The sequence below is a fragment of the Pan paniscus genome, chromosome 11 (genome assembly GCF_029289425.2).
Source record: "Pan paniscus chromosome 11, NHGRI_mPanPan1-v2.0_pri, whole genome shotgun sequence".
Lineage (NCBI taxonomy): Eukaryota > Metazoa > Chordata > Mammalia > Primates > Hominidae > Pan > Pan paniscus.
In genome coordinates, this window is record NC_073260.2 from 24,182,660 (window position 1) to 24,423,515 (window position 240,856).

At 41.5% G+C, this 240,856-nt stretch overlaps 1 protein-coding gene and 1 long non-coding RNA gene across 11 annotated transcripts; both read left to right on the forward strand.

Moving 5' to 3' along the window:
* The first annotated feature begins 49,620 nt into the window (after nt 1-49,620).
* Nucleotides 49,621-68,482, forward strand: LOC130540474 (uncharacterized). Its single transcript, XR_008954444.1, has 6 exons — nt 49,621-49,940; nt 60,101-60,264; nt 60,384-61,061; nt 61,587-61,702; nt 65,127-65,202; nt 68,313-68,482. It is a non-coding gene; the product is annotated as an uncharacterized LOC130540474 (long non-coding RNA).
* Nucleotides 68,483-69,734: 1,252 nt separating this feature from the next.
* TNC (tenascin C) lies at nt 69,735-166,974 on the forward strand. Of its 10 annotated transcripts, XM_055117708.2 has the most exons (29): nt 69,735-70,039; nt 96,603-97,195; nt 100,476-101,885; nt 103,260-103,523; nt 104,924-105,039; nt 105,803-105,959; nt 109,521-109,790; nt 111,157-111,342; nt 111,611-111,700; nt 113,878-114,141; nt 122,675-122,947; nt 123,523-123,795; nt 124,402-124,674; nt 127,583-127,855; nt 130,163-130,435; nt 134,565-134,840; nt 139,007-139,279; nt 140,851-141,123; nt 145,178-145,300; nt 146,435-146,578; nt 149,150-149,269; nt 151,280-151,423; nt 152,182-152,312; nt 155,830-155,962; nt 157,110-157,261; nt 158,060-158,156; nt 160,802-160,963; nt 163,371-163,534; nt 166,242-166,974. In XM_055117708.2, exons 2-29 carry the CDS (start codon nt 96,739-96,741, stop codon nt 166,350-166,352), a joined length of 6,882 nt encoding a protein of 2,293 aa, XP_054973683.1. In that variant the 5' UTR covers nt 69,735-70,039; nt 96,603-96,738; the 3' UTR covers nt 166,353-166,974. The 10 variants fall into 10 exon arrangements, with proteins under 10 accessions (XP_054973683.1, XP_003833127.3, XP_008956838.3 ...); XM_003833079.7 differs by lacking the exon at nt 134,565-134,840 and having other exon boundaries at nt 69,744-70,039; XM_063594249.1 differs by lacking the exon at nt 124,402-124,674 and having other exon boundaries at nt 69,858-70,039.
* The last annotated feature ends 73,882 nt before the right edge of the window (nt 166,975-240,856 follow it).

The following is a 240,856-nucleotide window of genomic DNA, read 5'->3' on the forward strand; positions in this document are numbered from 1 at the left end:
GGGAGATATACCTAATGCTAGATGACCAGTTAGTGGGTGCAGCACACCAGCATGGCACATGTATACGTATGTAACTAACCTGCGCAATGTGCACATGTACCCTAAAACTTAAAGTATAATAATAAAAAAAAAAATAAATAAATAAATAAAAGAATTTCCAAATACATCAATAAAACACAATAAGTGTAATGAATCAAACATAGTTATTGAAAGCTATCGATGAGGCTGTGTTTTTAAAAATTCAGTAAAAAAAAATTCCATAAGCAAAGATAAAATATTTAAAACGTCAACTGAGTATTATCTTATATTGATGATCGAATAGTCAGTCACACGTTTGATTTTCAAAATGGGCACTTCTAACACGTTAGTGCATGTGCATGTTTTTCACTGACTTTTGACTTAGTCACTGACAATTTGATTACTTTAAACTAGTTTCTTGTTCCCAGGTTATAACACTGCCTAAGCATTCCAATAATTCTCTCACTTGCATAAAGAAAATGTGATTCAAATGTAATGCTTCTGCTTATTCTGAAATACATACGGATACTTTCTGTTTGAAAAAGAGCATTTACATAATCTATTCTAAAGCCATAGTAATTAAGATAATTTTAAAAATGAAACATTGGCCAGGCGCAGTGGCTCACAGCTATAATCCCAGCACTGTGGGAGGCCAAGGAGGGCGGATTGCCCGAGGTCTGGAGTTCAAGACCAGCCTGGCCAACATGGCAAAACCCCATCTTTACTAAAAAAAAAAAAAATTAGCCGGGCGTGGTGGTATGCACTTGTAATCCCAGCCACTCAGGAGGTGGAGGCAGGGGAATCACTTGAACCCAGGAAGCAGAAGTTGCAGTGAGCTGAGATCGCACCATTCCACTGCAGCCTGAGTGACAAGAGTGAAACTCTGTCTCAAAATTTAAAAAAAAATAAAAAGAAGCATTAAGAAGTACAGTGGGGGAGGTGGGGATGGTTAATGTGTGCAAAAATAGAAGAATGTATAAGACATTTTTTAATAACACAATAGGATAACTATAGTCAATAATAACTTAACCATATATTTTTAAATAACTTAAAGAGTATAATTGGTGTGTTTGTAATTCAAAGGATAAATCCTTGAGGAGACAGATACCTCATTCTCCATGCTGTGCTTATTTCACATTTCATGCCTATATCAAAATGTTTCAAGCACCCCATAAATATATATACCTACTATTTACCCACAAAAATTAAAAAATAAAAAATACGTACAGAAACAGAATGAAGGGATAAAGAAAATGTGATATATATATATATATATATGCAATGGAATATTATTCAGCCATAAAAAGAATAAAATCCTGCCATTTGCAGCAACATGGATGGAACTGGAGGATATTATATTAAGTAAAATAAGTAAGCCAGGAACAGAAAGACAAATATGGCATGTTCTCACTCACACATGGAAGCTAAAAAAAATTGATCTCATGGAGGTATCAGGTTGGTGCAAATGTAATTGCAGTTTTTGTCATTACTTTTAATGTTATAATTGTTGTAGTTATTACTTTTAATGTTATCTTTAAGATATTTTTGCCTACTGCATGTTTTTGCCATTAGAAGTAATTACACTTGCACCAACCTAATAGTAAGTAGAATAGTGGTTACCAGATTGGTGGTAAAATTAGGTGAGATGATAGTGCAGAAAAAGAAAGAATGCCTTATTAATAAATGGTGCTGTGACAACTAAATACCCACATGGCAAAAGTAAAATAAAATACAGAGAAAAAAATATATCTTGACCCCATAAGACACCGTACACAAGTATCAATTCCAGTTAGATTAAGATAAACATGTTTTGTACCTGCAAAATGATAAAATTTGTAGGACAAAACAAAAGACAACATATTCAGTAACCTGCAGTAGGCAAAAACATCTTAAAGATGACATTAAAAATAACAGCTATAAAATAATAATAATATGATAAATTAGACTATATTATAAGAGCATCTGTTTATTAAAAAAATTAAAAACTGAAAATGAGATTTAGGATGAAAAATTTACAATACTTGTATCTGATAGAAGATATGTATCAAGAAAATATGTAAATGATTTATACACATCAAGAAGAAATGATAAACCCATAGAAAATATGGAGTCCTGGTAAGTCGGCAACAATGAAAAAGGGCTCCCAGGGTGGGGGAGAATCATTTTTCTGAGAGATGGCTAATCACAGACAACTCCTTGGTACAACATCCTCTTCCCAATTATCTCGTTCCACACATAGCCCCCTCCACTATGACCCTATAAAACTTCCCCGCAGTGCCTGCATCTTTGCAGACAGCCCCTTCTCTGCTGTGCTGCCCATTGCACCTTGCAATATATCTTTGTATTTTCTTTAATAAATCTGCCTTTCTTTCCCCACAAGTGTCTTGGTACATTCTTTTACCATCCAACACACTGGCCTGAGTCAGTGACACCCACAATAGAAGAATGAAGAAAAGACTAAAAATTTCTTCAAAACACTGAGTCACAAATGATCAATAGCACAGGAAAGAATGCTCAACCTCATCAGTCATTAGGTAACTTCCAATATCAAATACCAATGCAATATCACTGCATACCTACTGAAGTACAGAATAAAACTGAAGACAGAAAATACAAAGTGTTGACAAAGACACAGAACAACCAGAACTTTCAATAAATTATATCAATTTAACCACTTTGGAATATTTTTTGCACATATCTACTAAAATTAAACATACATATGCATATCCCATGACTCAGCAATTCCACTTATAGATGTATACAACCCCCCAAAAATGCATACACATATTCATCCAAAAATATAACAACAATATTTGTAGTAGCATTATCCGTAATAACCCAAAACTGGAAACCTGGTCCACTGTCCACCAAAGGGAGAATGGATAAATTGTGGTATATTCTTACAAGGCAATACTACATAACAATGCAATAATATTGGTGAATTCCATAAACACAATGATGAGCCAAAGAAGACAGACACAAAAGAGCATGTAGTTCAATAACAGGAAGAGTGCATATGTGTTGCTATAACTCAAGGTAGAGGTTACGCCAGGTGATGGTGGAGTTGTCACTGGAAGAAGCATGAGAGGGCTGTTTATATTCTGTTTCTTCATTTGTAAGCAGGCCACATAGTGTGCTTACTTCCAGAAAATTCTTTGAGCTATAGACATATCTGTGCACTTTTTTGCATGTGTGTTATTCTTCAAAGTTATTCTTTAAAAGTGCCACTGGTTCACACACTGTGCACTGAGGTTCAAATGACTGATGTTGTGGAGCGGATAAATCATCTCTCACTCAGAAAATGAAGTGCTTGGATGTTTAGCAAAATAAGAGTCTTCACTGGATAGGCTTTTGTTTGGGGGCTCTGCTGTTTAAGAACACCAAAGGGCAAGCAAATGCTAATACTTTAAGATTTTGCCTTTGTAAACGTAACTAATGTGACATGAGAAGACCAGAGAAATTGGATTTAATTATGGGTTTTTAATATACTATTTATTATATATCACATGATATATTTAGAGAACATAATTCCTTTATGTTGCTTTTATTGCCACTCGTTACAACAGGAAATTATGCCAACGTCCTTCTGAACTACAAACAGTTAAATGCAAAATCAACAATAAAAGATATAGATTTTAAAATATATATTTGGAAAAGTAAAAGTAAACTCCTAAATATCAAAAGTTCTGAGTTGCCAAAAAAACTTCTAAAGTTTATTAGAAGTAAGTGTAAACCAAAAATAAAATTCTGTAGACCCAGTGTAAACCAAAAATAAAAATCTCTAGACCCAGAACATGTAAGACAGGTCCCAGTTCATTTAGAAAGTTTATTTTGCCAAGGTTAAGGATGCACACCTGTGACACAGCCTCAGGAAGTCCTGACAACATGTGCCCAAGGTGGTTGGGGTGCAGCTTGGTTTTATACATTTTAGGGAGTCATGAGACATCAATCAAGCACATTTAAGAAATATTTGGTTTGGTCAACTCAAAGCAGGGGGCTGTTGGGGAGGGGGGTAGGTTCCAGGCTATAGGTAAATTTAAACATTTTCTGGCTGACAGTTGACAATTGGTTGAGTTTGTCTTAAGACCTGGGATTAATAGAAAGAAATGTTTGGGTTGCAATAAGAGGTTGTGGAGACCAAAATTTTATCATGCAGATGAAGCTTTTAGCTAGCAGGCTTCAGAGAGAACAGGCTGTAAAATGTTTCTTATCAGACTTGAAGTCTGTGTTGTTGTTAATGCCAGAGAGGTATAATGAGGCATGTCTGACCCCCACTTCCTTTCATGGCCTAAACCAGTCTTTCAGGTTAAATTTTAAGAACCCTGACTAAAAAGGAAGTCCATTTAGTTGGTTGGGAGGGGCCTTAGAATTTTATTTTTGGTTTACAATTCTAAGGCCCACCCCACCTCCCCAACCATCTAAATGGACCCTTCTGGGCCAAGGACATTCTAAAGTTAGCCTGAAAAACTAGTTTCAATTCATAATGGGAAAGGGGAGCCAGACACGCCTCATTATACCCTCCTCCCTTTTGGAATTACTGATAGAGCAGACTCTTTAAGTCTGACAAGCAACCTTTACAATCTATTCTCTCTGAAGGCTGCTACCTGGAGGCTTCATCTGTCTGATAAAACCTTGGTCTCCACAACCCCTTACCACAACACAGACTTTCCTTCCTATTGATAATAACCCTTTCAGTCAATTGCCAATCAGAATATCTTTGAATCTGCCTAGGACTTGGAAGCCTCCACTTCCGGTTGTCTGGACCTTTCTGGACCAAACCAGCGTACACCTCACATGTATTAATTGATGTCTCCTGTCACCCTAAAATGTATAAAACCAAGCTGTAGCCCATCATTTTGGGCACATGTTCTCAGGATCTCCTGAGGGCTATATCACTGGCCATTGGTCACACATATTTGGTTCAGAATAAATCTCTTCAAATATTTTACAGAGTTTGATGCTTTTTGTCAACAGAAGAAAATGTATTCCTTAAAAAACATTTATTAGTTTTTTTTTAAAGCAAGATTGAAAATAAACAAGTTCAGCATTCAACTCAAGAAAGTAAAGGTAATAAAACAATAAAAATTAAAAGAATGGGAAATGTTACTGGAAAGGGATCCCGATCCAGACCCCGAAAGAGGGCTCCTGGATCTTGCTCAAGAAAGAATTCAAGGTAAGTCCATAAAGTGAAAGCAAATGTATTGAGAAAGTAAAGAAATAAAAGAATGGTTACTCCACAGGCAGAGCAGTGGCATCAGCCACTGGTTGCCCATTTTTATGGTTATTTCTTGATTATATGCTTAATAAGGGTTATTATTCATGAGTTTTCCTGGAAAGAGCTGGGCAATTCTAGGAGCTGAGGGCTCCTTCCCTTTTCAGACCTTATAGGGTAGCTTCCTGACATTGCCATGGCATTTGAAAACTGTCATGCTGCTCCTGAGAGTGCCTTCTAGCATGCTAGTGCATTACAATTAGCTTACAATGAGCCATAACAACAACCAGAGGTCACTCTCGCCATCTTGGTTTTGGTAATTTTGGCCGGCTTCTTTACTGCAAACTGTTTTACCAGCAAGGTCTTTATGACCAGTATCTTGTGCAGACTTCCTAACACATCCTGTGACTTTGAATGCCTAATTTACTGGGAATGCAGCTCAGCAGATCTCAGCCTTATTTTACCAGCCCCTACTCAAGATGGAGTTGTTCTGGTTCAAATGCCTCTGACAGAAACAGGTAAACAACTGATATTAATGTACAAGAAAACAAAGAAGCAAAAGAGATTATTAAACAAAACCAAAAAAAAAGAGATCACAAATTAAACTATAGTAACAAAGTGGGACCACAATTAGGGCTATAGTAGAGAATTTTTTAAATCATTATAAATTAAACCAACTTTCATGCTATTTTTTGTAGATTTTTCAATTTGTAGATTTCATAGCTTTTCCAAATATGCAAATTTGAAAATGTAGCATAAATAAAATACTTTATGGAAACCATAGAAACAATCAATATTGACATCAATACAAACAAAAATCCTACACAAAATTAGGTATCAGATAATTTTAATTGATAAGCAGTTTTCATACCAAAAAGAAACAATACCCAGATGAATTCATACAGTCACATTTTACTAATCATCAAAGAACAAACAATCCTTTTCTTGTTCAAAATGTAAAAAGGCAGTACAAAAATTAAAAAAAGCCCAATCTCACTTATAAATGGGAAAGCAAAATAATAATTTCAAATATATAGTGTACCAATAACATCAACAGTAACAATGAATGATAGCCCAAGAATGCAAATATAGTTCAGTGGCAGAAAATCTGTTAGAATTAACCACCATTTTAGAACACTAACAAAAAAGCATATCATTTATCTTATTAGGTGAAGAAGAAGCATTTGATACAATTTAACTCTCAACTATAAAGACAACTTTAGGAAAAGTAGGAATATGAAGAAATTTCCTCAAACATATAAGGAATCTTTATAAAAAGTATTCAGTAAATATCACTTTTTATCATTATTAAATACTTATTGAGCATTAAATGTGTACTAGGCACTGTTCTAAATACACAAATATATATGCATACATACATATATTAATATATGTGTATATATGCACACATATATGTTTAATCTTCACAACATTCTTCTGATATAAATATTATTGTTGTTGTTGCTTTTGTTTATTTTCATTTCACTAATGGAAAAACATGAACACAGAGGGGTTAAGTTATCTGGCCCAAATCACACAACTTTTAAGTGACAGAGCCTAAATTCAAACCTACTTGACCTTGCATTTTTAACCAGTGTGCTATGTGGCCTCTATAATGATGGAACATTAGAAACATTCCCTTGAAAATCTGGAAAAAGCCAAAAATGCCCGCTATCACTCCTACCATTCAAAATTGTACATAAGCCCTGGCCAATGCAATAAGAAAAATAAACACAATATTTTTTAAATAGATAAAAAGAGATACAATGACATTCACTTGCAAACAATATGATTAGAAACTCTTTAAAAAATACGGATAAAATATTACAAAAGATAACAGAATTCAGCAAGTTATTAGACCAACGCAAATTTATTTTCATTCTAGAAATCAGCCATACCAATTATAAAATGTAATGGAAATTGAAGATACTTTTACAATAGCAAGAAAAACATCAGGCTCCTATGAATAATTCTAGCAAAAAAGTAAATAAACTTTTAGAAGAAAATTTTAAGAATCTCTTTAAAGACATAGAAGAAAGCCTGAATAAACATTTATGGAACAGAAGACTTATTATTAAAGAGGTTCCTGTTCTGCCACCAAAATAATCTACATATTTGTTGCAATTTTAGTTAATTATAATAAGGTTTTCATTAAAATGGACCAGCCAGTATTTATACTCTTCATAAGAAAGAATAAAGAAATAAAGCTTTGAAGGAAGGGAATAAAGCATACAAGACCACATACAAGCGTTATTCTAACACTGTATGTAACACAATGTTATTTATATAAAGAAGAGACAAACAGATCAATACAATACAGTCAAGCACCTTGAAACAAATCCATGGAAAATTTGTCAGGCCTCTGAGCCCAAGCTAAGCCATCATATCCACTGTGACTTTCATGTACACATCCAGATGGTTGGTTCCTGCCTTAAATGATGACATTCCACCACAAAAGAAGTGAAAATGGCCTGTTCCTGCCTTAACTGATGACATTGTCTTGTGAAATTCCTTCTCCTGGCTCATCCTGGCTCAAAAGCTCCCCTACTGAGTATCTTGTGACCCCCCACTCTGCCCACCAGAGAACAACCCCGCTTTGACTGTAATTTTCCTTTATCTACCCAAATCCTATAAAACGGCCCCACCCTTATCTCCCTTGGCTGACCCTCTTTTCGGACTCAGCCCAGCTGCACCCAGGTGAAATAAACAGCTTTATTGCTCACACAAAGCCTGTTTGGTGGTCTCTTCCATGGATGCAAGTGAAATTTGGTGCCATGACTCGGATCAGGGTACCTCCCTTGGGAGATCAATCCCCTGTCCTCCTGCTCTTTGCTCCATGAGAAAGGTCCACCTATGACCTCAGGTCCTCAGACTGACCAGCCGAAGAAACATCTCACCAATTTCAAATCCAGTAAGCAGGCTATTTTTACTCTCTTCTTCAACCTCCCTCACTATCCCTCAACCTCGTTCTCCTTTCAATCTTGGCGCCACACTTCAATCTCTCCCTTCTCTTAATTTCAATTCCTTTCATTTTCTGGTAGAGACAAAGGAGACATTTTATCCGTGGACCCAAAACTCCAGCGCCTGTCACAGACTGGGAAGGCAGCCTGTGTTTAATCATTGCAGGGACACCTCTGATTATTCACTCATGTTTCAGAGGTGTCATACCATGCAAGGATGCCTGCCTTGGTCCTTCACCCTTAGCAGCAAGTCCTGCTTTTCTGGGGGAGGGGCAAGTACCCCAACCCCTTCTCTCCATGTCTCTACCCCTTCTCTGCTTTTCTGAAGGAGAGGCAAGAACCCCTCAACCCTTTCTCCTTCACCCTTAGCGGCAAGTCCCACTTTTCTAAAGGAGAGGCAAGTACCCCGACCTCTTATCTCTGTGCCCCCATCCCTTATTTCCACACCCCGACCTCTTATCTCCATGCCCCAACCCCTTATTTCTGTGCCCTGACCCCTTTTCTGCTTTTCTGGAAGGTAAGAACTCCCAAACCCCTTCCCTCTGTGTCTCTACTCTCTCTTTTTTCTAGGTTTGCCTCCTTCACTATAGGCAACCTTCCACCCTCCATTCCTCCTCCTTCTCCCTTAGCCTGTGTTCTTAAGAACTTAAAACCTCTTCAGCTCTCACCTGACCTAAAATCTAAGCATCTTATTTTCTTCTGCAATGCTGCTTGACCCCAATACAAACTCGACAGTAGTTCCAAATAGCCAGAAAACGGCACTTTCAATTTTTCCATCCTGCAAGATCTAAAGAATTCTTGTGGTAAAATAGGCAAACGGTCTGAGATGCCTGACGTCCAGGCATTCTTTTACACATCAGTCCCTCAATAGTCTCTGTGCCCAGTGCAACTCATCCCAAATCTTCCTTCTTTCCCTCCCGCCTGTCCCCTCAGTCCCAACCCCAAGCGTCGCTGAGTCTTTCTAATCTTCCTTTTCTACAGACCCATCTGACCTCTCCCCTCCTCCCCAGGCTGCTCCTTGCCAGGCCAAGCTAGGTCCCAATTCTTCCCCAGCCTCCACTCCTCCACCCTATAATCTTTTTATCACCTCCTCTCCTCACACCCGGTCCAGTTTACAGTTTAATTCCGTGAGTAGCCCTCCCCTACCTGCCCAGCAATTTCCTCTTAAAAAGGTGGCTGAAGCTAAAGGCATAGTCAAAGTTAATGCTCCTTTTTCTTTATCAGACCTCTCCCAAATCAGTGAGCATTTAGGCTGTTTCATCAAATATGAAAAACCCAGCCCAGTTCATGGCTCATTCGGCAGCAACCCTGAGACGCTTTACAGCCCTAGACCCTAAAAGGTCAAAAGGCCGTCTTATTCTCAATATATATTTTATTACCCAATCTGCTCCCGACATTAAATAAAACTCCAAAAATTAAATTCTGGCCCTCAAACCCCACAACAGGACTTAATTAACCTCACCTTCAAGGTGTACAATAATAGAGTAGAGGCAGCCAAGTAGCAACATATTTCTAAGTTGCAATTATTTGCCTCCACGGTGAGACAAACCCCAGCCACATCTCCAGCACAACAAGAACTCCAAATACCTGAACCACAGCTGCCAGAGGTTCCTCCAGAACCTCCTCCCCCAAGAGCTTGCTACAAGTACCGGAAATCTAGCCACTAGGCCAAGGAAGGCCCACAGCCCAAGATTCCTCCTAAGCCATGTCCCATCTGTGCAGGACCCCACTGAAAATTAGACTGTTCAACTCACCTGGCAGCCACTCCAGAGCCCCTGGAACTGTGGCCCAAGGCTCTCTGACTGACTCCTTCCCAGATCTTCTCAGCTTAGCAGCTGAAGACTGACACTGCCTGATTGCCTCAGAAGCCTATAGGACCATCACAGATGCTCTAAGTAACTCTCACAGTAGAAGGTAAGTCCGTCCCCTTCTTAATCAATACGGAAGCTACTCACTCCACATTACCTTATTTTCAAAGGCCTGTTTCCCTTGCTTCCATAACTGTTGTGTGTATTGACAGCCAGGCTTCTAAACCTCTTAAAACTCCCCAAATCTAGTGCCAACTTAGACAATACTCTTTTAAGCACTCCTTTTTAGTTATCCCCACCTGCCCAGTTCCCTTATTAGGCCGAGACACTTTAACTAAATTATCTGCTTCCCTGACTATTCCTAGGCTACAGCCACACCTCATTGCTGCCTTTTCTCCCAGTTCAAAGCCTCCTTCACATCCTCCCCTTATATCTCCCCACCTTAACCCACAAGTATAAGACACCTCTACTCCCTCCTTAGTGACCGATCATGCACCCCTTACCATCCCATTAAAACCTAATCACTCTTACCCCGCTCAATGCCAATATCCCATCCCACAGCATGCTTTGAAAAGATTAAAGCCTGTTATCACTTACCTGTTACAGCATGGCCTTTTAAAGCCTATAAACTCTTCTTACCATTCCCCCATTTTACCTGTCCTAAAACCAGACAAGGCTTACAGGTTAGTTCAGAATCTGTGCCTTATCAACCAAATTGTTTTGCCTATCCACCCCATGGTGCCAAACCCATATACTCTCTTATCCTCAATACCTCCCTCTACAACCCATTATTCTGTTCTAGATCTCAAACATGCTTTCTTTACTATTCCTTTGCACCCTTCATCCCAGCCTCTCTTTGCTTTCACTTAGGCTGACCCTGACACCCATTAGGCTCAGCAAATTACCTAGGCTGTACTGCCACAAGGCTTCACAGACAGCCCCCATTACTTCAGTCAAGCCCAAATTTCATCCTCATCTGTTACCTATCTCAGCATAATTCTCATAAAAACACACGTGCTCTCCCTGCTCATTGTGCCAATTAATCTCCCAAACCTCAATCCCTTATAAAACAACAACTCCTTTCCTTCCTAGGCATGGTTAGTGCGGTCAGAATTCTTACACAAGAGCCAGGACCGCACCCTGTAGCCTTTCTGTCCAAACAACTTGACCTTACTGTTTTAGCCTAGCCATCATATCTCCGTGCAGCGGCTGCTGCTGCCCTAATACTTTTAGAGGCCCTCAAAATCACAAACTATGCTCAACTCACTCTCTACATTTCTCATAACTTCCAAAATCTATTTTCTTCCTCATAGCTGATGCATATACTTTCTGCTCCCAAGCTCCTTCAGCTGTACTCACTCTTTGTTAAGTCCCACAATTATCATTGTTCCTGGCCCGGACTTCAATCTGGCCTCCCACATTATATCTGATACCACACCTGACCCCCATGACTGTATCCTTCTGATTCACCTGACATTCACCCCATTTCCCCGTATTTCCTTCTTTCCTGTGCCTCACCCCGATCACACTTAGTTTATTGATGGCAGTTCCACCAGGCCTAATCGCCACACACCAGCAAAGGCAGGCTATGCTATAGTACAAGCCACTAGCCTGCCTCTTAGAACCTCTGATTTCCTTTCCATCGTGGAAATCTATCCTCAAAGAAATAACTTCTCAGTGCTCCATCTGCTATTCTACTACTTCTCAAGGATTATTCAGGCCCCCTCCCTTCCCTACACATCAAACTCAAGGGTTTGCCCCTGCCCAGGACTAGCAAATTGACTTTACTCAACATGCCCTGAGTCAGGAAACTAAAATACCTCTTGGTCTAGGTAGACACTTTCACTAGATAGGTAGAGGCCTTTCCCACAAGGTGTAAGAAGGCCACCATGGTCATTTCTTCCCTGCTGTCAGACATAATTCCTCAGTTTGGCCTTCCCACCTCTATACAGTCCAATAGAAGACTGGCCTTTGTTAGTCAAATCAGCCAAGCATTTTTTCAGGCTCTTAATATCCAGTGCAACCTTTATATCCCTTACAGTCCTCAGCCTTCAGGAAAAGTAGAACGGACTAATAGTCTTTTAAAAACACACCTCACCAAGCTCAGTCACCAACTTAAAAAGGACTAGACAATACTTTTACCACTTTCCCTTCTCAGAATTCAGGCCTGTCCTCAGAATGCTACAAGGTACAGCCCATTTAAGCTCCTGTATAGACGCTCATTTTTATTAGGCCCCAGTCTCATTCCAGACACCAGACCAACTTGGACTGTGCCCCAAAAAACTTGTCATCCCTACTATCTTCTGTCTAGTCATTCCTATTCACTGTTCTCAACTAGTCATACATGCCCTGCTCTTGTTTACACTGCCAGTTTACACTGTTTCTCCAAGCCATCACAGCTGATATCTCCTAGTGCTATCCCCAAACTGCCACTCTAAACTCTTGAAGTAAATAAATAATCTTTGCTGGCAGGACTATGCTGAATCTCCTTAAGCACTCTCTAATCAGATGTCCTAGGTCCTCCCAATTCTTAGACCTTTTATACCTGTTTTTCTCCTTCTGTTATTCCATTTAGTTTTTCAATTCATACAAAACTGTATCCAGGCCATCACCAATAATTCTACAGGACAAATGTTTCTTCTAACAACCCCACAATATCACCCCTTACCACAAAATCTTCCTTCAGCTGAATCTCTCCCACTCTAGGTTCCCACGCCGCCCCTAATCCCGCTCGAAGCAGCCCTGAGAAACATCACCCATTATCTCTCCATACCACCCCCAAAAATTTTCACCGTCTCAACACTTTACCACTATTTCATTTTATTTGTCTTATTAATATAAGAAGACAGGAATGTCAGGCCTCTGAGCCCAAGCTAAGCCATCACATCCCCTGTGACCTTCATGTACACATCCAGATGGCCGGTTCCTGCCTTAACTGATGACATTGTCTTGTGAAATTCCTTCTCCTGGCTCATCCTGGCTCAAAAGCTCCCCTACTGAGCACCTTGTGACCCCCACTCTGCCCACCAGAGAACAACCCCCCTTTGACTGTAATTTTCCTTTATCTACCCAAATCCTATAAAACGGCCCCACCCTTATTTCCCTTCACTGACTCTCTTTTCAGACTCAGGCCACCTGCACCCAGGTGAAATAAACAGCTTTATTGCTCACACAAAGCCTGTTTGGTGGTCTCTTCACAGGGACATGAATGAAAAAATTGGCGTTATCAGAGATGCCGCTATAAATAAATAGAGAAATGTTAGACTATTCAATAATTGGTACAAAGGCAATTGGGTTTCCATATGGAAACAAAACAAAATTAGAAGACTGCCTTAGATCAAAATAAATTCCAGATACATTGAGGATCACAATACAAAAAGCAAAACTTTAAAACTTATAAAATGATAAATAGATGAAATAAATGATAAATAAATGAAAAATAACTTCTTGACTGTCAGAAGCAAGGATTTATTGAGTCAGACATCAAAGCTCAAACCATAAAAACATTCAAAGTTTTATAAATTTGACTATGGTAAAACTAAAAACCTTGTAAATGATAAATATATCTCCAAAAAGATGTAAACAATAAACCACAGACTTGAAGAAGTTATTTGCAAGTTTTGTGTCAAAATTAGTACGCATACCATGCAGGGATAAAAATTTCTACAAATCAACAGATTAAATATTAAAAATTCAAGACAAAAAAAATCACAATGACACAAACAGGCAAGTCACGAGAGAGAAAATCCCAGTAGCCAATATGCATACAAAAGATAATTATTCTCACTAATAAATTTGAATTAAAATCTAATAAATAAATGTGAATTAATTTTCCTCACTAACAAACACAAAGTTAGGAAACGAAACCCTTTGTCAAACCCATAAGATTGTCAAATATCTGACAATACCAATTATTGGTAAGAATGTAGGGCAATGGAAACTCATTCAACGCTGTTGAGAAAGTAAATTTGATATTCTTTAGTAAATATAAATATGACAATATTATGTGTCTGGAAATTCTATATCTAGGTATGTACTCCACAGTTACTTGTGCAAATATGCACAAAGAAATGTGTACAAGGATGCTTATTGCAGTGTTGTTTATAACAACAAATAATGCATACCAGTAAGAGAGTGGATTAATTCAATTGTGGAATATTCACACAAAGGTACTCCATAGAGCAGTTTAAAATGAATAAACTATCTACATATATTAACAGAGCTAATTCTTAAAACATGATGTTGAGTTTTTAAAAAGAAACTCAATGGTTTGTGTAATGTGATAAAATTTAAACCAGGTTTAAATGTGTTTACAACAATACTATATATTGCCTTTATTGATGCATCTATATGTAATTTAAAAGTTGCTAACAGTAGGCAATACAGTTATTTACTATATTATTAGGTACTTTTCCGTATGCTTATATTCTTTTATAAGATAAATGTCTTTCTTTTTAAATGAAGTGAATTAGAGGAGGCAAGGCTCTAGGCAGGGAGAACAACTAGGTCATCTAATGTTTTGGGTGACACACATTGGCGGTTTGGAATATGACAGATGGATGCTGGGTGGCAACAGTGTAGAAGAGATGTCACATCTTAGAGACAGTACAAACCAAGATCAAAGGCAGAAAATTCCATCCCCAAACTCTGGGTCTGAGGTCATACCTGTAACAGTCATTATTGTATAAGGTAAGTTGGAAATATTTCTGTTCCTTCCTCCACAAACAGAAGGGAAATAAAAGCTCAAGGAACACTTCTAATCAATTTTAAAACATATCCTGGGTCCCGACTATAGTGAGAGTTTTGTATGAATTTGTTCAAAGAGGAGATTTGCTCTCTATCTAAAAGCAGGCAGACAGTAACTTCCAGATGGATAAAATCAATGTTGTGCTTTTGAGAGGAGGCAATAATTACAAAGGATCTATGGACCAGGGGTGCTGAGCAGCTTATTTGGAAGGACTCATGTAGACACATAAGGTATTCAATTCAGAAAGGCAGAGTCTTAGACTCCCAAAATCTTGGGTGTCCAAGAAGCCATTTGATCTGCTGCTCAGCCTTCAAGCAGATCAATGACTAAACCATTCATTTCGGCCATTACTCGTTTCCTTTAACAGTTCCACAAAAGTAGTCCATCATGAAATAGATGTGTATTCAAATTCTGGTTTTATGTTTGTGTGCTATATGTCTCCCAGCAACTTTCTTAAACTTGTTGAGCCTCAGTTTCTTCCCCTCTAGAAGAAGAAAACGGTAGTACATTCTTTACAGTTTGTTATGAGGTATAAATTAAATTCAATGTAAAACTATCTAACACATTGCAATTGCTCAATTGCTCAATATGGTTAGTGGCCATAATTATCATTGCCTGTGTTCCAGGTAGAAAAAAAAAAGAAAGGACCTAAATGCAAAACATATCTGATCTATCTTCTCCTATCTTTAGCGGCTCTCTGTCCAATACATTCTCGCTGCCCTAAGCATTGAAGTTTGGCTTGCATCTGGAGGAGCCAAGAACTGAGCTAAGTCCACTGCTATCTGATTCTGCTCGTGAGGTCACTCCAGGCAGTTGGGGACACAGAGCTCACCTCTGCTGACCCTTTCCTGGTATTTCACATAGCAGAAGCCTATCCAGAATTCTTTTTTGTAGGCCCAGTGCCATAAATCTTGGACATATCTTTTAACACCATATGTCTAAGTCCTTAATATTCTTTGAAGTTTATAGCAGTTTTCTGGGTTCATCCTTTTAGTTTTTTAAATTTAATGTTTGAGATGCATTTGGGTGGCCAACCGTAAACTTCCTCTATGCATTAATTATTTGCGGATGTTGAGGCTGTGAGTTGGGGGATGGAGGGTGCTGGAAAAATCCATGCCCTTTGTTCTTCATGAGGACATACTTTAATGTACATATTTACAACTGTGTGAGCTCAATAAAAAAGCTTAACTTGGCCTGAAATATCAAATTATGTTTTCTCACATCTTAGAAAGAAAATGGAATTAAATCTGAAGCAGGCTAGAAATTTTAAGATTCACACAAGACGAGGATAACATCTAAAGGGAGCAAACATTTTCCATATGCCAGGCATTCTCCTAGAAACATTACATGTGTTGTTTTATTAATCCTTATCCCCCTTCACCATGAAGTTGCTCTTATTGTTATCCTTATTTTAAAGTTGAAAAATCCTGAAGATCAGAGAGTTGAATTGAGTTGCCTAAGGTCACACAGCTGATGGACTATTATAAAGACTCTGAGTTTAAAGCTGAAGTCTCTTTCTCTACGGGAGATTGAGGAAGAATGAATAGCAGGGCATGAGACAAGTACTTTCATTGGACTGAACAGTGGTCAGTGCTGGTCTAACTAGCAGTCATCAAAACCCTCGGGGGAGAACATCATCTTTATCATTATCCCCATTGGATAGATGAAGAATATAAGACACAGGGGCTAAGCAGCTTGCCCAAGATAAACCAGTCAAAAAAGGCAGAACTGGAATTTTAATGCAGATTCTACACTCTTAACCACTCTGCCATATTGCCGGTTGAGAGGGAGTGAAGCACATGGCAAAGTTATCTCCAAATGAATGTTATCTAAAGTCTTTCTGATATTGTTCATGCCATTAAGAATGGTACCGTTTGGCTATGCAGGGATCCTTTAAATTGTAAGCACAAAGAAGGCCCAAGACTTTTAGTCCAAATGAGACCAGAGACTCAGACACTGGAGCAGCTTGCTCAAGAGCAAAGGACTAGTCAGAGGCAATGACAATATCGGCCTCCAGGTCCCCTGGCCTCCAGGTCCCCTGGCCTCCAGCCTGGGACTTTCTCCAGTGTCCCCCTCACTCTTCTGTGAACTCAGTCAGATGTTGGAGGCTCTGTAGTCATGGGAAAGAGGATAAAGACAGAATTGCTGCTCTCAGCAGAAACACTGTAATGGAAACCATTTCACAGGCTGTGGCAGAAAGAGCCTTCCCTCCTCATCACATGTTAGCTTCGGGAAGAGTTTATGACTCATTCAGGACATTTGGGTGTGTCAGTTCCGCAAAACTAGGGTATCCTGGGCAGAGTCTCAGAAGAAAGACAGGAGTCAGGGATCTCATCTACTCCAGGCAGAGGGAAGGTGGCTGTCTATTAAGAAATACTGAAAGGCCTCTCAACTGTACTTCTGTAGCCACCAGGGGAGCAGGGACTTGAAATTTCTGAGTATTTCTCATCCAGTCATTTCAATCATGACAATATAGTAGTTCTGGAGATGAAATATTTAAAGTTGTAAAGAAAGAGTGAGTTTTTAAGCCAGATCAATTTGCATGCAACCCTGTTTCCTCATTCATAGAATGCACATAAATACCTACCTTGCAGAATCACAGTGGGGGTTGATTGAAATAAAGCCTGAAAAATTTCTAGCAGACAAAAGGCACTCAATGGGTACAAAGTAAAGGTTGAATTGATCTCCTCTTGATAAGATGAAACCAAAGCCAATGAAAACTATTTGGAGAATATAGCAGGCTGAATAATGCTCCCCGGGAGACGTTACCTTATATGTTAAAAAAAAAAAAAAAAAAAAAAAAAAAAATTTGCAGATGTGATTAAGTTAAGGATATTGAGATGAAGATATTGAGATAAATGGCTTTTATGAAATGGAGTCAAGAGGATCAGAGTTAGGAGAAAGGCTGAAAGATACTGTACTGTCGTCTTTGATAATGAGGAAAAGGCCATGAGCCAAGGACAGCAGGCAGTCACAGAATCTAGAAAACGTAAAACAAACAAACAAACAAACAAGCAAAAAAACTCTCCTCTAGAGCCTCCAAAAGGAACATAGCTTGCTGACACCTTAATTTTAGCCCTGTGAGGCTGACTTAGGACTTCTGACTGCCAGAATTGTAAGACAATAAATGTGTGTGTGAGTTTGTGTGTGTGTGTGTGAGTTTGTGTGTGTGTGTGTGTGTTTGAGGTCACTAAGTTTGTGCTAATTTGTTAAATCAGCAATAGGAAACTAATACAGAGTGATATATCACAAGCAAAACATTCACCCCAATATAAAGAACATCCCTATAAGTAGGTGGACTCAATAGCTCAGAGACCAGCAGCCTGTGAATATAGATGAGGTCACAAGTTCATCAGTGTGTAAATAACGGTAGTTCTTAACAACCCCCACCAACACCACCATCAATTTCCAATAACCCAGTCTTTATTTTTTAATGTTTCCCTGTCCCTTCAAACATTCTCAGGAACAAGTTCACTCAGTCTTTCTTTGAAATCCTTCCATGAGCAGAATTTTAGGAGGAATCTTCGCAAAGCCACAGACACTGTAACCTTGGTGAGAGCCCAGATCTCTCTCTGGCACTCCTCCAGCTACCATCCTGCTCCACACATCTTTGTCCAATGCTGTCACTCAGTCTAGAACCACCAGAAATAAAAACCTTTGAGTAAATTGTCATATTTGTTGCCAATCTCCAAAGAGAGCTGCTGCTTCCCAAAATCTTGTAGTTTTTTCATAAACATGATTCCTTAAGCTTTAGATAGCACCCTCACAGTCTCTCATCGGGCCAGGCTGAGTGGAAATTAATCACGTTATTCCCCCTCAATTTTACCTCTTCTTTCTCTACCCTCTGTCCCACATGTCAGTATGTCCCCCTCTTCCTCCAGTTAAAAGCTAAAGCACCGTCTTTGTATAACAACTTATGCAATTGGACACTTGATAGAGAACAGTACCATTAACTCCACTTGCCAGACACATATGAACCCCAGCTCTAGCTTGTGCAAAACACTCTCCCTACCCAACCTACCTACCAAGTTGTACACATCCCTGGATTTGGAGAGTCTATTCCTGGATCCCTCAGGGTGGGGTGGGGTGGGTGGCAATGTAGAAAGCATGCTCTCTAGAAGCAGCTCATGCCCAACAGGATAAGAAGAGACAGATCCTCACTAAGGATGTTCGCTAAAGATATCCCCCATGTCCATTTCTCATTGTTCTCTAGTATCTGACTATAAAGGGACCAGGTTGGCTCAGGATGAACATAGTGTCTTTTCTATAAGATGATCCTAGAGCAGGAAGCAGCATGTTAGAGACTGTTTTCAGAGTATCACTCTTTCTCTGACAGCTAGAGAGTTCCTTTAAGTGAAACAATCCTGGCAGCAGCAACACTGAAGTGTCTCTTCCTGCCCATGAGAATGAACACATCAGTAACAGGACCTGACCTGATATTTCTGCAAAGTCTGTTATGGAGATATGAGAGAGAGATCAAAAAATTGAACTCTCTTTCTTTTCCAAGCTTGAAACCAATTGAAAATTAAGGCAGAGGAGTAAAGGCAATGGCAGGAATCAAAACCACCGTTGTTACTTGTAGATCTCAAATTGGAGGATATGGCTCTGCGGATGAATAAATGGAGCTCCAGGATTAGACAGACCTACCTACCAAGTTGTAGACAACCATATATCCAGAGAGTCTATCCCTCAGTCCCTGAGAGGGCAAGGTAGAAAGCATGCCCGCTAGAGGCAGCTTATGCTCAATAGCAAGAGGAGAGACAGATGCAACGCCCTGCACATCCAGCTCCTGGAATCACCAAGTAGATGGCCCCCTCCTTCTTCCCTGGTCAGAACGAGTGTGGGTATGCAGACAGACAAAGAGCATTATGTGACTGGAATTCCACATGAAGCTCTGCCCTCACTGTAGAAGATTGTGTCCTTGTCAAAATACTCACTGCCTCTTTCTCCTGTGCTCATCCCTTTGAGAGTGTTATCCTTCCTGTGGCCACAGGACTTGCTTTGGTCAACAAGATGTCAATTGAAATGACATGAGCCATTTCTTCACAGATGCTCTGAGAGCCATTGTGTGTCTCTGCCATCTTTCCTTTCCTTCTGCCACTGAATGGCATGCCCCAGATTAGGGATTCTCCATCAGGCTTGGTTGTAGGATGAAGAGGGAATACAGGCGCAGTGGCTCACACCTGTAATCCCAATACTTTGGGAGGCTGAGGCGAGAGGATCACTTGAGCCCAGGAGTTCTAGACCAGCCTAAGCAACATAGTGAGAGACCCTGTCTCCACAAAACAATCTTAAAATGTAGCCAGGCATGGTGGTGCAGGCCTGTGGTCCCAACTACTTGGGAGGCTGAGGTGGATTGTTTGAGTATGGGAGCTCAAGGCTGCAGTGAGCTGTGATCATGTCACTATGCTCCAGGCTAGAAAAAAGAACAAACCCTGTCTCCAAAAAAAAAAAAAAAAAAAAAAAAGGCAGTGGAGTAGAATTTTGGCCAACTCACAGTGGACATGAATATGAATGAGAAATACATATTTGTTGCTTTGTGCCAGTAAGAGGTTGTTATTACAGCCCACCTTGTCTCACACTTACATATACAGGGAATCTCCTCCCCAGCAACTTTCCTTCCTCTCTAGTCTCCATCCTTCAATCAATCCATCCATTCACTGTTGACACCAGTCCCTGTTAGAACTGCAATAATGAATAAGATATGCCTAGTGGGGGATCCAGTCATGTCAAGAAATAACTCAAATGGAAAGTAGTCAGTGCTATGTTAGAAGAATGTACAAAGTTCCTGGAGAACCCAGAGGAGGATGATGATTCAGAACAGCTGAGGGGGTCGGGAAGGGCCCCAGGCAATCTCTGCAGGAACCCTTCATTCCAGGGAGTTCCTACGAAGTGTGACTGAAACTCTAGCCATATTTTGTTTTTGTCCTTATTCCCTGGAACACAGACCCAGCAGAAAAGGCAACCAAGATGTTGGGGGAATTGCCCCACACATACAGGATATATGTCAGATTCTAAGAAATGCCATAGGGATTCCAAGGAATAAGGGAGACTTTTCATCCTGAGCTGGCACAGGAGGTCTTTCAGAAGGAGATAGGATTTCAGCCAAGCAGTAAAAGGTAGATTGGATTATTTCAGGGGTGTGGGGTACATGTTGGGGCAGGCCATTTTATTTATTTATTTATATTTGAGATGGAGTCTCCCTCTGTTGCCCGGGCTGGAGTGCAGTGGCATAATCTCGGCTCAGGGCAACCTCCACCTCCCAGGTCCAAGTGATTCTCCTGCCTCAGCCTCCTGAGTAGCTGGAACTATAGGTGCGAGCCACCACACCGAGCTAATTTTTGTGTTTTTAGTAGAGACAGGGTTTCGCCATATTGGCCAGGCTGGTCTTGAACTCCTGACCTCAGGTGATCCACCTGCCTCAGCCTCCCAAAGTGATTGGATTACAGACATGAGCCACCACGCCTATGGTGGCAGGCCATCTTAGTAGAAGGAAGAGAATTTACAAAGAACCAAAGGCAGGAGAATAAGCTCTATTCCAGAGATGGTGTAGAGCAGGAATGCAGGAGCAGTGTGTGAGTGGAGTGGAGGAAAATGAGACCCAAAATGTGGCCTGAGAGACAGATCCTAAATGCAAGACTAAGGGCAGTGCCCTTTAGGTGAGAAGAGCCATTGAAGTCTCTGAAAACTGAAATGGCGTGATAGAAAAGACATTTCGGGGTAACAGGAAGATGACCCTGGTATGATGGAGAGTGGAACTGGAGGGCAAACTGGAGAGGGGCTACTAAAAGGGTTACTAATGGGGAGGCTGTTTAATGTTCCAGGCGAGGTAGGAGGGATCCTAACCAAGGAAGTGTCCAAAGGAGAAGAGGAAACAGAAGTAAGTGAGTCATAAAGAAGGGATCCACAATTAATGGTGTAGGGGTTCTGAAAGCAGCTTGGGCAGTCATGGAAGAGGACCCTGAGGAGGTGTTAGAGTAGAGCCCTGAATAATGAACAAAATTTAGATAAACAGAAAGGAGTAGGGAGGGCAACATAAGGAAGTACAGCTTTTCAAGGTGAGAAGTCTAACTTGATTAAGTAAAAGTTTTCTGTAGTGGTACTACTGAAGATAAAGGCAGCAAGTTGAAAACTACATGTGTATGTACTATGCTCTTTCTTTTAGTCCTATTAAGAATGCTATGAGTTCTTCTCTATTAACCCATTTTACAGATGAGGAAATGGAGACTTAGAAAAGATTGTATGCAGATGACCTACATAATTTGTGTGGCCTGGTGCAAAAAGAGCCTTCTTGTTAAAAAATTATTAAGACTTTCAAGGCTGTGACAGCAGAGTAGTAAGCCAAGCCACAAGGCCCTTCTGAGCACCAGGCCCTATACAACTGCCTAAGTCACATGCACATAAAGTCAGCCCTGGTTCTATGACTTGCCCAGCTCCATACAGCAAAAAAAAAAAAAGAGTCAGAGCTAGAAGTAAAATTGCTCTTGCAGCAGATGAGGAGAAAGTAGGGTTGATGTGAAGGCTCCTGCAGCCTGGATCTCTGCATCATATGGAGTCAAGCCTCCATTATAGCATGAGTGTGAAATAAACTTTTGTTGTTTTAAGCCACTGAAATGTTGGGAGTATGTATTACTGAAGCATCACCTCTCTCATGCTTACTCATATACTAAAGCACAGAAAAATCTCCTACAGCTGGGGAGGTAGGTCATGAGCCTCAACAGCCAAGACCTGTGTTCTTTCCTCAATATCTATGTCTTCCAATTGCAGGTCACAACCTGTTAGAGAGTCATGAAAACAATCTACTGGGTCACAGGCACATTTTTACACAGGAAATAATTTAATAAGTAAAATATCATAGAAACTGTGTGTGTTACTTATTGCAGTGGTATTTTTTATTAAACTTTTTCCACTACATGTGTGTGTTGAGAGTCACAATAAAAAAAAAGGTACTTCTGACTATGGGTTATTGTCAAAAATGTTAAAAGCCACTGCTCAACATCATGCTTTTGACACAGGAAAGGAAAAAAAATCTACACACATCACCCTGACAGCTTGGATACTCATAATATCTTTTGAAAACAGCTAAATGGGAGGACACTTGGGTCCTTATTGTCAATGTAATTAATGCTTTGGATTTTACAGTTTGCCAGATAGAAAGCATTCCAGATCTTAACCAATATGAAACTCAATCTTTGTAATATGCTCCTTTAACTCCATTAATCCTCTATCTCCTCTGCTCCAACTCTTATTCTGCCATAAAAGAATCATGAAGTCATCATTTCGGATACAGAGAACAAACCCTCATTGTCTCATGACAAATTCCGGGCACAGATGTGCCCACTGGAGCAACTACAAAAAAGCAGGCAAGAAGCCACTTTGTCACCAGCACCGGGCCTGGTGCCAGGCCTCTTCCTTTCTTTGAATCCTTGATGGGCTAAGCCCCTCAGAAGTGAGTCATCAAGGATTGCCAGTATCTGCCCAGGGAGGGAGACCCATTTACTTTGAAAAACTCTGCAGGAAATACTTGTGCTTTGCTCTGCCAGAAGCTGTCAAATTTGCTCCTCTCACCACAGCAACTGTGGGTCTGAACCCCACCCCCCGAACCCAACTTATGACAAAAAGAGCATATGAAAGAACTGAAAATAGCCTTTTTTTCAGTTGCTTGGTGAAAATTCCCAGATGTGAGCTGCAGTGACTGTGTGGCACTCATATTTCAGTTTTGAGTGTGGATATTTTCCCTGAATGTCTCCTGCAAATTGAATCAAGAAGAACACTATTAATTATTTTAGCCAAGGTTGTATTTTTGCTCCAACCTTCTACATGTCCTGATTTTGGGGATGTGGAGGTTTGAGGGGCATTGTCCATGATTATTCTCTGTGCAGTAATTGCCTTCCCCTGAAACAAGATGGTTGCATCAAGCTTGTTGAGTGTTTAACTCTAGAATGTCTATTTTCTTTTCTTTTTTTTTTTTTTAGAGAAGGGGTCTTGCTCTGTCGCCCAGGCTGGAATGCAGTGGTGAGATCTCGGCTCACTGCAAGCTCTGCCTCCTGGGTTCACCTGCCATTCTCCTGCCTCAGCCTCCCAAGTAGCTGGGACTACAGGTTCCCGCCACCACACCCGGCTGATTTTTGTATTTTTAGTAGAGACGGGGTTTCACCATGTTAGCCAGGATGATCTCGATCTCCTGACCTCGTGATCTGCCCACCTCGGCCTCCCAAAATGCTGGGATTACAGGCGAGAGCCACTGTGCCCGTCCTAGAATGTCTATTTTCTATCGTATTTCCAGATCACCCTAATCTCTGGCAAAGGTGCCTCTTCCATAACCTCCTTCTAGTTTCCAGACTTGCACTCTTGTTTTCAGCCACTTTTCTTGCTATCATTTCCAATAGCCAGAGCAATAGTCTTAAATGCAAATCTGACCGCCACTTTCTCTCTCAAAATCCTTCAGTAGTTTTAATGTCTCTCTCCAGACCACATCTCACCAATGTTAGCAAGGCTCTGAAGGGAAGGGGACTGGGCTCCTGCTACTCTCAGGGCTCATCCCAGACTATTCTCCTCCTTGGCCTCTGAAATTCACACTAACACATTGTCCTTAAAAGTTTCTGGAATACGTCATTCTTGTACTTGACTTGGGACCTTCACATCTGCTGTTCTTGCTGAACACTATTCTTCTTAACGCTCCAAATTTTTAAAACCTAATTAGCTTTCAATCTCAGCTATAGCATCACTTTAACAAGAGCTATCTTCTAGCTAAACCAAATCCTTTCAAATTCTCTCCCATCATCTTATTCTTTTCCATTACTGACTGTATTAGTCTGTTCTCACAGTGCTATGAAGAAATACCGGAGACTGGGTAATTTATAAAGAAAAGAGGTTTGATTGACTCACAGTTCCACATGTCTGGGGAGGTCTCAGGAAACTTACAATTATGGTGGAAGGCACTGCTTCACAGGCCAGCAGGAAAGAAAATGAGTGCAAGTAGGGGAAATGCCAGACACTTATGAAACCATCAGATCTTGTGACACTCACTCATTATCACAAGAACAGCATAAGGGAAACTGCCCCAAGATCCAATTGCTTCCAGCTGGCCTTGCCCTTGACATGTGGGGATTATTTCAATTCAAGGTGGGATTTGGGTGGGGACGCAGAGCCAAAAGATATCACTGACCGTATCATAATATATAGAAGAGTATAATTTTAACATCTTTCTCCCTCACTAGACTTGGCTTCACAGAAACAAGGACATTGTTTCTTCATTATGTATATTCATATCTTAGCATGGTGCCTGGTACATAGTAGCTAGTAAATAAGTATTTGTTGAATAAATGCTAAAGGCCTTTTAAATGACCTCTCTGAGATCTAAGTGCTTGCAAAATATTTCTTTGACTGGGGAACTGCTATTTTCCTAAGGACAAATAAATGAATCTTCTTCCCTTTTCTTCTTTGGATTCTGGTAACCACAGCCACATATGTATCTCAGATATATTAATCATGTTAGATACATAGGGTTCGAATATTTGCATTTTCTCTTCCCTTGGTCTTGATCTTTTACTTTTAGTGCACTTCCTCAGGGGGAGTTTTTGCCATCTTGTTCCATGGTAAATAATATATGATACCACTATTGAATAGCATTACAATCTTTTGTAATAAAACTCAAGATGGCAAGGCACATTTAATTCTTTGAGGAAAGAGGTGAGAGCAAATATTATCTCCAAGGTGTCTGAAGACCTCACATATTTGAGATGTGAAAAGGGAATTGGGCAACTATCTGAAGACCTGGATGCCTGTATTAATGCTACAGGACTTGGGCAAACCAAGTATCAAGCCTCAGACTCTTCATTTACGAATGAGAGGAACTCTGTTGTGCTTAACACACAAGGCTGTTGACATATTGTATGATCGCTTTTAGGTTGAAAAGCAAAACACATGCACACATACCTATGCACACACACCCACTTAAGAATATATGATTATGGGCTGGGTGTGGTGGCTCATACCTGTAATCCCAGCACTTTGGGAGGCTGAGACAGGCGGATCATTTGAGGCCAGGAATTTGAGACCAGCCTGGCCAACATGGCAAAACCCCATCTCTACTAAATGTCCAAAAATTAGCCTGGCATGGTGGCACACACCTGTAATCCCAGCTACTCAGTGCTAAAGCACAAGAATTGCTTGAACCCAGGAGGCAAAGGTTGCAGCGAGCCAAGATCATGCCACTGCACTCCAACCTGGGTGACAGAGAGGCTGTCTCAAAAATATATATATATATACATATATATATATATAGTTATGATCTCAAGGGGGAACATCTTTGATGAGATCACATTTGATTCTCCCTTTCATGACTAGCTCATGGGCAAAAAAATGTAGGTAAAATTTCCCTTTGTTTTACTCATTTTCTCCAGCCTTTCCTCTTGGGTCTTATTCATAAAGCTGCTCAATGATATCAGTCTCAGAGACCCTCACTGGGGAATATCCAAAGACTACCCAGATATTTTCTTTCTACTTCCTATGTTCTCCATCAGAAACTGCCAGTCCTATAAACAGTTTCTCCAAAGTTTCCAGACTTCTAAGTCCTCTAAGGGCTTGTAGCTGATACATTTATCTGGCAAACTAATTAAAGCTAAAAATAACTGACAATGTAGAGAGAAAGATAATCGAGCAATTAATCATAGCATGATGAGGGCTATGGTGGGGGAGGCCCAAAGAAAGGTACAAAGGTTTCCTAGAGGGCTTATGCTGAGCCTGAACACTGGAGGATAGTTATGAGCTTTGCCTTATATTTCTGCACACTAGTTCTGGAACCACACTGAAGTCTAAATTTCTGACAGCCCTGGAGAAATTGCAGGATAGTAAAGGTCTTCCAGGAGGCCACAGGAAGGTTTCTGAGTGTCTTAGTCCATTTGGGCTGCTATAACAAAAATACCATAAACTGGTGGCTTAAACAAAAAATACTTATTTCTTACAGTCTGGGGTCAGAGAAGTCTAAGATCAAAAACTCCAAGATCTAGAATTTCATGAAGGCCCTCTCTTCCTGGTTCACAGAGGATCATCTTCTCTCTGTGTCCTCACATGGCAGAAGTGAAAACAAGCTTTCTCATGACTCTTATAAGGACACTAATTCTATTCATAAGGGTTTCACCCTGATTACCTCATTTAATCCTAATTACCTTTCAAAGGCCCCACCTCCTAATACCATCACATTGGGAAGGAGGACTTCAACATGTTGATTGGAGGAAGGAAAATGCAATCACTCAGTTTATAATACTGATGTAATATTGAGTCAAAGAACTATCTGGCTGCAGAAGGAAACTTATCACATAGGAAGCATGACAAGGTGGGGTCAGTGCTCAAGGTGCATCCCAAGGCCCATGGCAGTAGGAGCAGGAGGAACTCACTGCATGGCACTATAGATAAAACTCAGGACTTGTGGAATGCATCATTCCTCTGGGATCCAGCACTTGTTACCCATCTGCCACGAGGCCAAGTGCAAAACATCTCCCCAGGGATCACCACTCTGGATAAAAGCAATCTAACCAGCAAGGTAGATGCTCATTCCTCGCTGCAAGCCTGTCAATAAGATTTTGGCATTTAGTATGTACCAGGCAGTGTGTTGCAGAGAAAGTAGCAAAGAAGAAAGATCCAGTGCCTGCTCTCAAGAAGCTCAAGGAAGCCGGGCATGGTGGCTCACGTCTGTAATGCTACCACTTTGGAAGGCTGAGGCGGGTGGATCACTTGAGGTCAGGAATTTGAGACCAGCCTGGCCAACATGGTGAAACCTCATCTCTACTAAAAATACAAAAATTAGCTGGGCATGGTGGCAAATGCCTGTAATCCCAGATACTCAGGAGGCTGAGGCAGAAGAATCGCTTGAACCCGGGAGGCGGAGGTTGCAGTGAACCAAGATCGCACCATTGCACCCCAGCCTGGGTGACAGAGCCAGACTCCATCTCAAAAATAGTAAATAAATAAGCTCAAGGAATTACCCAAGGTAACAGTCAAGTAAACTGCTGCTGACAAAGCAGTGAATGGACAGAAGTGATTCAGAAGGCATAAACCTGGGAACAAGGGAAGACCTCCTGGGGCATTTACAGTAGTCCTGTACCACCGAGGATTGGGTAACCATCCTTTTGTCCATGGTAGCTCTCATCTCCATGGCACTCGGCAAATACCAGGGGCTCTATAAATATTTGTTGACTCAGAGTTAATTAGTTCCATTTGATTATTCATTGATTCTGATTAGCATTTGACAGGGAAAGCAAGGTGACATCTAGTCAGTATCTTTCAGTAGAAAGACCATCAATAGGTTTTGGCATCAAAAATTCTTGGTTTAAGTTCCAACTCTGCCACTCACACCCATGTGACTTTGGGCAAGTGACTTGAACCCTCCAGGTCTAATTTTTTTCACAGTCAACATTAGGATAATATCTCCTTGTGTCATTGTGAGAATTGAATATGAAAATGCACTCAGGTGATATTGAATATGTTAGGTTCTTAGTAAGTATTTGTTCCTAATAATAATGGTAGCAGAAGTGGGTTGATCCTTTAATGTGTGCCAGACAAAGTACATTATATGCATTATAACTTTTAGTCCTTACATCGGCTCCATAAAATGGACCAACTATCACTTCCATTTAGCAGGAGAGAAAACTGAGGCTCAGAGAGTTCAGGCAATGTGTACAATGCCATGCACTGGTCTGAAGTGGAGCTGCACTCTGGAGCCCTATTCTCTCCCATGTCTCTAATCATGATTTTGTTCTCCCACATATGGCCTCCATCTTTTCCCACAGAGACGTCAAGATACTGAAAAGTTTATGCAACTTTCACAAGTTCACATGGTTGATCATTGACCATGATGCCGTGATGAAAAAATGCATTCTAGTAAAAGGGACTTCTTACCACGATTAGGCAACAGAGCCCAACACCTCCACTCCTTTTTATAACTGGAAATGATGTGTCATGAGAATACATGGAAAGTTTCAACAATGCCTGACACCACTATTTCTCTGTTGCTGGTGACTTAGCTTTTCCATTAAGACCCACAAGGGAAGGAGAGCAACAAAATCCCAGCATGTCCCATCACCCAGCACAGAATGCCCTCCCCCAAGAAGGTTCTGAGGTGTCAGAAAACACATTTAGACTCTGCAGCTGGCATGAGAATAGTGCTGCATGGTCTGGTTCTTGTCCTCACCATATTCTGTCAAAGTACATAATTTGCAAGTCATGCCCATGGGGACATCTGGACTCTGTCATTGCCCCCAGGACCTATGCCAGTCTGGACCAGCTGTCGGAGTTAAAGAATCTCAGAATTAAAGTACAGTTTAGCTGGCCAAATTGATAGAAATGAAAATGGATCATATAATATTACTGTTACCCAAACATATTGAAGCTTCCCTGTGTGACAATCCCTTGAAGAATGACTACGCATTCATTCTCTCATTTAGTAATCACAACACTCCCATAGAAAAGAAAATATGTAAGTTTTATATATAAAAAGAATGAGCCAGGCCAGGTGCAGTGGCTCACGCCTATAATCCCAGCACTTTGGGCGGCTGAGGTGGGTGGATCATTTGAGGTCAGGAGTTCAAGACCAGCCTGGCCAACATGGTGAAACCCCGTCTCCACTAAAAATACAAAAATTAGCTGGGTGTGGTAGAACATGCCTGTAATCCCAGCTTACTCAGGAGGCTGAGGCGGGAAAATCGCTTCAACCAGGGAGGCAGAGGTTGCAGTGAGCTGAGATCACACCACTGCACTCCAGGCTGGACGACAGAGCAAGACTCCGTCTCAAAAAAAAAAATTAAAAAAAAAAATTAGCCGAGCATGGTGGCGCATGCCTGTAATCCCAGCTACTTGGGAGGCTGAGGCAGGAGAATCACTTGAACCTGGGAGGCAGAGGTTGCAGTGAGTCGAAGTTGCGCCACTGCACACTCCAGCCTGGATGACAGAGTGAGACTCTGTCTCAAAAAACAAACAGACAAACAAAAAACAATGAATGATTTGCCCAACAATTCTCAGGGTAATATGAAAACTTTCCTTTAGTCAGTGTTCCAGCTCCCTACTTTCTCTGCAGATATTGTCCTTTTGCTGTTATTTATAGTCCCCCTCCTTGCTCTGGTATGGTCTTATCCTGGCTGAGTGGGTGTTGAATGAAAGAAATAGGAAGATATAATTTTGGAGAATCCACCCTTTGCCAAGGACTACATCAAGTAACCAGGTACTTATAATACATCTCTCAAGTAGTTTCTCACAAGACTAAATATCACCATCTCCTTTTTACAGATGAGGACAAGGACACTCAACGAAGTGCACAAAGGACACTTGCAAGTGAGAGAACCTTGGACTCCATGCCATGATCTTCCTACCACCCAGGAGAGCAAGTTAATAAGAACATTAAAATGGTCAAATAGGCCGAGCATGGTGGTTCATGCCTATAATCCCAGCACTTTTGGAGGCCGAGGCCAGAGGATTGCTTGAACCCAGGAATTCGAGACCAGCCTGGAAAACAAAGACAGACCCTGTCTCTACAAAATATATAAAAATTATCCTGCCATGCTGGACTGTACCTGTAGTCCCATACTCTGGAGGCTGAGGTAGCAGGATTGCTTGAGCACACGAGGTTGAAGCTGCAGCAGGCCAAAGTTGCACCACTGCACTGTAGCCTAGGTTGACAGAGTGACAGCCCATCTAAAAAAAAAAAAGAAAAAAAAAAGTTAAATAGTAAGCCAAATCAATGGCCTGGGTGATTCACCAGTTGGATGATATATCCTACAAAAATGTGGCAGCCTGTTCCCACTCAGCTTCTCTCTGTCAGAGGGTGAAACAAAAAAGGAACTAGAATATGGTAAAAAGCAAAAGTTAGAAAAGGTGTTGATCCTCTCGAAGCTCCTAGACCACAGGGAGGGCTTAACTTGTTTGAACTAAATCTTTGATTCACTGGTTGACTCATTCCATCATTCATGTTTATTTCTTGCTTTGTACCAGGCACCATATTAGGCATGAAGATATGAGCACGTTAAGAATACTGTGCCTGGCCCAAAGTGGAAAATCACGTACTATTTATGGAAGAAAGGAAAGAATTCAAGAAAAGAGAATATGAGTGAGACTCAATCCCTGTCTTCAAAGAGCTCAAAGTCTAGTAACCACCTAAAAATGAAACAGACACTGCCTAATAGCAACTACAATTACTAGATGTCAGGTTTGATAATGAGCTAGGAAGGAAAAAGGAAAAAAGGAATATCATGCAAGATTCCCCAGGGGAAGTGAAGGGACTTTCAAGTTGAAATCTGAGAGATATTTTGGAGTTGAACCTAAGTGGGAAGTCACAGGAACAAAGATGTTCTAGCCAAAACTATGCAAAGGTCCAAGGTGCTGGGACCTCATTAAGGATTCAGGTATTTCAGAGAGACTCCAATATTGATTTTGGGCTTCTCTGTGGGAATGCACATGACTGTATTAGTGGGGTAGGAAGAGATGTGTTGAGAGATATGCCTGGAGAAACTATCAGAGGCTAGGATTTACAGATTCTCTAAAGAGAGTCTAAAAAAGTAGATGTCTCAGAAGAGCATAAAGCAATGGAAGGATTTTCAGCTGAAGTGAAATATCTTTATAGTTGTCTGCTATGCATAGAATGGATTGGAGCAGCTGAGACTGAGGGCAGAGAGGCAAGATAAGAGGATACTGCCATAATCCAGGTGAGAAACACTGCCAACCTAAGAAAAGGTAATTTCAACTTCAAAAGATTCATGGTCCAAATGGACAATTGTAGATTATTACAAATATTCTGAAGACAGAAGCATAAGAATCAGACGCAAGAATAAATGAGGTACAGTCCGTGATTGTGTACCCAACTTTAATTTTCTCCAACAGAATAACTACAACAATAAAAATTTCTTTTATTTACTTTACATAAATCTTATAAATGACAATGTGTTCCCACTTGTCTTAAAGCCAATATCTACTTTACAGTAGATGTTCAGTAAGTAAAGGCTCTCACTGAATTCCCCCAGTAGTCCTTTAAGGTAAGCAGGAGAGCTATGATCAGCATCTCCATTCAACACATGGGAAAAATGAGACTCAGAGAAGTTAATGAGTGCCTGATGGTCCAAGAAAGCTTCAGAGCCAGAAATAAAACTAAATTTCATGGTTTCTTTTGTTTTGTTTTTTTGTTTTTGGAGAAGGAATCTCACCCTGTCCCCTAGGCTGGAGCGCAGTGGCACGATCTCAGCTAATTGCAACCTCTGCTTCCCGGGTTGAAGCAATTCTCCTGCCTCAGCCTCCCAAGTAGCTGGGACTACAGGCACCCAACATCACACCCGGCTAATTTTTGTGTATTTAGTAGAGACGGGGTTTCACCATACTGGCCAGGCTGGTCTCAAACTCCTGACCTTGTGATCTGCCCACCTTGGCCTCCCAAAGTGGTGGGATTACAGGCATGAGCCACTGTGCCTGGCCAATTCCATGTATTCTTAACAGGTATTCTAACTACCTTGATGCTAGAAGTCCAGGGCATGATTTTTGGTGCCTACAGAGAGAAGCCTGAGTTTGTATCTTAAAAACAGTTGATCTTAAAGCTTATTTTCCATATAGCATTTTAAAGGAGGATTTGAATGCAGGGTCCACAAACACAGCTGGCAGGCAGGGTTAAGATAAGGGAGTTTGAAATACCTTAAGGTGGCAGAAAAATCTAAGATGATCTCTCACCCAAGGCTCCATATAGGCAGGTCGAACGGGTCTTATCCTGGGTCTTCGTGTGCTAAAGACAAATTTATGCGTGTTTATTTCCACTGACAACAAGTAAGGATTCTGGTCATTGTCCCTATCCCTGGTTCACTGCCCTACTGGCCCCTGTAGATGCCAAGCTCCACACTTGCCAGGAGTTGATCTTCACAATTGATATGTGCTGAGCCAGTGCTGGCTGACAAAGATGTCTCAGAAATCTGGGCCACCAGCCTCTATATCCCGGGAGAACACCCCTCCAAACATTAGGAAAGAGACAGATGGTGAAATCCATCTTTCTACCTCCTAAAAAGCCACATCCTGCCAAGATCTTTCCAGTTCTGGATCCAGGCCCCTTCCCTCAGTCTCCCTTCCTGGACCAGGTGGAGATGAAGTCAGTCTCCTGGCTCCTCCAACTCATCCCCAGCGACTCAGCCCAGCTCACAGCTCTCCCACACTAAGTGAGGTTGACAGCTGGTCACTAGTGAAAGGAGAAAGACGGGGAGGTAAACCAGAAGGAGCAGAGAGCACCACCAGTTAGGCCCTGTCCTTGCTGTTTGTAGGAGATGATATTACTGCTCACCTATCCTGTGCCTCTATCCTGTGCCCCTCACATGGAGGATTATATACCTTCATCCTGTTCAATTCTGGTAGAGTCACAAGACTTGTTTTGGCCAAGGAAGCATAAGCAGAAGTGATGTGTGTCACTTCTAGGAAGATGCTTCTAAGAGCCAATGTGTGGTTGCTATATTCTCTGGTCCATCTGACAGAGTTCCAGATAGAGGCTGCTCAGTCAGCTTGGGCCCTAGGCAGAGACTGAAGTGGAACAGAGCCACAGCTAAGCAACATGGCCACATAGCACAGTAGGGAGTTGAAAGTTGTAGCTGCACATTAAGGTTTAGGGATCATTTGTTACCTAAGCATAATTGAAACTATTCTGACTGACTCCCTTTTTGTCCTCCTTCTTCAGCCCTCTAACATGGGCCGTGTGTTCCCACTCTGGGTTCCCTTGAAAAGCCCCTATGTGTTTCTATGTCCTAACATGTACCATGGCATATTGGAACATGTATATGTTGAGTATCTGTTCACCAGTCCCTGGGCTCTATGTTCCTTGATCTGTACCTATACAGTTCCCGGCATGCAGGTCACACTGCATAATAAATGCCTGTTGAGATTAACTGAATTTATTTATTCTTGCAATGAATGTTTTGTGTTATCCCTTCTTTGGGCATGACACTGCTCTCTACTAAGAAGAAATAAAGAAAGAGCAAACACCAACTCTGAATTCATAAATCTTCCAGGATGGCAGGGGTGATGGAAGACTGTCAGTTGGCTAACCTAACTTAACACACAGTCCTGGTGGCATTCTCCCTCACCAATCCCTTCTATAGAAGCTGGAAAAGCAACCAGGAATGGCTACATTCTTTGAGCCTGAACAAGTGGAAATTTTCTGGGTATTTTGAAAAAAACTTTTCCTTTTCTGATAAAGAGGATTGCGTGTAGGTAATGCCACTCATCCCCCTTCCTCCTGATTTGAGTGAAATGTCCAAAACTGTGACTGCCAAATGAGATGCTCATGAAAAATCAAATCAAATACAGATACCAACTTTGATATTAGTTGATATTGTTAGGGCCAGATTTCTTAATAAGTGAAAAAATAAACTCAGAGTTGTTTTCCCCATTACTAGTCAGATTTTTCTGTCAGTGGCAACCAAACACATCCTAACTGATACCAGGAAGTAAGTTGTTCATTTTTGGAACATCAACCTTTACCATCTTCCTGCATTGTCTACCTCCTACTAACATTTCAAGATTCAACTCAGTCATTATATTCCTCCTAAAGTTTACTCTGTATGCCAGAACACAAACTCTGGATCCATTCTGCCTGGATCAGTAAAACAAGTTACATAAATTTTCTATAAACAGCTAGTTTTATTAACCCTACAATTCTTAGATCCTAGGAACAAATTCTGCCTAGATCTTTGATTTCTGTAGGTGTCCCCAAAGAATCCATTTTCTATGGGTTGCATACATTTGAAATTTCCCCCTACCAGAACTTGAGAATCCTTTCTGTGGACTTCCAGGGACCTTCCTATGACCTGGGGCCAATCTGGAACACAGGGTGAGCAGCAGGATCTCCAGGGTCTACCACATACTCTGTATTGCTGGATATCTTCAGACCCAAGAGTTGTCTATGGGGATAAGTTTTAGTTGTTGTACACTACTAGAAAACACCTAAGCATCTCCCAATCAGTAGTTTTTTTCCCCTTGCCACTGAACTTGAACTAAATGTGTCCCTTGCTTAGCTTCTATGAAGGCTGTCAATTACACTGTCCCCTACCCCAGTGATCCCTCCCCCACCTGCTAGCTGGGCCATCCCAGAAAACCATCACACATATCATTGTGTAAAATGGTCTTGGAGACCCATGACCTGAGCTCAAATGCTTGCCACAGTAGATCCTGAACAAAGAAAGGAATGGTGTTTCAAGAGGGAAAGTATAGACCGGGCACGGTGGCTCATGCCTGTAATCCCAGCACTTTGGGAGGCTGAGGTGGGCGGATCACGAGGTCAGGAGTTCGAGACCAGTCTGGCCAACATAGTGAAACCCTGTCTCTACTAAAAATAAAAGAAATCAGCCAGGTGTGGTGGCAGGTGCCTGTAATCCCAGCTACTTGGGAGGCTGAGGCAGGAAAATCACGTGAACCCAGGAAGCGGAGGTTATAGTGAGCCAAGATCGCGTCACCGCACTCCAGCCCAGGTGACAGTGCGAGACTCTGTCAAAAAAAAAAAAAAGAAGGAAAGTATAACATCAAGGCATTTTCCAGACCCCTGTGCATGATCATAGTATAACGCAGGGCTAACAGGCAATTTATAGGCTCAGATAACCAGAGCTCAGATGTTGACTGCACCACTTACTAGTTGGGTAATCTTAGAAAGGTTACATAGCTTCACTGTGTCTCAGTTGTTCATCTAAAAAATAGAAATTATAACAGTACCTGCTTCATAGATAGCAGTGAGAATCAGTTAAGCTAACATATAAAACACTTAACATTTTTTCTGGCTATAGTAATTACACAATAAAGATTAGCTGGCAATATCAATCCATAAAAGTAGAGATAAATTGGTTGGTCCCTAGCATCAAAGTGAGGAGGAGCTGCTATGAAACTTTTGAACATGAAAAATGCATACAAGTAGACAACCGATAAGAGGAGTCAGAAAACAGAAAAGCATAATGCCAATGAAAATTAGATTGGTGAAAATATAATTCTGAAGGCCAAGATTTGTTAATGAATAGAAACTGTCTTTGGCAGGTGATCAAGTAACCCAATTTGGAGAAATAATTAGACTGTAGACTGAAAATATAAACGACTGAAAAAAAACAAGGGGTAGTTTAGTGTCATAGTTAAGAGGACTTCCTCATTGCACTACGTGTTTTCCCTGGGATGAGCTCAGTTTAGGATTAAGAAATTGGTCCCCTCCATAGAGATGATGAACAGCTGCAATTCATTTTCAGTTCCTGTCAAGGAAGGTGGATGCAAGAAGCTAGGGCAGGAATACAAGGACCTGACATTGAGAGAGGCCATATTCACCAGGGGGCCATGGGGTAGATACAGAGGCATCCATGATTACCGGGCAGAAATGTAAATTAGGAAATCTTTAATGTGATAAGATAAATTGCTCCAAATATGCATTTCCTCTGTTTCAACTTGGAATTGGTTAAAGTGCACCATGGTTGTGTTGGCTGCATGTGTGGGTCTGAGCCCAGGACTGGGAGCCTGCTATCTCCAGCTACTTTCTGAGTAACTTTGAGAAAATGCCTTCCCATTTCTGGACTTCAGTTGCCAGCAGCTATAAAGTCAGCTAGACCACTCCAAAGCTCCTTCCATCTTTCAAATATACCTGACATATGGCCATAAAGAATAAGTAATGGGCTATTATGGTGGTTTTAAGGGGCCCATGTTTAGACACCACATCCTCTTCCCACCCACAAAGTCAGAACCAACTTCCTACTTTGAAATTAGAGTCATATTTAAACAAGGGAATTAAAATGTCATCTTCATTAGATAAGGTTTGGTTGGAGAACATGGTTTAGGTATCTGAAGTCATGGGCTTTCCAACAGTGCACCTGAAATTAGCATACAGGAACACCTATTCAAGGACAGCACTGCATAGCCGCATGTCCTTCCCCAACTCCAACAGGCAGACCCTTTTTTTAACCACAAGGCAGAAAACAGACACAGCCTTTCTGTGAGCAGGCAGGTCCACAGAGGATGAAGGAACCAGCTAACTAGTGGTTCTCAAACTCAAATGGTCATCAGGACCATATGGTGGGCTTGTTAACACACAGATGGCTGGGCCCATCTCCAGAGTTTCTGGTTCAGGAGGCTGGAGTGGGGCCTGAGAATCTGCATTTCTAACATGTTCCTTCATGCTATTAATGCTGCTAGTCCGGAGACCACAATAAGAACATTGAGCTAAGTATATTCAGCAGCTCCAAAACTCATCAATTGAATACATAAACTCATTTCTCCCCTGCTGGGGGCAGATGAGAAGAGGGAGGAGAGCCAGCATTTCCAGGGACTCTACAGTGTCTCTACATGGAATAAGGAGTAAGTTCCCTTCCACATCAACTATTAAGTTTTACCACAATGTAATCATGCAGTTCTTACTGATTTATTGGCAAAAGTAAAGAAAAACGATGCTATTATAATTGTGCTTCCTTAGGTGTAGGAATTCATAATTCACTAGGATACTAGTAGTATAATTCCTAAGAGAAGTTATACCACTCTTCCAATCAAAAATAAGGTTTCATAATTTTCAATGTATTAACCAACAATGAAATAGTATAAGGAACAGTTGGACAAGGACAATAATTCTTATAATTATTAGCTTTCAAATTACAGAAGTGTTGAATTAGATAGTACCCTGGACTTTGCACACGTGCTCTGATTTAAACAATTTGCAATCTTCACTAAAGAAAGTCAGTGGGTTTATCTTCTGGTATGCTGGGTGCTGGCAAAAGTCATTGCACTAGAAGCTATAAACTGGGATTATTGTCCACATTGGCTATTTTTTCAGTTGGATTGCCTTGGGCATGTCACATTTCTTCTCTGACCTTCTTTCTTCGTATGTCAATTTCAGATGATAATACCTGTAGACAACTGAAAGGTCTGTGCCCCCTTACCTTTGTCTGTACAGCCTTGAGCACTTTATATTTTTGCAAGCTGTAAGTTCTTTTGGTGCCTGTTGATTGAGAGCCCTTAAAATCAAGCAACTCCTCTCACCTAGTAAAGCAGAAATATGTCTATATATAGAGATATATGTATATATATGCATATATATATATATATATATATATCACTAGCATTCCACTTTTCTAAGCATCCATACATACATATATGGATACACAGCCAGCAGTGAAATGCTGGCTGTCAACTTGGCCTTCTTTTCAGCCTAAATTGATTTGATTAAAGGAGAATGTAAGAGTCCCTCATATCCCCAGGTTTAGAAAAGAGTTCTTTACATGAAACTGGCAGCTGGAAGGAGTTTAAACATTCCTCCAGCTTTAGAATTCCTGTAAGATTGAAAAAGCTATATCAAGTCAAAATATGTCATCATCAAATATTCAAGAGGAATAATTTCAATTGTGCAATTACTAAGAGAGCATGGTTTCTCTGCCTTCTTAAGGAAATATCTAGTAGGAAGACTTGAAAACAGATAAAGAGGAAGCAGTAAGTGAGACTGAAATAGAAATAAGGAGGTACAACAAGGGTCACATTAAAACCCACTTATCAGATGAGAGTGTGAGTTGTCTGGGACCTAGCAGCCCATGCCCATAGCCTGCCAGCTATCCAATACAGGCAGAGCATAGAGATTCAGAAGCTATTCAAGTCAAAGCCCAGGCCTGAATGAGGGCACGATGGCAAGCAAGGGTGGTGCTAGACAAAGAATACCAAAAACCCAACCCACAAGAAGCCAAAAATTTAAGGGACAGAGAAGGAATAGACAGAGTGGTTCAAGCAGAGGAACAGTGCAAATAGATGTCAAAGGAGACTTGCGCTCCAGCCAGGACTAATTAACATTATCTATTTCAGTGAAGAGGTCTGGTAAAAGAAGAAACAGAAAGATGGCCACTGGGTTCAGTAATATGAACACTGGGTTGACCTCAGTGGGAACAGACTCAGGAAAGGAGGGTGGAGGGAGAAGGCTAATGAAAATGAGTTGACAAGTGACTATGAGAGGAGGACAGGCAGTAAGTATAGACTCTGCACAGATGAGCTTAACAGAGGCTGACACATAGTATGTGATCAAAAACATGGGAATAAAGAAGAAAGAAAGGGATAAAAGAAAAGCAGAGAAATGTATACTCCAGTGTAAGAAGAAAATGCCATCAGGGGCATGGCAGAAGGATGAAGAGGCTAAAGTTTCTATGGGACTCTTTTAGGTAAATTGATAGTTATGTATTATTCAAAGACATGTATCCATGAATTAAATTACAAGCCTGAAGAAAACAACAAAGAGAAAGGTCTCTTCTCCCTCTGGACAGATTATTTGCAACTTTGGCACATTTTCTATTCAGTCTAAATATTTATGGAGACAGTTTTACTTGGAGTTGCACCATCTCCATCAAGGGATGTTAGCAACATGACAAAGAAACAGAGAAAGAGATGATGAATGTAGGGTGTGTGATGGGGTGGGTGGGAGTGCTGGGGCCAGGAGAGCTCGCTGCATTTTCCAAAAAGATGCTTTGAGGGCATCTGGCCTTGTGGATAGGAACGCATTAATTGTAATCCATGGCAACATCTCAAGATGCATGATCAGAGTGATTCATTTGCTATTAGCTTTTTCTTTCTCTATGCATTGATGCCATAGTATTGCCGGCAATGCTGACCAGGAGGGAAATTATTGACAAGCCCTACTCACCTGTGACTTGCACAACATCTGCAATCTGGTCATTGTCTATGTCTGTATCTCCATCTGCTCCTGCAGTAACCTCAATAACTCTCCTCCATCCCTACTGGCTTTTGCTCTTTTTCTTTCTTTGTTTCTTTGTTTCTTTCTCTTTTTTTGATGGAGTCTCGCTCTGTCACCCAGGCTGGACTGGAGTGCAGTGGCGCTATCTCGGCTCACTGCAAGCTCTGCCTCCGGGGTTCACACCATTCTGCCACAGCCTCCCGAGTAGCTGAGGACTACAGACGCCTGGCTTTTGCTCTTTTTCAAATACATCAAGCTGGTTCCTGACTCAAGACATTGGTCCTGGTTTTTACTCTGCCTGGGAAGCAGATATTTGCAAGGTTCTTCCCTGTCACTTGCTTTAGTTCTCTGATCAAAAGACTTCCCCTTGAAGAGGCCTTCCCTGGCCACCCTTGTAAAAATAAATCTTCAACCCAATATTAGTCTGTAGACCTTTGCCTTGTTATGGGCCTGTCACTGCTGCAAACTTAAATAATATTTTGTTTAATTACACTTGTTGCATTTCTCCCATGAAGGTGAGGAATATTTTTGCTTTCTTAGTGCTGCATCCCTTAATAACGGGAAGAGTATCTGACACAGAAGAGGTGTCTGCTAAATATTTGTTGTAGGAATGAAATAATGAGTCACTTTAATCAATTAATCCTCCAGGAAGACAGGAAGACTCCTCTAATTTCCCAGGTTGGGGTAGGTCTTCTCATATTCACTTCTATATCCCCCCAGCTATATATTATATATGATTGTGTAATAATGTATGAAAACAAGCTGTTCTCATATCTGACTCTCCAAATTGCTCCTAAGTTCCTGAAGCTCATGAACCAGGACTGATTTATCTTTGCATCTCCAATGTCTCCCACAGCAGTATTGTTCACTGAAATGAAGGTGAAAGGCTTTATAGACCAAATGATAATAATCAATGAAAAAAGGAGCTGTGGGACAAGAAAGGACTCGAGACTTAGCAATGGCTTGCCTTGAAGAAAGAGAGCTGGTTCTGCCATACATTACATTATTTTTAACCAACCAGCAAAATACATTAAATATCCATGTGAAGTGACGGGCCTCGTCAGAATAAGCATCCTGAACTGAGAGTCAGGCACCATCTATTCTGGCCCTAGCCTTTGTGTGAGTCTGAGCAAGGCCCTTCCCTTCTCTGAGCCCATTCTCATCTGTACCATGAGAAGATTAGACCATGGGATGCCTAAAGGTCCTTCCAATCCTGTGTTCCAGGATTCTATATACCTAGGACAGTGAATGGTACAATGGAGGAAGAAAAATGTGTACAGTGTGTAACCCTGCTCTCACAAAAGCCAACCATGCAGGATTTGGAGTCAGACACACATGGGTCTAAACCCAGAGTCTGAAACTTAACAAACTTTGTGAACTCAGGCAAATTCCTCAATCTACTTAAGCCTCCATGAAATGGAAATAGTAATTCCTAACTACACAGTCAATAAATAACAACTTGCTCTGCACTTCTTTCCCATACATCTCATGGCTGGCTGTTTTAGCCACGTTGACTCGAGAACGAGAAGGTTCTTTTATAAACAACATCCTAGCAGTTTGGATAGCTCAAGTGCTGCTGCACCTCCAGCTGACCCCAACACTGGAGTAGACAGCCTCCTTCACAAGGCTAAAGTTTTCCAGTCACTCTCTTTTGGGGCCTCTGAGCAGACTCTATTTGTGTTACCCAGGAAGTTTCTTGAGCCATTTCTTTTGCTAGAATTCTACGGTAAACATTCTTACAGATGACTTACCGCCTGTCACAACATTCTACTGCTCTCTTTCCAGAAAGAATTCCTGCAGAATGAGGTCAGTCGCTTACTAACCATGACTTCCATTTCTTTCACCCCTTTTGGTCTTGCCATTAAGATGCTGAGTGACTGACTCTGGCTACCTTAATGGGTCACTTCCAACAGCTGTGGGAGCAAAATGTTCCAACAGTTCAAGACAGAGCCCAGAGGATCCACAAGATGAAGAACAGACTCCAAATACAATCAGAGGGCCAATGGGGAAATTCCAAGTTTGTAGATCCAGTAACCATGGAGGGGAACTAAGAAGTTCTTAGATATGTTTCTAAAAGGTTTGGAAATGTATAGAGTGCAAAGATGCTTGCCTTCTTATAAACATTCTTATTCATCAATGGCCCCACGATGCAGGAATGTTGTTTCTTTTTTCTATGCTTCCAAAATGCTGGAGGCCCTTAAAGGAATTGTGATAAGGACACTATAGAATATACAACTCCTACTGGAAAGGGCGGCAGCAGCTCCCTCTCCCCAACTATGGGGGAGCACAAACCAGGGGCCTTCAGGTAAACACCTCTCACTATTTCCCTCAAGAGGAAAATGGGTGTCTCCTTTGACCTCAGAGTGAGTGCACAGGAATATGCTCCTTCTCATAATCTCATATTGCTGAATTATGAATAAATTTGCTACATCACTTTATCTTTCATGTCATATAGCTCATGCTTGACACATAATGGTTGCAGAAGTGATGGCTTTTAGTTTGAACTAAAGACTATTGGCCAAACCTGATTTAGGAAACCGTTCCTATTCCCATCTCTAGTAGATAATAATTTCTCTGTGGTTGCTTACTAAACTAACACTTCAAAAAGGCAACAGAGGAACTATATTGCAATCAATCTATCGTCTACTCCATTATTCAACAGACCTTTACAGAGCCTCTAGGAGAAGTAAAGGCTCTTACACTGTACTACTTGAATTTCAACCCCAGCCACTAACCTTTCTGATTCGCAGCTTCCTAAATCATGTTATGATAATAATAACAGAATCTATCTCCTAGGGTTGTTAGTAGGATTAAGAGTCATGTCAACTTTACTACATGTAATAAAGTGCCTGACATTGTCTGTGCTGTGATGTTCAGTGGGTTAGGTGTATTAAATGCATTTTTGACTTATGATAGGTTTAACTTATGATGGGTTTATTGGGATGTAGTCCCACCATAAGTCGAGGAGCAGCTGTACTCAGTTCTCTAGTATGATAGAACATGGGATCCTTGAGGATGGAATTTTATGTGATTTACTATTATGTTCTTTGTGCCCAGCACAATTACCAACACAGGGTAAATACTTCATTAGTATTTTTCAAATGATGGCATGAATGAACAAACAATAAATATAGAGTAAAATGCTTGAGAGGAACTCCTTTATTTAAGGTGGTGTTTTTATTTCAGAGGGACAATTTTATTCACAAATATTGTGGGGACAAACTCTTTGGGGTTGATTTTGTCCGAAACAATCTATAGAGCTTTTTACATAAAGAATTTCCCCATGATTTTCAGTTACATGGATCCAGACTGGGGACACGTGTTTGGTATTTTATAAATGGGAGGAAAAAAAAAAAAGAAAAATTCCAGAGAAGTATCAAGCTGAGCCCAAGTGATAAGAGAAATACCTAAAGAAGGAACAACATTGAAAGAAATTTTTTGAAAATATTCAAAGTATGTAAATCATTCTGAAACCATGGTGTCCTGGTAAGAAACACAGAATAGAAAAAAAAATTATTTTCTTCTGTGCTAATATTTCATCATAACTGGCAGCTCAAAACCCTTGAGAGCCTGGAGTTTGAAGATCTTTGAGATGGGAGCTGGAAGGACTGATCTCAGAGCACTACCTTGGAGCCAGTTCTCAGGAAAACCACAGCACATTGTGTGGCTTTCTGGAACCCTTGTGGAGACCTCTCATTATAGTAGAGTTTCAAGGAGGAGACAGGGCTCCCTCAGGGGGCTGACTGACAAGAGAAACAGTTAAAGGATAACGTCATACTAGGCATGGCGCCAAAACCCAAGTAGTCCTTGGGGTCACTGTCTATCAACCAGGCTGTCAGGAGCCTGCCACTCAGTCATTCCTGCAGCACCCTTCATGCCTATGACTTTACTTAGGCAACTGAGACCCCGGTCTCTGCCTAACACTATGTGACATGATGGGTAGCAAGAGATGTAAATCTGAATGCTGGTTCTGTCGCTATGCGTGGCTTACCTTAGCTGAACTTCAAAATTCTTGTCTGGGAATTTAAAAAGAAAGAAGGGAAAAAAAGGAGAAAGGAAGGAAAGAAAGGAGAAAAGAAAAAAGAGGAGAGAGGGAGGGAGAAACAAAGAAAAAGAAAGAAAAGAAATAAGGAGAAGTGAAGGGAAAGGGGGAAGGGGGAAGAGGAAAGGGAAGGGAAGAGAAGGGGAGGGAAGAGGAGGAAAAGGAGAAGGGGAGGAAAAGGAGAAAGGGACGGGAGGGGAGAAGGGAGGGGAAAAGCGAAGGGAAAGGAGAAGGGGAGGGGAGTGGAGGGGAGAAGGGAAGGGGAGAAGGGAAGGGGAGGGGAGGAGAGGAGAGGAGAGAGGAGAGAGGAGAAGGTGGAAGGGAAGGGAAGGGAAGGGAAGGGAAGGGGGAAGGGAAAGGAAGGGAAGGGAAGGGAAGAGAAGAGGGGAAGGGTAGAAAAGGGAAGGGAAGGGGAGGGGAGGGGAGGGAAGGGAAAGGGAGGGAAGGAGAGGGAAAGGGAAGGGAGGGGAGGGGAGGGTGAGAAGGAGAAAGAGGGAAGAGAAGAGAAGGGGGACAGGAAGGGAAGAGAAGGGAAGGGGGAAGGCAAGGACAAAGGGAATGAAAGGGGAGGGAAAGAGGAAGGGAAGGGAAGGGCAAGACAATAAAAGAGGAAAGAAAAGAAATTATTATAATGATTAAGTGGAATCGTAAATTTAAAGCATGCTTCCTAGCACACAGCATAACTTTGTTAAATATTAATGCCCTTGCCTACATTCACTCATTGTCAGCATAAGGGTCTTTTAGAATCCCCTTGTTACTTAGCTCAAAATCGGTGCACATGCATATAAATTCACCCTACTGCTTGTCCCCAGATGAATAAGATTAAATTAACACTTAACATTTTGGTACTTGCTCACTTTGGTGGGAGTATGGAGGAGTTTCTCTTCCTGTTGAACACACCATGCTCACCTGGAAATGTCCTTGATGACAACTTCCCTCATTGATTGCAAAATATTTTAATACTTTTGAGCTTAAGCTTAGATAAACTGGAATCCCAGTGTTCTAAAAGATAGGTTTGGGATCAGTCAGGCCTAAATGAAATCTCAGTTTTACCAATTACCAGTTGTGTGGTTCTGGAAGCGTTACTTAATCTCCGAGACCCAATTTCATTAGCTATAAATAAAGATAATATATATACCCCACAGAGTTAAAATATTAAATATCATCATGTACATTAAATTGTCCAACACAGGTGCTCATTAAATTCATTCATCCATTCAATAAATAGGTATCAAACACCTCCAATGTATAAGGAGGTATTCTAGGAACTGATGATGCAGTTGTAAACTAAACAATATTTCTGCCTTCGTGGAGCCATTTCTTTCAGTTAAAAAAATGTTATGAAGCAAAAGAATGCAGAATAATAGGATGGACAGCAATAGTAATGGTGTTGCTAGAAAAAAACACTAGATCCTTTTTCCCTGTTCACACAGTTCTCCTCTTTTTGAATCCCAAACTCTCCTGCCCACTGACCACAGGTCTCCAGGGAGGATGAATAAAGGGTTAGATTCTGTTGAATTGAGTCATCTGACATCATTTAAATAAAGTTGTGGACACCAATAGAAGAGTACATGGTCATCAACAGGACGGATAGAGTTGGGTGTCGCTTTGGAGACCCTTGGAGATGCACAGCTATGCTCGGTCTCCAGGCTTGTCATAGTTGAAACTACAGAGGCGATTCTTGGAGAAGGACATTTCCCCCCAAAGAGGCAGTCCTCAATAATGCCATCTTTGTTGCAGCAGAACATCGGCAACCTTGTTCTGAGCTGAGTCCAAGTTGAGGGGAAAGAGGGGAACAGCCAGCTGTGAAAAGATCAATTTGTTTCCAATCCATTCTTTCTTATGGTTAGAGAGGCTGGCTCCCCACACTGGCTGGGTCTGTCAGGGACAGATGCCAAGTAGGGCACAGACTGAAGAAACACCCCCTGTTCCCACTGAAGCAGGAGAATTCAGCCTCTGCTCTGAGTAAGCCTCAAAGTCTATGGCATTAGCCATCCCCTAGTTAGGTTGCTTTGGGGAGACACAAGTTGGGGCAGATGAGAGGGATGCCCCAAGTCTAATTCAAAACTACAATTATTCAAACCCTCCATTTATTTCTGTTTGTAAATACCCAGTGTTGGTAGGTTGTGGGAAAGCATGGGTTCCCATATACCATAGCTGAGAGTGTAAATTGGTATAACCTCTTAAGAAAACCATTTGGCAGAATCTATGGAAATTGAAAGTGCATAGACCCTATGTTATAGACAGTCTACTTCTAGGAATTTATCCTTCAGATAAATTCTCAGAAGTGCACCCAGATGAATGCACAAGGAGGATGTTTATTACAGCATTGTTTGTCACAGAAAAAGTCCAGAATCAACTGAACATTATGTTGTAGAGTAAAAGAATGAGCCACACATAGAAAGAGGTCTGAGAGAAAAAGGAGGAAGGAATATTCAGTTTGGTATGCATGGTAAAATCTATTTATTACACATAAAGTTAACCCCTGCATCAACATGTATGTTTTACATCCTGTTGGATCTCTGCTAATACCTATGTCTGTTCCTACCCCTATCCCAAGATTCAATAATACAAGGCAAGAAGACTCCTGTACGGCCCTGTGGATGTGCAAGATGCTAAGAATGAGTGGATATTACAGATAGATGTAAAAGTAGGAACCTTGCCAGCCTCTATTACCTTTCCTCAGTAGATCTGTCTTCCTGGGCCAGGGTGAGGTAGAAACAATAGCCAGATGAGTAATCAGTGGCTTGTATGGCTTGGCATTTTTCCTGAGCTCCATTTGGAGAGGGAACTAAGACCATACTCAGTATTTTCAGGTTTTCAGTCTCTTCATAATTGACAGCCCATTTCCTCCTCTTATCAAATTGCACAGAGATCAAATGTGAAGGAGCCTGAAAGAAAGGACAGTGTGTATTGCTCAATTAAGAATTTGCTCCCTTCCAGCTCTAAAACATCCCCAAATTTTCCAGTTGCAAATGTTACCAAATTTACAATGACCACCAAATGTTGAATAAAACATATGTAATTCTACCCATCCTGGCAATAATTCACTGTGGAGTTTTGGTCAAGCTTCCTGCTCTCAGTCGGCCTCAGTTTTCCCTGTGGTTCATGTGATAAGGACTATGTACCTAGGGGGGCAAGAGCAGATCACCTGTGCCCCTCTCTCCCTGCTTCCTCTGACAGGCATAGCTAATCAATCACAACATGCTTTCCTACAGATCTCAGATGATTCCTCTGACTCCTTCTTGACACAGAATTGTAAGCAATCACAAATATTTAATCCAAATTGACGTAAAAGTCAACATTTAATTGTCCTCTCCATACTAGATGATATCTGAAGTTCATTCCAGATTTAACATTCTGTTTCCGTAATTCAAGGATTCATTTGAACGCCAGCTCGTTCATGAAGTCAACCTAGATTGCTGAAGAACAAGTTAGTTTTTCCTGTTTCTGACTTATGGAGACAGAGCTATATAAGTCGATATGAACTTGACTTCTGGTTTCTTTGCATTGTTATCTCATTGTCACCTGTATAACAATGCTGCCTCCATGGGGAAATTTAATTTAAGTATAGAAAGTATATCCCATATAATAATTTTCAGACTGTGATGCATAGTACCCCCAGAGTTACTCAAAGATTTTCCATGGGCTCTAGTTGGCAGAGATAAGGAAATTTTCAGATTCTCAGCTTTCATTTGCACTCTTTCTCAGGAATCTGAAGAGAGTCCCTTTTTTGTAAATGCTTTTCTCTCACTTTACAAATGGAATTCATGCCTCTCACTCATCTCGAGTTGCTTTGGGGTATAAAAATTTCTGGGGGACCAAACAAAGGTACAACTCAAAATTCTTTCGAGAAAAAGTGTTGAGAAAGTGAATGACTAATGACCTTGCAGCAAATCATTCTGCAAGTCAGATGACTTTCAATGCTTTAGTTACAACAAAACTGAAGGGGAACCTAATTAAAATGTCAGCTGAGAAAGTATTAAAAATCCTATTTGATGATTGATCTTTATGTGATTTTTGGCATACAACCTGGTAAGAAGTTATAACACTGCTATAAGAAAAGTTTTTCTTTTCCCATGTACTTATTTTTGTGAATAGGTTTCTCAGTGCTTACAACCAAAAAATGAAAAGTAAATATAATTTATGAAATACCATCTCATGTTAGCAATAATGAATATTCCTCAGCAGACATATGGCCTAATTTTTTAAAAAGTTCACCTCATTCAGAAAAGCATTTCTAATAAAACCTTATGTTTCACATCACATTTAGCAAAATTTTAATAAGTGTATGGTAGATTGATCAGTTGTATACATCTAATAATTGTTATGATAATTTAATCCAGAAGAAATTGGGTTTTGTTAGCATCTTACATTTACAGAACATTAAAGAAATTTTAATATGAATTTATATACATGTTTTGTTTCAGAATAATATAATAACATGATCAGTGAAAGAATTTCCAGTATAAAAAAATATACTATATTAGGAAACATTTCTATAGAGCAAATGAAATGGAAATAAACATTTAAGGAAAACAAAAGAACTATGTAAGTTTTAAACTGTTAGGGAAGATTCTACTTGTATATTTTTAAATGGATGAATGGTGGTATCAAATTAAAGTGGAATTTCAATCCATTAAATCTATTTATAATAGTTAGACAGTTTTATTTTAAATGACCATATTTTCAATATACTTTACATTATATCCCTCACAACTATTTAAACTTATAATAAAAGCCCTTGTCAACTTAAAAAGGTTCATATTTTTCCAAGAATATTTTAGAGAGCATTAAAGCGAACTACTAAGGACTGTATTTTATCAGAGTGAATTCACTTCAATAATTATAATAGGGGAATCAAATGGTAGTTGTTTAAGAAAATCCAATGTACTGATGGACAAATCTGTATAAAGGACGTGAGAATGACACATTTTCTAAGTATAAATGTTACACATCAAGTTTGGGCTGCAATTGGACTAAGTCTACACTTCCTTATTTATCCTCAGCCAGCCAATCCAGGTCTTATAGCCCTACCCTTTGACCTATGCTACCCTGTGTAACTGGTTCCCTAATTTGGATTAGAAAACTGAAAGATTTTCAAACTCTAGGTCTTTGTTGATAGATTTAAAAAAAAATCTCTTTAATTATAGTATATAATTTTAGTGCCTAGGAATCAATGCCTTATCTAGGAAACACAAGCAAAGCAATATGTAGCTGCATCATTTCTTAGGATATTCATTCCTTTTTTGGTCAGTTCTGATGCTCTCTTCTCTGAGCAGATTGCTGAGCTGGGGTGAAGGCAAGGCAAAGCAAGAAGGTGGTGGGAGGAAAAAAGGTATGTCATCTACCTACTGTTGCTTCAGTTTTAACTTGAATCGGCTTATCCACTGATTCATTCAGTAAAGTTTTCCTAAACACTTACTCTGTGCCACGTTCTGGGTTAGGATTGGGGGCTACCAAGGCCAAGAAGGTACAGGTTTTTCCCTTGAAGAGTCACAGTTTACTAAGGGAAAGACGAACTCAACAAATAATTGAGATGCTCTGCAATAAGCTCTATATTAGAAAAAACTCAAGGTTCCAGGGATCAGAGAGGATAGAATGATCAATTCTATAAGAGGTGGTAATATTTGAGCAAAGCCTTAATTAAGGAGTAAGAACTGAGGACAGTCCCAGCAGAAGGTACAGCACACATTTTAGCATGGGGCCATAAGTGGTCATGACATTTTGATAAATAGAAAGTATATCATATCTAAAGCAGAGGGTAGAGTCAGCACCTAGCAGGTGGAGGCAGGAGATAAGGCTAAAGAAGCAAGTTGGGGATAGGTCACAAAGGGCCATGAAAGTTGTCTTAGTCTTTTCAGGTGGCTGTAACGGAATACCGTACAGTGGGTAGCTTATAAACAACAGAAATGTATTGCTCACAGTTCTAGAGGCTGGGAAGTCCAAGATTAAGGCAGCAGTAGATTCAGTGCCTAGTGAGGGCCCCTTTCTGGTGTCTTCTTGCTGTGCCCTTATATAGTGGAAGAAGAAAGGCGGCTATCTGGGGTCTCTTTTATGAAGGCATTAGTCCCATTCATGAGGGCTCCACCTCATGACTTAATCACCTTTCAAAGGCCCCACCTCCAAATACCATCACATTGAGGATTTGGTTTCAACATGAACTTGGAGAGGACACAAACATTCAGACTCTAGAAAGCCTTACTCAACATTTGAAAATTGAACTTGATCCTTTGGGCAACAGGAAGGAACATGATGAGATAAAGACTTTAGAATGATAATCCGAGGTTAGAGGACATGAGAAAAATGCCTAATGCAGCACAGGATACAGATTCTCCAAAAAACTTTAATTGACTTTTCAACTTCCCTTTCTCCCTTAAAGAAAGCAGGGCTCTGAATCCCCAAGACAAAGTGCATCCAGTATTATATACTGAGAAGAGAAAATGAACCAAGAATAAGGTAAGAACTATTCATTTGTTTTATCAGTATTTATCAGGTGCCTACTCATGTACATATAATTCTGCTTTTTTTTTCTCTTAAACAAATTTGTCAAATAAGAGCTATGGCCCCTACTTTATCAAAGTGGACACTGAATCACAGATGGCTTCAGTAACTTGTCCAAGCTCACATAGCTAATTAAGAATGAGACTATTTACAAATCCAGCAGTCTGACTTACATGCACTTAACCATGGTGCCATCTCTCTGTAAGCAATATTATTATTTTACTGCTGTGGACTGTGAGAATAAAGACATGCCAAACCAATAGGGTAAGGGCCTCTAAGAGATGAACTTTGCCTGCTGTTAGCTCCATCTTAAGTGAGAGGGTGATATATGTATGTGCTGGCAGGCCAAGTCTGGAGATAAAGAAAGCACACGCACGGTTTCCTGCTGAGGCCAGGTCTACAACAGAATTTTTTTGTTTCTATTGCCTCTATTCCTACGCTGGAACTACCAGGTCCAAACAACAGTCACTTCTCCCTCTTCTCCCTACCTGCCAATTCCATTTCAGGATATTACTTCTCTCTACTCTTTACCCATATCCCATCAATCACCAAACCCTTGCAAGTTTGTCTTTAATATCACTAGACTCTGCCCAATTCCCTCCATCCCTGCAACTCCCACCCTGGTTTGAGCCACCATCCTTTCTTGCTTAAATGACTACAGCAGCCCCTCGCTGGTCTCTCCAACTCCAATCTGCTTGCAATTCTGCTTCACAATTATAGCCAAGATGATATTTTTCAAGCACAAATCTATCTTTATTCCTCCTTGTTGACATCCAAAAATGGCCTCCTATAACTTTTCTAGAAAATAAGAGTTCAAAATCCTTCCCAGGGCTCTCAAGGTCCTACATGAGATTCTGCCAATTTCATCTGTCTCATCCAAACCCTCCCTCCATTCCTGACCCTCACTCCATGGACTTTCCCCAAATGCAGCATGCTGTTTCTCCTCTTCACACTCTGGTATGGATAGACATCTCTGCCTCTCTCCCACTGCCTCCTTTCTTCCCTTTTCCTCCCAAGCTCTAAATCATATTCAAGATTCTGTTCAAGTGTAATCCTCTCTAGCAAGCCTTCCTTCCCCACACCCTGAGCCACTATTAGTTCCTAAATCCTGTACTTTCCCTTTAATGACATTGATCACAATGGGTTACCATTGTCACTTTGCTTGTCTGTCTCCTGTTCTAAGCTATGAGCCCCTTAAGGACAAACCCCCTGGTTCATCTAAATTCCTCACTTCCCAGCACAATACTCAATGCATAGCAAGAGACAGGCAAATACGTGTTAAACAAATGAATAAATATTCTCATTATCATCTTTAACTCCTAATGAATATTATACATTCTCCTAGTAGATGCTATGCATTTGCAAACTGGATGATTACAAAAGTTAAGTGAACTTGAACATTGCCATTAACTCATTAGGGCCACCCCCAGCCTCTCTCTTTCAAGTATGGTCAATGTGGCTTTATCATTGCCATAAGACCAAGTTCCGTTTAGTGGGGGAAACCCACATATCCAGCTCATTGGCAACTAGGGCTAGCAAATGCTCCTGCCACAGTTTTAAAAGTCTGAACAGTCTGTCTGACCATAGGTGAGAACAGGTGAATTTTTCACATCTGCACTTCACAACAGAAAAGAATCCACTCCAAACTCTGTGAAAGAAGAGCTCTTGTAGCATTTCCTTTTCAGGGGTGGGGATTTTCCAATAGATCAGGCTCCAGACTACTGAATGGAAACTATTTCCTCACTCTTCCCTCCATCCCCCCAACATACACACACACACACACACATACACACACACACACACACAGATGTCTGAAGATTTTTCTGAAATCAGGGATTGACTCAAGGAAAGGATGTGTTTCATTAGCTGTTCCATCAAAGGAAAGAGACACGGAGTCTGCTAAAGGTCAAGAGAGAAGAAGAGAAGGAGACGAACACCGGTGGCCCAGATGCCCAGGCCCTGCCCCTCATTGTGACACACAGCTGTTTGGAAGCACAGTGTTGCAAATCTGATCCTAAAATATTTCATGACGTCGCTGGCGTTCTTTCTATCATGATGAAGCACAGAACAATACATGTCCTTTACTTCACAGTAAATGCCTGTGGCAGGAGCCCAAAATATTTAACGCTCTGACTCCTTGGATACAACACTGTTGAGATTTCCTAGCATATTTTTTTTAATATAAGATGAACCTTGGATGGAGATTGCCTTACTTCAGTAGGGAAAAGAAATAGTCCAAGAATTCCAATAAAACTCACTTTGTTCTTACCATATTCAGAGAACTGTTATGTCATGTTGGTGGAGCATACAGAGCTAGATAAAGGCACAAATTTTAAGACTTCCAGGAGTTTAAAATCTCAGAACCTCCATTTTACTCATTTTTGTTATTTTTTTTTTCAGAGACAGGGTCTTGCTATGTTGCCCAGGCTAGACTTGAACTCCTGGGCTCATGCGATCCTCCCACCTCAGCCTTCTGAGTCACAGGAGTACAGGAACATGCCATCACACCCAGTTTTATTTTTAATATGGGGCTGGTAACATCTGCCCATAGTCAATTTGGGAAGATTCCATGAACAAGAATTTATAAAACAATTATCCCAGTGCCTGCCACATAGAGGTTCATAATAAATGTTGCTCTCCTTATTTTATAATCTCATGAAAGGGGCACATAAGAAAGCAATTACTTAGGATCCTGGCAAAGTAGGATAATCAAGGAATAGAGATAAAACTAAAATATAAAGCGGTATTCTGGGCTAAATATGGAGGAATGATTTATGGATCAGGTGGCATTTTGTTGCATATTAGTAGATGTAATGGCATTTTAGATAGAATGGGAAGGCTATCTTCTCAGAAGTCTATGTAACTGAAGTGCATCATTTGAGCATAAAAAGAAACACTTCCTGGCTTCGCTAGTCATTATTGTGTCATTTGTTAACATTATCAAATCTTTTCCATGTGGCTCTGCTTCCTATCCAAAAATAGCTTACAAACGAGAAGTTTAGATTCTAGTTCCCAAAGCATTCTCATTCCCTGTATCTTCCATAGATGCTGGTGGCGGGAAGGTGCTAAATCTCTTCATAGTAACTATACAGTGAGTCTATCTTCTTCTCTGAAGAAAGGAAACAGCTATCTAGTTCCCTGAGCATGGAGGGAGGAAGGACATCATTGTATAGGAGAATCCTTGGCAAAACAGAATCGTACCTAAGTAGGTAGAGAATCAGTGCCCACTCCGGCATGCATCATAGCCATGAGAGACTAGAATGTGTAGCAGATGTTGTATGTGGACTACAGCCTCAAGGATCACATGACTAGAAGTCCCTAACCTAGTGCCAAGCACACTGGGGTGGCTGGTGGTGCCGAAATCCCTATGGAAGACCAGCAAGTTCTCAAAAGGGTTAGCTGTGGGCAGTTCCCTTGTATATTGTGAAAATCTCTATTCCTAAGTGGACATTGTTATTTTGGGGAGGTCAGAAAAACCGAATAAATGCACACTGCTTAGCACACAGTACTCATCATGATCTCTCCCCTATGGATCATGTGCCCATCTCTCCCAAACTACTCACTGCTCCTGAAGTCTCTTCTATGCCTCTTTGCTTTTGCATATGCTGTATATTCTACCAGATTACCCTTCCCAAACTACTTTGCTTTGAGGATGTTTCAAAACTCAGAGATAAATCAGCTAATCCTCCCTATAGCCTGGGTTAGACAACCTTCGTCTAGCATGTACCTACCTCAGTCACAGGACTTATTCTGCTGTATTGTAATAACATTGTTCCTTGTCTTGTTTTCACACTTGACTGTAAGCTTCTTGAAGAGCAGGTACTGAATGTTTAGGTCCCTGGTTCCTAGCATAGTATCTAGTATAAGGGAACACCTGGAATTTGAGGCAGGAGGCAGCAGTAGCATGTGTATATTGGAAAGGCATAGAATTCATGCCCAGGTGAGAGATGAGAGGCTTTGGTAACTCATTTTACCTGTTTCACCCATTTGCTAAAGAGCAACAACAAGAGGAATCAGAAATGCTTCCATCACTCCTCAGTTGCTGGAAGATCTTGGATTAGTCATGCTTTCTGCAAAACATTAGCTATCTTCTCACTCGAACCAAACTAAACCATTTAGTAAGAAGCATCTGGCTTAGTGGTTAAGACTTAGGTCTTGCAGGAAGTGAGAGAGGAGTTGGAATCCTGGCTTTTCCACTTAGTAGCTGTGGCCCTGAAGTGAGCCAGCTTTGCTGATCTTCCATTACATCTGCTTTCAAGTGGAGAAGCTAATCTACACATCATTGTTTTAGAATTACATGAGGCAATACTTGTTAAACACATAACACAGTACTTATGTTATTATAACTGCTCAAAAATTAATAGCCATTTTGACTCTTTTACATTGCTATAGGCTGAATATTTGTATCCCCCTAAAATTATGTTGAAATATAATCCCCAATGTGATGGTAGTTAGAGGTGGAACCACCGGCAGGAAGGTGGTGAGGGCAGTGCCCTCATGAAGGAATTAATGCCCTCATGAAAGAGGGCTCAGAGAGCTTTCTTGTCCCTTCTGCCAAGTGAGGACACAGCAAGAATATGGCTGTCTATGAACCAGGAAGCAGGTCCTCACCAAACACTGAATTTGCTGGTACCTTGATCCTGAACTTCCCAGCCTCCAGAACTATAAGAAATAACATTTATATTGTTTATAAGCCACCCAGTCTGTGGTGTTCTAACAGCCTATAACAAAGACACGTATGAAATACAGACGCCCTGGAGATCTCTATAATTTATATATTTCTTCAAAAAGATTACTGAATATTTATCACCTGTCATAATAAACACAAGAAATACAGACAGAAATATCCAGGCACCATTTTCAACAGAAGATACCAATATCCTTTTGGCTTTCTCTGTTTCTCAGCTTTTGTCCTTTTGAGAGATAGAACCACAAACAAGCCCCTCTCCTCCTGTGTGTTGGGGTGAGCTTGGGTCCTGGAAGGTGAAAGGCCAGCCCAGAGCTCATCAAGCAACTTTGGTTTCTCAGAGCCAGAGCTGCTGGCGATGTAATCCAATCTGGCTGCAGAGAATGTGACTAAACGAAACCCCATCTGCTGCGAGGTTTCCCTGGGTTCCCAGGAGGGACCTGAGCAGGATATGAGGCGGCGGCGGTGGTGAGGTGAGGGGTCTGCAAGGAAATGGTGTGATCCCCCATGTGTAATGTGTCTCACCGCAGGCCAGCGTGGGTCTCCCCCAGCATGACATCATCTTGGAGCTCACCCGGGCTCCGGTCTGCTAGCCGCTATAAACCAGGGTTTCTCAATCTCAGCACTATTGACATTTTTCAGCTGGATAATTCTTTGTTGAGAAGTGTGGGGGGAACTGCCCTGTGCATTGTAGGAGGTACAGCAGCATCCCTGACCTCCATTCACTAGTTGTCAATAGCATCTCCACCCAGCCTAGTTGTGACAGCCCAAAATGTCTCCAGTCATTTCCAAACAATGGGGGACAAAATTGCCCCCCGTCGAGAACGAGAACCACTGGAACCGAAAAAGTGGAACAAATCAGACTCCCTTTCTATTAAAAGCAAGGGAAAAAATTCCAGAAAAAAATAGAATACAGTAAGTTTCCAACTCCTTATGTAGTTTTAGAAATGAATTAAAAGTTGAGCAGCTAGCTTTGATGGTTCAGGTGAGAGCCTTCCAATAAAGAGGAAAACCTAGAAGTGATAATAAGTACCATCTACTTAGTGCTTTCTGTGTCCTAGGCATGGTGCTAAGCGCTTTAACTCATTGACCCCTCAAAAGAACACTGAAGGTAGGCGTCTGATCTCCCTGTCATAGGTAAGGACTCTGAGGCCCAGAGGTGTGAAAGTCTTGCCTAGAAGCATATAGCTAGTAAGGACTGAGATGGGATTTGAACACAGCTCTGCATGATTTTAAGGGAACTCAGAGCCATTTGGTTCTCTTAGTCCATTACTCTGGAGTCTGTATCCAATACCATAAAAATTTCAAGATCTGTGCTTTAAACCAGGGAGTATTTAATAGGAACTTCTACATCCAGCATCAGCCTAGACAGAAGGTGGGTGGATTTGAGTGGGAGAATCAGACTTTCCATGTCCTTACTTAAACAAGACTAATCCACATTTATAAATCAATATGAGATAGTATATAATTAACCCCTATATGAGTGGTAGATGTTAAAGGTGTATAAAGTAAATAACAGGCTGAATAGAAAGAATGCGTTTTAATAAGCATGCTTCTAATAAATTAGTGAAACTGTCTCTGAATGTGGTGGCTCATATCTCATGAGGCTCCCTTATGAGGACTTGGAGTGAAGTGCATGGGCTTGGCGTTGGACAATTCTGGCTTCTAATCCCAGCTCCAAAACTTACCAGCCGGGTGGCTTTTGGCAAAACACTTTACAGCTGGAAGCCTCAGTAAACTCCTTAGCAAAAGACAGATTAAAATACTTATTTCAGGATTGATGGGATTAACTAAAACCAGGAAGTGGAAACTAATATAGAGTGTCTCATAGGCAATTGACTTTTCTTTCATTGCACTCATAGCTCTTTGGAATTACATATTTATTTGTGTATTTGTGTGTTTAATGGTTGTCTCTTTTATTCTCTGCCTCTTCAGAACCTCCCATAGTACTTGGCATATAGTAAGTACTTATTTAAAATATGCTCAATGCATAGTAAACATTAGTGCACTTTCTTTCTCTGTAGTTCCTTCTATGACAATGAGTTTTCGGACATTAAAAATACTCAAGCAATGGAAATATAAGATTCTCTATCTCTTTGTGTCCCAATCATAGCCTCTTATGGTGACTGTACTGCAGCACTTATGACATTGTTTTACAATTACTGTTTCTTTGGTTATAAACTCCTTCAGGGCTGGATGGATCACTTTATTTTTTATTTTTTTATTTTTATTTTTTGAGATGGAGTCTTGCTCTGTCACCCAGGCTGGAGTGCAGTGGTGCAATCTCAGCTCACTGCAAGCTCCGCCTCCCGGGTTCATGCCATTCTCCTGCCTCAGCCTCCTCAGTAGCTGGGATTACAGGCACCCGCCACCATGGATGGATCACTTTCAATCCCTATGACATGGTCCCATTACTTGCAGCCAAGGTGTGATACATGTCTGAATCTAACAAGTATTTGTAAAATAAAGATATTGATGCCTTAGGGGGCATTGGCCCACTGAATTGGAGCTCCAAAAAAATTATAGTTCCAGGCTTTGGCAACCCTAACTACTGCCAACCCTGCTCATACAACATCTAATCACCAAGAACAAAAGGTTGGGGCTGTTATTTTTATTGTTCCAGAAAAGTGTAGATAATTAATAACTCTGTATTGAATTTAATTGGCTGCTTTTACAAGGAAAGTTGTGAGCCAAATTTTCCATATCCAAGCTAGCACCTCAAAGGTGATTAGATTCAGCCATAAATTCTTATAACAAATATTTATAGAGTGCTTAGTATGAGCCAGCCACTGTTCAAGGTACCGGTTAAATCTTGTTGGATATTTTAAGGCTTGGAGAATGATTTTGACATTGAGCATTCTTCTCAGTTACCCAAAGGAAACCAGCTGTTTCTACTGGATTGCTTGAGGCAGACAGCAATAAGGGGCTCAGGAGTCTTGGAGACAAATTCTTAAACCTCTGGTCTCAGCATCCTGGTCCTTGGAGAAGGGAACATCTAATATACGAAGGAAACAGTTTATAAGCCAAGCCGTATATACTTCCTAACTAGAGGTTAGCATCCAAAACAGAATGCTTAGGCATTGGAAAGTTTATCATACCCATGGGTCTCATCTCCTCATCATGCAACTTTCATAAAAACAGGGAAAGCTATTACTTCAACTGCAATTGTTTTCTTTTGAAAGAAAGAAAACTACCAATTTCTGTGGCTGGCCAGAGAAGCTGGGAGATATATATATCTCCTCATAATGGGTACATTACAATACTTGAGGGTAAGATATATCTCACTTCTTTATTTCTTTCAACCATGCCCTACTCCTCTGTCACTGGTAGAAAATTCAGTCTCAGCTATGTTGAGTGTTGCTTCTCTTGTCCACTAGTTTATTCAATAATCTAGAAGTCTTACATGGCCTAGAACATTTAGGAACCAGTTGCATGCCCCATTCCTCTCTGGCCATAGCAGATATCCTCAGTTTTGGGTCTGCACCCCTAGAAGTGAGTAGCTCTGCTTCTTCCATCTCCAAATATGATATTGGGATCCTGGTGACTCACTCAGGACACAGCCCCTCTGAATGCACTCTGTGGCACGACCAGTTCAAGTCTCCTTACTTCCTAAGACACTGCATTAGAAGAGAGTGTTTATCCCATCTCATGAAACCTGTGTCTCTACACACTATCCCATTGCATGTCTGTTGGGTTAGTTCTGCCCAAGGTCATAAATGTTAGAGTGATTCTGGGGTCCAAGTTCAGGTCTTTTCAATCTCTATGTTGGATATTTGTCACGATTCAACATCCTACATCCTCACTAGATCAGCATTATTCAAACAGCACTATTGACATTTTGGGACAAAGAATTATTTGTTGTGGGAGACCATCCTCTGCATTGCAGACTTTTAGTAGAATCTCTGGCCTCTGCCCACTTGATGCCCATAGGAAACCTCCAAACTCTGACAGCCAAAATGCCTGCAGACATTAGCAAATATCCTCTAGAGAGTAAACCATCCCTGGTTGAGAAACATTGCCCTAGAAGGTAAGCTCAAAAGGAATGTGATTGCATCTGTTGTGTTTGTGGCTATGTCGCCAATAGCTATTAGCACAGGGCCTGTGTATCCCATCAATCTAAGTGCAATGAAGAAATGGTTGGAAGAATTAGTCAACAAAATAAATACAAATAAATATTATCATGCCCTTTCCTTTCTTCCTCTTCTTTTTCTTTCCTTCAACAAGGAAAGTAAAGCAGTAAAACATTGATATGGTTTGACTATGTCCGCACCTAAATCTCATCTCAAATTGTAGCTCCCATAATTCCCATGTATCATGGGAGAGACTGGTGAGGTAATTGAATCATGGGGGTGGGTCTTTCCCATGCTGTTCTCGTGATAGTGAATAAGTCTCATGAGAGCTGATGGTTTTAAAAAGGGGAGTTCCCAGGCCAGGCGTGGTGGCTAATGCCTGTAATCTCAGCACTTTGGGAGGCCAAGATGGGCAGATCACAAGGTCAGAAGATGGAGACTATCCTGGCTAACACGGTGAAACACCGTCTCTACTAAAAATACAAAAAATTAGCTGGGTATGGTGGCATGCACCTGTAGTCCCAGCTGCTTGGGAGGCTGAGGCAGGAGAATCACTTGAACCTGGGAGACAGAGGTTGCAGTGAGCCGAGATCATGCCACTGCACTCCAGCCTGGGAGACAGAGCAAAACTCCCTCTCAAAAAAAGAAAAAAAAAAAAAAGTTGGGGGGGGGAGTTCTCCTGCACATGCTCTCTCTTGTCTGCCACTATGTAAGATGAGACTACTTTGCTCCTCCTTCACCTCCCATCATGATTGTGAGGCCTCCCCAGCCATGTGAAACTGTGAGTCAATTAAACCTCTTTCCTTTATAAATTATCCAGTCTCTGGTATGTCTTTATTAGCAGCATAGAATGGATTAATACAAACATCCTCTGCAGGAAAACATAGTGAAGAGGATCCTGTGCAACATGTAAAGAGTTTTGGGTCCTAATCCCATATCTGACACCAGCTATTTATTATTGATCAAGTAACTTCCTCTTGCACATGCCTTCATTTGGGACTAATAATAGTATCTATCCATAGAAATGTTATGAAGATTAAATGAAGTTAATGTATGTAAAGTTCTAAAAATGGTATCCAGCACATAATAAATGCTCAATAAAAATTAACAATCACTATTTACAGAAGATCCCCTGTGTCATAGAAGTGATAGCGTAAAACTCCATTCCCTTCCAAGGGGCTCATTAGAAAGCAACTATCCATTCACATGTTTGCCCAGGTGTAGTCTCAAGAACACCATGCCTTTTACCCCTGCTATCTGGTCATCTCCATGGCTCTCTAAGGGCCTAAACCTGAACTCAGAAACACAATATCAGCTTGTGACATCTCTTTTATTGGGTGTCTTCCTGCTCTACCTAGGTTCTACCATGGTGTTGATATCAGTACAGTATCCACAGATGGGAGAAAAAAATTCATCTGCCAACCATGGCTGTCAGAACTGCAAGCATGGGGTTAACTCACTGTCCTTCACAAATACCCTGCCCCATACCAACCTGGCCTGTCTTTCCATCGCAAGAGTGACAGTGGGCAAAACCTTTTTAAATTTAGCCAAGGTCTGGTCTGGAATTTGTCTTTGTCACAGATTTGGTGATAGGGCTTATACTGTATTAAGTTTAATCATATTAAAGTATCATCTTTGTAGGTCAAATATGGCTGAACAGGAGCAATTTCATATGAATTACTTCTTAGATTAACTGAGCAAACAAGATTGCAACTTGCTAAAAGCCGAAGTACTTCCACTTCCTTCAAAAGCAACCACTTATGACTGATTTCTGCTCATTAAGCCAGACTCTCGGAAGATCTCTCCTTGGCAATACTTTACTAGTTTAAAGGAGCCACTGGCAAAATATACTTCAAAGTAAGCTTCCCTGGATTGGTCTTCCACAATGCAGCTGTCTCACTGATTCATCCTGGCCCCTGCCCACTCCTGTCCATGGGGATTATCAAACCTTCACCATAATTTCCTTATAAAGTATTTCCACGAGGGAAATCCATCATCTGTCTCAAACGATGAGTCATCTATCTATATTCACCCAAGAGCACTCCCCATATACCATTCATCTGCAAGTTGAGCCCAATGTGGGCCTGGGCAGGTGTTCCAAAGCATTTAGAAAGTCTTTGAAGTTCTCCTACAGAGGCTGCTTTCTGATACAGTGTCTGAAAAACTTGCCTGGCATCTCACTAAGGGGCTTCTTTGGTCCTCTGACACCACAGCCACATCGATGAGAGCACTGCACACATCCAAAACCGGAGAAAAGCAGGAGAGAGAGAGAAGCGACATCATACTGCTCACGGAAGCTCAGAGGGAGTAGAGAGCCTGGTGTGTGTTCACCTACTCCTCTCGGTCCCCTTTTTATGTCCTTTCTAAGTGAAGAAGCCCAATCCGTGTAAAGGATTTTTTTAAGCAATAAATTCCTTTGATTTTGGCTGGTCTTACACTAATCTAGGCAAGCTTCCTCCTCCATGTGGAACATAGTTTCACAAATGAGCAGACCTGGATTTTAGCTCAGAGTAGGCAAGACAAACAACTGCTTTGGGCCCCATTTTCTTATCTCTAACTTGAGCAGGATTGTCTCATAGCTCTTTTCACACTTGTCAAAGTGTGCTGTGGGTGAATCCTCTGAATTATGGATGAGCAGGGACTCAGATAAGCCTGCCACTTGCTGGGTTCAGACTGACCCTGGAATGATAGGAATGTCATGTATAAGTCCAGATTTACTCCTCACTGTGGGCTAAACCACTCCACACTGCAAAGCTCCCATGTCAACAGGCCACTTCAAAACTGTCGGGCTAATGATGGAGGTTGCAACTCCCTCCAACTTCCCTTTCCTTCTCTGTCTTTCAGCCTACAACTAAAATGTCATGTTAAAGGAGCTGTGACAAAAAAACTAATTGAAAATCTAGCAATGTGCATTTACATCATAGAACTATATCTCTATGGAAAAGCATTCCAGTTTCAAGGTAAGTTAATGCCATTTCTCCCAGAAAATAATCTCTTGGACTAATACTAACCATTACCATTTTTAAAAATTCATTAATTTTTGTAGGCACATAGTAGATGTATATATTTAAGGGTACATGAGAGGTTTTGTTTAATAATCATGTCACGTAAAATGTGGTATTCATCCCCTTAAGCATTTATCCTTTGTGTTACAAATAATCCAATTACACTCTTTTAGTTATTTTTAAATGTACATTTAAATTATTACTGACTATAGTCACCCTGTTGTGCTATCAAATACTACATCTTATTCACTCTTCCTAATTATTTTTTGTACTTATTAACCATCCCCACCCCCCAGCCCTCCTCCCAGAACCCTTCCCAGACTCTGGTAACCATCCTTCTGCTCTCTATCTCCATGAGTTCAAGTTAAGCATTCCTGTTTTAAAGGCCCTGTTATGCACAACACAAAGATACTTTCCCATTTATTTCTTGTATTAGTTTTATATTGCTACTCTAACAAGTTACCACAAACTTAATGACTTAATAACACAGAAATGTATTCTCTTACAACTATGGAGACCAGAGGTCTGAAGTGAGTTTTAGTAAGCTAAAATCCAGTTGTCAACAGGCCTGGTCTTTCTGGGGGCTCCAAGGGAGAATCCATTCTTTGCCTCTTTCAGTTTCTGGTGTCTGCTGGCATTCCTTGGCTTGTGGCCACATGACTCCAATCTCTGTTCCTTGGTCACACTGCCTTCTCTTCCTCTGTAGTCAAATCTCTCTCTGCCTTCCTCTTATAAAGACACTTTTAAGTATATGCAAAATAGTCTCCCCACCTCAAGATCCTTAACTTAGTCACAGCTCCAAAGTCTTCTTTGCCATACAAGATAATATTCACAGATTCCATGGATTCAAACACACATCTTGGGAATCCTTACTCAGTTTCCCATGGCCCTTCCTTTATCCCTGTAAAGTAAGTATTCTCACTCCTCTTTTACAGACTCAGATACAAGATGGAGTCACATAAGTGAAGGAAATTGAAAAAAGGTCAAACACCAATAAATGGTAGAGCTAAGATTGATCCCATCTGTCTAGTATCAGATCATGAGCTTCTTCTTTATACCACTGTACCCCATAAAACTGATAAAATAATACTCTTTATAGATGGTTCTGTAATGGAAACCTGAAGAGCCCAGTAGCCCAGTAATTTTCATATGCGGACCTTCTGTGAGACCACATACCAGCTGTGTGACTTTCAGCAAGTCTCTTGATCCCTCCTCACCTCAGCTTTCTCACTTGTATTAGGGGAATGGCCTGGCGTGAGGACTGAGATAATGCCAATGCCTTGTCATGTTATTAGCAAATACAAGTGGGTATATTTGTCACCACCCCTACCATTGGAAGGCTGTGGGGCAAGGAAGCAGTCAAGGTTAGGACTGCCTAGTATGTGCTCACTAAAATAAGGAGGGTCAATTTACTCTCCTCCTTAGGAAGGGTAAGGAACAAAGGGCCAGCCCAGAGTACTTCCCAAGGAGGAGAGTTACTCAAATACCTATGTAATGCCAGTCCATCAACCTCTAGGCCCTGCTGAGGGAGCTTCTGGCTCTGAGGCAAGTGAAACCACCCAGCTGACCCTGAATAGGGTAAATTTTTCCACCTGAGAAACAGAATGTACAAGGCTTGAAAGACGATTAAAAATAATAATGCCTGCTATTGACTGGATGGGCAAATGTAGTTCTACTTTTCAAAGGAAGTTCAAACTATTTCTCTCTCAGAGAAATACTAAACATCCCTTCAGTAAAATACTCATTTCAATGAGCTCTCTCTCTCTGTGTGTGTGTGTGTGCGTGTGTGTGTGTGTGTGTGCATGTGTATAGCAGGATGGAGGGGAAATTTATGAAGAATATTAGAGCACACAGGGTGACTAGTACAGTTCGGTCAATCTGAAAATCTTATGTCCCATGATGAAAAGAGCTGTATATTTTTATTTGCATGTACATTTGTTTTATTAACCCTTCTTATTTTAGTGAGCACATTTCTGAAACATACCTCTGACATTATCTTTTCCATCATTTTACAGATGAGAAAGTAAAGGCTCACAGTAGAATAAGTGACTTATCTACAATAGCCAAAGGCCACTATTTTGAGATTACTTAGAATGTGGCAAGCAACGGCATAAGCATTTGACTAAGTATTGTTCTTTTAATCCTGAGACTAGCTCCAAGGAGTATCAGTTATCATTGTACCCGTTTTACAGATGGAGAACTTATAAGAAAGGTGTTAAGTAATTTACCCAAGGTCCTACTCCTTTTTGTAGCTATTATTGGTTAAACTAAGGTTTGAAACCAAGTGCATGCTAGGTAATCCCAAAACTCCAGGATTGGCACAAATAGACAGGGACAAAGGAAAATAACCAAAGACAACCTTGCCTCCTCAGATCTTTATGTGAAAGCTCCAAATCACTCAATCTGGTTCATGAATCAAAGAATGCCATCTTTGCCTTTGGGCAATTGTTACATTAAATACATAAGAAAGCACCCATAATAATAGACAACTGGGAGCTGGAGTCCTCTTGGTGGGTTTGAATCCTCTTGCTACTATTTATTACCCATGCACCCTGGACATTTCCCTAACCTCTCCATGTCTCACACCCCCCATCTGCAAAATGGGAACAATGATAGGACTAACCCAAAGGCTCATCGTAAAGATTAAATAATTTAATACATCCAAACTGCTTCAACAGTGCCTAGATCACAGAAAATACTCAATCAGTGTTAGCCACTGTTATTCTTTGTGGTCCACAAAAGAAATCTTAAGAAACCTAAGAGAGAAGGAAAACAAGCAAATTATACTTCCTCACAAGTATCCAACCCAGCTGTGGAAAATCAAAGAAAGAAATTCAATTTGCATTGATTTCAAAGCTATGTATTCCCTCTGTGACCTGTATTAAGCCCAAGATGGTTTGAGCCATTTGTATTCATCACCTCAGCCTGAGCTCAGACCGGTAAACAGGATCAAAACTGCCTCCGAGCCCTCTGTTGGAAATATACAACTCCACATCTTCTAATTTAGCTTGGGCAATGCTAGTTTTTTAAACTTTTCCTCTTTCCCTTCAACCTCCAAAGAGGCAGCCTTTTGAATATTTTAACAAGACAGCACCAGGTGGCTTCAACTCCTCTCTCCCTGCTGCCAGCCCCTGCAAAGCCCAGAAGTGCTTCAGATAGAAGCTGGGTTCCATGCTTTCATAAACACAATATAGCTATGCAGAGATTGAGCTTTTTATTGGGATTTGGGGGGTGGGGGGCGGGGAAGGGAACTACATCATTTAGCATCAAAAAACTCTACATAGGGCATCCCAGTTTACTAAGCACTTTGTCTTACACCCTCTTACTTGGTCTTCATACCAATTTTGAAAGGTACTCAAGGTACAGATTTTTATCTCAGTTTTATAAAACAGGAAACCAGATGAATCCCAAGAAGAAGAGGAGGAGCTTCAGAGAGGGGACATGCTTTTCTCAAGGTAATTCACATTGTAAGCAGTTGGGCCAAATAGAACCCAAGACTGTGTGCTAATATCATATATTTTCCATTATGCAGCCAATTAGTTGATCAGTCAATCATTTCATAGGAACATTAACCAACCTCCAAGTGCTTTGGGTCTGTACAGGTGAAAAGCACAGTCCTTGCCCTCAAGGAGTCCTCACAGACCAGCTGGGCAAATGAATGAGTAAATTGATGATAACAATTAAGGTCTCTAATCATTTCATAAAAGTCACTTCAAGAATGTTTTTATTGCTTACCTCCAAAATCGTGACAGGTCATATGCTATTCTAAACACTATGATATGTAGGAATGATATTCAAAATAATTAACAAATAACATGACATAGGCAGCAGCCATCAACAGATGCTGGCAACAAAGAGAACTGCTGACAAACAGATGGAAAGGCACAGTGTCTACCCTCAGGTGTCCATGATCTAGCAGGGTAAACAGGCAAGAGAAATAAAATGTGCAACATACTAAAAGTTAAAAAATGGTGGTGTAGATGAGCATGAAGGAGAGGCCCTTCTCTCTGGATGTGAGGGTCATAAAACTTTGTTAGAAGAAGCACTATGAAGGAACTCTTGAAAAAAATAATAAAGGAATTTGTCATGGCAATAAGGCAGGGTTCTTCCTAGGGAAGTGAATGTGCAAAGGCTTGGAGACTTCTAAATTATTTCTTTAAAGATTTTACTTGAGAGTTTTGAGTTGCTATAATCCCTGGGAATTCCCCACTTGCTAACCAGGACCCTGCGTGTCAGCGGGGAAAGGGATTTTCCCAAAGTCACACAGCGAGTTGATGCAGCATCAAGACTTAGACACTCAACCAATGCTCTCCACTCTGCTGTGCTGACCAGGCATGACTTCTTGGTTGATGGCGCAGCTAAATTGCCATAGTCCATCCATCAGAGAAGCTCTTATATGTCTTGCCACACACTCCATATGGTCTTTGAACTTGATTTTGTCCTTTGTTGTCGAAGGAAAAGCAAGAAGAGTTGGAAAAGACCACTCAACAATGATCTGCAAGCAAGTTGGGAAACCTTGACTCCAACTAAATGCATTTAATTAAATGACTGGCCCACTGTGTGGGATCAGAGATCCATCCCGGCTTTGGAAAAGATTTCTGGTAATTATGGAGTCACATGAGACTTTTGGACTGGAGTTAGCACACCAGATGAGATGAATCCCGGGAAGAGGAGGAGGAAGGTTGGGAACAGTGAAGGAGTATGTAATCAGAGTAGGAAGCAGGGGATTCCATGGGGAAGTGGACACTCAGCTTCCTCAGCACTAGTCCTGGCCAAAATTCCACTCATTGTCTGTTCTGTCTGGAAGAAAAAGTATTACATTTAACAGACCTTTAAAGAAATGAGAATGATCTCACCTGAGGCAAACCACGACATTCCTCTGGTCTCTAAACCACAGCCTCCACCAGCAACTCCTGAATGAGAACTGCAAACAAGCAACAACAAAATCAGTCTTTGGCAGGAAGCTCTGTGCAGAGGTGGTGTTTACATGCATTCATTCTACCCTCTCAAGTGGAAAAAAGTGCTTATGCTTCTCAGAAGGATGCAACCATGAGGGATCAGATGCCAAGAGGTATGGCCTCTGCCAAACAGGAGGAAAAATGGTTCTTCATTTCCATAAACTTCCTCTGCTGTAATGTCTAGTGTGGCTTGGTTGCTCAGTTCTGATTGTGACAGTTTTCTTCCTGGAAAGCAGGCATAGTGGCTTCAGACAAGTCATTCTTCCTCTCAGCACCCCACTTTCTGATCTGTGCGATGGAAGCATTGGACACAATAATCCAGTTTCCTTTTCAGGTTCTATGGTTGTAAAAGGAAGAATTTAATTATAAAGCACAACATGTCAAACATTTATTTGTTCCTCCATTACTTCATTCATTCTATAAACATTTACTGAGCTTCTATGATACCCAAGGCTCTATGCCAGGTATAGAAAAAGCAAGTGTGATCACCAGCCTCAGGAAGCCTAGCATCTAGGAGGAAAATCTAGACATGCACATGTGTAATTATACCATGTAGATGCAATGGATGTCCTAATAGAGTTACAAATGCCATAGTGCATAGAAACATCTCTTCCTAGATGGATTTCTTCCATTTAGGAAGCTCCATAGTGAAGTCAGATCAGAAATGGATGATAAATAGATGTGAGGGCATGGAGGTGAGGAGCCTAGGGCATCATCCTAGCATGAACAAAGTTTGGGTATTGTAGAGTACATGGTGCATATGGACCCATCTACTGGAAACAGAGGCTGCGAACAGTACAGGGATGGAAAACACGTCCTTGTCTGGGCACTCCTTACTCAAATGCCAAAAAGCTTAAGATGCCACATAGCTTTTTGGAGAAAATGCCTTTTACAAGTAGCCTCTCCTAAAAATGCATAAATCATCTCTTCTCTATGTTACCAGAATATACTTATATGATAGTTGTTAACTTAACCCATAATAGTATTCTTGTTTGTCACCTCTGCTAGCCTTTTCCTGCTTTGAGGGCCAGCCTGGTCATATTTGGCTTAGTTTCCCTGTGATTGACCATACCACTTGTGGTAGACACTAATCGACGATTGTAGAATCCTAAAGAACTGGGGAGAGGAGTTCGAGTTTGAGACATTCCCCGAAAAAGCCATATCTATCTAGTTTTCTAGCATGCGCTCTTGTCTTATTTAAAAACTCACATAGAATTATAAATATATTGATTATATGTTCTATACAAATATAGTTTATATACCATATGACATATATTGTACACTATTCTAATATTTTAATCCCTAACCCAAGAGATTAACTCAGTAGCCTTAGGAAAGCCAAGAGGCATGGAACCACTCACTGCTGGTTGAGACACAGCTTCATGCTACTGAAATATCCTTTGGCTAAAGCACAGAATTTAAAACTTCCCAAACAACCAACATTTGAATCAGCCAAAATGGATCAAAAGTTCAAATGAGTGGTTTTATGACATGACTATTTATGGGCTTTCTTGCTGTCTGGGAGGGTCACTTTAGCAGAGAATCCTAAAATACTACAGCCAAAGCAACCGTAGGATGACCTAATCGTGTCTTGCTTTTTTTTTCAGATGGGGAAACTGAGACCCACAGCAACAATAATAACTGTGGGGATGATATCATTTAATATTGAAAATAAGTGGATAATTGAGACCTCCATTATTAGTAGTTAATTTTTAAAAATCAAAGATCTCTCCTAATTAGCTTTACGGAGCAAATAAATATATTTTCCATATTCAAACATGGCTGTGATTTCTACACAGATGGTGTTAACAATCTAATACAGCATAAAACATTGTTTAAATATCATCATACCCTATTCCTAAACAGTAACGTGTAATAGATGTCTGGAGCCCAGTGTTGTAATATAAACACTTCCCAGGTGTATTCCCTTGGTAAAGTTTCATTACTTCTCTAAACGTCAGTTTTCTTGTGTAAAAAAGAGACACTTGTGTCTATACTACTTACTGGTTACAAGGATATAATAAAAATAGTGAACAAAAATAGTGTTCATAAAGTACCCTGCACAGCACCTGATTATAGACTTAATAAGGGAGGGCTCAATGGTAGTTGCGTTTTGAATTACATTTGATGTTTCATTTTACTTCACTGTCACAAACTACTATGCTCTGCGGCAGGCTCAGAAGTCTCTAGGCACGGGTGAAGTGCTACTTCTCCACTCCCTTAAATGCCCCTGTATGCCCTGAGGATACTCAATGCATGCTAACCACCAAACGAACGGATGACTCAGAGCTTGGAGGAAATCCACAGCAGGCTGGAAAGCAAAGGCGCAGCTTATGGCTCAAGGATTAGGTTGTTACCTTTTTAAATTATTGCTTTTCTTATAAAAAAGGGCTGTGGGGGACGCCTTTCAGCACTAAGAGAAAACCTCAGAAATCCTTCCCCCTGGAGACCCAGCTGAGAAGACCACACCAGGCACAGGGCATGAACAATGTCAAAAAGCTACTGCCCTGCAGGACACTGGGGCTGGAACAAAGATGCCTCCCAGCAGCTGGGCAAGGCTGGCTCCCACACAAGAAAAGCAGGGCTGATGTGAGCGTCCCGCACGATCCCCACCTGCTGAGACCTAATCCTGGGTTATCTCTCCGCTGGCCCAGAGAAACCTGAACCCCCCCAGGCTTTTGAAGGGCTTTATCTCCTCTTTCCAGGAACTGGGCTCAGACCCTGTACTCGCTCCGAGGTGCCACTGAGCAGCTGCTGCCCAGAGCCCAGGCGAGCCCTGGTCCCATTTCCAGCTTGACCAAGTACAAGAGGGGAGCCAGGGCTGCGGATCCTACTCCCTCTTGCTCCCCGGGCATCCGTCTCACAATTAGAAAACCCGTGTGGGGAGCAAAGCAAAAATCACATTTCACTAACAGCTACTCGGGGTCGGGGGCGGGGAGGCGGGAATTCCTACTTTCGCCATAAATTGTATGCAAATGGGTTCCTTCCCTGGCCGAGAGCCAGGAGTGAGTGCGTCTTTCATGAGCTAACCCTGTTCCGCTGGGAGGGCTGTTCCTTTAATTCGCCAACTGAAAAAGTGGGAAAGGATGTCTGGAGGCGAGGCGTCCCATTACAGAGGAAGGAGCTCGCTATATAAGCCAGCCAAAGTTGGCTGCACCGGCCACAGCCTGCCTACTGTCACCCGCCTCTCCCGCGCGCAGATACACGCCCCCGCCTCCGTGGGCACAAAGGCAGCGCGGCTGGGGGACTCGGGGGACCGCGCACGTGGGAACCGCCGCAGCTCCACACTCCAGGTACTTCTTCCAAGGACCTAGGTCTCTCCCCCATCAGAAAGGTAAGTCTGTTTTTCCCTCATCACTAGAGATCCTTATGATGTAAGGATTGCATTCCTGGTACCAAATGAGTTGTGATTTTATATTATAATTACAAAACATATGGGTTTTTTTTTTTCCGCCGCTGGAAAAAAAAGGAGTGTGTATTGGTTATATCAGATGCACCTTGACTTTTCTGGTCTTGTAATTTTGTTTGTTTTAACTTTATGAATAGTCAGACTTGGAAGGAACTTTTCGTGAAGTTGTTATCTTCTGCTGTTCTGCAGAGGAAAAGTAAGAATTTTCTCTTCAATTGCTCTCCTACTTCTAGTCTGGCTGATTCACCTGTATATATCTTTTATTTTGAGGGTTAGGGCAGTAGAGTTTTAAGGTAGACTTTGCTCATAGCCTGCCCCTGGGATGGGTTAGAGGGAGTTTGATAGAGGAGTGCAGGGAGAATATGAAAGTTTATATCTAAACAGCACTTACATAAAGTTTACAAAGAGTTTTGTACCCATTCCCTCATTTGGTCCTCAAAATATTCACCCTGGAAATGAGAGCTGGGGGACAGAAGAGAGGAGGTGGCTCCTGGGCCAGATGAATAACTGACAGACAGCTAGAGAGTGGTGGAGAACAGCTTTATCGGGGTGCCTAGAGCCAGCAGCGTCCCACATGTCTCTAGAATCACCTCCTCCTCCTCACCTCTCATCACAGAAAGATCTGAGCAACAACATCCCCCAGGTATGGGAACCCTGCTGCCCCTGGTGTACTTTGGAAAGAACACAGGGGTTCTTCTCACCCATCAGTGTCGTAAGAGGAATAAGAGCTTAGGTTTGAAGTCAGAGGTGTTTGGTATTCTCCCCACCACCATACATATGACCCTGAGAAAGATACATCACTTCCTTAATCCTCAGTTTTCACATCTCTAAAATGGGGACAATAGCGTCTGCTGTCGTTTTGAGGAGAAAATGAGGTATAGAAAGATCAGCAATGACTTCTTAATAACTGGAAGTTTGGATAATCATTGTCATTGCCAAAAACTGCCATCACTCTGGAAGTTAAAAGAGGCGTTTAGCCAGTCTTGGATTGTTTCTTGTGTGTTGTTCCTCAGCCCGCCCCCAGCCCCCGCTTTTTATCTCACCCAATCTGAGGGTGTCTCACTAGGCTGGCAGGTCTGAGACTTGGCTGTATTTTACAAGCAGGAGGTTGTGTTGGCACAGGCTGGAGAAAAGGTAGTAGCCTGGGGCTGGAAGTTAATGTCAAATTTTGATTCCAGAATGTCAGGAGGTTTTGAGTTTAGGCATCTGCAGATTCTAAAGCTGACAGGTATGAAGTACGATGCTGTTGGAAACTCTTTGGAAAAGCTTTCTGTCCGGAGGGAGGGCAGGACAGGGAGCCCCACTTGAAGAATGAATGCCTCTTTTTCATGTTTTTGTAGACTTTTTTCCCCATTTTTACAGAGCTTTCCCATATGTGTTTTAGAAAGGAAAACTACTATCCATCCCAGCCAGGCGAGCCCAATTCAGGACTGAAGAAGATTTATTCAGTCCTAGACAACCAAGTGAAGAGTTTCTGGCATTGTGTGCATACAAGTCATTTGCAGGAGACGTAAGTTAGCGTGCTTTGGCCCTTGCATTTCAGGAAGGTGACTGCTTTGTGGGGAAGAAAAAGGTGCACAATATGAGTATTCTCTGGTTTGCTCAAACAGGGTAAATTGGACAAGGATTGAAAGGGATGTTGCCAAGCTCTACAGTCATTAAATATTTTTTTCCTCTATGCTTTCTTTTAAAAACCTAGCTTCTCTATTTTGTCTCCCACTAACCTCCTCCTTCTCCGCTCTAAGAAGTGACTAACCTTTCATCCCTCAACTTTGTCATTCATATAATGGAGATGACAAACTATGTCTCACAGGGCTCTTGCAACAGTCAAATGAGGTAATATATGGCAAACTCTTGGCATAGTACCTGCCATATATTATGGGTTCAATAAATGGAAACTTTTCTTAGTTTCTCTGTTTATCATTTTACAAGGACTTGTCCAAGATTAATATTCTAAGATCATGATTTTTAAACTTATTTTTAATGATGAAAATATTCATTACATGAATTTAGGGCAAAACCCCAGTATATGACAGGTAAATGCAGGGCTGCTTTGGTTGAAGTGGGGTCACAAGGTCTAAAACTTACACCTTTGCTCTTAGCCTCTGGGACATTGCCACAGAATCTTCAATGACAAAAAACACATTTACAAATCATGAAACCAGGCTGTGTGCATTCTGGTTGCCATTCTGCCCTTCAACAAGGATTTTTGCCCCTCTGAGTCACCATCTGTAGCAGAAGTAAGAGCAAGTCCACAAATAGTGTAATAGAAAGGAATATGAATGAGAAATAAAATACTTAACAAAGGCTATTTTAATTAATTCTAATGACAATGATAGCCAAAATATATGATGAGCCTACTCTCTAAACTGTAGGCCTTTGTGGGATCATCCACAGCATGTCTCTGAGGTATGGACTATATTTGTTGGACAAAGAGATGGCTTCAAGAACAGGGAGACTGAATAAATTTACCAAGGTCCTAGAACTCAGAGTGATACAGCCAGGTTTCACACCCGGGTCCCCATGATCACCAAGTCAGAGGTACATTCTGCCGTGTTCCTTCTGAATGCTTCTCTGCTTCTTGCCTGCCTTTAGAAGGAAAACACTTCCTTTCTGACTAAATATGCCCCTCCAGGCAGACTGTGGCCACCCATAAATACAGCAGTACCCTGATCATATAACCAGAATGGAATTTGGAAAGAGAATTCAAGCTGACAGAATGAAAAACATAACCCTCTTAATCCTACCCTTTCTAATGCTAACAATAAATTAAGAGAACATATTCTCTCCTCTCTCTCTAGATTTCTATAGACACCTAGCTGTGCTTTCTTACAAGAAAACATATCCACTGGACCAAAGCGCAGCCCCCTTCATGCTGAAGCCACTTCAGTTTGAAACGTAAAAAGTAGGTTGCAAACATTTAGTTGGCTCGAAATATATGTCCTTTTGTGATGGTAAAACACACAAACACAAAGTTAATAGTGAGGGCTATGTGTCACATATGTAATAGGAGGGTTTGCCAATGGTTTCTCATCTCATTCTCACTCAGACACTACAAATTATAAATTACTAGCTCAATTTTAAAGAAATCGACACTCAAGGAAGTTAGGTGACTCATCTGAGGTCTTTCCGTAATTGAGGGGCAGAGCTGGCTTTGACCCAAGCTTTCTAACTAATACCCCACCGTTCTTTCTGCTGTGCTATATTGCCTTCTGAAGTCAGGCTGTGCTGACCAAGTTTAGAACCTTAAATGGTGTCTTTCAGTGAATGATCTAGATGGTGGAGAAGCCCCCAGCTGGCATTGGTGCCTATTGATTTTACAGAATAGCCCTGCATGTATCATTTTTCATGGTTCTCAGCAAAGGTCAGCTCTCAGTGGTGCAACTCTCTGCCTGAAAACAGGAAAGTTCAAATTTCAGCCCTGGAAGAGAGAAGAATGAAACTAGAGGTAGCAGTCAGGTCACTCCTGCTGATTTTCATCTCAGAAAAGTAGGCACACAGGTGAGCCAAACATCTGGTTTTAAAAGGGCTGATTGGTAGGTAAAGTGAAATCGGCCTTGGAGCCATGAATCCCAGGACAGCTTGGAAATGGTTGTAGGCTCCGAGCCACAAATTGAGCCACAAATTCAGCGGAAGCCTCAGAGAGGAAGATTATGATTCAAATACCTCTCACTCTGAGAAGATTGTAGGGAATCCCCTTGAATCTTATCCCGGGCCAGTTTGAACACCTTCAACATGTGGGAAACATTAGATGAAGGCTCCCTTCCAAGGAGGAAAACCCCCCTCAAAGTGTGACGTGACCAGCCTCCTGCAAACCCCAGGCCATAATTCTATTCAATGTAAAAGACAGAGATGGTGAACTGACCTACCTTCAGGGGCTATAAATGCTTTGTGACTTCTCTGTAAAGGAGAAAAGTCTGCAAACCAACCTGATTCTAATCCTGGTGGCCAGACATTTTTCAGTTATGCCCTTAAGCCTAAACTCCTTTCCCTCCACCTTGTCTCACATTTCCAGCTTCTCTTCCACTTTAGAAACAACCCTGTCACTATCATTACTCTCTTTGGCCCTTCATCATGGAATAAAAGCAAAATGCCCAAGTCAAAAGCAGATCGCGAATGGAAAATCCCTTCCATGTGCATTTTTAGTCTATCTGTGAATGGAGATTTTAAAAATATGTATTTCATGCCACGTCGTCTCAGAATTTTGAAGTTTCCTGAAGTTCATAGGTCCTTCATGATATAGCCATGGTAACTCAAATAGCTTTGTTTGGTCCTTTAACCCTCCTCAAATACCCTATACCAAGAGCCAGAGATATATCATGAGTTCTGAACATAGATAGCTTTGCTTCAGAATTGACCGTTGTTCACCTCTAACCCTAAAGCTGGCTGCTGCTAACTTCGACAAGAATGTGTCTGAAATGTTCTCCTAGGAGAATTCTAGGGGATAATCATAATAGCTAATATTTACTGAGGACTCTATAGGCATCATGCCATTTAGTCAACCATAGCTTCTAGTAAGTCTTATCACCCACCCTATTCAAATATGCACAATGTAAGGCTGAAAACGTTTAAGTAGCTTACCCAATACCATGCAGAAAGTACTTGGTGGAGTTAAAAATCAAACCCAGTCCCCAGTCCTGAGAGGCTAGTTATAACCATTTCAGTAAGGAAGTCATGCTCAGCACCCTAATTCTATTCATCTTCTGACAAGAGAGAGGGCTAGACACAGCAAAGCTAAGAAAGATACAAAAGCTTGTCTTTTTGGCCCTGGTGTTCTTTGACAGACTGGTTAATTTTGCTATCTCCAGCTTGCTCCTTCAGGGTTCACCTCTTGAAAAAAACTGTAATTAAATGATTAGCATGTGACCCATAATGTAATACGTTTTCTCTACTAGACTTTAAGCTACATGAGGGCAAAGCCCGATCCACATCACATCCCTGCAACCAGCCTGAGACCTGAAGCATAGACACACATAAGCAAGTGCTGCCCAAGGGAAGCCATGAGTGCCCTGCAGGCTGCCTGGAATCCCCCTGCTCCAGGTTCCCACTGAGCTCTGCACGTCCCCCACTGTGTGTGTCATAATTACCCCTATGATTGCCTTCCCTGCCACACTGGACTGTACACCACTGAGGTCAAGAATGTTAGGGAGGCGGGAGCTTTGTCTGCTGGAGTTCATTTTCCCCAAAAATGGACCCACCATGGGCAGATGCACCATTAGCACAGTCCCCAAAGGAGATGCCCAGGACTGTGGGATGGTCTTGTGAAAGTCGATGCACAGATATTGCAGAGGAATGCTTTAACTTCTAGGTAGGTTACTATTTTCTTAAATCTCCTTAGGGAATACAGAATTTTCAAACTAAAAGGGTTTACGGGCAGCCTCTAAGCCAGAATCTTGCAGACTGGATTTTAAAAAGAACCTCAGAGGAGATTTGGGGGCTGCTGTGGAGAGACAGGGAGGCCAAGCAGGGGATTCCCCTCAACCTTATTTCAATGAAAGCCCCTCCACTTTTCTGTTTTGTACACTGAGCCTCCTCATGAAATTTTATTTGATGAAAGGGCTCTGTGCGGAAAAAACAGAATGTTTTTGTAAATTGCTGGCCTAGGTTAGCATACCTCATTTTAAAGAGGGTGAAACTGAGACATAGAGAAGGGAAAGATCTTTCTAAGATCTTCCGCCAGTTGGCAACAGGGTCAGGTTGGAATCCTAGGTCTTCTGACTCTTGCTCTTGGAAGCCAGGGACAATCTTAAAAGTTTCAGAATTAAGACATTCTTTTAGAAAAGAAAAATGAGCAGAGTCTTATTCTCTCAACAGCCTTAACTCACATGGACCGAGCCAAGGATGACTAGTATCTCCATATTCATTATCTATTACTGCATACCAAATTACTTTAAATCAACACTCATTTATTATCTCATAGTTTCTAGAGGTCTAAGCACAGCTTAGTTGGATTTTCTGCCTCATGGTCTCTCATGAGGTTATTGTCTGTGTTGGACAGGGTTGATATCTCATCTAAAGGCTGAATTGGGGGATGATTAGCTTCCAAGCTTATTGATGTTGTTGTTGGCTGGACTCCATTTCTTGAGAGATATTGAACTGAGGGCCTCAGTTCCTTCAAAGCTGTTGGTCCAAGGCTACCCTCAGTTCCTTGCCACATGGGCTTCTCCAACAAGGCCATTTACATTAACAAAGCCAATGAAAAAGAGAGTTACCGGGCATGGTGGCTCACACCTGTTAATCCCAGCACTTTGGGAGCCCGAGACGGGTGGATCACTTGAGGTTAGGAGTTCGAGACCAGCCTGGCCAATATGCTGAAACCCTGTATCTACTAAAAATACAAAAAAATTAGCCTGGCATGGTGGTGGGCACCTGTAATCCCAGCTACTCAGGAAGCTGAAGCAGGAGAATCACTTGAACTTGGGAGTCGTAGGTTGCAGTGAGCCAAGATCGAGCCATTCCACTCCAGCCTGGGCAACAAGAGCGAGATTCCATCTCAAAAAAAAAAAAAAAAAAAAAAGAGAGAGAGAGAAACTCTATAAGCAAGAGGCACATCACAATCCTGTGTAACCTAATCATGGAAGGGATATTCCATCACCTTAGTCATATTCTGTTTGTTAGAAGAAAGTCACTGGGCCATCCCACACTCAAGGGGAGGTAATTGCACATGTATGAGAATGCCGGGAGGCAGTATCAATGGGGCCACCTTAGAGTCTGCCTGCCACAGCCTCCAGCACTCCAGTGTCACCAATTTCTGGCAACCTCTTATCAATGACAAGTTCACTCAACCCTTCTGCACTCTCACTGATGAGTAATAAAAAAATTGATCGAGACCATGGTGAAACCCCGTCTCTACTAAAAATACAAAAAATTAGCTGGGTGTGGTGGCGGGCACCTGTAGTCCCAGCTACTCAGGAGGCTGAGGCAGGAGACTGGCGTGAACCTGGGAGGCAGAGCTTGCAGTTAGCCAAGATCACACCACTGCACTCCAGCCTGGGCAACACAGCGAGACTCTGTCTCAAAAAAAAAAAAAAAATTCTGGCAGCCACTGAAGTGGACTAGTTTTTATTTAACATCCTCCCATGTATATAGTGGAGCCAAGTGTTTTGATTAGTTGTTTTAACTCATTGGTTAGCCACAATTTCTCCTGAATTTCACCCCAGGGAGGGGCCTTTCATGGCAATGATTCCAAATGTATTTTATTCTAAAGCAAGACAGTCAATGTGACCCAAACTAAAACTCATCCATTGTTCCTCCCTCAATCTATTCCTCTCAGCAGATATAATGAATAGTAACATCTTCGATTAATTCTTTTTTCTTTACTAACCCCACACACAAAATGTTGTAGTCTCTACTGCCTTGACAAGCAAATCTGTTCACTGCCTCCCCACTTTCTTGATCACCACCCCCTGCCCCACTTCCATTACCCCTGTAGTTCAGATCTTAGCATCTCACAGATGGGCCACTGCAACAGCTTTCCCACTGGCCCCCAGCAACCCAGCCTTCCCCTTCTTCAACCTGAGACATAGAGGTTAACATTCCTGGGCCTCAAGATTTCCAAATGCTTTTCTTCTGCCTGCAAAAAAGTCCAGATATTCTGACATTCAAGATTCTCCATGGTCTTGCTTCTGGTCTCTAAACAGATCCTGTACTTCAGCTGTAATTCATACTGTTCACATCAACCCTTTTATTCTTTTTATATCCTTGTAAATGCCATTCCCTCATGCCTAGAATATCCTTTTTTATGTTTTTCACCTATTCATATTTTTCTCTCAAAATTCAGTTCAGGCACCACTTCCTCCAGGTAAATTAGATGCCCCTTTACTGTCATCTCATTCTACCTATGTTTCCTTTTTTAAATCTATCATCTCCTTTATCATCCTGGAATGGCCTGTCTGCCCCTCTTGACAATATAGTTCCTAAAAGAAAAAATTGTATCTGGTTTATCTGAAACCTAGCACAACTGGAATAAAGTTAATCTTTAGCAATTAATAGGAGTCCTTGCTGTGTCCCAGATTTGGACATCCTCTTCCTTAGCAGTTTGCTCAGAAAGCCCAGAGCTTGAAGTTGTTTTCACGCTTCACCCACTGGCTTGCAAGTATGCAGTGTGATGACACAACATGTGATAGGAGGAAACCATCCCAGCCCTAGGACAGGAAACTGTCTCAGGACACAGACCTCAAGGAATGTGTTTGCTTTCAGAGGTGGCCTTCAGGATAAAAACACAAATTGCTTTGGATTTGGAAAAACCAGTACCAAGGACAGAGGAGTCCTATCTGGGGATTTGAGGCTGAGTCACAAGAGATAGCTGAAAATCTGGAGGTTATAACAAAGATTAGTCAACAACTAATAGGAGGAAAGAACAAGCTCAAGGGTGGAATGGAGACAAAGAGCTCTCTATCTTAGGACATGGAGAAGCTCACAGCCCACAAGAAGAAATGAGTAATGGTTAAGAGTATGACTTTGGCGTCAGAATCCTCTGGGTTTGAGAGGTATTTGCTTGCTATGTGATCTTGGCCAAGTTACTTAGCTTCTTTAAGCTAGTTTCTTCTTATCCATATTAAAAGCAAAGTAGTAGCACCTAGTTTAAAGTTTATTATGATGATTAAATAATGTAGTTCATGAACACTGCTTAGCACAGAAACTGGCATTCAATATAAATGTTTTGTTGTTGTCATTGTTTTGTTACCTGTTGATCAAATAGTTCTTGATGATAAGATCCCACTAGAGAAGCAGTTCCCAAAAGTGTGTCATGTGGAAAATTCTCATGGGAATCACCTAAAAAAGGGTTTTATGGCCAAATGAGTTTGGGAAACACTTGGTACTCTTCTGTTCTTGGAAATGCACAGCTCATATGTCCATTCAATACATAGTTTTAGGGCTGGTGATACAATAGAAAGCAATACAGTCAAGATCCTTTTATTCATGGTGTTTACATTATGGTGGCATATCTTAGTTTGTACGAGCTGCTACAACAAAATACCATAAACTGAGTGACTTACAAACAACAGAAATTACTTTCTCACAGTTCTGGAGGCTGGGAAGTTCAAAATCAAGATGGCACCTTATATGTCCTCACATGGCAGAAGACATAAGGCAGCTCTATGGGGTCTCTTTTAATAAGGGCACAAATTCTATTTATGAAGCCTCTGCCCTCATGATCTAAGTACCTCCCAAAGACTCTGCCAACTAATATTGTCACACTGGTGATTATGTTCCAATGTGTGGATTTTGAGGGAACACAAACATTCAGACCATAGCAGGGGGAAGGCAGACAATAAAAAGGAATCACTTAAACTTATAGCACAATTTCAGGTAGTGATATTTGCTAAGAAGAAAGACAAAACAAGGTAAGGGCATAAACAATGACTGGTGGTGAGAGGAGTGCTCTTTTAGATGGGGTGAGAGGTGAATGTGCCATTGTGCAGACATCTGAATGAAATGAGAGAAGGAGCTCTGTAGGCAATGGCTAGGAGTTTGAATTTCATTCTGAGTGTGGTTAGAAGCCAATGGATGGTTCAGGGAAGTAGAGTGCATCATCTGAGATATCTTGCTGTAATTAATCTGTTCAACTTTCGTTAGCCCAGTATGTCCAAACATACCTGACCATAGGACGTCTACCTAAAAACATCTTGCAACGTAGTCTGGGAAATTCTTCACTGGAGCACAAGGCTTCATAGATTTTAAAGGGACTGCAAATTTGCTCTTGTTCATCTAGATCTGCACTAAAAATCCAAACATACTGCTTGGGACAAAATAGGCATGCCCAGGAAGGAAAACCTAGCTCTAGAGGTAGAGACAAGCAGGATGTCATCCTAATTAGCAGCTCTTTTTGGCAAAGACAATCAATGAGCACAGCCAGGCCTCAGCAGATTCTGGAAGCCCATTTGATGCCAACGGAAACTCGCCAATATCTACCCAAGGCTAATAAGTGTTTGCAAACAGTACACCTTGGCTTAAGTATTCTCCAAAAAGGAAGTACATAAAACTTGAGATCCAGCCAGAGGTTCTGGGAGAAAAACAGAGGTCAAATATTTTGGTGCTTACATGTACACAGCCACCAAAGAGCTGCTGAAGGTCTAGGAAATGGAAAGTGAGTTCATCCACTTGAATGCTGATCTCTTTCTTTATGGAGCAGTAAAAATTTAAGTTTTTACCTTATCTGAACTAAGAAAATTCCTTTAGGAGTCAGCCCAGTGTAGCTCAATGTAGTTGAAAGCAGACAGTTTAGAACCACAAATAAATCAAGATTCAAAAGCTGGCTCTGCCTCTTAAGCCAGTCATGGAAACTCCCTGAGTCTCAAATTAATTTTCAAATAAGCATAATAATACCTAACTCACCAGGTTGTCATGACAAATGACAAGATAAATGATAGCATGAATAAAAAGCATTTAGTGTAAGATTTGGCATAAAAATGTATATAATAGGCACTCAACAAAATGTTAGTTTCCTTATTGTTCAATTCAATCTGTATTTAGTTTCATAATAGAAGCTGTCATTTATTGAATAACTACTATATTCCAGCAGAGGTTAGCAAACCATAGGGTGGCAGCCTATTTTTGTAAATAAAGTTTTATTGGAACACAGCCATGCTCATTTGTTTGTGTATTATCTATAGCTGCTGCCTCTACAATAGCAGAGTTGAATAGTTGTGACTGAAATCATCTAACTGCAAAGCTTTACATATTTTCTATTTGGTCATTTAAGGAAATGTTTACTGATCCCTTCTAGTCAACCTTACTAAATTTTTATACTTATTTTCCAGTCACCTTAACCTAACAAGGTGGATATTATCATAATTATGTATATAAAGAGATTGAAGCAGAAAAAAAAAATCATCTAGTAAGTTCCCCTCCAAAAACATAATGCCAAACTCTATACCTAAAAGAAGTTCAGAATAATGATTAAAAGTTATTCATTTGTATGATTCATCTTCATTTGCCTCTGCCTTCCTCTGACTAGTATTTCTCTCTGGCTAATTTCTTGAATTTCCTGCCATATGCTGAATTAAATGATCCTATTTAGAAGGAATTTTCCCTCCTTTCCTTACTTATACAAATAAGTTGTTTGTTCATAGAAGTCCATGCTTTCAAAACTGAAAGTGGTAATTTCCAGCCCCTCTGAAACGCTCTCTGATCTTGACTGATTTCTTGGAAACCACACGTTTTTTAGATAGTACATAGTGTGAAGCCCAGTTTTCCAGAAATGATAGATTTTTAGCTCCCCCATCTGCTACTTCTCACTGTATCTTCCTCTCACTTATTAACCTTCTCTTTAGGTCAGACTCAAGGAGAGCAGGCTTTTCTCCAGGGGCTTTAAAGATTTGCCTAAGACACAGATATTATAGTCCACCTGGCCTATGCCCTCCCCTCAAGTTCACAACAGTAAATAAAATAGTTATGTAAACCCCAATTCCCAAACACCATCCTACCTTGTTCCATTTTGCAAATCCAACAACTCTATTCATATTAATGATATTGTGTTTCTCTCTGATAGTTAGTAGATAAATATTAATTCTTTAACTTGAACAATGAATCTTACTTCAAAGGTGACTTGATATAGCAGAAAGAGCATAGACTTTGAAATTATAAGACTGTTCTTAATTCTGATTCAAATAATTGCTGACTAGGCCACTTACTTAACCTTCTTAAGCCTTCAGTTCTCTTACCAGTAAAATACAAACAATGCTCCCTAATTCCCACAGTTGGTAACATGATTAAACAGCATTTGTAAAGTGCCAGGCACAGTATAAATATTGACCTACTTGCTTCACTCTTAGTTTAAATTGCTCAAGATCCTCTAACATAGAGCTTCACATTTTATCCCAGAGAGGTCATAGTTAGGTATATCTCTACTTCCTTCTAATACAGGAGGAAATGAAAGGAGTAAGGGTCTAGGATTTGTTCTCTATCAGTTCTTCCCCCATCGTGTGCCATCCAACCTAATCCTGTGACTCACTTCAAACAGAATAATCAAGTAGATTTGGGAAACACTCTATAAACTGTCCCCTTCTTCGAGATTTCCAACGAGCATGAACCTATTAAACACACTGGGAAAACCTGAAGTAAAGAAAGTTGTGTAGTTTGTTTGGCTTAAAATCATATTTGGTTTAAAATAACATTTTCCAAATGTGTTTAATTAGGAAATCTTCTTCCCTCAGATTAGTACCTATCAACGTGTTGTAGATTACACTTTAGAAAATGCTGTTTAAAGTTACACAGCTAAGTTAAAGCCAAGTTAAGGGGGTTAGACATATCTCTATTTTTCAGATTTTTCTGCAGTTTTTCCTGTCCTGCCTGTAGATCATAAAGATATTTCATTACCAGTAGTTTCTCTGGACCCCGACCTTAGTTATGCAAACCACCCTTTAACATAATTAAAACAAGTGAATCAGTTCACCTGATTTAAATTTCTGTTCCCCCTTTCTAGCTATGTGATCTTGAGCTGTGTGAGCCTCAGTTTTCTCCTCTATAAACTGTGAAAAATAAAGACAACTACCTCGGAAGTCTTGGGGAGGATTCAATGAGATAATGCACAGAAGACACAAAAAGCAGTGTCTGGCACAGATGACATATGCAATCAATGTTCATTATTATTATAGCATTTAGATGGTCCCATTTTGGGAAAGCGAAAATAGACAATGAAAGTATGTTTGCTTTGCCTGAGGTCACACAAATTAATTACAGGAGTAGTCTTAGTTTTCCCTAAGAGTCTGGTTTCCTGCTTCCAGTCCTAGAGACGTATTTTTGTTTCATGAGTCATATTCTATCAAAATGTATCAGACTTTATTGAACTTGATTTAAACAGGATTTTGTAATTGTCAATGGCTCCATCTGGCTCCTTCTGATGCAAACCCCACTCAAGCAGGATTCCGTTCATTTGAATATTAGCACATTGGATCGGGAAAGATTTCCAAAGCTGTCTAGTTTTGCTATGCCAAATATTTGGTGTACGCGTCAACACTCTCCACTCCTGTACCCATGGTGGATATTGCTAATCCATCACAGCACCTTTTCCCGAAAGCCTAATCATAGCCACAGAATCTTTCTCAAAGCAGTTCCAGGTAGCTATGTCAGCTCTTTGAGTTGAAATGTAATTGATCCCAAACCAATTCCACTTCTTAACCAGTGCTTGAAGCACCTCTACACTATTACTCTTTTATTTTTTAATATGCCCAATGTCATGGAGCTCTCTCATAAAGGGAGACAAGAAGGAAAAGGAAAGAAGAGGAGAAGATATACTAACATTTGTGTAACGTTTATTACTAATATGTCAGGCACTTATAGCTTTGTTGTCCCATTCACTGCCTCAAACAACCCTGGAGAGATTTTATAGTTGAATAAGCCACAATTCAGAAGGTATAGGACGTTGTCCAAGGCTCCCCAGCAGATAAGTAGAAATTGGTCTTAAGTCTTCCTGACTCTAAAGGCAATGCCCCTGTCTCTCCCATCACAATGCCTTCTTAAAATTTTTCAGGGTCTTTCGGGACTAAATTTCTGACTTTGGGTGGCTGATAACAGTTTTCACAAAGGCAACCATCTCACAGAGCCCTATTCAGAAGTTCTCTTATTTAGGGTTGTGTTGTAAGTCTGTCTGTAATCGGTTCTTCCTAGATAAATCTCTTCCATTTCTTAACCTTGGCTCAAGACTTTGAGAACTCACTATCCAATGCTTCTGAAAGAGCCAACTAGATTTCTTAAAATTCTGGATGAAGACCAAAATAGAAGAGGTCATTGTTCCATTGGGAAATGAATTCAAATCTATTTTTGAAACAATTTTCCAGAATTTTACAGGAATCTATATTGTTGCCACTTGGTCAGAACCACTTTTCATTTTCTTTTCTGTCTAGGCAAGAAATAGAAGAGAGAAAGCAAGTACTCTGCAGTTTTATTTCAAAAATTGAAACCAGACCACACCAGGGCAGTTTGTGGTCTGAATGTATCAATGGATCTAGTCATATTTCATCTGAGCATTTCTTAGGTATACTAAACCACAAATATGAATCTCATTATTGTGTCTAGATGGAAATATTTTATGGATTAAGATTTGTGGATTTAATTTGGTTGGTAATGGAACTTCTGTTCAAGGGGCAGGAGGGAGGAAGTCGTGAGGCACCACCAATGCTTAAGCCAAACTATGGAAAGAAACACTATTTGGAGGGTTTGTACTTAATGTTGGCCAGTTGACTTGGGTCTAAAGTGAAATTCAAAATTAAGTTCAACAAAAATATTGTGAAATTAGCAATGGACCACAGATCACTGGAACCAAAGGGATCTTAGAATTGGAAACCATACACAGTTGCTCATTTTACAAGAGAAACTGAGACCTCAAGAGTGGATGCGACTTGCCCAAGGTCACACAATGACCCTGTTGGTCAGACCTGCTTGGCAGAAGAGGAGCTCAGAGCTTCTCCTCCAGATCTTCCATTTATTGCACTTCCTGTTATATGGCCTCATAAGAGGCCAAGTATCTGGGAACTTAAAAAAAAGTAATGAAGGTAAAAATTTAAAATGAGAAAGGGAGACCTATATTTAACAACAGTACAACAAAACGACAAATACTGCAATGAAATTGAAAGGGTTACTAACTAATAACCCAGGATGCTTCCTTCACACCAAAACCAAATTTTCATGCTGAGTGCATCTTAGGCCTGGCCAATTCCACCTTCTGCCAAAGGAGTTTACTTGATCATAAAGAAATTTTGTCTCAAAGTAGAAAGTACTGAGCTCTTAAAAGCCCTTGGGTTGATGTCTAGAATCTCATGGGAAGGAGCTAGGTCTGTCTTTGTCACTTTGGTACCTTCTGCACTTAGTGTGGTGTCTGGAACATAGTAAATACTCACTGAATAACTGAATGAATTAAAACGAACTAATTACAGAACTGAGGCTGTGATAAATTCCTTGATACATCTTACTGTAGAAGACATTACAGGAGAGCCAATTACATTAGGGCCATCAGGAAAGTAAGAGTATTTGTTCATTCATTAATTCCACAATATAAGAACCTGCTATGTGTAAGTTCAAACCAAGAAATACATTCAGCTTCATTTCATTTAATATAAACATATTGTGCATTTACTATGTTCTAGATAAAGTGTTTTGTGTTGGGCATTCAGAGATGAATGTCTCAGATATATCCCTGCCCTCATAGAGCTTATAGTCTACATACAATCTACTGCACATATGCAAACCAACTGTTTATAGACTAATATAAATACAATCTAGAATTAGCTAATTTCCTAAGAGATGGAGTTATGCATGCATAATAAAGCCATTCCAAATCTTTTTTTAAATGATAAATCAAATAATACCATATCAATTCCCCAGACAATTCAGAAGAGAGAAAGATAAATTTAGGCCAAAGTTACCTGATAAACCTTTCAATAGTAGATTTCTTTAAGCAGCATCTTGAAGGACTGATAGATTTATTCATGCAGAGATGGCAAAAAGGCTTCTAGAAGCCTTCAAGGCATCTGGAACCCTCGCTGAATGATCACTGAGAAATAGAAGCATCCCAAATGTATCTGTCAGCTTGCTTCATCTCCACAGCAGCCACAGGCTGTCTGGCATCTTAATGGTCTACTTCTGGAGGATTGATAGTATTCTGCTTTGAGCCAGGTGTTGGGAAGTTATATGGTCAGAGGTTGGGGCTGGTCTTGACTCATAGCTCCTTTGCTTGGCCCTCCAGCACAAAAGGCTGTATAAAATCATGGTTCAGAGCCCTGACTTTGGACTCAGATGGGATTTGGTTCAAATCCTGACTCCATAACTTAATAATGTCTGAACCTGCACAAGCCATGTAAAGACTCTATGCCTCAGTTTTTTCAGCTGCAAAATGAGGGTACAAATACTATCTCATAATTATATGTGAATTTGAAATTGGAAATGTAAAATGCTAACTAAGCACAGGCTCTGGCAAAATCAACACTTAATAAATTATAGTTAATGATATCTGTATTACTTATGATGGTGATGATGATGATGTCAACTTCCTGATTATTATTATTATGTCAACTTCTTAATGATCTTCCAAGGCCTTTTCAACCAATAGTTGGTGATTGTAATTCTTTCCTTTTCTAGGAAGCCCCCCATGAACTTCCCAGTGCAAAGTGGCACACAATTATCTCATTCAGGCTGGCATTAATACCAGACCTTGCTTGTGTATGATATTCTAGTTTCTGAGATCTCTAGGAACAAAAAATAACTCCTTACTTGGCCTATTTTCCAAAGTACCCAGCACATTGGGAGGTCCATACTAAGTAAATAGCATTTTGCTCTTGAAAGAATGTTAACATTTATACTCTTGCTATTGGCTTGGGAGTGTGCACCATGTTCCCAACCTGCAGTGGCAGTTAAGAATATCACAAATACTAAATCAACTGTACATGGAGTTAAAATCAATTGTGGCCGGGTGCAGTGGCTCACGCCTGTAACCCTAGCATTTTGGGAGGCAGAGGTGGGCAGATCACCTGAGGTCAGGAGTTTGAGACCAACCTGGTCAACATGATGAAACCCTGTCTCTACTAAAAATACAAAAAGTTAGCTGAGCGTGGTGGTGGGCACCTGGAATCACAGCTACTCAGGAGGCTGAGACAAGAGAATCGCTTGAACCTGGAAGGTAGAAGTTGCAATGAGCTGAGATCGCACCACTGCACTCCAGCCTGGGCAACAGAGCAAGACTTCATCTCAATAAATAAATAAATTGTATTTTGTGACTCTTTGGGAGGAAATTATGAGCTTTGCGATTATACAGAACATGTTTATCTTCTTCGGTGTTGTATCGTTCATACTTAACTCAGGGCTTGGCACGTATGTACTGAAAAAGTACATAGTTGGATGAATTGATGGATAGATAGACAGAAAAGTAAAAAACTCATCAGGGCCAAGAAGCCTAGAAATACTTTAACGTAAATGCTCTCCAGGATCCCACCACTGATATTTCTCTCTGGAGATCATTACAATGACCTCAGGCTAAGAATTACTGAAAGACTTTCATATGCACTTTTTAAAAGTTTTTTTCCCCCAGCTTTATTGAGGTATAATTGACAAATTAAAATTAAAATTGTATACATTTAAGGTATACAACGTGATGATTTAATATACGTATACATTGTGATATGATTACCAGATTCAAGCTAATTAACACAGCCATCGCTTTACATAGTTACCTCTGTGTGTCAATGATAAAGACACTTAAGGTCTACTACTATCTTAGCAAATTTGAAGGATACAATACGTTATTATTAACTGTAGTGACCATGCCGTACATATGCACTTCTTTTTGAAGGCCTCCCAATGGTCTAGAGGAAGAGATAGATCTTAATCGAATTCCTTGACCCAAAGGCAAAATCTCTGGATTTTAATATCAGCTTTAATAGTTAATTAGTAAAGTCACCACTGATTAGCTAGTGACTCTCTCTGGGTGTTTCAATTCAGTTATTCTCTTAAATAACTAGGTATTATGGCAAATAAGTTTCATGTGATATACTACCTCTATTTATATACTACTTAATTGGCTGCCTGAAGTGATGATTCAGAATGATTCTTAAGTGGGGCTCCTCAGAATTGTGTTGTTATCGATTAGCTGTGTCTGCCCCATGCACTAGAATGAAGTGTTTTGTGCCACAGACTTGCCATGCCTATACCCAATGATCTTCTACAGTTGCTTCTAAGTCCTGCTCAAGCATGATTTTGATTCTATAATTTGATGTCTGTCTGTGTCTTTGGAAAGTACTGAGAAGCTGGGCCAAATGTTTCCCGTTAGGAACACAGTCTTGAAAGACTAAACCACAGGCAGTCTATTCAGTAGAAAGCCCTGGCTCAGCAGCATGGACAGCCATCCCAACAGCAGCACTGCCCCTGAGGAACCTTGGCCAGGGTCCTGACCTCCCAGAAAAGAGCCCCACCCCAGGCTAATTCATTTGCTTTTCTTGCTACTGAGTTAGAAGAGATAGGATAACAGGAAAACCAGGGCTGTAGCCACAGCCTCCTCATTTTCCTAAAAATTTTAGAGTGTCCCTGCTACTTGACAAATTGAAATACTAAGATTTATACATTTCCATGGAAAAAGCAACAGTGGGAAAGAGAGGGCTTCCCAGATTTGTCTTATAGATCTCATCCTTCAGAGACTAGCCTTCTGTTAGAAATGCTGTCTCCAAGCACAAGACAGAATAATCATATAATACCAATACACACCAGTTGCTAAGGTCTCCATCCTTTTAAGTATTTGTTACTGAGTGTTTTGCCTGTATTATCTCATTTTTCTCACTTTCAGTTGAAAGAACTTTATTGTGCAGTTGATATTAGTGTTACCATTTTACAGATGTGAAAATTAAGGCCCAGACAGGCAATGTTACACAACCAAAACAGCTACTGGATGGAACCCTTTGGATTTGCTACTACCCAACTATTTCTGACCTAAAAGAGTGGTGATTCCATGTGGTTCAAATTAATAGCAAGTGGCAGAGTAAAGATCTAACAGTGTTTGACTGATGCTAGAGCAGATATCCTCAAACATTGCACAGATGTTTCTTGGATATTTGTCCATGTTAGTATTTATCACTCTTCACAACAAGTATCTGTTTACATGTCTGCTTTCTATACCTGACTGTGAGCTCATTAAGGGCAAGACCTATCCATCATTGGCTTCTGAAACACCCCACCACCACTAGGCTATCCCATAGCCTGTTCTTACACTTGTTCAACCCATCTCTGTTGAATGCAAGAATAAATCATTTAGAAATTAATTCTCAGTCCTCTTGGATAATCGCTGGCTCCCCCAGCATCTTAACTGGGCACCAGTTAAGCCACTGTGCTGCCTAAATGGACAACCACTTCTCAGTTCTGGAATTCTTCACTTAGGGTTAGGAGGGTCTTCGCTTTGGCAGTTAGAGTTTTCTCAATTCTTTTATGACACAGGTTGCACTGGACTCACTCAACTATGGAGATCAGATGTCCTCAGGAAAAAAAAAAAAAAAAATCCACACTTAAGACTGTTTCCTGGCTCCTCTCTCTTCCTGACACATTCCAAAAAGGAATTTATGGATGTTGGGAAGGACAAAGGGTGAGGAATTTCTAGGACATTTAAGAATGCCCATGTAAGCAACTCTACGCTTGACAGGCCATGCACAATAAAACTCTTTGGCCTGTAAGCGAGAAGAAAAATTTGGTGTAAGCTGCCTCATGGGTTGCCAAAATCATGTGGAAACAAATTCATCTGCATTTCTAAACAATAGGAATTCTCCTTGTCCTCCCAAACCTAGAATATTTCATGTACGTGTTTAAGTCAACAAGATAAATATATTCCATGAGCTACTAAAAATGAAGTCATAAGTAACTAATTCTGAAATATGATTCTAGCCAGTTGGAAGTTTCATCTTTATCTAAAAATGAAGTTGTTTATTCTCCAGCTGTGACCAGGGAAAAATTCAGATTGTTGATTTCTTCGTCTAGCAATGATCTTTGTCCTGCAGTGAGGTGCCCAAAAATAACTGTTAGCCTATTCCCTGCTGCTTCCAAAAGGTTAGCTACCAAACAGCTCTACTAGTAAAAGAGAAAAAAAGAAGGATTTGACAGCAAGCCAAGAGGCATCGTAATGTGTAAAATTATGAGCTAAAAAGCCATTATGACTGGCATGACACTGGCCTTGGTTTCCCAACCTGGTAAATAAATTTTTATCTCACAGTAATGCTCTGAATAAAAGTCTATAATGCCAAAATCTGAAGAAATGATTCAACACTGATAACATTTAACACCAAGGCAATTGAAATAAGATTAAAGCTTAACATTTAACCCTTCTCCCACCCCACACTCCCCACAAAAGCTTTCAGGACCATTGTTTTTATCTTCTTATTTTTTGTAGCGGGCTGGGGCCATAAATGTACCAGGTATTTGGAGAATGGGGGACTAAATATTAAAGCCTATATTCTACCCAGCCTTCTCAACAGATGACTAACTGTGAGCAGTTAGGCACCTAGCCTTACAGAGGTGCCATATTGCTTACTGAGTTAAGTACCAGCTCTTCATATTGATCTTTTATATCCTTCCCAATATGGCTTCTGCCAATACCATGTAGTCTCTACCTTTCTGCTTTCCTATGCATTATTTTATACCCTAGTAGAACAAGACCTCTCCATATTCCCTGCATGCTACACCACCTTGGCATGTATCCGGCACCCACAAGGAGATGCCACTATTATTACAGCTATCTTCTTAATTCTCCTCACCACCCATGCATTCCAACTTCTTTGCCTTTTCTCATGGTGTTTCTTTTTTCTAGGGCGCTGTAGGCTTCAATTTGAACCCACCTACTGGAGTTGTATCCAACCATTTTTCAGAATCTTGCCCATCTTTCAAGTACATCTCAAATACCACTTTTTTGAGATGTCTTTCTTGGGACCCTCAATGGATATGAGTTGGCCAATCTCTTTTGTTACTTGTTATAGTCATGAATGTATCTCCCTGATTCCCCCATCCCTTCTGGATACAAGGTTTTCTTTCTGATCTATTCTCTATTTGATCAGTGTTGTTATTACTGCTGCTGCTATCATTAGCTACCACATATTAAGCACACCTTAATGTGTGCCAGGCACTGTGCCAGTAGCTTAACATATGTCTTCTCATTTCATCCCTCTCTCCTGCAACACTATGAGATAGACATATGTATCTCCAGGGAGAGGAGGCGGGGAAATTGAGGTTCAGAGGAGAAAGGGAATGGCCATAGGGAGCAGCTGCTAAAGTGATAGAACTGGATTCGAACACAGGTTTATTTTACACCAAAGACCAGACTCTTTCCCCCACACGCAACTGCTTCATTAATGGAAATGTTTAGATGGCTGAAGGATATGGACTGAGTGCCCTCAAAACTCTGGAGCACAGCAGTGCAGGACAGCAGAGAAACGGGAGTCATGAGTTGTCTTTGACAAGCTCCTCCAGCTTCTAAGGAGAAGCTGAAGCAGACAGAAAGAGACATTAGACTTGGCCAGAGTGGTTCCTGGAGCAACTTGGTCTTAGTTTAACGTGGGGAGAAGATTCTTACGAGACTCTAAGGTGTGCAGAGGGAGGAAGAAAAAAATATTTCTTAACCCAAGGACAAGGCTGGGGGAAAGGATGCTGATCTGACACAGGGTAGTTATCTCTTCAGATCTGCAAAGGACAATAGCATTGAGGATTGCGTCTCACTTGTACCTGGATATGTTCAAACATGTAAGGTATGGAAACTACAATGCTTGCTATAGTTAAGTGAGTTAGTTGCTAAAAAGAAGCCATTTTTTCTCCCTAATCCCCGGGCTCTTGTGTCTGAGGTACTCACCCATTTTCATTAGTCAAGAAACTTAACAACATTGAAACTTTCTTATAGACTCTTCTTGATCGCTTTGAGTCTCAGTTTCCTCATTTTGTACCATGCACTTAGTAAAAACAAGCAATCCTCTAAACCAGTACTGCTCAATAAAACTTCTTTGGATGATAGAGATGTTCTTCATCTGCACTGTCTCATATTGTAACCACAAGCCCCGTGGACTCTTAAGTACTTGAAAGTGAGTGATACAACTGAGCAACGAGATTTTTAATTGCATTTAATTTTCATTAATTTTAATAATCACATGCGGAATATCGGACAGAGCACTTCGAATTCAAGACCAATGAATTCGAAGTGTTTTATCTCTTTTTAAATTTTCTATCTCATGGGGAAGTTTTTATTGTGGATTTTATTTTCACCAGATTAACTAGCTTTTGAGACATTGACAGGGATGGAGATACATAGAAAATCTCACAAAAACAATTTCATAAGTCACAGGTATTTGTTTGACTCTAAAAATTAATTTTGATAAAGAAAGAAAGCAAAGTCTGACACAAGTGTGTCTTGTTTTGCATTAGATACATAAGCTGAGGCGGAGCAAAAAGCAGCACAACATGCTTAGCTTGGAAATAGATTTGTCCTGGATATGGGACCCCAAAAATCTGTGTTTTGTGCCAATGCAAAGACTATGTCTCTTCCTGATTCCCTTCTTTGCAATCATTGACTTACCAGATCCTTAAATGTCACCATCAAAGATATACACACACTTACATATATAATATGATATGTAATAATATATTATCTTTCATTGTATTATAATAGGTAATATTATGTTACATCACATATTATAATATTATATGTAATATAATTGCAGCAACTATTATATTATATATGGAGATATATATATATATACATACCACGACATGCATATTTTCTGGGATCACTGAGAGAGGAAAAGTTCTTACTTTGCTGTAGAACTCTTGCCTTTGCTTAAAAACAGACATATTCCAAAGTAGGGGTTTCAAAGGTTAGGAGAAAGAAAATCCTAGAAAAAAAAAGCATTCATTAAAGTCCATATTTTTCATTACAAATGTTTCCTTTTATTAAGCTCTTACTGCTACCAAAGACTGTTTGCCATTTCTTTCACACACATTATCTCATGCACTTTTCACAATGATCCTATGAGGACTCCCCTAACACATTTATTGATGACAGTACTCTGGCTTATGGTCACAGATAATAACCTTGCACAAGGAACAGGAAGTGATCAAACAGTGATTCAAACCTAAGACAATTTGCCTATAAAACTTGTGCCCTTCAGTGCCATTCTATTTACATTCTGGTGCTTTGGAACCTGCTACATTCTCAAAGAAGACCTTTCTATTGGGTACCAATTCCGGCTAGAAAAGTCTTTCTCCTGTTGTGCTGAAATTTGTCTTCTCATAACCAACCCTCCCTCCCTGCCCCATTCCCAGCACATAAACACACAGATACACACACACACACACACACACACACACACACACACACACACAGGCACTTGTCCTGTCCTTAGGGGCTACAAGAGGCAAGCCAGTGCCTGCTTTGCCAGGATTTATACATGGTAACCCTGACCCACTCAACCTTGGTTTTCTCAACTACAAAATAAACCTGCCCAGGTCTGTAGTCCTTCCTCCTACAAGATATTTTCCAGACCTTTTATTGCTGATCAATTTTCTATAAAGATTAGAATCTGTGTTTTCTAAAGAGTCTCTGTAGAATAAGTTGCTCATTCTGAAATTATAAAAGTCCTACTATCAGAACATGATTCTTCATGTCTGACCTAAATACCTCCAACTGCAATCTCAAGTAAGTTTCCCTGGGTTCATCCACAAAGGAGACTTAAAACAGCCAGTTGTCTGCATGAGAATATTTTACATTCTTAAAGGTCATTATTTGCTTCCTATTTTTTCCCTCTCTCATATAAATATTTCTAGTTCTAGTAAATTTACCTCCTCACCCACCAGTGATTTCTGCAGCTCCTCTTTGATCTAGATCCAAGTTGCTGCTGAGTTTAGGACTGTATTCAACTAGGCGGTCAAGCTCAGGCTTAAGTAAAAGGAGGCTATTGACATGGACTCTTGTTAGGTTTTGTTCCCCAGGAGCGCAACAAAATAGGAACTACTGTTTAATGAGTGCCTACTACGAGCTTGACACCATGCTGGGTACTTTATGTACAGGTCTCTAATCCTTAATTTTCTCTGGAAAGGTTTTGACTCCTTTGTTATATATGAGGTCATGGTTTAGAAAGGATAAGTAGCTTGTCAAAGTTACAGGGCTAGTGAGTGACATTTGAACCCAGGTATGCCTAATTCCAAAGCCTAACCATTTTCTACAACACTGAAAATATAATGGATTTTTCCCAAAGTACAAAAACACCCACTGCCCTCAGACCACCATGAGCCAATAGGAAATACACAATGCTCAAGAATAACATACTCTTTCCCCCAACGATGCAACGTTTGGTGGTACCAGTGTACGTCTCTTAAACACACAGTGAGAAATCCTCACTCTACTCACACTCTGGTCATTATTACCCTAAACTCATTGCCTTGGAGTCTCAATCAGCAACTATAATGGCTTTTTAGATGGAAATTTAAGTCATTTAGCAACTCACAGAAAAGTGTTGGGGAGAAGTCCAAAAACATTTCAAACTTGGCCCATGGCCCTTTCTAAAAAAAAAAAAAAAAGCTAAGAATTGATGGGAAAGGGGTAGGAAAGTAGAACTTTGTGAAGGTGAAGAGAGTTAGAGCAGCCATTCTAGTAGACTATGCAGCCAATAAATATTTGTCCAGTAAACACATAAGATGGCCAAATTGGTTTGAAAGGAGAGAACATGCCAAGTCTCCTTTTTTATAATAATCTTCATTCAGTGGCCTTACCTACATTACAGACCCACACATTGTTAGTTAAGAAGCTAATTTCAATGAGAAAGCATGCTCAAAAGAGGGTTGGGTATTTTTTGTTTCTTTGTTTTTGTTGTTGTTGTTGTTTTTGTTTTGTTTTGTTTTTGCAGATATTACAGGGACAGTTGGTAAAGTGTCAATAAGAATATAATTAGAATGTGGTAGGTATGTGGATAGGACCTTCTTAGTTAAATGCACTAGTGCTTTCTTAGTCCTTAGGCCCCTGATCAGTCATATAGAAATGCTTCCCAGTTCAATTTTCCTTGCCACAATTCCTCTCTAAGTTTTGCAAAGGCTTTCTGTCATGAGGAAGGAGATGGTCAGTTGGGATCATGTTGATGCATTCTATCATTAGGATAAAATCTTTCCAGAAAAAAAGTTAGAAACCTTCTTATAGGCTGAATAATCCAAGCACCACCACTAATTGACATAAATAACTAACTTACAGTGTGCAAGTATAAGAATATCATGGGCATAGGGAAATGTCAATTTGTAAATGACATGCTAAAAACCAAATAGCAGCCAGGCACGGTGGCTCATGCCTGTAATCCTAGCACTTTGGGAAGTTGAGGCAAGTGGATTGCCTGAGCTCAGGAGTTCAGGACCAGCCTGGGGAACATGGTGAAACTCCAACTCTACTAAAAAAAAAAAAAAAAAAAAAATCAGCCAGGCATGGCAGTGTGCACCTGAAATCGCAGCTACTTGGGAGGCTGAGGCAGGAGGATCACTTGAACCTGGGAGGCGGAGGTTGCAGAGAGTCGAGATCATGCCATTGCACTCCAGCCTGGACAACAGAGTGAGACTCCGTCTCAAAAATAAATAAATAAATAAAATAGCTCTTCAATTATCATTTGAATTTTACTCGGGTGCATCTCCTAATTGAAGAAAACCATGAATGACTTCATATCGTGTATAGATCATTCTCACATGCCTCCATAGCATTGTTTTAGTAAATATTATAACTGCCATTTCTTCCTGTCTTTATTTAGTTTCTCAACTGCCTCTAACAAGTCCCCTTTTCTCTGCTACCTGATTGCTCATACAGGTGAATAGCTCTAAGAGAGATGAATAAGATAACTTGGCAAAGTGAGAACTGCTTCATGGTAGCATATTCTCCTCCATATTCTGTTCCCATCTAATTCTTCTCACTATTTAAGGCTCAGCTTAAATTTTACCCTCCCTTTCCCATAAGCTATGCCCCACCTTTCTCTTGACCATTCCTTTTTATTTTCAAACCCCATAGGCAGTTATACACTATACCACAAAACAAATCCTATACATTCTTTCTTGCTTTGCTCCTTAAGTACTGGATGGATGATTCCATTTTCTTCTTAATTCTATTGTTAAGTCCCCTGATGGTATGTATACACTTGGTCTTATATTTATTTCTACCACCCTCAGACCTCTGTAAAAATGCTATAAGTACTTGCTGATTGGAGAAGACATCAGAGGCTCTTAGACATCCTTTCTGAGCTGTGAGCCTCAGTTTAGACAACTGGTTCAAGAATATTCTGTCAGGCTCTTCTAAAAACTGGACTTTTGAAGGTTTTGGAAATAAATCAAGGAGCAGGGAAACTGAGATGCAGAGGAGTAGACTGAATGCTATACTGGCAGTCACATAACTAGTAAGAAGCTCGGCTGGGATTAAAACTGTTTGCCTCCTAGAGTCCTTTATTTTAACCTCTGCCTCTCATGACAGAAGAGAACCAGCAGATGGTGTGGAAATCAGTTTTGAAAATCAATAAGAGGCAAGAGTTACTGAACATCTACCGGGACCAGGGCCTTTATAACACTATAATAATTCACTCAGAAGACATAGTAAATACTGAAGGAATTAATGAATACACAAATAACTTCTACATCATTCTTTTAACCCTGTCACTAGCAACTATGATCTTCACTATACAGAAAGTGAAATAAGGCAAAGAAAAATTACATAACTTATCCAAGGGACCAGAGCTACAGCCAAGATACAAACCTATGTCTATTTTATTTCAATATTTTACCTTTTTCTCTCTATTTTTCTGTCTCCTTAAATTTACAGAAGTTGAATAGTGAGTGAAATCATTCCTTCAAGTGACAAAGTTCTTTTAGAGACCATTGTATGTTATTTCAAGGGTATATAATGAAAAATTATCAGGAGAGCTTCAAATACAGGGATATAAAATCAAAATTCACTTGGAATTGTAGATATTCAATATATTCAATAGTAGATACTCATAATTTTTTTGTTCATCTTTGCTTGTAGAAAATAATTCTTTCAAGAAGATCAGGGACAACTGATTTGAAGTCTACTCTGTGCTTCTAAATCCCCAATTCTGCTGAAAGTGAGATACCCTAGAGCCCTAGAGCCCCAGCAGCACCCAGCCAAACCCACCTCCACCATGGGGGCCATGACTCAGCTGTTGGCAGGTGTCTTTCTTGCTTTCCTTGCCGTCGCTACTGAAGGTGGGGTCCTCAAGAAAGTCATCCGGCACAAGCGACAGAGTGGGGTGAACGCCACCCTGCCAGAGGAGAACCAGCCAGTGGTGTTTAACCACGTTTACAACATCAAGCTGCCAGTGGGATCCCAGTGTTCGGTGGATCTGGAGTCAGCCAGTGGGGAGAAAGACCTGGCACCGCCTTCAGAGCCCAGCGAAAGCTTCCAGGAGCACACAGTGGATGGGGAAAACCAGATTGTCTTCACACATCGCATCAACATCCCCCGCCGGGCCTGTGGCTGTGCCGCAGCCCCTGATGTTAAGGAGCTGCTGAGCAGACTGGAGGAGCTGGAGAACCTGGTGTCTTCCCTGAGGGAGCAATGTACTGCAGGAGCAGGCTGCTGTCTCCAGCCTGCCACAGGTATGAGCTGGTGGCCCGCCCAGTCCCACACTGTGCAAATATGGAGAAATGAAGAGCATAGCAGCATCCATCACTTGCTTCCAAAGTGGGCTCACTAGAAAACTAGCTTCCCAGAGTGTTCATTACAAAGAGATTTTATGTTCAAATAAGTGTGGAGACTGCAGCCATCTCTCTCCTGCTTGGAGGAGTCATGGCGACAACTGCTTCTCAGAGGAATTTTCAGGCTTCTGATAAGTCCTGCTTTGAAAAACCCTATTTTACCTTAATTATAAGTTTCTAAAACGTATTTAACCATGAAATCTACCCACTTTCTACCCCAAAACCTATGAGTATGCCATGAAATTTCTATCCCAGAGAGCACTCTCTGATAGGTACTGGTGTGGCCCCATCACCTCATTTTACAAATAGAGAAACTGAGGCCTGGAAAGAGGATGGGATTCCTGAAGGTCCTCCAATAAGGAGTTGAGTTCCTCACATTTCAGTATTCTTACAAATGCACAGTGCTTCCTGTGATAGTGCTGAGTCTATAAAAATTAGAAAAAAGTTCCAATTTAATAGCAATTACAATGATTACAATCATATAAGCTCCCTCTGTGTAACAGGCACTGTTGTATTATTTAATCCTCCCAACAGCCCTTTAAGGTAAAGATTAGATGAGGGGAAGATAAGTCCTCTTCTACAGATCAAAGAAATGAATCTCAAAGGGATTAACCCACTGGCACAAGATGGCACAAAGAGCAATAAGAGATAGGGTCTTTGGCTAGGCGCAGTGGTTCACGCCTGTAATCCCAGCACTTTGGGAGGCTAAGGCGGGTGGATCACCTGAAGTTAGGAGTTCAATACCAGCCTGGCCAACATGGTGAAACCCCATCTCTACTAAAAATACAAAATTAGCAGGGTGTGGTGGTGCATGCCTGTAATCCCAGCTACTCAGGAGGCTGAGGCAGGAGAATCACTTGAAACCGAGGGGCAGAGGTTGCAGTGAGCTGAGATCATGCCATTGCACTCCAGCCTGAGTGACAAGAGCAAAACACCACCCGAAAAAAAAAGAGATAGAGAGAGAGAGAGAGAGAGAGAGATAGGGATTTTGCATGTGCCTGTGTGTCTCCAGAGCTCATACTCTCCCATGGATGCCCTGTTTCCACATGCATCCTATTTCAAGGAATTTTGCTGCTTTGGAATTATGTCTTTATCTCCAATAACTAAAGTTGATAAAGCTACATGAGTTTCAACAACTTCAAATCAGAGCTGAAAATCTGTTTCTGCCACTCAGAAAAAAATTACCAAAATGTTCTTCAACAATTATTTCAAGAGTAAACCTAACCACCCTAAGTGAAATAGTCTTACGGCTCTGCAGGACAGGCTCTAGGTTTCTAAGGCAATTTTTAAAAACATTTTCTTTAGGCATAAGTTAGTTTATCTTCCACTTCTGTCAACTCCCTGGAAAAATGCAGATGAGAATACACAGTAGGAGTAATGCTAAGTAGTCAGTTAAAATGATTGTTTAGAGCAGTGCTGTCTAATGAAAATATGACTCACACATGTAATCTTAAATTTTCTAGTAGTCATGTTAAAGAAAGGAGAAAGAAACAAGTAAACATAATTTTAATCATCTCTTATTTAATTCAACAGAGCCAAAATATTGGTTTTTCAGCCTGAAATCAATATCAAAATTATTAATGGATACTTTTCAGTCTATTATTTTATACTATTTGGAATCTGATGTGTATTTTACACTTACAGAACATCTCAATTTAGACTAGCCACATTTCAATGCCTAATAACCACATGTGGCCAAGGGCCACCATGCTAGATAGTACATACTTAGACTCTCACTTTACAAATCAGCTTTTTAAAAAAAATTCTTTCTTCCTGCTGTCAAGAAGGAGATAAAATATATTAATACAAGCTGCTTCTATGTACAGAGACTACAGAGTGAATATACTCTAGTGCAGAGAATATAGAACTGGGTTTTGTTTCTTCTCCTTAAGCTCCATGGAGATCAGACCAATGACTTCTGCAAACTGAGCTAAGGCAATATTTAGGCCTCAAGGGGCTCGAGTAATGTCAACCTTGACCCCACATTCTTTAAGTTGACCTCCACTTAGCCTTCAGGATAGAAAGAAATAAAAGATAAAGGCACGATACTTTTCTGGGGACAGAGCCAAACTGAAAGGTGTCCTTATAGAATTAGAAAGCCATTAGCTACCTCATTTTAGTTGCGGAAAATTAGAATGTTTTGGTTATATAAACCCACATACCAACTTGAGCCAACCTTCCACAAAAAACTTTGGAAAATAAAACAGAAAAAAATAACAAGGACACAAGAGTGAGCTCTTAAGGGGTTTACTTAACTCGGATATACCCCAGGGAAGTGGGCTATTGGCCCAACTTCACGTATAAGAAAACTAAGCTCCAGGTAGTCTAAATCCCTTGCCAAATGTGGCATAGATATTGAATCAAAAAGTCAGAATTACATTCAGTTCAACAACTATTTCTTGGGCATCTTTTATGTGCCTGGCCTTGATGAGGCACTAAAGAAATAATAACATAGTGGCCAGTCGTGGTGGCTCACACCTGTAATCCCAGCACTTTGGGAGGCCAAGGCAGGCAGATCACGAGGTCAGGATATCGAGACCATCCTGGCTAACATGGTGAAACCCCATCTCTACTAAAAATGCAAAAAAATTAGCTGGGCGTGGTGGCGGGCGCCTGGAGTCCCAGCTACTCAGGAGGCTGAGGCAGGAGAATGGCATGAACCCAGGAGGCGGAGCTTGCAGTGAGCCAAGATGGTGCCACTGCACTCCAGCCTGGGTGACAGAGCAAGACTCTGTTTCAAAAAAAAAAAAAAAGAAAAGAAAAGAAAGAAATAGTAACATAGCCCCAGCCTAATGCATTCCACAAGGCAGTGACTCATAATCATCATTGGAGTAGTAAGACTTCTTGAAAATGTGACAAAAACTATGAATCCGCTCCCCAGGGGTGGAAATACACACACACACACACACACACACACACACACACACCCCTATGCATAATCACACACTGTTTTGGCATACAAGCCTATAATTTCAGAGAATTCAGGTTATGAATTCCTACCTGGTATAACAGGATGTGAGTCTCGTCTGATTTCACACACTACAACAAATGGTTCTCAAGCCAGATGGAGCCTGAGGGTGCAACCGTCCTTCAGCTGAATTTGAATCTGGGTGCCCTGGGTAGATACAGAAAAATGTGGCTGCTTAAGCCTGGCTGAGAACTTCTGTTTCTTTTGTTGCAGGCCGCTTGGACACCAGGCCCTTCTGTAGCGGTCGGGGCAACTTCAGCACTGAAGGATGTGGCTGTGTCTGCGAACCTGGCTGGAAAGGCCCCAACTGCTCTGAGCCCGAATGTCCAGGCAACTGTCACCTTCGAGGCCGGTGCATTGATGGGCAGTGCATCTGTGACGAGGGCTTCACGGGCGAGGACTGCAGCCAGCTGGCTTGCCCCAGCGACTGCAATGACCAGGGCAAGTGCGTGAATGGAGTCTGCATCTGTTTCGAAGGCTACGCCGGGGCTGACTGCAGCCATGAAATCTGCCCAGTGCCCTGCAGTGAGGAGCATGGCACGTGTGTAGATGGCTTGTGTGTGTGCCACGATGGCTTTGCAGGCGATGACTGCAACAAGCCTCTTTGTCTCAACAATTGCTACAACCGTGGACGATGCGTGGAGAATGAGTGCGTGTGTGATGAGGGTTTCACGGGCGAAGACTGCAGTGAGCTCATCTGCCCCAATGACTGCTTCGACCGGGGCCGCTGCATCAATGGCACCTGCTACTGCGAAGAAGGCTTCACAGGTGAAGACTGTGGGAAACTCACCTGCCCACATGCCTGCCACGGCCAGGGCCGGTGTGAGGAGGGGCAGTGTGTATGTGATGAGGGCTTTGCCGGTGTGGACTGCAGCGAGAAGAGGTGTCCTGCTGACTGTCACAATCGTGGCCGCTGTGTAGACGGGCGGTGTGAGTGTGATGATGGTTTCACTGGAGCTGACTGTGGGGAGCTCAAGTGTCCCAATGGCTGCAGTGGCCATGGCCGCTGTGTCAATGGGCAGTGTGTGTGTGATGAGGGCTATACTGGGGAGGACTGCAGCCAGCTACGGTGCCCCAATGACTGTCACAGTCGGGGCCGCTGTGTCGAGGGCAAATGTGTATGTGAGCAAGGCTTCAAGGGCTATGACTGCAGTGACATGAGCTGCCCTAATGACTGTCACCAGCACGGCCGCTGTGTGAATGGCATGTGTGTTTGTGATGACGGCTACACAGGGGAAGACTGCCGGGATCGCCAATGCCCCAGGGACTGCAGCAACAGGGGCCTCTGTGTGGATGGACAGTGCGTCTGTGAGGACGGCTTCACCGGCCCTGACTGTGCAGAACTCTCCTGTCCAAATGACTGCCATGGCCGGGGTCGCTGTGTGAATGGGCAGTGCGTGTGCCATGAAGGATTTATGGGCAAAGACTGCAAGGAGCAAAGATGTCCCAGTGACTGTCATGGACAGGGCCGCTGCGTGGACGGCCAGTGCATCTGCCATGAGGGCTTCACAGGCCTGGACTGTGGCCAGCGCTCCTGCCCCAGTGACTGCAACAACTTAGGACAATGCGTCTCGGGCCGCTGCATCTGCAACGAAGGCTACAGCAGAGAAGACTGCTCAGAGGGTGAGTCCCAGGGCGCAGACCAGCATATAATGGCCATGATGGAGTGGACTCCTAGTATGGGTTGGAAAACTACGTTTATATTTATAAACATTCATGCACACTGATTCTTTGTACGTATTAATATATCCATTTAAACACACACCCATAATGGCTTTTTAAGGGGGCCCTGTCATTCGGTTGTTACAAGGTGACCTATTTAAGGGCTGAAGGGTTCAGAGAGGTTATATAATTGTCCCAGGGACACACAGCTGACACATCACAGAGCTGGTATTCGAGTCTGCCTAACTCATCTACATAGAGTTTAAAATAAAGTTGGAGAGGCCAGAACACATCTAGTGTTCAAGATGAGGTAGATAAAGGGATACTCTCTCTTTTGCTAAATATCAACTTTATTTCCTACTCTCCACTGACATCAAACCAACAGTAAACAAAATCTCTGTGTTTGGATGGATGTAAAAATTCAGCTAAATTGAATATGCAGTGAGATTACATAAAAACAACTGTTTCAAATGCATACTCGGCTAAAGACCAAACGCCTATTATCTACAAGATTGACCTGTCTTTTCATTGTCTTTTGTAACTGGTTTTGTTTTTTTAATCCTAAAGACTGCAAGCTCCTATCCTTAAAAGGGCACTATTTCTAGCAGTTAGTATGGGACCTGGTACATATTAAGTGCTTAGTAAACCCTGGTTAAGTGAAAACACAGGAGAGAAAATTAATGCTCATATTTAATGAGTGTCTTCTGTGTACTCCTCTCATCTACCCATATTATAATTGTCATAATGGAGAATTTTTTCCTTTACTAAAGTTATTGGTATCTAAACATAAATAAATGGCTTTGTGTTCAATGTGGCACAAGCAGGGAAGCCTGGTTGGAAAGAACACCAGGCTGGCAGGGAGGAGATACAAGTTCTAAACTTGATGAGGTGAGCAAGCTTGGTCAAGTCGTTCTGCCTTACTCACCTCTATAAAATAAGAAAGTTGGACCAGATATGCCCAAAATACCCTCCCAGTGCTAGGGACACGTAACTCAAAGTTCAGAGCAGGGAGTGAGGCTCAGACTGCACTTTCCCATGCCAACAGCCTGCATCTGAGCTAAGACCCAGGAAGCACAGAAAGTTGGAGAGGCCAGAAACACCAAAGGCCACACTGCTGACCTGGGACTCCAGTCTGAAGGAAATGGACTAAGGAACAGCCACCACAAGTCTTAAGATGGATCACAGCAGGGGGTCCCTGATGCCATCTGCATTTTAGAGGCAACAGAAGATCTTCAGACCTCTGTGGCTGACAGTGGAAAAGACAGGTCAAACAAACCTAGAGAGATTTTAGAGGGCACACTGTTGACACCAGATGTCCTTTCTTATTCCTGCCAGTGTCTCCTCCCAAAGACCTCGTTGTGACAGAAGTGACGGAAGAGACGGTCAACCTGGCCTGGGACAATGAGATGCGGGTCACAGAGTACCTTGTCGTGTACACGCCCACCCACGAGGGTGGTCTGGAAATGCAGTTCCGTGTGCCTGGGGACCAGACGTCCACCATCATTCGGGAGCTGGAGCCTGGTGTGGAGTATTTTATCCGTGTATTTGCCATCCTGGAGAACAAGAAGAGCATTCCTGTCAGCGCCAGGGTGGCCACGTGTGAGTGAGCAACTCTTTTGGGCAGCCTCACCTGACCTCAGCCCACCCAGTGTATAACCCTCCCTCGCCACGGCCCCTACAATCCTATACTTGTTCTTTACAGTTATACCAAATAAGAGCCTAGAATTAAGTCCATAGAATCACTTATTAAAGAAATCCCTCATTTTCCATCAAATCTTTCTCCTTGCTCTCCTATATACTTCCTGCCAGAGAAAATCATTACAAGTAACATTTAGCAAGTGTTTACTGTGTATCAGACTTTGTTGTAAGCAGTCTACATATTAGTATAAGAGTCCTCATTTGGCCGGGCATGGTGGCTCATGCCCGTAATCCTAGCACTTTGGGAGGCCAAAGTAGGTGGATCACCTGAGGTCACGAGTTCAAGACCAGCCTGGCCAGCATGGCGAAACCCTGTCTCTACTAAAAATACAAAAATTAGTCGGGCCTGGTGGTGCATGCCTGTAATCCCAGCTACTCAGGAGGCCGAGGCAGAGAATAGCTTGAAACCAGGAGGCAGAGTTTGTAGTGAGCTGAGATCATGCCACTGTACTCCAGCCTGGGTGACAGAGTGAGACTCTGTCTCAAGAAAAAAAAAAAAAAAAAAGAGTCCTCATTATATGAGTTAGTATATGTATGAAATAGGAGCTATTGTTAACCCTATTTTACAGATGAGGAAACTGAGACTGCATGGTTAAGCATCTTATCCCAAATCATGCAGCTAACAAGGAGTAGAGGCAAAACTTTAACCCTGGCAGTCCTGGCAGGTTTATGTTCTTAACCACTCTATTACTTTTCAGTGGAGATCACTGACTATTTTTCTTTAAGTGGAAACATTCTGGTTTATGAGTTTAGCATCAGTATAATTACCTTCATATCTAAAAAGCAAGCTCTGGCTAGAAATTGACCCTTTTTTGCTTAATAATAACATTGGCTGCCATTTATTCAACTTGTTCTGCATGCCACGAACCAGGCCCAGCAATCTACACACTGGAGTGGAGTATATCACTCACTCCTCAATGCATTCCCAAGAAGTAGACATATTTACCTTCTTTTTCCAGGTGAAGAAACTCAGGCTTAGAGCATTGTGTGCAATTGCTCAAGTTCACATTGATAGTAGAGCTTAGATTCTAACCCCAAGTCTGTCTGATTCCAAAGCCTGCGTTCATTTTAGATTTAACCATATGAAATTGCCAAAATTAATCATACCATTTTTCCTAATATTAATTTTTATACAGCCCCATAGTAGACCTCATCCCAGAAGAAGCTTTAAAAGGACACCTGCTCTGGTTGTCAGCCCCTGACTGTTGCAGACATCCAGTCTGGTTTAGTGGAATCGTGGCCACGTTGCCCAATCACACACCTGCCCTATGCTTACGTTCTATTTATGTTGTTACTTACAGACTTACCTGCACCTGAAGGCCTGAAATTCAAGTCCATCAAGGAGACATCTGTGGAAGTGGAGTGGGATCCTCTAGACATTGCTTTTGAAACGTGGGAAATCATCTTCCGGAATATGGTAAGGAGTACAAAAGAGCAGATCCATTTGATCTCAAGGATTTGAAAGATGACCAAAGGGTTCTGAAGACTTCTGTATCAACTAATTTTCCTTAGTTTTTGGTGGAGGACAAGGCTATAATTAGCATCTTTTGTGTTTGCATCTATATTTTAAGGGATGTTGGTTTTTCCCTGATTTTAGTAAGTAAGTGTAGCACTTAGGGCTGAGACCCTAGACAAATAGAAGTTGTCACCTCAAGGTTCCAATTGTCCATCATCACCTTAGAAATCTCTACTCGGAGGCAAAGAAGAGAAGAAATGGTCTCTCCCTCAAAATAAAGGTACATCTCAGATTTGAGCAACCCTTCTCTCCAGGCCCAAAAGTACATGTGAAGCAGGGAACTTGTTCTCTGAATTTAAGCCCAGGCTCTGCCACCAACCAGCTGTGTGACTATCCAACAATCACCCTACTTCTCTGATGCTGGCCTCAGTCTACCCAAGGTGGGATTGAGCTTGTGCCTTCAGAATTCCTTTGGCTCTCACATTCTGTCATTTGACTTGCATGACAAAGGGGTAAAAGTTTACGAATGGGAGAAACAAACTAGAGAAATGTCTTTATCATCTCTGTATCCTCAGTAGCTTACATACTGATCTGATGCATAGTAAGTGACTAATGAATCGATGAAAGAATAACAGAGGAATGAATGAATGCAGAGTGAATGAATCACATAAATTAAGAGACTGGCACCTCCCCTAACTCTTACCAAGCTGCCTCTATCTCTCAGAATAAAGAAGATGAGGGAGAGATCACCAAAAGCCTGAGGAGGCCGGAGACCTCTTACCGGCAAACTGGTCTAGCTCCTGGGCAAGAGTATGAGATATCTCTGCACATAGTGAAAAACAATACCCGGGGCCCTGGCCTGAAGAGGGTGACCACCACACGTGAGTATCACCTTTAATACTTATAGAATGATAAGGCTGATTGTACCTCATAGCACCTCCTGGTTGAGAAAGTGCCTTCTCATATAGCATCTACATCATTTAACTTTTGCTGCATTTTTAAAAATCCAGATACAGTGGTTTAAAATAACAATTCTTTGCATGTTGGTGATTTGGGTTTGGGCTCAGCTGAGCAGCTTATCTGTTCTTGACTGCACTCCTCATGTATCTGTGTGCTTAAGGGGCAGATTGGCCTAGGATGGCCTCAGCCAGGATGGTGTCTTTCTGTTTCGCAGAGCCTCTCATTCTCCAGGATGCTGGTCCTGTTCACACAGCTATTGAACAGGTTCAAAATTGGCATTAGATCACTTCTATCAAAGCACATCCCACGGCCAGTTTATATTTAAGGAATAGAGAAACAGATCCATCTCTTGATGAAAGGAGTTTCAAAATCTCCTTTCAAAGGGGTGTGACTACCTGAAGATAATTAAGCCCATTGCTAACAATCTAATTAGCATCATGTCACTAGTTTAATATTAGCACCCAGTTGTAGGACAGAGGAAGGGAAAATATTAATGTTAAGGCTTAAAGAAGCTAAATCACTTTAACATCCCATAGTTAACACCATCAGGGGCATAACTTTAAGCCAGGGTAAGTTTTATAACTTTAACACCATTTCCACTAACATTGACTAGGCTCTGGTTTATGTAGAATGTTGATTCCATCTCTTCAATGGGAACCTAAGTAAAATTTCATTCAATACTAATGATGTCAGAAGTTCTTGGGAGTAGAATAGGATTTAGCAGTACTAGATCATTTGGTGAGAAAAAGACCTGAATTTGGAGATGCTCCACCAGGAAACTTTTTTTTTTTTTTTCTGTCACCCAGGCTGGAGTGCAGTGGAACGATCTCAGTTCACTGCAACCTCTGCCTCCCAGGTTCAAGTGATTCTCCTGCCTTAGTCTCCCAAGTAGCTGGGATTACAGGCTCCCACCACCACATCTGGCTAATTTTTTTGGATTTTAGTAGAGAGGGGGTTTCAGCATGTTGGCCAGGCTGGTTTCCAACTCCTGACCTCAGGTGATCCACCCACCTCGGCCTCCTAAAGTGCTAGGATTACAGGCGTGAGCCACCGTGCACAGCTGCAATTTTTTAAAAAGAAAAAATGCATAATTTTGCACTTCCATATAGGAAAACCTCTTTATTTTCTTCAAGATAACATATGCGCCGACTCTTTAAGTAATCGACTCTTCTTGGCAGGGGGTTGTTGGAAAAATTAAATCAGTTGCTAATGACAAGAAAGAACATCTTGCATTTAAATATTTGCACATTTTGCCTAGCTCAGAGCCAATTCAAAGGATTTTCTCTTTCATAAGCAAGTGTTTTCCATCATCCTGACACCACCTCTCTGTGGTAGGTAGAAAAGCAGGTACCAACAGGAAAAAAAAATCATTAGATCACCAGAAAGACAAAGAAAAGACAAAGCAAATGCTTAGTTGCTATGGAGGAGGTGCACTGAACTTTTTTTTTTTTCACTGCTCTTTTGTTTATCTAAATTTGGGAATTGTCTGCTTTATTTCTTCTTATTTTAGAACAAACATTCCAACATTTGAAGTTGCATAATCATAAATTTCAACATAGGGGGACAAATATTTACCTGTTCATTTTGTATTTTTAGTAGAGACAGGATTTCACCATGTTGGCCAGGCTGGTTTTGAACTCCTGATCTCAAGTGATCCACCCGCCTTGGCCTCCTAAGGTGCTGGCATTACAGGCGTGAGCCGCCACGGCCGGCCACAATTTACCACATATACCTGAAACCTTTAAACCTTTAACCTTTTTTCCAGATTTAAAGGGCCTTAAACTTCTAGTTCAAAACACATTCGGCTCCTTCTGTCTGGCATCTATATAAAGGTGGTATTATACTTACTTTTGAGGTCAATATGTTTGAGAGGTGTTGTCATGTAAAGGGGGAAAAGGATGGGCTTTGGATTCAATCAGTTCTGAGTTTGAATTCCATCTTTACCATTCACCATCACCTTGGAAAAATCTATTTCTTTAAGCTCCAGATCCAACAGCTGAAAAATGGGTTTATAGTATTCTCCTTGTGGGGTTGTCATAAGACTCAAGACATAAATAACAAAGCACCATGTTTGCACCTGATAAATACAGAGCATTGTTAGTTTCTGCTATTCAAGGGTCCCAAATCTAGGGGGATATCAGTGTCTTTGACTGAAACCCAACTTCTTTAATGTAAGGGGTACTAAGGAAGGTAGTAGGTACGGTTTGGGTGCTTGCTAGCACCTATAAGAACATAGAGCAGGCAGCTTCTGTCCATTTTTGCGACATCATTTTCATTGTGCATTTTACATCATCTGTGAGCTGGGACTGATGTATCAACACCTAGACTTCAAAAACAGACTCTGCAGTTTTCTCACAATCTGCTGTAAATTATTGTTCCTTTTCATTCCCTGTATAAAGCCAACTTCCTGTCACTTGTTATTGTTTACTGAACCAATGCTGAAAACACATTTTAAAAAAAAAAAAAAGAAGAAGAAAGAAAGATTCAAAGATTCACTGAATACCCAGAATATGCCTGTCTCTATGCTGGGAATTTAAAAGACTCACTCTCTCAATCAATGAATAACCCCACCTAAATTGACTCAAACTGTACAGAAATCTGTTATGAAACAATGAGACACATATGATATTAGAATGCTCTTTAAGGACAGTGGCAGCCACAGGGAGGGAATATGTGTTTACCTGACTGAAGCCGGGTTAAAAAAACGCTTCTCATTAGGAGACAACATTTAAGTGGGATTTTGAAGGATGCATAGGAGATTTTTAGAGGGAAGTATGATCTTAGAAAGAAGAAATGAGAGAACAGCATGTACAGAGACCAGGCGGTGCCCAACAGCATAATGTGCTTCCAGAGCTCTGAGCATCTATCAGAGTACAGCACCAGAGTGGGTGGGGCAGAAAAAGTCAAGATGAGCCTGCAAAGACAGGCAAGGCTTGAAATAGCAATGACTTTCTTGCTTGAATTCTTTTTATCAAAAATAAGTTTCCATACACTGTCAAGACGTCTATTGCCTCACTTTTCTGCTTGGTAATTCTGATGGAAAAGTTTTCAGGAAACATCCAGGAAGTTTTGCCTAATTAAAAATTTAAAGAGACTAAGTTCATCTTTTCAAATAAAGTATCCCCAAAACATGTTTCCTTAACTTATGAGAACAGTAATAATAATAATAATAACAAAAGAACAACCTTTTTTTTGTTTCATGTGACATCCATGGGCCAGGCTCTGTGCTAGATGCTTTGCAAGCTTTATCTCTCTTAAGATGAAAAAAACAAAAACCAAAAACACTAGAGGTAGCTGCTGTTATCCCTACTTATAGCTTATCAAACCGAAAACTAAGGTTCAGAAAGGCAAAATAAAGTCAAGCAGTTAGTATATATCTAAGTATTCACCCACAGGTCTGGAGAGTTACAAAGTCCTCTCTCTGCTAAGCTTCAGGCAATGGCCCTAACCTCTGAAGCCTCTCTGTCCTCTGCCCATCATAGGCTTGGATGCCCCCAGCCAGATCGAGGTGAAAGATGTCACAGACACCACTGCCTTGATCACCTGGTTCAAGCCCCTGGCTGAGATCGATGGCATTGAGCTGACCTACGGCATCAAAGACGTGCCAGGAGACCGTACCACCATCGATCTCACAGAGGACGAGAACCAGTACTCCATCGGGAACCTGAAGCCTGACACTGAGTACGAGGTGTCCCTCATCTCCCGCAGAGGTGACATGTCAAGCAACCCAGCCAAAGAGACCTTCACAACAGGTAAAAGGCCTCCCCCTGTTAACAGATACAATAAAGGAAAGATTGAAAGATTTCCATCCCACTGCATGTTGGGGTATCTTCCAGGCTCATTTTACAGTACGAAAAATGAAAGGGGTATTTCTACTCCTGTAAATTTTAAAATATTGTAGCAATTTATTAATTAATTTTTCAAAAAAATTCCAAATAACCTTCCAAAGCACTTTTGGGGGTGGGGGACATATGTAGAAGATGCTGGTCTGATATTCTCAGACAAAAGTTCTGGTTAAAATAAAGTTCAAATAAATATTTTTAAAGTAAAATACGGTATATGGAAAACATATATGACAAATGAGCCTCCTAACACTTTAGCCTATGGCATTATTTTAAAAGTTCAAAAGTGTCAATTTTTCATTCAGTAAATATTTTTCAGAGCTCAGTAAGTACTTTGTGAGTTATTAGAAATATGATGAGGAGGCCGGGCGTGGTGGCTCACGCCTGTAATCCCAGCACTTGGCAGGCTGATGCAGGCAGATCACAAGGTCAAGAGATGGAGACCATCCTGGCCAACATGGCAAAACCCTGTCTCTACTAAAAGTACAAAAATTGGGGTCGGGCGCAGTGGCTCACGCCTGTAATCCCAGCACTTTGGGAGGCCGAGGTGGGCAAATCACGAGGTCAGGAGATTGAGACCATTCTGGCTAACACAGTGAAACCCCATCTCTACTAAAAATACAAAAAAAATTAGCCAGGCGTGGTGGCGGGTGCCTGTAGTCCCAGCTACAGGCTGAGGCAGGAGAATGGCATGAACCCAGGAGGTGGAGCTTGCAGTGAGCCGAGATCGCGCCACTGCATTCCAACCTGGGTGACAGAGCGAGACTCCGTCTCAAAAAAATAAATAAATAACTGGGCGTGGTGGTGTGCTCCTGTAATCCCAGGTACTCGGGAGGCTGAGGCAGGAGAATCACTTGAACCTGGGAAGCAGGGGTTGCAGTGAGCCGAGATCGCACCAACGCACTCCAGCCTGGTGACAGAGCGAGACTCTGTCTCAAAAAAATAAATTAAAGAATGAAATATGATGAGAAAATGCAAAAGACCAGTTTTTACACTCATGAGCTTATTTTTAAGTCTTTGCATTGTTTCTTTAACCACAAAGTCTGAGAAAAACACAAATGACTAAAGTGTCGCACTCATCCGTAATAGGGAAATGTGCCAAATCTGTAGCACTTGTTTAGATTTGCACATCAACTATGGGGACAGATGAGTGTGCTGAGAATTTTGTAATTTCTCTCCAGTTCCAGGCACGTTTCATATGTCAGCTTGAGCTGTCAAAGACTCCTGCTCTCTTGTGACTGATATGTTCAGTACAAATGTTCCTTCTCTCAAACAGGCCTCGATGCTCCCAGGAATCTTCGACGTGTTTCCCAGACAGATAACAGCATCACCCTGGAATGGAGGAATGGCAAGGCAGCTATTGACAGTTACAGAATTAAGTATGCACCCATCTCTGGAGGGGACCACGCTGAGGTTGATGTTCCAAAGAGCCAACAAGCCACAACCAAAACCACACTCACAGGTGAGCTCTGCATCTCTGCAAGCCTGAGCCAGCCAGCCCTAGAGGGCCCTTAAAGGATGGGCACCTGCTCCCACATGTCCCCATTTGTAACCCTCAGAAATAAGTCCAATTTCCTGAAATACTGCTTATTGGATTGCAGTGAGTTCTTTTGTAAAACATTCCGAAAATTTGTTGTAGCCTCCAGAGACCAACTCAAAGCCATTTTTATCATCCTCTGAAAGTCTCTCTGATTTCAGGATGAATCTCAACTTGCACATTCTCTCCTTAGGTCTGAGGCCGGGAACTGAATATGGGATTGGAGTTTCTGCTGTGAAGGAAGACAAGGAGAGCAATCCAGCGACCATCAACGCAGCCACAGGTGAGGCACACCTGGAATTCCCATCCCACTGAGCTGGTGCTGGGCAGATGAGACAGAGCCAATGTGGCCAAAACCTATTTAAAGAGAAAAAGTAGAAGCCTGGAGGAGAAAGGGCCCTGTAGTACCATCTAGCCCCAATGTCGAAATTCAAAAGGAACATAAGTACGGTCCATCTGTATGATGCCAACATCATCCCCTGTATGGAAAAGGGGACTGGGGATTTTGTGGTTGTTGTTGTTGTTGTTGTTGTTGTTGAGATGGAGTATCGCTCTGTCACCAGGCTGGAGTGTAGTGGCATGATCTCAGCTCACTGCAACCTCCGCCTCCGGGGTTCAAGAGATTCTCCTGCCTCAGCCTCCCGAGTAGCTGAGACTACAGGTGCACACCACCACGCCCAGCTAATTTTTGTATTTTTAGTAGAGATGGGGGTTTCACCATGTTGGCCAGGATGGTCTCGATCTCTTGACCTCATGATCCGCCCACCTCGGCCTCCCAAAGTGCTGGGATTACAGGCATGAGTCCCTATGCCCAGCCGGGATTTTTTAAAGAAAAATTGGAACCAGGCTTTGTAAGAAATTCATGAACATTTGTTAAGTTGGTAATCAGTTGCATCTTTTAAATAAACCATTATCTAGTCCAAACACAACTGTGGGGTTTTCTCTGAGAAAACACCTAACTTTTATACCCCTGTCAAGCAGATTATAAGTAACAGGATTGTAGTTTAAAGTCCAGGCCCTGCACTTACCTATTGTATCCTGTAGCCACAGCTTGTAGGTGAGGATGCTGAGGGGCTACCTGATTTGAGGTCATTGATTCTTTCCTCAAGATTTTTTTTTTTTCCATTTTTCTGGGAAGTTTGCACTGCAAAAAGAAAATTCCTCCTCTGCCTCTCCCCCAGCCCCCAGCTTACCTCCCCGCAGGCCCTATGAGGAAGAAGGAGGCTAGTGTGTAAAGAGGAGATGGATCATCATTGAGCTTCCACATTATGCGGGATGCAAGTCTGGGCATTTACATGCCAATTCTTTTTTTTTAATGTTTTGATTTTGAGATAATTGTAGATTCACATGCAATTGTGAGAAAGCATACAGAGAGATCCCCTGTGCCCATCACCCAGGTTCCCCCAAGGGTAGCGTCTTTCATAAATGTAGACTAATATAACAACTGAGAAATTGACATTGGCGTAATCTGTCCACTCTATTTATATTTCACCAGTTTTGCATACACTCATTCGTATGTGTGTGTATATACTTAGTTCTATGCAATTTTATCACACATGTAGATTTGTGAATGCACTGCTAGAGTCAAGATACAGAACAGTCTTACTACAAGAATCCCACATGCTACCCTTTGCAGTCACAGCCACCTCCCTCCCTTTGCCCCTCTGCCTAACCCTGGGCATTCATTTATCTGTTCTTCATCTCTATGATTTTGCCATTTCAAGGAATGCTGCATAAATGGGATCCTACACATATTAGTCCATTTGAGTTACTGTAACAAGAATAAGAATACCTTAGACCAAGTAACTTATAAACAGAAGAAATTTATTTCTCACAGTTCTGAAGGCTGCGATGTCCAAGATCAAGATGCCAGCAGATTTGGTGCCTGATGAAGGCCTGCTTTCTGGCTGACAGCAGGCCATCTTTTTACTGTGTCCTCACAGGACAGAAGGGGCAAGGTCTCTTTTATAAGGGCACTACTCCCATTCATGAGGCCTCCCAAAGGTCCCTAGATCCAAATGTCTTCACATTGGGGATTAAGTTTCAACATAAGAACTTTAGAGAGGCACAGACATTCAGTGCATAGCAATACAGCATGTAACATTTTGAAACTGGCTTTTTTTCCTTCAGCATAATTCTCTCGAGATTCATCTAAATTGCTCCTTTTATCAATAGTTGGTTCCTTTTAACTGCTTTAAATCTGAGTAGCATTTTATGGAATGGATATTCCATGACATTACTTTTAATCTTCTCAGACTCCGATGGGGTCACGTGGGTGATGTATAATTAGACCTATTTTACAAAAGTAAAAAGAGAGACCCAGAGATGTGACTCTCCTGTGGTTCCTCAGCTCCTCTGTGGCAGACCTAAGACTCCAGCCCAGACGCAGTTGACTTTCAGCCCCAGAAGCAGCCCTGCCTTGCAGCCTGAAGAGCATTCATCTCTCTGTTCTCCTCCCAGAGTTGGACACGCCCAAGGACCTTCAGGTTTCTGAAACTGCAGAGACCAGCCTGACCCTGCTCTGGAAGACACCGTTGGCCAAATTTGACCGCTACCGCCTCAATTACAGTCTCCCCACAGGCCAGTGGGTGGGAGTGCAGCTTCCAAGAAACACCACTTCCTATGTCCTGAGAGGCCTGGAACCAGGACAGGAGTACAATGTCCTCCTGACAGCCGAGAAAGGCAGACACAAGAGCAAGCCCGCACGTGTGAAGGCATCCACTGGTGAGTCTGCCCTGAGCTTCCTCCAAACTCTAGGTTAATTCTGAGGTTAGCAGATCTCCTTAGCCAGGGTGTCCTCACATGAGAAAGCCAAATGCAAAAGCAAGCCACTTTCTCCATCCCTGAAGCCCCTGAACACCACTTTGAAAGGGCTGCTTACTCGTCTTTTCTACCTCCTGTCAACTGATACAGCAAATTTCCCCCACTGGGAAATAGGGGTTTTAAAACATTTCTTCCTAGGAGAACTTTAAACATCAGGGTTTGTGTTTGCATTTAACTATTATTTTTGTTTTCTTTTTTTAACTGGGCATCACAGCATCTTTTAAATTGTTTCTTGTTTATTTCCTTCTTTTAGCCTAACAGTTAATTTACTTTTCATTTTACTTCATTTAAAGATGACCAAGATGTTGGTAATAATTTTTTTTTTTTTGGTTATTTTCTACAAACTGTTTTTATTCCAGGTCTTTTGCTTTCTGCCAAGTTTACCCCTGAAGAGTGGCACACGGCCCTTTGAGACTTCCATGGTGCCCTCTCATTTTCTCTTTTCTCTTAGTCATTAAGACATTAACCTAGTTTGTCTATGACAACAGCTTAATCCTGACATTGCGGCCCATGCAACTTGTGTCCATTCTGGCCCATGCAACCTGTTCACTGAACCTGCTGCCATGCTTACTCGGTGGCTAAACTGAAGAGACAACCAGGTTTTTAAAATATTTCTTCCTGTATGAAAAATAAGCCTATTCAATTTTGGCCACCAAATATTCGAAATGTATAGGTGGAAAATGTTACTTTTCCAGGGTTTGGCAAGTAATAGTCTTTACTTCCAATTTAATTAGTAGGCATGTATTGAGTACCTACTGCATACATTGTACCGTACTGATATTTGAGGAAAAGTAGTTCCCAAAGTCAGCATTGTTATGTGGCCTCATTTGTGCCTGCTCATAGTGCTTGCGGAAGACTAGATACTCAGAATGCTAGACAGAACTCGAGAAAAAGAGTATCCAAGGAAATCAGGAGAGCTGGCAAAGGTGTTATGGCAAGAGATGTTATTCCAGTTGAAGCTTGATATGCAAGAAAAGGGTTAGAAGTGTGGACATATTTGGAAATGGCTTGAAGAGTCTTTCTCACAATATCTTCAGTCTCAAATCACAGTCACTTACTTAAGATAGAAGTTGGTTTTCTTTCTTATAAAATGAATCTGGAGCTGGGAGGCACAGGGATAACTTAGTAGTTTCAAATTGTCAGGCACCCAGGCTGCTTCTGTCTTTCTTTTCCAGCATTTTTAGTCCTTGGCTTCCATTCTCAAAGTCATCTCAGTGTCACAACATGGCTGCTGTAATACAGCCATTACATCTGTGTTCTAGGCAGCATAAGGGAGGAAGAACCAAAACTCCCAAAGAGGAGTACCTTCTGGGTGAGTCTTTCTGGAAACCCCACCAATCACTTCTCCCCATAGTTCATTGGCCACTCCTAGCTGTAAGGGAGGCAGGGAAAGGTAGTCTTCTGTCTGAACATGTTACTTCCATATAAAATTGAGGTCATTTGTAAGAGAGAAATTTGGCAGACAATGAGCAGTCCCTGCCAGAGTCTGAAATGAGTTTACGTGGTCAATTCTGTTGACTCTGCATTGACTGCTTCCCACCCAACTATAAGATGTTTATAAAGGATGCTCTGAAAGAATAGTTTAATTAAAAAATAAGCTGGGGGGCGGGGATAGAACCAAGAAGAAATAAATCTATAGTAGAGATTTCAATTTCAGCTTTATAAACATGAGCTTGTTATAAAGTGTCAAGGGGCAACAAATGAATCAGAAATACCCAAAAGATGAAATCCCTCTCTTTTCTTTCTCTTTCTCTCTCTTTCTTCCCTCTTCCCTCCCTCCTTCTCTTCTTCCTCCTCCTCCTTCCTCTGCCCCTCTCTCTTAGCTTTCTCTTGAGTTTGATAAATGCTGTATCTAAGAGAGATTCCTATTGCCCCTCAATCATTCCACCTTCTGGTGATGGCCACATTGCCTCCTTCCTCCAGTGAGAAAGCCTCACACCTGCGCAGTCACTGAAGAAGTTTTATCTCCCTAAGATCCTGAGGTGTGGGGCTTCTCCACTAGAGAAAGGAGGTAATGTGGCTATAACCAGGAGATTTACTAGCTAGAATTATTCTGTTTCTGAATGAGAGCCCCATATTGGCATTCCAAAGCCTCAGCAGTTGCATTTCCCCACCACGCCTCCTTAATGCCATTTCAAAGATATCATGTTTCATATTTAAAGACATTCTTCAGTGTGGGAAAAATGTGCAAAGTTCTTTTTATTGGTTCTTCTCCACTGTCCACAGACTATTTCCCCCATCCCTTTCTCCACAGGAAAAAATATATCTGTTTCATTTAAGGTGAAGCAGACGTTTCTTTCCCTCCTTGAATTCTAACTTTTAAAGCCTTCTGCATTCACTCAGTCAATAAAATACTATCACCATGCTCTGTGCTAAGTTCTGGGGTTGCTAGAGCAAAGAAGACGGGTATTTAATTCCAAGGAACTCACTGTGTAGCGAACAAACAGACACTGAGATAACATTCTGCTCATTACGATCGATGGTACAGAGGGTGCAGCCAGTGCTCAGGAGACACTGGATCTAACTTCAGAGAATCAGGAAAGGCTTACAATGGGAAGACGCTTTTGGACAGAGACATAAGAGGCAAACATAGATGTGTTAAATGGAATAGCTAAAGAAGTAGAAGCCCAGGCACCTGACCTTGGTAAGCATAGAGGAAGAAAGAAAACAGGAAAAGTGAGAGCTCTTGGGTGAAGGAGCCATGTGGCTATAAGTCCTGAAATGTTGCAGAGTTTTAGGTTCAACCATCAGAAGCAAGAACCTTCCAGCTCTGTATCACTGGATTCTTAATAGCAGAAGCCTGTCAGGTGCCACTCAATGTCTGTGGGGCTTACAGAGAAAAATGAAGAATCAGTGGCCCTGAAGAATTTTTCCTAGGGAATTCCAGGGTTTTACTGATGGATTGGGCCATAATGTAAGTCTTTTTCTTGATGTGGCACCATACTAAAAATATGCATAACCTGGCCACCTATCACACCTCTCGCCCAAAGACCCAGCCATGGGTTACAGGGCCCTACAGAATCTGGCACGGCCGGCTCATCCTCTGACCTCAGTCCTGCCACTCATTCCCTTGCTCACTTCACCACGGCCTCTTGGGCCTTCACACTGTTCCTTAAGCTTGCTGAGCCTGCTCCCACCCTCGGGCTTTGGAGTGTGCTGCTCCCACTCCCTGGATACCACTCTTTTCCCAGCACTTCACAGAGCATCCTCCCTCATTTCACTCAGCAGCTCAGGTATGACCCAGAACAGAGGGCTTCTCTGACCAGCAGCCTAAAAAGGCACCCCCATCCTGATCTACCCCTTCAAGCTGCTCTAGGTTTCCTTGTGAAACTTATCTGCCTTGATATTATGCAAGTATTGGTTTACTATAATATCTATGGCCTGCCTCCCCATCAGTGAGCAGAATGTAAGGACTGACTCCATCATCCACTGCTGAATCCCAGTGCCCTGAAGGCAGACAAGTATGTGGTATGAGCTTCATGAGTGTTTAGGGACCCTGGCTACTTCAGAGTCAGCATTTCCATAGAATCTTCTGATTCTTCCCTTCCACCTCTGCATTAACACCCCAATTCTTTCCTTAAGGCATAAGGGAAATCATTCCCTTGGAAAGTCTTCAATTCCGCTTAATCTGGATAGAAAAGGAAGGAAGGAAGGAAAGAAGGAAGGGAGGAAGGAAGGGAGGGAGGGAAGGAGGGAGAAAGGAAGGAAGGAAGGAAGGGAGGGAGGGAGGGAGGGAGGGAGGGAGGAAGGAAGGAAGGAAGGGAAGGAAAGAAGGGAGGAGGGAAGAACGAAAGGTACCGTGTCTGTTGGCATTTAAAAAAATTAGTGTGTACCAGGCATCATTCCCTCTCCTCCTCTCCCATTCCCTCCCTTCTCTTTCCCTCTCCTCCACTCTATTCTCCTCCCCTCTACTTCCTCCCTTCTCCCCTCTTCTCTCTCCTCTCCTCTCTCTCCCTTTTCTCTCTGCTTTTGTACTCTCATAAACCCAACTAAACCCTGCTTAAGGTCAAAGCCATGAATTTGCTGCATGCCATAAGAGACAGGAGGCAGGGGTGATAGGTAGAAACATAAAGCCAGCAAAGCATCTTTTCATAGCAACATAAGCCTTGACAGTGACAACCCAGTAGCTCTCAGGAATTTTGGAAGAAGAGAGGTGGAATTTTGTTTTTAGCCACAGCTACCAGTAATACAGAACATTCTGCTCTTATTTGCTATTTTGATTTTCTCACAGACCAAACTGAAATTTATTCAAATATTTATTCATCCAGCAAATATTTATTTCATACCTACTGTGGGTCAGGCGATGCCGGTGTATAGAAGAGAAAGAAACAGCTTCTCTTCTCAAGAAATGGTGCACGTTGCTATAAGAGAGAGAACCAAAACCCAAATTATAACACTGTAGCTTATCTGTTTTAGAGGGATTTGTGGGAGGCTGCAGGAGCATACAGACAGGTACCCATCACAGACCTAAGCAAAGGGAATGAAAAGCATTGGAGAAGGCTTTTTGGAAGAAGTGATGTTTAGTTGAGTTCTGAAAAAGAAAAGGGTCTGGGCAAGTGGAGAAAGAGTAATGACATTTCCAGCAGAGGGAATAGCATCTGAAAAGCTGAAAAGCATGAGAAACTTTACCTTAGTGAACTGCAAGCTATACAGTCCTGCTATATGATAGAGTGGGAAAACAGTAGGGTAGGAGGCTAGAGACATCATCAGGGGCATCTGCAAAGGGGCTTGGTTCTTGGCAGTTACAAAGAAATCACTGAATGTTTTAAGGCAGCCAAGGCTTCTCATTTCAATTGTCTTATCTCTGAGAGATGAGAGTAAAGCCACTGAAGATACCCTTTGGGGTTGTCAGGCTTGGATGTGACCATGTCCCTGCTGTGGGAGAATCACTCTTTCTCCCCTAAGTGGACGCTGAAGTGAGTTCCTCATCAAGCCAGCACTTGGTAATCACTATCTAGAAGATGGTAACAATCTACAGATTTTTAAGTTGGCACTGTCAGAAATTCCTCCAGACCAGCTGCTCAACCCACCAGGAGCACAGCAATGGGTTTCAAAATTCTGATTTCCCAGGCCCACTGACATTGTTCAGAGGGTAGATTCCAGTGCACAGCTGTAAGAAGAAGACAACAGCCTTTTGATAAAGAAATGCCAAGAAATTCAGTGTGGAATCTATAATGGAAACACTTGGCTTCTAGGGCAGTAAGTCCACAGTATGTCATTTGCAGTTGAAATGTGGAGCCAGCATTTATGTGAAGCCTCTTGGTCCTCATCTCAACTATTGTCCACTGTATTTTTTATTCATAATATTCCCCCTTCTTTCATAATTCTGACCCCCTCTCTCTTTAATTTAGCTACTGATTTTATTTGTGGAAGTTGTACCTTTTACTCACTTGGCTAGCATTTATTTAATAAAGGGATCTGGGTGGGGCACACATAGCATCCACTACTGACATGGCCACAGTACTGCCTCTCTGAGTTATAAACCAATGCTCTTTCTTGATTTGCCTACCAAAAAAAAAAAAAAAAGTAGAGAAATAGCCAAAAGTGTTAGCAGAAGTACCAACACCATCACTATTACTATTTACTGAACAACATGACATTATGTAAAAAAAAATCACTCTATCGACTATATGAACAGATGAAACAGGATGTGGGGACAATTAGATGAAAGTATCAGTGGCATATTAAATATATGATTCAAAGAGATAAGATGATTCTCATTAGGAAGAGACATTTTCCAACGTGCATCTTTTCTCTCCATCCATCTCTTGCCACAGCTTAATGGGCAATCCACAATCTCATTCCCCCACCCCCAGTAAGGTAACTTTCCCAGTATCTCTTTCAAGGGGGCATTTAAAATTTATTTCATAGAAAAAAATGTTTTATGTAACAATTAGACATAAGGATTAAAAGATAGACACCCGTAGAAAAAAGACAGTAACTTAATTCACACGAAGGGGTACATTGTCAATGACAGATTAGTTCCTGACAGGTGGACAGCAGAGGAACAAAAACAGGAAAGTGGGATAAGAAGGAGAGCTAAGAAGACATAGGGTTGATTTAATTTTCACTTAGCTCTGTTTTTGTCCTATATCTCTTTCTGTATCAGGACTGCTGAAATATTTGAGAAGGACATGCTCTTGAGTTTAGTTGTGCTTAAATCCTAATGTCAAGGGTATAATCACTATATCCGGGGAACTGTTTCTGGCCTCACAAGGCCCAGCAGGATTAAAGGTAGTTGACACCTCCTTTCTTTTCCTAAATCTAGATACATCACTTGCAGTTTGGGGTCCTCCCTTTCTCATAAAGACCATGTTTAGGTGGTTAAGAACTGCTTTGGAGCCTCCTGTGTAAGCTTTAGGACATGAGTCGGGGTTAAAGAGGAGTCTGTATTCAAGATCAAGTATTGCAAACATTTTCTGTAAAGGGCCAGATGGTAAATATTTTAGACTTTATAGGCCAGAGAGTTTCCATCACAATTATTCAACTGCACATTTTGTAACACAAAAGCAGCCATCAACAATATATAAGTGAACAAGCATGGCTATGCTCCAATAAAACTTTATCTGTGGCACCAGAATTGGAATTTTATATGACTTGCATGCACCATGAAATAATATTCTTCTTTGGATTTATTTCCCGACCATGTAAAAAAGTAAGAAAAACTGTTGTTAGCTTGCTGACTACCAAAATAAGCAGCTGGCCAGATGTGGGCCTCAGGTAACAGTTTGCGGACCTCTGTTCTCGATCAAACAAAATTTGAAGAAGTGTATGCTCTGACAATATGAAACAAGCAGGAAGAATGTTCCCCAGAACTTAGAAATGTCTGAGTTAAATCAATTCCAGAAAAGAAATGTTTTCTCCTCTGAAAGGATATCCTCAATCAAATTCCAAGCTAAGATTTTCAACTTAGTAGCCTGCTCTAATGGACACATAAGGCTCATTTGAAATTAGCAGCAATGTGAAGTATAAATAGAAAAAAACAGTTTGTTCTTTTAAATGATTTAAAGTCAGTTTCTACTCTCTAGTTTACAGGATCCATTTCCAGAGAAATACTTTCCTTCCTAAACTATGCAAAGTCCACTTAAGCTCAGCCCTGGGCAAATTATCTCCCTTAAGTCAGGTTGAGACCAGTGAGTTTTTACGGAATTTCGTGCATTCGGGAGATGAATGAACAGGGTGCATTCAGTTTTACTTGAGCTTCATAAGATCTGCTTCTCCCAGGACCTCTTTCTTTTTTCTAATAAGGAACAGTTTTTCAAAGCCTTATCACCTTCCTTAGCTCAGCCTTAATAATACTGTGTCGATGTGTCTCTGATCTTTACCAATATGATCTATGTAAATGATTTGAACGCTAGAAACTGACGAAATCCCAATATAAACTATACAACAGACCTCCCATAGGATATTGAGGCAGCACAAAAAAGAAGAGGCTTTTTTTTTTTTTTTTTTTTGAGATGGAGTCTCATTCTGTCACCCAGGCTAGAGTGCAATGACTCAATCTTGGCTCACTGCAACCTCAACCTCCAGGGCTCAAGCAATTCTCCTAACTCAGCCTCCCAAGTAGCTGGGATTACAGGCTCACACCACCACACCCAGCTAATTTCTGTATTTTTTGTAGACACGGGGTTTCGCCATGTTGTCCAGGCTGGTCTTGAACTGCTGACCTCATATGATCTGCCCACCTTGGCCTCTCAAAAAAGAAGGGTATCTAAGAAGAGCCAATTGTCTCAAAATACAGAAGGTCGGACAGCTCAAACCAAGACCCCCAGAGTAACTGAGGGCCACCCCATTATGATGCAAGACATGTTCCAAAATGAAAACTGAAGCTCAGAGCATCACTAACATAGACATATAGTTTTCTAAATCTGCAGGACACTGATCAATAGGAAAATACCATTTCCAAGAGAAAAACCCAAATATGCATGAAGGCAAAAGAAATTTTGTTTGTTTGTTTTGAGACAGAGTCTCACTCTATCCCCCAGACTGGAGTGCAATGGCGCCATCTCAGCTCACTGCAACCTCCACCTTCTGTGTTCAAGTGATTCTCCTGCCTCAGCCTCCTGAGTAGCTGGGATTACAGGTGCCCACCACCACTCCTGGCTAATTTTTGTATTTTTAGTAGAGACAGGGTTTCACCATGTTGGCCAGGCTGGTCTCGAACTCCTGACCTCAAATGATCCACCCACCTCGGCCTCCCAAAGTGCTGGGATTACAGGCTCGAGCCACCGCACCCGGCCACAAAAGAAATATGACATTGTTGTCCTGCTGGTGTTTTAATAGGGACAGCACCAGTAGGGGATGCAGTGAACAAAGCCTGGCACTTGGACTGCAATGGCCTATAGATGTGGCATTGGGTTTGCCATTCCCAGGTTCTCAGAAGCAAAACTTTCTGAGGAATAGTTTAACTGACCCCATCTCTGTCATTATTCAGAACAAGCCCCTGAGCTGGAAAACCTCACCGTGACTGAGGTTGGCTGGGATGGCCTCAGACTCAACTGGACCGCAGCTGACCAGGCCTATGAGCACTTTATCATTCAGGTGCAGGAGGCCAACAAGGTGGAGGCAGCTCAGAACCTCACCGTGCCTGGCAGCCTTCGGGCTGTGGACATACCGGGCCTCAAGGCTGCTACACCTTATACAGTCTCCATCTATGGGGTGATCCAGGGCTATAGAACACCCGTGCTCTCTGCTGAGGCCTCCACAGGTATCTCTTTCCTTTCTATTTATAGCTTCTGTTTTTCCCAGCAGGAAACTGCCCGTGAATAATCAGACACGACTAGCTTTGGAATGGACTTGTTCTGCCACTACTTATGTCTATGGGGTCTAATTGTGACACCAGGCCATCACGCTACAGAACCCCAAGGCAACTTTTAATACTTCACTCCACATGAATGACACCCTTGGGAGTTGTACAGAGCTCAACCTGCAGGACTAAACACACAGCTCCCATGGAGAGGGCCTTTAGCTCCATAAACAGCCTCCCTCCTGTTAAAGGACGTTAAGGCACTATATATGAAAGGGAAAGAAAATCACAAAATTCTCTCATCTGCTGAGGGTTAAGGCAATTCTTTAAGATTTAAAAAACAAACAAAAACAAATATTTTCCTGCTCTTTCCTCTCTTTGCTCCATTTCTAAAATTTAAAGAGTTGCATGATGCATGTTTATCTAAAGAAAGTCACATTTTTTCAGTAATATTATTATTCAGCTTATTCTTGTGTTAAAGATTCCCTGGATCTTGTGTGATTTGATCACTAAACTAGTTCTTTGTCCTTCTCCAGGGAAAACTCCCAATTTGGGAGAGGTCGTGGTGGCCGAGGTGGGCTGGGATGCCCTCAAACTCAACTGGACTGCTCCGGAAGGGGCCTATGAGTACTTTTTCATTCAGGTGCAGGAGGCTGACACAGTAGAGGCAGCCCAGAACCTCACGGTCCCAGGAGGACTGAGGTCCACGGACCTGCCTGGGCTCAAAGCAGCCACTCATTATACCATCACCATCCGTGGGGTCACTCAGGACTTCAGCACAACCCCTCTCTCTGTTGAAGTCTTGACAGGTATTCTAGACGAATTCACTAATTCACTTCCTCCCCTTTGTCTCTGCTCGGGAGGAATCAAAGCACTTTCTTGCTTTAAACTGGAATCAGCTCCTACCACATTGGGGAAATACCAGTGAATCATCTCTGCTTCTTCCTAAATGTCACATCCCTTATTTGGCTAAGTCCTAGTTGTAGCCCAGTTCCATGGAAAATTCCACCTACTCCTCCTTTAAAAAAGTGAGAGGTGGCTTTTCTTTCAAAGTAAGTTTCAGTCACAATATCTAAAAAGTTGGAAAGCCCAACCTGTAAATGAAGAAAAAATAGCTCTGAGCTCATGAGCTCATTTTAAGAACACCAAAGGACTCCCCATAGCCCTATTTGTATGTCAAGAATAGAAATTGTGAACAATTCCTAAAACTACTTTTCATTCCCAAAAGCTGAATAGAAAAACCCTGGCTTTAGTGCCAACAGTTTGAGTGTGCTCAACACCTGCTGTAAATCATGCATCTATAATCAACACTAACCAGACAACTCATCCCAACCTTAGCCAAAATGCCATCTCACCTGAATCCCAGAGTGCAATTGCCTTTTTAAGTAACTCAGCAACTCTGTGTCCTTATGCAGAGGAGGTTCCAGATATGGGAAACCTCACAGTGACTGAGGTTAGCTGGGATGCTCTCAGACTGAACTGGACCACGCCAGATGGAACCTATGACCAGTTTACCATTCAGGTCCAGGAGGCTGACCAGGTGGAAGAGGCTCACAATCTCACGGTTCCTGGCAGCCTGCGTTCCGTGGAAATCCCAGGCCTCAGGGCTGGCACTCCTTACACAATCACCCTGCACGGCGAGGTCAGGGGCCACAGCACTCGACCCCTTGCTGTACAGGTCGTCACAGGTATATGACCCTCCTCCCAGACTGGAGACATGATAGGAGCCAGCATGTCATTGAAATAGAGAAAATTCCCCCGTGTGGCAGAATCCTACCCCAATGTTGTTGACAGACAGCGTGAATCTCTAACTCAGGAAGGTCTGTGTTGGAATTCCACCTCACTAGCTAAATATTCTTGGGACTATATGTGTATGTATATATATAGATACACATATATACACACACACAAATATATACTTATATATATTTGTGTGTGTGTATATATATATGTGTGTGTGTATATATAGATATATACTTTTTTTTTTTTTTGAGTCAGGGTCTCATTCTTTTGCCCAGGCTAGAATGCAATGGTGTGACCATGGCTCACTGCAGCCTCGAGCTCCTAGACTCAAGTGATTCTCCTGCCTCAGCCTCTACAGTAGCTGGAACCACAGGTGTGAGCCACCACACTCAGCTAAGTTTTTTGTATTTTTTGTAGAGATGGAGTTTCACCATTTTGCCCAGGCTGGTCGCAAACTCCTGGGCTCAAGCCATCTTCTCACCTTGGCCTCCCAAAGTGCTGGGATTACAGGCATGAGCCAGCGTGCCCTACCTCTATTCTTGGGTATATTTCTTTACATCCCTGAGCCTCCTTTTTGTATCTTTAAATCAGCAATGAACCCTACTTCAGGAAACTGTCGTGAGCAGTAAATAAGCTAATGAATGTCAGTGCTTAGTAAAGTGCCCATCACGTAGTAAATACTGAATAGCAAATAGCTAAATTTATCATACAGCAACAGAGTCATGATTTTTAAAATAGCACAAACATTAGGGCTGTGGCACAAAAATAAGATCAGAACTTTCTAGAAAAACCTTATTACTAGCCTCAGAGCCACCAACTAACACCCAACTGATAGGCAGATCTCTACATAATAACCTTTAGAAATGATGCAGTTAGCTTCTGCTGAAACTATCTAGGACTCTCTCCTCAACAGATACAAAAAGTAGGGACATTTCCAAGAAAGGACAGCCACCTTTGACTTCAATGCTTTTCATTTAATTTGGGAAGGAAAAACAATTCCTCTCAATTTTCCACCAAAAATGAGCTGCTCCATCTGTTATAAAAAACTGTGCTGTACATGAGGTTTCTAAAAATAGCTTCAAAAAGGGCTATGGGAAAAAGGGCCAACTTTTTGGTGATAAGGTTTCTGTGCTGAGCCCTAAGCCCATCCCTACTCTACATATGCTGCCTTTTGATAATGCAATCCAAATCACCCAATTCAAAACAATTGTTTTCCTTGCTCTTATATAACAAATAAACTTGGTGGTTGCTAGAAACTACATAAAATTCCAAAAATAAGGGGGCCAGGTTTTATTCCTGTGTTTCCTGGAATATCTTCAGATCAAACAAGAGCAAAAAGGGCCTTTGAGACAGGTGTGGCCTGTGTGCAAGATGCTCATATCTTCCTCTGTAGTCCGCAAACTTTTGTTTTTAGCAGTACAACTCCTTTTGCAAATGAAGTCTTCCAAGGAACCCTACTATTTGACAGATAAGTGAACAGCTGTTCTTGGTGAGCCTGGAAGTAAGAGGGGGATACCTCCACCCATGTTCTCAACACAGTTCTTCTAGAAAGCCCCAGATCTATGTGGAACACAGTTTGAAAATAACCCCTCTTAAAAGCAAGAGGTTGCTCAGAGGTTGCTCAGACTCTCACAGGGCATTGAATCCTTGGATACCCAAGAGCAAGTATCTATATCTTTCAACTATTTTTGGTTGAAATCCCTGCAGATATTCTCCTCCCTAACTTCTAACCCATGGCCACTTCAGCCTTCAAAACAGTGGCTGAGAGACTGCATTTAACCCTCAGAAGCATCCCACAAAACAATGGGTTTTTCCATATCCTAAATCCAAACTTTCTAAATCACCAATAACAACTACGTTAAATTTCCTTTCTACATTGTAGAAGCAGTAATAGTGGGTTCTGTTCTGCACCATTTACTGAGAAAAATCTCCTTTCTTTTAATTAAAAGTAGGCACACTCATTTCACACAAACAGCTTTGCTCTGTGATACAGCCATTCTTCCTTTAGACATAAAGTACGAGCAGAAAAAGGTGGAAGAAGAAACAAGCTGAGAACCCAGTACACAACTTTTGATCCCTGAAAGCTGATAAAAGACCAAAGAAGAAACATCATACTTGTTCACACCTGAGACAGCATACACTTTATCAACCCAGGCAGGTAGCCAGTGGCTAGTGATGAGATAATCTTTCTAATTATAAATAATGAAATAAAGCAGGGATTTCTCCCTGACATGAGTAAGAAATTCCAAGGGAAAACACTTGAACAATGATTTATTTATTAAGCTGACACTTATTGGGCACTTGCCATGTATCAGGTATGATACTAAGAAGTTGATAAATATTACCATTTAATCATCACGCAATCCCATGAAACAGTACCATCAACTCCATTTAAAGGTAAAGAGAGGGTGGCTCAGAGAGAAGCTGAGTGACATGCCCAAGATTATGCAGCTAGCAAATGCTAGTATTGGGATTCTAATCAAGGACTACTTGCCTCCAAATTCTGCACTTGTAACCATTGCTGTATCTCTTACCCTAACCCACAATCCTACTTTTCCATGTGAATTTCACCTGCTAGCAATGCATGCTCCTGGTGGGTTGTGCATTGGTGCAGATGTCTTTGCCATCTCAAGGATAAACCATGTAGATATTTCCCTTTCTGGCCATTTTCAACTCCTGAAGACAACTGTGGCCAGAGAACCACAGTTCAAATTGCAAATGCTCAGAGACCAAGAATTTAAAAAAAAAAATTATCTTTCCCCTTTCTCTCTTTCCTAGAGTTGGGCTGTGGGATGTTTGGTTTCCTCATTTTTGGTTTATAGAACTGACAAATACTTTTCTGTCCTTCTTCAGAGGAGCTCCCACAGCTGGGAGATTTAGCCGTGTCTGAGGTTGGCTGGGATGGCCTCAGACTCAACTGGACCGCAGCTGACAATGCCTATGAGCACTTTGTCATTCAGGTGCAGGAGGTCAACAAAGTGGAGGCAGCCCAGAACCTCACGTTGCCTGGCAGCCTCAGGGCTGTGGACATCCCGGGCCTCGAGGCTGCCACGCCTTATAGAGTCTCCATCTATGGGGTGATCCGGGGCTATAGAACACCAGTACTCTCTGCTGAGGCCTCCACAGGTACTTCCTCTCCCTGTCAATGCTTTCTCCCCAAGGTTCTTTGCTTCCTTTTCAAGAGATCATGCGCGGAGTCAGCATCTCGCCATAACTGAATCCTTTTCATGTGCCTTTCAGTGGCCGGCTGTGCATGCTCAGAGACCTCCCTGTTGGCTATGCCTTTGTCCTCATGCCTTTGCCATGTGGATGGTGAATGATGCAGGTGTTGCCCTTTCTGATCTCCAGCCCCCCAGCCTTTCACACTTTACCTGGCTGATTCTACATCTTTTTTGAATGATGAATTTTTGTTTCAGGAATCAGCCTGATGGTTTTAATTCACTTCTCCAGTGCTTGGAGATAACTAAAAGCTTCCCTCCCTATATATGAGTTCTGGTGGAACACAGATTATTCACTTCAGAGAGTCTTTTGCTAGTTGGAAATGGTGCTTTTCTATCTCTAAATCCCTCAAGGATATGGGTAGTGTGGTTCTTGCATGTAAGAAATGTTTCTTTAAAATGCACCCAGTATAATAAGAGAACTGAATTACCCTCCTCCGGGCAATTCTCTCAGATACTGAGTCATTGTTAGAACATCAAATTAGCAAATAGCTAGACCAGAAGGAAAAAAAAAGAAATTACACAATTATGACTGGAGACTGTACCAAAGAGAAAGCCATTCATTAGCACAAGTACACACAGCAGCTTTTGGAACAAGGAATGTCCTGGGCTATGAATGTCAAAGAACTGATACCCTTTTTGCTCTTTTAATCAAGAGTTTCTCTCTGGAGTGTTGGCCTTTGGATGGCAAACTCCCAGCCCCAGACCCAGGAGGGTGCATTATAGTTTACTCGTCACTCTACCCCTGTTACAAGACTTCAGTGTTTCCCGGGGGCCTGCCAAAGTCAGCAGCCTTCCTCTGACACAGTTTTCCGTTGCTCATCTTTATTATGTGCCTCCATGGGTTTGAAGCTCGGTAGAGACTATCGCTTCATTTTGCATATGACTGCCCCCCTTTTTAAATAATTATTGCAACTAAACTTTAATGCATACCTGTACATCCCAGTTGAATCTAGCAAGAGCATAGCTCTGCATTTTAACCTCAGTCATTTCACTAATTTTCACTGAGATAAAGAAACATAAAGCACAGGCAACCACTGCCAGGACGGTGACCCTGAAATGCCTAGAATTTGCAGCCAAGGCTACTCTGAAGGCACCCGGACCTCCTTTTTCTGAGACCCATAAACCATCCCTTCCCAGAAGGCAAAGTAATCACCCACCACTTCTGATCTTTTCTGCAGATCTTGTGGCTTGGGTGTCCTCAGTATTTTTATATGTGTGTGTTTTTCTTCTTAACAATAGCAACATTCTTGCCACTGATGAATTGGCCTATGGGCAGGAAGTTCCATAATCCCATCTGATCTGTATCTCAACAAATCTATTAGAAGGATCTCAGAGACCAGGAGCCTTCTTTCTTGCTAAAGAGACAGTACTAGCTTTTCGAACCCTGCTCCTACCTGCCCTCTGCATGTTTTATTCTTATGGTTGGGGAAAGCACTGGCAGGACCATCTTCAAGACAAAATGTTATTTCTTCGCTGAAAGGGATGGCCTAAACTGCCTTGCCTTGGCTTAGCCCTCTTGGTTGGCAATGCAATACTAGCCTTTTTGGCCCGCATAGCAGCAGTTAAGAGAGGACAAGCTATTTTAACAGAATATGAGAATGGCTGGCTGGTCCTTCTCTAAAGTATGAAAAAAATACCAAGAATTACACTGAGAAATTGGTAATTACCATTAAGTCACAAAATCAGAAGCCTCAAGTTACCACCTTGGGAGGAGGGTAATGGCCTCAGAATTATTTAGCCCTCATTTGAATAGATGAGAGCTCCTTCAAAGCAAAGAATGTCTGTGGAAGGCATCCAAGTAATCTTGGTTTCCTTAATGCAATTCAAGAGACTGGAAGTTGCCAGGACTCATATCTTTTGACCAGTGGCCAGCAACCCTGCGGTAGGGCTCCCAGAGGCAAGTGTGGTTAAGATGCAACAGTTCCTGATAAGATCATTCAGCACATCTTCTTGGCCAGAGCCTGATTATATGTGGCAACTGCACGTAGAGAAATCTAATTGCCATACCTTCCTTTTTCTAATTTCTTTTAACAAAACTGCTTTTTCTCTCCCTTTAGCACTAATTGATAACATTGCTTCCTTCCATCATAGCCCTGAACTATCAGATCTCTCTACCCAGCAATGGTTCTATTAACAACCTCAATCTTAAAACACAGCCAAATAATTAACTCAAATTTATTTTTTTCTTCTCCCCTACCCCTTCCTTTTACAGCCAAAGAACCTGAAATTGGAAACTTAAATGTTTCTGACATAACTCCCGAGAGCTTCAATCTCTCCTGGACGGCTACCGATGGGATCTTCGAGACCTTTACCATTGAAATTATTGATTCCAATAGGTTGCTGGAGACTGTGGAATATAATATCTCTGGTGCTGAACGAACTGCCCATATCTCAGGGCTACCCCCTAGTACTGATTTTATTGTCTACCTCTCTGGACTTGCTCCCAGCATCCGGACCAAAACCATCAGTGCCACAGCCACGACAGGTACATGTGCATTCTCCCATTTCTAACACACTCTCTCTACAGTCTTCTTTGCAGGGTGAAGCCTCTCCTTCTCCTCTCCCATTGATGTACAAGCCACAGGGCACTAACTCTTCCATGGTGCTAGGCTGGAGTGCTGTTTAACATAACTCTTTTCCAACAGCAGCCCAAATAATGGATTGCCATAAAGACATGTGCCTGATTTATCACTGACCAGGATGTTTACAGCATAAAATGTAGTTCAGTCTAGTTTGCCATATGGAATCTAAAGAAAAGAATTCTAACCTCTCATAACTAAAAAGCTATATAACTAGACCTGTTCTTGACTTTGAAAGATGTCTGCCTCAGTCAAAGAGGTCTTATAAATTTTATTTTGTATTATCTTAGTGTCTTTGTCTTCCTAGTCTCTTGGACCTCACAATACCCAAATATCCCAGTGATTTAATAATCATGTTGATGGTGTTGGGTATTTTTTTCCAACTGGGAAAGTAAAGGGAAACAGCAAAGATTACTTACCAGATGAGTGCAGGAGGCAGCCATGCCATTCAGACCACCCCAGTTCCAACACCACCTCTAGAAGATCAGAACATGCTGTCTTGCCCTCAGAATAGTGAATGATAAATGGCAAAAATAAAAGTAGAATAGTTGTGTTCAAACAAGGGACTTAGTTTAAAAAACAAAAGAATAAACTGCTCTCACTTTAAATTTGTGGTGTCTGTGAGATGTGCACTAAGTCAGATGCTCTTTGCCATGCAGTAAAAGAGAACCCTATGTGAATTTAGAAAGGGGAGCCCCATACATTCAAAGTAGCATTCTTAGCACAATTTAAACAGTGCCTTCTCTGGAGAGGTAAATGAAGAAATCACAAACTAGAAAAAAAGAAACAATATCTACAAAACAAACACAGGAGAAATGAAGAAATCATAAACTAGAAAAAAATAAATATTATCTACAGAACAAACACAGGATAATTTTTCCTTATAGTTTACAAAAAGGGGACTCATAGTCTGGGAAATCCAAGAAGAGGGTTGACATCGTAGCATCAAAATTACCTGTCATTTAGGTCACCCATGGTTGAGAGAGGGTCTGTCCTCATTCTACATGAGGCTACAAATTGTCGTCAGGGTGATCCATGGATAAGGCAGAGAGAGCCAACATTATCCAGTTCCTATCTCAGCCAGGTTCAAGTATAAAAAAACTTAGAGGAGAAAATTAGGCAAACATATATGTTTGTTTTTCATGGCTCAAACTGATTTTCAACAAGGGACAAATTATTTTACCATTAACAAAGGGTAAAGTCTAAAACTTTATGGATTTAGTCTTACGTATTTTGATTTTGACTCTACAATGGTGTTTTAAATTGACACACTTTCTTTTTTCTTTTTTTTTCTTGCTTTAGTAGCCAAACCTCTTCTTAGCCACCTCACTGTCTCAAACATGACCTGGGGCAGTGTGTCCATCTCGTGGGAAGCTCAGGAGTCTGCCTTTGATAGCTTTCTTATAGAAGTTAGTAATTCCGATCACCCCCATGAGACCATGGTGCTGTCTGTGCCTGGGGTGTCTCGCAGCTCTGTCATCACCAACCTCAAAGCTTCTTCTAATTACACTGCCCACCTTCATGGGCTGATTGGCGGGCAGCGTGCTCAGACCCTGATGGTCCAAGCAACCACAGGTATTTCCTATTATGGCTTCTTCACTCTTCATTGAATTTCCTCTGAATAGCTTTCCAAAAATCACCCGCTACCCACTTTTCACCCTCCTAGTTGCTCCCAATCCTTCTCAAATTTGATAGAGCCATCCAAATCAAAGCTTTAAAGCTTTAAAGTAACTCTCACCCCAAATTAAAGAATTTCAGTGTCAAACCTCTTTTTCCTAAATATCCATTCACATCTGGAGTTGTTCTGTTTGTTTGTATAAAGTTAACCTGACTTGCTTTGGTTGAATTTCTAAATCATCTTTTCATCTGATCTTGAATAATCTTTTTCAATCTCACCCATTATCATCTGCCTGTGGTCGTTCTAATCGAAGTTTGCCTATGTCATGTTCAAAGAGGTATGTGCATGCCATTTCTGGTGCCTTGGTAAGAAAGATCTACACTCTCTTTCTCTCTAGCAGGATTTTAAAAAATAAAGGTGCCCTGAGCATGCTGAGAATAGACTCTGAATCACAACCCAAGAATTGCATGAGAGGACCCAGTAGTCTTACCTTGTTCTCGAGATTTTTGTCTGAAGACTACTCTTTTTTGACATGTACTTTGTCAAGCACATTTTGTCACCCACTGATAGCTGTCACAAAGTCTCAGGCTCTTCTTTCAAGCCATCATCTTGTCCAAATCTTGGTGCATGTGGTGAATATTCAGAGCATTAAATTTTGAAAATGTTTCTTTTTCCTGGAAGCAGCTAGCATGTCCATGAGTCATTTCAGAAGGTTTAAAGTGGTGGGAGAAAAATGCCCCTCGTTTTGCATGGAACATTGACCATACCCTAACTACCACTATCTTTCTCTGTTTTTTCTTGCATCTCATTTCTCAGCTTGGTTGCACCCTTTGAGAGGCAGCTGGAGGTAAAGCTGACCTCAAGAACCTGAGTCTTATTCTGCATGGTGAATCTGTTGACATTGATAGTCTGTCTGGTAGCATGGGAAGAATTCCAGCATGCATCCTTAATTTGGGAGATTGTTTCTACAGCAAAATATAGGGAAATAACAGAGTTCCACTTGGAACATTTTAATCTTTTGTGTGGTTGAGGGAATTTGTCAAAGCTATAGCTGCAAATGATTGCATTGTTACCTTCTGAAACTAATTGATAAGGAGGATATCCCATGTCAATGCTAGTGGCTATATTCTGCTTCTGAACCAAATCCTTTTTGTTCTTAGAGATTTTATGACATTGAATTATGCTGTATAATTGTCCCGTTAAAGTTTATCCAAATGAGCCCCTTCTTTCCTCCTAACTTTGGAGCTGAAGCAAAATAACTCCCAAGTCCTTGGAAGAAATATTGTGCCTCTTCCCAACCCTAAATCCTGATCTTAATATCTGAATCCTCCAGTACTGTTGCCTCTCTCTAAAATACAATCTGGGCTGCACTTACTTTAAAATTAGTTTTATTTGATAAATGAGCATTTAGGAGGCCAGCCCCATAAACATCTAGCCATATAGGCCCCTTAACATTAAATGAGTTGCTCTCAAAACTGAATGTCTAGACTTTAACAGAAAAGAGATACTTAACCTCAGGGAAACCATCTATCTGTCCAAATTATCCAATAAGTGAGTTTCCTAAGCAGAAAATTCAATGCCTAACTTCAAGTTTTTCTTTCACCTTTGCATTCACTGGGAATTTTTAATGGAAGCCATCTTCACCTTTACGGTATTAAATGGTAAAATATAGATTTTCCTACAATGCATATTAAGTACTGTAAAAATTTCTCTTGTATGGGTATTAGCCTTTAATTTGTGCAAACAGTAGATACTAAAAAAGAATACTAAATGAGGAAACTCCAAAGAAGCATTTTCTAAAACATGTTCAATGGAACACCAGCTCCTTGAGATGTTCAAAGGATATTCCTCAGATAGGGTATACATTGATCAATAAGTTTATGAAATTTGGGCTAAACAAAATTAAATAGGTTTATTGACAGAATCAGCCTGTCAGAGCCTTTAAAATGCAAACCCACCTTGTGAATCTCTATGGTAAGACATAATATTCAGTGTTTACCATGCATACTTAATCATAAAGGTGTCTTTTCTTGGAACATCTTACAGGGCTTGTGTCCCCAATACAAACTTTAGAAAATGTAGCCTTAATATCCTTCACATTATTCCAATCTACCACTCTAATGGCTTGTCTACTCTTCTTCATACATGACTAGCAAATGGTGGTGTCTATGCTTTAAAAGAACACAGATCTAAAAACTAAAATAAAAATAAAGAACACAAATCTACACCTGCAGAGAAAGCAATATATTTTCTATCATCATATTCAATGCAGGTGTAGACACAGCCTAACATACTGTCTCTTCTGCATGTATTTAGAGATATTGATACTTTCATGTTCTATGGATACATTCTGGAAAAATCCACTGCTTCCTCTAATAATGTCTCTCTCTTTCTCTCTGCCCATATTCCTTCTTTAGAACCAAAGCCACAGTTGGGCACGCTAATCTTTAGCAATATTACTCCAAAAAGCTTCAACATGTCACGGACCACTCAAGCTGGGCTTTTTGCAAAGATTGTTATCAATGTGAGTGACGCTCACTCACTGCATGAGTCCCAGCAATTCACAGTCTCAGGAGATGCAAAGCAAGCTCACATCACAGGCTTGGTGGAGAACACTGGCTATGACGTCAGTGTGGCAGGAACCACCTTGGCTGGGGATCCCACCAGACCCCTCACTGCCTTTGTCATTACAGGTACTCAATCAGAGGTTCTCACTTGTCTAATACAGAGAGAAAAGGAGATAAGTCATCTTAAAGGAAAATTCAACAAAAATACAATCTTCACTGCAAATGTATACTCTCTTATTTTTAATTGACAAATAGTAATTGTATATATTTATGGAGAATAGTGTGTTGTTTTGATATACATATATATTGTGGATTGATTGAATCAACCTAATTAACACATCAATCACCTCACCTTATTTATTTATTTACTTATTGTGCTGTGAGAACATTTAAAATCTACTCTTTTAGGAATTTTGAAGTATTCAATATGTTATTATTAACTATGGCCAGTCACCATGCTGTGCAGTAGTTCACTAAAACTTATTCCTTCTGTCTAACTGAACTTTGTACTCCTTGACCAACATCTCCCCTTTCTTCATCTCCACAACCCCAGTCGCTGGTAACCACCATTCTTCTCTGTGCTTCTATGTGTTCAGCTTTCTTAGATTACACAAATGAGATCATGCAGTATTTGTCTTTCTGTGCCTCGATTATTTCACTCTGTACAATGTCTTCTGGGTTCATCCGTGTTGTTGAAAATGACAGAATTTTCCTCTTTTTTAAGGCTATAAAGTATTCCATTATATATATGTGTATATATATGTATATATACACACATATGGAATGTATATATTTATATATAAATATGATCTATCTATCTATACACCACATTTTCTTTATCCATTCATCCATTGACAGACACAGGTTACAATACATTACTCATAATAGCCAAGATAATATATGTAAACTTCTAAGTAAAGAGAAAGCAGATACTATTATAAAGCAGAGGACTTTCACAGCTGCTCTTAGGAAGTGGAGAGAATGTTCTCAAGAGTTGTATAAAGCTTTTAGGGTTTTTTGTGCCCAGTTTTATTGGCTGTTTTATCCCTAGTTTAGAGATTCTGCCTAAAAAGTGACTCCTAAGTTAGTAAAGGCCTAAGATCGAAATTCTGTTCATAAATCATGCTAGGTAAGGCAGTTCATATATGTGCCAAAAGTATAACCATCTTTTTCTTTAAAAAATAATTATTCTTAAAACTGACAATACAGATGCAGCTAGATGCAGCTAATTTGAAATTCCTGTCTCCTTTTTTTCTTCTGATTAAAAAAAAATGCATTTACCAGTACTGTCAGAAAAAAGAAAAAAGAAAAATCACCTAGAAAAGAGACGCTGAACCTTCTCCACTAATCCTCCTTATCCCTCAGGATTGCCATCACTGATTGGGGTTGGCTTTGGGTATGGAAAGAACATAGAACTTGGAGTCGGAAGACCTGGTTGTATCTCAGCTTAGGCACCTAGCATGTATGACCTAGGATAAGTCATTAACCTCTCTGGTTTTTTTAGATGTGATCAGGGTTGGAAGATTGATGAAGGTTCAACCTCAGATGGCAGATAAATTTCAAGTTTAATTAAGCCCTACCCATTCACTCAACTTGACTTCTTGAACATTTGCCAATGTTCAATTTGGCAAATGCTGCCAAATGGTGGCAGCAAAAACTTCAATGGCAAAGGCTGCACATGGTGTCAGTTTACTAAATTCTAGCCCAAAAAGCCTCAGAAAATATTTAGAAGTCTCTTCCTTTTCATTAGTGATAATTTTCAGAAGACGGACTTTGCCATCTGATTTTCACATTAAACCAGGTCTCTCCCAGGGTCTAAATTGCCATCACTAAGACATGTCAATTAGTACAATTAAATATTTAATTATAGGCAGCATGGTGTCCTGGAAGAGTGAGGATTTTGAGATCAAGCTTGTGTGGTTTCTAAACCTCTCCCACAGCTTTTTAGCTACATAATTTTAGCAAGTTCTTAACTTGTTTGAACCCTAATTTCCTTATGCATGGAGAGAGGATACCACAGGCACTTCTGGGAGCCTTGTCTCATAGATTAAATAGAGTTGGTGAAATTTAACTGCCTAGCATCCAGTAGGAATTTTATACATGCTAGGTTCTTTCTGCCGTCTCCCAACATTATTAGGAAAGTGGCTTTCTTAAAAATAACCAATAAGGCTAGATAGAACAATAGACCTATGCAATCATGAACTCCCTCTCCTTTTTAAGAGAACTTTGGATATGTTTTAATGTAAGATTTAAAAAATGAGTATTTTTTCCTATCCAGTTACTTAATGTGAATTAAATCATTCAGATGAGTCTTCAAATGCAGAACATGGTAATTTCTTAAGGGACTGAGACAAGGAGGAACGAGATGAGATTCTCACTCCTCAGGAGGGGAGAAATGGCCACAGATCCCATCAGGCCATTGCTTGTAGCGGCTTGCAGGACCTCCCACATAACAGAAGAAAAGGAAGCTGAGAGACCCAGTCTTGGGAATCCTAGATCCAGTTACAGCATTGTCTCAGCTAATCCATGATGTGAAAAGATTGCGTTTTAAAAGAAGCATATTAAAAGAGAAAAAAACAAAACAGGAGGGACTCTTAAATAACAAGCCCTTGATTGCCTAATTAGCCTGAATGCCCTCACTTTCATTGGAATTCACTGCTTTGATGGTGTGGAGGTGCAAAGAGGCCAGCTATCAAAGAGAGATGCCACTTATCTAAACAAAATCCAGGAACAGAATTCGAGACCCTTGTCTCTCAGACGAAGATTGTTTGCACAGTATAAGAGATTTCATCCTCGCTTTTGATAGAATTACGATTCTTGGGAAATCTTTACGTGGAAAAAACTGCCTCAGAATAAACACCAAGTGTTTCAAAATAACTACAGGAAGTCCAAGCCACAGCAAAATTTAAATCTCTATTTACAAAATGAAGGTATTCATTCCCTTATTCATTCAGTCACCAAACACTTCTTTTTAAAACATTTTTCTTTATGTCTCATGGATTAGACCCTAGGCATTAGTGAATTAATGCAAGAGCATTTATCTCTTTGTAAGTTTCCATTTAGCTGTAATGGAAAAGAAGTGTCTAAACTAGATGCAGCTAATTTGAAATTCCTGTCTCCTTTTTTTCTTCTGATTAAAAAAAAAATGCATTTACCAGTACTGTCAGAAAAAAAAAAAAGAAAAAAAAAAAAACACCTAGAAAAGAGACGCTGAACCTTCTCCACTAATCCTCCTTATCCCTCAGGATTGCCATCACTGATTGGGGTTGGCTTTGGGTATGGAAAGAACATAGAACTTGGAGTCGGAAGACCTGATTGTATCTCAGCTTAGGCACCTAGCAGATGTATGACCTAGGATAAGTCATTAACCTCTCTGGTTTTTTTAGATGTGATCGGGGTTGGAAGGCAGGTAGCAATATCTACCTTACTGTATCATTTTGAAGACTAACTAGGATAATAATGTGAAGCTTTGTCAGTTGGCAAGTATCAACGGAAACTTAGCCAACATAAGCTCACTCCTTTTGGATATCCCAATGTGTGAAAAGGCCCTTTAGCACCTGAGAAATCAGAATGCCAGGGACATACATGTTTGGTGAACGAATGAAGGAGAGATGATGACAGAATTTACTAAGACCCAGATGTGTTCTTGTTTTCTAACTTTATCCAGGAAAATAAACAGCAAAAGATTTAGCAAATCTTATCATTTCTTAGTGGGTTATAACTGTGAGCTATTAATTTTGACACACAAAAAACTTACCTCCTCCCTTTATTTCAGCTTGTGAGGATATGTCACTAATTGACTTCATTAATTTGATTCAAACTGTGCACTAGAAGTGGGATAGAAACACACGAAGTATACCGGAAAGAAATTATACTCGAAAAAAAAAAAAAAGAGCTGAAGGCAGTGGGAAGTAGACAACGGGATCCAAACCCAACAAAACGCATCCTATTTGTATAAAGAACTACATGGCCTTTGGAGTCAAACCTGACTAAAATCTTCGCTCTATCTCTTCTTACAAGTTTGTAACTTTAGCTAAGTCAATCAACTTCTTTGAAACTCAGTTTGCTCACGTGTGAAATTAGAATAATACCTACCTCGTGGGCTACTAAGAGAATTGCACAAGATAACACTATCTGGCACCCAATAAGTTCTACTGAATTTTCATTTTCTAAGCATATAACACAAATTGAATGATGGACTTGGGTATCTATTGGTGTTCTTGGAAACGTGTGCTATCCTGACAGAGTCAGTGCTGCTAACCTGAGTTATTTTCACTCCTCCCTTCTTTCAGAGGCCCTGCCCCTTCTGGAAAACCTAACCATTTCCGACATTAATCCCTACGGGTTCACAGTTTCCTGGATGGCATCGGAGAATGCCTTTGACAGCTTTCTAGTAACGGTGGTGGATTCTGGGAAGCTGCTGGACCCCCAGGAATTCACACTTTCAGGAACCCAGAGGAAGCTGGAGCTTAGAGGCCTCATAACTGGCATTGGCTATGAGGTTATGGTCTCTGGCTTCACCCAAGGGCATCAAACCAAGCCCTTGAGGGCTGAGATTGTTACAGGTATTTCAAATCAAGTGAGCCGTTTGTTCCTCTTCCTGGTCCCCTTCTGTGTAATCTGTCTACCGGATCGCCATGACTTTAACATCTTTGTTCACATTCCCTACTTAATCCATAAATGTGGTCTACTGTTTCACCTTCTCCCCACACTCCCTCTTGTCATATGTACTTAATGAACACTCCCCACTCCCACCCCAGAAATGAGAAGGTCGAAATATTTCTGCTTTGTATTCAAAATCCTTTAGACCTTGTCTTGTCCATAGCTCTTGTGTGCTTACCTCATATCATCTTCCCTTGTGATCAACCTGGCTGGTCCCCAGCTACATTTCAGCCTTCTCAAAAGAAATATACCAATGAGTATATTTCCAAAACGTATTTAAAACCTTTGCCATCTCAAAATCTCAACCATGATCTTAACAAACTTACCCAGTGGGCTCGTCATTGGAAAACCAAATGTGAACTTATTTTATCGGTAATCACTAATATCAGAGAGACTCTGCAACACGGACTAAATCCATAATTTTCTCAAGACTAATGATTCCTACAGAAATTAACAACGGAATAGTCAAACATCTGTGTTTCCCAAAGTCTTTCTAGAGATGACTAGCTCCACAGAATGTTCAAAGGTCCTACTCGGTGAGGAAATTCCACATTCAAATAAGTTTGGAAAGACTGAGTGAAACAAAGTTAAAGAGGATCTTTAACTGCAAGGCTTTTCAGAACACCCTAACGTGCATCATCTCCAAGGAGTACTTATCCAGGCAGTATTTTCCAAACTTATTTGACAAAGGATACTTTTTAAGGAAGAGGATCAAACAGGAATAGTTCACTCTGAGCACACTTTGGGAAACTCAGCTCTAAATCTACATTGACATTGAGTTTTGTCTAGTTAAGGCAATACAAGATGAAACCCTGGGTCCACAGTATGTAGCATAAAAGGTTCCAACCTCAGTTCTACCATCTGAACATTTATCTAATAGTTAATAAAATAACAAGAAAGAATGCAAAAAAAAAAAAAGTCAAGGGTAGGAGCCTTCTTTAGTGAAACAGCACTAAGAACAAAGCAAAAAGACCATAACATTTTAAAAGCCATTTTGGGCAGGCTCAAGGGGAATGTAATCAGCAGTATCATCATAAGCAGCTCTACAGATCATTAATGCTGGTTTATTTGTCTTTTCAAAAAGAAAAGAAAAAGGTCTTGCAGGGGATGGGCACTCAGCCACTGGAAGACAGAGAGCAAATGTAAACAATTTACTGGCTTTGAACTTATTTAATAATATGTGGGAGGGGCCAATGCTGAGTCCAGATGTGGATTTACTGAATTGCTTTTAGACAAAACTCACATATGCAAACATATGCTTGACTTGTATTGAATGTGTCTACTCCATCTTTCCCCTCTCCTGACTCTACTGGACTTGTTAATGTTGAATGATTTTATTTTTGGTATCTCAGGACACTTCTATCTCTGAAAGCCAGGGCATCACTACATATTGATACCCCTACTGGAGAGAAGATTGCACGGACTGGTAAATAATGTTGTCTTTCCTCCTTCTCCCACCATTTTCTCCCTCTAGAAGCCGAACCGGAAGTTGACAACCTTCTGGTTTCAGATGCCACCCCAGACGGTTTCCGTCTGTCCTGGACAGCTGATGAAGGGGTCTTCGACAATTTTGTTCTCAAAATCAGAGATACCAAAAAGCAGTCTGAGCCACTGGAAATAACCCTACTTGCCCCCGAACGTACCAGGGACATAACAGGTCTCAGAGAGGCTACTGAATACGAAATTGAACTCTATGGAATAAGCAAAGGAAGGCGATCCCAGCCAGTCAGTGCTATAGCAACAACAGGTACTGTAAATAAACAGGAGAGAACAGAGAAAAGTCATGACTCAGGGGTCTTCTTCTCACAGGGCTGAGTAATCACAGGAGCTTTGGATGCAGGCAGGCTGGCGCTCTGATCCTGACTCTTTCAATTACAGACTGTGTTACCTTGGACAATTTGGCTAAGTCCTTATGCAAAAAAAGTATGATGCCATTTACTTAATAGGGTTGTGAGGATTAAATGAGATAATTCATATAAAGCCCATAGCGGAAGGCCTGGCACGTAGCAAGGGCCCAGCAAATGAGAGCTATTCACATTGCCATTAATGCATCATCATCGTTACAATTATCATCTTTTTTTTTTTACGTTCCAAAGATTCTTCCTTCTATCTATTATCTCATCATATCTCATCTCATCATATCATATCTCATCATTTTATCCAGAGATACACTTCCTTGTTCTCTGGCCAAATGTTCGAGCTATACCAAGTAGGGAGATAATGGAGAAGCAGCACGTTTATCTATAAACATTAATATTTATAAAATGCTACATGTGAATAATCAGTACGGTGATCAGCAAGGATAAAGGAGAGAGCTGGCAAGATTAACATGCTACTGTTTATGAAGCTCTCTAACTTTGATACTCATAACAACTCTGAAAGGTACCTAGAGTGTCCTTGGAATTTAATCACCTTTTTCCATAGGAACTGTTTCAAGGAGAAAAAAAAAAGATGGTTAATAATATGACTCTTAGGCCCAGAGTGATGGCTCACACCTGTAATCCCAGCATTTCAGGAGGCTGAGACAGGAGGATCACTTGAGTCCAGGAGTTTGAGACCAGCCTAGGCAACATAGTAAGACCCTACCTGTACAAAAAAAAAAAAAAAAAAAATCAAAAACTTAGCCAGGTGTGGTGCCTCATGCCTGTAGTACCAGCTACTCTGCAGGCTGAGGCAGGAAGATCTCTTGAGCCCAGGAGGTTAAGGCTGTGGTGACCTGTGTTCGTGCCACTGCATTCCCACCTGGACGACAGAGCAAGACCCTGTCTCAAATAATGATAATAATAACAGTAGTAATAATATGACTCTTTGTAATAATCCTAAGATGAACATGACTTTTAAAGAGAAAAGGAAAAGCCTCCAACAAGTCAAGTAAATTATTTCATGAAACTGAGGGAGATGCAGAGACATAGCATTCGCTGGAGACAGCTGCTTCAAAGGGAACCAGGGGACAGAACCACAAAATCACCAGGAGAGATAAAAGGGACCTGAGAGATGATGTAGCTCAACCTCTTCTGTTTGTGCATGAAGACTCTGAGGACCAGAATGGTGAAATGATTTTTCTATGATCATAGAGCTAGATTTGGAGTAAAGCCCAATGACCAGCTTATTCTAATACTATTTAAAATGAGCAGTCTGGATGAGAGAAAACCAATGCATATAGCTGCTTGCCATCTCTGACAGGCATAGGCATGACATTTGCCAAAACCTCTCCTTTTTGTCTAAAGATAGATATTTTATATTGTCAAGTTTTCAGGACCTAACAAGTGGCAAGAAATCACCCATGTAAATATAATAATCAGTATTTGTAGGCTTGGAGAAAATGCTAGAATCCAGGCAGCAACCTAGCAAGAGGGAAAAACCCTGTTTCTTATTAACAGGGACACCCTATCCTGGGATGCAGGTCTCAGTCTCCTCCTCCCTGTGGCTGCCCATAAAGCAACTCCAGATCAGAGGCAGAGCCTTGATTTTGATCTTGGTTTATAAACAGTGCTCTTCAAAGTTTACTTCTTCTGATCATTGATTTGTTTTGCTGATCTTTTTTTTCTAGAAGCCCTGCAGTTCTAAAGCAAAAAAGAGAATGAATAATCATGAATTGAATTTTTTTTAAGAACAACAACAAAAAAAAGGCAAGGCAGACCCTGCTCTTTTGGAAAGCCCTCTCTTTGATTTTCTTCTCTAGAGCCTAGTAGCTTATAGCCAAAGAGAGGTGCCCATGCACGTGCGTGCTTGTGTGTGTGTGTGTGTGTGTGTTTGTCTACATGCCTGTGCTCCAGGACCAGGAGAAGACAGGAAAGGGGGCTTTTGAGCACAGAAGATGCCTAATTTCTATCTTCACCTCATCAAGTTTATAAATTTCCCCCCTTTTTTTTTTAATCCTTTCTCCTCTCCTCTCTTCCTCCCTCATACCACTGTAAACTCTTCTCTGTAATGTCCTATCCCTCTTCCTCCTGAGAAGGCCCTGCTGTAGCTCCTCCTCTCACTCACAAGGTACCTTTCCATAGCACAAGCTGCCAGCCCTGGGTGCCCAGGGCAGTAGAAAGGGCAGTGAGAGACAGTGTTGCCTGGTGGTTAAGCCAACAACCATGGGACAGTGTCCTTGGAGTTTCATCATGGCTCTACCTCAATTCCTTCATCTGGAAAATAGAATTTAACTCAAAGGTCAGCCACGAGGTTTACATAAGATCATGAATGTCAAGTATTTAGCAGAATTTCTTTACCCACAGTAACCATATTAGCTATTAATGTGTTTGGCCATAAGATACACCTACTAAAATGTACCTACACCAATGAGGTTTTCAGTCAAAGCAATAGTGCGAGTACACCAGGTTGGCAGAGGGAAGTCCTCAGTGCCTGAGTTTATACACCTCACTGTTTTTTGTTTGTTTGTTTGTTTGTTTTTCCCCAGTTAGCCTCATCTCGATCTTTCCTAGGGGACACCTTAAAGTCTAGTATGGCCCATGGAGGAAAGAGGGACATTGGAAAGAAAATAAAGAGAGGGCAATCATATTTACTGAATTCTCACTGCATGCCAGATGCTGTGCTGGGAGTTTCACATTTGTTATCTCTGCTAACCCTCAAAACATCCCTGTGGGTGGGTACCACTTTTCCCTCTGGACAGATGGAGAAACTGAGGTTCACAGAAGTGAAGGGACCTGCCCAAGGTCACCCAGCCTCTCAGTGGTATTTGGACAATTAAGCTCTTTCAGGCTCCAGAGACCCATGTGGTTTCTGAAACTTTCCATGGGCAGGGCAAAAACCCAGGCAGCCACAGAGTCTGGGGGTGGCTACCAGGCCACAGAAGAAAGCTGTAGGAGGAGATGTCTTAGATGAGAGAAAAATACAGAAAGGGGAAGAAAAAAAAACCCTTGCTGAATTTCTGTGGGTTTCAGCATGTAATAATCCCTGTGGGTTGGAGAGGGGAAAAGATGAGGAAGTGAGCTCCCTAGAGCCTGAAAATTGTTTCCTGAATTCTCTGGGTAGGCATGGTTAGCTGAAGAGGGCAAAAATCGCAGCCAAAAAATACACAGAGAAAAGCCAAAGGAAACTGGGTTTTGAGGGGAGGTATTTTGGGAGGCAGAAACTCCCCCTGGGCATGGCTTTTCTCACAGGTAGACCCAGTGTCCACTGGGTGTTTGCTTTGGTGATGGGCCTGAGGTTGTTCTCTTGGCTTTGGACCTCCTTCCAGTTCTAGGAATGGGTTTACCCAGGTCAGTGTTTGTGTGAACGTTATTTCCAGGATTCCAGGCTGTGCTTGGCTCTGCTGCCTACTCCTGGGACCCAGAAAGATCACATCACAAGAATGTTCATGGAAGCCTTGGTTTGGTTCTCTGTAAAATGGCTATAATCACATCTTTTTGGGGGTTTCTACAGGAGGATTAAGCCTTATAAATAAGCCTTGCAAAGAACTGTACAGTTGTCAAGCCTTAGTATTATTTAATAAAAGGAACTAGAAAGCAAAGATTTAAGAAAATGTTAAAAATCAAAAATTAACGGGGGACATATTCCAATCTGGGAAACCATTCTCCCATGATTCCTTGGAAGTCAGCTATGGTCCTATCACTCCCCTTGAATTAGACCAAATGACTTTTCTACAACCCTGGGCCCTGTACCTGAAATGAAACAATTGGTCCTAGCAAGTCACAACTTAACCGCAGATCACCACATTCTCCATCCTAAAGGCTTGGCTCAGACACAAATTCTAGGCACTGAGTTTTCCTAAATAAGGAATTCAAGAAGAACCATTGATGAACAAGACAGTTAACTGTTTCTGGGCTTCTCTTGTGTTTTCTTCTTGACAGCTATGGGCTCCCCAAAGGAAGTCATTTTCTCAGACATCACTGAAAACTCGGCTACTGTCAGTTGGAGGGCACCCACAGCCCAAGTGGAGAGCTTCCGGATTACCTATGTGCCCATTACAGGAGGTAGGAGACTCGGAAAGGGGAGAGAGAGGAGGAGTGTTGTGGGTTTGGATGGATTCATGAAAAAGACCCTGATAATTTTCATCCTCTAACATCATGATCAAAGAAAATGAATTCTTTATTTGTGAGACCATCTGGAGAGAAGAGAACTCATTTGTAAAGTGCTATGAGGTTCTTAGAAGAAACTTTCTTGTGAAGGGTCATTTGAACAAGACCTTTTTTAACCTTGAAATTATAAAATTCTATGAGAAATAGATCTCTAGTATTGTTTGCACACAATGACAAAAGATTCTAAATATATTGGCATTTCTCTCCCTGAGCACACTCATCTGAAAAGCTAGTCTTGGATATATGTGAAGTTTTAACTTTGGGTACCAAATCTGTCTGTCTCAGTAAATGATGGCAAGTTGTGCCTTAGAAAATTTGTGAGTTCTAACTCAAAGTGCATGGGCTATAATAGAGACCACAAGGAGGAAGCCCAGTCAAATCTGCCTAAAGACACTCTGGCAGGTAGTAAGCTACCTGTTGCTGAAAGTGTATAAAGAGAGGATGGTTAATAACCTCTTCACAGGAATACTGTTTTGTCTCTATGGGAAGTCTGACCAGCTGATGTGCAAGCTCTTCACTAGCCCCCAAATTCTAAGAAATACAATTTCTGTGTTTATTAATAAACACTGCAGCACAAACTTGACTATAATCAACTTTCTCTTCTTAAGTAGAATTTCCTCTAGTAAGGGAGTCTATAATCCTAAGCCAAGACAATGGGTGAAATAGATCTGATATACATTACATAGTAAGCTTCCCATATTCTTTGTGGGGAAAAATAATAAGATAAAATTTGCACAAGGTGCCAGCTCTCTACCGAACGGAAACTTGCCATTTTTAGTACGTTGTGACTTCATGTTTTTTTCCCCCCCTCCTGGCTTTGTTTTTGGCATCTGCACCAATGGAAAAAGCATACAAAAAGTAAGCCTTCTTCCCTTATGCCAGAGGGTAGGAGCAAATGAGAAGTCAAGAAAGTGGTGTTTGATGAAGATATAGTTTCATTTCTAAATCAGATACACTCTTTTTGGGGGCAACAGTGAATAAGTGTCAATGAGGTTCATTATTCCTCATCTTGCTTTTACTGTGTTCCAGGTACACCCTCCATGGTAACTGTGGACGGAACCAAGACTCAGACCAGGCTGGTGAAACTCATACCTGGCGTGGAGTACCTTGTCAGAATCATCGCCATGAAGGGCTTTGAGGAAAGTGAACCTGTCTCAGGGTCATTCACCACAGGTGAGTTGGTGGGGTTGTGTGTGTGTGTGTGTGTGTTACTATTTTTCAGAGGTCACTTGTGCATCCCATGTCATTTCTCACCTTCAGCCTTGTAGCTCATGACTCAGCAGCTGGAAAAAAAAAGGGGGGTTTTATTTATGAGATCCTAGTGGAAAGTGAACTGGATTTAGAGGGCCAGAGGCCTCTCTTCTGGCCCATCCCAGCCTCTGGTGAGCTGGGTGACCTTAACCTTGTTGGGCCTCCATTTCCTGGACTATTGTGAAAGAAAAAGTCCAAGTTTGGGAGTCATACTTACCTGAATTAAAATCCAAATTCTACCAACTACATGAGCTATCAGTCCATTTTACTAGGGTCCACTTTCCTTCTCTGTAAAACAGACACAATTCTGCTTCCCTCACAGGGTATGGTAAGGATCACATGAAGCTGTGTTTGTAAAGCATCCTGAAATACAATTGTTCATGTTAGCCCACCATCACCTTCACCTCCCCGCCTATTGCCTGGAACCCTTGTGAGTGTCCCTCAAAGCAGGTGTTTCACATGAGCATGTGATGGTGACAGCTACAAAACAGCTCCTCTCTATTTGGTGGCTCTTGCATTCCAGGCACTGTTACTAAACCCTTCACATTTAATCCCCACAGCTATTATCATCCCCATTTTACAGAGGAGACAACTGAGACTTGGGGAAATGAAATACCTTGGCCAAGCCCACATAATTAGTAAATGCTGGAACCAAATTTGAACATAGGTCGGTCTGACTCCAAACTCTCTATCCTTCTAAAATAAAGAGTTCCTTTCCTAGTGTAACGTGATTTGTACAGTACACTGTAAAGAGGGGAAAATAATGAATTGCATTGAAGGAGAATGAAGTGGAAAATTTCTCTTCAGACAGCCATGTCTCAAAACAATTTATCCTTTGATATATGAGCAATTATCCAGTCCAACTCATTAAGGGATACAAAGAATAGACCTCATAGGAAATTTTAAAAATATCCTCATAGCCTGAAAGAGTTGACAACACACAATTAAAATATCCCATCTGAACCCAGAGTCCCGTCCACCCTGCCTCACAGGCCCTTATTTCCCCAAAGAAATCTTTCATCAATGGATTCTCCACGGCAACAGATGGCAAAAGCTGAACGTAGTTCCTCCCAATGCCCCATTGTCATCACCAGTTAAAGGAGATTCTGTCCATGCACAGTGAAGCAGGAAGGAACTCAGAGTGGACAATGTGGGCTCCCCAGTTGCCCTGCCACATCCTGGCTCTCAGACCAGTCATTTCATCCCTCGAGGCTCAGGTGCCTCTCTGTGAAATGAGCTGAGGATAGCTTCCCTCCACCCTCGCCAGGGCTGCTGGCATGGGCGCAATTGAGTAGTAAGTGAAAAAGCAAGAGGAAATGGTCAGATTCACGCTGGCTTCTGAGAAAGTGATGTTGGGTAGTAGGAGAGGTCAGTTAAAAGAGGCCAGGGATAAATATCCTTTGAATATCCATCCTTTCTCAGAACAAGTCATTTGAAAACCATACTTAAGACTTCAAATACCTTTAATAGAGATCTTAATAACAACTGCAAGTATTGAGAGCTTTCCCTAGTACATTTTACATATCACACATTGCTTAGCTAGTCTTTATTAACTAAACAGTCACCCTTTGGCAGCTGAAGAAAGTGAAGTTTGGAGAAGGGAAATGAATTTTCCCAGGGCACAGAGGCACCAGGCAGAGAAGCCATGGTAGAACCCGGGACCACCGGCCTTCAGAGCCTGGCTTTATGTTCTCTGCAAGCCATCTAATGAGAAATACCACTCAAAGCTCAGAAAAGGCTCGGGGCCAGGTGTGGTGACTCACGCCTGTAATCCCAGCACTTTGGGAGGCCAAGGCAGGTGGATCACCTGAGGTCAGGTGTTCAAGACCAGCCTAGCCAACATGGTGAAAAAACCCATCTCTACTGAAAATACAAAAGTTAGCTGGGCTTGGTGGTGCACACCTGCAATCCCAGCTACTTGGGAGGCTGAGGCAGGATAATTGCTTGAACCCGGGAGGCAGAGGTTGCAGTGAGCCGAGATCATGCCACTGCACTCCAGCCTGGGCGACAGAGTGACAGTCTGTCTCAAAAAAAAAGAAAAGAAAAAAGCAAAGAAAAGAAAATAGAAAAGAAAAGAAAAGGCTCAGGCCGTCTTAACTACGCAAGTCCCCTCTGTGTAAGTTCTTTCTCTGGGGAAAGTGATATAAACAATAATAATTCTTGTCATGTGTTCAGCCTTGTTCAGTTTACACAGCTCCTTTCCACCCATAATATAATGGAAAAATCAAAATAACACTGAAGATGAAGCCAGACAGAATTACTATCCCTATTTTACACATGAGGATATAGAGGCCCAAAGTAACTGAGCCAGCAAGGGAGGGAGTCATTACTCAAAGCCAGGTCAGGCTGGCTCTAGGCTTAGGTCTCTGAACCATTCCATGCAGCTGACACTGTCCTAACATCAGGACTCCATAAGCAGTGTGGACAGCAGAGCAGCTGGAGTCTGATGTCCCACCCAATGACTTCCCTCCTGTCCACCATCTTTCTTTGCAGCTCTGGATGGCCCATCTGGCCTGGTGACAGCCAACATCACTGACTCAGAAGCCTTGGCCAGGTGGCAGCCAGCCATTGCCACTGTGGACAGTTATGTCATCTCCTACACAGGGGAGAAAGGTAAGGTTTTGTCCAAGTCTCTCTTCACTCTAAGGAGTGTCTTTCCTGCTGTAAACTCTTCCCATTCGCTCTTCTCCCTGCCACATTTGGTACAGGATGATAAAAATGCATGGGTGGGTTGAAAAGGCCAGTAATGTTCTTGTGGCTCCCAACTGAAACCTCAAGGGAGTCTGGTAGGCCATTTAAAATAAAAATAAAAATACATCTCCAGCCTCTACATGTTTTCCTGGCCCATTCCTCCTCTCCTGTTAGTATCTCTGCCTACCAGTGTGAGACACCCCGTTTAGGAAGCAGCTGTCATCTTTTACAAAGAAGAAAACCAGAATCTAAAATCTTAACCAGACTGCTTCAGGCCATACTGAGCAGTCTCAACTTTTCAGAGACCACAAAAGAAGCTAGTTTTAGCAGATTTAATTAAAAAGTCTGAAATTTTAGGCCAGGTACAGTGGCTTACATCTGTAATCCAGCACTTTGGGAGGCCAAGGCAGGTGGATCACTTGAGACCAGGAGTTTGAGACCAGCCTGGCCAACATGGTGAAACCTCGTCTCTTCTAAAAATACAAAAATTAGCTGGGCATAGTGGTGCGTGCCTGTAGTCCCAGCTACTCGGCAGGCTGAGGCAGGAGAGCTGCTTGAACCTGGGAGGCGGAGGCTGCAGTGAGCCGAGATCGCACCACTGCACTCCAGCCTGGGTGAGAGAGGTAGGCTCTGTCTCAAAAAAATAAAAAATAAAAAATAAATAAAACAGAAATGTTTTCTTGTTTGGCAACCACCAGTGCTAATTTACCCAGTTGACAGATTAAACACTTGTTTAGAGCACCAGCAAACTACAGCTGCCAGAAAGTAAAATCAAATATAAGTAAGAGACTGGAGAGAGAGAGTGCTTTTCAATGAACCCCTCCATTTTGTAATGAGCTACTCTAGAAATAATTGTGTAATTTTAATTTCCAGGTATAGGTAAGTTTCATATTTTATGGTTTGGTATTGTTTTGCTCTCAGTGACAATATGAGCAGGCACCAGCATCTGTGCCTGGAGCCTCTGAAAATTTTAATTCAGTTATGGTAACCAACTAAGAGAGGTCTTTTTGAGGACAGAGCACAGGTAGGGGTGGGGAACTGATGGGGAGGAGGGATGTTGGGTTTATCCTTTTTACTGTTTAATTCTTAAACAGTCCCTGTGAGCAAACTCTTCTGAGTCAGGAAAGATGGTGTTGCACCTAAAATGAATCAGGTATAGTTCATGGGAACCATGGAGATTGTGGATTCAGGGCAAACAAGGGGCTTGGTTCAGAAGAGGGGGTGGTGCTCACAAATGATGAGGTAAGTTGACCAACTTGTCCCCGCTTGCCTGGTACTGTCTCAGTTTTAGCACCAGAAGTTCCACACCTAGGAAACCCCGCAGTCCCTGGCAAACCAGGATGGTTGGTCACCTGTGAATAGGAAATAAACACATGACCCCAAGCAATGTGATCAGTATTGCTTTCCACCACTGGACATGACCCAGCAGGCCTGAGAGATAGTGGCCAGGCTCTGGTGCAGCTACTGCTGTCCAGTTTTTGTGACCCCTCAGCCTAATGACTTGATGACACTTAGTAAATTATAAAAGGGCATGTGAAAAAGTGACAAAGAGAGGAGAGCATGCATCGGGACAAATTAAGCATGGGCAGCAGGCTTGGGGATGTCCCCTCCGACCGTCCTCTACCTCGGTCTCCGTGGCAAAGCGATTCCAGCCAGTACCATGTGGGAAAAAAATCTCCTGACCCCCAGTTCCCCTTCCTTCTGATTTGGGGCCTGGAAAAATTAAGTCTCCATATGAGAAATCCTTTACGTATGAGGTGAGTGCTCAAGAGAGAGAAAGAGAGCGTGAGTCATTTCAGAAATCAGACCTGCTTTTCCGCAGGGTCACTGAAAGTTTCGATGTTCGAAGGAGGTGTGTATGTGGTTTGCCAAGCCCACTCATGGCTCAGACAGTGAGAGGTGACTGCCTTGGTATGTGTATTTCATGTTTAGTGCCAGAAATTACACGCACGGTGTCCGGGAACACAGTGGAGTATGCTCTGACCGACCTCGAGCCTGCCACGGAATACACACTGAGAATCTTTGCAGAGAAAGGGCCCCAGAAGAGCTCAACCATCACTGCCAAGTTCACAACAGGTACAAAGACACTGAGAGCTGGAAGCTCTCCCTTCTGGGGTGCCCACCCACAGCCTGCATCTTAAACGGGAACTGCTAGCCAGTTCTTCTTTCTTAAGTCAGGGCCTTGCAATGTGATTACATCAGCATCACTTAAATTCACCAGTGCCCACTCAGTCAAGGCCTGAAGAAACACACTATTTCCTTTTGAACTGAAATGACCTTGGTCTCCCCACGGGGAAGGAAAAGATTTTAAGAGGAAGGCTTTGTAAGTGGAAAAACAGTTCCCACTGGCCCTAAACCTAGTATTTAATGATCCATGTTCCAGGCAGGAAAATATTTTTGAAGAGGCATATTTTTTAGGCAATTTTTCCTAGATGTTTGTTAGGTTTCTATACATTGAGAGCTTTTTACAAACTATAGCAAGCAGGGAAACAGAGGAACCATCCTCTCTGTCGGGGTATTGATATTAGCATTATCCATCCTCTTACTTAGAAACAAGGGGCTTGATAATGATGTTCACAGCTGTATACTTCTCTCTAAATCCAACCAAGGCCAGTTAGAAACATCCAGCCCTTAGGATGAGATAAACCATAGAGAATTTGTCTTGGGAGATCATCTGGCTCCACCACCTTATTTATACAGAGGAAGTTCTTGCCAAAGGTCACGTAGTTCAGTGGTAGGGAAAGGACTTGAACCCAGTCTTCTTGATACCCAGCCCGAATTTCTGCCCTACATTTGCTGACCTTATCCGATATTAATCATCCTATCTTCTCCAGACCTCGATTCTCCAAGAGACTTGACTGCTACTGAGGTTCAATCGGAAACTGCCCTCCTTACCTGGCGACCCCCCCGGGCATCAGTCACCGGTTACCTGCTGGTCTATGAATCAGTGGATGGCACAGTCAAGGTATTTTAAGTATATAACAACTCCTCAATGCTAGTTGAAGCATTTGCATGATCTTCAAAGTATGGAAGAATTACCTGATGCTGTTTTTCTACCCCAGTGCATCTGGGGAGCTGAAAAAAAAAAAATTAGTAGAGACTGGATGGCATGCCAGACCTTCTGAATCATACTCTCCAGCCTCTTTCATTTTAACCAGACTCCAGTTCTGATAGGCAGCCAAGATCAAGAACCACTGCTTACAAGACTTGAGGACATTTTAGGAGCTGGAACCTTGATCCTTTAATATTTTGTTGAACAAAGGCCAAAAGGTTTCTCTGCATGTTTGCCATATGTATTATCTCACAGATGGTATCTTTATATTATATATTGTAATATGTTTCACTGTGTTCTTATGATATCAACTGTTAATACCATTTTTATCCAGTGTTTATATTATTTATATTCGCTACCCAAGAATTTTCTTTCTTTTACCTTTTAATTTGAAATAACTTTAGATCTTCAGACAAGCGAAGGAGATTTCCTAAACTTTACCTTCCAAACTTGTTATTGAATTTTTCATTTTGGTTATCTTACTTTATATTTCCAAGATCTTTTGCTTGTTCTCCACACATTGATCTTTTTCTGGCATTTTGTTTGTGCTTCCTATATCATCATCTCTTTATCTCTAAGAATATGTTGCTGGTATTTTATTCTATATCCTGCACAGTGTTTGTTACAAGTTTCTTTGTTTTGCTGCTGTTGTTGAGTTTGGTTTGGTTTGGGTTTCTGTCTTTCATGTTGGAGACATCCACCCAATGTCTGTTGATCATGGTCTGTCTTTTTGTATTTGAACTAGGAATGAAAGAGCTAATTGGGAGTTAGCTCAGGCAGGGCTTGTCAACTTTGTGGCTCCCTGCAGAATGATTGGGCAAGTACCCACAGTTTTCTTGGGGGACCCCCAAATAACAGTGCCATAAAACCTGGCCTCTCACTGTGTACAAACTTTCATCTTATTATGTTTCCAGTGTAGCACCTCGGCCTCCTTGAAGGCTGAGCCTGGTGGATTTGAATCCGGACTTCCTCTCTGGCTCAACCTTTCCAGAGAGTAAACCTCAGCCTACCATCTGAATGGGAAAGGGCAGTCATTTAGACTGTTGGAGGGAATGAGGAGATCTTAGAGTCTGTTTCTTACAAAAAAGCTTCTAAACAAACCAAACCTTTGTTCAACCACACTCCATATTGGCCTTTAAAGACATCTCTGCTTTTGTACACATTCCTTTACTGAACTTGCTGGACTCTGTGACTTGTACCAAGCAGCCTCTGACTAGCTCTGCCCATGCTCCTTAGTTAACCTCAGCCTTCTTCATTCATTCCCCTCCATGGTCTCTCTACCACTCACTTTCTATCTACCAAGTTTCTGGCACACCTGTTGCTGTCTCCTCTCCCATTCCCCTCATCTTCATGGATTTATACCTTACATTCTCTTGCTCTCTTTTTAGTGGGTTTTAGAAGCAAGTAGAGATGAGTGGCTGTATCCAATCTGTCATATTTAACCAGAACTGGACACATTGCTAATAACTATCATGCCCCTTCCTGGAATTGATATAACAATGAACTATCTCACTGTGTGAGCTGAAGCAATCCTTTATCTTCTCTGGGTGTCAGTGTTCCCATCTGTAAAATGAATGTCTTGGACTTATCCATCTTTAAGGTCTTCTCCTTGTCAGGCATTCTAGGATTCTGTGTTTACCTGAATCATGAGTCTCATTTTGATCTAGAGTACCCTAATTGCCTAGAAAATGGCTTTGCACAGAAGCCTAGAGAGCTGACAGGTAATTGTATTCCTAAGTAATTCAATGAACCCAGCTTTATCCCTGACAGTTGATCTTTCCCCCAGGGACTAGAACTGGGGGGCTGCAAAAAGGCCTCTGGGTATTAAATGAGCACTCATCCCAGTTTACTTTTCTGCATGTCCATTCACCAGCTTTATATGTCTTAGAAAAAAAATCAACCTGGTATAGGAGAAAAGAGTCCTGGACAGGGTGTTGGGAAACCCGCATGCAAGATCATCCTCTGCCTCCAACAATTTATGGAATGAGAGCAAGTCTTTCAGCTTCTCTGAAACTCAATTCTCCCATTGAAGAAAACAGGATAAGGTACCTTCCCAGTTCCCAGGATGCAGGAGAACCTTCCAGGGGCTTCTGCACTGATGCATGACTGCCCAAACTAAGCTGGCTGTTTGCAGGTTGTAGAGAAGATCGTTGTGCTTGGTTTACTAGGAGTGTAGGTTGAATTCCAATCCCAGACACTAAGGTCATTTGCTGAAAAGAATTGGAAGCTAGCAAGAGGGTGTGGAAAGAGGATTTCCTGCAAACTGAAACCAATGACCTCCTCTGTACAGCAGCACAGAGACCAGCCACAGACTACAAGTATAGTTAGAGTTGGTCAACATCTGTCTGTCATGGATATCTCTGTTCTAGAAGAGAGACATGTGAGGTCAGCTTAAGTTTTAATCGTACCATGCCTATGGGGCTATTATAATCATCTTCTAACTCGAGAGATCCCCAAACTGACTGCACATTCAAATCACTTGGGAAGTTTCTTAAATATAGCCAGGCCCAACTTCTGGCTCTGATGATTCCATCAGTCTGAGATGAGGCCCAGGCATCATATTGTTTTAAAGCTTCTTAGAGTGATAAAGAGCTATATTTAGGGACCACTGACCTAACTGACCTCAAAGTCCCTTACCCTGTGTGATTCATCTTGCTACCAGATTAAGCTTCTTAAAGCACAGCTTGGTTTATGTCATTGGCATGTCCAAACATCTTTCAAGGCTCCCCATTTCTTATGATGATAAACTTCAAGTTCCAAAGCTTAGCATTTATACCTTACAGGGCTCCTCACTCCGTTTAATGATAAACTTTAAGTTTCAAAGCTTGTCATTTAAAGGCCCTTCATAATCTAGTAACATTTTCCACTGTTCTAACACCTGAAGCTAAGTATGGTTGAGGTCGCTTATTGCCTCCTTATATTATTTCATTTTATGTTTTAAATCTGCTTTATTCAAAGTTTACTGATTTAAATATTAATCTCATCCAAAAAAAAACCCCTTCACAGAAACATAGAATAATATTTGACCAAATATCTGGGCCCCATGGCTCAGCCAATTTAACACATAAAATTAACCATTACAATCCCATTCTCCCAATATAGTTTGGCAGGGCCTTGGGCAGGTGGTAGCCTTAGCCCTGGAGTCTACAGCAGTGCTCTCATCCTTACCAGATGCGGTCTCTCCCTCCTTATATTATTTTAACGTGCTCTGCACCTTCTGGCCCAAGGACCTTTGCTTGTGCTGCACTCTCCCCATCTCTGATATCTCAGCAGTGCACACGGAGCCTGGTACAGAGTGGTACTCAATGAATTCTTGTCCAGTAAGTAAGTGAATGGATGGGTAAATGAACTTATAAATAGAATGACTTCTTATCTATACCCTGAGAATTTCTGTGACCAAAAGCCATTATACTTTTTCTTCTGCTCTTAGGAAGTCATTGTGGGTCCAGATACCACCTCCTACAGCCTGGCAGACCTGAGCCCATCCACCCACTACACAGCCAAGATCCAGGCACTCAATGGGCCCCTGAGGAGCAATATGATCCAGACCATCTTCACCACAAGTAAGGAGGCCCAGGGTGCCATCCAACCTTGAGATCTAACTTTGACTGAATCAACCCTTGACTTCCCCTTTGACTTCTACTTTAAATTTTTCAAACAAATCTCTGAAAAGAATCGATTCACTGCTACTACTTGGAAGCCTGAGGAAAGCAAGTGTGGGAGATTATGAGCATCCCGGTGAAAGGAAAGGAGGAAGCCCATCTGGATTTAATCCCCATTTCTATCACCTGCTAGGTGTGCCTTAAGAATGCTACTTCCATCCTATAATCTTTAGCTTCTTCGTCTATACAGGGAGATTAATAATAAACCCTCCGTCACCAGGACCTTGCAAGTGTTCGTGAGGTATTGCATTTGAACTCCTAGCCCAGTATGTGGCCCATATAATTGTGTGGTCCTTTTATTGTCAGAGTTCAACATGAGCTGAAAGTCTCTTTCTTTCTCCTTCATCATGCCAGTGTTTACAAAACCTGTCCACATTCAAAATCACAAATGATCTTCCCACCAAGCTGGTATGGTGAGCCCTATGCCCAAAGTTCTAGTGGGGAAGCAGACGCTTTCAGAGACTAAATGACCTGTTCAAGACTATCTTGTGAGTTACAGTCAGAGTTGGGCTCAGATATTCCATGCCCAGGGAGCCTCCCCCTGCACCTGTCACAAAGTATCTTCTGCAGATAGCAAACCTGCAAGTTGTTCCATTGATAAGTAAGAGTGGCATCCATTCCTGAGGACCAGAGGAGCTGGCCTTTGGAGAGCCCTGCCTTTGAAAATTCACGGGACAGTCATTCTGCACACATCTGCTGAAGAAAGTGCCTCCCCTTTGCCAGATCTTATGCCAGATGCTAACTATGAATGTATCCTAAAGATGCTCTTATACTAGGGCTGTGAAATAAATAAGAAAACAGCTCATGATACAACCTCAGATGAATGTCCTCAGATCAGAAAAAAGAACTGCTATGATCATCAGCTCTAAGACCCATCTACTAGGCATAGTTCCAAGATTGCCGATTTCTACGAGTTTTTAATTGTTTGCATCACATTATTGCACCTGGAAATTCCCCAGGCATTCTAGTCCATAGAGTTAAGTTGAGAATTAAGCTCCAGCTCAGTCCTCCTGCACTGAAAGCATCACCATTTCTCCTTATTCCACAGTTGGACTCCTGTACCCCTTCCCCAAGGACTGCTCCCAAGCAATGCTGAATGGAGACACGACCTCTGGCCTCTACACCATTTATCTGAATGGTGATAAGGCTCAGGCGCTGGAAGTCTTCTGTGACATGACCTCTGATGGGGGTGGATGGATTGTGAGTACCACCAGGGACTGCAGAGCCCTCAGGCCTAGGGGAAGAGGGAGAGGGCAAAGCAGGGGAGGAGAAGAGGGTGATCTCCTCCTGGTGCACTCTGACACCCACATGTGTGAGGCCTTGCAAGATAGTGCCTGTCACACAGAGGCACTCAGGAATTCTCTCTTAAACAAAAGAATGGGAAACACGCTGGCTACTTTTTGAAATGGGGAGATAAGTTTCTTGTAGTTTATCTCATCCAATCCTCATCCAAACAACTCTGTGATGTATAAATGACAGTTGATCATTGAACCCATTGCTTATATTAATTAGCACTGACTAAGCATTTATTATCTACCAGGCACTGTGCTAAGAGTTTAAGATGAATTATTCCAACCCCATTACCATAGGAGCTGGGTAGTATATTTTTGAATTAATAATCTCTATTTTTTTAGAACAGTTTTAGGTTCATGGCACAATTAAGTGAACAGTAGTTTTCATATACACCCCACACCCACCCACACAACCTCCCCATTATCAATATCCTGCACCAGAATGGTGCATTTGTTACAATCAATGAACCTACATTGACACATCATTATCACCCAAAATTGGGTGGTATTTTTAATCCCTGTTTTTCAGGTGAGAACACCAAGGCTTAGGGAGGGGCAGGTGACCACCCAAAGTTACATAGCAAATTATGGATGGACAGAATGGAGCCTGATGCTCTCTCCACAGTGCCACACTCCTTCCTCTCACAACGATGCCCTCTTTCCTGCAATAGCTTAAGTACACCCAGATTCATCGATATGTTTATAGGTGTTCCTGAGACGCAAAAACGGACGCGAGAACTTCTACCAAAACTGGAAGGCATATGCTGCTGGATTTGGGGACCGCAGAGAAGAATTCTGGCTTGGTAATGCAGCCCGGCATGTTTATATCTAAAATGCCCGATTCTGCCCTCCTTGTCATTTTTCCTAACCCACAGGGACCTATGGGAGAGAAAGAGATGGGGAAGAAGCACTAGTTCTGGTGGCAGACACAGAATGTCAAATTCTTAATGAAAAAGACTATCATTTAAATGCTCTGAATCATCAAAATGTAAACCAAAAAGTATCTGAGACAGATCTCAATCAATTTAGAGGTTTACTTAGCCAACGTTAAGGACATGCCCAGAAAAAAAGAACACAAAGCCACAGGAACAGCCTGTGGTCCATGCCTTTTTTTTTTTTTTCGAGAGATAATATTAAGAGTTTTAGTGCTTAAAGGGGGAAAAGCCACAGGAACAACCTGTGGTCCATGACTTTCTTTTTTTTTTTTTTTTTTCAGAGATAATGTTGAGAGCTTTAGTATTTAAAGGGGAAAGTGGGCTGGAGGGATATGGTCACATTACTGAATCCACATGTTGCAAGATAAAAAAAAAGAAAAAAGCAGAATAACAAAAAAGAGAATGGTCAATTTTGTATTCATCTCACACTCAGTAAATCGGCACTTTACATAAGATAAAGTGAAGATAGAATAACTATCTGTGGAGATATCTGGCCTTTTATCTGTAGCATCTGCTTAGGGACAAAAGGAGAGGCAGTTTCTCCCATGAGTCGGCTTTCAGTTTATTTTTTTTCCTATTGGCAGAGTTAAATTGGGGTCCCAAGATTTTATTTTCCTTTCACAAAAAGTAAAAGTCTGATTAAGGAAGAACCCAAACTCAGCCCTTATGTGTTAACCTAGCCTTAAGTCATTCTCTGGACCAGTCATAGAATCCTCCTCACTGATATCATTGATATCTTCCCTCCTGTGCCCCAGGTTGTGCTCCAGGTGCTAAGGTGGGTTTCTTAGAGCCATAATATTTAACCCCCATAGCACCCTACAAAGTACTCAATTGCCACCGGGTGGGCAAGGTGTCAGGTGTCAGAAGTGGTTGACTAGTGGGTTGGTAAGACGAATTTACTAACAACAGTATAGGTTTGAAAAAGGAACGTTTATTAGAAAGAAAGAATGCTGCAAAAGGACTTACAGCCCCTGCAGTGGATTTTTCCTTAGGGGCATTTATGGACCTTAAGGCAGGAGCTGAAGGATAATTTGGACCCTATTAGCCATGTAGAACATGATACATGATTACATTTGTAGACATTTTGGTGCCTTAATGTCACCAAGGGTTGCAAAATGAGTTTTGATATGCATGTATTCCACAGATGTATAGAAGTTCCAGTTACCTATAAATTTTTGGGAAATAAACCTGGAACCAGATGCTTGCTTGAGATATACGGAAGCCTAATTACCTTTAAATCCCTCAGTTAAGGGGTTTTTGTCTCCAAGTCCTACTTGATGGTAACCAGGTGATTTTTGCTCTCCTCACCACCTCGCATGGATAAAATCACAGCCTCAAAAAGACTGAGTGGTTTGCCCATAGAAGTCTAACCAATGAACAGTTGAGCTGAAATTTGGAATCTCCTAGGTCAACACTACAATCCTATCACCCATCCATTCATCCATGCAATCCACACTTTCCAACCACCTAACTGCAGAGAACATTGTTCTATGCACCACTGCCTACCCCAGAAAATGTTTATCATATTATAATAAACATTTATCCATATTATTCATTGCCCTTCATTTGTAAGGCACTTTACAAAATTTTATTTGTTTGTTTGTTTGTTTAGACAGAGTTTCACTCTGTCGCCGAGGCTGGAGTGCAGTGGTGTGATCTCAGCTCACTGCAACCTCTGCCTCCTGGGTTCAAGCAATTCGCCTGCCTCAGCCTCCCAGGTAGCTGAGATTACAGGCACCCTCCACCATGCCCTCCTAATTTTTGTATATTCGGTAGAGACGGGGTTTCACCATGTTGGCCAGGCTGGTCTCGAACTCCTGACCTCAGATGATCCACCCACCTTGGCCTCCCAAAGTGTGGGGATTATGGGCGTGAGCCACCGTGCCTGGCCTGTAAGGCACTTTAGAGTTTAAAAAGTACTTTCACCACCTTATCTCCTTGGATCTTCACTAATGCACTGGGAGGTTGGAAGTGGGGCAAAAATGTCAACCCGATTTTACCTGAGCCTAGTATTACTCCAGCAAGCACAAGACTGAGCTTCAAGCACAGGCCTGTGTCATATGGCCTTTTTTTTTTTTTTTTTTTTTTTTTTTGCTTTCTGAGATGGAGTCTTGCTCTGTCACCCAGGCTGGAATGCAGTGGCACAATCTCAGCTCTCTGCAACCTCTGCCTCTCGGATTCAAGCGATTCTCCTGCCTCAGCCTCCCAAGTAGCTGGGACTACAGGCACCTACCACCACACCCAGCTAATTTTTGTATTTTTAGTAGAGACAGGGTTTCGCCATGTTGGCCAGGCTGATAATGAACTCCTGACCTCAAGTGATTCCCACCACCCCCACCCCCACCCCCTCCCACCCCACCTCTGCCTCCCAAAGTGCTGAGATTACAGGAATGAGCCACTGGGCCCAGTTGGCCCTGTTTTAAGTGTATCCAGTTGCCACTTTTACAGAGTGAAATAGAAATGAGGGCCTCAGTCACCTGTGCTTCTTAGCAACCCTTGCCTGTCATCCACAGGGCTGGACAACCTGAACAAAATCACAGCCCAGGGGCAGTACGAGCTCCGGGTGGACCTGCGGGACCATGGAGAGACAGCCTTTGCCGTCTATGACAAGTTCAGCGTGGGAGATGCCAAGACTCGCTACAAGCTGAAGGTGGAGGGGTACAGTGGGACAGCAGGTACAGTAGTGGCTGCACATAGAGCCTACTACGCCATGGAGACCTTCTTGACATTTACAGTTTATTTCTCTAACTTTCATTCCTTCCTCATTAATCCAGCAATTTATTAAATCAACAAATATTTAAGTACCTACTGAGTGCTAATCCAGAAAAACTACAATTCAAAAGTGTTGGGTAGATATTTGGGTCCTGAAACATTGAGTATGTTGGGAATCAGGGCAATCAGGATTGATTTCTAATGACCATCTTTCAAAAAAAGTGTGTCTTTCTTACCCAGTTTTAGATATCAGTTGTAGACTGATTTAAAAAAAAAAATTCCCCAAAGGCCTTAATATTCATCCAATCCAGCACTTCTCAATTTATTCTGGGTGTATGAACCCACTGGTGATCTTGTGAATGTCCAGATGCTGACACAGGTTGTCTGGGATGGGGCTGAGATTCTGCATCTTCTCTAAGTTCCCTGGTGATGCCAATATAGCTGGTGTTGCTGGTCTGTGGACCACACCTTGAGTAGCAAACCATCCACTCCACCACCTAGCTGCTTGAATCTCTTCCAAGACATCCCTGCCATGTGGTCATCTAGTCTCAGCCTGCATCCGCATAAATAGAAGATCTCACCTCTCAAGTGGCCCCTGCATTCCTTGTCTGGCTCATAACCTTCATTCCGGTTTTGAAGATTTCTTGGACTTGAAGTGGTTTTGTGTGGTTTCTTGGCTCCACATAAGAGGAGAAATAAATAAGGAAACAACATGTATTAAGGCCCTACTAGGTACCATCCTCTTTTGTAGATATTCCACCTGCATTCATCTCATTTATTCCTCATAAAACCATTTTATGAAGACGTTGTTTTTATACAGAGGAGGAAAGAAGTTCAGAAGAGCTCAGTGATTTGTCCAAGGTAAAACAGCTTGTAGAAGGTGGATGCAATCCTGGCTGCAGAAAACTGCATCCGACAATGTTCTCGGTGATAAAGAAGGGTCAGGACTGAGAGTGTGGACCACCCCCATGCAACCCATGCCCACTTTGGGTGGCTTTCTGTTATGTTTGTGAGAGCAGAAGAGATAGATGCTTGGCACGTTTCCAGCCTCCCTGAGCCCTGAAAGAAAACATCCATAAGGTGAAAAGTCTCCAGATAAAAGGTTGCCAAAAGCCAGGCTGAGCCTAAGGAGGCACAAAGCTCTTTTGAGATGGCAGTTTAGCGATAATAAAGAGAGACACCCAGGGGCAAACATTGCTTTAGTTCTTGAATCCCTCAAAGAATGTTGGCATTTTATTACCTGGAAATGAATACCCCTTTGGTTGAGATGGCTTCAGGCAAGAAGAATAATGTTACAGGGCGAGCAAATTCCTTAAGCAGCAGGAATGTGGCCTCTGTTCCTCTCTCTTTGTACTTCCATTGAGGAATGAGCCATAATATTTCCCTTTACTGAGATAACGTTTGTAAGCCTGCATTTTCTTGTGTGATTTGGCTGAACCCAGGCCCTCTGCAGGAAAGCATCCTGTTTCATTAATATCTATGTGCCGTCCTCATGCTCTGGGTAGCATCATCAGTTAAAAAGGTATCTGGGTCCCTTTGACAACTTGCTCCAAATTATGACAGTAGAATGCCTCAGAGTCTTGAAATGTTTATGCACAGCACTTGGCTGGATTGGGAGTGAGGAGACCCACAAAGCAATGGTACTGAAATGCTTCAAAAATTCAATATATTAAATTACAAATTAGATTTCCAAATAGTAGTACATGTTAATGGGCTTCTTGTCTAAGAATCACAGAACATGGTCTGATGAATACTTTAAAAAGTAACTATGTGATACAGAGACTATTTAGGGACATCTAATGTCTGAAGGGCTTAATTATGACTAATAAATATTTGTATGTGGGAGAAAAGCATGCCATTATTAAATGCATACTTCTCACCTTACTCTCTGAGGTCTTTATAGAAAGGGAATGCAGAAAAGTCATAAAAATAACAATCATAGTAAGTATTTGTATGTCATGCCACCTGTTTAGCATACACCTTTATATCCATTGTCACAATGGCACTACTCAGTATATAGAATCAAAGTGCTGGTTCCATTGTATAGATGAGAAAACTGAGGTTCAACAAGATGCTTGACTTGTGCAAGGTCACAGCTAAAAAATGAAAAGATGGGACTCGAAGCTAGACTCTCCAAAGCCAGCCACAGCCCTCTTCCCACCACATTATGCTGCTTCTGTCAGAAATAAGTACTCGGGGTGACACTCATATCCCATTCAGTTCCGCATTCAATGCTGACTCTGGGATCAATGTTCAAGGCCAGTCCCACCCCCAGAACCTTTCAATTGTCACCTCTGGTTCTGCCCTTTACTGTCCAGGAGGGAAATTTCAGCTGAGATTTCTCAGGTCCATATTTTCTGTCTCTCCCAGGTGACTCCATGGCCTACCACAATGGCAGATCCTTCTCCACCTTTGACAAGGACACAGATTCAGCCATCACCAACTGTGCTCTGTCCTACAAAGGGGCTTTCTGGTACAGGAACTGTCACCGTGTCAACCTGATGGGGAGATATGGGGACAATAACCACAGTCAGGTGAGTGGACCGTGAGGGCCCAGGGCAGGCCAAGCTTGGGAAGCTGGAGGGGGCTAATGGAAGTACAATTTAACTCCCTATCCTAGCAGAGACTAGGAGGCAGGAACCTTACTTATATGACAACTTGTTTTTCCCAAGGCAGTGAGCAATCTCAAGGACACTGCAGGCCAGGTAAAATAGAAACAGCACAGGTTAACCCTTGACAGTCCCAAGGACAAACACTGGTCAAATGGATTCCAAAAACAGAACGCTTTACTCAGACAAAATCTCTCTCTGAACCCCAAAAGTAAAGCAGATACAAGTGGAGGCCATTTAGGCGAAGCAGGGTTGATGACACAGAACCCCTGGCCTGGGGCACCTTTGGAATCCCAAGAACACCTTAAAATGAAGTCCACAGACTTTAAATCTCCTCCTTTTGTGAAGAAACCAAGGCCCAGAAAAAGCTGACTTTCCTGAGGTCACAGAGTGAAGTTGGCAGCAGAGCCAGCTCTCCCCACTTCCAGCCCCTGGCATTTTCCCTGCACCACACACACCTCTAGCACTTCTTCTACAATCACAGAAACAGATTTTTTTTGATCCCCTTTAGAAATAGGCGAACGGATCAAATTCAGTAATCTCCCTTACTCTGAGCCTTGCCTACACTGGCACATTCCTGAAAAGTATAAAGCTGTGTGGGACTAGCCACTTAATCATAACCAAACCCCTGCCCAGGTCCCTCCGCAGAAGTTAGTCACCATCCCTGGGAGGAGGGCTGGATCTTCCCTTGGGGCCACACCACACTGATCCCTGGACCACAAGGATGCTTATGAGGTCTGCTCACTGGAATCCCAAGGACTTTATAAAAATGCAAAGGGCCAAATTCCACTTTATGATAACCCCAGGGATTCTGATTCAATGATCTCAGGCAAGACACAGCATCTCATTTTTTTTTTTTTTTGCATATTTGCATTTTTGTTGTTGTGGGGTCAGGGGGGAGGCAGTTGATAGACTCCACAAGTGATTCCTGACATGCAGCAGGTGTTGGGACCTGTTGCTTTTCAATATTAGTCACTTTGATACACGTGTTTATGCCCTAATTAACTGCTAGCAAATGACACCTGAGACCTTAAGTGTAGACCTTACCTTACATAATTTCTGGCACTTTTCAAAGCACTGTTACCTTCTGTATCTCAAGTGTTTATCATTTTTACCCTGTGCAGGAATTAGGATGTGGTTTTTCATGCCTGTTTTACAGAGGAGGCAAGAGTCACAGGACATTTCTTGACAGCAGTCCTGTGTTGTTTCCATCTTATTATGTTATTTCATCAATATTTCCATTCTGAGCATTATTTTATCATCTTTATTGCCTTGTCTCAAAAATACTTGTATAATACAAAGTTCTTCTGGGAAAAGAAAAAAAAGCCAACAAGCTACTTGTTAGAAAGCAAGCCTCTCTTTCATCCTTCCATTCAATTATGGAAGAAGAAAGAGATGACATGGAAAGGAGCCACAGGAGTGGAGCCCCAGCTCCAGCTCTGCTCCTCCTGCTGTGTGGCCTCTGCAAAGTCACTCTCCCTCTCTGGCTTTAGTGCCCACCACAGTATAAGAAGGTGTGGCTTCCAACCCCGAACTATCAGAGGAAAGAACCAGGGCAAAGGCAGGCAGCATGTGCACCAAGCTGTTGGACTACCATACTCACTGTAACTGAGTAATTACAAGCGGATTTGCCCATGAAATGAATGAGCCATTCTTAAACCTCACATCCCTGTAAGACTCAGAAACTGCCCATGTCAGTGAATGCCAAACAATTAGAAGCAAATAAAGGGTCTCTATTTTTTTCCCATCTCACTAGCCATTAACTTCCCCACAGTGGGGCAAGGGGCCATGTGGGGTTTCATGGATTGACTCTACCATCTGCAGACTTCGCTGAAGAGTCAAAGTTGAAACCTGGAAGCCAAGACACAAATACAGTTTTTTCTTGTAGAAAGCTTTGGCCAAAATTTCAAGGATATTTCCCCCTACTTGAGACTAGGGAAGTAATATTTACCAAGCACCTACAACGTGCCCAGCTCTGTGATAGCTCCTTTACAAACTCATTTAATCTTCATCTCATCTTTCAAGGCTAACATTACCAGATCTTAAGAAAGAAAAAAAAATAGTAAAACCGAGGCTCAGAAGATATTGAGAACTTAAGACTATTTATCTCTCAAGTAAGAACACTGATATTTAACCCTATATGTCAAATTGTAAAACTGTGTTTTGTTGAGCTGTTCTTTCTGCTATTCCATACCAAGCCCCTATTAAATTACTCCATAGGAATCTCGTGAATTACAGACACACACACACACACCATGTATGTAGCTATTCAATTCTAGAACTTCTAATAATGACCTGAACTCCTTCAGAACCTATTCCTAAGGACGGCAGGTTTCATCAGCCACCATTTTGCTTCAAGAGGAAAGACCAAAGCTCCATGCAAACTCCGGCGACTCTTGACTCAGGTGAAAAGCTGGGTCAGATTCAGCCAGTTCCTTTGAAAGTTTCCACAACCCAGACCAACAGAGAGATAGGCAAGAGGCAGCTGTGATATACCAAATGGTCAAATTGAAACAGAACTCATTTAGTTTGAATGACTAAATAGCAATGATCAGTGAACACCTTGCCTAAGAGTAACCAACCTGGAGGCCTTCTCTCTCTCTCTCTCTCTTTTTTTTTTTTTTTTTAACAGGGCGTTAACTGGTTCCACTGGAAGGGCCACGAACACTCAATCCAGTTTGCTGAGATGAAGCTGAGACCAAGCAACTTCAGAAATCTTGAAGGCAGGCGCAAACGGGCATAAATTCCAGGGACCACTGGGTGAGAGAGGAATAAGGCCCAGAGCGAGGAAAGGATTTTACCAAAGCATCAATACTACCAGCCCAACCATCAGTCCACACCTGGGCATTTGGTGAGAGTCAAAGCTGACCATGGATCCCTGGGGCCAACGGCGACAGCATGGGCCTCACCTCCTCTGTGATTTCTTTCTTTGCACCAAAGACATCAGTCTCCAACATGTTTCTGTTTTGTTGTTTGATTCAGCAAATATCTTCCAGTGACAACATCGCAATAGTTTTTTATTTCTCTTGGGTGGCTCTGGGAATGGGAGAGGGGTAGGATGTACAGGGGTAGTTTGTTTTAGAACCAGCCGTATTTTACATGAAGCTGTATAATTAATTGTCATTATTTTTGTTAGCAAAGATTAAATGTGTCATTGGAAGCCATCCCTTTTTTTACATTTCATACAACAGAAACCAGAAAAGCAATACTGTTTCCATTTTAAGGATATGATTAATATTATTAATATAATAATGATGATGATGATGATGAAAACTAAGGATTTTTCAAGAGATCTTTCTTTCCAAAACATTTCTGGACAGTACCTGATTGTATTTTTTTTTTAATAAAAGCACAAGTACTTTTGAGTTTGTTATTTTGCTTTTAATTGTTGAGTCTGAATTTCACCAAAGCCAATAATTTGAACAAAGCGGGGAATGTTGGGATAGGAAAGGTAAGTAGGGATAGTGGTCAAGTGGGAGGGGTGGAAAGGTGACTAAAGACTCGGAGAGAGGAAAGCACTTTTTTAAAATAAAGTTGAACACACTTATGAAAAGCTTACAGGCCAGGCCTGTAATCCCAACACTTTGGGAGGCCAAGGTGGGAGGATAGCTTAACCCCAGGAGTTTGAGACCAGCCTGAGCAACATAGTGAGAACTTGTCTCTACAGGAAAAAAAAATTTAATTAGCCAAGTGTGGTAGTGCACACCTGTCGTCCCAGCTACTCAGGAGGCTGAGGTAGGAAAATCACTGGAGCCCAGGAGTTAGAGGTTACAGTGAGCTATGATCACACCACTGCACTCCAGCCTGGGCAACAGAAGGAGACCCTGTCTCTAAATAAAAAAAGAAAAGAAAAAAAAAGCTTACAACTTGAGATTCAGCATCTTGCTCAGTATTTCCAAGACTAATAGATTATGGTTTAAAAGATGCTTTTATACTCATTTTCTAATGCAACTCCTAGAAACTCTATGATATAGTTGAGGTAAGTATTGTTACCACACATGGGCTAAGATCCCCAGAGGCAGACTGCCTGAGTTCAATTCTTGGCTCCACCATTCCCAAGTTCCCTAACCTCTCTATGCCTCAGTTTCCTCTTCTGTAAAGTAGGGATACTCATACTTCTCATTTCAGAACATTTTTGTGAAGAATAAATTATGTTATCCATTTGAGGCCCTTAGAATGGTACCTGGTGTATATTAAGTGCTAGTACGTGTTAGCTGTCATCATTATCACTTTATATGAGATGGACTGGGGTTCATAGAAACCCAATGACTTGATTGTGGCTACTACTCAATAAATAATAGAATTTGGATTTAAACCCAGGTCTTCTGGCTCCAATGTTCCTGCTCTTTCCCGGTACCTTAATGAAAATCTCTCCTTCTTTGGGGAAATGTGTGCTGTGGCAAGAGAGTGAAGGTTGCAGAATGGGATATGGGGGCAGTTCAACCGGATGCTTCCTCAGGCTTCTACAATCCTGAACTCTTAAAACTAGGAAGAATGTCTATTAGGAATATCGCCTTCTCCTCTACACTGCAGTCCCCAAAAAGGGAGCAAGCCCATATTCCTCCAGCCTCAGACTGAACACATCTAGTGATGGGGAACCCATTGCCTGGATGGCAGGTCTGTTAGTCCTCAGCAAATATAGTGAGTCAGAACTGCTCAACACATAACATTTCTCTTTTTAAACAAGGGTATATGGGGGGAGAGTAATTCCCAGTTCATTCTCTTAGGGATTTTCAGAAAATTGACTTATTTAATAAAATAAGTCAAGTTTGGGCTGATAGGCCTCATTCAAATGGAATGTGATGGCTCTGGAGCAAGGATCAGAGGAATTTATGGTTCCAGCCATATCCTTTGTTGCTGAGTTTATCTTGCTTTAATAAATGCTGTCATGTTAGATACACAATGTGCTGTTCCAGATCATAAGAACTGTTGCATGCAATTCAGCCATAGCAACGCTCTCCTGGCTATATAAATCCAAACAAACGGGCTCCCTGTAGCAACCAGGCCTCGAGTTGGAGGCTTACCTCTCCACTGGCTGCTGACTTGTGAGTCTCTAAACCCAAGTCCTATCCCCTCTCCAGAACTGTAGATGTACTTAATTAAGCTTGAAGGTATTCCCCCCAAGCCACACAAGAATCAAATTTGGATTGGTGAAGAAGCCACATCAAACAGGAGTCAGTAATAACCCAAATGGGGACAGGGCAGGCAACCGGGTCTGAGGCCACGGCATTCAAAGACCACAGTCTCTAGTGTGAGCTAATCATTTCTCAAACGTGTCCTTCAGCCTCTGGCTCTGTGGCTTGTTTCAGGAAACCTCTTCCATCTTGAAAGTTCTCTTAAAATTCCACTTCACCCTCAAGACCTGGGCCCTACCCCTGCCCCCATGAAACAGTCAAAATGTCTCTATTGGGAAGTAATTTCCAGGGTGTTTGACCTTCCCTTTGTTCCTTCTCTCATCTGCTCCCCTTCTCCCTGCTCTGTGTACTTCAAGGCCACCCTATTTCGATTGCATCAATGACTCCCAGCTTCCAGGTGGATGTCAAAATGGGAAAAGCCAGCAGGACATTGAAGGGAAGAGACTATGGGTGGGGGTGGGTCAGGGCACTTGTTGCCCAGCTCCATCTATACAGCATCACAGTGGGCTGTCAGCATCCACATAAGAGAGCAGTAGCCACTGTCAACTGACTGTCTCCATGCAACTCTCTCTTCAGGTTTAGAAAACTGCTCTCTCACTTGCCCCTTCTAGCCTAGGAGCAGTTATGGCACCCTAGCTGCTGCTAGACTTGGGGACCTGTGCTAGGCTCTGTGTCTCTCCTCCACCTTGCCCACACCTTTGGGAAAAGCCCCTCTCCTTTAACTCTCCTCAGGGACCCTGGCAGGCTCGCCCACCCCTGGGAGCACTGAGTGCCACTGTTACAGCTGCCTGCTGGCCTTATCCATTATGATTTCTACTTCCTGCCCCTCTTCCTATAGTGATTATTGGTCATTTAATGGCTTCCCAGCATCCAAAGTCCTTTCCAGTTTTAGGAAATTTGAGAACCTTGCCTCCTACCAAGGAAGCCACAGAGGAAAATACTCTTTCCTCCTCCCCTTGATAGCCAGGGCATGGGCACGTAACTTGGGCTTTGCCAATTGGATGCCCACAGAGGGACTTCTAACCTTTAGCAAGGAATGCAAAACATAGAGTGTAGGAGACTGGCTCCCCCACAGAATCTAGCACTGAGGCCATCTATCCGTGGGATCTGTGGCCCAGCACCATGCAGGGTATAGCCATATCTCTCTCTAATGGTGACAGTTGTTTCCAGCAGTGACAAAGGCAGACTGGCTGATGATTCCTGCTACCCGGCCTCCTTTGGTTCCTGATAATTTTCTGTGCCTGCTTCTTCAAACTTTCTGTCAGTTTTATGAGCTTCCTGATATCCTTCCAGAAAATTCCTTTTCTGCTTAGGTAGTCCTAGATTATTTCAGGTCCTTGAAGCCAGATACCTTGGCTAATACTTTCCTCCCTAGACCATGAGCCTGTGACATTTATTGACCCTCTTGTAGTCCCAGCACTGTGTTTGACACTTTAAATATCCAAAGTATCCTAAGCATCATAGTCACCTGTGAGACAAATCGAACTATTCCAGGTCATGTAGAAAACTAGGCCTCAGAGGGGTCAGGTGGCTTCTCGCAGCCATGCTACTGGGGTCAGACCAAGATTCACAGCCAGGCTGCCTGATTCCAAAATCCAAGTTCTTTTCAGCAAAGATATCTTATTCCTTTCAACAAGCCACACTAACTGGAAAACAGCACTTCATTCTTTTCACAAATGCTTGTGGAGCACCTCCCGTGTGGATTTGTCAGTGAAAAAAAGAGGAAAATATCCCTGTGGTCATAGCGTTTATATTCTAACAAAACACAATGAATGATAAATGTAATAAATGATCAAATTAAATGGTATATTCAAGGGTAATAAGGACAAAGGGGACTAGGGTAAGGGGATAGGGTCACAGTATTCAAAGTAGGGTGGTCACACAGGTTGGGCCTGTGAGAAACCCTCAGGAGGCGCAGAAGTTGAGCTCAATGAATATTTGTTGCATTGAATTCCTGCTCATCAATTTCCTTCTGAAGATGGGGAAGCAGCAGTCCAGAGGAGGCTGGGGATCGTCCCAGGCACCACAGCAACCAGGCAGGAGATTCTGATGAAAATCCAGGCTGCATACTCCTCTGCAGTGTGGCATGACTGTCTGTTCTCCAGAAGGAGAGACACACCTTGCAGGTTCTTCCTCACTGAGCCTCCTATGACCTGTATGCTCTCAAAACAGCTGGCTACACAGCCCAGTCCTTCCCCATTCTCAGCTTGCCCCACCCAAGCTGGTCTTCCCACCATGCCTTGCCTAAGCCCGGAAAATCCGAGAGCTCCTTGTGGGCTGTCCTCATCGGTCTCCTTCTAAGATTCTCACTTCTCTTTTCATTTAAAAATCAGTGTTGAGCACCTCCCCGCTTATGCTCAGCACTACATGAGTGAAACAACCACATTCTCTGCCTCCATGCAGCCTCTGTGCCCCAGAGAGGTCAGTGACAAACACATGATCAGACAAGCAAATGTGTGATTACAAACTGAGGGCTGTGCTTTGGAAGCAAATATAAAAAGCTATGAAGACATCTAAAGGGGATCTGAGAGGGAAGACTCTCTGAGGAACAGGCTTTTGAACCCAGATCCAAAGAGCAAGTAGGAGTTAACCAGGTGAAGGAAGCAGGAGAGGCAGAAGGCAAAAGGCAGGTATCTCTATAGTCCTGTGGCTGTCACGCTGTGCACAGATAAAGCCAGAGGCATAGGTGCAAAAGATGCATCGTGGAAGATGAGGTTTCAGGAGTCAGTAGGAACCCAGCCATGCAGATCTTCCTGGTCCAGAATAAAAATTTTGCTTTTTTTCTTCAATTCAATGGAAAGCTACTGAGAAGTTTTCAGCAGGAGAGCATTGTGATCACATCTGTTTTTTAAAGCCATCTTTTTTGTTGCATTTGGATTTTGGCTGGGAGGTGCAAAGTGGGAAGAGACCTTTGAGGAGGCTACTGTAGGAATCCAGGTGAAAGGTGATAGAGCCTGGCTAAATGTGGTGTCGTGGAGACAGAGCTATGGTTCTAAGAGATATTTAGAAAGTAAAATTCATGGGGCTTAGGGTCCCAGAGAGCTCTCTATGTCCCCACCCTTGTTCCTGAGCAGCCCTCAACTCCTATAGTGGATTTTTCCTGGATGCGGGCATCAGTTTTAATTAAGGCAGGCTAGTTAGGGATATGGGAGACTGGAGTCAGGGGCCAATTATCTCCTGGAGCACTAGGTTAGGGTGGGGAAGGAATCAGGAAGGCTCCCTCAAGGTGACTGCAGCTAGAAATGAAGACCAGTGGTAAGGCCAAGGGGAGGCTTGTGGATGGACACAAGGGATGACAGCGTGGGGAGCAGAGGTGAGGATGGAGGTAGACCCTTGCCTTGAAGGCTTGGCGTCCTGGAGCCCAGCTGAGAGTTGCCAAGGGTTTTCAGCCCCAGATGGCATCATCAACATCGCTCTTTAGAAAGCCTGCTTCCTCACTAGAGATGCATGTGCCCCCGGCCACCTGTGCCCCCCAGCCTCAATGGGGTACCAGGGGTGCCCTGCATGTGCCTGCTGCCCAGGTTTGGGCTGGCAGGACATATAAGCAACCAGCAGAGGGCTCACTCCCCTCATCCTCCTCCCTCCCTAGGGAACTCCCAGAGGAATTACAATCTCTGTAAAGGAAGTAGAAAAAGGCTTTCTTGAGAATTGTTTCAATCCCACCAGGATGTAACATGAATTTCAACATTTTACAGGAAAATAAAACCACACACATGCAGTCAAAATAAGCAGCTCCGACTGGGCGCAGTACCTCACGCCTGTAATCCCAGCACTTTGGGAGGCCGGGGTGGGTGGATCATTTGAGGTCAGGAGTTCGAGACCAGTCTGGCCAACATGGTGAAACCCCATCTCTACTAAAAATACAAAAATTAGCTGGGCGTGGTGGCGCATGCCTGTAATCCCAGCTACTCAGGAGGGTGAGGCAGGAGAATCGCTTGAACCCAAGAGGCAGAGGTTGCAGTGAGCCGAGATAGCACCACTGCACTCCAACCTGGGCAACAGAACGAGACTCTGTCAAGAAAGAAAAAAAAAAAAAAAAAACAGCTCCCACATTTGCCTAGCACATTTGCCCAGCACATTTGCAATTACAGGTTAAGAAATTGTTTCTCAGAGTAGTGAAGTGACTTCCCCCAAGTTCACTCAGCCTCCAAGTGTCAAAGCTGGGTTCTCTGACTCCTTGAGTCACAATGCCTTAAGGAACATCCTTCTGCACAATTATTCTTTCATTCACTCTTCCAATTAGGACACTCGGAGCACCTGCCATTTACTGGTTCCCTCATAACACTTTACAGTTTGCAAAGCCAACGTGTTTATAACAATTTCTTTACAGTCACCATCTTTTTAGTGAGAGCTGAGCTCAAATCCCATGTTTTCCAATTACTGAATCATCTTGGTCTAATTGCTTAATTCTTCTGAGCATCCATCAAAATGATCATGAAGTGTACCTACCCTGATGAGAATCTGTGATAGTTTAAAAAAGAAAACCGACAGCATCTTGCCTGGAGAAAATGCTGTCTGTCAACACAGGTTTCTCTCACTAAAAATTGAAAGGCAAACTAAACATTTGGGTAAAAATCCTCAAGTCAACCAGCAGATGGCAGCCTCCACCTGGCTTCGGGAGGGCACTAACCGGGCACTCCTGGTAGATGTGTTGAAGTGGATAGGGCTGATGTCTACTGGACTTCTTAGGCTCATAGACATCTTTAGGTAAACAACTTTGCCTTCACGCTAATCCTTCTCTCAATAAGAGGCTAGAACCCTTCCCAGAAGTGGGAAGGAACTTGGCAGGCCTCCTTTTATGTTATTGACTCCCCATCTGCTACACAAAAACGAGCACCCTCACCCTACCACCTCACTGATCACCTCTTGCAGGTGTACACTGGGGTGGGGGGACAGGAACATGAGACACAGGGAGTTTCTGGCCTTTGTCCAGTCTCCATTCAGGTTTGGCAAGGACCACCAACCGTTGTCTAACATGTTTAATGCCTCCATTGTATCCATGTCCCATCACTCATTCACCTGATTTGACAGCACCGTATTGTTGGTTGTGAAGGCCCAACATGCACATTTTTTGTTGTTCTGTGCTTGTCCCTTTGGCTTGTTTCTGGCCCCTTAGCAAGAAGGCTTTGATCCTCCTTCCCTGACACTTAACTCACTAGCACAGGGTGAGGCACATCTAAAAATGTGGACTTGTTCCTGTTGCTGTTGCTGTTGTTTTCCTTTACATCTCTGAAGCCTGGTTTAGGTGATGATCCCTGTGGATTATTCTAAGCAGCTTGGGCAATGTTGAGAATAAAGTCAAGGGCCTTGTGTCCCCAGCACTTGCCTCCTAGAGCCAGTCTATGACCCCAAAGAGCTGTAGAGCGATCCTGTAGGAACACTGAGCTGTGGTCTACTACTCCGCTGCTGAACCCCTCCAATGCCGGCCTTATGGCTCAGAGGAAAGTAGCCTGAGACATCACAGTAGCCTTCAAGGCCTATATTCCCTGACCTCAACCCCTCTCTCATGATACTCTAGACACGCTGCCTCCCTGCTGTTTCAAACCCTGCAAGCACACTCCCACAGCAAACCCTTCTCCTGGAATGCTCTTTCCTCTAACACATGCATGGCTCACTCATTTCTTTCAGGCATCTCCAATGTCATCTTCTCAGTGAGACCATCCTCATCATCCTACATAAACACACACACAACACACCTATATGTGCAAAATCACACATGCACACACAAACAACCCTCCCCATTCCCAGTACTCATAGTGCATTTTCCACCTGACACACTACTGGCTTACCTATGTATGTGCATGCTTTCTAGGAGTCAAGCTCCATGACAGCAGGCACTTTGTATGTTTCCCCCCTGCCGTGGCCCTAGCACCCAGAACAGAGCCTGTTCTATTTTTTCTCAATCATTACGTGTTGACTGAATATATGACCTAAGAGGAGAATGCAGCCATCTGTAGCCTCACTTATTGTCTATTCAATTTGTTGAGTGCCAACTGTATTCCCAGATCATCATTTTAAAGCTGACACAAACTCAGAAAGGAAGTGATTTTCCTGAAGCCACCAGGTAATCATTGTAGATTTGAATTCAGTTCTCACTCACCCCACACCATGACCTCAACAGATAGGAACCTAAGAATGTAATTTAAAGAAACAGCAAAGGAATTGTTCTACTAAGAACTAACAGAGGCAGCCTCTCCTAAGGAAGGACGAGTTAATGGGCAGAGATTGTTTGACAATTGAGAGATCCAGCAGGATATTTAGAGAAAAAAAAAAACCATAAATATCGGTCATTTCAAAAACAGAACCTGTTATATTTCCAACCAGAATAACTTCTCCAGAGACTTCATACGTGGTCTCTTGGAGAGCATTCTCTCAATTTAGGACAGAGGTCCTACCAGCCAGCTACACTGAGAATCATCATTTCTCATGGATCAGTGGGAAAGGGGGCAAAATTAATTGACCTTTCAAGCCTTTGATTTACCATCTTTAACTAAAATAGATTACTCAGATGATGGGGTCAGAGAGCAAGGGGGAATTTCCCAGGTATGGTAGGAGCGTAGCTACACTGGATTCACTTGATTATGCTCTCAACAGCTTCTCCAATAAAGGCCTCTGTTTCCCAGTGTAAAATGAAGCTTTGCTTATCCCCAGAGGCATCGGCTTTTCATTTATTTTTCTGCCACCAGGGCTTTCTGAGTAGCCAGCAAAGAACAAGGCAGAGCAGATCTTCTGGGTGTGAAAGTGGTTTGGGAAAGAGACACAGTAGACCCAGCTCAGCAGGAGCTGAGGATCACTCTCCACCTGGACACCCTTCAGGTGAGCATCAGAGTCAGATTTGAAAATGTGTCTCCACCAAAAAGCCACATTCAAAGGTATCAAAGAGCCTTCAGCTCAGTGCTCATCTTTCTTTTGCAAGTCTCGGTTAGCTCCAGAGCAGGCTGCGGTGTTCAGCACTCCATCTCCAATGCTGCATCCCCAATGCATAGCACTTGAACATAGTAGTTGCACAATTAAGATCTCTATATTAAGAAATAAATTTATAATAGCTGCCTGGAGGTTATTGGAAAGGATTCAGAGGTCACAACCAGGCTACCAGGAAAGAAGTTTCCATTCAATTAATAGATGTGTCTTACTAATATATTTATCATCCTTAGAATGGAGCATATTTAGACCACCAGGATAGTGAGACAACCAGAAACTCCACCTCTTTAGAAAAAAAATGGAATAATAAGCAGGGACATAGTCTCTGTCTTAAAATCTCTGCACGTCTGTCATGGAGAGGAGAGAACAGACATACTCTATTGTGTGACAGAGAAGAACTAGAATCTGATGGTGAAATCTGTAAGGGAACAAACTGCACTCCAATAAGAAAAGAACTTTGAATAACCAAAGCCATCCAAAGAACAAACAAGCTGTTATAGAAGTGATACTGGAAGATATTGGAAGAACTCTAGGTCTTGGGGGTGGTTCAGACATTCAATAAAGTGGTATTGTAATGTTCCCTCCAGCCCTAAAGTGTGCTTACCTCTTGTCGAGTTAGTTGTTGCATGAAAGCTGTCAAAAAACGTTTCTATTCCAGGTTTTCAGTTTCCAGCCTGAGTTTCAAATGCCACAAAAGGAAGGACAATCATGAAAGAGTCAAGACATCACAAAACACAGATGTTATTCTTAAGAAGATGACTCCTGGGGGAGACAGAAAGGAGAATAAACACAGAAGTGCTGACTGTTCCCCTGCACAGGCAGAGTCCTTCCCTCAGGGAACATGCTGGGAAGGATCCATAATTGCAAGTTGACAAAACCCTAAGCCTTCTAAAAATTCCAGGTTTAATTAGTTTCTCCAAAGCAAGCTCCTTACTGGAAAAGAAATCTGCAGCCTTGGCCATGTTACATTGCAGGAGAATCTCACTGCCTCCTGGATCAGGATAATTTCTGCAAGAGATTGCTCCAGGCAAAACTTTACTTTTAGGTGAGACTGTCTAAACTTTACTTAGAAAGTTACAAGAGTCTTGCTCAAAGACTTCATCCCTGTAAAGGAGACCTTTAGTGTAAAAAGAGATATGATGTTTTAATAGCATTCAGCCTCCAGCCTCAGTCACCACTGAATCCTTTTCTTTTTTCCCACATAATTCCCAAGGGCATTCAATTGACGTTTAAATAGCTGAATGTATATCATGTAACACATGTCTTCAAAACCAAGGCTTGAGATTGGGTTATACCTAAGACTTCTGGGCATGGAGTCAGGAAATTGCATCTTTGACCAGATTGAGGGTGTGTTGGAGGCAGGAATCATTCCTTAGCATTTTTTGTATCAGCAGTACATGGCAAAGATGATAGCAATATGCAAAATCAATGAATGAATCAATTGATGGGTGGTTTGAAGTCGTCCCAGTCTGTGTCTGGCATATAATTGGTGCCCAGTAAATGGTATCTCCCTTGACTCTCTACAAACATCCTTCACACAAAGTAAATGATCAATAACCATTTGACTGGCTGCTTAACAAGTGGAACTAATACGAATGCTCTCAGTTAATTTAGGAGGAAGAGCAGACAGATAGATCAAGTGCCTTGGGTCATGCAGTTGCTTTATGGAGGAGTTTGAGGACAGAGGGAAGGAAGCAAATGTAAGACTTAAGTACATCCCTGCTAAGTATGAGATAGCACTCTGCAGCCAACACTTGTATTTGTCTTTCATTTATACCATGATTTCTACTTTGGTTATTTGCATTCCATAAGGCAAAGTCCTTGATCTTCCAGAGGTTCACATCTTTAACAGCTATTCATAGTAAAGCTAAACAAGGAGATACAATAAAATGTATTCAAAGTCATTTATACTTAAGGGAACCACGTGGTAGATTCCTACAGCATCTGCCCCACCAAGCCCCCAAAGAATTTATTTCTGAAAATGAATGTATTTGATGCTGTAATCAGGAAGTGAAATATGTGTCAACCAGCTTCCTTAGCTGCAGGGAAAGTAAGGACGAACTCATTGGCCACTTATTCCAATCATCACATTTATGTCTATGGCATAATTTGTTCTAGTTTCTTCCACTGGTCTCTGTTCTCTTTTTCTTTCCAATGATTGAATACTGCTTTCTCTTTAATCCATAAACCATTGCAAATCCTTCTGCAAAAACGTACTATAGAAGAATATTAAAAACATGAAATTCCTTACAGATTACCACTTTTAAAAAGATATGTGACTTCTTTTCCTCAGATTCACCATCTTTAAATGCATGCTGATGCTAAAAATAATAACATCAAACACTTATCACAGTTTCTGGCATATGCCAGCACTTTTATAAGTGTTTCTCATGTAAAAACTCACTTAATCCTCACAAAAATCATATCAGGCAAGTAGTATTATAATCTCCATTATACAAAGAAGGAAACTGTGACACAGAGAGGTTAGTTAATTTTAAAACTACATCATTGAGGACGTGCACCACTTAATACAATTAGGATTAAAATGGAGCGCTTTCATTTAGAATCCCATCATCTTGGAGCTGTGAAGATGGCTATGAGCACAATCAATACACTGTTAATGGTGCAAAAAGTCAGCCCACACAGTCTGGATGCCTATAGTAATAATAAGGAGTAAATCCCATTTTCCTTCTATCATGGAAATTCCACCATCAGAAACTGCAGAACCTGACCGCAGCAAGAAAAAAAGCTGAGAAGAGAGGTCATTTCATGTTGCAATTCTGCTTGAAGGAGAAACAAACCTACAGGATGAAAGGACAAGCAACCTAATGTCTTCTCTGCCTACAAGCCAGGCACATCATTCTGCAGACTTCTCCTGAAGAATGGAGATTTTTTTTTTTTCTGCAGCATGGGGGAATTGAGACAGGGATTATGAGGTCACTGTAAAGGGAAACCTGCAGCCTCAGCTCCTGACCACAGTCTGGAGAGTGACTCACACTGTATTCAGCCGAGTAGGTCTTGCTGAGCTGGCCTGATGGAGAAAAGGCTCTCTCACTAGCAGCTTGGAAACTAGTCCACAGAAGGCATACCCTGCTGTTCTCCAGTCTGGAGTCTCCCGAATCCCAGGGGCCACTGAAAGCTGCATACGAAGTGTCTACAGAAGCCATTTTTCTTTGCAGCAAGACTCAGAAGAGCCTATTTCCAGGTCCGAGAATCTCGCTGCCTTCAGAGTTTGGAAACAAACTGCAACCAGATGGACATATATCTTCATTGAAGTGTGTAAGGAAGTGGTCACTTCTCCCATCCTTCCATGGTCACACTGAGGGAGCAAAATCCCATACAGAGAAGCGCTGTTACATAGGCCTAAACCAGGACCAGAAGATGCATCTTTTCCTTTCCCAAGAGAGCTTCCTATCAGCCCAACATTGTCTGCAAATAACACTTAGCTGTCTGGTCGTCTCATGATTTGCTCCCCTCACCTCTTGACATCTTCTACTCTAACATCTGATAATCAACCAAAGCTTTAGCACTCCTTTTACACCTGCTAACTGGACTGGCATTGGCATCTTATACCTCTTTTTTCTTTTCTTTTCTTTTCTTTTTTTTTTCTTTTTTTTTTTTTTTTTGAGATGGAGTTTCGCTCTGTCACCCAGGCTGGAGTGCAATGGTGCAATCTCAGCTCACTGCAACCTCTGCCTCCCAGGTTCAAGCAATTCTCCTGCCTCAGCCTCCGGCGTAGCTGGGATTACAGGGGCCCGCCACCACATCTGGTTAATTTTTTTTGGATTTTTAGTAGAGACAGGGTTTCACCATGTTGGCCAGGCTAGTCTTGAACTCCTGACCTCAGATGATCCACCCACCTTGGCCTCCCAAAGTGCTGGGATTACAAGAATGAGCCACCGCACCCGGTTCCTCTTTTTACATAATGACCCCAGCCCAAGTCTGGTGTGTGTCTTGTTTAAACCTATCCCAAGACCTAGATACATATGTGGGCTGGTAGATTTTAAGCATCACTAGCTAGGATGCTAGAAAAGGGTCACAGGAATGAAATTGCTTGGGATGGAGTAACCACAGGTAGGCACCTTCAAATAGGAGGTCTAGAAAGACCTCTCTGAAAAGGCAACATGATCCTAGACCTTCAATGTGGTCCGTGGCATAGTTCATGCACAAAGCCTGGAGAGGAAGCAGCTTGCTGAGTAAAACGGCTTCTGCTGACATTTTTGTGTTCATATCATCTCTGGTTTCAGAGCTGATGCAGTGGTCAGGTTCTCCTGCAAGCATGTGCCTCTAAGGCTCTCCACTTCTCTGCCTTAGGGCTTTCTCAAGAGTATGGGAAGCCCACTCAGATCTGAGCCAGAAATATTTTCAAAGTGGAACGTCAGCTAGTGAGGGAGAAGACCAGTGGATAAATGTCCCAGGCTCCTACAGGACAATTCAGAAGGGGCCTCATGGGGATCCACGGTTGCCCAGAGCAGGAACTAATTAAGTATAGCACATATTGGCTTTTCCTCCCTCCCTGTCTTACCCTCACTCCTGGTCCCTCACCCCTATATCCTGGGGGCACCTCCCAAGCCCTTGTCTCAGGCTCTTCTTTAGGCCTGACGAGCTGAGGCAGAAGCTCACTGTGGTTACATAGTGAGAACCAGGAAATCCATAGGAGACCAAATCAGTTAGGTCTATGTGGGCCAAACAGTGAACAGCTTCAGGAAAAGCTTTACATTTCAGTCCTCTGTACCCAGGCAGTCAGGGTGATGGAGCCTACCATGGGAAGCCAGCAGACAGGGTTGGGGAGTGCTGGAGGCGGCATAGGTTCTGGCCTCACCAGGGCTACATAGTCTTTAGACCTCAACTAAGATGACTAAGGCTCAGGGCAGGAATTGGGACTGGCAGGAAAGGGACACTGAGCCAGAAGGCTGCTCATAGAAACAGGGCCAACAGGGAAGCCACAAGATGCAGGTCTGACTCAACCATTATGCAAGCACCCAGAACTCACCTCTAGCACATTGGATATGGCATGAAAATAACCGCAACTTTCCTGAATGCTGTCTATTTACAGTCAGTCTGCTAAGCAGTTTTCATAATGAGCTCACTTAGACTTCAAAACTACCTTATAAGTTATTCTCCCCATTTATAGATGAGGAAAGTGAGGCCACTAAACACTAGAATGAAGGTTTAATCCAGAGTTACTGGATTCCAAATTCCGTGCTCAAGACAACCAACTACCCTGCCAGGGTCTGATGGTGCTGCAGCCAAGGTTCAAGGTCAATGACTGACCCCCAAGATATAAGCTTGATGGCTGAAGGTGGGAGGGCCTGGGAAAGGTAGGAACTGACCCTCAGTGTCAAAGTGCACACACGACACGGGTCCACCGGCACCGCCTGAAAGGAGATATTTCCTGTGCCACAGACTAAGTCCTGACAGGACACATTACAGCTGTCTTCCCATTTATGAGGAATGTTTCTCAAATTTGTCTTCTACTTTCAAAGCTGTAAGGGAAAGGACCCCAGGTAGGGGCAAGCAGGATGCTTGGCTACATGTCATGTAAAAAAGAAACCACAGCCATCCTTATATTTGCACAGTATGCACCCATTTACAAAAACAATTCTAGCACCTGAACTCACAACCCTAGGGGTGGGCAGAGCAGGCTATATAATTCCCACTTCAGAGAGGAGCAACCTGAGGAGCAGAGATGTTGAAAGGCAGGACGGTGTGGTAGAAATACCAGTCACTGGACATGAAACCAGGAATGCCTGCTCTAGTCTAAGCTCTGCCCCAGACTCGCCTGGACTAACCATGGGCTTCCTATACCCATTGGTGCTGACTTTATGTACTGGGTGTTGGAGAGGGAAGAGTCCAAAGATGGAAAGAGCACTCCTGAACAACTGCACAGAGCAGAGATCAAACACAACAGAAGCAATGAGCAAACAATACATTTTTATAGTGGTACGCCATTGAGCTTATGGAGCTGTTTGCTACAGCAGTAAGCCTGCCCTGACTAATATATTCCTTCTGCAGTCAAGCCTGCTTTCTCCTCTGACTTTAGTCCAGCAAATTCAGAATCTCCTTTGGAGATTATATCCAGTGGTTTCCAAGCTGGATTTCACTGATAGAATGTTCCTTGGTTCCCGGACCCTGATCCTTGTTCAGTCTCTTCTCTATTACTCTGAATATCAGTGAGAAGGCAAACCCATACATTACCTAGTTCTCCTCCCTGTCGGAGGAGAGCCACTTCCATCAGATAATCTAAAAGACTGATCACAGGGCACCAGACCCAGTCCCAGGAGACCCAGGGCTGACTCGGCTTCTAATGCAATTTGTCTCCTTATCCATGTGCCATCCACTCCATCTCTAAAATGAAGAGGTTGGCCTCACTTATACCAAAGCATCCTGCTAACATTTTAGGATTCTAACACGTAGATTCAAAGCACAAGAGAGAAGGATGTGAGTTAATTAGTCAAAGCTGTGGGATAATTAATGAAGGTAATTTCCCCAGACTCTGAGGGGAAAAAAATTATATCGAAGGGGAGAGAATTGTTCAAGCTGATGTCATGTTTATGAAGGCAAAAGATCAGAATGTTTCCACAGCACACGTCCGATGGTTTGAGAGGGAGCAAATGAGAATGGAGAGGCCATAGGTGCTGGATTTGGGAAGGTCTGGGTTCATTTCTCACCCTTACTCCTTACTGGCCGTGTCTTACTCTGTCACCTAGGCTGGAGTGCAGTGGCATGATCTTGGCTCACTGCAACCTCTGCCTCCTGGGTTCAAGTGATTCTCCTGGCTCAGCCTCCTGAGTAGCTGGAACTACAGGCACACACCACCATGCCCGCTTAATTTTTTTTTTTTTTTTTTTGGTATTTTTAGTAGAGACAAGGTTTCAACATGTTGGCCAGGCTGGTCTCGACCTCCTGACCTCGAGTGATCTGTCTGCCTCAGCTTCCCAAAAGTTTCACCTTTCTAAGCCTCAGTTTCATCACTTGTAAAGTGGTACATCTCAGAAACTTGTGGTCATTAAATGCAATCCTGTGAGTAATGCACAAGGTAAGTTGCAGAAGGGAATTCCCTTTACTCTCATCATGCCAGGGTGAGGATGAATCTATTTTGTGAAACAGAGGGAGGGATGCAGGCATCTCATTTTTGCTTGTGTTTATTCATTTACTTCAAAATCATATGTCAGACACTGGTAATACAGAGATGAATAAAACATGGCCCCTGATCTCAAGGAACTCAGTGTCTAGGTGGACAGACAGGGGCACACACAAATTATTGAGCTTCTAGTGTGATAACTACCTCATACGAGTACGAGAAAGCCAGGCTTTCCCATTCCAGAAGCATACCAAAGGTAGACACATACAGATGTTCATAGAAACATATACAGAGATGTCCACAAGAATTCCAGCTATAAATTATAAGCAATTGAAAAAAATCAAATGTCCATCAAAAGGAGAGCAAATAAAATGTAGCAGATGAATAACTAGAATCATTAACATGTAGTCTTTAAAGCTAAGATTAAGTGAAAATGCAGTGATCAAATTATATACAGTTGGATACCATTTAATTAAATTTGAAACACACAAAATGTTTTGTATTTTTCATAGATGCATGCATTAGTGTGATTTGTGTGCATAAAACTATATATTTTTAATGGACTAGAATCCACATCAAATTATGAACCTGGTTGTTTCTGGGAAAGGTAGAAGGAAAATGAATCCAGGGATCATAGTCAAAGGAAACAGTATTTTCATCTGCAATGTTTTCCTGATGTTTTTAAACATCAGAAGAAAATACGATAAGGCTAGAAGGAAATATGATAAGATCCTAGCATTTGTTAATTTGGATAGTGGCAATATGTGTGATTGATCGTATTATGAATGCTTTTCTGTATTTTTTATAAGTTTCTCAAAATAAAAGTTAGAAAGTATAGCAGTGGGTCATACAAAGAAGTGAAAGTGTCCTTCATCTGTTAGCCTAAGTTGACCTTAAGGAAAACTCAGAAGGCCCTGGCTAGAGAACAGGATCGAGGCAGGTTAGCCAGTGGTGATGAAGGCTCTTGGGGACTGTCAGTTCACCGCAATGACACTCTACAGGAGACAGCACAGTTTGAAGTTACACAGACCTGATTTTCAAACTTCTGTATTTACCACTTACCACTGCGACAAGTTCACAAGTGTACCCACACTTCAACTCTCATATATATTGCTTTGTCTAATGAATCTAAGTCTTCATTTCAGTTAGCAGATAAAGTGTAGACTTTAAATTCTATACGGTTTGGCCAGGTGCGATGGCTCACGCCTATAATCCCAGCACGTTGGGAGTCCAAGTCGGAAGGATTGCTCAAGCCCAGGAGTTTGAGAGCAGCCTGGGCAAGACCTCCTCTCTACTGAAAATAAAAAAATATAAAATAACTAGACTTGGTGGCATGCATCTGTAGTCCCAGCTACTTGGGAGGCTGAGGTAGGAGGATCACTTGAGCCCAACAGATCAAGGCTTGTAGTGAGCTGTGATAACGCGTTGCACTCCAGCCTGGGTGAAAGAGTGAGATCCTGTCTCAAAAATAAAAATAAAAATGAATTCTGTGTAGTTTATTCTTAGTTTGAGCCAATAATTTTAAATAGTCCCTTTAGGAACTTTTTAGTCTCTCTAGAAAAAAAAAAAAAAAAAGTCCAATCTTTATGGTTTTTCTTCTGGCCGTCACCAGCTCCTCTCCTTGGTGCCTTCTGTGTGTTGGAGCCCTGAGTCACAGAGCCTGTTGAATGCTGGTGTCAGAAGGAACACTGTTGACCTATTTGCATCTGTCCTGCTAGTGTTTGCGTGTTTGCAACCGAAGTCTTTGGCAGATGAAACTTGGAGTCTGCTGTCTCTTTTTGGGCAAAGTCCAGGTGCTCCCTGGCTAACTCAGCCACACTACTTCCAGACTTTTCTGGGGACTTTCCATGGATCCATTCAGCCTCAGGTCAGATGGTTTGTTGTCTGTGCAGCCTTCACTACAGAGCCACTTCGGCCCTGCTATGGTGAGACCCTCTAATGAGCATCATACCCCCTAGAAGCTCTCAGCTGCTTCTAGGTCTTGTCCATGGCAAACAGGAACCAAGAACAGTTTGAGAAAGCTAAACTGCTGAGACTTTCTTGGACTGGCAGACACTACACCGCCATGTTCTTTGGGGGAGCTGCCTGATATTACTGCAGCGTCCTGTGAAGTGGCTTTTCCTGGCAGCTCCCCAAGCAGAGTAGAAGCAAGAACCACCCTCTGTTCTGGATACCTGCTTCATTTATCTTAAGCACTTCTCTTTTGTTGTTCAAGTGCCCAGGCAGTTACAAACTAGAATACGGGACGGTTCCATCCTCTCTCTTTCCTCCTGCTCTGCCTTCTCCTTTCCATAAAATCCTAGGCTGCTGTGATGGCTAATTTTATGTGTCAACGTAACTAGGCCACAGTACCCAGATATTTGGTCAAACATGTCTGGATGTTGCCGTGAAGCTATTTTATAGATAAGATTGACATTAAATCAGCAGATTTTTGAGTAAAGCAGATGACCCTCCATAATGTGGGTGATCCAATCAGTTGAAGGCCTTAAGAAAAAGATTGCCTTCTCTTGAGGAAGTAGGAATTCTGCCAGCAAATGGCCTCCAGACTGGAGGTACACCATCAACTCTTCTCTGGGTCTCTAGTGGGCTGGCCCACCTTGCAGATTTGGGATTTGCCAGCCTTCATAATCATGCAAGCCAGTTATTAAACAGCTCCTCCACCCAAATCTCCCTCTCTTTCTCTCTCTCTCCCTCTCTCTCTGAATATTCTCTGAATATTCAATGCATTCTGTTTCATTCATATATATATATCTCCCATTGGTTCTGTTTCTCTGGAGAACCCTGACTAATACCACTTGAGCCAACCTCATGCTGAGCCTTAATGGTATACAGAGGTAAATGTTGAGGAGTCTTCTGTGCTTAGTATTTGATATGATAAATGAGAGATACATGAATTCAGCAAATTATTTTCTTCTCTATAAGAACCAGTTTGCAAGGATATGGTTTTACTAAGGAGGTCAAGTACCTGTTCTCTGGAATAATGAATTTGAAGGAGGTAGGAGGTTGCCAGGAAACTATGACTAAAAGAGAGAAATTCTAATTTATTATTACAATTTTTATCACCATTACATTATGTTATCTTGGACACATCTTTTCATCTCTGAGCTTCTATTTGTTTCACACAGTTGTGAGAATGTGCTTATAAAAGAGGTGGCTTCCCCAAAGATCTAGAACCAGAAATACCATTTGACCCAGCAATTCCATTACTGGGTATATATCCAAAGGAATATAAATCATTATATTACAAATTACATACATATGTATGTTCATTGCAGCACTATTCACAATAGCAAAGACATGGAATCTACCCAAATGCCCATCAATGATAGACTAAGGAATATGTGGCACATATACACCATGGAATACTATGCAGCCATAAAAAGGAACAAGATCATGTCCTTTGCAGGGACATGGATGGAGCTGGAAGCCATTATCCTCAGCAAACTAACACAGGAACAGAAAACCAGACACCGCATGTTCTCATTCATAAGTGGGAGCTGAACAATGAGAACACATGGGCACAGGGAGTGGAACAACATACACTGGGGCCTGTCGGGGGGTGGGGTGGGGGGAGGAAGAGCATTAGGAAAAATATCTAATGCATGCTGGACTTAATACCTAGGTGATGGGTTGATAGGTGCAGCAAACCACCATGGCACATGTTTACCTACGCAACAAACCTGCACATCCTGCACATTTACCCCAGAACTAAAAATAAAATTTTTTAAAAAAGAGGTGGCATACTGCCTGATGCACAATTAGAGGTATAATTAGTGCTCAGTTAATCAGAGGTATAATTATAAATACTAGCATTAATACTTATTTTTGGATATTTTGCCATGTGCCAGTCATGATGCTAAGTTTAATTGAGATCATGGGTCTGGGGTCTAAGGTTTGGAAGGGGTGTTGTGGTCAGAGTTCAGGGGCCACAGGTAAGGTCATATGGGGTGCATATGCACAAAGATACGTTTTAGACAGCCAGATCTTGGCTGAATTATAAGATCCAGTTAGGGGGTGAAGTAGGGATTAGCATGTAGTCAACTATGATGGGACAGGTGATTTGGGGTCACTGGAATCAGAGCTGAGAGATGGAGAGTAATGACTACTACTCCTTCCCACATCTCTTGTCTCGAATTATGTGACTCTGCTAAGCTTGTCTTTGATCCCAAAAGACATCTGTGCTGGCACTGGCTTTGCCATCTGCACTGCTGAGTAAGGAGCGAATGTTCAAACAGCTTCACCCATGGAGTCCAAGGAGGACGGGAAATTCCCCTGGAAGTCCAAAGTGAACCGAGGCCAAACTCTGGGCTTTTTCTGAGCAAACATTTTGAGAGAAACCAAAGTGATGATGATGTAGAAGAACAACCGGGGCTGTCCCCTTGCACCGAAGCAAGACTGATGAAAACACAGGGATTAGTACAGATGATTCATTGCCAGTCCTTTCCCTGAGAGTGTTTGCTAGTGGCGACCCAATAAATACCGGATCTCCAAAAGCGCTGACAATTTGCAGACCGGGCCTGGGAGTTATAGAAATCACTTCCGAAATTGGTGGGAGGAAAAAGCGAGGTATGGAGACACGGGGGCGTATCCCTCTTCCAGAATTCACGTTCCTTCCTTTGGTAAGATACTTTCCTCCTCTTAAGTGTGGGTGACTCTAGAATCTAGATGAATGGTGCCTGAGATCCCAAACTTGCATCCCTCCTGTGTGGGTGAGAATTCATGTTTCTCTGTGAGTTCTGCCTCTGACACCGATGAGGAGGGGTGGGAAGCTGTGGAGGCAAGTGGGGGAGCTGCCTCACGTCTGATTATTAATAGTGAGGAAAAACTAAAGGTCTCTGGAGTGCTGCTTCAAACAGAACCTACAGTGAACAGAGCTTTAAAACAGGCAGTACTCCGTTCAGTATCTTGACTGTGATGGTGGATCCACAAATCTACATTTGTGATAAAATGTATAGAAGTAAACACAGAAAGAGAGAGATAGAGGAAAGAGAACGAGTTAAACAGGGGACATCTGCATGAGACCAGTGGATTGCATCAATCTCAATATCCTTGTCTTAATTTCCTATTGTGCTATAGTTTGGCAAGATACTACCATTGGGGGAAACTGGGCAAGGAGTACACAGATTTTTTCTGTATTATTTCTATTTTTAAAAACAGTTTGTTTTTTTATTGATTCAAATACCATACAATTCACTCGTTCAAATTCTACAATTCAATGACTGTTAGTGTATTCACAGAGTTTTGTGTCTATCACCCCAATCAATTGTAGAGAATTTTCATTATCCCAAAAAGAAACCCCTCACTCCTTAACCATTACTTTCTGACCCCACCATTTCCCAAGCTATAGGCCACTGCTAATCTACTTTCTGTTTCTGCAGATTTGCCTATTGTGTAAATTTCATATAAGAAGAGTCATAAAATTATGTGGTCCTTTATAACTGACTTATTTTACTGAACATTTATTGTAGCATGTGTCAATATTTCATTTTTTTATTACTAAATTATTATCCATTGTTTTTATTTATTCCTCATTTGACAGACATTATTTGGGTTTTTCCAATTTTTGGCTACTATGGATAATGTTACTATGAATATTCATGTACAGGTGTTTGAGTGGACATATGTTTTCAGTTGTCTTGAGCATATACTTAGGAATGAAATTGCTGAATCTATGGTAACTAACTCTACAATTAACCTTTTGACAAACTATCAGACTGTTTTCCAAAACATCTGCATCATTTTACATACCCATCGTTGGAAGGAGGATTCCAATTTCTCCATATTCTCATCAACGGTTGTTATTATTAGTCTTTTTTTATTATAACCTCCTAATGGGTGTGAAGTGATATCTTATTGTGGTTTTAATTTGCATTTCCCTGATGGCTAATGAGGTTGAGCGTCTTTTCATGTGCTTATTGGCCATTTGTGTATTTTCTTTGGAAAAATGTCTATTCCAACTCTTTGCCCACCTTTTAATTAGGTTATTCATCTTCTTATTATTGATCTCTATTATTTCTCATAATTGCATGTGAATTTATAATTATCTCAATAAAAATTTCCATTTTAAAAAAAAGGATGTTGGGGAAAAATGGAAGGGAATTCAGAGGAAAAAAGTACAGTCATGCATCACACTCAATTCTGAAAAATCCATCATTAGGCAATTTTGTTGTTGTACAAACATCAGAGTTCACTTACACTAACCTAGATGATACAGCCTACTACAAACCTAGGCTATATGGTATAGCCTATTGCTCCTAGGCTACAAACCTGTATATCATGTTACTGAGCTGAATACTGTAGATCATTGTAACACGACGGTAAGTACTTATGTATCTAATCATAGAAAAAGTACAGTAAAAATAAACTATAAAAGATTTTAAAATGGTACACTTGTATAGGGTGCCTACCATGAATGGAGCTTGCAGGACTAGGAGTTGCTCTGTTGGTGAATGAGGGGTGAGCAAACATGAATGTCTAGCACATTACCATACATTACTGCAGATTTTATAAACACTGTACACTTAGGCTATGCTAAATCTATTTTTTAAATTTTTTCTTTCTTCGGTAAGTTAACCTTAACTTACTATAACATTTTCACATTATAAACTTTGTAATTTTTTTAAACTTTTTGAGTCTTTTGTAAAATACTTAGTGTAAAACAAACACATTGTACAGTTGTACAAAAATAGTTGATTTCTCTATATCCTTATTCTGTAAGCTTTTTCTATTTTTTTATTTTTTTACTTTTAAAACTTTTTGTTAAAAACTAGATACAAATACACACATTAGGTTAGGCCTACACAGGGTCAGGATAATTAATATCACTGTCTTCCGCCTCCACACCTTGTCCCACTGGAAGGTCTTCAGGGGCGATAACATACCTGAAGCTGTCTCTCCTATGATAATAATGCCTCATTCTGGAATACCTCCTGAAGGACCTGCCTGAGGCTGTTTTACAGTTAATGTTTTTTAAGAGAAGAGGAGTATACTCTAAAATAATGATAAAAACGTTAGTAAATGTATCAACCAGCAACACAGTTGTTTATTATAATTATCGCATATCAAGTGTTACATATATACCTAATATTTTTATACAGTTGGCAGTGAAGTGGGTTTGTTCATACCAGCATCACCACAAACACATAAGTAATGCATTCTGCTGCAAAGTTACAATGGCTAAGATGTCACTAGGGAATATAAATTTTTCAGCTCCATTGTAATCTTGTGGGACCATCATGTATGTGGTCCGTCATTGATGGAAACATCGTTAGGCGGTGCATGACTATATTTCACCAGAGAAGATAAATAGATGACAACTCAGCACATGAAAAGATGCTCAACATCATTAGCCATCAGGGAAATGTAAATTCAAACCACGGTGAGGTCTAGCAACACACCTATCAAAATGGCTAAAATAAAAAGTAGTGAAAGGAAACAAATGTTGGTGAGGTTGCAGAGGAACTGTGTCACTCGTGACTGCTGGTGGAGATGTAAAATAGTACGGCCATTCTGGAAACAGTCTGGAAGTTTCTTATAAAACAAAATATGGACTGCCATACAACCCAGTAATTGTACCCTTAGGCATTCATCCCAGAGAAATGAAAAGTTATATTCACACAAAAACCTGTCCACGATTGTTCACAGCAGCTTTATTCATGATAGCCAAAAACTAGAAACAAACCAGAAGTCCTTCAACAGGTAACTGGTTAAACAAACTATGATTTATTCATACCAGGGAATTGTACTTAGCAAGAAAAAGGGGCAAACCTTGCATCAATCTCCAGAGAATTAAGCTGAGTGAGAAAAGGCCAATCTCAAAAGATTACATACTGTATGATTCCATTTACGTAACACATTTGAAATGACAAAATGATAGAAATGAAGAATAGATTCATCGTTGCCAGGAGCCAGGACGGGAGGGGTTCAGGAGACAGAGGCCAGGTGGCAATAAAAGGGCAACATCAGATGATAGATCTATTAAAATGTTCTGTATCTTGGTTGCATCAATACCAGTACCTGGTTATGCTATTGTACTGTATTTGTAAGATGTTACAACTTGGAGAAACTGGTAAAGCCAGTACTACACACCAGCTCTCTCAGATCTCTCTGATATATTTCTTACAACGGCATGTGAATCTACAATTATCTCCGAATAAAAAGTTTAATTTTTGAAAAAGGAAGAGGCAATGTTTTCATAGCTCCACGTACAACTCTACCAATTAGTAACTGTGTGATTTGGGGCAAGTTAGTATTGTCAATTTTTACATCTGTGAAATGTGGATAATGCCTACTCACATAAACATGATAAAGATCAAATAAAAATATAAGTGAAAGAGCGTGTAACTGGCTGTGTACAGTGGCTCGCACCTGTAGTTCCAGTGCTTTGGGAGGCCGAGGCAGGTGGATCACTTGAGGCCAGGAGCAGGAGTTCAAGACCGGCCTGGCCAACGTGGCAAAACCCTGTCTCTATTAAAAATACAAAAATTAGCCGGGTGTGGTGGCACATGCCTGTAATCCCAGCTACTCAGGAGGCTGTGGCACAAGAATCACTTGAGCCCGGAAGTCAGAGGTTGCAGTGAACTGAGATTGTGCCACTGTGCTCTAGCCTGGGTGACAGAAGGAACCTCTTGAAAAAAAAAAAGAAAAAAAAAAAAAAAAGGAAGAGACTGTAACTAACAAAGAAATCACTACAACTATTACTATTCTCTGTCGCAATCCCTTAGTGCAGTCCACAGTGGAGAAACGTCCATTCATCATCATTTGACTTCCTCATTTGATAATAATGTAGCCACTGTGAGAAAGGTACCCGAACACAAACACACTAAGTCACACTTGAGTAGGAGTGATAAGAGGTTGCCAACATGGGAGGGTTCAGGTGCTTTGAAGGGCTCGGGATTAAAGGGAAACGGGCCAGGCTTTGAGCACTTGTCAGCGCCTCTCAGAGAGAAGATGCAGGAGACAGCCCACGCTGGAATCGGGTCACAAGGCTTACGGACTTTGGTACCTAGAAGTGGGCCTTCTGACCTCCCTGCCTGAGTTTAAATTTCCTCTTAACCTTGTGGCCTTGAGAAGGCCACTTCTCTCTGCCCCAGGTTTTTCTTGCCTGTTAAACAGAAATAACAATACCTCCCTTACGTGGCTGATGAGATGATCATCCCCAGGACATAATGTCCTTTCTCAGACTCCAGACATTCCTCTGCCAGTGTCATCATTCCTGCCAAATTCAATTAATGCCCAAATTGTCACTTATTATTATTTTGTATTAAGCCAATCTTTTTCTTTTTACTTAAATAACATTTTTTGTCAAAGACAACAGAAGCAGATGTACATTTATACACATTTTAACCTCTCTGAAAACAGCATGCTTCTTACAGGCAATGGTATATGATGGTTTAATTAATAGAATAATTCTTCTTTCTTAATGGAATATATAATAGTGATTTTTATAATCAGTGGCATTTTAGATTCTATTGAATATGAAGTGTCACTTCTTTAAATAAAAAATCAGCTTTGCTTATTAAAATAAAAGAAACCATTTAAATAAATACATTTGTTAAATTACATTTTAATTAGATTTCCAACATGATTAAATTTCAGCTAAAGTGTGCTGCCTGAAAATAATTTAGCCTGAGGCCTGTTTCTGATCTATTAAAAAAGGGAAGTTTAGCAAGCAAAGAGAGGTAGTCATAACTTACTAATATAGAACTGATAGGATCTCCACAGTGCAAATAGAATATATTTCCATGTTACTAATAGCCACACTATGTAGCACCTGAAACTATCTCTGTTAGTAGCAAGTGGCTGTCTTTAAAGAAGAGTAGGAGGAAGGAAGAAGTTCATGTAGGACATACACAGAGCAGTTCTGCATCTCTGCTTCTGATCACTGGGAGCTAGAGGCAATGTACACACCATTCCCAGGAGAAGGAAAGCATGCAAGGTAGTGGCTGCACACTGAGAGATATTATGTACCAGTTAGAAATGTCAGATAAAAGTGTATCCATTGATGCGGACAGAGTCTTAAAATGTTAAGTGAAGGAATAAGAAACTGAATAAGATCTATATCACACTATCATATATGTACATTAAGACATGATACATCCACCATAAACACTGCACATTTTAAAAAATATGCATATCCTTAGGATGGGCTCGAAGAGGGTAGGAAAGGTGATCAAGGGTATGGGGAAGAAAATAATATTAATAAAATAAAAATAAATCAAGAGATGTTATTTGTACCAATGATGGTGCTGTGCCCTGACATAAAGTATGTGAGTAAACCAACTATCCATGTGAAAAATATAAATACAAACGTAAAGCTCCTAACAACCATATGAGTATACAACAGATACTCAGTGAACGCTAATTACATGCCTTTAAGAAAATATACAGAGGCTGCCCGCAATGTCTTCAAGAATTCCAAGTAGTACTGAATTCTCAGTGACTGTCTCAAGATAGCCATCACATATCCCCTTGTCAGAAACCTGCATCAGTCCAATTCTCCTCTACCACTACCCACACACACATTGCAGACTCGTATAGTTCAGGCTGACCTGCCACCAACAACCACCCCTCCTCCAACACCACAGGGCGTCAGAAGCCAAGCTGACTCCCCTGAAACAGACTCATAGACCCTAATAAGTTGATCCAGGTGGAAGCTGCTTACGGATTGAGTCACAGCAACCCATTATACAGATGAGAAACTGAGGCTACAGAGGGGCAGAGACTTGATGGGATCTCACAATGAGTTAAAGCCAATTCCATAACTAGGACTAGGTTGTTTTTCTTCCACACATACATTCATCCCTCCCACTCCACGCAAGGTTTGTGGACCTACCAATAAAAAAACCAGTAGCAAAGCCATTGAAATAGAATTCCTATCCTCAATGGAGCAGATATTCATATCTAGGGTGCTGCCTACCAGCTACAGAGGGAATGGGACATAGGAAATTGCTGTCAGGGCAATAAGCACCCTAGCAGATGAGACAGAAGCGATACAGCCAAGGGTGTCATTTTCCAATGTTCTTATCACTGAAGATGATCTGTTCCCTGGCAGATACAGGATAGAAAGTCAGGCCTGTGGGCTGCCTAGCATCTTTGCCTCAGAAAAATGGTGGGTGGCAGATGTAAGAAAAACAGTGTCAGGGTCAGGGCAGAGGTATGAGCCATCCTATTAGAATCATCTCATATTCCCAAAGTATGTCCTTTTCACAGCTCGTAAGAGACTTAAAACGCTAAGTAACTTGCCAACATTCACGAAGCTAGCAAGGGGTTGAAGAGGGATTTTAGCAGAGTGCATGTGTCTGTAAAGCCTTAGTCCCTTCCCTGCATGGCTTCCTGAGGCCACAAAAAGAAAATCAGAAGTGCCATGGAGCTTTAGAGAAGAGAGAGCTAAGGTTTGAAAATGGGGAGGTGGGCCTGAATCCAGGAGGATTTCATGTACCTCCATCATTGACATAGGACTTAAATGAAGGGTACGATTTCTCCAGGCGGGCTGGGGAAGAGAGTTTCAGGTGGACAGAATGCGTTGTAAAGGCATCCGGCCAGGCAAGCACAGAGCATGCTGGTGTGACCAGCAGGTTGATTCTGTTAGAACCTGGGGCATGTGAAGTTGAACAGAAAACAAACGGCATGAAAGGCAGCTCGCTGCATATGGAGGAAAGCAGGAGCCATCAGGCCAGCTGTTGTGCACACCACAGTGGGCACTGCAGACCATGGAAGGAGTTCAAGCAGAGGTGGACATGGCCAGAGAGGTTCTCCATCCTCCCCAGAGTTCCCTGTCAGTACCTGTGACTAAGGGGGTGGGGGGTCAAGAACACAGATTTTGAGCCAAACTTACTAAAGTTTGAGTCCAAACCCTGCCATAAATTAGCTGTAATCTTGGGCAAGGGGCTTACCCTCTTCGGTAATCCTTTGAACATTCCTGACACATAGTAAGCAAGGTATTTGGTATGGGTTAACAGTGGTGATGATGAAGATTATAACAGCAAAGGAAGAGGAGGGGGTAGAAAGAGGATAATGAAAAGAAAAAGGCCAGGCGCAGTGGCTTATGCCTGTAATTCCAGCATTTTGGGAGGCCGAGGCGGGCCGATCACCTGAGGCCAGGAGTTTGAGACCAGGCTGACCAACATGGAGAAACCCCATCTCTACTAAAAATACAAAATTAGCTGGGCATAGTGGCACATCCCTGTAATCCCAGCTACTCAGGAGGCTGAGGCAGGAGAATCACTTGAACCTGGGAGGTGGACGGAAGTCGCAGTGAGCCGAGATCACATCATTGCACTCCAGCCTGGGCAACAAGAGTGAAACTCCATCTCAAAAAAAAAAAGAGAGAAAATAAAAAAGAAGAGGCAGAGGAAGAAGAGGAGAGGAGAAGAGGAGGAAGGGGAGGAGGAGGAGGAGGAGGAAGAAGAAGAAGAACGCAGCAGCAGCATTTGTTGTAATATAGAGGGAAAGGTGGCTCCAGGAGTCAAAACTTCCTGAAAAATAAGAAGTCACTAACTCCATCAGCTAGTAGGATTCTAAGAGGTCTAGAGACATGGTCAGGAGCCCCTCCACGGCCAAGACCCCCTTCTGCTTTTCTGTCCTATAATAGTGCCAGCACCCCGCTGGGCCTGCCAAAACCAACAACAATAAACATGTATTTAGAAACCACATGTGCTAATCACCATACTAGGTGCTAGAGACTTTAAAATGAATTAGACCCAGCCTCTGCTTTCAAGGATCTTATAGTCTAGTAGATGGGGGTGGGACGGGGGGACAGACTCATAGGCGACCACGGAAAAGGGAAAAGCCAACCGACCTGAGCACCAGGTTGAGCTTTGAGTGAAGAGCTGGGTGCTCAGGGGTAAAGAAGGTACTTCTGACTGGAGGCATCTATGAAGAGGGAGCAGAGGCTTCAGCTCCTTGGATCTGAAAGAAAGCTCAAAAAAAAAAAAAAAACAAAAAAAACAAAAACAAACAAACAAACAAACAAACAAAAAACACAGAGTCTGCATCTGAAAAGAACAGGAATCAAGCAGTTCCAGGGTTCTAAGAAGCAGAAAATGAAGGCATAATTCTGACCATTCCTTGAAATGAATGTACTCCCACTGTTTTGACAGCTTTGTCTCTTCTGCTTAGGAGTCAAAATCCTGAAGGTTCATTCTTTGGGTTTGAGAAGGTAAACCATCAGGAATTTCCATCTGGGAGCACGTTCATTTCCCAAAAGTAATTTCAGTCGGTGTTGCCAAGAGCAGGAAAAAGATAAAGGTGATGAAAAGGAAATAAAGGAAATAAATGTCAACTAGAGCCTTGGCAGACAGAGCTGGTTTCCACCCAGTCTCCTCTGATTTGGTTCAAAAAGGCAAAATACTCGATTTAAAATTCCTCCTACCAACCCTGCACACACACACACACACACACACACACGCACACAAAGCATGCACGTGCACACGCCAACATCCTTGAAAATAGAAGTAGTTGTAAGATCCAGTTTTGCCCAGTGAGTTGTAGGTAATATTCAATTAGTAGAGGTCATGGTTAACTTCTTTGAAATGAAATGTCCCCTCTGGCTTTTGGTCCTGCCCTTCTTTGCACCGGAAAATAATTGTGATGGCTGGAGGAGCAGCACCCATCTTATGACCTGAGGCTGAAGGATATACTCTAGGGTTGGGGTTGGATGACTTTGTAAAAGGAGGGAGACTAAGTCCTCAATGACTTTGTAAAATTATTTACTTTTTAGTAGAGACACTGAAACTCAAGTAGCCTAATTCCAGAACCCACATTACAATTAGTTTGATGAGTGTTGGTAGCAGGAGGTTTGGGGGTCTCCTTCCATTGATACTCAGCTCAAATGGCCCTATGCAGGAAACCTTGCCTAATTCCCAGGATAAATCAGGATTCCTTCATTTTATAGGTTCATGGCTCACCATCATTTTCCCTCTGGCAAGTTACCACAGTTATTTGTGTCACTATTTGTATGATGCCTGCATCTACTACCAGACTCTAAGCCTTGCAAGATATAGATATGGATCTAAAACTAGATCCATATCTCTGTCTCCACTGATCTATCTATCTATCCCTGTCTATCTACCAACCTACCTATATAAAGCCTTTGTATTCCTGATGCCCAGCACAGTGCCTTGCATAACATAGGTCCTCCAATGTTTGCCAAGAAAATGAATGAATGAATGAATGAAAGCCATGAGTTGAAACCACATCTTCAGAATCCTCCATCATCTTTATTTCTACCAAGAAAAACAAGATGTGAACAAACAAATTTAGGATTTCTCAGTTTTTTATAAGAACACAGACACCCTTGAAGATTCAAGGGCTGATTGTTCAATACGATGGCCCTTCAGGGACTTCCTCTGGGCATCGCATGGCTTCTCAGGATGCACAAAGATTACAAGGGCAGGTCTGGTTTCCTCTTTAGGAGAGATTGAGTGAAAGAAGAATCTGGTCCTACCTGAAGTCTGGGGATCATGTGTGTGTGATTATCAAGATTCATGCTCTGTGCCACTCCCCTGAGAGACCCCCAGGCTGTCCCCCCCATCACCCTAACCTCTGATCAGTCTCCAGGGTCAGTGACAGAAAGCAACAAGCCTTTCCACGGTTCTGAATTTGAGCTGCTTGTGCATTGAGCACTGTCAGAGCCACATCAAAGGCTAAGGTTGGGTTGCCAGGTCTACACTGAAAGTCCTCAGGAGCCACAGCTCGGGAGGCAGGGGCTCTGGAGGCGCCCCCAGCTCCCTGGGGGACCAGGTACTTTCCTGAAGAGAACACATCACTCAGCTCTTCCTGTGCTTTTACTGTAAACTCTTGGTTTATGATGCACCTAAGAGGAAGGACAGAGGGGAAAGAGAGAGACAGAGACAGAAAGACAGGGGAGGTTGACTTGAAAGAAGCACAGCAAACAGCAACTGATTCTTACATATTCAGAGCTGGGAGTGGCAGTCCCCACTGAGAGGCAGAGACTGAGGCCCAGAGAGGGAAAAGTGGCTTGCTCATGCCCAGGAAGCTGAGAGAGGAGAGAGGCAAACCCAGGCCTCTTTAGCCGGTTCTCTTTCCACCACATCTACATAGTCACTCTTCCTGAGAACCCTCTAGGATCCAGAAATGAATTGAGCTCTCTTTGATAAGAGAGGACCCCAAGAAGGAGCAGGGGAACGGCAATTATAGGTACCAAGAGCCAAGTATGCTCATGGCACAATGGCGGACTCAAGTGTCATCCCTTCCAGCATGTGATAGTCACTGCATCTCAGAAAATACATAAATGAAAAAAGCCAAGGCCTCTGCCCTCACTGAACTCCCAGTCTACTGGGAGAGTCAGACATGCGCCTAGCTCCATCCAATACCTGGCAGCCTTGGAGAAGGGTTAGCAGTGCACAGAGGAAGGATTTGATGGTCAAGATGGGAGAGGTGCAATGGGAATCAGCAAAGGCGTTCTGGCCTTCGGGGTGAGTATGTGTTCATTGGTGGAAGAAAGGTCACCACAAGCAGAGGGACATGGGTAGCAAAGGCCTCAAAGTGGGGAAATACGTGGTGTAATCCTGGTGAGTCACCCTGTGGCTGAGGCTTAGCTTTTTCGTAAGGGACAGTTGCAGAGAGCTGACTAGGAAGGTAATTTAAACCATTGATGAAAACCCCAAAGCCGGAAGCCTGGCTTTGTGAATGTCTTAGTGCCCAGTGCAGGGCTAAGCACCAGAGACCCATGCTCTGGATGAATGATAGTGGGGCCTGATCATTGCCTACCTGGGGGCTTAATGAAGTGTAAAACCATGTTCACATCTCCTACCACCTGGGAGTTTGTGCCAAAAAACCCCTAAAGACCACTTACAAAGCACTACCTATCAAATACTGGATATTCTGAAGCACAGAAATCCTGTGGTAGACATGAGGATGAGTGGTCAACATAACCCCATCACCCATCTGAAAGCTTTATGAAATGGCTTACAATTAATTCTTCCAGAGAATAAAGAGACAAGAGACCTGAGACACAGTGACAAGCACGTGGCAAAATAGATGACATCTAAGTCTACCATCGTGCCTATGTATGTTTGGCTTTATTTATTTATTTATTTGAGACGGAGTCTCCCTCTGTTGCCCAGTCTGGAGTGCAGTGGCGTGATCTCGGCTCACTGCAACCTCCACCTCCCGGGTTCAAGTGATTCCCTTGCCTCAGACTCGGAGGAGCTGGGACTACAGGTGCCTGCACCACCTGTACCGGCTAATTTTTGTATTTTTAGTAGAGACAGGGTTTTGCCATGTTGGCCAGGCTGGTCTTGAACTCCTGACCTCAAGTGACCCACCCGCCTCAGCTTCCCAAAGTGCTGGGATTACAGGCGTGAGCCAGCACATCCAGCCTGGCTTTCTCTTTTAAAAGAAAGAGTTTTCTGGGGTGCTCTGCTTTTCCTCATCCTCATCCCATCATAGGAGGGGATGCCCTTTTTTCACCTCAATCCACATTAAGGGCCCTTTAAGAGGGTACACAGAGAGTTAGACCACAGGACCCTGGAGTGAGACGGTTTTGAACTCTGGCAAGTAAAGGGAATACTATCTACTGGACCTTTTAAACCTAGAGTCTTATTTTACTCTTTTGTATGCCCAAAACTGAACATATATTGAATATTAGTAACCCATCTGCAACATGCTCTTCTCAGTCCTTGCAATGATTTGGAGATGTACCTTCACTACTGCATATAAAGACGTACTTCATTCATTAACTGCTGTAAGGCATACCCTCACATTTTACTTACCCATTCTCATGCTTAGCCTTTTTATAAATGTAAAAGAAATGCATGGTCAATACTGTGGAGTCCTAATTAGGGAAAGGAAGTCAGGCTGGTGGGACCAGGGGAAAGAAAAAAGAAGAAAGCAGATCAGCTATAAGTCTGTCTCTCTCCATGGTCCAGCACATAAAGCCCTCCTGCACCTAACTTATCACCAGACACCTGCAAGTTAGCTCACTGCAACCTTGGCGTTATCAGCACTGCACAAAGCCCTCCTCAGCATACAGCATGAACACCATTTTATAAAATCCCCAGCAAGCCTTTGTTTTCTTGCAGTCGGCTCCTCTCTTACCAGCTGCCTGTTGCAAACTCGCAACTTATTTTCATATTTTCTTTAATAAATCTGCCTTTCTTCATCTACAGCTGTCTTGGTAAATTCTTTTACACCCATGCCACCAGCCCAGATAGTCACTGCTCACCCGTGACAAATCCAGAAAACTTGGAATATACAAAAGGGGAATACTTTAAAGCCTGTTACACAGAGGGATGATTTAGACAAATCACTCTGGCTGCAGTGTGGAGGTTAGGTAAGTGAAGGTGAAACAGGAGGCAAGGAGAGACACATCCTTGTCTGAGAGAACAATGGCCTGGTCCCAAGTGATGACTACAACCCAGACTTCAAAGTCCAAGTTGCTCTGGCTTCAAACCCCAACCTTTTTTTTTCCCCCATGATGACATATAATATATTCATAGTAGGGTGCCTGTCAAGACATCAAACAGGTTATCTGTTGAGATAAATTTAAAATTTAAGTTAGCCATTCTTCTATTTAGATATATACATATAAAAAAAAAGACATCACCTAGAAAAAAAACACTTCTGTGGGCTCCTCGAGTTACATAAATGTAGGTGATACTTGCAGTGGGGCAAGAGGAGCCCAAGACAGAATCATGTATTATTGCATTAGAGCTGTCACTTCGGGAGACCAGGCAGGGGTACACAAAGCAAGGGGGTATACCCAGAGAGGGACCAACTTATATAAGGAGTACAGGTAATGTTTGCTTACTTTTGTGAAATGGTATGCATGCATTCTTAAGTTAACATTGTTTTATGACATTGTGGGGAAACAAAATGTGGATAGTTGCAGAGAAAACCAACAGAAAGCATTAATCCCTGGGAAGTAATTGATATTAATGTCACTCACTTCCATGATGTTTTGTATAGTTAAGCACTTTGCATAGTCGAGCATAAATTTACTCTGCTTGGGGGGAACGAATAAGACCACTAAATATTAACATTCCTATTTCTTTTTGCCTCCTTTGTCCTCTGCCCTCTGGCCACCTGTAGCTGATATAAAGAATAGAGTAGAAAATCTACTACTTAATGTTGTGCTACTCCACTGTGGCGAATATACAAATCCCAAATGTCAGATAGGGTAAGGCAGTATGGAATTTACGCAGTTGGGTGTGAATTCTTGCTCTGCTATTGATGAGCTCTGTGACCTAGGTCACATTCATGGAGCTTGTAAATGGCTACAATCACATAGACCTTACACTTGTGTTGCTCTGAGTATTAGTAAATGAGATAACATCTAGTAAATGAGATAATATTTACTAGAAAATGGTGTGCACCCAATAAATAAATAATGGATGGAAGCAGGAGATGTGCTTAACTGTCTATCTGCTGCTCCTCCTTCCTTTAATTCCTTGACTCCACCCTGGAAAATTCAATTTGAGTTTTACATGCTAGGCATGAAATGTTAATAAGAGATGGTGGGCAGCTGTGGCAGGCATTCCTAAACATTCCTCCTAGGTATTGCACTCAGCCCTGGGGGAACCAGGCTGTAAGCTAGGGGCCTCTAGCCAGGTCTCCGGTGCCATGCCAGGGCAGGGTGCCCCAAGATAAGGTGGAGATCCCCAAATACCTACACCTCTGCCTCAAGCACTCCATAGAGCTTAACAACCCCAGCATTTAAATTGGATGTGAGCTGTTTATCATAATCTATGTTAATATCAGAGAGGTGCTTGAAAAATTGAGAGGTATTCCCATAATGCCATGCATTTGAACTACTTCCTAAGCATGTATATATGGATCATCTCTTTTGGTCTTTGTAACAAACTCATGGGGTTCACTGAGCAGGTACAAGTCTCTTACCTTTGCAGGTGAAGAAACTGCAGTCAAAAGGTGATGCATTTTGCTCATGGTCACAAAATTAGCATGTGGTAGTGTCAAGGTGAAACCCAGAGGGTTCATCACTAGACTGACCTATTGTATCAAGGACATACTCAGCTTAGACATCCATTGATGCCTGTGAGCATACAACTGCACGACTAATTTTGCTGCCTGGACATTGTTTCCTGTCATATACACCTCAGGTTATCCATCCCATCTCACTGCTGAGTGTATTTCTTAGTAACCATGAGATTATTAAAGAAAACATAAGTTTAAAAGGACAGGTAATTATAATCTTTTCCATTCACACTTCAAATTAACACTTGGTACAAATGATACACTCCCAACTCTGTAGCGGAGTTTGCTACCGGTCTCCTGAGCCGTGTAGAAAAAAGGAAGATCCCAAGAACTCAGCCTTTCACCTCTTTGGCACTTCCTCAGAGCCAATATACTGGACCTCCCGATATATTCCAAGATAGGATTATATTAACATATTATTTCATCTAAGATTAGAAGAGTAATTATTAACAGGAAGACATGTTCATTAAGAAAAAATTTTAAATATGGAAAAATATAAAAATGAAATCACCCATAATTCTACCTTATGTGTACGTGTGTATGTATCTATGTTTATATATGTATGTATGTGTGTATTTGCGTGGGTGTGTTTCTGTGCTTTTCTTCTTCCTGTGCTTATGAAGCTTGTGGTCCTAACCCTCTTCCACACATGCTCACACTCCATGGGCAGGAGGAACACAAATCCTCATGTGGCTTCCTTTCTACTTATAGAGCGCAGTGTGGGGACACCATGCCTAGGAATCTTATGTGGCCTTAGATGCAGAAAAGTGGCTGTTTCAAAATTTCTTCCTGGTTTTTGTGGGCATCATGGGTTGAGGGCTTTATAATTGTGTCCCCTTCTTTAAAAGTGGAAAGGCTGTCGGGCGCGGTGGCTCACGCCTGCAATCCCAGCACTTTGGGAGGTGGAGGCGGGCAGATCACAAGGTCAGAAGTTCAAGACCAGCCTGGCCAGCATGGTGAAACCCTGTCTCTACTAAAAGTACAAAATTTAGCTGGGCTTGGTGGCGGGCGCCTGTAATCCCAGTTACTTGGGAGGCTGAGGCAGGAGAATTGCTTGAACCCGGGAGGCGGAGGTTGCAGTGAGCCAAGATCGTGCCATTGCACTCCAGCCTGAGTGACAAGAGCAAGACTCCATCTCAAATAAATAAATAAATAAGTAAATAAATAAATAAAGGGGAAAGGCTCTGGGGGACTGCCAATTCCCCAGATAGACCACTGTTTATCAGCAAAGACCAGTTTTTACTGACCAAATATGGGAGAGTACTGCCTTGAACAAGTTTTAGTTTGTCTTAGAAAGAGGAGGTCCAGGGTTTGGGGGTCTGGATTCCAGTGTTGCAGGCAGGTTTTGTCATCTGATATCTTAGGATTGGTGGACACTGAGAGGCTAGAGGCTTGGAGGTAGTCTTCCTAAGTAAATGGATGTTTGATAAGCAAGAGGGTTTTTCCAGCTGGTCAACCTGTTGTCTTAAGAGAGATGATGTCTACCCAGATGAGCATCCAATTGGCCTGGGCAGAATAAATGGGTTTTCATGAAGTGCCTGAGGTTAACAATGACGTTATTTACTGGTTTACAGCTTTATCTTCCTGGGCAAGAATTTTCTGGAACAAACGGTAAAGTCATGTTGGACCTTGGTTCCTAGTCCCTGATCACCCAATTTAAACAACCACCAAACTCAGTAGCAGTGTGGAGGAGTGACTGAGCCCCAAGAAAACATTTGGCAATGTCTGGGGACATTTTTGGTTATCTTCACCGGGAAAAGGTGCTTCTGACATCTAATTCACATAGCTTAGGAGTGCTGTTCAACATCTTACATAGCACAGGACAGACCGCCACCCCTGCAACATAGAATTATCCAGGCTAAAATATCAAAAAAATCAAGGTAAGAGACTCTGACCTGTAAGAAAATGAAGATTCACTCTGAGGACATTTGAAGAGGGAAAGGAGAAACAGGGACCAGAGGGCAAGAAAGCAAAGTTAGGAACCATGAGGGGACCCCCTGGGAAGGGGCCAACTTAAAAAGAAGTCTGGGACCGACCATATGACTGAGTACATCATATTATTAGTGATGTTTTATGGTCAACATTGTAGTAAAGCATTTGCCTACATCATTAAATATTTTTTGAAAACATGGCTTTTAATGGTTTAATAATATCTTCATGTATGCCTGTACCATAACTTTTTAACTAAGTCCTTATTTTTTGAAGGCAGAGTGTTTCTGATTTTCTGATGTTGTCAGCCATAGAGCAATGAACACTTATCAATACATCTTTGTGAACATCAGGTTGTTTCCTTAAATTCTTAGACATAAAATCGTTACATGAAAGGACATATATGTTTTCTATCTTTTGATATATGTTGCCAAATCAGTTTTCAGAAAGACTCCCCAATATACATTTCCAACAGAATTGATAGAGGGTCCTTGGGATTTTTTTTTTCAATGTTTATGCTAAGGGACCAGTCACTACCATAAAAGATTTTTCTACCTGATCCTTCCCACTCTTTCTTCCAAAGAATGCATCAATTCAGAAATATTGTGCTACTATGGCTGCCTCAGCCTTCCAGATTCCAATTCTCCCTTTTATGGAATTATTAAGAGTAGTTGAAAGTTGAGAAAGCAATTACCTCCCTAATGATACCCTAGAAATCTGAACCTTTTAGTATAACGTCAAGTGATTCCATTTGAAAAGAGGGAAGAGGAATTGATAAGAACCTAACATACCACCCCACCTTTCAAAATGGAAAAAGTAAGATTTAAAGAGAAGATGCTGCTAGTTTCACAGAACCAGGGGAAAGTTGAACCTAAAATCCAAATTCTTTATTCTTTATCCAGTGCTATTTCTGCTGAGTCCAGCTTCCAAAAAATACAGATAAAAAATACTTTAACATGTGACATTTTCATAGATAAAGAAAATTGGGCTCAGAAGAGTTAGGCAGCTTACTTCTGATGACAGAGCTGGTAAGTGGCAGAGCTGGACTCCAACAGCTTCTATCCAATTTGACTAGTTGGATAGATGATCTGACTTGACTAGCTGGATCTGATGATCCAGAAAGCGAATAGTCCATAGTTAACTTATTCATAGGAAAGCCTCAGGTGAAAAGATGATGCTCTCTTTCATATTAATGAATATTATAATATGGAGTTAAATCTAAATTAATTAACTAGTGGATTCCCTTTATAATAGAAAAATTTATGGTGTACACTGTGGTGCTATCATTCTAGCCAACACAGTCTACAAATTTACTGTCTTACAGGGTGGTCACTAGACATGTGGAGTTACTGAACACTGAAAATGCAGCTAGTTCAAGTTGAGATGTGCTGTAATGTACACTACAAAATAAACTTCAAGGACTCAGTATGAAAAAATAAATGTAAAATAACTTGTTAATAGTGTTTACATGATTAGATGAAATAAAATTAATTGTTAAAATTCATTTTAGCTGCTCCTTTTTCCTTTATTTACTGTGGCTACTAGAATTTTTTTTTTAATTTCTGTGTGGCTTATATTATGTTTCTATTGGACAGCACTGGTCTAAACTACTTGCTAATTCTGTGATCAAGTCATCTCAACTATCACCCAGCAGAAAGGGCCCTAAAGATGGAGAGTAATTTGATATCTGATCATCAAAACTGTTGACAACACCTAGAATCTTAAACTGTTAGTTCTGGAAGGAACCTGCGGCAGAAACTTCTAATTGTTCTACAATACCCATTATCCTCTTCTCTTGGAATCATGGAACCCCAGTTTTTAGCTGGCAACGTATATCAGCTAAGAATATAGACTCTATTTCTGTATTTCCTAATCTACCTTGCAGATTGGGTGAGCCCATGTGACAAACTTCAGGCCAAGGGAATGTGAGCTGAAGTACTATGTGCAGCTTCCAGGTTACGTATTTAATCATTAGATATTTTGCTTGGCTTTGTATGTTTTCCTGCTTTAGGAAAAATATAAAGGGTCCTGGACCCTGGAGGATTTCTTGGAGTAGAGACACCTATAGCCTATCTTGAGCCCTCTACATGAGGAAGAAGGACGTTTCCATCTTCCTTTAATACAACTAATTTAGTCTTAATTAATACAGATCCTGGAAGTCGTTTTCGTTCAACACTCCAACATTACAGGATAATTATATATCAGAGAGGACTACAATTACCTAAATTCACACAGCAACTTAGCATGAGCTGGGTCTTGAACCTAAAGCTTCTTATTATTTATCCTTCCCTACCATGCATTGCACTCAGCTATCTTATCCAATTTACAGTCTATAAAAATACATTCCAGAAGATATGATGCATAAATGAACTATTATCCTTTGGATCTTAGAGATAAGAATTTCAGTTTGCTCATATATTTTTGTTTTGAACTGCATCCTTAAAACAATGATTTGTGTAAACTACCCATGATGCAATATTAGCTTACTTAAGCGAGAGACACACAGTCATAAAATAAACTTATTCATGACATCTCGCTGGAGGCACTAAAACAATAAAATGTAATCCTGATGTCACTTGCTACCTCCCTGCCCTTTAAAATCCAGATAAGGCTGGCTCAAACGATCAACTCCATGCTTCATGGAAGACCAAAGCCTGCAGATTTCTGGGAAAGAAAAAGGGGAGACGGGAGCATGGGGGATTTGTATTCTGATGTCTCCAAATCTAGGTTTCTGATTCTGCAAATGCTGTTTTGTCCACATGGCTACAATCCAGACGAGAAACCCCGCCCTTCCTCAATTTCTACACACCCATACACTCATCTTGCACAAAGAGCTAATAAGTATAGTGCACTTACTTGAAGATTTATTTAGTAGCTAGAAAAAGGATTATTATATCACAACAACTTCAAATTGGACATTAGGCATCCCCCTTGTGAAGCCCTCCTTTGGCCACTGTCTTAGTTTGGGCTGCCATAGCAAACTACTATAGACTGGATGGCATAAACAGCAAACACTCATTTTCTTACAGTTATGGAAGCTAGGAAGTCCAAAATCAAGGTACCAGCAAAGCTGGTATCTGATGAGGACACTCTTCCTGGTTTGCAGACAGCTACTCTCTCATTGTATCTTCACATGCAGAGACAGACAGAGATCTTGTGTTCCCTCCTTATTTTATAAGGGCACTCATCCCATCATAAGGGCCCCATCTTCATGACCTCATCTAACCTTCTCTACCCCTCAAAGGTCCCGCCACCAAATACCATCACATTGGGAATTAGTATTTCAATATGTGAATTTGAGGTGGACACAAATATTCAATCCATAACAACCACCTTATCATAAGGCAATTCCATAAGATGCTTTTCCCAGGGTCACTACTAGGCCATAGGGACACCTCCTTCAAGTGCAGACCCAGAAAATACGACTTAGGGATCAGGACACTGGTTTAATAGTAAACCCAGCCAGCTGCCTCAGCCAACCAGTTGAGCAAAGGCAACTTGCTCAACAATGCATATTGTTGTAAAGCTCTACCTCTGTTTACACTGTGGAGTCCTCAGCCATAGACCATCTTTCTAGTCCCTCCTTCTCTCATCCCCTTATAAACCACTGATCTCTCCTACTCCCCAGTGATACAGAGATGAGATATATCTCTTAACTCCTCTTATATTCTCAGGTTGGACAGCTTAGCTATAGCTTTCCTTTTGCTTGAACTCTTGACAACCCCTTTTGGGTCTTACCTGCTACTCAGAGAGGCTTCACATATGATCTTTCAAATAAGAAGGACTCCTTTTACTACATCCTAATGTCAGTAGATGTTAGTGCCCCCTCCCCAAATTCATATGTTGAACCCAAATCTGCAGTGTGATAGTATTTGCATGTAGGGCCTTTAGAAGGTGATTATTAGATCATTAGGGTAGAACCCTCATGCATGAGAGTAGTGTCCTTATAAAAGAGACCCCAGTGAACTCCCTTGCCACATCCACCATGTGAGGATGCAGTGAGAAGACAGCAGTCCATGAATGAGGAAGCAGGCCCTCACCAGACACCAAATCTTCCAGCAACTTGATCCTGGGCTTCTTAGCCTCCAAAACTTTGAGAAATCACTGTTTGTTGTTTATGAGCTACCAGTCTGTGATATTCTGTGATAACAGCCCAAGCAGACTTAGATACACTTCATAGATGAATTCTGGTATAAGCTGTCAAGATATTAAAAAGTTCTCTAACTTAGAAAGCAAAAATATATAGTACCTCCAGGCTCTGTCTTTCACAGAGGGAAATACACAAATATACCTCCTGAAAAGCTAAGTCTGGGACATTTCCCAGAGGGTGGGTGAGATCACAAAGTCCAGACAAATGCCCTGTTATGTGGTTGTTTCTCTTCAGTCTATACCCAACAAAGGGCTTACTGGCGTCTGTTTGATGGACAGTCATTATCTCCCAAGGCAATTGCTGTATCTTCTATCATTGGACCTAGTTCCATCACAAGATGGATACTTTCTATAGAATATGTCCATAGCATAGGTCCAAATGTTTTCACATGGAATTCAAGACTCTTTACACTTTGGAGACCACCAAATCTCCAGCCTTGTCTGCATCTTCTGCCCTTTGTAACCTCCTTTTCATGCCTCTCACTTTTGTATACATTGCTGTTTCTGCCCTGCCTAGAATTCTTTGTCACCTTTCTAAAACTAGAAAAATTCTGTTATACCATAAAATGTACTACAACTTCCCCAGGCAGAGTAGTTCATTTGCTCCTTTGTTTTCCTAAAGCTCCTCCTCCAAATCTTCATTATAGCCCACACTAGACCACATTGGAATGCTTCCTTAAATCCTCTGTTGCAGAAGAACTGCATCACCTATTTCTCCAGCTCTCAGAACAAAGCCTAAAATACAGTGCCTAAGATACACTGGTTTGGATTGTTACACAACGACAGTATCCCCTCTTCTCCAAGACAGTCCTCAAACACACAAAAACAATGACCTTGCCCATCTTTAGTCATCTCTTCTCTGGCCAGCCCTTAGTACCTTCCACTGGTCTTTATGTAGCATGGACTCCATCCTTGTCTTCTTTACCTGGATATGTTTCTATTTCCTAACTCACTCTGATAAGTGGGATTCAATGTCATGTTCCAGAGAGAGCTCTGCAGAGCCCCAAGAACCATACCTCAAAGAGATAAATTATTGTGCTTAACTAATTGTTCCAGATTTCATTCCCCTACTGGAGCAGAGACAGGGTAGCTCAGATCAGGACGAGCTAGACCTCTAGACCTACCTCCACAGGTGTACCCTATAGGGCCCTTGGGTACACCTGCCCTGCTCCTGGCTTCCTCCAGAGTCCTCACAGCTCTGAGCTGTCCTGTACACCCTACTTTCACAACTGCCAACTTTTTTCAACTGTTTCTCAGATTTTTAAAATTGACTATTTAAAATTATTGCACAAATTAATGCACAATTATTATAGAACCTATAAAATACAAATAGAGCTTAAGAAGAAAATAAATACCATCCAAAAATCTCACCCTTAAAGATAACACTACTGGCATTTTGATATTCTTCCAGATTCATTTTCTGCATAGATAGAAAGATATTTACATTTTTAATCAAATTCTATCATCCCATACATGCCATTTTGTAAACTGTATTTTTGTGGAAAAATTATGTTGTCACAAACACCTGTCCAAGTCATTAAAAATATATCTTACATGGGTATTCTTAGCATAGTGTCCCATGGACTGGCTTCAGGAAAATTGAAGGACCTTCTGAAATTGTAAGCTGACATTTGTGTGTATGTGCATAACTTTTTCTGGGGACAAGTTCTATGGCTCTTGAAGCCTTAAAAGGTTCCATGTGGCCGGGTGCAGTGGCTCATGCCTGTAATCCCAAAACTTTGTAAGCACGAGGCAGTAGGATCACTTGAGGCCTGAAGTTTGAGACCAGCCTAGAAAGTATAGCCAGACCTCATCTCTATGACAAAAAAAGTTTAATTAGCTGGACATGGTGGTGTGCACCTGTAGTCCTAGCTACTGGGGAGGCTGAGGTGGGAAGATCTCTTAAACCCAGGAATTCAAGGTTTCAGTGAGCTATGATTGCACTACTATATTCCAGCATGAGTGACAGAGCAAGACCCTGTCTCTAAAAGGGGGGGGGGTGTCTATGAACCAAAAATTATTAAGAACAAATGACCCATCATCGTTTTTATTGACTATATAATATTCTATTTTGTAGCTGCGTCATACTTTATTTTTTAATTTCCTATTAGACATTTAAGGTGTTTCCACTGCATCAAACTCACAAGCAATTCTGCTATGGCTATTCCCAGAAATACATGTGCTCAGACCCATTAAGATCTCTTTCAGATTAAGCCCCAGACTAGGATTTACTTGCCTAATAGACATTAATCTTTTTAAGGTACTTCTCTGGTTCTTATTTGGTTTTATTTGGAGATTCTATTCTTTAGTTTTCTAAGTGTAACTCTGTAACCAATTATCCCAAGTAGTCCCAAAAGCCAATTTTTTCCTATCTTGCTTTCAGCCTTGAAACATATTTTGAAGCTCTTTGTTTCTCCCTTTTCCACCAGGTACATTCGTGAACAGTACTCACTTACCTAATTCTGTTCTTGCTTAGAAATTCCACAGGCCAATATTGAAACAAACCAGGCAGAAAGACCCAGCTACAGAATCCTCCTGCTTAAGGGGAGTTACAAACATTTAGCCCATCACTACCGGGCTGAAGTCAGGGTGACTCAAACCAGACCTCCAGATGGGCAATTACTGAAGACAGCCATTGGAACAAGACGTGCAAACCTGCACCTGCACCCTAGTGCACCACTCCCACATGTTCCACACACATTTTCCTTCTTTTTTTTTTTATTATTATACTTTAAGTTCCAGGGTACATGTGCACAATGTGCAGGTTTGTTACATATGCATACATGTGCCATGTTGGTGTGCTGCACTCATTAACTTGTCATTTAACATTAGGTATATCTCCTAATGCTATCCCTCCACCCTCCCCCCACCCCACGACAGGCCCCGGAGTGTGACGTTCCCCTTCCTGTGTCCAACTGTTCTCATTGTTCAATTCCCACCTATGAGTGAGAACATGTGGTGTTTGGTTTTTTGTCCTTGCAATAGTGTGCTGAGAATGATGGTTTACAGCTTCATCCATGGCCCTACAAAGGACATGAACTCATCATTTTTTATGGCTGCAAAGTATTCCATGGTGTATATGTGCCACATTTTCTTAATCCAGTCTGTCACTGATGGACATTTGGGTTGGCTCCAAGTCTTTGCTATTGTGAATAGAGCCGCAATAAACATACGTGTGCATATCTTTATAGCAGCATGATTTATAATCCTTTGGGTATATACCCAGTAATGGGATGGCTGAGTCAAATGGTATTTCTAGTTCTAGATCCTTGAGAAATCACCACACTGTCTTCCACAATGGTTGAACAAGTTTACAGTCCTACCAACAGTGTAGTGTTCCTATTTCTCCACATCCTCTCCAGCACCTGTTGTTTCCCGACTTTTTAATGATTGCCATTCTAACTGGTGTGAGATGGCATCTCACTGTGGTTTTGATTTGCATTTCTCTGATGGCCAGTGATGATGAGCATTTTTTCATATGTCTGTTGGCTGCATAAATGTCTTCTTTTGAGAAGTGTCTGTTCATATACTTTGCCCAATTTTTGATGGGGTTGTTTGTTTTTTTCTTGTAAGTTTGTTTGAGTTCTTTGTAGATTCTGGATATTAGCCCTTTGTCAGATGAGTAGATTGCAAAAATTTTCTCCCATTCTGTAGGTTGTCTGTTCACTCTGATGGTAGTTTCTTTTGCTGTGCAGAAGCTCGTTAGTTTAATTAGATCCCATTTGTCAATTTTGTCTTTTGTTGCCATTGCTTTTGGTGTTTCAGACATGAAGTCCTTGCCCATGCCTATGTCCTGAATGGTATTGCCTAGGTTTTCTTCTAGGGTTTTCATGGTTTTAGGTCTAATATTTAAGTCTTTAATCCATCTTGAATTAATTTTTGTATAAGGTGTAAGGAAGGGATCCAGTTTCAGCTTTCCACATATGGCTAGCCAGTTTTCCCAGAACCATTTATTAAATAGGGAATCATTTCCCCATTTCTTATTTTTGTCAGGTTTGTCAAAGATCATATGGTTGTAGATGTGTGGTATTATTTCTGAGGGCTGTGTTCTGTTCCATTGGTCTATATCTCTGTTTTGGTACCAGTACCATGCTGTTTTGGTTACTGTAGGCTTGTAGTATAGTTTGAAGTCAGGTAGTGTGATGCCTCCAGCTTTGTTCTTTTGGCTTAGGATTGACTTGGTGATGCGGGCTCTTTTTTGCTTCCATATGAACTTTAAAGTAGTTTTTTCCAATTCTGAGAAGAAAGTCATTGGTAGCTTGATGGGGATGGCATTGAATCTATAAATTACCTTGGGCAGTATGGCTGTTTTCATGATATCGATTCTTCCTATCCATGAGCATGGAACGTTCTTCCATTTGTTTGTGTCCTCGTTTATTTCATTGAGCAGTGGTTTGCAGTTCTCCTCGAAGAGTCCTTCAAGACTAAACCAGGAAGAAGTTGAATCCCTGAATAGACCAATAACAGGCTCTGAAATTGAGGCAATAATTTATAGCCTACCAACCAAAACAAGTCCAGGACCAGACAGATTCACAGCTGAATTCTACCAGAGATACAAGGAGGAGCTGGTACCTCTGAAAATATTCCAATCAATAGAAAAAGAGGGAATCCTCCCTAACTCATTTTATGAGGCCAGCATCATCCTGATACCAAAGCCTGGCAGAGACACAACCAAAAAAGAGGATTTTAGACCAATATCCCTGATGAACATCGATGCAAAAATCCTCAATAAAATACTGGCAAACCGAATCCAGCAGCACATCAAAAAGCTTATCCACCATGATCAAGTGGGCTTCATCCCTGGGATGCAAGACTAGTTCAACATACGCAAATCAATAAACATAATCCAGCATATAAACAGAACTAAAGACAAAAACCACATGATTATCTCAATAGATGCAGAAAAGGCCTTTGACAAAATTTAACAGCCCTTCATGCTAAAAACTCTCAATAAATTAGGTATTGATGGGACATATCTCAAAATAATAAGAGATACTTATGACAAACCCACAGCCTACATCATACTGAATGGGCAAAAACTGGAAGCATTTCCTTTGAAAACTGGCACAAGACAGGGATGCCCTCTCTCACCACTCCTATTCAACACAGTGTTGGAAATTCTGGCCAGGGTAATCAGGCAGAAGAAAGAAATAAAGGGTATTCAATTAGGAAAAAAGGAAGTCAAATTGTCCCTGTTTGCAGATGACATGATTGTATATTTAGAAAACCCCATTGTCTCAGCCCAAAATCTCCTTAAGCTGATAAGCAACTTCAGCAAAGTCTCAGGATACAAAATCAATGTGCAAAATCACAAGCATTCTTATACACCAATAACAAACAAACAGAGAGCCAAATCATGAGTGAACTCCCATTCACAATTGCTTCAAAGAAAATAAAATACCTAGAAACACCTTTTCCTTCTTAAACCCCTTCACTCAGCCGAAAATGTTGGAATGGTCTTTCAAAGGCATGAGCCTGGCCATCCCTCAACTGCTAGCATTTGGTTAATAAAACTCCTTTCCTTTCACCACATCTCACTTCATGTCTTTGGTCTCTGAGCAGCAAGCAGCCAGACTTGAGCCACAACTCCGGACCATTTGGGGCTCTGCTCAGAAGCCCCTCCTAAACTCAGAAGCGTGTCATCCCATCAAGTCTGCTTTCACCCAATCACCTTCCACTGAACACTCAAATTAACAGATTTCATAGCACGCTCCTTCTGGTTTCTTTCAGCTGTAGGCAGCTTCATTGAATGGAACTGAGACAGAGCATTGGACTTCGTCTCAAAACATTGAGACATTGTCTCAAAACATTGAGACATTGTCTCAAAACATTGAGACATTGTCTCAAAACATTGAGACATTGTCTCAAAACATTGAGACATTGTCTCAAAACAGTGAGAGGGCTTTCTCTCACTGCTGTTTCTGCTGGGTGAGGGTATAATGCAGTTGTTGTCCATCTTAGCTTGCTTCTGTGTACCAAGCCACCCATCATTAAAGCAAGCTGAGGTTTTTACTTCTTTCCTGAGCTTATCATAAGAGACTTCCTCATCACAATCCACCTGCCCTTATGCATCCATAGGTGTAAACTAAGGGAGAGATGCTAATGCAATGAAGGTACATGGCATGGGGATCTGAGTCACATGTTTGTGTAGCTTATGTGTAAGTAGACTCAGGCCTTAGTACTTATTATCCCACACTACTACTTCTGCCTTACAATGGATTGCTACTGGGTCCACACAACCTTATAACTTGATGAGTCTGACAGAAATCAGGACGTCATTTCATGATGACAGTGCTGGCCACAAGGTCACTTGACCCACGGTAAAGTGTACTATCTCTACATGGGCTTCCAAGTAGAAAAACAGGAACTGTCTTTCTAGGAGTGTAATTCTCCATTGCAAATGGCATAGTTGTGGGAGTTTATGGTCCAAGCATCAGGGCCTTTTGCACCAAAATCTAGACCTACTGTACAGCACTTTCTAGCTGCAAGCTCCCCTCAAACCCAGAAGCCTTTTGTATCAGTCAATAGCAATATTCCCAGTGTGGAATATACTGCCTCCAAAACCCAAAGAGGGCAGATATGCTTCCTTCTTTGTGGTGGGAAGTATGAGATGCAATCATTCTAACTACATTTTGGAGGGAATGTCTGAGCATACTCAATAAATTAGACCTCTAAGAAGTTTTTTGATGGAGTAGGCCTATGAATCCTCATAGGATTTATCTCCTACTCCCTGGAGTGCATGTCTAATCAGCCCCTCTAGTGTACTTAACAGTTATTGCTTATATTGCCCAATTATCACGACATCGTAAATACACCAGTGTGATATTTTTTCTAATGTCCAGATGGTTCAGATTTCCTCAGACTTACATTACGACAGAGGTCAAAAGAGTTAACATAGCCCTGGGGCAAGACTAAACATATACTGCTGTATGTTCCAAGTGAATACAAACTGCTTTTCATTCCCTTTTCTAACAGGAATGGAAAAGAACACGTTTGTCATACCAGTGGCTACACGCCATATATCAGACCTTGTTAATTTATTCTATAAAACATGCAACATCTTGTAAAACAGCTGAAATAAAGTTTCCTGCTATGCTGAATTTGTAGTACTGTGTGTCATTCTCCGGAAACCACCTGGATTTTATAGGGAACCACCTGATGAATTAATGCAGATATGATGGAGACCACCAAACCTGTGTCCTTTAGGTCTTTAACGGTGACATTGATCTCTGTCACTCCCCACAACATGAAATATCAACTGAAACTAGAAAGCATTTTGAATGAAATGATAATGAAACACAACATATCAAAATTTGAGGGAAGCAGCTATCACAGTGCTTAAAGGTAGAAGCTTAATTTTTAATTATTTTCTAATGTTAACATTTAGAGATAAAATTCTAAGTTACAGTTCAAAATATTTTCTAGTTTCCTTTGTGTCATCTTTTTGGACCCATGGATTGTTTAGAAGTGTGTCGTTTTTTGGACAAAAAAATGATAATTTGGGTATTATCATTTTGTTTTTCATTTCTAATTTAATTCTACTATTGATACATAATATGCTCTTACACTGCCTGATTTTAGTTCTTTTAAATTTATTGAGAATTATTTCATGATCCAATGTACAGTCTACCTTAGTAAATGTTTCATGAGCTCTTCGAAGAATGTGAATTCTACAGTTGTTGGGTGGAGAGTTCTATTATTAATGTCAATTAGATTAATTTCGTTGATATTGTTCAATTCTTCTATATTTGGTGATTTTCTGTCTTTTTTTGTCGACTACTTGAAAAGGAATGTTGGAGACTACAAAAATAATTGTGAATTTGTCTAATTCTTCTTCGAGTTGTGTTCATTTTTGTTTCATGTATTTTAAAGTTCTGTTAATTGGGTACAAATTAGGATGGTTATGTTTTCTTGATGCTCACATCATTATAAAGTATCCCTCTTTAGTCCGGATAATATTCCTTCCTTTGAATTCTACTTTATCTGATATTAATATATCCAGTCCACCTTTCTTATGATTGGTATATGCATATTGTATCCTTTTCAGTACTTTTCATTTTAACTTATCTGTATATTTATAAATAGTTTCCTTATAAGCAGCATATAGTTGGTCTTGCATTTTATCCAGTCTGAAATCTCTGCCTTTTAATGGGAGCATTTAGACTATTTATACTCAATATAATTATTGACATATTTGGGTTTAAATTTATCTTTTTGTTATGTGTTTTGAATTTATCCCATATGCTCTTTCTTCCCCTTTTTCTTCTTTCCTACCTCCTTTTGGATTAATTGCGTATTTTCTATCATTCTATTTTAAATCCACTATTGACTTATAAGCTATACTTTTTTGTTTATTTCTTTGTTCACTAAGGTTCATAACATGCATCTTAATTTTATCACAGTCTACTTTCAATTAACATTGTATCACTTCACATATAAGTTTAAAATCTTGCAACAGTATTCACTTCCTAATATACTTTGAGTTATTTTATTATAAAATTTATTCTTACACAGCTTAAAATTCTCAATACATTGGTATGATTTTTGCTTTAAACAATCAATTATTTTTAAGAGCTATATAAATTTAACAAATAAAAAAGTATTTTATATTTACCATGTCTGGAGCTTTTTATTTTTGTGTGTAGATCCAAGTTTTCATCACTTATTTTTCTTCCATTTAAGGACTTACATTTAAAAAAAACATTTCTTGTTATGCAGGTCTCCTAGCCACAAATTTTCTGTTTTTTTTTTTTTCCAGAAAAAAAAAATTTATTTTGCCTTTAATTTTGAATAATGTTTTGGTCAGATATACAATTTTAAGTTTATAATTTCTTTCAGCACTTTAAAGATGTTTTTCCATTCTTCTGAAATACATAGTTTCTGAGGGGAAATTAAATTTGTATATTTGTTTCTTTATACATATTTTTTTCTATTTTTAAGGTTTTTCTCTTCACTTGTTTTCAGGAATTTAATTAATATGGGTTTTTTGTGTGGCTTTCTTTGTGTTATTTCAGCTTGAGGTTTATTGAGTATCTTGGATCTGTGAATTTATATTTTTTATGAAATTCATAAAATTCCTAGTCATTGTCCTTCAAATATAAATGTTGATATAAGTAGTTAACATTTGATAAATGTACATTTTAAATCAGCAGCAAAAATATGCATATAAATGCTATAAATTAAGTGGTTTGGAATAATGAGCTATCTCTTTTTTCAAAAAAAAAAAGATCTTTTCCTCACTTCATTCACAAAAATAAATTGGTTTTATATTAACAACCTCATGTAAAAAATGGAAATCTAAAAAATAAAAGGATTAGTTTAGACACTTAGTATAAAATACTCAAGTTGTTGATCAAGCAAACCCTGTATTTATACAAAAATTAACTAGTGGCCAACTAGGTAGGCACTCCCTGATCATCACCCAAAATCAAATCTACCATACATGATTGTGAAGTTTATGGTAAGCAAGCTCAAAATATTTTTATTAGCTGTTCTTGAAAGAAAAATTATGAAATTATGAAAGTTGTGTACTCTTTTCTTTTTTTTTTTTTTTTTTTTTTTTTGACTTTTTCACTCTGTCACCCTGGCTGGCATGCAGTGGTGAAATCATAGTTCACTGCAGCCTCAACCTCTTGGGCTCAAGTGATCCTTCTGCTTCAGCCTCCCAAGTAGCTGGGTCTACAGGCATATGCAACCATGCCCAGCTAATTTTTAAATCTTTTACAGAGACAGGATTTCACTATGTTGCCCAAGTTGGCCTCAAACTCCTGGCCTCAAACAATCCTCCCAACTCTGCCTCCCAATGCTGGAATTACAGGAGTGAGCCACTGTGCCCAGCCCTCTTTTGAAAATGTTCCCATGTATTAAGTTCAGCTACAACAATTTGTAAACCAAAAATAAGAGTGTTTTAAACAAAATAGAAATATATCTGTCTCTCATGCTTATGTAAACATACACAGTTAAAAGCCTGCATAGAGGCTTGACTATTGTCAGATAACCTAGACACCATGCTTCTCAATGCACTGCAATTCTCAACATGTAACTCCATTTTATGATCCAAGTTCCAAATATCTTACCCATTTATCCATTTTATCTTAGTCAGCCAGAAGGAGACATTGGAAGGAGAAAATTATGTCCTCTCACTCTAAGATTTCCTGGAAAAAAAAAAAAAGTCAACATTAATTCTATTTCCATCCCATTGGTCAGAATTGAGCACATCTAGCTGCAAGGAAGTCTGGGAAATGTAGTTTGTTCTGGACTTCTGTATCCAGGTGATTCTAGGTGGTGCATTATTGAGGAAGAAGTGAAGAACAAATACTGGGGGACAAGCAGCCTTTCTGCATTATTTTTTCTTTCTTTCAACAAAATTGTTTGGCTCCCTATCTACAAGACACTAGTGATGGCCCCTAAGATGTAGGATGAACAAGCATACAGCCCACCCCCATCTGAATCTTACAGTCTAGTGAATGCATAAAACTTCAGTAACTAAGAACACATATCTTCTGTACCATTTTTGCAGCCTATTTTCAACCAGTTCTTTGTGGACATTCTGTTTAATCCCTAAAAATGAGTAACGCTATCATTAAGCCTCTACATAGAACTTCACATTACATTAGGCACTCAGTATTATCCTTGAGTCTTAAAACAAAAGAAAGCTTCAGAGATCATTTAATTGTTTGTGGTTAAGAAAACTGAGGTCCAGGGACAAAGGGATTTACCCAAGGTCCCTCCCTTAATCTCTTTGTTGTCAACGACTCAGATCTCTGTCTGCAATCACCTCAGAGTGTCAGGACTTTAAATTTCAAGAAGTAAAAGCTGAGCTTTCCTCAGGATTCCCCAACTGTATATGAGTCATAGGGAAAAACCCCTGGGGACAGCCATCAACCAATCTGCTGTTTCAACAATGCAGCTTGCTAAATATTCTATTATAATTTCTCATTATGCAAGGGGAACAGAGCCCACCCAGACTGCTGAAATACCTCTTGAGCCAACCTCTGTGCCTAGAAAGAAACCAGTTAGTTGGACATGCTAGATTTAATTCCCTACTATAACACTTATTAGCTGTGTGTCCTTGAGCACATTGCTTAACCCAGCCAAGTTTTAAATTTCTTATCTCTAACTTGGGGATTGTGGATGAAAAGAGTCAAACTCTGTAAAACACTTGAAGAGATTTATTCTAAGCCAAATATGAGTGACCACGGCCTATGACACAGCCCTCAGGAGGTCCTGAGAATATGTGCCCAAGGTGGGTAGGGTGCAGTTTGGTTTTATACATTTTAGGGAGGCATGAGACAGCAATCAAATACGTTTCAGAAATACATTGGTTTGGTTCAGAAAGGTGGGACAGACAAATCAAAGGGCAGGGGAGGCGGGGCTTCCAGGCTACAGGTAAATTTAAACATTTTCTGATTGACAATTGGTTGAGCTTGTCTAAAGACCTGGGATCAATAGAAAGGAAATGTTCAGCTTAAGATAAAAGATTGTGGAGACCAAGGTTCTTTTGAAGTCATATAGTAGCTGCCCTTAGAGACAATAGATGACAAGTGTTTTTTATTCAGACCTTTAAAAGGTGCTAGAGTCTTACTTAATCTCTTCAGGATTGGGAGGGCCTGAAAGAAAAATATCTGGCTATGTTAATAGAGATTCTTTACAGATGCACATTTTCCCCTACAAAGGACAGCTTTGCAGGACCATTTCAAAAAATGGCAAACAAACAAAGTAAAATATGTTTACTTCCTTCTTTGTCACATAATGTTATGCCAGAGTCATATTGGAAAGTCAGTCATGATATATAGGGTTAAATAAAACCCATCTGATGAGAATTTATGGTTTGTCAGGCATGACTCCACAGACTCCTTAGATAGGAATTTGGGCAAGATTAAAAAAACCAGAGCCTAGTCCTTAGGATGATTACCCCTATGCTATAGAACCAAAAGGATTAAGTAAAATATCATAAATAATAAGTTTAGTACAATAGCATACCTGTAAATGTTGTTTTCTTCACTTACACTCATGCATCATTCTTCCAGGGAAACTTCCTTCTCAAAAACTATTTTGATTTATTCAACTACTTGTAATCCTTCAATGGCTCCCAATCACTTACAGGAGAAACTCCAAACCCACTGGCATAATTTTCAATTTCTTCTCCCTTTTTCTACAAAAAAAAAAAAAGTTGGGCCAGGCACAGTGGCTCACGCCTGTAATCCCAGCACTTTGAGAGGCTGAGGCAGGCAGATCACAAGGTCAAGAGATCGAAACTATCCTGGCCAACATGGTAAAACCCCGTCTCTACTAAAAATACAAAAATTAACTGGGCATGGTGGTGCACACCTGTAGTACCAGCTACTTGGGAGGCTGAGGTAGCAGAATCGCTTGAACCTGGGAGGCAGAGGTTGCAGTGAGCCGAGATCGTGCCACTGCACTCCAGCCTGGTGACAGAGGGAGACTCCATCTCAAAAAAAAAAAAAAAAAAGGAGATTTGGCAAATCAAAGATGGAACTAAAACATAAGTCAATTGACTCCTGTTCTACTAATCCCTGAAAAATAACTATAGTAAAATGTAGAAAGTTCTACAAGAGAGATTAATACAGAACACTGGGGTAAAAATGGGAGTGTTGTTTGTCATAAGGTTGCTTACATTTTCCTAGCCTTTCCGTTTCAGAGACTGAAATACATCCTGAAAGATTTACTGTAGTTATTTCTAGGTGCAGACTTGTAAGTGATTTTTAATAATTTTGTTGTCATTTTGAGTATTTTCCAATTTTTCTCTTTCTTTTTTTTTTATTTTTTTATTTTTATAGAGACAGGGTCTTGCTATGTTGCCCAGGCTTGTCTCAAATTCCTGGCTTCAAGCAATCCTCCCGCCTTGGCCTCCCAAAGTGCTGTGGTTACAGGCATGAGCCATCACATTCAGCCCCAATTTTTCAACAGTAAAACACTTCTTACTCATCTAATAAAATAAAATATAATAATAGTAATAACGTGTGCTTATAACTGAAGATTATCCCCAGCAGAGGAAATAATTAAGGGTGGGGTTTCTGAATGAAGTCAGGGAGATTTAATGGCAAGATAACCCCAGTGGTCCGTGGGGCCATAAGTGAGCATATATGACACAGAGACTCACCACCAGGTTATGCCATCTCAAGTCTCAAGGTCATTTTTCTTTTTCTGAGACTCGGTGGCTACATCTTGAGGCAGGACCTGCAATTGAAAGGCAGTCTTCAGCTCTGATATAATCACTCATGCTCCAGCCAAATATGTCTCATTTAAACTGCAGTAGACCAATAATTGTTTGTTTTGTTTTGTTTTTGTCTGTTTGCTTGTTTTCTTAAGAGCTTTATGGAAATATAATTCACATACCATACAATTCACCCATTTATCCTTATATTTCATATAAATGGATTCATACAATATGTGGTACTTTGTGACTGGCTTCTTTCACTTAGCATAATATAATGTTTTTAACATTTGTTAAATATTAACATTATGTTTGGCCATTATAGAAAATGCTGCTAGGAACATTTATGTACAATTGCTTTTGTTGGATATATGTTTTCATTTCATTAAGAATACACCTAGTTATGTATCTCCTCTCTTTTTCCTTTCCAATGGGAAGAGTTATTTTGGTTTTGTGGTCTCTGTATATTAGGTATGTGAGAAGGGGAGCATAGAAAACCCCTCCTTTTAGTTTACAAATTACCAGAGTGAGAGAAGGCACATCCAGATCTAGTAAAGAGGCCACCTAGCATCCCTTAGTCTACTTTGGACTTTTAGCTGATTCCAGAGACTGTATGAACTGTTGTGTTTTCTCTCTGTCTTGGGGTGGCATGATTGTCTTTTGCATGTAAGAAGGTCAGTGAACTAAATATTTGCTGACCAGAATAGCAGACTTTGGTCACTATTAATGTTTTCCACCAATGATTCCCAATTCTCCTACCAGAAACATTGCACTTCCTCATCCTCTTGAAATTGAGTATGACTATGTGACTTACTATGACTAGAAATGTGAGTGAAAGTGACCCTTCTCACTTCCGAGACAGTATACTATTTATACTTCTTTTTTCTTCTGCTGCTACATACCTAAGACTTCCATGAGGAAAACTTTAAAATAATGATAGATACAGAAGAGCTGAAAAATGGAAATATTCTAAAAACTTACATAGAGGAATAAAGGTCCATGAATATTTAAGTTGACTTAAAAAAAGAGGAGTAAAGAAAGGGGATTTCCCCTACTAGATACGACATGCTATAAAGCCATAGTAATTAAAAGAAAATAGAATTGGCATGAGAACAGATAAATAGACAAATCAAACAGAATAGAGAGTTTAGAAATAGACTCTAATTTAGAGTCTACATATTAAGTCTTTAAATGTACATGAAGTCTATTTAGAATCTAGTCTATATTTACAGATAGATTCTAAATAGACTTCATGTACATTTGAAGGCTTAATATATAACAAAGGTGACATCATACATCAATGGGAAAGAGTAGTTTCTAGCAGATGATGTTGGGAAATATCAGCCCACTGTGCTGACCCTGGGCCTGTTTGACCCCAAATACAGTTCTTGCCCTCCTCTGCTTTATATCACAGGCTGCAGGCTGCAGGCTGCAGGCTACATTCCTAGTCTCTCCTGTCATCTGCCCTTCATCCAGTGAGGCCAACGGGAGGCAATGGAGAAGACTGCAGAGAAAGAGGAAGAAATAATCCAGGGTACTCTCTCCTACTTTTCATGCATTTGATGACATTTATGGCAGCAGTGGCATCCCTTTGTTCATTCCCATTCCCTCCAAAAACTCCTTCATGAATTCCAATTCTACCAAGTAGTCCCAAGTTCCAGTAACATTGGCTCCTCCTGTTCTTCACTATGAAGCCTAAGAGTGATAGTGGCTTCTTGCTGTTGCTAAGGTCTGGGTTGCCTCGGCATCTCCTGGTTAACTCACCAGATCTACCATCATTCACGTAACGAAGTCCCTGCATTAAATTTCTTTTGTTGTAAACATTAAAAATGACATGCATTTTTCTGAATAGGTCTGACTGATATACTTACTATGTGGAGAAAAATATATCTGAATCCCCACCTAACATCACATGCAAAAGGTGGACTCTAAAAGGATTGAAAATCTAAATATGAAGGCTAAAACTATAGTTAGTAGGAGAAAATACGGAAAAATGTCTTTGTAACCTAGGTATGCAAAAGCTAAAATTCCAAAAGCGCAAACCATAAAAAATTGACAAATTTGATTATATTGTAACTAAGGATTTTTGTTTAATGAAGAAGATAATTAAAGTTGAAGAAGACAATGTTAACAAATAGATGAGTGGTTGAAAAAATACATCTTTAAGGTCTAAAGTCAACAAGTGCTTAATATCTAAAATACATAAGAAAATTTTGTAAATCAGGAAGAAATAGATAGCTGCCCCAATATTAATAGAAATATGGTAACAGGATATAAACAGTCAGTTTACAGATGAGAAAGCCTCAAAAGCTAACAAGTTTATGAAGAGGTGTTCAAAATCGTTAGCAATTAGAGAAGTGCAAGTGATATTTTGGACCCAGAGAAAATGACATTTGCACTAGCCAAAAATCTAAAACTGTGTGAAAAAAACTAGATTAGCAGCAATGGGGAATATCATGGCCACCATTTCCATGGTGGACCACCCAGAAGGCAGCCATCCTAGAGGACAAACTGTCAATATTTAGCCTCATTCCATATGCACACAGCAGCAGTCTTTCTCCAGGGTATATAACACAAGGAATTCTCATATAGTTTTATCAGAGGACATTCCTGGGGATGTCCATTGCTATATTTCTTTTTTTGGAGCGAGTGCTGGGGAGTCAGGGGAGAGATGGAAAATAACTTTGACAACCATGCCTGGAAGAATGAGTAGGTAAAAATCAGTAAAGCCACATCATAAAATACCATAAAATATCAGGCATGAGTTCAAAGAAATGGCTTAGATTACTTTCATAGCAACACAAATGGATCTTTAAAAAAAAAAGATTTCCCTTGGCCAGGCATGGGGGCTCACGCCTGTAATCCCAACACTTTGGGAGGCCAAGGCAAGCAGATCAATTGAGGTCAGGAGTTCAAGACCAGACTGGCTGACATGACAAAACCCCATCTCTTTGTATTTAACCAAAAATTAAAAAAAAATTAGCCAGGCGTGGTGGCAGACACCTGTTGCAGGAAGTCAGGGACCCCGAACGGAGGGACCGGCTAGAGACACAGCAGAGGAACATAAATTGTGAAGATTTCATGGACATTTAGCAGTTCCTGAATAATACTTTTATAATTTCTTATGCCTGTCTTACTTTAATCTCTTAATCCTGTTACCTTCATAAGCTGAGGATGTACGTCACCTCAGGACCACTATGATAATTGTGTTAACTGTACAAATTGATTGTAAAACATGTGTGTTTGAACAATATGAAATCAGTGCACCTTGAAAAAGAACAGAATAACAATGATTTTTAGGGAACAAGGGAAGACAACCATAAGGTCTGACTGACTGTGGGGTCGGGCAAAAAGAGCCATATTTTTCTTCTTGCAGAGAGCCTGTAAACATATATGCAAGTAGGGAAGATATCGCTAAATTCTTTTCCTAGCAAGGGATATTAATATTAATACTCTGGGAAAGGAATTCACTCCTGGGGGGAGGTCTATAAACGGCCGCTCTGGGAATGTCTGTCCTATGCGGTCTAGATAAGGACTGAGATACGCCCTGGTCTCCTGCAGTACCCTCAGGCTTACTAGGATTAGGAAACTCCATCCTGGTAAACTTTTGGTCAGACCAATTCTCTGCTCTCGAATCCTGTTTTCTATTAAGATGTTTATCAAGACAATATGCGCACCACTGAACCTAGACCCTTATCAGAAGTTCTGCCTTTTACCCTTTGTCCTGTTTCCTCAGAAGCATGTGATCTTTGTTCTGCTTTTTGCCCTTTGAAGCATGTGATCTACTCCCTGTTCTTACACCCCCTCCCCTTTTAAAACCCTTAATAAAAAACTTGCTTGTTTAAGGCTCAGGTGGGCATCACAGTCCTACTGATATGTGATGTCACCCGCAGCGGCCCAGCTATAAAATTCCTCTCTTTGTACTCTTACTCTTTATTTCTCAGCCAGCCGACACTTATGGAAAATAGAAAGAACCTACGTTGAAATATTGGGGGTGGGTTCCCCCGATAGGCGCCTGTAATCCCAGCTACTGGGGAGGCTGAGGTGGGAGAATCGCTTGAACCCGGGAGGAGGATGTTGCAGTGAACCAAGAACGCGTCACTGCACTCCAGCCTGGGTGACAAGAGTGAAACTCCATCTAAAAAAAAAATGCCGTTGATGAAAAAAGTTAAAAATGAGAATGGATTACATTTATGAAGATTCAAAATAGATGCATATAAAATAATATGCATTGTGACAGAACACATACAAAGAAAGAGAGGGACATAAGCAAAGCAGCATCTTTCAGGCCTCCCTCCCTCCCTCCCATACTCCCTACACATCTATACTTTCCATGCCAACAATACTGAACTGTTTGTTGTTCCACAAACTCAGCATGTCTTTTCTCCACCATCTCCCTCTGTATGCACTGTTCCTTCCTCCAACCTTCCCATCTAATTCAATGAGGGATGGGCACACTGAATCTTTCTTATTGGGGAATCATCTGAGCTCACAGCTTGTTATTTGGAACAGAATAGTTGCTCAGTAAATATGGCTGACTTTAAACTCAGCTTGGACACCCTCTGCAGGCCTCTCTTGCACCACAAACCCCTTCCATTCTCCCTCAATCTTTTTGTGAAAACAGCTACAGATTGTTAGAAGATTGTACCTTCTAAAATCTCAGCATTATGCTACTAATCTGGAAGGCACACACTTGGAGGCCAACATTCTGGGAGCTCAAGTTGGGAAGAAGACTAAAGTGTAAAGTTTCCATAAGTTGACTTTCATTTAATCCCCCAACCATTTTCTATAAAGTACCCCTTCTTCCAACTGTGCCTGGTGTCCACCAGTCCATAGCTCTTCTGATTCACTGCCTTCTGAGAGTAAACCTCCAGCTACATGCCAGGGCAAAGGAGAAGACATCACCTGATGTAGTGGGTAGGGTGGACCTAGAAGTTCTCTTGCTCTTTATACAGATTCTCAGTCACTCCTCCTTTTAGGCCCAATTTTACCTCCTTCAGAAGTTCCAGAATCCAGAACATTTCTGGGGCTCTGGTGTGCAAATCCCCTCACTCTCCAGCTTCTGCTGCTTACAGCTCAGAATTCCCAGGTCTACAGAAGCCAGTTGGAACAGTTGCCTATCTGCTTTCTTATTTTCAATATTCTTATCATCCCTTCTACCCTTCTTTTTGTCCTTGAGGGTTTATGCTGCACACTATGCCAAAAGTTTAGCTGCTAGCATTGTGTTGTTATTTAAGAAGGTGCAAGGATAAATGAATTTGTTTAATATATCATCTTTAACCAAAAGCTGCCTATTTTCAGACATTTAAAAATTGTTAAAAATGTCTTCCTTTGAGGGAGGGAAAATTGGCAGGTTGAAAAGATCTACCTCCTATTCTTGTTTTGACACACAGATTTCTGATGTTAGAGAACACCTTGATGTTCCCCTCACACTTTGATTCCCTTTCTTCTCCAGGCTGTAGACAAGCTCCCCTCCAGTACTTATTAAAATTATTGTATTTGTAACGAATGGAAAATATACCTGGAAAACATGTGAAAAGTGGGGTTGGGATGAGGATGGAAGGTGGTGGGTGAACTGGAAGAACACAGAGAGCTCAGTTACCTTCTCCTAGGTCAGTGGTTCTCAAGGCTCACTCCCTAGATAAGCAGCATCAGCATTACCTGGGAACTTATTGAAATGAAACTTCTCAAGCTCCACCCTAGACCTGCTGCGTCAGACACACTGGTGGTGGGATCCAGAACTCTATTTTAACAAGGAGATTCTGATGCACACTCCTGTTTGAGAACAACTGCCTTAGAATCAACTGTGGCCATGGGCACAAGGATAACGAGGAAATCTGGCCACTGCGTTACAGGGGCCATTACATGAGAAGAAACAACTATAAACTGGAGAGCCAATGAGTTGATATGAATTACACTTCTATCCCCTAGTGATTAATGTTATTCCTGTGGAAGAAACAGCTAACTTCAGAGTGGTCTTTGTTAAAAAATGATTACTTTCCATTTCTATTTTAATCTTAGGGTTTTACTTGCTTTCTCTACATCCTGTATATGAGTGTCTGTGCTAAGAGAGTGAAACCAGATCTAGAATATCGTCACCATTTGGTACCCTTGGTGCTACTCATAATTACAGGCTTGACAACAGCTTTGCGCTGCAGGTGTTGCTGATGGCCTTCCAAAGAGCTTTGGAAGTTAATGCTTTAGAGTTAATCTCAGGAGTTAATGCTTTAGGGTCTTTTAACCAAGAGGTAATCTACAATAAAGATAGTCAATCTCCCACCCTTGGTTTGATTTCTTCCAACCTTAGGAAATACAGAGGGGAATGCACCCCAAAGCAAAGTTTCAACATTGATACTTAAGCTACTGTGATTCAGAAAAGTTTTCGAAAAGTTTCAACAGAAGGGTTGAAAAGTCAACAATAGTACATAACCCATTTTTTTCCACAGAGACACATTCTCTCAACCCCATCCAACTTTCCCAGAGTGCCTCTAAGACTCTAATAAACTAAAGATCCAGTACCTTGAAATGAAAATCATGGTTTCAATTTTAGGGTCTATCGTGTGCCTAGCAACATACAAAGCTTTTACGTATATTATTCACAATTCGCCTAAACTTTATGTTTTCTGTGTTTTATCCTCCTTTTAAATATGAAGTGAGGACTCAGGTTAAACAGCTTGACCAAGGCCACACAACTAGTAAATCAGGATTAAACCCATATCTATCTGCCTGTAACATCCGTGCTCTTAACTACCCACCACACTGTCTTAGCATAGAATTGCCTCCTCTATGAAGCCTTTCCACCACCCCAAATCCAAGTCAGTCACTTATTATTCTCTGCTGCTATTTGTTTACTTGTCTGTCTCTCCTGCAAGACTATGAGCTCTGGGAAAGCAAGGTTGGCTTGATTTCTTGCCTTGCTAGCACCTAGGAAAAGGCCAAACACAAAGGATATATTGAGTAGTTGTTTATTAAATCAAACAGTAATGAAAGGGGGGCAGATAAATGAATGGATGAATAGATGGGTTTCAAAGAGAAGTTATAGCAGCAAATACATAACTCTAGTACCCATAGATCAAGTATTAATTAGGGGAAAACCAAAAATATTTATCTGCAAACAATGGCACCTACATCCACTGTCTCTTACCTTTGCCGTGTCTTTCATATCTCTGCCAATTTTGTGTGTTTGCTACCTCCCCTTTTTTCCTTCCCTTCCTTTTCCCTCTCTCCCTTCCCTTTAAATACCTGTAATATAGAACTGAAATCATATGTGTAATATTTTCGTTTGTTGTAATTTATGATTCAGATATAAATAATGTTTCCTCATTCTTAATTTCAAAATCCAGTGCATGGAACATTTTTGTAATGTCTAAAAATAAGATCCAAAACACAAACACCCACAATTGTCTCTCTTGATTTAACAACATACAGTAAATTGATTTTTTTTCTTTTTTCTTTGGTGAGTCAGTGACCGCCAAAAGGAAAAAAAAATTATCCAATCTTGTTCAATGATAGGAAGTAAGAAGATTTCAGCACCTACTAAGTGCCAGTTGTGTGTGTGTGTCTGTGTGTGTGTGTGTGTGTGTGTGTCGTCCATCTTCTTATTTGCATTTATAGGGAGACAACTAAGGCTCAGAGGTTACGTAACTGTCCCACTGTTACCCAGGAAGGAAGAGGAGAAGGTAGGATTCAAACTCAGGATCCATGATTAGTTCTCTCGCATGAAATTAAAGACATCATATGGTAGAACAAACAAAGAGAAAATTTGCCTAGTGGAAAACAAAAACCTAGGATTAAGGAACGCTTTTTCAAGGAGAGCACCAAGGTTACTAGAACACGGTTTTGTAATCATGGGTGTAGAGCTTGCATGCTGACATTTCCTATGATTCAGCTCTGCCGTCCTACTCGGCTCTTTACGAAATTAAACCACATTTTAGAAAAGGAAACAATATCAGACTGATAATAATTTCTGTTTAAAATCAGATAATTTAAAACAAAGGTGAAAACCAGTGGAATGACATAGATTTTTATCTCACCTGCTAGTCACAGAAATGTTGAGTGTGAAAAACTTTGAATTCCAAATTCCAAAAATAAAACTTTCTTTGCTGGCTCTGGAGGTTTCTCATATTGTTTCACAACCTACATGCCCACGCCCCCACTCTCATGGCGTCTGCTTCCTCTTCCTCCCCCAGCCCATGCCATGAACCCGAAGGCATGTGACAGGGAGGGGGTCTAGGGGAGAGAAGAGCCCAGGAGCCCTTCCCTGCAAGGGCACTTCTGAAAATCCCCAAACACCACTTCACCAAAATTCTCTCAGGCTGCTCTGGGCTGAGCAAGAGTGGAAGAAACCAGGCAGGATGTCAGCCGTGCTTATGTTCTCAGAATTGCTACTTGGCCACAGTTTTCTCTGGCTTGAACCATAGCAGTGGGCAGAATGGAAAGTGTATGAAAAGAAAGTGCAACTGATGGTCTTGGAGAAGTCCTCAGAGTGAAAGCAGGAGGCGCCTGTGGGAGACTTCAGCCCTCGCTAAAGCCAAATGGGCCTAGCCAAGCTTCCTGGCCCAAGGTACCAGGTCCTACCCTTCTGTCCAGATTTTAGGGCATTCTTGGAGCATCAGTATTCTCCCCTCATACTTCATTAGCTTTCGATTGCATTTTGCACCTTCATTCTTAAGAAGTCATTGCCTTGTTAAATGTGAGTATTCCCCAAGGCCAGTGCTAAGTCTCTGTTCTTCTGGCTGCATCTCAACAAAGTTGTAGAGTCAGAACACTATTGTGGTTGAACATGAGGCATGAGTTTAGCCAGATGTGACTTCCAGTGTGGGCCCTGCCAATTATCAGCTTTATGACCTTAAGCAAGTAATCATCTTTCTTCATGTCATTCTCTTCTTGAATTTCTCTGTGAGAACAACTCTCTAACCTGTTTTCATTTCCCACCTCTAATATAGCCAACTGGCTGCTAAACATTTCCACTTGGACGTTCCTTTATTGCCTCAAGTATGAAAAATGAAAACCATTATCTATTCTCCCCTATCCCCCCAAAATCTTTCATATTCTTTCTTTCTGCTAAGACAACCATCATGTTTTGTTCTATTTTGCTTTTGAGATGGGGTTTCACTCTGCTGTCCAGGCTGGAGTGCAGTGGTGTGATCACTGCTCACTGCAGCCTCCACCTCCCCAGGCTCAAGTGACTCTGCCACCTCAGCCTCCTGAGTAGCTGGGACTACAGGCACGTGCCACCATGTCCTTAACCAGTACTTTTTGTAGAGATAGGATTTCACCATGTTGCCCAGGCTGGTCTCTAACTCCTGGGCTCAGGCAATCTGCCCACCTTGGCCTCCCAAAGAGCTGGGAATACAGGTGTCAGCCACCATGCCCGGATGGAAGCGTTTTTGAGAATCACCTTTAACCTCCTATATTAAATCAGAGCCAAAGTCCTATTGATTTTTCTCCTCTAAACTCTCTACAATCCCACTCTTCCTTTCTCAAAAGCTCTAGTCAGTTCATAGCATCTTATTTCCTACATGTATACCATTTTCAAACTAGCCTTCATACCACAACCAGAAAAATTATTTCTGAAATTGCTTTGATCAAAATACCCTACCATCACCACCTCTCCCACCACTGAAAAAATACTAACAAGCTCCCAACCAGGAAAAAATTCACTCTCCTTGCCCTGAGTACTCAAGGCTCTTCATAAAACAGGATCAGTGTCTCCCAGCATCGTCTCCTTGGGCTCCCACCTGAGGCCTCTTCCTCAAACCATTTCACTCAATATGTAGTCCCTCATTTATCAAATATGTGTAGAATACCCACTTGGAGCCAGGTGTGACGGATACAGTGGGTGAATAAACAGACACAGCCTCTTCCTAGCAGGAAAGCAGACAGGCTTTAGACCACTAAACACATACATAGGCTGGGTGTGGTTGCTCATGCCTGTAATCCCAGCATCCTGGGAGGCCAAGGCAGGCCAGATTACTTGAGGTCAGGAGTTCGAGACAGCCTGGCCAACATGGCAAAGTCCCATTTCTACTAAAAATACAAAAATTATTCAGGTGTGGTGGTGGGTGCCTGTAGTCTCAGCTACTTGGGAGGTTGAGGCATGAGAACTACTTGAACCTGGGAATTGGACGTTGCAGTGAGCCAAGATTGCACTACTGCACTCCAGCCAGGGTGACAGAGTGAGACTTCATTTCAAAAAAAAAAAAAAACACATACATATAGACAAATTGTGAACTTTGGTTGAACACAACAGATAGGTCATAAGCAGTTGTATCTTTTTCTTCTCCCAATAAAATGAACCAAAAAATTATTTTAAGGTATAAATGAACAACAAATTTTAATCAAATTTTGAAAGACAGGGAATAGATACATGAGTAATCATCAACTTTATTGAAAAGTTGAGAAAACTTCAACTTAACGAGCCGGGAGAGGAGAATATTGAACATAATCACTCTCATGCACCCTACACATACCTGCAAAGTGTGGCTCTTAGAGACCTGATGACCACAGAGGCAAGGAGCAAGATATGAGGCCGCACATTTGAATGCAGGAAGAGTTAAATCGGTAGATTCCCTCCCTTGGCCCCGCAGAGCCTGATGGCAACCCCACAGACAGAAGATAGGAAAGCTAGCATCTGGAGAAATCTTTTGAAGAAATTCCAGACTCACGTACATCAGACACAGACTGGGACACAAGTGAGACATGAGATTGAAAATGATCACACCAGGGTACATGATCATGCATTTCAGAACTCCAGGGATAAAGACATGTTCCTAAAACCTCTCAGACAAAGGGTTGGAGGCAAGGAGAGAGGAAGATCAAGATCATATACAAACAGGAATCAGAATGGCAATCAGTCATCTGCCAGAAATGCTAGAAGTCAGAAAATAACTGAAGAAAGCCTTCAAAATTCTGACAAAATATTTTATCTGGAATACATTACTTAGCTAAGCTATCAAAAGACATAAGAGGAACATATAGACATTTCCAGACATAGAAAGACTCGGAAAATTTACCTCCCTTTTACACCCTCTTTTTTAGGAAGTTACTTGAGAATATCCTCCAGCTAAACCAAGGAATGAAACAAGAAAAAGGAAGTGCAGAGGCCCAAAAAACAAGGGGTCTAAAACAGGAAAACAGTTGGGGGAAGTTCCAGGATGCCAGCAGGGTAGGACACAAAGAGAACCACCACTACAGACAGCAACGCAGGCAAAGGCTCTAGGACAGGGCTTTGGGAAAGTAAAGCATCATAAACAAATAATATCTGGTCTATTTTATCATTTTGATTAGGAGTTGGCAAACTGCAGTCTGTGGACCAAATCCTGCCTACCACCTGCTTTTGTAAATAAAGGTTTTTTGGAACATGGCCAGCCGCCCCCATTCATTTACATATTGTCTGCAGCTCAGTTGCATATTGCTCATGACTTTAACAGCTGCGTTGAGTAGTTGCAACAGAGGCTGTCTGGACCAAAAAGTCTAAAAATATTTACTATATGATCTTTTATAGGAAGAGTTTGCCAACACCTGATTTAAAAGGAAAAACTAATTAGTGATCTGATGGAATGGGTGAAAAAAAGATAAAAATAAATGTAGAACAAACAACACCAACTGGAGGTAAACAGGCAATTTTAGGAAGTATAAAGTTGGACAAGAAAATATATGATCCTAGTATACTACTTGGACTCTGCAAATAATTTTTGTATAATCATAAAAACATAAACACTGATTTGGATTTATCCAAAAATTATGAAATGAATATTAAAGCAAGAGGAGAAATGAAGAGATGTATAGAAGATCTAAATTTTCCTTTTATAGCAGAAAATCAGTAGAAGTCTAATATTAATAAATCAATATATAACAATATAAGCATATTTGCTAGTAATACTGAGGCATGTATTAGAAGAGATAGCTAACACAGTTCCAAGTGATTTCTCTGGAGAGCAGGACCAAGTGAGGTAGAGATTCATAGGCAGAGCGCTGCTGTTTTCATTATAAACCTTCAGCATGTTTTTTAACTTGATAAAGTGGCAGTTAATTTCCAAAAATACTCAATCTCAAAAATTATAAAATATGATAGGTATTATGAAGCCCCAAAACAAGGTACCATGAGAGAGAATAATGGAGGTAGATAAACTATAAGCTTACTTTAGTCTGCAGGGAAGGTGGTTCTAAGAAGATGACATTTAAACTGAGAACTTGAAAGCTAGCCAGTCAGCCAGTTTAGGGGAATGGGCCTCCAGGTAGAAGGACCAGCATATGCAAAGGTTTGGGTGTGAAAGCGAGCTCCGTTGAGACTTAAAGGATCTGAAGTGGTTACGATCAACTGAAGGGGAGAGTGTGCCTGCAGAAGCCCTCAGGAGCAAACTTGCAAAGACAGCAGGAAAGAGACCATGAAGCATTTGTACCCTATCCAAAAAGCAATGCTGAGTTACTGCATGATGCCATAAACACAAGAATGTGTCGCAAGACTGAGACCAACATTTGGCATATGTTTCTTCCTTTTAAGATTTTTGCCTGTAAACAGATTCCAGTCCATAACCTAACAAAAGAAGTTACCGTACTGTCAGAAAGTGGAGACAGACTGTATGTTTCCTGTAGGATGACAAGTCAAGCTTAGACATAAGCCAGCAAGGGGACCTCCCCAATGTCCTTGCTGGATTTGGAAGTGGCCATGTGCTACTCAGGGATTGCCTGCTCTCATCAACTATGTGACAGCTTCTTCTTCTCAAGTAAACTCTTACTTTCCTCCTTATACATACCCACTACTTTCCCTTAATCCCTCCTGGAAGTTTGGATGCAAGATTTCCTACAACCTCTCCTTGGGCTCCTATGTGCCTCTCTTTGACTAAATCCAAAGTCTTGGTCTTGGCCATCACTGCATTGGCTTCCTAAATGCCCTCTTTATCCGCTCCTCATTCTGTTTCAGATGTCTCAATACAGATGAGTCTCTCAAGGAAGGACCCAAGAGATACTCTCTCCCTACCTCCATGAGGAAAATGGAACCCAGGGAGAGCAGCAAGCTGATAGCAGAATCAGGATCACAATGCAGGTTGCATTGCTTTGCTTGTGAGGAGACCCCTTCAAGACTGCTGAAAAGAAGCCATCACATGCCCTTGGCCAGAAGCCTGGCATAGTGAAATTCCGAGAGGTGGAGTTCCTTTTTTATTTTTTTCTATTAATATATGATTTTCCTCTATTAAAGAAATAGCAATTAATATTTGAGAAAATGTGCTCTAATTACATTTTGCAATCCATGCCCTTGGGTTAAAGTGTACCCAGATGTAATTATTTTTGTGAAATAGCTCTTAACTCTCTGCATATTAAGTCTTGCTTCCTTTAAAAGCAGCAGGATGCCTTCACATCATTGCTGTTGGCATTTTCTTGTCAGAATTACTAAGGATTAATTACAAATTACTTTTATTGCACTGGGAGTAGGCAGCACGGAATCAACAATGTGTCCTAAACGTTAATGTAGTCAGTAGTTTTCAGTCATTTTGGTCTCAAAACTCCGTAGCCTTTTAAAAATTGAAGACTCCAAAAAACTTGTGTGCATACGGCTTTATCTATGAATATTATTAGAAATAAAAACTGAGAAACTTAAAAAATCTGTACTTATTAATTTATTTTAAAACAACAGCAATAATCCTGTTGCAGTGGGATTAATGGGTTATTATTATTTTAAAATAAATTAATAGGTAAAGAGTTACAGAAATAGTTTAACATATTTTTATGAAAAAATAACATTTAAAAAAATGCTAAGAGCAGCATTGGTTTTAGAGTTTTGTAAATCTCTTCTATCTCTGGCTTAATATGAGACAGCTGGATTTTCATACCTGCTTCTTCCTTGAGTCCGTTGCAGATATCATACATCATGCAACCTCAGAAAAGCTCCACTTACAGGAGAGAATGAGTCTGAAAAAGAACCATAACATGCTGGTATTGCGGTGAAAATAGTTTTGACCTCGTGAGCTCACTAAAAGTGTTTCAAGGATACTTAAGGGTCTCTGAACCACATTTTGAGAACCACTGGATAAGTTAAAATAATAAAGCAAAATTCATTTATGTATCCAAACATTATATTTCCATATGAGTGCTTTCATTCAGTCCTCCCAACGAACCAAGGAGGTTATATGTTATATCCAATTACATATGAGAAAGTGTTCATCAGTAAACTAGTGAAGCAGCTCTTAAACATCTGAATGCATAAGCCAGGATTTGGGTGTGGAACTTTTTGTGCGACATCCAGTGGCCAAAGTGATGTCACTCAAAGACGACAGACTTTGACTTAGTATTTCATTCTGTCCTTGAATATTCATTTGTAGGTAATTCATTTGGATCCATCATCCAATAGCTTATCTCAATTCTATTTCAGCTTCCTATAGTGTAGATGCCTATTTCATGATGCAGGATGTCTTATTTTGTTGTTTCCTATTCCTTATTTGTACCACTTTTAGGGGAGGTGATGTCCTAAACCTGCCATCTGCTGACCAAAATAATAATCATAGCAATAATCCGCTGAGCAAATACCAATTTGCACTTTGCTGAGTGTTGGAGTTGAGGAGGAAGAGGGGGACTGGAAGAAGCAATGAGTGTGGTATAAAGAGACTGGGGTTGTACAATAAAATGGAATTAGCTTCCAACTCATTTCTTCTACTTACTAACTGTATGACTTGGGCAAGTCAAGGAACTCCATGAACTTCAGTATCCTTATCAGTAAAACAAAGATAACAATGCTATTCTCCCAGGGCTGTTGGGAAGTTCCTATAAAATAATGCACGGAAGGTGCCTACCACTGTGCCTGATACATAGTGAGAGCTCTATGGACAAGTGCTGTGATCACGCAGATTACAGTAGTGATGATGAAACAATACCCCTGACATTGGCACAGTCAGGTTGATTCAAGGACCCACAGAGGGTCCAGAATCACAGCCAGAAACTACAGCCTCTCCTTTCCTTCTCTATCTGTATTCCAGCCACAAGAGCCACCTTTCAGACCCTCAATCATGCCAGGCTCCTTCCAGCGTCAGGGTTTTTCTAAATGCTATTCCCTCTGACTGAAAGCACCTAAAACCCTCCATACTCACAGTCACCCAGCTCTTTGCCCTTCAGAGCTAGTAAAAATCACCTCCTCTGAGATGCCTTCCTGGACTACCCAGATCAGTCACACTCCTATCTCCCTCCATAGGTTTACAGAAAACCCGGTGTTTCTTCATAATATTGTCAGTTAATGAAGCAATTGTATAATTGCTTGTTAAATGTCTGCTTTCTCCTTTATCTCTAACTTCTATATAGTTGCAAAGGAAAAGAACGTGATAACAGCCTCTGAGGCTGTCACCTCTACTTCAGGCCACACATATTTAGATTTGCTGAAAGCACAGATCCCAGGCATAAACTTCCCAAATAACTAACAGCCCAAAGCCTTTTAAGGATAATAATAGCTGCTACTTTTTGAGATGTTCCTTTGTGCTAATCATTGTATACACATGATCTGTTTAATTTTCTCAGGACCAAAATTTGCAGATGAAATAACAGATTCAGAGAGGTGAAGAAATTTGCCTAAGGTCAAAGTCGGCAAAGAGCAAAGTTCAAATCTAGGTCAGTTGACTGACCATTCTGGCTTGCCCAAGACTCTGAAAGTTCACAATTGCTGAAACCCCTCTGTTCTGGGCAAATCAGAACGGTTGGTCACCTTACTAACCCACTTAGCTGTCTGCCTCTAGAAAGCCACATAATCTTCCCAAGTGCAGGCTTCTTCATCTGTAAAATGGCAATAACAGCCCTATCTGTAGAATGGCTTCAAGTCATGAATGGAATAATATATTTAATAATAAAGGGCCAGGTGTGGTGGATCACACCTGTAATCCCAGCACTTTAGGGGGCCAAGGCAGGCAGATCACCTGAGGTCAGGAGTTCAAGACCAGCCTGGTCAACATGGCAAAACCCCATCTCTACTAAAAATACAAAAATTAGCCAGGCATGGTGGTGGGCGCTGGTAATCCCAGCTACTCGGAAGGCTGATGCAGGAGAATTGCTTGAACCCAGGGGCACAGAGTCAGCAATGAGCCGAGACTGTGCCACTGCTCTCCAGCCTGTGTGAGAAAGCGAGACTCTGTCTCAAAAAAATGATAATAATAAAGGCACTTAGTAAACATTCATTAAATAACAGAGTAGGCTTTCAAGAAATGTTTACTGAATGAATTGACAAAAGTAATAAATATATAGGAGATGCGTTGGTAAATTTATTAAGAAGCATTTAGAGAAGGGAGACTGTTGTGAACGGAGGGAATAAGAAATGGCTTCAAGAAGTGACTTCAGAATGATTTTGGAGTCTGGCCTTATAGAAAATATAGTAAGGCCAGGCATAGTGGCTCACACCTGTAATCCCAGCACTTTGGGACGCCAAGGCAGGCAGATCACCTGCGATCAGGAGTTCGAGACCAGCCTGGCCAACACGGTGAAACCCCATCTCTACTAAAAATACAAAAATTAGCCAGGCATGGTGAACGGTGGCTGTAATCCCAGCTACTCAGGAGGCTGAGGCAGGAGAATCACTTGAACCCGGGAGGTGGAGGTTGCAGTAAGCTGAGATCACGCCACTGCACTCCAGTCTGGGCAATAGAGCAAGACTCTGTCTCAAAAAAAAAAAAGAAGAAAGAAAGAAAGAAAGAAAAAGAGAAAGAAAGGGAAAGAAATTATAGTAATTATGTATGCAGGCTTAAGATAGGAGAGTATTCTATGAAAAAGGTCCAAAATGTTCACATCACAGAACACATAAAGTACAGATCCCATCGACAGGTTATTAACGGCAGATGTGAGTGAAGCATGGGTATATATTCTAGAGGAATCACACACAAAGCGGGGAGGGAAACAGCCTGGAGCATCAGGTCTGATGATAACTCTATTCCCTTAACTAAAGCCAGTCACCAAACAGAACCGTCTACAGCAGAGGTGTCCAATCTTTTGGCTTCCCTGGAAGAAGAAGAATTGTCTTGGGCCACACATAAAATACACTAACTTATGATAGCTGATGAGCTTAAAAAGGAAATCACAACAAAATCTCATAATATTTTAAGAAAGTTTACAAATTGGTGTTGGGCCACATTCAAAGCCGTCCTGGGCCATATGCAGCCTGCAGGCTGTAGGTTGGACATGCTTGCTCTACAGGCTTCTTTGACGTGTGACTAGGCATTTGTCACCATTCCAATTTGTGTGTGTCCATAAGTGCATGTGTTTTAAAGAGCATTACTGAGCACCTACACTATGCTCAGGACTGTGTTACTCCCACCACTTTGATAACATCAGTTTGATAGCTGAGAAGTTCTGATGAAGAAAGTCGTGAAGGTGCTGTGGCAAGGACACAGGAAGACAGAGAAGAAGCCCATCACATGTGTGCCTCAGCCAGACTCTCCAGGCTTTCCAGAGAATCCATAAACAATGGGAATGGTTCCCCTTGACATCTCTAGCCTGTCTTCTCAAAGAAATACTGTCCACCCTGAAATATTTACTTGATACCAGCTAAGCAGTTTACCCAGAAAATGTGCACACGAGATTCACTTTTTCCCTAGACTGCCTGCAGTTGTTTTCTTCTTCTCCACCTCACCCCTTTCTCTTCTATAAATCTTATTTGCAGCCTTTATAGTAAAAGTAATTGCTGTGGTGTTTCTTTTTGTTGTAGTTTTTTTGTTTTTTGTTTTTTTGAGATGGAGTCTCACTCTGTAGCCCAGGAGGCTGGAGTGCAGTGGTGCAATCTCAGCTCACTGTAGCCTCCGCCTCCCAGGTTCAAGCAATTCTCCTGCCTCAGCCTCCCGAGTAGCTGGGACTACAGGCGTGCGGCACCATGCCCGGCTGATTTTTTTTGGATTTTTTAGAGAGATGGGGTTTCAACATGTTGGCTGGGATGATCTTAATCTCCTGACCTCGTGATCCGCCTGCCTCGGCCTCCCAAAGTGCTGGGATTGCAGGCATGAGCCACCGCGCCCAGCCTGCTGTCTTTTATCTACAACTAACCTGCTGATAATTCACCAAATTTCTCTGCGTGATCCTTTTGACATTATTCTGAAAGTGATAGGTCTGTGTAAAATTTCATATTTTGCCCAAGTCAACATTTACAGAATAGACACTCTCCTCACTTCCAAAAATAAATAAATAAATATGCTAAAAATTAGCAGACCACAATTGACTTTTGTTCTCAAGACTTCTGTTTTATTTTATTGAAGACTCCTGGCTTTGTTCATCAAAAGTCAGCATCATCACCAAAAATTAGCATGGGAAGATGACAATAAATAATAGCACATTTTAGGCCACAGCCACCATTTCAAAGATAAAACAAATCTTGTTAGATTAATGAAACCACAAAAGAGAGAACTGAACTTCCACAGTGTTTCTGATCACTGCCCCACACTTTCCTCCCTTGGATCTACCCAGCCGTGACATCATGCTAGATTATCTTTCTAACTATAGCTCTAATCTTGCCATTCTTCTAAAAAGAAAATTCAATGTCCCACAATTGCCCACAGCATAAAGTCCCAACTCCTTATCCTACTATTTGTACCCTTCTGTGATCTGGTTTGACTGCACCTGCTTTACCAAATTTCTCTTTCTCTCTCTTCTTCTCTACCTCCTACCTATGAATGCCAGGTGGCCGACTGCAAGGCTGCCTTGATGAAGAAGTGATGTATTGATTTACATTCAAGCACAAGTTTTTTTTATCTCAGAACAGCTATTTTGAATACCACAGCCTAATACAGTTCTATCTGTCCATTAAAGTCCAACTCAAAGTCCACCACCTCCAGAAAGTCTTCCCTATTCTTTTCAGCTCGGCTAAACACAGTGTCATTGATTATCCTGCTTATACTCCCTAACAGCATCTACAAAGCTGGTTGTGGCTGTGCTTATTCACTTGTCCAGCCTCATCCAGCACCACCTGCCCTTTGTCCCTATATATAGGTCCCTCCTCTGTACGTTCCTTGAACATACAAAGTTCTTTCCGTCCTGGGGGCCTTCATACATATTCTTCCTTTCTTCTAAAACCCACTTCCTCCCATTAATCGTCTGGTCCACAATTTCTGACATTTCAGGCTTCAACTTAAAAGCCACATCCTCAAAAATACCCTTTTGGATATACATCAGTCAGGGCCTCGGCAGGAAACAGGTGTCATATTCCAAATGGGGTAAAATGTTCACAAAGAAGCCATATACAAAGTTATGGACAGGGTTTAGGGACACCAACAAGAGATAGTGTGGTACCCTATGGCTACCATCAGCTGGGGAGGCCGGAAGCAGGAGGGAAGGGAATGTACCAGAACCTGGAGAGTGTAAGTGTAAGGGCCACCTTAAAGAATTGAGAATTGATGGCCTTCAGTGGAGAGTTTCAATCAAATAGAGATATGGCATGGATAGAGCCAGGAAAGTAAATAACCCAGGCTCATTCTTCACCCACCATCTCAACGGCCAATCCCCACTGGACGCAGAGGAACCCTTTAAAGCAGTCGATGCAGAAAGGCTCCCAGGAAGGGTGAGGAAGGGTGGGAAAAGGGGCTGCTGGGACAAACAGAAGCTACCAAACACAGCACTCATTCTTAGGTAGACACTCTGATTATTCTGCCTCATACATACCAACCTATTGTTTTTCTTCTTAGTAGTCAATAACATTTTTAATTCTACATTTATCTTTTTGCTTATGTCTATAAGCACCTTCAGATTGTGAACTCCATGGCCATGAAACAGGAACCTTATTTAGTGAGCTCACTGAAGCATTCACAGAATGTAGCATATAACAGATGTTGAATAAATACTTGCTAATAAATGAGTGAACACATGGATCCATCAGATATGTAGATATGTGTCAATATGTGTGTGACACATATAATTATGCACACATACATCTCAGCTTCAAA

Excerpts from the sequence above, each read along its gene's own strand:
- TNC (XM_055117708.2), top strand. The coding sequence starts at position 96,739 with ATGGGGGCCATGACTCAGCTGTTGGCAGGTGTCTTTCTTGCTTTCCTT. Across the intron at positions 124,675-127,582 it reads TGCTGTACAGGTCGTCACAG|AGGAGCTCCCACAGCTGGGA; the intron begins GTATATGACCCT and ends GTCCTTCTTCAG. Across the intron at positions 160,964-163,370 it reads GGGGTACAGTGGGACAGCAG|GTGACTCCATGGCCTACCAC; the intron begins GTACAGTAGTGG and ends TGTCTCTCCCAG.